The sequence below is a fragment of the Anopheles arabiensis genome, chromosome 3 (assembly GCF_016920715.1).
Source record: "Anopheles arabiensis isolate DONGOLA chromosome 3, AaraD3, whole genome shotgun sequence".
Taxonomy (NCBI): Eukaryota; Metazoa; Arthropoda; class Insecta; order Diptera; family Culicidae; genus Anopheles; species Anopheles arabiensis.
Window position 1 is genome coordinate 3518997 of NC_053518.1, and position 276004 is coordinate 3795000.

Consider the following 276004-nt stretch of genomic DNA (forward strand, 5'->3'; position numbering starts at 1 on the left):
GTGTGGATGTTTTTGGGCTTCGGTGAATCCTTGCCTCGGGGGACCGATGTCTTGTGGTGTCGAGAACCGTTCAAAAAAACATGCATAAATTAATTACTAGAATTAGGAATTGTGTTGTTCCGTGTAAGAAGCCGCTGCGAAGGATAACAGATTGTGATGAAATTAAGGGAGCACCGAGGATTGAGGTCTGCTTTTGATCCCTCTTTCAATTCTGATGCTCATGTTCAAAAGGGCCTTTTTCTTTTAATCCGTTTCGAGCTAATTTATGATTAAGATGCAACGAGCCCAACACCGCCCCTCCTGAAAGCTGGAACTGGACAAATTTTGTAGCACATTTTAGTGCCGACACCATCCCCGGGCACGATGGCCAGCGGTCGAAATCGGACCGAACGACAGCATATGGCTTCCAGGGAAGTCCGTTCAGAGGGCGCATCCTTGGTGGGCCCTACCGCGCATTGTGGACAAATTTATTGCGGTTCGGTGCTTTTAATGCTCAGAGGCCCGTTAATGCCGGTAGAACAAAAGCCGGCAGAACGATCCCAGAAGGAAGGGCAACTCACTCCACGCAGCCACACTCAACACATCCTGCCGGATCCGGGGGAATGTAATTAAATTAGTAACAGTAACTCCACCCTCCATTATCCTTTTCTTGTGTTTAGTGCGCGATCGCGATCATATTTTCCACTCGAAAGGATCTTTCGGGGTTAAAAATAAAAGAGTGGTCTCGTGTGTTTTTTTATTGCGCGGTCGGGGGAAACTTTTGTTGTGAAGAGTTATGTGCGCGAAGTCGGTCCCGGCGATCGTCCGACAGTTTGAAGGCGGTGAGAGTTTTTCACAAAACCCAAAAGATCGTTGCGCCCTCAATCTTTTGGCCTGGCGCGTAACGCGTAACTAATTTGACAGTTGTTCTCTCTCTCCTTGAAGCCTGGTCTTGATGAGGGAAGGAACCTACCGGCCTCACGCTCTGCAGGCTCTGAGGGTAAGAGTGAAGTGTGTCTTCTTGTGCGGCACAGCGGCCAATGTCTGTAAAAATTAGATCGTAAAATAAATTGAACACTCTTTTCGGTCGATTGTGGCGTGGCTTTCGAGGTCGCAAATCATCCGCCAGTTCCCGGGCTCGGTGCTGCCGTTCAACGCTACTTTAGTGGCGTATGGGGAAGAAGGTGCAGTTATGTTTTTAGTGCCGTTTGCTTCGTGGAAAAGCAGAGTCAGCGGTCGCGCAATTTCGGAAGTAGTAGATTGCTTACTCAATTCCGTGCCATTTTTTACGTGGCTAATTGATGGCTGTTAGCAGGTTTAAGTGGAGAGTCGGGTTAAATAAGTGATGATGCGGTTCGGTTCCGCCGTGTAATGTTTGCCGCCCGAAAGAGCTCGTGCATTAATTCAGGAAGTTGAAGAGTTAACACAACAAAGTTTGGGCTTAAGTAGGCAGTGTTTTGTAGCTTGTTAGGGATGTGTTGTAGAGTGTATTGTTTGGGGCTAAAAGTTATCAAGCTTTGTTGACTCATACTAACAGGATCAGCTCGTCACGGTTGGGATCATTTTATTTGTGTCTCGTTTACGATCACACTCGTAAGGTTCGTTAGAGACAAAGGAAAAGACATATTTTCATCTATAATAATGCATAAAATGTGTCAAACCGTACCCGTGATATTAAATCCTACAAAGCCCGCATAAAGCAACCGTGAAATTGATACGTTTGATTGTTCGAGCTTACAAACACTCACACACCACACGACTGTAAATCACCCTTTTCAACCGCTGCCACGGGTCAGCATCCGTAGAATGGACGTTTATTTGTCACAGCATTCTTCTGATGCGACACCATTCTCGATGCGTTTTGTTTTCGAAAAGCCAATCGATGAACCCGCTGGTCAAGCACTCAACGACAGCAGCAACAGCAGCAGCACCAGCAGCAGAAACGTATCGATAGGCGTTTAATAGGAATGTTTAAGGTTCTCTGAAGAAAGAACGAGACATAAATCATAAAACACGCTGAGCGTACTCCCTTCGTTTCCGAAGCCTTCGCCACAAGAGTGTGTGTTTCCCGCGGGCCAGTCGCTCGATAATGGACGCGAATGGTTCTGGTTTTACACGGGGCGAACAACAACACAAAAAATGAGAACAACCTAAGCACCTAACCACAACAAACGCAACAAAACGATGGCTATTGACTTCCAAACCCCAAATCTCACAATAAAAAAAAGCCCGGACCAGTAGTAATAAAAGAGAAATATGTGTTACCATCGCTTTTATAGATTTTGTCTTTTCTTTTCGACTCAGTTATGATCAACACAGGGCACTAAGGTGCACCATAAAGTTATAAACGCAGAATGAAACGCGATCGACGGGCCGACGGTGGGGATCGCGATTGTGCGATGCTTTGGGACGAGGGTAGCGTAGGGCTGCTTGGATCTGGGAATGGGATGGAGTTTGAACAGCGGAGCATGAATAATCTTATGAGCGCCACTTGTTTGAGGAGACTTTTCGGGATCTAAAAATATTGTGAATTATTGGTTGATTAAATCGATTTCTAAGCATATTTTACAGGGAAACTTTTCCAATTCTGAGCATTTGATAATCACTGTCGAATCGGTTCAGGGGGTAAATCAACGAAAAGTGGACCCATTCCTAATTGCAGCGGATGTCGTGCACCACGTACCTGTCCGCTCATGAACACTTACACTTAAAACCTCACAGTGATGTACATTTCCGGCGCGCAAAACGGATGAAAGCAATTCCCTTAGCCAAACAAGCAAACGCTTCGTTTCGGGACGTTTTATTGCACACGGACCGTGGGCCTGCTTGGCGTCAGGGTGATATAGTTTCCATCCTGTTGATGTTTTTCAAGGCGCTTTTGTTCCAAATGTGATAGATTGGTTAAGCAAAATGAGCTTCGGTCGGGTCATTTCGCACCCAAGCGCTAATATGCCATTTGCCACGTGTGCGTTCCTCTTGCAGTCCTCCGAGACCGAGAGCGATAGAAAAGGAAGGAAACTACCCCTGTAACATTACCTGTCCGCACGAGCGCCCATCGTTGTCGTCTGGCTGCGCCTGGTACGTTCGTCGTCAATTGTGGTCGAAACCGCACGCGCAAAGGAACGCACTTTCGCACTTTGGCGTGAGCGGGTCCACAGCAACAACAACAAAAAACTGCCCTGGTACCTCCAGGATGTGTTGTGTTAAAACGTAGACAAAATAACAACACAGGAACAACGACGCACATCGCACGTTGGGCACAGGAACAACAAACCTCAAAATCACTTTGACCATTGACGAGGGCCCGTCTGGACGGTGCCATAAAATTGAACGGGAAAAGCGTGCTGGCCCCGGTTCCGGACACGATCGTATCCTGCGGTTTTTTTGGTGCACCGGTGTGCAGTTTATCCTGCAGACAGTGCAGTGTATTGACCGATCGTCATGTCTGTTGCCTGCTTTTTTGCTTTCCATGTCGCAAGATGAAGTGTCTTTATTTTTGCACCGGATTGCGGATGTTGTTACTCCGGAAACAAAAGCGAGAAGGAAATGGGCTGAAGAGAATAGCATAAACACAGCGACTAAAAATCAACAACCGCAATGCATTTTATTTTTGGCTCCATCGTTTCTTCCTGCGCCGTTGCCTGTTGTTGTTGTTATTCTCTTTTTTTTTGTTCGAAGCGAGCCCGAGATCCTGGTTTCGATGATGAATAAATAGAGCATAACGCATTTTCCTATGAACTGTCGGGCGGCTATCTTTCTTTCTTTTGCTGAAACAACACAGATCGGAGCACAAAGCCCCGATGTCCTGCGCGGCACGGTTTGATATGGGTTGGTGTTTCGTTTTACTTTTTGTTGTTGCTGTCCTCCAGTCCTCCACTGGAACAAATGCAAACGAACCATTTGTTCCAATCATCAGCCGGGGCGCAGCGGCAGGATCGTGCTAGAACAATATCGGGGACCGACTGACGGCGGCGCAATTAACGCAGCAGGACGCTACGCACCCAAACTAAAATCTCAAACGCAACCGCGACCCGTGGCGGCAATATGGCGCATTTTCGGGGCTCCAGAAGGTCCCGAAAACGATCAGCCGACCGACCGCGTGAATAGGTGAAAGTGGTCGGTGCTATTAGCATAATTCTTGTGTAGAAGGGAAATCATCTAAAACATAATATTGGCGCCAACGGGTCGGCTGGTATTGAATGTTTATGGCAAACGCCGGAACGTCGCTTAAAGTCCTTTGATTTGGCTCGTTTAAAAAATGAAGAATGGAGCTGCTTTTTTTGGAGGCCGATTCGGTGCAGGCAGACAGTGACACCGTCGCTTCGAATCTGTATCCTTCACGGGTGATATCGTTCGGGCCGCGGGTTTGCGGTTTATCATACGGGAATGCAAGTGACTGCGTGCGCGCGCGTCTGTGTGTGTGCTACAGGGCAAAGTGAAAGAACCAAAAATATACGCTACGCTTCATTTGCGGTCAGTTGAAGAGCCGTGTGGAGAGTGTGCATTGGGAAGCAAAAGAATAAAAAGTGGAACGAAAATGCAATCGGCAACGATCCACAACCTGCCATGGGAGGGAGACAGGAGACGGTAAAAGCGAAAACGACGATTATTTATTTATTACAACATTCAATTGAAAGAATTAATACTTCGTAACGAGGATAACCTGACGGAACAGGGCAGAAATAATTTATCGCAGACGATTTGAGGTTTATGATAAATTATGGGAAGCAATCGACGTTGACGATACGGACGGCGGTGGCGGTGGCGGCGGTGGGATGTTTTGCGTGCGGTTTTTGCGCTTGATGTTGTTACCAGCGCGCATGATGCATGCGGCCGAAAGTAATGCTCTTTTGCTTTATGAGCCCGTAAGACGCAGTGCTGGTGATGTTTGTTTTGTGGTGCTTCGGACGGGGAATTGGCACTTGCAACGCACACATATGTTATGTATTGTGGAGGTAATACACATATAAAGTGTCCTACTTGTTGAACAACACATTATCTAAGCAACGATGCTCAACCATTTATCTAACACACTCGTCTCGTTCGAACGTTACACGAACGTTTCTTTCTGTTTTGTTAAAGCTTTATTTTTAACGGTCAGCGTGCGTCTGCTTCTTCGCTGGTACGCGAAGAAGAAGTGTTTAGGGACCGGGGTCTTGGCAAGCGACTTCAAATGCACCCGGCCCTTTCATCTTCCATATCCTTTGCCCGGGCCCCATGTCGCCATGTGGTTCGGTTGGGATCGTTAATATGCGCGCATTAACACCGCGTCGAATGCAGAGAATGGGTCACTTTTTCAAACCAGCAGGACGGCTTGCATCGTGCATCCTTTGAGTCCTGCAGTCCTCCCTGGGCAGTGAGTGCATTCGCTTTCTTCTTCGTACGCCACAGCAGTCGCATCTTCGCTGGGGTTGACCGGGCGATGGGAACGGCCGAACGCTGCATGCGCTCGCTGGATGGTGCTTAGAACGCTCGCTTTACGCTTTTCATCGGCTGATTACATGCTGTCTCACGTCCTGCCACAGGGCTTACTGTTATCGGGGCCGATGGTAAATTGCACACTCCGAAAAGCGTCAGCATAATGCGGCGTATCATCAGTGCCGGGTTGCGGGGGGGGGGGGGGGGGGGGGGGGCGAGCCTTTTTTTTTGGAGAACCGTATGCAAATTTGTTTTGACACATTCTGGGTCTGGGTCAGGTCTGGGTTGGATACGGTTGTCTCCACTGGGACGGCTTCGTTCTGCGTTGCGTGAAACCGATCGAACCGAACGATGAATGGGACCGTGGAGCGGCTTCGAACGAGAAGGTGACAAATAATAAATTTAGTTTGAAATATTCTGCACAAGAAAACGAGACAGTTTCCTTTCCTGGTTTATGCAATTTTTTAATTGATAATTGAAGTTCAAATGTGAAAGATAGATTGTTAAACTCAATTGTGTATTGGAAATTTGTGTAAAAACTCCAACAGTTTAACGAATGCTTGAAAATGTTCGTCCACTTCCTTCAAATTGCTCAAATGATTCACCCGAGCTCGGTCATTAATAACGAAAATATGTAAACAATTCAAAGCGGAAAAAATAAACAAACAGCCCTGAAAAGGATGGCTCATTTATTAGTGAAATACTCTCCAAAAAGCAAACAAAAAAATCTGGCAATCAAATTTAGCGCCGTTTCGAAAATGGAAACGATCCAACAGAAACGGCCAGTCGAAAGGAAGCAAAAAAACTCAAGGGATGGAATTTAAGAATGACACAAAAAAGCAGGTCCCACCCAGGGATGACCCTCGTATAAAAATGCGACATAATTTGGCAAACAAAAATGGAACACCAATAAATGGGAGGGAACAAAAACAAAGCGGCACAGTCACCCGACGCAGAGGAATCCTTGCGAAGAATGCAACGTTCTGGCGCCTTTCCCGTTCTGGCCCAGAGTAAAAGTCGAGCAGAGGGAAATGGGGATGGGATATTGGGCCGTTGTTCTACGGGGCTTTCGTCCTGCCCTACCTCCCTCCCTGCTGGAGCACGGCATCACGGATGCGCGGCTCGAAAGTGGCCGAAACCGGCAGGAGGCCTGCAACCTCATCCAGCACACTGTGGGGCTGACATGGGACACAACATAACGCGCGGGCTCCATTCTCAGCATGTCACCAGAATGTGACCACACCGAGCACTCACCCCCCGTCGTCAGCCGGTACCTGGTCAGTACACACACATACACACACACACCCGATGATGCACACAACGGTGTGTGACAGTGCACTTTCCCCACAGTGCGCGCACATCACTTCCTTTCCGGCGGGGCTCTGCTCGGTGTGTATCGGTTTATCATATTATTTTTAATAATCTCATATTTATATTTATTAAACGCAAACCTCCCTTTGTGGCCAGAGTACACAGGCTCGTGGTGAGATTCTCGGTGGACTGTTTTGTGCTGAGCGGTCCCCCGCCCTTTCACGCCGACCAGCTCGAGGGTTCCCAAGTGGTCTGACCTGACCCGACGACGGACGCCGACTCAATCGCCGACTGGTTGCTTCCCCGTCAGTGCGATCATTTCTCATGCGGAATAATATATTCCGAGTTATAATATAATATTTATCGACATATTGAAGCGGAATGACGTTATTAATGATGTACAAGAGCATGTCATCGAAATATTAATTCGAATTCCTACGAAACCACGTCCTGCAACGCGCGCGCTCTACGGCCGTTGAGGTTTGCTGTGTTTTTCTCGTTTCCAAGGAAAACCGTCGGACGCCGGCCAGTCAATCCTAGGAGCTGACCGTGTATGTGTGCTGCTCGAAAAGGGCTGGGGAAGAAAAATATATACACACACACACCACCCGTCGTGTCCGGTATCTATCTGGTAGCTGATGGAAGGCCCCTGCGGAAGTCTCCTTTCACCGACTGGGGGGACTCCGGTAAGCGAAGATCGCGCGTCGAGTTAGTCTTTTTCTCCTCATTTGGCCGCGCTTGTTGCGGTGGCTTGAAGGTGCTCATATTCTCCACATGAATTTTCACCTACATGACGCCACCTGAGCGGCGCAAAAGGGGTTCGGTGTTGACGCCAGGCAATGCACGTACGTTCACGGCACGATCATGGCTTCCCGGGCATCCCGTGGATCAATCATCGCGAACGTCCATTGTTCGGGTTGTGCCGTGCGATGTGCGGAAGTTGTGCGTAAAGGCGAAACAGTTTCGCCTGGCCAGCGGTGAATCACAGCTCGTTGGAGCCAACCATGCGAACGACCGAACGAACCATCAATCAATGCTCGAAAGTGCCACTCTTTAGGCACGCAAATGATTTCACTCCGCGCGCTGTGCTGGGAGGGCAACGGTCTCCCCACGTTTGCTTAGGGTTGGGAGCTGAACTGTTCGTAAATCAAATACAAAACGGTTTCCCAAACGATCGGCCCGGGCGGGTAGGCACCCTTTGGGGTTGGGGTGGCACAAGTGTCAATCCACCTGCACGCCGCATGCTGTTGCGCAGCTTTCCTGCTGTGGGCGCACACGGAGCGCTGCTGGTGCACCGTTTTCGATCAAAACATCCGTCAATCTTAATAAATGTTGTGCGTGGAGTGTGAGCGCTGTGCACGCGGGGCGCCGTGTGGCGTATCGGTTGGCGAGCGTCGTTAATAAGCATTACTAGCGCACGTTAATAAATGTTTGAAATCGTTCGAAATGCTCTCAATCACGGGGCCGGATAATGAACGGTGTGTGTGTGTGTGTGTGTGTGTAATTAATGATAAAAGTCATTGAAAGTAGCGGTTTGTCCAGAGAAATCAATGGGGAAATAAGAGACCGTGAGAAATCGCACAAGGATTAATTATTGGTAGGAATTATTGAAAATGTTTTGTCTGCTGTAGATAAAGTTCTTAGTGGCCAAACCGAGGTATTATATGAGATATGAACTTGTAAAAACTACTCATTTACGGATTTAAGATAATTACTTAATTTCTTGTTACTTTTCGCAATTGAGATCATGTATCGTCTACGGTATATAGGTTCTTCTTTTGTTGACCTCAGAGAAGCTTTTTATGCTTTTTGGATCATTGCAGAAACGCCGTCCAAAAACAGTTGGCATCAGTTTGTCAGACTAGAATTCAAAATTTCCGCACAAAAAACTCATCCAAATAGGAAGTCCAGATGGCACAGGCATGCGCCATCGCTTAATGATAGGGATCAACCTCATCCCGTCCCAGTGGTAACCCCTTTTTTCCATTGGATACCAATCAACCTGGGCACCATTCCAATAAGGGTTAGCTTCTCACTTTGTCATAAAGAAAACCCTCTAATTTTGAGGGTTTGCAGCCGTTCTCGATCGATAATATGCTATATTGGTTCTTTGTTCAGCTTGAACACTACTTTGAAGCCGAACTAACCGGAAACAGTGCCGCCCTCTGGTGTCGTTTCCGATGAGAGAAGCTTCGGCTTGATTTACGACCATTCGCCAATAACCCCTCAATTAACTACTAGGCATCCGTAAATTAAAAATCCGTAAATTTCGGCACACGAAACCACGCACAACGAAGGGTCCCTTCCGTTGCTGGGCACTGCCACCTTAGCAGGCATCGGGGCGGCTTCCGCTTGCTGTAGAGGAGCCGGCAAAACTAGACCACCAGCCACCGAAACTGAAACCCCGGGTACGGTCACCATAAATCTCGCCCGAAACGGTAATTTTCCGGCCGGTGACCGTTGTCGCCCGCTACAAATGACATCCGACCGATCGGTTCGCTGTGGGGAGGGAAGCAAAAAAACGAAAAGACGATCTCGAGCGTCGTGCGACAGGTTTTTCCTTTTCCTTGCAGCTTCTCCTCCCCCATGCGGGAAGGTTGACCCAGGAGTGCACGAGTTTTTCGCCGGGCCCTTTCATTAGGGCTTGCGCTGCCGCCGTCAAAAGCCTTGGCATGTACGCGTCACCCTGTGGTTCCTGCGTAGCTACGGGGAAGAGTGATCTTTCCGAGAGCGGTCCTCCGTACCGAAACTGTACGATCGATAATTCATCTTTGCTTCTCTCGCTCTCCTCCACCGTGCTCGTCCTAGCCGTCGTCCCTGTTTGGTGTGGGCTGTACCTTTTCGGGTCCTTTTCATCTTTAATGATGATCGGCATCGGTGGGCCGAGATTCAGTCCGGCTAGCGCCGAGTGTGTGTGCCTTTGCCAGGTCGGTCGGGAAAAAGGTCAACCGTGCAGGAGTGCAAAGTGCCCAGTGAATGGGAAGCTAATAGTGCAGGCTAAATGATACGGCTGCGACCAGGATGACATATTTTATGTCTTGTGGGAGGGTTTTTTAGACGCTGGGCAAGGAAAATGGTGGACAATTGGAGCGATCGTCTCAGTGGTGAGTTAATTTGATTTCAATAAATCATAAAAGTTTTTGATTTTTCCATCAAACTCGAAATGGTTTGATAAAACTGCAGGTAACATTTTGTAGCAAAATGTAATGCCCTCGCCGAGGAAATGATTTGCTTTCCTGATTTATATGATTTTATGACCTTTTGCGAATGCGCGTCGTCGTGAGAGACGATCGGATACGTTTCATTCCACGCTGACCAGTCGCCATGTTTGCATACACCAACACTTCATCTTACCGTCCCACACCATCCTTTAAAGCCCTCCCGTCCTGCCATCCCTTTGGCAGATAGCATCCGTGGCAGAAGCTATCGAGAAGCCGGGCACACCGTGTGCAACCCCGAAAGGTTGCAACTGGCTGATCACCACCACCACGGCGCGTCGTCACGATGATGGTTTGGGAAGCAACGGAGGCCCCAGCCGCAGGCTACGACACGGCAGCGCTTATGGGCTGCGACGGGCAGCTCGAACCGGGCAAACTACAGGCAGGCCCAAACAACCTACCCTTCGTACCCTGTCTGCCTTGCCCTCCCCCTTAGAAATGCCTCCCATCAGCCCGAACGAACCATTCATGATAATGATTAAAATAAAATATTTTTTTCCGAAGCACCCGGAGGCGCTTTCCCACGGACGGCCCAAGTGGGGGCGTACGTACAGCAGAACGCGAGCTGTGGGCAGGTTCGGGCCCAGGTTCTGGGGTTTCTACCGCCCTCGCCGCTCTGGAGGAGCAGCAACGCGGGAGCGAAATTATGTGGGCCCCGATTTCGCTGTGCGTCGCGGACAGCCGCTGGTCCACGCTGGTCGCTTTTGCCCGGGATTGGTTCGCCCTGTCCGTATGCAAACCTGCAAGCGGGAGTCTTTATTGCCGTGCTGCGCGGGTTTTTTCGGCTGTTAGCATTGCTGTTGCCGGTGCCATATGGCTGCCGAGAGAGAGAGAGAGAGAGAGAGATAGAGCGAGAGAGTGGGGGTGCCGGGCTCGGGAACTGGCGTGACCCGCGCGTCAAGAGTCTGGAGCCTTGGGAAGCGAAGCGATCGTACGCCACCGCAACACCACACACCGGGACACCGGGACACCGGTGGTGGACAGCTCGTTGGAGTCGGTATCATAATTGTAAGTAAGCAGCAGTTGCTGTTGTCGGTAGTGTTCCCGCGGACTTTGGAAACCTGACTCGAAATTTTCCCCCGAGGGCTTCCGCGAGCCAGGACCGCGCGGCAAGGCGTTTCGGATCGAAACGCAAAGTAGAAATATTAACCTTTCCACCACCGTCGTCGCTGGCCGCCGTGCCTTCCCGCTCCCTGTCCGATCGTCCGGTCTAGCAAACCGAGCCACAAATCGGTCTGGTCATTCCATTCCGCCGCGTTGAAGCGTGCAATGTGAGTGACTCCATGGACAGCACAGAAGGAACAGAAAAACCACCGCCGGTTGACCTTAGCGCGCGAGAGTCCGAGAGGATGGCATGGCGGCGTTTCCGAACGGCGTAATGGCGCGTACGGTGCTCGAAACGGGGGTATAGGGGGGGGGAGGGTTTTTTTTTTGATAAATGTTATAAAATAATTTATGATTCGGAATAATAATACTAGTGCACGTCACATTTAAGGCAGCGGTGGAAAACTACTCCTCGGTGGCCGCCTGGTGGTGGGAAATCTGGTTGGTGGGAAACAGAAAACAACACGGCACCCGGCCACCATTTGGCTACTTTGTGGTTTCATGGGCGGTAGTGCACGTATAATGGTGGCTTGGAATGGAAGCAGGCGGATGAGGCAGGACTGCTTGTCCGTCCCTTCGCTTCGTTTCATTTGCATGTCCAGTGACAGCATCGCATTATGATGCTGTTGCTGTTGTGTGCGATTGGGTAAATGTAAAGAAGAAATAAGTGGGCACGATTCTCGGATCGGCTGCTGCAGCAGATCCGATGCTAGGCCGGCAGTAGTAGATAGATAGTGCCGGGCGATGATTAATGCAGTCTGGCGGGCGCAGGGTCATTGGGAAGAGTTTATTTTGACCGGTACTTCACGGGCAATCATATTTTCTCTCGTAGGGTTAGGGAAGAGGGTAGGAGAAGGTTGGATTTCGTTTAATTCTTGGTGAGTAATGGCGTTTTGGCAACAAGAAATAGCTTCCATTTTGAAATGGTTTTTTTTGGGGGTTCGTTGCTTGTTGTAAAGGAGATTAAGCTTGTAACCATGAGAGGTGTTTGTTATGAATGCTTGAAATATTTCATCAATTTTCACAAAATCTCCCAAAAAGGTAAACTGATCGCCATTGAAAAGCCAGCCTAAAAAGGCATCAAAAACTAATTCGATAAAGACAGTGTTCGCTCTAAATCCACTTTGGAAGGCAACAATCTTAACAGCAGATCCCAGCCTTGCCTGATCCTCACCCGTATGTGCCAATAATCAGGGCTGCCTCGGTGGACAAGCAATCATAATTAGCAAGTCACCACCATTACAACGGGGGAGAGCGGTGCGATTTTATCATCATCTCGCCGGGGTTCAGCCGTAAGCCCAAGTCACCCGCACTGGTCATCATTTCGAACGTTAGATCTTTTTTTCCGGGAAACATTTGGTACGTTTGGTGATGCCAAATAGTGATCAAGCTTCTGCGCTCTGACGAACGAGAAACTGTTGACGTCGTTCGCTGCACCTTATCTTGGGAATGTTTTCTTTTTCTTCTTCTCCCTCCTTGTGGTCGTCGGTGGCGGCAGCAATCTTGATGCTCGTCCACTGTGGTTATCCTAATCAAACAATCTTAATTCCATTTAGGAAAATGTGGTTCATTTTTAGAAGAAAATCGCCACTAATAACGATGTCGCTCCGTGCTGGTGTGTGTGCGCGTGTGTGTGTGTGTGCCCAGCGCGCCCGACAATCAACATTCCCCGATTTCCCAGAGCCAGCACAAGCGTAGGCACTGTTTTTTTGTTTGGAAGGAATGCGCGCCAGTGCACGACCCTGCCAAAAAGGGATCAAGATGCTACGGATTTCGTTTGCCGTTTTGGTCGCTGGTGATGGCGATATCAAGCGGCAGAGGTGGAATGTGTGTGTGTGTGCTTTTTTATACTTTTCTGTGTACATCTCGAACAACATACTCAACGGTGCTCACCTTTGAACTGGCGGTTATCCTTTCGCTCTTGCTTTGCCCTTTGCCGGTGCACAGTTTTAACTTCAAACGCACGCAACACATGCATGCAGCAGCAGCAGCAGCATCAGCAACTGCAGCAGCACAGCCACAAACCTTCTGGATGGAAAGGCACGAAGAGAAATTAGCTTAATGTCATAGTTTTGAAGAATTATACACGGTGTTGATAGCATCGCATTCGGGGAAGGTTCCGCAACCGGTGCCCTGCTTCTGCCGAGCTGCGAATAAACGGTCCCTTTTTTCTGTTATTTTCATCGTTCCGCGTTTGCCCTTGGGTCTGCTGCGTACTGCTTCTACTGCCGCCGCCGCAGAGCAGAGAAACCCCGAGGCCTCTCAGATTTGTTCAGCAAATCCGTTGTTATGATCACTATCATTAAAGTTAAAGCGTCGTTTACCAGCGGGCTTTTCTGATGCTTCGTGCCCGTCATCGTCCCAGACGTCCTTAGAACGTCAATCCACTTGACACTGCTCCAATTTTCTGTCGATTGCCATGAGGACCGGTGCCAGTGGCTTGAGAATCCTGGCCGCACTTCTCGTGAAAGGTCCTTCGAGTAGACGGCGTGGTCGCTTCCTCAACAGGTCCTAATCTCTTGTTTTGCCGTCTACCGGCCGGATTATGTGCAGCGGGCTCGGTAAGCCCTCGTTAATGAAAGTGAAGAATGCTGTTAACGGTGCGGGGGTTTGTTGTTTTGTTTCGCGCTTATAAACACAGACACTGGTCGAGACGAGAGTGGCAATAAAAGGTGAAGAGGAGCCGAAACAAGGGAAGCGATTTAGAGCGCAAGGATTACGGTGACAAGCGATCGGGCCACAGAGTTAACGATCGGTTGGCAGGATTTGGATTCAAAACCCCAAAACGTTACCGAAAGTGTCCACGATCATGTATGGTGACGGTGATGGGCAATCGCGCGGGCTGGTAAGCTGACTTGCTAAATGGATTTTGGGAAAATGGATTGATTTTTAAAGACTCAAGGCTTATTGGAGGCTTGCACCATCAAGCCATTGATCTTAATGCCGATATTAGCGTCAAAACGATCGATGTAATCGGGAGTGATTAGCACTGGTGCTTACAGGCTAAGTTTTATTGTGATTTGGATTATGATGTAGGTAAAATATGGTTTAAAATATGTTTAACAATGCTTTCTTATAATAGAAAACTCTATATACATCGGTAAAAGATGAGACTCACTTCAAATAAAGGTTGCTTTTTAATTAAGGCTGCCCATCCCAATATGAAGGGCATGTTTGTTTCCCCAGCAGCTGCGTGTTGTATGGCCAACAAACTTAATTATCTCAATATTTGTAATTTCACATCCTTCATATGTTGCTTAATCACTTGTTTAAACAAGAGTGCTACTTGAACGACTACCGTGAGTTGGCAATATTCAGCGAAGCAGCAAAACTTCTGGTTGTTTTTCCTAGTAATGATCGGTCGGTTGAGCTCTAGCTTCTAGCAGGATATGTTTTTTGGGCACTGTCCCTATCAAGCTTCCTATTTCCTACGGCTCTCGGACGAGACAGGACACAAGTGTTGTGTTTTTCGATCCGCTCGAGAACCAAAATCATTATTAATTACTCTCGAGTCAAATGAAGCATCAAGCGAACGAAGCACGGCACGGTCGTTTGAAGCACTATGGAGCACGGGTTTTCACTCCATTTATCAGTGTGCCCGCTCGGATTGGTAGTCGGCAAATCTTAGCGACGCCATCCTGTGTCCGAAAGGATGCTGCTCTACCTGCTCCTGCTCCAGTTCAGAATGTGCAAGTAATTTATAAACATAAAACTGCAGACGACTGCAAGCTGCGCAGGCGTGTAGGGCTTCCGAAATTTGGGTGCTCGGGTTCTCGTTGCCTTGTCTGACTTTCAAAATCCCGACCGAGTTACGGCCCCGAAATCAATTAATCATTCGCTCGTTTTGTGTGCCTCGGCTGCAGAATAGATTGATGAGCGAATGTCAGAAGCCGTTCCGATCATTAGATTCTAGGAGCTATGGAAGGATGTGATCTTAGGATGTGAAGCTGATCGGCACGATAAGAACGCGTGTACAGTTGCCGATTGGAGCGCGTTTGATTGTTTGCTGTTGCGAGCAGTGCGATAAATAATTCAACAAGTTACGAGAAGTGGTCATTCCAAGCGTTGGATAACAAAAACGCGGATGTAATGTAATGTCACCACAGGCATTGATCGGTCGGCAGGGAGAATATTATTAATGAATCGACTGCCCTGGAAACATGTATCCTGGAATCGGTTCGTCCAAAAACGGCTCCGATCCCTAGTCCCGGGTACCGAGAGTTTAGAGACAGTGAGTGAGTGATCATTTATCTTTTCTGTAGGAACGGGCCAAAGCCTGACGCACTCGCTCGACCCACAAGCACAGGACAGCAGCAGCGCCCGGATCCTGGTACGCATAGTGGCACCTTGTCTTATCGGCTTTGTTTCGGCAGACTACCGAGCTGTTCGGGTATCTGTTCCTGTCGGCGGCCTCGTCTCGTTTGAAGGAACTAAGATCATTTGTTTTTTTTGTCTTCTCTTGTTGTTTTCGGCGAATGTTGTCAGACGCGAACCATTATGCGTAGAAGCCTACGCCAGGAGCCAAATCCCCGGGGTGATGCTGTATAGACAAGACGAGAGTAGCGAGGGGGTGCACGCTAGACAATGCGGGGCTCGATGGAACAAAATTGTAAAACACATAAAACAGCATGCTTAACAAATCGGACGGCGAGCGAGAAATGTTTTAAACAAATTGTTTGCCGTAGTTATTAATGATCTTCGCGGAGGCTCGGGCAACGCGGGGAGGATACTTTCTACCATATACTGACATTTGATCCGTGCCGAGGGTGAGGGAATGCTGGGGGAACGACGCTACCTGACGATGATGATGATGATGCTGACCAATTTTGGACGCGAATGATTATTGTGCGCTCATTCGGTGTATTTTGTTTTTCGGAAGGCGACACCAAGTGGCACCAAACGGGGACCTTACATGGGACGCCATAAGTTTCGTTGAAACATTAATTTAGCTATTCTTTTCTGTGCTTCGCTCTCTCCCAAAGCAGCAGTGGTGGTCGACCGGTAACGGTGCGCTTTTCCATATTTGGCCACTGGAATTGGGGAAAAACTTTCACTGCCCAGGATATTGATGGATTGTGGCATTAAGTTAATGCGTTGTTTACTGATTTCGCAGTGAAAGTTGCAGCTGTTGTTTGTGACTTGTTTTGTACAATATGTTCCGAAAAACACAAATTCTTATAAGAAAAACGCAACCAAGAGCTTGGCTTCGTTGATGTGTTTCTATTCAACCATTAATTTGTATTTATTAGGTCATCCAAATTCCCGTACATTCCAATTGGAACATCATCCACAAGGGTTTCCGATGATAAGCGGAGCTGTTGCGGAACTCGCACTTCCAACTTCCAACGCTCTAAAATAAAACACGCCTAATTATCTGACACGCAATTGAAAGACGTAATGAGCATAAATTACAGCCTTTCGACACCCCGGGGCTGGCGGGGCTGGCTTGTTGCCGTTTGAAGGGTGAGCGTGAAAAGCGGTTGACGATAGTGTCGTTAGCTCGCTGCTAACCATCTGCAGGCCATGGCAGGGATGTTTTCCAAACCGATGGCGGTGCCGTTTGATGTGATGATGATAACGCCGAATCTGAACAAACAGTCTCGCACTTATCGCTGAAGTGTGAAGTGCCGGCGGCCAGTGTCGTTTGATCGTGGCAATTGGCTTATCGAGCGGCCCGGGGTTGGTTAATTGTTGTACGGGTTGGCGAGAGGGACGAGCGAGCAGGACGCATTGGTGATCAGCCGTGTATGAGCTGATCGTTGGGGATCGATGCTTCTTGATGCTTCTGAAAGTATGATTAGTATTGTTTGTTTTGTTGGTGTGTTATTCTCCGTCAGAAATTAGAATGAATTACCAGCACAGTTAACAGCTTGACAAGGTTTTTGTGACAAGCTTATCTGGACACTATTGCCTTATCTTGTCAAGAATGTTTTAGACATTGTAGACACCTGCATGGAGCGAAATTTCATTGAGGACACGAGATGTGACATCAATTTAAAGACGAGCAGCAGCTGTTTAAGATATTCTATTGTATAGAAGAAATAGTCCTAAACTCTAGCTTTAAATACCAAACTTGTAGAATAAGATGTGAAAAGACGCAATCATTCACTCTTAATGGAGTATATCCTGCGCGTGGCAGCCATCTCTTTGCCACGCTTATTGCAACCCAACCAACTTCACACTTTTCGATCCTCTCGAGCAGAAAGGATCCGGACCCTTGCACGCGTTCAAACGCGCCGATCTGCAAACCCGAGGTGCAAATCGATGGTAAACATGTTTGCCGGATCAATATTTTGCTTGTTTGTTTTGCCGACGGTTTTGTTTGGTCCCCCGATTGAAGGAAGGTTTGGGTTTGGGCCCTGAGCTACATTGTCAGCGTACCGGGCTTGCGCATCCATCAATGTCTATGTGCCGCAAAGTTTCGCAAAGCATGGTATCGCAGGGGTGTTTTCGGCTTTATTGGCCTTTGGGTTTGGCCGGAACTGAAACAATCTTCCCCGCTCTCACCGCCATGCACCGATCCGATCGGTCAATATTGACATTGGGTTTTTGTGGACAAGAGCAGAAAAAGAGGGAGATGGAGCGCATGCGCAACCACAAAATTGAAACATTTCCAAGTGAAACGATTCGATGACACGTTAGAGAGGACGTGGCGCTTTTCGGGCGTTGTTTTACGAGCGGCCCGTGGCCCCGGAAAGCTCTCCGAAAGCGGTGCGGTGCGTGTGCGGCTTTCGGCACAATGTTGGTTTATCATGATTACCGGCCCGAGAAAAAAATAAAAAATAAAACACGCATCGTTTCAATGCTCCGTTTGTGCTGACCGCAACCGACCAAGCTGGAGGATGTTTGTTCGATATTAAAACATTTTTTCAAGTGCTTTTGAAACGACCGGTTGAGCCCCGTAAAGATCCGCCAACGGTGCCGGGACACTGTAATAATGCCATCGGCGATGCTTTAAGGCAGGAAGTGAAGCCGTATGTGTGTGTATGTGAGTGGGAAAGAGCAAACATCACTTAAAACAATAAATGTAAAGCGAGCTCGGTTGCCGCCCTGCGCTGGTGCGACAAATCGATCGTTCCCATGAGCCGGAGGACCGCAAATCCCTCCCCGACGGACTTATCTACGGTAGGAAACGGAATAGTCCTGGCCAAGATTGCAGGAATGGTGGGTTGGAGGTCGAGGTGAAAATAGTGCTCATGGGACAAAGCAAACACAAACGGTCCACGGTCCGGTCCCGGCTAATCAAACAACAGTGCCGAGCCCGTGTGCCTGCAAACGAGGCGGCATTTGATTTGTAGAATCGTGTTAAGATTTGTGTATGATCGTTTGAGGATCAGTACCGGGTTGGTCTTTTTTTTCGCTGTGCATACTGAAGTGTTTCCTCCTACGTTTGGTTCCGGTGTTTCGCTCTTTTGCTTGGATAAATAGCATAAATTGACACCCAACAAAGATGCGAACTGATAGCCGAATGGGAACGGTAAAGCCCGTGGGTCCGTTTGAACTTTTGCCGTGCGGTATCGGACCGGTTCGGTATTCGTTTGAAGCGATTTGAAGTGTGTGTGTGTTTTTGTGGGTGACGATAAGTTGGCGATCTTTTGACGGATTTTGCAGAAATCCTTGGGTGTCAATTTTCGTAGTTAAGTGTTTAAGTGATAGGCTGATCTTGAGAGGATCCTTAAATGAGCTTTGTTGCTCAAAATATAATGTAATGTTGCCGAGCTTAGAGAAGATTTGCCGCCATTCCGATCAGATTGCTTCAATGAACGAATCAGAATAAGAGCAAAACAGTGAATCGCGAGACAACATCGACCATCTTTCATTGATTACAGTAATAACAATAAGAAAAAGCACCCAAGACGAGACGAACTGCATGGTAAAAACATTGCGACAGTCAAATGGGACCACCGAGAGGAGACAACCCGGGACGAACAATTGCAAGTGTCGAGGCCCCAAAACGAGGGAATAATGGTAAAACAACACCATTAGGAGACAACCGTGGAGCTCCTCCGCAGGACGGTGATTCGTGTGAAATGGGGAGAGAAAAAGCTCTACCGCTGTCGCCCACTGTCGTGGCAGCGGGAAAAAAGCAGCGCAAAAGGGAAAAAGATTGCATCGCATCACCGTCAGCGTGCGCCAGCCGAGCGCCAAGAAAAGGTGAGCCCCGCCAAAACAATGGCCACGATCGGGATCGGGAAGCGTCGTGGGCAATTTGTATCAAATTAAATAATCAACCAGCGCGAATAATCGATCGAAGGCATGGTCGCGATTGCGCGACCGTTGTGCGACTTTTCCGTCCGTCCGATCGTTTTTCTTGTCTCGTTTTCCACCCATCGCGGGTCCTCTTCCGGTGGGGTGTGGTGTGCCTTCTCAAGAGCGGTGAGGGGTGTTGGAAGCATTGTGCAATGCGAAGAAGAATGTTTTGCAGCGTGCGACGGTGGGAACCAAAATGAAAATAATAAAATGGGAATGCTTTCGCAAAAGCCCGTGCCCGGAATCGAACGATTTGAATAACACCTTCATTTAGGACGGTGTCTAAAGAACAAAATAGCGGGGCATGGGGACACACAACACAATGAGCTAGGTGAAACGGGGGGCACGAATTTGGTTCCCACCGTGCAGAGGGAGCTTTCCTCCGTCCGCCCCTTCAGGGTTTTCAGGTTGAAGCAACACCGGCCACTCTGGTGACGACGAGCTTGGAATGTGTTTATGTGTCCGAAAGGGAGTTGTCCCGGGATGGGGATTGGGTTGAGGAGCGCGTGTCGAAAACATAACAAAAGGCAAGGCTCTAACCTTCTCTAAAGTGTGGGGAATGGCTTGGTACACACGCTCGTTTTTGGGGGGACTTGGAGGGAGGGCTGTGCATAATTTTCCCATGTTCGAAGCTAATGGGCACGCGCACTTTCGCGTTCTTTTGCTGCTGGAGGGGGAAAAGGAGAGTAATCGATTGTCCATTGTGCTACGAGAAGGTTGTGTTACGTTTCTTGAGGCAATAGGAACGAAGATCATGCATTGTGTTCGGAGGGAGAAATGAGAATGTGGACGGACATTTTTGAGGAAAGCTATTCATACATTAAACAGGTATTTTTCACTTCATTGGTGATTTTAAAATTTATGGAAAATTACTTTTTTATGTTTTTATTATGATTTTGTGTGTAAATTTACAAGTTTGCCATCTGTATTAGATACAGAGAGAATCCTCTTTTTGTATCTTATGAAATGAAAGCAATCGAATTCCATTAAAGCTACTATTTTAATCAGCTGCTTGCTTCAAAGATAACTAAAATCGAATCAAGGTGGGTCGAAATACGCTCCACTGTCCGGCGATACCCTTCGCCTGCTCTCCACACCGTAAAACCCTTCACTTTGCCACGCTCATTGAGCGCAGTGATTAATGTTTTGGCAATAAGCGCAACACATTTTCGATCTCGTTTACAAATTCAATTTTGTTAAAAAGCAACGCCGGGCAGCGCAATATGCTGCCGCCGCAGCCGCTGGCCCCATCCACGCTCCAACCGCTGCTATTGTGCCAAAAAGCTCGCGGGCAATTAATTATTGCCACTTTCCTTGCGCGACGACCCGACGCAGCCAGCTGCACCGAAACGAACGGCTGCTGCCAAAGCAATAAGGTACCACTAATTACGATCATTTATAATGTAGCATCGGCGTGTGGTGGTGGGACCCAAAGGAGGAGTCTTTTGGGGTGGGGCAGGGGGTGGCAAACAAATCGTTAGCAGCATTAGACTGTTGGTCGTTCGCGGCTAAGAATTTCATCACAATCCATCAGCGATCGGGACGAGCGGCGTATGAATTCGATCCGGTTTGTGGAAGAGGCGCATGTGTGTGTGTGCGTGGTGGGGAGAGCTTGGAGAAGAAAGCACAGACACAGAAACACGGGCCCAGTGATCGGTGATCGGTGATTAATTCAATTTGTTAAATAAATCTATTTTGATTTGAATCGTTTGCCGCCTTCATCGTCACTTCATCGCGTGACGTGCGTGGCCCGGGCGGGATACCCGCGGGAACGATGACGAAGGCTTCTTTTGACGCCCGATTCCGGACGCGCGGCAGGAGACCGAACGAGGCGGGGGATCCCGCGTGATTATGTTGCTCATGCTCATGCGATATACAAAACAACAACCCCCTTTGGTACACCCCTCGTACGCTCGAGATTGATCCCTTTTCGATCAAGATCGGTATCCATCTCGAGTGCGGGAGACGTTCAATGTGTGTGTGTGTGTGTTCGTGAGCATAAGTTGTCTACCCTCACCCTCCCTTAAAAAAGGGGTTTTGATCGATGATTTTTTGTTGGCTGTAGGCCGTAGGTAGGCTCCATTGAACGAGGCAGAACAAAACGCTCTAACGTGCTGATGCACGGTTCAAGATTACCCTGCCTGGAGGAGTGTCACGGGAGGGACGTCTGCCGAAAGTTAAATAAAGAAAAGCGGGCTTTTTTGGTGGGTTGGTTTTTAAACAGGATCACCCACTGGCTGGAATTTGGAGAATGTCTTCACAAGGGCGGAGAATGGCTTTTGTGTGTACTTATTGGCAATTAACATCGTTTGCGATGTTCGTGAGGAGGCATCGTTCCATGGGCTTGGATCCGGTCGGTTTGTAAATAAACATAAACGATCATAACTGGCAGAGCATGCTTCGTTTGTGATTATTAATGTTTTGTTTGTTGTTATGATACTGTACGTGTTGCAATTTGCTCTCGCTGTGGGTGACGTCAAAGCAGAAATGAATCTGCAACTGTAAGTAATACCCGTGGGCAAGCCACTTTTACTTTTCACTCTGCCTCATTGGTCGATGTTCCGAAACGAAAGACTAGCGCATTTACAAGGGAACGGTTCATGTTCGGTGTGCCAAAACAAGTAGTCACACTCGGACCGAGCGGGAACCGTGGGAACCATCCCCACAAGCATCGTCCCGAATGCGTTTGCCTCTCGGATCTAGTCCAGATGCAGCGAGCTGATAACGTTCGCCCCAAACTCGCCCCATTGCATTGACACAGACAAACGGGGTGAAAATACACCCGACACGACACGTACAAGAGTTATGTCTCCATCCGCCCTCCCCTGCACTCCTTATTTTGGTAGCCAAGGTGGATAAGCTCGAACGAGTTTGGTGAGATGGCATAGGAAAAATGTGCTTTAGATCGATCAGCAGCAGATCGTTCCACATGGCTCCACTTCTGGTGCATTTCTGGACCGCGCAGAGCGCGAAGTGATGAGAACGCACCAGGTTCGTGTTGTGTTATCCGCGTATCGGGAAGTCTTTCGTTTTTTTTTATTTGCATTCCCCTCGGCACGGTACGGTACGGGCTTGAAATGGGTGCGAAAAAAAAGAAAGAATCGGAAACGTTAAACTCATTCCTATTGCTGAACTGAATTGGTGCCTTTGTTTATGCCTGCGTGCGCTCGGATAATCGCTCCGAGTGCATCGGAATCCAATCGGGAACATATGTTTTAATAACATCGAGCTCGATTCGATCTGCGCTTCGACACCAAGGCCAAGGTGTTGCTGTGGCCGGACCGGGCAGACACGGAGAAGGAGGAAACGAGAGGCAACAAATAAAACGACAAGCCGTGTTCGATCGAATCCGGGTCCGATTTGATCGTGAGTGCGAACGCGCTTTCCCCCCTGCCCATCCTTGCCGATGCTGTATTCGAGTTTGTTCGGGAGCAGATCGCGTAGAAATGTGCGAAATTATTGGTCTCGGGAGGAAGCGATGACGGTTGGCAAGGTAGGCATGCGAGTCAATAAATTCATCGACAGTTCACTCCCTCTCTCTCGCCCTAACTCCTCCGCATCCTGCGTCACCCTGCTCCCTCGAGGCACAGCAGCAGCGAGAGAACGCCCGGCGAGGAAACATGCCGCGATGCTAATGTCGGTCTGTCACTGCGGATCCGCTTTGGTGTGCGCGATCCTCGATCCTCGGTGCAGTGTATGGAAATATGGCCTTTTTTGCCATCCACACGCAACGCACACACGCGCGTGCTGCAAATGCAATTCGCACTTCGGCAAACCGTGCAGCGGCGGCGCAATCGGTACGATCGGTGCGGTTGCACACATTAAAATTTATTCGCATTGTATTCAAAATTCCTCACACGCGTTTCCGATCCCCTCGTTTGCTGCCTTTTGCAGCTGAGGAAGCTTGTACAGGGCTTGCACTGCTGTTACTGGTAGTGATGAGCTCTCCGGGGAGAGGGGATGTGCTTTAGAGTCAATCGACAACGTTGCAGAAGTGAAAACGAAAAGCGAGCTAATGCACGCATTTGCTCGAATTTATGTATTTTTGTCGTCAGAACATGGCGGAATCTGATTTGAAATTTCTTGCAATTGCCTGCGCTTTTATAGCTCATGTACGGATCCGTTGTAAGAAGGGTTTAATAGAGCCATTGTTAAGCGCTCGAGTTCGTACAAGTCAGGTAGTGGACGAAATCTAATCCAGGACCCAATCCTAAAATACTGTTGAACACGTTTTCCAGCAATGAAAGATGATTATAATCACCAATTTGATTATTTGACAGCAATCGAAGGGAAAGAGGCATTATTATATGTGTTATTCTCTAGACTATGTTGTATTATTTAGTTCCAATTTAATGCTTCAATGAAGAAGCATGAGACGACTTCCGCGCTAGCTTTGTGTATTCCCTTTTGCAACGATTTATTTCTAATTGCTTTATCGATCAGGCCATCTTTATGCAGTTGATTTGTTTTACTGTGGGCTGAAAATATCACCACCATGATTGCAGCCGGCCCTTCTGGAACCGGCGAACCGGTTTTGGCATTACCCGTTCCGGTATCGAACCACACCGTCCCCATGGTGACACTTCCACCGAGCAATCGTTTACGATCCTCTCGGCTGCTCTGTGTGCGCTCCTTTGGAGGATAATAATTTTTCTATGGCACCCTCCCCGGTTCGAAGGCCGCACCAATGCGCAATTTCCCGTGCCACATTGGCCTGTCCGCAACGGTGTGCCGGACAACCAACAACCGAACAGACAAACGGTCAAAGGGAACGGTGAGCTATGCGATAAAATGGCAATAAAAATTTATTGATATTGTTTTATAAAAGCCTTCGATGATGATATGTTTGCTCGCCGGGGCACTTGGCCGGGGTCGGCGAGTACATGCGATCGTGGTGTGCACATGGCGGCTCCAAAGCCACACAGTACCCGCAACCTTTTGAAGCCTGCACGCGCGCGTTCGCTAGGAAACACCACGCGTTGCCTTTGCGGTTGCGCCCGATCGATCGCAGCCTGTGGAGCGTCGGGGCAGGTAAGTGGGGCAACTATTTGGGCAGTGGCAATTTTAGATAAATGCTTTCGAAACGACGATCCCCATTGCGCCAAGGGTCAGCGGAAAATTGTAATTTAATTTACACCCCGCGTGCCAGCATGGGGTCCTAAATGGGGGGCATCCGGTTGGTCGGCTGGCCGGCTGGTGGCCGATGGTTTATTTCATACACCCCCTGCATGTAATGGTAATGAAGATGTAATTCGCACCCCACTTGATGCGGCTTCGGGAAAGGGAAAATTGGTTCACATCGTATGATTATTGTTCTTATTGTTCGAACCCCGGCTCGTGCAGGTGAGAGCGGCGACGGCAGTTGGTACGATGGTAACATTTCATTTTACACCTTCATCGCGGCGGCAAGGATGTCGATTAGTGTGTGTGCAGAAACGGCTTTCGCGAGCTTGTGGGTATGGTTTTCGTCCAGCTTTAAGTAAGGACTGTGCATAGGCCGGTCGACTGTAGCGTGGGATTGAAAGGGATGCGATAGAGTGTGCTATATAATTTAGCATAATTGAAGAAGGCGCGCTGGAAAATAAGGAATGCAATAAAGGGATTTACAGCGGAGCGCGACGTGTAGCGATTGCTCAAAGGAATTTCTCACATTTTATTTTTCAATAAAATGCACAAACACGCACACATGCGCAGCACATCGGCAGTTTTTGTTTTACATTTAATTCCGCCCCCGGCCACCGTGTGGTCTGTAAGGTGTCCTTGCAATGCTTGCTCATCTCGGAGCGGGAGAAAGCGCTCCAAACAACGGCACGCCAGTTCATAACCTTGCATCCATCCACAGCCGTGCCCCAAAAAAAAAAGAATGCGCAAACGAATGAACGAGTCGCTCCTTGTTGCGTGCCACGACCAAACTCTTCCTGCGGTGTCTTCCGACGAGGTCAAACGTCGCGTCGCATCGTTTTGCCTGCGTACGCGGGCTTGCCGCAGAGAACGACACTAAAAACGACAACACCCCCGCACGGAAGAAGCACGAACGCTATGGAAAAACTGTTTGCGAGCCTCTCTCTCTCTCGCGATGCACACACTCACACGCATTCACCGTGGAAGGGGCCATTGCACTGAAACTGCAAGCCAATGTGCAACGCGGACGGATATTTATGAACATGAAATCAAGCCCTTTTTTTGCCTGGCCTGGCCTTAGGCGGCATCATCGCTCTTTTCCGCTTTCACGCGGACGCGCGCGCGCGCGCTCGCGCATCGCCTATTCATAACGATTTTATGGGACCCCGCCGGGACACCGTGGCCCCAGCCAAACCCAGCCAGTCCGAAATTCTTCTGTGTCCCCCCTCGTTCTTCCAGGGAGCTAGCCTGGTGGCTCGAAAGCAATCCACGGTATGTGTGTGTGTTTCCAAGATTTAACTTGTTGTTTTGGTGTGTGTCCGACAAAGAGAGAGAAAGAGAGAGAGGGAGCATTGGTACTTAACCAGCTGGCGAGTTGGGGCGATCAGCTTTTACGGGCCAGAATTTCGTCCATGGGGTTTTTTGTTCGTGATTTTTATAGCACACGTTTATTGCTCATTTTTGCATCGTTTCAAGAGTTCAGTGTCTGTTACTTCATGGCCATACGGTGGACCTGCTGGCTGCTGACAGCAGGTTAAAAAAAAGATCTCTTCCAATATTTACCAAATTGTACTGTTATTTGAGTTACAACTAAACGCTTCTTTTTTATTGAATCTCCATGGTGTTTCATTCCCGCTTAAGTCTCTTACCAAAGCAGTACGTTTTTCCCCCCGATTCTACTGATTACAATCTAAAACAAATACGAGCACACATAAAGCACGACCGATGGTAATATTTTATGTGCATCATTTCGCGCAATCTTCCACCACGGGGCTAAACATGCGAAAACTCGAGCCTCCCACCCTCGATCGCTCGAGCTTGGCTGAACAACAGTCGGCATTGTGGGCCGGCTTTACAGGAAAAGGAAACAGGAAACAGGGCCTCGCCCGGCGACAGGCATCGTGCTTTCGCGCAACTGATCGATAATCTTTTGCGACGCTAACATGTCTTCGTGGTCGTACAGCAGATATGTAAAACACTGGTCAGTTATATCAGCACGGCCCTAAAAAGGATATCCACTGCGAGCAGAACATCAAACCTGGATCAGCGCGGGGAGTAGAGTCAGCATTAAGTAAAACAAAACGGGACACTCCATTGTTCGGGGCAGGGAGTGGGATCAAGAGTTTGACTCCTCTTCCTCAACCAAAACCGCACACACACACACACACACACACACACACACACACACACAAACACATATAGGCATATTCTGCAAACTCACCCTTTTCAAAGCAGAGTCGCGATCGCCCATCGGCATCGCTCCGGCAATGAAGATTTATCGGCCGAAATCGATCATTGCGTCACTCACAGCAATGCCCTGTTCGGTTGGGGTGAGTGAGTGGTAGAAATTCGGTACCTCTCGCTGGGATGGATGGATCGGTTCTGGTGGATTACATGGTGGCTGCAAATATAGCCGAAAAAAGGTGGACCAGGCTGGCGAACACCGTGGGCATGTTCTTGCGCACACCGTCGATCACGATCATCACACGGCCAGACAGATCGGTGTGGGTGCGCGCCTTACCATAAGCGGGCGCACGCTTGATTTATGAGCTTCTAATGGTACAAGAAGTGCACACCGCGCAGTACGTACGCGCAATGAAGGTCTTTTGGAACTTTTGGTGAATATTGCTGGACACATTGCTGGACAAAGTATTTTTGTTTTAATGGGGGAGAGAATTTTTTATGTTTCAAAATATATATTTCTGAGGTTTACGCAGCAAAGCATTAATGGTACATGAAAAACAATCGAATAACGCTTCAAGCTTAAGCGTAAAGTTTAAATTGGCTGTTGGCCTTTTTTTTAAACATAAACAAAACCATCTCCACTCTTTCTTTCTCTCCCCATCTCCCTCTATCGCGCCGTCGATAGAAGATTTATTGCCCGAGCAAAAGTGACGTGTATGACAAACAGAATAAATTTACTGGCTCGAACCGAGCCGTTTCGGACCGCTGTAAAAGGTCGTGTCCGTACGTGTCGCTAGCTGACTAGCGACTTTTGATGGAGTGAGATGAAATCCGATCGCGCCGAACATTCGCGCCGGTGTTTGCGTTGTTAGCTTTCGGTGCGTCCGTGTGTGTTTGTTGAGGTCCCGGAGGTTGCCCGGTGGCCGGTACCTCAACAACAAGCGACCGTGCTCCTCCCAAACAATCGCTCGTGTTTTTTGTTTCGCCCTCTGTCCCAGCTGCCCTGGTGTCGTTTCTAGCCGAGGCGGAGATTATAATTGATATCGAACATCGATCGATTGTTACACCGTCCCCAAGCCACCGAGCAACCGATCTGGGTCGGCCCCCGGTCACCCATGAACATGGGCGCAGGTTGACAGAACAGAAACAGAAGATACAAAAAAAAGCTGCCAAAAAGCACTGTCGTCGTCTGCTCAGCATCTCAAGCCGGCTCAATGGTAATTTGAACTGATTTTCTCTGTTTTCACTTCACCTGTGTTGTTCAGCAATCGGTGGACCGAGCCCCGATGACAGCCGACCTTCACGCCGCCACGGGCAAAGTTTCAAATATCGGTCAAGCAAGAAGTGTGCAACGGAAAAAGGGAAGAAGGGAAGAGGAAGGGGAGAAGAAGCTTCCAGGAAAGCCAAAGGAAACTGAAACCCTTCCCGTCGAGCAGGTGGAAAAGGCTTTAATCAACTGAGCGAGCGAGCGCGATCGTTAGGGAACTAATTGGGAGGTCTTTTTCGGGTCGTTTTATGGTTACACTTTTTGGCAAACAATCCACGGAATGATTTCTATTTTTGAATCACTGTTGAGCAATAAAATCAATGCAAACAAACAATACAAAGGGAGCACTCCGAAAGGCTTATTTGCTGCCTCGTTTCTGTGGCATGAGACGTTTAGCATCAATTTGATGATGCAAATAATGAACGGAACAGATTGTTGTACACGATTATTTGTGTGTCTTTATCTCCCCCCCCCTCCCACTTCCCCAACAATTGTTTACCGGCCACAAACTGGGGGAAGACAAATGGAAGTTCATAATCATAAGCGAACGCAAACACGATCAATTAACACGAGAGCGGTGAGAAGGTCGGCAAGACGACGGGAAGTCCGATGGCTGCGTGCGAGTTTGCAGTGTTGCGTTAATCGTTGCATTATTGTTTCCAGGCGCCTCCAAAACCCAAACTCCCGGCCAGCGTGAAGTAAACATTTGTTTACGCAAATATGCTCGAGAGGGAGTACATAAATATTTAACTACTCGCGTTGGCTCGCGTGTCTCTGCCTCGGCACATGGAGGAAGGGAACAGAAAGACAAGCGCAACGGCGCATTGTGCAAAGGCAAATAAACAAACGATCGCGGGATGAAGCGGAGAGACATCATCATCGTTTGAAGGTTTGTTAACAGAATGCTGCGCCACGCTTTACTCATTCCCCAAGCGGGATTCGACTTCAAAAATATATGCAACTGATTCTTATCAAGAGAGCGTGTGTAAGGGAGGAAAGTGGGATTTATGGAAGAATTAATTTTCTTCATCTTCATTCGAGCATAAATTAGCTTTCACTCGCATCGGCTCGCTTCACGTGTTTGCACATCGTTAGTCCACTTTGGTGGGTGGGATAGCCCTTTCGAAGCAGCGCATACGATGGAAGTGGATGTCGATCGTATATGCGCTCTAGTGGGATAGTTTCCGTTCATTCCAACACCTCCCTCGAGTGGTCCGATTAGTTCGTAGGTGGGCTTCTTGCGCGATAGGCTTTCAACCCTAGCTGCCAGCACAACGCCGATCGATCTCTCCGATCCCCTAACGATCGTTTTGATCGTGTGATCGTTGTTTGATGATCGCACCTAATCAACGCAGGCTCAGTTTCGCACTCCGCATCGAGTGAAGATCGTCGGCGATCACGATCGCACGGGACAAACACCGAACCCGGTGCCCCAGCTGAAGGGATGAAGAGGCCAACAACAAAAAAGCCACGTGAAAGCCGACGGGGCTTTCAAGATCGATTGCTGGCGCGCGATTCCTGCGGCTGTGTGGCTCTGTGAAGAACGACTCCAGCAAAGGGAAAGGAAAAAGAAGGCCCTAGCGCGCCTCTCGTACGCATAAATCCGCGTGATGCCCGCCGTGGATCGTGAGCGTGGCGTTGCGGTGAGAAGGCTGGCGAAACGAAAACCGATCGTTATGATCGCACCGTAACGGCTTTCGATCCCCCTAGGAGGGTTATGGTTTTGGGAAGCGAAGGTTTTCATACGACAAAAAACAATGAATACAGGCTAAAGCATTCTTTGAAATGCCCAAATTAATAGGATATGAATTGTACATCACACTATGTATTAAAAATATTAAAAAACTATATTTTCTTCCTCGTATTACCAATCGTAATGCCCTTCTGATGACCATCAAATATGGATAAGGTTCGAAGCAGGAAGAATTTTCGAAGTCACCGTCGATGAGAAGCTGTATGGAGCGAATTACGAGCATGATGCGGCTCCTATCCGGCTCGCAACGGGCACGGGGAACGAGCTGGGATAGCTGCATGGAAAATCAGTGTAACCGTCGATGAGGGTTTTCGGGTAGGGATGAATACCCATCATAAGATCGCAAACGATGAAAATATACCTACAACAAAGCTCGTTTTGTTCGCGGGTTTATTTCACTATTAAGTTTTATTATTTACTCAAGTGAGCCTCAAACGTTCGCTAGGAGCGGAGGCATCGAAAGGCGACATGAAGAAGTGGTGCGCGTTGAGTGTGCGTGAAATAGCGTCTCTCTGGTGGCAGTTGTTTTGCGGTTTGGAGCAATTTGAATGCCGTTCTTGATCTTCAACTCCTTCAAGTCTGGGTGGCAAGCATTTTCCACGCGAGCTCCGAGCTCTGGTGGAATTGGGTACATTTGAACGTAGCTTTATCGTACCTGCTCACCTGAAGATGCTGTGGCTTTCTTCTTCACGTCCAAAACCATCCAAAACGCCAGTATCTAAATGAGCAGAAACGTGGCAACGAGAGTCGACGGTTTTTAAGTGACGGTCCGGCATCGATAAAAACGCTTCTAATTGATTGAAATTTGTGGTACTTACCGCGCGATTAATGACCATCGTAATTCAAGTCAAGTAGGTAGTGATTGCCTCGTAATGATCGCGTTTCAGACAACTTCAGCCAAGGCGCGTCGTCGTCGTCGTCGTCGTGTTCTTCGTCTCCGCAGCGGCAGCAAAACAACGATAATTTAGGCAATAGAGACGCGGTGAGTGACGCGCTCGCTGGGTCCAGTCCACCCGTGGATGATCGCGATCTTCTTTTTGAATGGGTCGACATTAACTGACACGGTCTCCGTCGTCTGGCTGGGTAGGACACCTGCCGTCTCGAAAGCCGCTGGGGATTTGACGGACGGAGATTAACGACGGGCTTAGACGGGCGTTTCGCGCGTGGGCCAGGGTTTTGGAATCGCGGCCCGCTCGTAGGAGAACGGAGAAATAGATCGGGCTGTAAAGCGGCCAAATAGGTCTCAGCTTCCCCTAGGTGTTGACAATAAAACGGAGCCAGCGGAGCTATCTCACGGGTGTCAAATGGAAGGCAATCCGATCAAGCTTGACGTTTTCACGCGACGGTTGATGTAGCGTTCGACGGGAAGGACTTCGGTTGATTAAGGAGTTCCCATGCACAAGCCTTCAAAGGGTTAGGTTAATAAAACTGTGTTCGACCGTGTTAGTTAACATATCTCACAGTGGGAAAGGCGTCGTAACCCATGTAACCTCCCCATGCATGACGGGGAAGCATATTGCACACGCTCGTATCGACATTGTTGAACGGGGTCGATCGCTAATAAGAAATGCTCACACCCTCGCAAAACGAGATGATGGTGCAGCGCTCACAAACCGCCCCGGGCATCTGTGGCAAAACAGGTTCCACCCGGGCCGGTTACTCGGCACCTTCCATTCCGGCTCGAACGATCTACACCCATGGCCAGATGTATTGAAATCTATGGTTCACGGCACGGGGTAACACGCAAGAACACACGTCGATCGAACCTGGGCTCTGGTCTGGGTTCCTCGCCATAGAACTGCTGCCTGCTGGGCCAGTGACAGTTTGGGTCGGTAAAACTGTTGTTCCCAAAACACAGCCCCGATCGAACCCCAAGCCTAATGAACGCAGCATGATGCTGCGAGGACGTGTTGGACACTCGGTTTGGAAGCTAAGAGGAACCTCAAAAGGGGCGATGTGTGAGCGGGGAGATAGGGTTGGCGTGACGATGGATCCGTACCGGGTTTCGTGTGCCCCTTTCGTTGCGGTCGTCCCATGGAACCACTTTTCTTAAAAAGGTTGATCGACTGAAGGAGTATACGTGTTTTTTTTTATTTTATTTGTAGTTGTTCTCTCTCTCTCTCTCTGTCTCTCTCTCTCTCTCTCTTGCTCTCTCTGTATCTCTTCCGTGTTTTAGACACACGGTTTTTTCGACTTGTTCATGTTCATGATTTCGCTTCGGGGGCTTTTGGATGGGCTCAGCGTGAACCATCGCTACGTGTGGGTGTGCGAGAGCGAATGCGTTCTTTACCGCCCGTGGTTGGGGAGGAAACGAACAGCGGATCGTGCTGGGGGGGGGATCTGCGGCAGCGGCACAGACTCCGCACGAGAAGAAAACAGGTTCGAATCTCGCCAAGCTTTCCAGCAGTGTTTGTGGTGGCGGCGACGGCAGCGCACGACCTCAGCTTCATCAACAAAGGCATCAACAGCAACAGCAGAGCGGCAAGCGTGTGTGCACGGAGCGAGAGCAGAGAGTCACAAGAGGGAGAGCAAGACAGACAGAGATAGCGAGAGGCGTAGCGTCGTGCGCGCGCCCACCGAAAGCTCGGAAGCCGGAGCGAGATGCCATAGAAGCGGTGCGCGAGCGAGCGGTGAGCGAAAAAGCTCTCGTCCGGCTGAGAGCCCTCAGCCCGGTCCATGGGCTCGCTAGTGCGTCTCCATATCGATATGCGTAGAAGAGCACAGGACGCTGGATACGGCAGAACGACCGAACGAACGCTGGTGCGCGCGCGCTTACCCATTCGAGAATTTGGAAAGGCAGAGGGTTTGCTGCCGGTTTTCGCTGCTGCAAACGGACGTTTTTCGTGTTTTCCACGCTACGGAGAGCTTTTTTGTGTGCCGCCAGGAAACGGAAGATCCTGTGTCTTTGTGTGTGTGCGTGCGTATGTGTGTGTGTCCGACTGTGCAAGGACTTTTCTGTAGGTGTGTGTGCGTGTGGCAGTGAATGTTTGTGTTGATAAGGATTGCGTAGGTGTTGACGCGATTGAATCCGAAATGAACTAACAAGCCGCTCGGTTGTTGTGTTGCGGTTCGTGTTTTTGTGTGTACCAGGAAACAAAAGCAAACAGAACAAACATCAATAGAGAGAGAGAGAGAGAGCAAGAGGGAAAGAGAAGGAGAGAGGCAAGCGGATGTGAAAGTGTCGATTGATAGCGGCTTGTGTCGATTCGCGTTTGAACCGTCGTGTGACTGATAAGGGAACGGTTGTCGGTATTAAGGCATTAAGGCATAACATAGGGAAATTCTTCGCACTCGCTTCTCAGCTCCTCAAGTGAGGTCAAATGTTTGCTTAATTTATGGGTGTTTGTGAAGGTCGCGTGAAGTCACGAGTCGGAACAGGGCAAAGGAAACCCGTCGCTACGTGGCCGGGCGTACCGACAACCGTGGGCTAGATGTTAGTGGAAGGTATCGGTGCCGCCGTCAGGAACGTATCGCCCGCCCCAGAAAACATTCCCGTACCGGCCGTGTGTGCGCTTGGGATGGATCAGCAATCGAACGAATCGGCAGCGGTGGCCGTGGCGGCTGCTGCAGCCGCCGCAGCCGCCGCCGCCGCCACGGGCCGCTCGGGCGGATCGGGATCGCAGTCGGCAGCGGGTGACTTTGCGGCAGCGGCGGCCGTAGTGCTGTCGCTACAGAACACGATGGTCACCAGCCTACAGCAGGCCGCCCTCATGCCGGCCAACTCGGCCGCTGCAGCCGCCCTCAATCTGCAGGCGCTCGAGTCGTACCTGACGCTGCAGAGGATCACCAGCAAGTCGGAGGTGCTGCGTCTGTCCGGATCCGCTGCGGGGCATTCTACCGCATCTCACCAGCGTCATCAGCCCCTGCCATCGATGCCGATCACCGGACCCGCGGCCCAGACAACGAACGACGCGGGCGGTGCAGATGGTGGAGATGCGATGGGGGACGACATGTTCATGGACACGTCCGGCCCGTCCATGCTGCTCCAGAGCAACGAGCTGGCGGACGAGCTGCCTGTGCTCGATCAGGATGAAGATCTCAACTTTGACGACGGACCGGACGACGGATCCGACGGGAACTCGCTCGACAATGGCTATCCCAGCCTGCTGCTCAATGCCGCCTTCCACCAGCAGATGAGCGCGGACAAGATGAAAACTCTGGCGGCGGCTGGGAGTGTCGGAACGGCACCGTCCGTGTCGGCGGCAACTTCCGCGTCGGGAGCCGTCGGGACAAAGGATTCACACAGCCACGCGGGTGCTGCGACGGCACCGACGGCGGCAGCCGTTGCGGCCGGTGGCAGTGGCCAGCGACCTAAGAAGCAGTTCATCTGCAAATTTTGCAACCGACAGTTCACCAAGTCCTACAACCTGCTCATCCACGAGCGCACGCACACCGACGAGCGGCCGTACTCGTGCGACATCTGTGGGAAAGCGTTCCGTCGCCAGGATCACCTGCGCGACCACCGGTAAGCCTGATCATCTTGGATCCTGCTCGTCTTCTTTCAGAACCTTCCCTCTATTCTATCCTTCTTCTCTTTCTCTCTCTATCTAATGTAACTGTATTGTTTTTGTGTGTGTTTTTTTCTCGTTATTTTATATAAACCACATCACTCTGCTCCCTTCCCTTTTTCGAACAGTCACGCTGACCTTTTGTTCTGATGTTTCTTCTCTTTTCTTCCCGCTGTCCCTCCATCCATACTGTGTTGCGTGGATCTGGCTAAATGAACTCCCGAACCATACAAGACTACAACCGCATCCTAACTGCAGAACCGTCTGAGAGAAAGAGAGCAGGAAAAGGGCAACAAGAGAGAGAGAGAGGGAGAGAGAGAGATGTAGACCACAAAGAAGAACGATAGGAGAGAAGGAGAGAGAGAGGGAGCCAAGAGCAGGAAGATAAGAGAGAAGCAATTGTTGTGATGTCCTTCCACAAGGCAAAAGGTGTGTAAGGAAATAAAATGCGCATTTATCACGCATCTAGTAGTCCAAGGATATTTCCCATATATCCCTCCAAGATGTGATCTCCAAACAGTCACGCACATACACACATACACATTGCACGTCTACACGCATACAGCATAGAGCGTTGCTTCATTAGCGATACACAGCGATAATACGAACCATCACTCAATCCATTCGGCGCAAGTTTATTGCAGCTTGGCACGCATTATGCATCAGGTTTCTACTTCTGTTTGAGTGCCTGGGCGATAATTATTATTGATCATTAATTTCTACCTCTTTTTTGCCATTTGCCAACACCACAGTAAGAGCGATAGCCGCGCTTCGTTTTGTGCGACAGAGTCACATTAGTGACACAATTTGAGGCGAGTCGTTTATTGGGATGGTTTCAATTTCTTGTCAGCTTCAGCTGGGGGGTTTTAATTCTCTTAAGCTTCTCACCTTAGCCACCGCCACTCGGCTCGGGTACTCGCCTGCGTGTGTGCATGTGCCATGTTTATAGACGCTTTTAAGATCGGTTACAGATTATGAAGGCATTAGCAGACGTTTTGTGGTAGCTAATAAAAAATCCCAACGGCCCCGGCCGAGATAAGCAAGCGGGACATTTGGTGGGTCTCGTTTTTTTTTTATTTTTGGTTTTTTTGTTGATGCTCTTCATGCTTCCCGGTCAACTCGGTCAGTTGCGTCGAAATTACGGACGCAAGAATGCGTTTCCCATCGCATCTCGAGTTTCATGCGGGAGCGCGCGGCTGCAGGTGCTGGTTTGATAAAAAAGGTCAAGTTTTATTTTGTCTTTTAACAGTACGAGGAAGTTTTTTTTTCGTTGGTCTGTGTGTTTGTAGCACACATACGGACAGTTTTGTTTAAGGGTAGAATCAGTTGCAGTCATGATATTTAGGTTTTAATAGATATGATTCTCATACGAAAGCAGACAGAAAGTGTGAAGGTGATAATGGGCAAAGTCATGTTTGTGTAACTCGTTTTAATAATAAAGCAATCCGTTTTATCGGGACGATTCCAAAAGCCACAGTTGTTATACAAACGAAAATTAATACGAAATGAAAGTGAACCAAGCGACCAGAGGCGGGGGGGGGGGATAAAACAGGGAAGTGTCAGTGTGAGGAGTATCCTTACTTAAGCCTCCGGTACTTCCTTCTGTTGGCTGGCCGGTTGTTTGCTGGCAAGTAGCGAAACTGATGATCACGCACGAAGCGTGACTACGAACATGATCACTTTAGCGAGTGGATCGCCTAATTTATGGCATCCATTTTCAGACTCTTGCACTCTTCTCCCCATCGGCCACTCGCTGATGCTACTCCGTGGGCAATTGGGTGGGTGGGGTGTCGGTTTGGTCGGGTTATCATCATGTGCAGCTCGGCTCAGCGCGACGGAGTCAGCCTTCTGCTGCCTTGCCTTCTGTGGTGGTGATCCGCGCGCTCGAGCAGCGAAGAAGTAACTTCCATTTCTCATTTCGACGATATGTAAATTGATTCTCGACACTTTCGAAAGCCGGACAACGGCGCACAACAGCACAGGCAAATGGGCAAAACTGTGTGTGTGTGTGCGAGAGAGGCAGAGACGTGTGTAAGGGAAATGTGTGTCGCACATTTAATTTATGATTTTTCGATAAGTCGCACCCTCGCAGTCGGTCCGCGAGCCAAAAGAGAGACACTCGGCACTGGAGTTGAACCGTTTGGACACCCCCGGGAATGGGATGGGATGAGAGAGAGAGAGAGAGAGAGAGAGAGAGAGAGAGAGAGAGAGAGAAAGAATGCAACAGTGTAAATTACTAATTCCCGATGGTCTCGATGGTGTTGAAATCGCTGTTTGCAAGATGATAAATAAGTGGCATCGCCCCTGACAGCTGGACGACCATTTTAGCGCTCAACTTGACACCGGCCCCGATAAGGTGCATTATTCAAACGAAATTCCTATCGTAACGCGGCCAAAAGCGGGACGCAAACAAACACTTACACACAGACACACACACATACACGACCAAACATAGGAACAGGAGCAGCAGCAGTTTGTTTGTTAGCGCTTGTCAGTGGAATTAGCGAGGTTGTTGCAGGTTTAGGATGCGTTTAGCGTGCACTAGCAGTAGACTGGCCAGCGCATTTTGGGTGTAGCGTTTTACTTTTCCTTCCTTAGCTTCAAGCTTCTTTTAGGGCGGGACGGAGAGGGACAGTTGTTTTATTTTTATAGTGTACGAGAGATACAGAGCTTGCGCGTTCCAGAGTCAGTCTTGGCTGTGTGTTGCTTGGCCACAAAACAAACAAACAAACAAACAAAAACAAGAAAACAAAACGCGGAAGAGAGAAAGAGGGAACGCGTTCGACTTTTGCTCGTCGAACTGCTGCTCGCAAAAAAGCTTTTTGGCGTAAGTTAAGGTAGGTAGACAATTGTGATACTGTTTCGCTTTTGCTAATCTACTTAGCTTAACTTTCGCTTCACCAACCTTCATACATTTGTCCTTACACACCGCGCGCGGCTAGCAAATAATAATCGTAATAATAATATTAATACTCATAGTACCAGTAATACATGCATATAAACACCAAATGGCCTCTTTCTCTCTCTCCATCCACCATCACACGCACAACAGGCACAAGCTAATGGGTTCCCCAACTAATAATCCACGCATTAATATCATTTCAAACTCCACTTACATATGAAACGCCTGGAGCACGACACCTTGCAACCATTTGATCATTAGAATTAAATTTGGCACAATTGGTTAAGTTCATCTAAAAGCGTATAATGTTTAGTGACTAAAATTGTAGGCCGTTTTAGAGCAACATTGCATCATTTGTGAAATTCTTTAGAAGAGGAAACATTTGAGCAGAATTTAGAAAACAGAGATCCTCCAAATAGTTCACAGTTCCCTTCGTAAAGCTCTTTCTCGAGTTCGACGAGTTCTAAAGTGCAAACAAATATTCTCTGATTCATTCGTTTACTTTGCTATAATTGAAAAATAAACATTTGAATAGGATTCATTATTTTTGAACACAGTATTAAAAGCCTTAAACCTTCCTCCCGAGGCCAACTTTTACAACATCCCCAATTTCATCTGCCCAATGCCGACGGCTGATCTACCTTTATTTTATCGTCCGGGAACGAAAGAAACGTTCTTTCCTCCCCAAACGTCTCTCCAAACACTTTTGCCGGGTCCGAGAGGGGTTTTTTTTATTATTATTCCGATCTTTCGGCCTGCCGGTGTCTGCCCTCGATCAAGCATGATCGCGATCAAGCATGTTCGTGCGCGTGCTTTGGTGTGCACGCGTTTATAGGGCACTCAACCGGGCGGACGTGGCGCACATCATCCAGAGCGCGCGATCCCACGAGCGAAGAAGGTCTGAAACCTTCTCTCCACCCCACCCCCTCCGCCCCTTCGAACCGATGCGGGACGCGATGACTAGACAATTGATGAAATCAATATAAAAATATTATGTTTTTATGCATCCGACATCTGTTAATGCTTAATCTTGTGCGCGATACGGGAATGAAACCCTTCTTCCTTTCGTCTCTCTCTCTCTCTCTCGCTCTTGCCGTTGACAGGTTCAGTCGCCTGAGCCCCACAGGTTTCACGGATCGACTCCGATCCTTCGCAACCATAAAACCGATGCCCCATGCTCGTAGTCCGCGCTTTGCGGGCTGAGAAATAACCACGCATTATAAAAAAAAAATACCGAAGACCCATAAACATCACCAGCATCTTTGCCTTTGCTCATTCTTCATTTTCGGAGGTGGCCTTTTTTTCACGCCGCACGGTTTGCGGGAGGTTTTGGAGTTTATTTAGCATCGTTTTTTCATCTTCACTGCTTGTAACTTTCCTGTTTTGTTCGTTGGCGGTTGGGGTGTGTTTGTGTTTTTTTCTTCGCGTTTTGCGCTCATTTTTGTTGTTGTTATTGCTTCACTTTTATCGCATTAAATACTTACCCTCTCCTCACCACGCTTCATCCGCGGGCAGCTCTTTCCTTTTCTTGCTCTTTATTTTACTTCTTTTCTTCACTAAAACACCTTTATATGCATATATGATGGATATGGCTTTTTCGTAGCTCTTTTGTGTATCTTGTTTTTTTTTGCTGGCTTATTTTATAATTCCATTTCGATTCGGGTTTCTTCCTTTCCTTTCTCCCACCCCTCAAACCTGTGCGCAGATACATCCACTCGAAGGAGAAACCGTTCAAATGTCTGGAATGCGGAAAAGGATTCTGCCAGTCGCGAACGCTGGCCGTGCACAAGATCCTGCACATGGAGGAGTCGCCCCACAAGTGTCCGGTGTGCAGCCGCAGCTTCAACCAGCGCTCGAATCTCAAAACGCACCTGCTCACGCACACCGACATCAAGCCGTACCACTGCATCGCCTGCGGCAAGGTATTCCGACGGAATTGTGACCTCCGGCGGCACAGCCTCACGCACAACCTGGGCGCGACGGCCGGCGGTGCGGGCGGCGCGTTCGATCTGGCCGGCCCGAACGCGTCAGCTGCGGCCGGATCGGACGGTTCGCTGGCGACCGAAAGCGACCGAGAGGATGGCGGATGTGAGCTGAAAACCGTAGATCTGATGGCGCTAGCCGATGTGGACTGAGCGGGGCATGATGGGAAGGCAAACTAAATACGAGTATGGATGCGTGAATGTATGTATGAAAAGGGTTGAATGTATTTGTGTGTTGTGTGTATGGTAATCACCCAGAAGTGGTATGTCCAATAGTGTAGGTCTAAGACAGCCTGTGAGCATTCGTGCGGGAGAAGTAATCTAAACGTGACTGATATGTTAGCGACGGTTCGTCGCTTTTGCTCTAGCATTGTAGGAAGCAAGTCTTTCGTTTCGAGCAGCACCCCACGCTCGGTGATAGATTGTAAAATATGGTAAATCTAAACTAAGATCATACTAAGTACACTATATCGGTGCCTTCCGGCCGGCCAGGCAAGGCTTGGACTGATGTCGTTCTCTGAGAATTATCTACTTCTTCCTTCCATTTTGCGATTGGTTAAGGCATAAGGACGTTTGATTGTTAGGTACTTATTATTATTATTATTATTATTGCTGATATGCCAGACATATGTACAACGGATTCGATTATCTTCCGCTTTTGTGACGGAACACGTTTTGTGGTAAAGCAAATAGGTAAATAAAATGCTAGGAAGTGTAAGCCAGGTAGTTGATATTAGTAATATATGCTCTCAAACAGAACTCAAACTGACGTCATTATTTCAACTGGACCAAACATTCGAAAAAGGCGTTGCGGCTGAAAATTCCATCCAACAGTTAACGGTGAGTAGGTTCTGCAATGTTCCAACATCTTTGCCCATATGTGTACGATTCTTTATTACGTGTTATCGTTGGGACAAGAGACAAGAGCGCACCGTCTTCGATCACCGTGTAATATAAATAGTTGTGCATGATCTTGGGGCCGTTTGCAGCTCATCAATTGCACCCCAAGCGTTGCAAGCGTTCAAACGCAGACTTCTAATCAAATGGAATGACAGAGCGCACGCCGTATCAGTCCGCGCACTTGTTTGTTTAATGGGAGGCTTTCGCAAGCCCCGGGACATCGCAACACGGGCGATGGACGAGATGGATGGGCATGGCAACCAGTCCGCATCGCTTGTATGGACACACTCGCCGTGGCTCTAAATGTGATCATGTTTCATTCTCCACCTCCATTCCCCGGCAGGAGCACGGGACGGGACACTAAGCACAAACTTGCCCTAACAGATGCTCCTAACCTGGCACCGACCGACCGACCGGACCGGACGATTCATTTGCGTACATTATCCCAGCTTAAGTATGTGTTTATTGAGTTTTCTTGTAAGTGCATCATGCGCGCGATGTTTATGGAGTAAATTTAATCCGGTGCAGATATCATCGGCCCGTGGTCGCGTACCGTGGTCAACTGGTTTTTATTGAGTTGTTTATTGCACACCACACAGGGCGGGTTGTCTAGGCGACCGGGCTCTGCCGAGCCGGTGTCTAGTGCGATGAGCGGTGGAAAGCAGTGGGCACATCTTCGTTTTCATTTGCCAACATCGAACCCGACACCGGCCGAGGACATGCACGCGGACAGGCTCATAAATTATGCCACTCGGTTGAGCTTGCTTGCTTGCCTGCCTGTTCCACTTACCCCCGGCCACCCTCTGCCCCAAGAGTGCAACGGAAATGACAGCAGGCATTGCTCGGATGGAGTGCGAAACGCCATTTAATCTTTAACGGCAAGCTTAATTTATGAACCCTGCCGCAAAACGGGGACACAATAAACTGATCTGATTGATTAAGTGATAATCAATCATGCACATGCGCCCGGCGGCCCGGGCATTACACGATTAGAAGGTGTGAAGATTTAGGGCTGGGAGGCTACGGAAGGGAATTTATGTTTGCAGATAATGCGCAGATCGGTGTGCAATTTATGTTTTTTTGCGTCGCAAAGATAACTATAATCAAGGGTTTGGAGAATAGATTATGTTGTAAGTAATTAAGGGCAGAAAAATGGCTCGAGGGGAGATTATGTTGTGCGCTTGAAGAGCACAAAATCCCGTCGAGAGTGAAGTAAACATTTGTCTTTTGAGCTCTGCTTCGGCAGAAATGTTGAGTAGATATGGAAGATCACAACATCGAAAAGACAAAAATCTTTCAATCGCTAATTATGCAGATGTGTTACTACTTCTTGGTATCATTCCTGTTCCCGAACAGCCGAATTGTATAGACCGTGTCACACATAATACCACCCAAATACGGATCTGAAACTACTCCGACCACGCTAAAACAGTAACAATTCCTCCCAAATCACTAAGCCACACATCTGTTTAACTCGAACCAAACACACTGCAGAGTTAGGCGGTCGGAGCGTGTATTAGGCAAGGGCCTTAGAGGAAACAAGACGCTAAGAGCAAGAGCAACATGCAGAGACACATTTTATGCGCGGAAGACAAAACAAAAAGCAAACAAGCGTCGCCCATGCCACATAACACATGCCGGGCCACAGGACGGAACACCCATCTCCCAGAGGACGGGTGGCCCTCAGCGAAGAACCTGTGCCGTGGTTGTGCCTGAGTATGTGTTTTTTTTTTTTGCACGCAACGCAAATGTGCGTCAAACCGGTCCTAAAAACATGTCTCATCAAATGCGAGCAGCTCTCTTTCTCTCCTACACACACGGACACCTACTCCTAGCGGGAGATGCTAGGAGCGACGAGCTCTGGGGCGACCAGCGCGATGAAAGAGAACTGTCATTACCGGCAATCAGTGGAGACAAATTTCAGCATGATTAATAAATTATGAAGCCGTTTGTGCGTGTTTTTCTTCTGCCGCGCATACCCCCTGTATGCGTGTCGCCGCGATCCTCCTGTTGCGCAGAGATCCGATCGGCCATGTTTGTCTCAATTTGCTCGCGCGCTGGATCAGTCAGTGTCTCCTTTGTAGTTTGGTCACATTGGGCGCATTGTGGCGGTGCGGATCTGGTTCAAATGTTGGCCACAGAGAGAGAGAGACAGAGTGAGCAGAATGGGACACCCGATTTCTGCCAAACAACCGTATGTGTGTAGGCAGTACGTTCTAAACCATGGGGATGTGGAAAGTTCGGTGGAGGAGACGGGAGTGCCCTCCACACAAAAGGGGGGAGACATCTTGTCGACTAACCGAGGCCAACGATCGGGCCCAACGTCAAACGATCGATCCGTTGACAGACCAATAGAAATTAGCATACGCGGGCTGGGCTCGGTCACGTCACTTCGAATTGGTGTCAGCACCTTTTTGGCAACTTTCAAGCATTCGTGCACGCGGGTTCGCTTGTCTTACTCTCGCTCTTTGGAATCAATATTTGTTTTGGAGTTCAGTAAGTAGGTAAAAGTAAGATAAAAAAGAAGTCAACGCTTCAGGGAGGTCTGGTGACTGTGTCCTGTTCCCTATTTGCGGCTGATAACAGGAATCTCACGTGCTTACGCAAACAAGCATTTGAAGTTAATCGGAAACAGTTTAATTTTCTTGTTGAACCCACGAAATGTGGAAGCTGTCCAATTTCAACAGAAACAAAAAAAAACAATAAAATTATGAGTGTTTACATCACCCATCAGCAACATGCTTCGAGTTCGGTACCGCCTCAATTAACCAGATCTAGCAGGCTGTAAAAACTGAAAGCTTGCCTCGGAACATCTCTATGCCACTTAATCAACGCTCCTGACGTCAGCTGCTAGAAAACGGTTTTCCAACTCTATCATCGCTGTGGTAGCCTATTATCGAAGGGTAAATATTATTTCTTCAAACCGAAAGGGAACCGTCCTGCCAAATCAGGATACATACGGATGACACGTAAATTACGTACGATTAGCCGAGCAGGAAGCAGGAACACGTCACGGCGAGCCCACATGGCAACGACTCTGTGTCGGAGGGCGTGTCAATCGAAATCCCTCCGGCAGGATCAAAGCAAGCCAACGTCAAGCGCTAGGGGGGGGGACTCTCTCACTCGCTTGTTAGTTGCTGCCACGGAGGGATAGATCCTTCAGGTCCTTCAGGTCCATTTTTAATTGAAATTTTATAATCCTCCGATAATCACGTGGGGTTTCGGGTATGGTAGAAAAGCAGTTGGCGTCACGGTGCCGTTGGTGCCATGCTGCTGACAAGGATCTGTTTGCCTGTGCGTGCACGTTTCCAGCGAAAAGGTTCAGGTACGAGGCTTCCATTGCGCATTTTGCTGTGTTACGACGTATGGTACAGAAACAACAACTGATATTGAAAGCACATTTTGCAGACGTGCGTACTTTTTAAACTGAACGGCTTACGTGCTTTACATAGAGAAAAAAAAAAACAGGATTTCTGTAAAGTATGTTAAGCACTGGGGTTAAATAATCCTGTCAGGAACAACCCCTTTTCCAAAAACTCACCCCTTCGGAAGCTGACCTCGGAAGCCCAACATTTAACGACGCAATTGAGCACCGTAAGGAAGCCTTTCAAATCAAAACAGGACACATCAACTGTGGAAGGATATGTTTCGTGGGGTGTTTTGAGAAGATGTCCTCGCTTTTTTTGGATATACCGCAAAGGGTGTGACATCATGGTTTTCCCAGGAAATAGTCCATGGCAACGAAAGATTGGATCATACTTAAAAATATGGAACATGTCATTATCGGCTCATGAAAGTAGGCTCTGAAGTTCCTTAATCTAAGTGTCTTAGTATAAGTGATATTTAGAATGCGTTTAACGTGATTGTCATGGCGCCCAACAACAAGCTGCAGCTACAGAGAAAATATCTGAAACGAATCGAAAAGCCATTCAAACCATTCGAAACACCCTCAGTTCCCAAGGGGACTCCCCGAAAAGGGTGTGTAACAGCTTCGAACGCCGGGACCATGTTACTATATTCGGAGAATTCCTTCGGTTGTTCGGTTTGGGCGAGTGGCGCCCCGCGATCGAAGCATCCCTGCTGCTCGTCAGCGCAAGCGCAACGACGAGCCCAGAAGATGCGCAAAGATTTATCGCTGATTGATCAGCGACGGTCAAGGCACAGAACCAACCCGGCAGGAATTTCGACAACACCGGATCGCGTAGAGTCATCCTCTGGCATCGAACAACACACCGCCAAGGATATACACGAACGCGGCCCCGACGAGGGCTGGGGTGAGTAAACAAGGCAAGGACCGCGTCATGTCCCGGGCAACGGGTTCTCCATCTTCGTCCGTTCGAGTGTACCAAGACGCGCAACAACACAGAGCATCGTGTACTGCACACGGTGGTGTTCTTCGTCCCGGCGAGTAGAGATGGTAGAGAACCTGGGAAGTCGCGCCAAGCGTGCGCGTTGATGGGATCAGCGGTTGTGAAACAAAACAAGACCACAAAAGCCACAGCAGGCACACACACACACACACACGGTACGACGACAGCCCCGCGGGATCGCGTATGGGGGTTTGGTTTCTGCGGTGATTTCATCGATACGTTCTGAAACGTTCCTGGTAAACTTTATGGTTCTGTTCTTGTTTGGAAGCTCCCCCGAAATGACATTGTCGTTTTCATCGGCATGCGATATCCCGTGGATTATTGGTTTTTCGGTATTTATTTTCGGGCTCGTTCCTGTTGTGCGCTGTCGCCTCGGTGCAAAGCAACACACACACTATTCTTCAACTCCACTTCCTTGGTTCTTTTTTCCTCCCCTCGAGCGAAGTGATGAAGTGTTGAAGCGATGACTGGCGTAGCAGAACAAGATCTTCCGAGCCGAGGAGCAGGCCATGGCCGACATCGAGCGAGATGACATCCGAACGAGACGCGGCCACGAAAGCTGGCAGTTTTTGACTCGTCATGGCGCTTTTCCATAGTGTTCCTGTTGCTGGAGGTCGCCGGCCGGTCGCCGGCCCAAAAAACAATCCACCACAATCGTCCCTCACTGTGGTCATCGTGGCAACACCAAAGGTAGACAGCAACATGGTTCAGCCGGCGGACGCCTGGACGCCTCTTCTCTGCTGTATTCTCGCTTTTTCGTCCTCTCTCTCTCTCTCTCTCTCTCTCTCCCTTCAGACTGGGAGCGCCCGAAATAAGATGACAACTCCCTGCTGGGCGAAATCTCCGCTTTGGAAAGGGTTTTTCGCAGTCTTTAATGAACTATCCCGTGCTCGTACTGTGGCAGTGGATTAGTTTGCTCACTTTTTGTGTGACGATTCTCGGCCGCAGCGTTTTGTGCTGGCTTCTACGCTTGCCGCATCCGTCGGGGACGGGGGCGACGACGGTTGGACTCAATTTTTGGCAATTATTACGATTTCCGGTAGAAGATTAGATTAGATGCAAAACATGCGAGGCAAAAATGGGCTTCCACCCAGCGACCAGACAACTCAGTCGCAGCAGCCACTCTTGTCCCCCGGACCCGTCCCGTGTCGGGAAATGCATTATGGCGGTGTTTTCTTTTCCTTCTCCGGGCGACCCGACGCGACGCGGCACCAGAAAAAGGGCAGTTTTGGGATAGCCTCTGTCTGGGAGGATAAATAAATTGTTGTCAACGGTCGTATGGAGCGGAAATGGGCATTCTCGGGGTTGATAAAGGTGGCCCGATTACCGGATGATCGTTTGTAATTGTAAAGTGTTTGTTATTTTGATAGAAAAGTGTTGTTATCGGTGGTGGAAGAGTAAGGATCGCTAATCAGTCACCCTTTTTGGGCTTATCTGATCGAGACATAAAGGGAAATTTTTTAAAAATTAGTTGTTGAAAATGAAGGTGACACGAGATATATTTTTTCTAATCGATATTGGACTCTCCGTTCTTGAATTCTTTGCTGAAAAATGAAAAAAGATATCTTGAAGACATACACACATGTTTTGCAATCGTCCCACCAGCATAAGACATAAATCAGGTTCTGTGAGCGGAAACAAACGTCAAATGGAAATCAAAATGCTTCTGTCAACCACCAGTTCCTTGTTTTGCCCTGTTCCCCCCATCATTTGCCCCCTTTCGACGATTCGCCAGACCCGGCCCGGGTGTCCGTCCGTCCGCTGGCTGTCAAAATAATTAATATTAACATGTCGAACATGTCTGTCGGTTGCTCGTCGGTGTGCCCGACCGCCCTGCACTGACTTTGAAACCATGATAAATCGGCTCAATGTCACCCCACCTCTACGGGTAGGCACAGATCTCCCCAAACCCTCCGAGGGCCCTTTCGCTCAAACAATGGCCAATCCTCCGAGTCGTGACAGCTGCACGAGCGCTTACCCACGGGCGCACACAGTCTTCGGAGTCTCCGTTGGCATCCGTCATTGGACCATGTTCGGTTGGCAACCACTCCCCAGGACATAGAGCGCAGTGTGCGCACCACAAGCGAGTAGGAGTGTCCCCGTAGCCCCAACAAAGGAATCTGCCAAAGATGGAAGTAATGGGGGGGATGGGGTGGATGGGGGGGGCATTGAATCGGTAATCAAATGCGTGGGCAATTATGCTCAATAACAATAATGATGCGTTTGCGGCCCCGGGGACGCGGTGCACCCAGGCCAAAGGGTAGCCCGGTGCGCCCTTGGGGCTTCGTTGCTGACTGCGGTGCATCCTTCGGCAAACTTCCCTGTTTCCGAAGGAGAGCGACGTGCAGGGAAGGTGGGCTTAATCGTACCGGAGAAGAATTGCTGAATCGGGATCGCCCCGGGCTGGGTTCTGCCTCAACAATCATGGCGCACAAGATCAGCCCTCCCAGGGCCCGGTGCTCGGAACAAAAGACGAAGGTGAAGGGACAGTCGGCTCGGCCCACTCAACTCCTTTGGGTGACGTCGGAACGTCGGAGGTATTCATAACTCCCCATCCAGCCCAGCCCCAATCTCTCAGCCGGGGACAGGAAGTGCAGTGTCGAATTATTAGCTTTCCTGCATAAATTTACCGTCACGGGAGAGTGATCGTTCGCGCGCGGGTCGGCGGAATGAACTGGCCTCAGAACCTCACAAGACGTCTCGACACAAGACTCGGGCGCAGGATTTGTGGCACGTCACCAGTTTTCAAAACTCGCCCGGCACTAAATCGTGAAGTATTGATCGCGCGCACCAGACTCTGTTGGTCTCCAGGCACCCTCTCCTGGCACCACAAAACCCAAGCCCAAAATGGCAAAATGGATCGTACGCTCGGTTGTTGGTTCTTTATTTCCGCGGTTCAGACACCAGCGACCAGCATACCAGCGCAGTCGAGGGGCACATAAACGGATCATTCAGTCGGCGGCTGAGAAACCTTTTCGCGCTAGTCCCACACACACACACAACGAGCTGGACCGAGGGCCTGAACACCGAACGACTATTGAGACGTCTCCCATTCATCGATTATCTACGCATATCAGCATAATCGCTTGCGCGGTCTGGTTGCGCGAGAAGTGCACATGACTGACGCACACTTGCGCGCGGCGACGGGCTAAGGCGTTTCAAAGACCTAACAATAAAGTGTGCAACATACAAGCATACAACCATGGTTGAGTGGACATGGGCTTGGGAGCGATATTGAATCGCACTTTGGGGTTTTCTCACACTTTCCCAAGCGTTCGCAGGGCATTAGAAACGCTTTGTGGCTCCGTTTAGCGCATGACGGCGGCGGCGGCGCGGTTAGTTGTTCTCGGCTCGCTCGGAGCGCGGTGGACAATGCGGTCGTGAGGTTCTCATGTGCCGACACATTGGGCGATCGATGGTTGTTGAAATTTCTGGCCTGGCAAAAGGTGACAGTGAGGTTAGAGCGAAGAAAACCATCAAGCTGCGTTAAGAAGAGAATTACTGATGGATGTCGCTGGGACGCTAAAGAGTAACACAATAGGAGGAAAACATTGTGTAGCCAGAGCTATTGCAAAAGAGCTGTATAAACAGCTAAATCAATGAAGCGATTATTCTTCTAATATGCATCAACACTCAATTAAACAAAATAACTTAATAAGCTCTTCAAATAGCCCCAAAAGCTAACAAAGCTGCAAACAACGAGCAAACAAGCGTCATTTACAACCGAAACATAATCATTAGGAATGATGTGTCGTGACGCAGAACTAAAAACCCACATCGCACCTAAACCCTGCTGCCTGCACAAAGGAGGAACGCGAAAGCGTGTCTCCAAAGTCGTGATCTTGCGCGGACCGTTGGTGTGGCGTGTCGGCGGCGTTGGTCGCACCGAGTGACGACGAATCGATTATTTGACAATTTAACGCCTCGCCCTAATCGGATTATGCGCGATGGATAAATATTTGCCACACAATACGGGTAATGAGTTAATAATCCTATCGTCCATCCCCATTGTAGTCCAAAACTTACGAGTGTTTCTTACCCACTCACGCCGCACCGGTTTGTGCTCCCAGCTCCTAGCCATTGGACATCGTACCCGCCACCCGCAAGCCAAGCCAGGCTTATCAAGATTCCATTTCAAGCCATCCCGGGACCCTCCTTCCCGGAGAGAAGTGTTACACGCCCGTTGTGTCCGTCCCATGTGTCTTCATCTTCGCTCTCCCGTGCGCGCGCGCGCTTGCGTACAGTAATCCAGGTGCGCGGACCTGTTGAAATCACGACTGATTAATCGTCTTCAACACTTTGGCCGGTGCGATAAAACCCCACGGGACAGGTATCTCACCGTCGATGGGCCGGGAACGGGAACGATGGTATGGTTAGAGATGGTGAGATTAAGATGGATTACATCGGTGATTCGGTTCGAGCTGCGCGCTGCGAGCTCAGCAGCTCAGCAGGCTGGGAGGGAAAGCTAAGCAGACCATGGGTCCGGGGTTGCCCGGTTCACCCTTTCCAGTACCGTCCAGCCGTTAAGAGCCATGAAATGAGAAATTGAATTAGAAATCTCGCAAACGAAACACAGAAGAATACCACGGATGAAAGCTGAAATCAAAACAGAGATCAAAATTCTTTCTCGTTTCCAAGTTTTATTATTATGATAAAGTCATAATTCCTTGAATATTTCTATCCCTCCCCTTTCCGACCGACTGATCGAACGACTCGATCCTCCCCTTTGGTGTGGGGCCCGTTTTTGTTCGGCTTTTCCTTCTGCCTTCCACTCCGCTTTTCAACGCTGATTGGAAATCAATGATGAACGTGAATTTGAATAATACAATTTTATTGATTGTTATTATAATTAAGACGACGAGCAGCGGACAAGCGTGAAGCTGTGCAATCGTCACGATTTTACGTCGTTGCCGTGTTTTTGGTTGTTTTATTTTTGTTGGCTTTGGTTTGCTGTCCCCGTTTTGTAGAAAAAAGGGTGATCGTGAAGGTGTAGAAGAGAGTCGGAGGACTTTAGAAGATCGAAGGAAGAAGGTGTAACCATTTGGTTGTCGTGTAGATGTGTGCTTTGGTGAGTGTGGATTGCATTGCGGAAGATTGTCAAAAAATGGACGATGAAAGAACGGGGACCATTTCTTACGAGTACTTGAGGTTGAGAAATGAGGTTTAAGCAGAAATTTTTGGCGAGACATTAACCTTCGTTGCCCAGTAGCAATGCGCTGAGTTAAACGACATTCATATCCCAATCAAAACTAGTCATGGCTTCAAAAACTCAAAATGTCTAATGATCGAATTTGTATCCCTTGTTCACAGTGACACCGATCCTCTTGTAGAAGTAAACGATCTTCCTGCTCCTAATAAAACCCAACTTATGGGGTGGTCAAAGATGATTAACTTCTCACCCAATTGTTTGGCGGCATCCGTCAAAACATCACACCAAATGCCAATCCACTCCAATTGCTCCAATGGTTGAATAAAATGAGCGGCCAACGCATTGCGACCACCACCGACGTGCGATCGCGGCAATCGCTGCCCATCCCGCTGCCGTCGAAGCTGGCCATGGGAAAAGTACTCAGCGTATAAATCGTTATAAAAGCGGCTTAAGTCAATAATTCTTTTCTCGCACCTAAACAGAGCACCTTCCAACAGTGTTGGGGTGAAGTGTCCATCCGACCGTGGCCAAGCCATTGATCATATTTAACAGCATTCATACCTTCATACGCCCGCTCTCCAAACGCGCCCGTCTGAATGAAAGCAAAACTCTCCCCCCATCGATTTGATGCGATCTTCAGCTCGTTGGGCCATCGGTCGTGGTATGATTTAGTTTCCACTACACCCATCCCAGAAACAGACCATCGCATGGGGACTCTCGAGCACTCCGGGGCCGGCGCAAACCGTTGTAACTCATCCTTTGCGCGACGAGCGCGTGATTAATGATCAGCCGAACCGATCCTGGCGATCCAGGCGGAACCAATGCAAAGTCGATCGTTTTGTCGAATTCCGAATCATCGTAAACGGGCTGATGAAACCCGTGGGTGGTGGGTGGATCCGAACCATTCCAAACAAGCGCGATTAAGTGCGCGCTGAGGGGGGAGATAAATAATTGCAGAAATAATTTCATTTTATTATGGCCGCAAAAGCGGAGCCTCGTGACGCGTGCGCACATTTTAACGTCCATCTGTATCGTGGGTATGGAGAGCAACAGCAGCAGCATTTAAGTGTGCATCGGATCGGCCACATCGATCGCGTGGTATTGCGTCGGAGGGCGCGCGCGCTCGCGCGTATACTCTCGGACCTACTTGCGCAAACGCGCGAGAGGGTGCGCGATCGTGCGATCATAAATAACGCGTACCGAAATATTTCGATTGCGAGCCATTGTAAGTACTGCTGGCACACGGCACATGATAGGGAGCGCGGGCACCGACCAAACGGGCCGACATCACTTACAATCAATTTAAATCAAAATTTATAAATAAAAACATAAATTTTTCTCAACAATGATGATAAATTAGCCCACATTCATCAAGCGACCGTCAGGATTGATTCAGTGAGGGCGAAGATGACCGGAGATGGGAGGAGGCGTGGGTAGAATGAAAGGAAACGAAAATATGGCTCAAATCGAAAATCGTACTCGTGGAATCAGCTTTTGGAAGATCCAACTCTGCGCGTTGGCATAGCAAAACGATGTCATTTGCCTTGGTATGTTGAATGCCCTTGGTGATGAAACATCTGGACAACAGGTCGCGGGTTGACTCACACTTTGCTAGGGGAAATCCACCGAGATTAGCTTGGGAAAGCAAAGACTGTGACTAACCAAAACATACCGCACAGCTGAAGTTTGCTTTCCTGACCACACACCGTAAGTCACACTTCAACCAACCAAGTGCTGTACGGTGTGATGATTATCAACTTAACCCAACCCGACGCAAACAGACCCTTCCGGCTGTTGTTCCGGCCGACACTATTTGTTCCTGACCGATAATCTGAAACAGACTGTTCGACTGTATGGAATTTGTTTCCGGGGTGTGACCACCGCTTCTTTCCTTCAGGATAGTTCGCGAAAGCAGCTATTCGAATGGTTTTTGTGAAAGACACAGCACCGCATCATTGACAGGTGGTCACACGACCAAACTAGGAGATCGAACCGAGTGGGAAAAAGGATAGCAAGTTTGTTTGTTTTCCACACAAGAAGACAAGCAAACAGCACCGGAAAAGCGGGCACAAATGTGTGGAAGGTTGTGGTTACGTTTAAGCTTAAGCTAGTTGTTGTTTAACAGTTGCTTCAACACTTCCCCGTATAAGCTGACCGACACATCGTAAGCTTTCTTACGTGATAAACAGCGCTCGGGGAAGGATTACGAAGCTTCACGCCATTGTTTGTCTATTTCTAATTCGATCGCAAACAAAGCGGCGTGATTTGTTTGTCCACCGTCCGGATATCCGTTTACCTACAAGGAAAACAAATTAAACTACGCGTGTGTGCATTTGCTTTTCTATTTGAGCTGGCAATTTAAAAAGAAGGAAACGGCCACAAAAAGGCCTCTCAGCTGTCTTGTATGATTGAAATGACTCACATTGAACGTAATGAAGCATTAAAGTGGACATTCAATTAGTAGAACAAAACCAATGTAGTAAAAGGGCAATCCGTCCGGCAATTGTTGGAATTGAAAAGCACGGAATTACCTGTCGATAATGACCAGCGCTTGTAATCGATGGAAATAGCCTCATGTCAATTATCGAACCACACTGACAATGCCACAGTAAACCATGCCACTTTTGCACCGCACAACTCGTCATCCGACAATAAAATGGAAATGAATTTAATAAAGCTTCCTGTGCCCGATCGATAAGCCCCGACCGGCAAGCGTCGTGATAAAAATAAACCCTTGCCGTCAGCACTAGGGTGATCTCGGATCGTACGAAACGATTACCATAAAATGGAAATCTCATCCACCGGTGTCCGTGCGGAATGGCTAATATTACTGCGATTTAATTGAATGTTTCAATTGCACATAAGCCACCCGATGCACCGATGACGTTCGTCATCACCCTTGCTGCACGGGCCCGCACGACTCGCACGGCCACTCCATGGTCCATGGAAGGGTGCGGCACCCATAAACGATTGCACTTAAGCTTCCACCCACCGGGTTCGTGCAGAACGTGCAGAAGGAGAAGGGTGAAGTTTGGCTGTTGTTGCCGTTGTTATTTGCCTTATCCGTCCCGTCCGTCAGGTCAGACCGGCCCGGGGAGCAGGGAGTGATGAAACAGGGCTGCGAAGACTTTTACAACTGTGCAAGGCAGTTAAAATAAAATACTAGCGGGTCACCAAAGTTCACAACCGGCGCTGGTGGGATGTATTATTGTCTGCTGTTGTGGCTGCTTGGCGGTTCCGCCTATTCGCCCCAGTCCTAAACCTCCCCATTCAACCGGTGCCAAGCCAATAGGTCACCCTTGTGCCTCCTCCACCTTCCCGCTTTTGCGCCCCAGATAGGTTGGCCGGATAAGCGGTGCAGCAGAGCAACAAGAAAAAAAGTAACAACAATCACTCGATCGGTCGGCAGGGTAAGCGGGGCTTTAAGGGTGGAAGGACACGGTGCTGCCGTGTAAGATCTGCAGGCGGTCGACCTCCCCGACACACACATACGCGCGCGGTAGAATGTTTCATTCATTTGCGCGCTCGCGCGCGCACACGCTCGCGATCAGCGCAGCGGCTGTGAGAATCCGTGATCTTCGATCTGTGGCTGTGAAGAATTCATTCAGTCCTGTCCTCCCCACAAAACAAAACTGGTTCCTTTCGACAGGCTCGCGGCCAGGGAAGGGCCCACTAGAGGGTCTCAACCCTGCCGCTCGCTCTCGGGGCGCATTATTTGCTCGATTGATTACTACCTTCGCGGATGTCTGGCTGGCGCGGGACTGGTGCGCCAGGAATGTATTTTTAGGATCCTGGCTTTCCGCTCAAGTTCCGCTTCAAACGACGACATACTTTTGCGAGACGCCTGTTTCCCATTTCCGTTAGGCTGGGATGGGTTGCAATCGTGTGGGAGGGTGCAGGTATCTTCTCCAAGACACAACTCTCGGGGAAGTTATTTTGCCGAGACCAGAAAGCCTCCAAATTGGGCTGTTGTGGCAAAAACAAAGGATGATCCCATGACGTACCGTGAGCACCGAGCATTTTGAAACACAATAGAGAATTAATCTTCCCCTCGTTCCCCTCATGCGGCCCCATTTCTGCTCTTCTCTGCTACCCTTGGCGTCGCTTGGCAAAGTGGGACGGCCCGATGGCGCATCCTTCGCGCGTCTAACCTATGATCTTTGACGCGGTTGGAAGGAAGACGTTCGCTCTGCTCGCCGCAAACGTTCAGCTATGAGCGATGTGTCGATGCGTACACGATACAAGTTAATTTACGCTGAGCAAACAACGGGCCAACCTTTAGCCGGTGTGGTTATGCCTCATCTCCCCGCAGAACCACGCTCGAAACGGAAACAATAAAAACGGTTACGATAAAGCAGCGCTCGGATGAGATCATCGGTTCGGCTCCGGGAGGGCTTTGGGAAGGACCACGACTCCCAGGCGACAAGTGGTGACAGCCAACGGACATTCCCAAAATCGATTGTATCGCTCGAGCGACCGTTACCGTCCCCAGTCCAGGCGGCTACCATACCGGCACCAGGCCGTGGGACGATGAAGCACGCGGGCCACGAAGCGAAGAGAGACCAAAATAAAGCCGCGATCGAGCCCCGGCCGCACCAAGGTGTGATAATCTTATCAGCAAAGCACTTAATTATGTTCGAATTCCCCCGCACCCGCAGGCCTGTCTCTGTATGTGTTTGTGTGTGCTGGAATAGCCTGTCGATTATATCGTCTTGGGGCTTGTGCAGTGTTTGAGTCATGCCCCGGTGGAACGACACCCGGAACGCGGTTATTGATTCAAGGTGTCGCCCGCGATGGCGTTAGACATTTAATTATCATAATGCGCTGTAACTGAATACATCACACGTTCACGCACGCACCGTAGTAAGGATAAGAGTAATGGTGCACATTGCGCACACGCACACCCCGTACCCGTAAGGCGGGCGTAGGGAAGAAGGGGCCATTTGTTTTTCGGGGACTTTATTTATTGACATAATTTTGAGGGCATATGTTTTGTGGGAGTTCCAGAATGTTCCAATCTATTTGATTTTTTTGTTGTCTGCAAGACACTGATGGTTTCAAACAATTGCACAAAAGAACCTACAGATACCAAAGTCTTATCTTGGGGAATGACTTGAAGCAGATTGCAGTTAATTGTGCATCATGTTTATCGTGTTGTAGTATTTCAAAAAAAAAAGCAAAACACAACCACCGTGCTCAAAAATTAACTTCAACACACACACACACACACGCGGTATCGATATCTGTGGCCTTTCATAAAGATTATCGAAACCGTTGCACCTTCAGGAAGCAAGACCGCACTTTACTAAATATCTCAATATCATTCGCCGAAACTCGTGCCATGGAACGGAGCGATCCAGCCTCACCGTCGCTTCCCTTGCTTCCCGATGCCGTTCCCGCCTCCTGGTCCGTAAAGAGGTCCTTTCTACCTCCGACAAGGTCGTCAAAGTCAACTTCAATTAGCTTCGTGGCGCGGCGCACTGTACACACATAGCCCGATCATGTACATACGGAGCATTAGTCTGTTTCGCGTGTTCCCCGATCTCCACTACATGTCCATACCTTCCACCTGGTCCTAGTCCAGCGCCGTTGAGTTGAGGCAAAGAAAAATAAAACCAACACAACCGCGAGCGGTTTGCGTATGTGTATAAATTCCTCCATTTAATATGAGTGGTGAAATTTGATACTTTCGATACTTGTACTTGGGTCTCTGGGGCCCCCAGCCCGTGGCCAGCAGGCGTTCGTTCGGCGCACACTGTCGCGAAATCGTTGCTTGTTCGATGATCAGTGAGCAGAAAAAAGGGGGAGGACTAGCAAGACACACAGCACACAACAACCGAAAAGAAAAAAACGCTCACAATCACTGTTCGAACCAAATGAAACGAGACAAACCACCCGAAAACGCCCGAACAACGCATCAACAACAGCAACAACATTCGAAACAACACCGAAACACACTTATGAAAGCTTTTAAAAGCTAATTTTTCAACCAAAAAACCGCAAGCGGACTCAAATAAATACTCCCCTCCTCGTTCGCTGCTCTTTTCCGCTCTTGCTCCTTCCCGCCTGACTGTGTGGCCGATAAATATGTATCTCCGAAAGCAAACGGGCACAATTGAGAAGAATCATGCTGCTGTGCGGGGAAGGCAGCAAAGTGACGTCGAAATTGGTTGTTGTTTAGTCGCGATTTTTCTTTCGCGATGTTTGCCTGGCTAATTTGGCCAACACCGTCCGCATGCAGTGTGTGCGTACACGCGGTCGCTAACGATCAGCTTGTTCGAGCCAACACCGAGTGCGCTCTCGAAATCCTCGCGCAAAGCTCCAAAAGGATGGTCTTTGGAGCATTGCGTTGGCTAATTTGAACGCAGCAACCATCGGCGGCGCCATGCGTCTGTGTAGCCTTTGACCTCTCCGGCAAAGCATCGCCCGGATCCACCGTTGCGGGGCAAACGACCTGTCAGAATCACACCATAAAAGTCACGAACGTTACATCATAAACTCCGTTCAGTACCGTGGGCCGTTTGCATTTGCGGAGACAAGTGTTGTTTGCACGGGGCCGGCCGGCTAGCACACAAACAAACCAGCAACAGCACAGTCTCAGCCACACACACAAAAACCATCCAACCGCGAGCGATCAGACCGGCCGATGACAGTTTCGGGCCGAAACAAAGCGAAGAAAAACGAAAGAAAAAGGCCGCCACACGCCGTGCGGTCTACCGCAACGGAGTGTCTTTCTCTAGTTGCCAGGGCCGGGCAAGATATTTTCCATCCCCCCTGTACTGTGGAATGTGTCCGCACCACCCCACTTCCGCTACAGATCCCTACAGGGCGATTGCATTTCACGGGGCCAAAATTCCGCGTAATCAGAGATTTCTTTCTCGCCTTTTTGTACCACAATGCGCGCGGCGTAGATGAGTTTCAATTGTCCGGTCGGATATGTTGCATTCGCTAAAATTGCGTACCTTTCGAAACCGCGGGTCTCAGTTGTTGGTTGTTGGCGTACACGTGTTGGAGTTGTTACGGCTTTTTCCGACGAATGTTTGTGACGGATGAGCGTGAATGTGGCACTGGAAATTGAAGAACTAATAAGGATACTTCAAAGTAAGCTTGTCTCTTGGAAACAGACCAGCTGAAGTCTTGGAGAAATGAAAGCTCTATGAGTGACGACATGAAACAAACTAGCATGAATCTATTAATGGTATGTTGACAATGTTGAATTACTGAATTCCTTCAAATGATGTGTGTTTTTTACATTTTTAACTAAAGCATTCTTCCGCAATTAGTCATCTTTAAATTAAGCAAGTTATCACAGGCACTCATCGGCGCTTTATGCTCATCAAACAGCATTAAAACGCCTCCTGCAGGGATTATTTACATTCCAAAGCTCTTATCGCGTTGAAATGTGTGTCCCCTTCTGCCTCCATTCACCACGTTGGAATGTGATTTTGGCAACGTACTTGGACAGAACTTTTTCGTGCAAAAACGAAGCCCTCCCCTTCGGTTTCATCATTGTCCATCAACTACACTCCCCGAGATGCCTTCACGTTTGTGCATTTATGGCTCTTTAAAAAATCATTTACACCGCACACAACCGTCTATCATACACGCACGGTGCAGCGACAAACATCTTAATTGGTTGGGCGCCTTCCTTTCGGTGCAGTTTCGGCCCACTGCGCCTCGTGCGCCTATCTGATGATGTAGGACATTGCTCTGTGCATGATTTGAATGCAGTTAAAAGCGAAGGCACAAGTCGTGAGAGTGATGCGGCTGGTGCGATTAGCTTAGATGGTGAAATACTACTACCAACTCCACCACACCGTCGGTACCGAATATGATCCGTGGCGGGTTTGGTTTAACACATGTTCTTTGCTTTTTGTGTCCTTTGCTTGTCCGTATCGGTGGATCTACCGTGTTTTATTTGTGGGTTTCGAGATGATTAAAGACAAAGAAACCATTTAGCGAAAAGTACATTAAATATTTCAGCAAGGCTGCCAATGTTTCTCATGAAGTAACCGTCTTAAGTTCACATACATTCTTGCATGTGGCAAGCCTCAGAAACACCTATGGAATGGAGCAATATAGCATTTGAGTAACAACCACGCAAAGTCGTATCCTCTGTTTTAATCAACTTCAGACCATTTCAAAACACCTTCGCACAATCGACCAAAACACAGACCCAGAGTCGTTCAATTATCGCCTTCAATTACATGCTCGTTGCACTCCGGGCGCCCTCTCAGGTTGGCTAGGGAAGCTAATAATTTAACGATTATTATGCCCCCTTATAGGACAATTTCCGATACCTATCCAAATGCTGCAACTGTCCCCGCTCGTATGGCAATTCACACACTTGCCCGGGGGGTTCGAATCCGTAGCGTTCCTTTGGTACAGGCGCCGTCGGCTTGTCAACAGGTTGCTTGACGGCGCGTGACACAAATTGCCCTGCACGACTGCAGCACCGGGAGGTTCAGCCGGTGGGAGACCGATTAAATGTAGAATTAGGAAAGAAATGTGTTCCATCCATCCGTCAGGCGGTGGTGGTTTCCGATAGCGCGCCTGCCAAGAAATCCATTAGCTTAATTATCTCACGACGCAAGCAAATGTGCTAAATGGCTAAACGCTTGGTGCGCCGGCTGGTGAGGTCGGCCTATGCCGTTGCACTTTGCAAACCCGGCGCGATTGGCCTGTTGTCAATCGGGGCAGAAAATCGTGCTATTTATTGGGACTCCGCGTTAAGGCACGTACACGATTTAACCATTTCGGTGCGATGGGATTGTCTCATATCAGTTTCATAAGTTATCCCCGTTTAATAAGAGCTTGCGATCTTTTTTTATAAATTGTGTTGTAAGCAGTCTATGACTGGCCAGTTATCATCACTTATGAAGTGTTATAAGCGTCATAAAAAGGTTTTGTTTAAAGCCACGTTATTCTACAATTTCAACCGTCAATTACAGTCATCCCAAGTCAAGGGTTCTAGAACCAAAAAGGTGATCGTAGCTACCACACACGTCATGGCTTGCTTTGTGCATTCCACTCGTAAAGCGCTACATCTAAATGCCACACTGCCCATTCGCTTTCAATTCTTACCGCGTGTGCGGACGGTAGTAGCCAAGGCAACGAGGAAACACGTGTTAAACATAGACCACGACACGGGCGCTCAAATGACCCTCGTCCGGTGGCCGGTTGAAGCTGGCCACAAAACATGGTAGCCATCGCAGTGAATAACTAATTTGAGCGAATTGTTCTCGGCTGCCCATTGCGTGTCAGCAACGCCTGGCCGCAACGATCTTTGCCCTTCGCTTTATGGGGGTAGGGCCCGACCGTGTGAGCGGTTCCAATGAAATCTATGCAAAATGCACCCGTAGCGGCACCGTTCGCTGTGACGGCCGGACAATGTGTCAATAATGCGTCAAGTTTGAGGTTAGAGCATGTCGGATGTTGTGCCGAGTTTATGTCAGCTGCTTGACAGTGCAAGGAGAGGTTGGGACTCTGTCGGGAGCTTTTATGGTAGAATGGGTTGTGAAGTCGTCTAATAAGCGTAATCAGCTAAAGTACTACGCTTAACAATACAATTAAAAGAATTGTTCAATTTCATGACATCACGTCAAAGGGGTTAAAGAGCATTAATACCATCATACAACATAATGAAGCTTGTTAGGTCATGATCACTTGAAGAAATAGCATCTTTGAAATTTCCCAATATTCAATAATTCTTTCAGTTTCGCTTACGTCATAATACCACCGGGTACGTTACGGGTATCTTTTTGTAATTTATTAAACCACAACAGCTGAAAACAGTTGTTATCTACCAAGAAAATGACCCAATCATTAAGGGGAAATTGTTTCTCCAAGGATCCAATATCCGGCCATTGACATTACTCTAATCTTGCACCGGGCATTGTAATGTCTGTTCAGGAAATCTTCACACCTTCGAGGATCTCCGAGGTAGCTTTTCTGTTGCTCTTTGATCATGCCATCCCCCCTGACACTCCTGCGTCCACCAATCCTCGCGCCTAATCTTTGATAATACTGCAGGCGACGACTGATTGTATATTTTGACAGAGTCGAATTTACGAACACCGATAGTGTCCCGAGGTGGCCACTTTTCAGCCGAGAGAGTTGTTAGCTCGTCCCATTAGAGATAACCTACCGACTTGAAGGTGTCACGATGGACGCACTGTCGTTGTCGTGGTCTGCTGTCCGCTACCGCACCCGGACACATTTTACTACACCCAAACAGGGAGGTCCAGAACGGCGAGAGTGCGCAGGAGAAGGACGAACCGACTCCAGTCGATCGGTGTCATTATCCCAACATGGATGCATACCGTTTGCCAGTTTTATACACCAAACAGGCCACACGGATAGGCCAGCAAGCGTTCGAAGGAGGTGACAAAATAGAGGCCGAGAAGGGACGTCTGGGAGGACCTGTGTTCGAGGAACCTTTGCGACACCTCGACGCATGTGGGTGGGCTTGTGATCAGCTGCGAAGCTCCGGCACGACCTCGCAATCTAATCTATATGGGTCTCTCTAAAAGACCCGCTCTTGCTCGCGTGCACGGCCCAGCACACCCAGTGTGTTCGGAACGCGTTTGTGGGTCGGGCCGACGGGTTGATCCGTCGATGTTTGCCTTGCTCGCACACCTTCCGACATGTGTGACTGCGGCCGGGGCACCTTGTGCGCTTCTCGGAACGATTCGGTAAGCCGCCGCCTGCAGGCCAGCCCAATCGTTTAACAGCCACACCGCCCGGAAACTGAAGCCTGCTGCAGCCTGACACCATTAGACGGACCGACACATTAGGAGAAATACAGCCGAACAAAAAAAAAAAACACATTAACCACCACTAAACCAAACAAATATTTACCTCAACTTCCCGTTTCGAAATGGAACGGGTGATATACACACACACAAGGAATACGAAGAAACACAGCAAAAGTCACAATATTTCCTTTTGGATTCCTCCCTCAAGACGTTTTTGTCAACCACCAATCGGGGCCGAAAAAATAAAGCACACACGATCGTAAAAGTTCGAACAATCACAGAGGCTCGTTTACACCCACTCATCGAAGTCGTTTCCCGCTTGTTCCAAGTCAATTAGGCAGTTGTCGTCTAGTTTAAGATATCATTTCGTTCCCGCGGGCGTTCAGGGTTCTACCACCGGCGTCGGAATTGGTGGGTGGTTTCGGACCATCACCCAATCAACTGGATGGAAATGGACAAAGAAATGGACGTTCTTTCGTTGCTGGGGAAAATTAATAACTCTTTTCAAATCGTGCTTTTGATTGAACATCAAAGCAGAAGCTTTTAAGGTCCTTTGGTGCTACAAGCATGAGTTTAGGGTATTATTTCTTCAAAACCATCATTTCATTCGGAGGTTTATGATTTATTTTGAATGCTACTCATTACTATATGTAACCTCATAAACCAGATCCACAGGAAATGTAGGCTCCTATACTATCCATGCTATTTCGAAGATCTGTTTTCCTTTCACAGGTTTCTCGTAACTCCTATAAAACGATCACAAAAGAACGAGATTCAAATTGTGTCTCCAACTGTGCTTTTCAAATACCAGTCCAACATCGGACACATGCCCACTGGAGAAGTTAATTAGCAACGTCTCTTGCCGTGCACTACGGGGATCGATGATCATCACTCCTTCGTACTCCTTTACAGTACGATCGCCAGCAAGACCACCACATAGATCACTGCATCAAGGATCGCTCGTGTGCTGCGGTTGAACTTCCCTTTTTGCAGGACATAATAGGATAATCATCGCTGTTGGAAGCCGTGTCTCGGGACAAGCTTATTAGCTGCTTGCTGCATCGCTTCGCCTTCGCACGATGCAGGGTAACGAGGTCACCAACGCCCTCGAGCGATGTGTGAGCATGTGTGTGGGCATCGATTTCAAACGATTGCTCCGAAATCCTTCCCGAAACTGATCCTACCACAGGCTACAATGTTCCCTGCCGGGCAATGTTCTCTGTTGTCCCGTGCATGATCCTCCTGACGTACGGTCCTCCCTACCTGTCTTGTGTGAACGGTGTGCTGCGTCCTGGCCCGGTTATCTTGTCACTTGCCCATCACACCTAGCACACCTTTTTTCTCGGTGGGTGTGTGTTGTGACAGTCTGTTTAGACTCATCAATTTCTCTACAGGACAAGAGAAGCAAGGAATGCATTTTACGCATTGGGTCCGACTTTTTTGTTGTTGATGGGTGCATGCATCTTTGGCCCTGTTTTGATTTCTCTCTGTGTTTAGTGTCGCTTTTCGACCACCATGATCGATGCATACGATCGTCAGTGATCGTTATTTTCGTAAACTTAGTGACATTTAAAGATGCTTTCAAAGGAATGCCAAGCCTTAAAGGATGCGAAAGGATGTTAAGGGTTGCTACCTTCATCAAGTAGCTGTGAGCTTATGAACGTGATCAATGTGTCATAATGCGATTACCACCAGTGCAATCGGCTATGTCCTGCCACGGATGCTGCGGTACGCCCATAGACAAGAAGATCCAACCGATTCAAAGCTACAGAAGGAAAGGATCGGTCCATCAAGCTTCCAAATATTTACCCAACATACGACGTTATCTTATAGGCGTACACAAGATTAACGGCAACGCTTTGGCCACCTTGCTGGATGGTGAAGTTAATCCGCTTTTGCTGCACCTTTAGCACCTTCGACTTCCAAAAGGGGATTACAACGATCGGATCTTCTACTGGATGAACTGAATCTCGCTCTCTAGTTGACAGTGGTGGTATTTTCGGAAGGTGGGATTTTATTTGCATCAAAATGTAATTCCACTGTTTTGCCAATTATTCCTAGTGTTCGTTAGGCTGCGTCGCTTCGTTCCAATGCCTATGCGAATTATAAAGGAATCCTAAAAGAATCAGCAACAAGACACGCTCTACACGCCCTAATCTCGTCAGGCCAGTCTTTTCAATCCTTTCCTTGTACGCTTGGCATCTTGGTTTTGTTATTCTCCGTACTAGACTGCCTCGGAAATGTTTTTGCTACTAACCTTCTCGTCTTTGTTTCGTTTTTTCGTCTCGTCCACCCCGAAACATCTCCCTTCCATGTTTGGCTTATCTCGTCGACTGCACAACGCCAATCCTCACCGATCGTTTCGCCACACCTTGCGCTGCCACACCACGGTGGCTTCCGAGTAAAGGATGCAAAAAAACGCCAGTCTCCGATCGCATCTAACACCACTCCATCGCGCGGCAGTTTCTGCAACCGTCCGTGCCTTATCAAACGTGACCATCATAAACATCTTTCAACAAGCGAACCGTCCGGCGAGAAACAATTCAATAAATTATCTTCCAGCCTTTCTCAGAGCCATCCCGCGTCTGTCTCTTCGGCTTCTTGAGCGACTGCATCGGACCGGGGTTGGACATTATGCCGACGCCGCTCGTCGTTGTCTAAGAGCGTCGGCCCCCGTCCAGTCTTTGGTATCTCGAAACAAAAGCCAAACCCCGAAAAACACAAGGCACGGGAAATATATTAAAATGTATCTTTAAATGTACAATTTTATGACAATCGGGTGGACACTAAATAGATATATTAATAAAAATGTCACCCACGCGGTGGTTCCCTCCGCTCGCTGGTCACGGGGTCGTCGGATGGTATTTGGTGTTGGATCGTTTTCTTCATTCCGTCATTTTCCTGCTTGCGAGAGACCTTCGGCGTTCGGAGATGTTGGCTGGCTGCTGGATGCAGTGTCAGTATCGCTGTGTGCCGTTGTGTGTGCGCCGCGTTGCTTCAGCGCACATGTTAGAACGCTCGTTAGCTGGATGTCGTAGAATTTACTCTTCCATTACAGTGTGTAGCACACGCAGCACGATGTCGTTTGCGGTAAACAACCCTCAACACGCGAGAATGTCGTCACCCGATGGACGATTTTATGAATCTATATTTTTGTGTATTCGTTCTCACCATCATTACCCGTCAGGCGTGTTAGTTTATTTGTACGACCACCACACGACCTCCCTCATTTATTGCCGATGCTTCACTTACGAAAAAAAAATCGTCACATAAACAAAATCAGCTGGAGACGGATGAGACATTCTTCCGAAGCGTTTGAGTTGGAGTGTTGGTGTTTTCACGACCAAAAACGACCACAATCAATTTCCAAATCGATTGTTCGCACGGCACAGCAAGAAATAGATCGTTCGATCGATGGTTGCTTCCGCATGCATGATCAGGCCCACGAGAAGGCCACCATGATCGCCCAAAATCGCGCGACTGATCGTGGAGCCAGGCGTCTGTGTGTGTTTATCGGACTCGAATCGACATTCATCCATCCATCGAATGCAAAAGTTTACGATCTTGAGAATGAGAATCGACACACCATCATGGTTACTGGGGTGGTAGGGCATAAAAGAGGGGACCAACAAAAAAACACACGCACATTGCAATTATTGTGAGTAAACAAAACATTTCCATCATTTCGGTCTGGTTGGAAGTTGCAGACTCGTTGGTAGATCGGGAGGGACCTTGGTGAGTCAACTTGACGCTGAAGCTGGAGCATGTGCATATTTCAAAGTCTCCCACGGCCAACAAACCGCAAATCCCACCAGGATTGAAAGCCTTCGATAAATATAAATACGGGATGATGTCAGCTACTTTACTAAATTGTGGCACTCTAAATTTCGAATGCACTCCGATGGAAACCAGTTGGTTCTGGATGGTGTGTTGGTTTGATTGTTTATTGCAAATGCATTTGATAAAATTTGTTGTTCGATTCGGTTCGAAAGACCAGAGGTCCGGTTTGAGATAAATTTGCAAATCTTCATTCAAAGCGAGCGCGAGAACTTTCAAACCTACTATCATACGCTTTGCGATACTTGATATGGCTAATTTTATTGGCCAAGACAAGACCACTAACCAAAAGAAGGTTGAATATCAGCAAATAACTCACTGCAACGCTATGTACATGACAATTTAACACGAGCATTGGCTACACGCGGGTAAAATACAATATTTCATAACTACCAGACGGGCGCAGTCACGGCAGTGGCAATTTCTGTCACTCGTTACCGTTCGACAGTAACTAATGGTCGCCCAGGGACTAGCGTCACCCTTCCACCCTCCATTTAAAGCGGCTTTTGATCACGTTAGAAACGGATCTATTGCAACGCTGGTGAGGTGCGGCCAGTCAGTCGTTTCACAGTTCCTTTCCAATTAGAAGCACCTTTACAGACCAGCGGGGTCGTGTTTGCGGAATACGTCACCACCGGGTCGCCGTGTAAATTATGGAAGCCCCCGACGAAGGACCTGTTCCTGCGCCTGACATGGAGGTCTCAATCTATACACTTTGTAGCAAAAGCGTCTAATTTATTTCACCTTAAGACACCCAACAAACAACCCACCACGAAGGTTGCATGGAGCCGAAATTAGACATCCATCTTCCATGCTCTGGTGCATCCTCATTCATCTTGCCATCTCAACGGCAACAAATTCATCAGATTATCCCCCTGGCAACGAGGTTCAGTACACAATTTCAGCCAAAAAGCGAACTCTTCAATGTCACCCCGGTTTGCAGGAGATAAATCTTTCTGCTGCATCTTCTCCTTTTTGCATGCTTGATGCACTTCGAACACAGGGACACAGGGACGTTGGTGGACGGGAAATCATGCTTAAATGTTTTGACAAAATATGGGCGCACCAAGTGGTGCGAATTTCTCCACTCCCAAAAGGTTGGTGCATCTGCTCGTGTTCGTGGATGGCAATCAATTTACCTTGCAAATGGAGTGATGCGTTTTGGGGACTCAACCGAGAAGTGCGAATTGCCTTTTCCGGTATGTAAAACGAAAATGTATCACCAAAAGTGTACGCGTTTGTCTTCTCGACCACCTCATGTTGTAGAATGATGAAGCGAGTCCATAAATTGTTATTTGCTGCAACAGTTTGAACAACAACGAGAGGGTATAGGGTGTTTCATTTTAATGCATTATTTTTAGATTAAAAGTCGTAAGAACTTTGTAAATGTGGGGAAATAGCAAACTAAAAACATTAAGGTAGTCACAACAAGTTTTTATTTGAAAGCGTTTTATTACATTACAAGTACCTCCAGTGAACATCTTAATTAGAGTTTTCAACTTTGAAGATAATTAACCAAAAAAAATCCATCCCTATTGCCCTGTTGCACACTGTGTACGCTGCATTCCACAGTGTCCACCTTGATTCATGGAACCGGAAATGAAACTCCACCGCCCGAAAAAGGATCTCGCGCATCTTCCTTCCAACAAGGCCAAGCTTCTCAATTTCACACACTCCATTTGGCGACATCTTTACCATTGCAGACTGTGCAAAAGAAAGCCTGCCCACCCCGCATGCTCACCACCACGCACGCAGGGGCAAACAGACAAACGGACCATTTACGCGTGCGTGCACTCGTTTAGTTTTTCGGAGCGCATTTCAACAAACGGCGGCGCAATGTCGTAGCACCGAAAAAAAAGAGCACAAATCGCGCGATGAAGCACATGTGAGGGTTCAGAAATAAATGCCCAACAATCGTGCTGCGGTACTGCTGTAGTTTTGCGCAAGGTCTCGCGGTGTTTGCGAAGCGCACCGGCGAGTGTAGCGAGAGCAGGATGGCGCGAGCACGCGAGCGCGCTGGCCGTGATATGCGTGTCGTCCGGTGGGGCCCACGAAATGGGCCACACAAGCGAAGCGGGGACTGCGCGCGCGCGAAATATTACTGAAAATCACACATAAATCACGGTGATTTATTGGATTTTTATTGTCTTGTTGTTTTTGTTACTTTTCGCTTCGCTGTGCTTTGTTTGCTGTGACGGGCGTATTGGTTTGCGTTGTCTTTTGTTGTTGTTGTTGGCAGGATTGCGCAGCAAAGAAGATCCATTTGGTGGTAAAGCGGGAGTGCTCTGCATTCTAGTGAATTTTGGACTTTGCTTCAGTTTCATAATATCTTTGTCCAGCACCGTATTGACCTTTCTGCCGCGGTGGTTTTAATGATTCTTTGGCGACTTTGAGGGGCTAGCTGGTCGAAGGACACGATTCGAAGCTATCGGTGATCCTGTCATGCTGGGTTCCCAAAAATGATGGTTTAAAGGTTTAAATGACCATCTTATCGGCGACCACACTGATTGTGGCTTCCATATACGTTGTTCAGAACTGTAACAGCTTCCCATTCCATCAGCGATGACTAACGCGTGCCGTAAGTAATGGCTACAGTCACTGAACATTTCATTTCAATTATGAGCAACTACTAACGATCGTACAAGCACTAATGTGCTCGTAAGGGGTAACAGACACCACTAACAGCGTGCGCTTTACATTTGACACGAGCCCGGTTACCGGTGTACAGTGTGTGGTAATATTTATCGTTTTTAGTGCGCACCTTGACACGTGGCTTGCGGCGATGGAGACGCATGGTAGTGGGCGTAAAACTGCGAGCCAGACAGACAGACAGACCCACATCCAGTCAAGCTGCGTTCGATCGTACATTAATTCTTACATTATTTATTGCATTTCTAGCGCGGGCTACTTGAAGTGCGATATTGATCGTTCCAAGCGCTTGTACACTACATGATTGTTATAATATGTCCTTTCTATGCTGATTAGTCGTGTGTAGATCGGAGCGCAGAGTACGTGTCAAGTACATGTTAATGAGAAGCTGCTGCTTCATGAATGTTTCATGAGCTTCAGAAACTAATGACTCTGTGTACACGGCTAATTTCTTTCGAACTTCCTCTTTTTTTTAGCATTTCAAGTAGTTTAATTGTATTTTTTATCGAAGAAACAAGCTTCTATCTCCAGCATCTCTTGAAGGATTGTTTGCCCGAGCGTTGCGTTGATGCACTTTTTCCTATCATACCTTAGCGTCTCCTTTTTTACCCATTTAATAATGATGCTAGAACAAATTGCTCCCAGGCGCATGTCGCTACATTCCTGCAATCACGATCATCGTTGATCAACATTCCACTGGCACCGTACGGGAAAGGAATCCCGCGCTAATGTTCTATCGCAATCGCAGCTAAAGGAAAGGCTTCCACGCCATTGATCGTAAAAGAAAAAAAAAAGAAATACTCCCGATACTCGTCGCTTATTGTCAGCAATTTGTCATTCGAAATGGCCGTCCCGATACCGATCTAGATAATTCTCTGCTCGGCACGGTGTGTTCGGAACCGAAGGCTGCACCGTTGTGTAGGACAGCCCTGCCTTGGAACCCATTGACAACGGCGTCGCCTGTCAACCGTTCCGTGGGCGAACGACACACACACACACACACACACACACAGCTCACTAGGGGGTGCGTCTTGGTATGTGAGGGGACGAGATCGCTCCCTGCACCTGGAAACAACCGGTGCAAACGAAGTGAAGACGCGTGACGATAAGTCAATTCGTTGACACCCGCTGCCACGCTGGCACAGCCAGGGGTGGATCCGGTGGGCCTGCACCTATGCTCACGCTTTCGGTGAAGCACGGTGAAAACGCCCCGAAACCCTGAAGCTGCCTGCCCCAAACGATCATTAATCAGCGCTTCAGATCCCTGGCCGTACGGTGCGAATGTCGTCAATGAAGTGACAATGCGGCGATCGGTTCGGAAGACAAGCGCGTTTGCCCAATCACGGATCGAATCGATCCGACCGTCGAGCATGGGCACTCCCGGGGAGTTTATGCTTTTTGCCTTTGGGACGACGCATGCGAATTAATGTGCTGCTAAGTAGTGGCTTTGGGGAGCATGTGGGTTGTTGTTTGATTTTTAATGACGGTGGGAAAATAATATTACTATCGGTGTCTATTTTCACAGCTTAACATTTATGAACCTTTTATAAAACTTTTATCTCAAATGATCGCAACGCTCTGTAAGGGCGTATATAGCTCACACGGGCGCACACCGTTTACTAACAAGCTCCCATCAGCCCGCTGATCATCGCCATTTCCCATTCGTTCGGACGTAATCCGTTTAAGCGGACAAGCTAATTGAATCGTTTCCGCGAAGATTAATTTGAAATCGATGCCGTTTTCCATTCCGCTGCTCCATTTGATCCAATAATCGAAACGCATTCTTTCTTTTCTTGTTGGCTAATTTTAAGCACTGCGTCTTGCCTCCGTTGCCTCCCTTTCGTGTCCCATTCAGGCGATCGAATTTGAATTTGAATAAGCCGTAACCAAAACACCACCATCACCCTTGGTGATCTCGCTGGAGCAGGAAAACACGATATGGTATAGCACCCGTGAATCAGTCGTTGTAGCTAAGCAGCGGCGCTTATTTGATGTTGCTTCTACAAATTTCGTACGATCTGGTTCATTTCATCCCCGGGGGCGTTTCGCTCCGCATGCCAACCCGACCCAAAAGTCCACTCCACACACACACACTCCAACACTCTCCCAGGTTCGTATCGCCCTCATCATCATCACACAGAAACAGAAGTTTCCACCGTTCATAAATTATGCTAAAATCCTTCCCGAGCCCAAGGAGCGGGCTGGGCACCGAAACTTCCTTCTCTTCGGTGTGGACTTCAGTAAGGAAGGTGGATGCGGTGTGGTGCTAGCGGGGAACGAGAAATATTATTCATAATTATAATTTCAAAACAGCCAACCGGCGGGGCATCAATCGCTATTAATCGCCCCGAAGATGGCTCCACAATTAGCGGGAATGAATCAGAAGTATAAATTATCATTTGCTACTCTACTGCGAGCTGCTGCTGCTTGTTGCTGCCTGTTGCTGCTGCTGATCTGTGGAGATGTTTAGCTGGGTTTCTTCTAGCTCACAATCAAGTTCAATCCTAGCGACAGTCGAACAACCACCCTCACTGCACACACCACAAACACTGGGTCCTCGGTGGCTTGTTAATAGCTCGAGCTCCCCTCGCGATCACCGTCAGCTCGCTCTCGCTCGTTTGCTATCCCGAGTCGCAATCTCCATTCAAGTGACAATTACAAATCGCTGCTGGACAACGCCGCCGGCACTGCAGGTGGGCCAGCCCAGCCAAGAACGACGCCCGAAAGCGGTTGGACACTGCTTGGACCACCGTATGGTGCCGAACGATCGCCCCCGCTCGAGAAAAGTCCGCAGGCACCGCTGGTATTCTTGGTCGGGCATAATTGGATCTATAAATATTAGATTACTCCCCCAAAGACCCACCGAAAAGGGGTGCACATGGTGTGAGTGTGTGTGTGTGCAGTTGCCGCATAGTGTTGTGCCGCACCGGGTGTGCTTAATGCATTGTTGTTTGTTGCTGTTGCCAAACCGTGGCGCAGTTAATATGCTGCAGCGGCGCATGATAATGATTTGAAATTTATGGTTCGTGCGTTTTGAGATCTGACCCTCGGGACCGCGAGAGGATCAACGACAGCGAAGGACGTGTTTTTTTTTCAGTGTGCAGCTGATGGGATTGTTTTGAAGACAGTTGTGAGGCGATGTGCCCCGTAGGACCACGCCATGTTTGCACCAATTGTGCCCCAAACAATATTAAAACAAACAACTGATTCAACAGGACATACAAACAACAAAAACCTGCCGCAAAACGTACACCAGACACACAAAAACAAAGAGGCAAAGGAAACAATGCCACCCTTGAGCAGAAAAACCGGATGGACCGCATCACAGATTGTATAAATTAATTTATCAAAATAGTAGCCAAATTATGCACGGTGGGTCTCATTTTCGTATTCGTCAGCACAAGCAGCGCTCCTCTCATGTTCCCAACCTAGCCGCAAGGCGCCGTAATAGTGGAGAATGTTAGGTGCTCTGTCCCTCCAAACGCCACTCATGCATCATCCGGAAGCTTGGGACTTTGGATACGAGGGGTTTTTTTGTTGCCGTTGCCATTCCAGGGTGAAGATTTCGGGTGCGAAATTTATGTCTCCGGCTGTGTGATCGTTCTCAATATCATCCTTACCCCCACTAGCATTCTAGCTAGCGATCCGATACGGTTGCCGGCTGATGCTACAGACCCATGGTTGGTTCCAGATCACGCTTCCTCGTTGCTTCCTCCCCAACATCCCGAGGACCTGTCCCCACTGCTCTTGGGTTCGCATATGGCGCGATCGAAATATGACAGCCCCGGAGCGAGAGATATATTATTAAAATGTCAAAAATTATATGTTTCGGGGATTATAAAATATTAAAATTGGTATCGTACTTGAAATTTGATACAGAATCACCGTTCGCTACGGTGTGGTGTCCATTTTCCAGAGCTTCTCGCGTCTTGCTGTTGTGGCTTCTCGCGTCCTCTACCGTGCCTTCTCCGGGGGCGGCCGAGAAGGCGCGTGATGAGTCTCCCCCTATTTGCAATAATATGCTGCCGCACGAGGCCTGCGCGGGAACGATGATGGGGTCCGTACCGACAATCCGCCGGAAACCGGCGCGCGCAACCTCCCGCGCGACGCAAACTTGTTTGAAAAAGCTTCACCTTCTTTATGGGACACCTCCATCGCGGTGTCCACGATGCGTTCAGGTGAACCCGAAAACTGGGCACGGGTTCACTGAAACACAGCCCAAAGACAATCGAGGGGTGAAAAAAATGGAACCATCGAATAAAGACGTGGATAATAATAATTTTAACTTTTGTCCCACTGTCCCGGCCACGGAACACGCACCCTCACGACTCACGACCGCCGGGTGCGATGTGTAGGGGTTATGTAAGCTTTTAGAAGTTAATTGGCCACTCGATCTGCTGCAGATGGGAATGGGATGTCGTCCGAGACCGAGGCGTCCATATTGAAGATGTTCTACGCGGTTGGCTCTAATAAGTTACGATCCCCCCCCACAAAAAAAACCCCGTATGGTCGTATGGCGGGCAGCAAATGTGTTTGGAAGAAATTTGAACCGCTTCCTGAACTGGCTCGAAATTTGATGGTAATGATTCAGAAGTGGTTACGCATCAAATTACGACCACCGAACGTACCGGAGTGCTTTCCAAAGATGCCTATCGGCTTTGGCAGGTTGCTATAAATAATGCTGCTATCGGTTCGCTGCTACGATTTCGATGCTTCTGGTCCATTTCGTACCATGACATCAACAAAAGGTACGTCCGGTTCGTCGTTTCCGATCCACTGTTTTTCCCAAAGTCTTACCGATTAATCGCATTACGGCATGGGACTCAACGCGTTGCCTAGCTACCGATGTGAAGCTCTCTCACAGAAAATCACCGCCGCCGCCTGGGATGACAGACAGGCGGCGGTCCGTTCGAAAAAGTGATTGAATTCGTCAACTTCGGCTTTGTAATCGTGATCATCCCCATCCCCGATCGCAACAAAGTTAGGTAGCGTCGGGCTAAGCGCCAAACCGCACCGGCTCGGTCTAATGAAGTAGATTACTTTATAAGACGGTCGTATGCGTCATTTTCAATTTACTTCTCGACCGCGTACTGCCCGGGAGCGGCTCGTTCGCTCGGATCCGGCGCTACTGGTAATTAATTTCCCGCATCATCATAATTCGTCTTCGGCCTCGTATGTTACCGTCGGTACCGGTCGGTAGCAATCTCAAGCCCCAAATCGGAAATGTCTTGCTGGAGGGCGGACGACGATGATGGAATATTCATTCCGTTCTCAAATCCCCTCTTTCCTGAGCGCAAATCTGTTAATCATCCAAGAGTGATCTCGTAACATCTTGGACCAGTCGGTTGCGCCGGAAGGATCATACAACTGAAAAGAAGTAATATCCATCGTACTGGAGAGTTTTCCTGCTTGTGGCCTTATTCATGCCCTCCTTTCTTGGAGATGCATCGGACAGGAAAACTGAATCAAAGTCCACGGCACCACGAACGGAAGCAGCGGTGGCTACCGAAACCCAAAAAAGCTCATCTCTCTCTCTACCAAGAGTCTTCCGCCGGCTTCTTTGCACGATCATCATCGCTTGTTAACGAATGCGTAGCGTATTAATTAGCTCGGTTGATTAGTGTGTATGTAAAGGCGTGGTGTAATTAAAAAGGCTTGAACAATCTGTCTGTACATTGTTGGGTTTATCTTGGTGGTTGTGTAAACTCAACACTCGAGCCGAGTTTTAGCCCCATCCCGCTCCTGTATCCTGTGGCTATTCATTACCCTATCAGCTCGATTTGATCTTTATCATTTTGGGCTACCGTCCCAGATTCAGCAGCTCAAGCTCACCCATCCATTTGAGCCAGCGCCAAAGAAAAGATGCAACGGCAGTAAAAACGGCAACAAGCAAAACGTGACGGGAAAGATAAACAAATTCGTTCGGCAAACAACTTTATCTCGTCTCGTCCGGTTGCCGGGATAACCTTCGGGAAGAAAGGATTGCTCTACCTTCGGCGAATTTGCGTGCCTCTTGGTCTCCCCGGGCATCCGCGAGGGGGCATCATTAACGCACAAGTGCTTCCAGTGAAATCGTGTCCCACCTTGGCCGGGACCAGCACACCATATCTGCGGACAGAAATCAACGAAATTATTAATCACTACCAATCTTAACGAGTAATCTTGGGACTACCTCTGTGGCTCCGCGCACGGCAAAATAGCAGAACCACTCGAAGCAGTAGTAGCTGGCGCTGAAATGCAGGGTAGCAGATTTTAGGCTAATTCCTTGACACCAACCATCACGCTACGCGCGGTAGCGTCACATAACGGACGATTATTTGGAAGCGCAAAACGGAGACAAATAACGGCCCCACGATGTCTTGGCTGCCGACCGGTGAGTAATACCAGATGAAGCGATCGAGCAATCCTGATGTCTTGTTCGAGATATGCAGCCTGGGTCTGGGAAGCTGTTGCTTCCTGATTAAGATCAGACGAGTCTTCCCATACGGTGATTCCTTTCTTGTTTGTACGATGACTCAAGATCGCTCCCAAAGACTTCTGCTCCACAAAATTAGGTCTAGCTTTAGGTTTTGATGGGGAAAGATCATCTCAAAGCCTTTGTTGGAATACATGATTTTACATGCACACACATGCACCATGTTAGTGGCACACTACGCGTGAGAAAAGTCACCCAACGAGCTCGGTTTACCGTCCGTCTGCTGCCCGGCCCGACACCATTCGTCCGATTATTATTTCTTATTATTATTTCAGCTAAACATTGTAACCATCCGCCCCGCAGCCCGACACGCGGGTGTCGATGGAAGATGAAAAGGGCCGGCTGAAAGGCGATCAAGCGCGTCGAAGCTGATCGATCGATCACCCAACAACAACCACAAACAAGCGCAACAACAACAACAACAACAGCACGCCGCGGCTCTACAACAATGATGAGGTGCGCACGATGCCTGATGATGACGCTGTTTGATCGCCGTTTGATCGCCCGATTGGTCATCGTGTGTCATTTTTAATAATAGAAATATTAACACATTGACCGCGGTCCGCGTGCCCGGTGGGGTGACCAGTGCCAGTGCGGTGGTGGTGGTGATGGTGGTGAGTGACGATATCAAAATCGAAAGATCTCAACGGGCAGATGAGAAACGAACCCGATAGCTTGGCGTGCTTTTCCGCGGCCGGCCGGACGGCCGTTTGATCGAGCTGTGTGGCGCACACGATCAGGGCGATAGGGGTATCGGTTACCTGTGTATCACTTCAGTTCCCCTCTCCCACGTAGTGATGGTGGCCACTTATGCTGGAATATTAACACCGGCCTCCTTCGACGGCTTGCCGAAAGCGTCCGGGCGCGTGAGCACACTCAACCGGATCGAGAGACCAGACGCTTCGTTGGTGTGTTATTTTATCACACTTCCACTTTGTAGTGTAGCGCGGAACGCGGGCCTGTAAGCGATACTCGACCAGCCACGTTTAGTGTTAGCTGCCATTGCATCCTCTTCCTTCTCCCTCGCCCGGCGCTGCGTCGTCGTCGTCGTCATCCGTTACAATGCACTGGTACTTGATCACTCGAAGCACCCGGCACACCGTTTTCAATAGACTTCACGGGCTGCCCAGCCTGCCGACAGCTGACAGTTGCGTTGCCCACCCTGTGACAGCATCCCAACCTTTCCGGCTGGGCCAGAATTCGGCAGATCAATCGGCCAGCTCGATCGGCAGAGTTGTCGAAAATACTCGATACGGGCATCGAAGCATCAACTTATGCTACTCATCGCGGGCCAAACACGGGCTGCTTCCCACATCGGCACTGCCTTCGCAGCAAGATGCAACTCACTAGCGACGACGAGTGGCGCACTCGATGCTCGATTGGTCAGCTAAATTCCTGTGCGATGAGTTGTCGGATCAACACTCCGGACCCCGAGGGCCAAAGTGCGAGAGCTTCAATCACTCCTTGGCGGGAACGCGGTGAAGATGAGACGCGGTGCTGAAGATCGCGGTAGTGGGTTTCACCTTGTTTCCTTTTTCCCGTGAGTCATTCGCTCAGCTGCTCCCAGCTCCATCCCGCCATGACGTTGGGGGAAAGGCGTGAAGGGGAATTTTATGTTTCAAACACGCTCAAGGATGTGACTAAGTAACGATCGGTTTTATGCAGTACATGTGATCGCTTGTTTCTGTCAACGATCGTGTGTGCAGAGGTGACTCTTCATCATTCTGTTGGTCATAAATTCCAACCAGTAACTGTTGTTAGCAACCGAGTCTTTTGATGTAGGTGATAAATCTGCATATGTCGAAAACATTTCGCTTCAATTGTTTTCTATTGAGATTGTCATCTTTGGAAGTAATTTTGTACAGAATGTGCTACCTACCTTCCAACGAGGATTGGCATACTGCAAACACACGTGCGACCCTTCACTTGCAATAAATTACGAACAATTGCTTAATCTTTCTTCGTCGACACATGCCAAACCTCACTTACCCCTTAGTGCCTCTCCCAATTCCCAGACAGATCAATTTCATCCCGAAATGGTCACACGCAGCTCACAGCGCCTTGATGAGTTTCGAGATACGTTTCGTGTCGAAGCTACCAGCACGATCAAACTGTGCACATCGAATTGAAGTTTCCGAAAACAAACCCAGCAGGGCAGCGTGCTTGTTGCTGCTGCTTCTACGAACGAATTTCTTCCAACCTCAAGTACGGTAGCAATCACACCAACACTACAATGGAACGGTGCGTTTTGTATGCCAGCACAAAACAATCGCTCACACAAAAAGAACCTTATCACTCTATGGGGTCGTTACGGTGTACAATCGGACGGTGTTTCCTCCTGCAGGGGGAGTGTGATATCACGCTAGAATTCTATTCAACTGTGGTCGCTGTGGAGTACATTCGCTACGGTGGCAGTAAAACGAACTGGCAATTTCGTCGAAAGCAAGACGTCTGCTGTCTGTCAGCAGGTGGGCTGCAGCCATCGCCGAACACACCACACCAACGCTCGTCAAACGATCGCAAACGGACATAATTTATGATGTTTTGACTTTGCTGTGCAATTTGGGCGTTGGTTGTATGGAAGGTTTTATGACACTTTCAAAGCAGTAAAACGGTGCATCGTAGTCGTATATCCTTTCGAAAGTTGAAAGCATGGATGAAAAATCAATCCAGACGGGTATGCTCGATTGAGCTGAATCGTTTCACACTGTAGACATTGGAAATGTTCGCAATTCGCAACTCTCTGTGGCATCGACGGAACCGCAACTAATGGATCAGAATATTTTTCATTCATAAAATTATGAATCACTGAGTTTTGCTCATCGCACAGTGTGTTACAGCTTCCATGAATTCGGTTTTTTTTCGGTATTCATTCATTGAAATGCGCTGCGTTCGTATGGCGTCCAGCATTTTTAGGCCACATCCGGTGCGATGTGGTCGTGCGATGAAATATGGTTCCGATGGAATCTAATTTAAAGTGACTTCCAGCACCACCGAACGTCTGAAATTCTCCGACGTCGTGGACACGATGTGTGGAGGTGGAAGGAGGACCTTTTTCCTCTGTCCAGTGGACATTCACCGATAAACGGAACGAAGAACAGAACGAAAGACGATAGAGAGAGAAAGAGAGAGAGAGAGAGAGAGAGAGAGAGAGAGAAAAAGACGCGACGAAGCGAATCTAACAGCGCATAAACGGGAAAATATTTATGTTATGATTATTGAGATTGGCGCAAAGAGCTCCCGCTGTGACGCGATTTTCGTTTGTAAATTGCTTTTCATCGTCTGTGCAAGCGAGGGCTACATGTGCGCTGAATTGCGTTTATTTGGGGTTTGAGAATTTCGTTCCTTTTTTTGTTTTTGATATCACTTGGCAAGGTTTTTTTTTAATAAAACATTTCTGTCCCATTCACCAGAGAAAGAAAACAGCAGAAAGATCGAGTAGAAAGAAATTTCAATATTCGAACGAATGTCATCGTGCTTACCTTTTATACACCAATCCATATGTCATCATAAAACAAACCAGAAAGGAATAAATGAAAAAAACAAGCTTTTCTATTTCAATTTTCATGGCATATTTTGCCAGCTCTTTACTGTTGCTAATAATATTCAAAATTGTTTGCAATGCATTAAATGTACGATTGATACACTCCTTCTGCCACGGCACGCACACACACACACACGCATGAGTTGCCGTTTTTTTCACACAAATTTGCACGCACAGACCTATTGCCGATGGATTGGAGTGATTGTTCGGTTCTGCTTTCAGTTAAGACATACATTTCCGTTTTTGCTTAGTAGATTGTTATACTCTGATGTCATACTGATGAAGTAAGCATTATTGAAATCGTTTCTTGGGCGTATATTGAAGAGACAGCAGTACGCACAGTACCCAAGTTTGGCACCTTTTTGGGAGCAGTCACGCTACAAGAATACAGCGCTGTGCTGTGGTAGCCTGGATGAACGGAGGGCAGGGATAAAAGGGAAGGGGTTTCTCGTTTGTATCGCCAGTTTATTGATCAATAAGCTGATTGCTCGTTTGCTCGTATGCTGTGCTGACATTGCTACTAACATAATTACAGCAGACTAGAATCTATTCTAAGCGCGGTTTTAACGTATTAGTCTAGGGAAAATAATTAAAAAGAAAAGCTGTCACTCTCCGCAGCTCGACGTCATCACCGTCGGATGCGAATCTGGAAACGGAAGGAAGCGTTTGACGTAGAAGGAGCACTAATACCTAACCCTGTGAAATGAACGACCGCATGGGTCCGTGTATCCCACGGCCTATCAGTTGTGAATGTAAGTGGTTTACACAGCACGGTCAATGCACAACCTCCAAAACTACATCGAAATATGAGAAAAGTTAAGTCACACGGAGTTATGAATGATGATTTACCATTTGCGGATTTCTTTTTCTCTTTCCCTCTCCTTCTCTCTTCTCCACATGCACACACACACGCACAAACACACACTTTTCTATCGTTCCCTCTATTCCGGGCGACAGTTCCGGCGATCTTCATGACGACGAAGCACCGACGATCGCAGTTAATAAAACCTGATGACAGGATCCTTTCTTCGCCCCGCGCTAACGAGTCGCTAATGCCGGCAGGGTATTGTGATGCAAATTTAATTTTACCTTTTTATCGGTGATCATGGATGGTGGAGATAAGTTGCGCCGATGATTCTCTCACATCAATCAACGGACGATCGTTGGCTCATCGGGCCATCCTAACCACAACCAAAGACGACACACCGTGCGCAAGTACGAAATGGCATGTTCCGGGTGGCAACGGTGGAGGAAACATGCTCAGCAACTTTATTGGATGCCGTTAGTGCAAATGACCACTCTTGTGCGTGGTATGGAATTGGACGGGTATGCGTGTTTGCGTGTGTTGCGAGTGTATGTGGGAATAGGCCAAACATTATCCGTGCACAAGTTTTAGCAGCGCGTGTAAAACGGGAGATAAATCATGGCATTGGCAAAGTGTGAGGAAAAGGCGGGTCGGATCGTGGAGTTCGGTGTTATGCCTATTGCTACGTTAACCTTCCTACTCTATCGCTTACAAATCAACAATCATAACTGGGATAGTGTAGTATATTAATACAACATATAAGTCCTGATCGGTGCTCTTCCATTGTACGCGTACAAATCGTTGTTTTGATTCGTAAACTCATGTTTCTCTCTTCCTTTCCTTTTTAAAAGCTGTCTCACGATCACTCACGATCACCGATCACTGTTTGCTGTGTTTTTTTGTTCAAGCATAAATTAGTAGTAAAACTTAAATAGTGGGTCAATCAAAAATTGTGCCGCTCCAGACGCGCGCGCGCAAACTCTTAAAGTAGTATGATTTTGATTTTGTGCTTATTATAGGCCCATTTTTGCGAGCTCTCTGTTCTCTCTTCTATCAAACACAAGTACAAGTCAGCATAATTTTGATTCTGTGTGTCACATTGGGTAAGATATGTACAGATGGAAACGACTCCGGTTCGTTCACATTCTTCGGACACATTGGCGCTTCGAGAGCGTCGATGCAAACAAAAATACGATACGTTTAATGCTCCCCACTACTCGTTAAGCGTTAGAATCTTATTTAGAAGGAATATTGTACATACACATAAAAGGCCGCAACTCGATGCTCTTTTAAATAACTTATTCCAACCGCACCTACTACTGCTTTTTGTGAGTACATCGTCTTCCACTGTGTCCACACGGCCTGTGCTTGCCGGGCCTCGGAATCACTCTCTCTTTCTCCTCTCTTCCTCTTGCGTATGCCTATCTTTAACGCACATCCCGCTCACGAATAATGTTGATGCTTGCTTGACAATAATAATAATAATATAATAATAATATAATATAATATAAAAATAATGTATTACGCGTAGCTCTTTATCTTGTGAGCGTGTTTTTTGTGTTTTGTTTTGTTGCTGAAATCATGAACTCATGGGTAGGGGGTAGGATACGAAATCTTAATGCATCTTTTTATGTGTTGTAAAGATTTAGCAGAAAAAATAAAGTAAAAAAAAACAAGACAAGCAAAGGTAAAGCAATCCGCCGAAACTAGAGCTCAGTATGCTCGATTGTTGTTACCGTTCATTGTCCTATCCATATGGATGGATCTGTCCGTGGGTGTGGTTGGAGGGAAAAAAAAGAGAAAGAAAAAGAAAAAAATACGAAAAACAGATAATGGTGATTTGTTTTCTGGTTGAGCTTTTTGTTTGGTTGAGATTTTTTTTTGTGTTTTGTTGAGAAGGTTTTTTGGTCAATCTAATCAAATAATAGAACAGAAAACAAACTAAGTACCAGAAGAAACACTCTCACAATCGAAAGAGAAACAAAACCGAAAAGCCAAACAGAACCAATACAGCCGAGCAATACACATTATTGTATTAGCGGGTAAACTACATAATTTTGGGTGCAAAACATTGAAGCGGAGAGTGGGAAACGGAAGGAATAAACCAACACGCTGGCAAGGGTCCATTTGCAAGGAGTTAAGGAAGGAAGGAAGGGAAGGATCAGAGCAGGCTGTGTGCGACTAAGTAGTGTGCGGAAAATGATAAGTGGCTACTAGTGAGCTAGTGAGTGCCCCGAGGTGATTGAGTGTTAGATCAGTAATTTTGTAATTTTGCATCGAAAGCTACGGTGATGTTTGTTTGTTAAGTTGTTGTTGAATTTTTGTTTTCATAAATTTTGAGATAGTTGTGTATGTGCAGTAGGTTTGTGTGTGTGTGTGTGTGTGTGGATGTGTGTGTGTGTTTGTTTGGTGACGGTTTTGTGGAGTGATCATTGCGTCATTTGTGTATGGTTAGAATGACGGCACATTGTGCCCCACACCGCTACTCCGAAAGGAACACCAGCCCGGGTACGTCGATGATACCAAACTATATCACAAACATAAACCTTAGCAAACTAATAGTAGAAACAATTTTGAGACCGAAACGTCCCGAGTGTACGAGTGTTCCTTCCGGGGTGTGCAGTGTGCACGATCGCCTGTTAATGTAAACGGTGTCCTTCGATCGTCATTCGAGATGGATAATTTTGAAAGCCTTTTTCCGAAACATTGCCCACCGAAACCGATCGCGACTGTTTCGATTGGCTGTGTTTTTTATTCGAAACAATTCGACGGTCCGTGTGGATCGACATGAACATGAGTCCTTTTTTTTTGGTGTGTGTATGTGTGTCTCTGTGTGTGGTGTTTGTTTGTGTCACTTTTTGGGCCAAAACAGATCGGTTTGAGTCGGGTTTTCTTGCACTTGCATCGTGCTCGTGGTTGCAGACGCCGCGTCCGCGTAGTGATGGAATTCCGGTTCCGACATTTGATGAAAAGCGTCGCTTAGCGCAAAGGATGGCAAAAAGGGGTTGGTAGAAAAGGGTAGAAAAGGGAGGGAGAAAAATGCTATTGAAAAAAAAACTTTATGGCGGGTAAGGAACTGTACTGTAGTAAATTTTGAAGTTTAAACAAACAACAATTCAAACATAACTGCGAGAGAGCGGTACAAATAAAATAAAGTTAAGAACATCAAAAACATTCGCCATTTGGAAATTACAATGAAAGCAATTCAATCAAACAAAGGCACAAAACAAATTGATGGCTTGTGAAGGTGATGCGGTTACTTATAAACATTAAACGGACAATTATCGCAGAACAGTTATGCTTACGTTAACAACGACTCGCGATCGCGTGCCTGCTCTGCTCACTCTCTCTCTCTTTCTCTCTTTCATTCTGACACAACTGCTAAAATCTTTTTACTTCTATTACGTTTGCTTGTCTGCTGCTGTGCTTGGCTCACGCTACACACGGCCAGACACGCTGTTCTGTTATCCTGCTAAGATGTTCCTTACACCGTTCGATCAGTCGCCGCCGGTGCGATTTGTAGATCCTTTTTATGTTTGCACACTTCGTGTTATCTCGTCAACGCATATGCCACGCTTTTCAACTTTAACACATTTCGCTTGACACTAGCCTTTCCCAGCCCTGTTCTTGTAATCGGCATTCTACACCGCTAGGCGAAAGGCTACACGATCCACTCGATCCCACACGGGCTGCTTCGAGCAGATCTGCTCACTTTTCACTCCCCTAATGCTGGGAGATTCAAAGTAAGTAGTTAGTGTTTGCTCTCGGTTCTGGTGTTGTGCTTTCCCCGGGTGCTTTTCATTTTTTGCTGTTTTGGCGTGTTGTCCCGCTTGTCTCGCAGACAAGTGGCTTCAGCTTAAGTACCCACACTACACAGGTACACACACACATGGGTCGTTTGTTTCGCTCCAGCTTTTCATTACTCGCTTTAGTAAGGTTTGGTTCTTTGCTATTCACCATCACGCTTTGTGTGTATGTTTATGTGTTTTTTTTTTCTTTTTTTCTGTTTGTTGTTTCGTTGCTCTATTTATATACGGTATATTTATATGTTTCTCCATCACCCATTTGTTGTTTAGAAGTTTTTATGTTGGTTGATTGGTTGGGGTTTTACTTTGAGTGGTTTGTTGTTTTTTATAGATATATGTGTATATTTGTCGTGTAATAGGTATGTGTTTTGCAAATAAATGAGTGTAGATCGAAGGGAAGTGGGTTTTTGTTTGTTTGTTTGTTGTTTTCAAATAGTGCTTACCGCCAAATACATTGACTGCATCTGTGGGAAGAAAAGGAATAAAAAGAAATGAGAAAAAACGAGATAAAAGACATTAATTAACTTCATATGAACAACATATCAGCACTACAATGGAGTAACGTTTTAGCAAAACTGATCAAACGATCGTCGCATTCTGGTTAACATTATAAAAGACTTTCAGATTGATGCTCTTTCCGAAGGATTTCTCGTCATCCCAAAAAAAAACGAACAGAGAAGACACAACAATTATTTTATCTACCGCGTGCGGTGACCGATCATGTTACACCATCAAACGATGCCTCGAAAGACACGACACAAAACATAGGAAAGCAACAGTGCAGTGTGTCACGCCGCTTTGATCAAGTGTGTTACAAGCCATCAAGAAGCGTGAGAAAAGATTCATCTCCGTGTCATCTTGGAACGCGGTACCGTCACACATTCCTCTCGCCAGTTGAAGTAAGTCCCAGAATAAGAAAGATGACTAAATGCTAAACCAAAACCTTTTAAACTAGCAAACCCCACAGGGAGAAAGCTGTTATTTTAGCGAAATAAAGCATTGGATGAGCTAAACAAAAATGAATGCTACATTGGCATACTCGGGCGAGAACACTACGGCAACGGAACTGCGAAATAGAATTGTCATATGTAAATCAGTCTGCCATGGGGACCGTGGACCTTGTGCACGGCTGAAGGTGGACGAGGCCTGACATACGATACGTTTGGTCGTAACTTATCAACGGTGCGTTTTATTACTCTATTTCGTTTGCCACAAACTCTCCCGGCGACCTGCTTCTTCCAGCCCAGCGAGGTGGCGAGTCAACTTCTAAAGCCAACTAGTTCGTTCCTAGATTCTTCCCCAGCACACACATGTTATGTTTGCTCTCCCTGCCCAGTGTGGTGATGAATGAACGCTAACCTGAATGAACGATCGGTCCCATCCATGGGCTTGAATGAGCCGTTGCCGAACAATCTCCGTACAAGATTATTCAAACCCGATTGTCCGATTGCTTAATCGTCAAACACGGCCAATCCAGTTGTGCCCATCACTTTCTTCCCTCATCTCATCTAGCTGCAAGTGATGCGTGCGGGCCTGCACACACACACGCACACACTTTGCTCAAATATTAACCTCCAACAAACGCACCGACAAGTGCCGACACGCCGACACGTAATGGTGTAAGGTCATAAAGCTTGGGCACTGATAAGCGCAACACCACTCGTAGATAACCTCTCTCCCCCCTTCGTGGGGTTGTTGTTTGAAGTTTGCCGCCCCGTTTTTTCGTCCCGAATAAGGACCGGAAGAGACTAGCTGGCCGTCTCGTGTCGTTACATGCAGGGTTGACGAAAAATCCCATCGGCACAACACAACAACTCGCAAACGATAACGAATCCGCTAAACGAGACGGTTGTTGCAGCGTTCTGCACGAACCACCAATGGTTCGTACCTTTTTCCCTCCGCCACACGCGCGCTATCGACCCAGCGATAAGTTGCGGCTTTTGCAGCAACAATAACAACAACAACAACAAAAACGATCATGTCCAGAGGATGTGTATGTTTTCCAAATAATCCGTACAACAATGTCAATATTGACACGCACAACAACGACGGCCGCAACAAAACGGAACGGTCGATCGAGGTTTAGCCGATCGAGGCAAAGACCATGAGAAGCCAACCAAAGCCCGTGAAGAACCGGCAAAGGAATTGAAAAGCAAACAGAAACACACTAACAGCCCTACGGCTCAGACCGCAAGCCTCGAGCTCCTTGGTTCCCCCAGTGTCGTGGGTCGCGTGGAATCGCGTTGCCGTAATAAAGCGCATTGATCGACAAAAAGCGTACCGCCGGAAAGATCTGTTCCGATTCCGTATCGATAAGCTTGTGGATTGTGGAATAGATTGCCCAATATTGCGTTTCTCCCCTATGGGACACTTACCTGTGCGAGCGTAGATTGTCCTGCCGCTTAAAGTATTTGCCGCAAACCTCGCAGGAGAACGTCACCTCCGGGCTTTTGTGCGTGCGCTCGTGGATCATCAGGTTGTACGGTTTGGTGAAGCGCCGCTGGCAGTACTTGCAGACGAATTCGCACTTTGGTCGCATCTTGCGACGGAAGTCGGCCCTACGGTCGTCGTTGTCAATACGCATTACCGCAAACATGGTGGTGGTGTATGTTGCTGGCGCGTCTAATGTAAGGTGTTAATGCTTTACCGGTGCTCGGTGCTCCGGTGGTTCCGTCGGCCGCTCGGTGAAGATCGACGCTCTGTCGGTGATGATGCGCGCTGTCTGTCTGTCTGTCTCTCGCTGTCTTGCCCCCTTTGCTGGGTGGTGGGATCGTCTCAACTCCTATCGCCTACGTGCCGGGACGGGTGTAAGCCGCCGTACCAAATCTCACTCAATCGGGGCCACAATGTGTTCCGCCGGAACACGATGATTAATGCCTGCAGTAAATGGGGATGGTGTGGGGGGGGGGGGGTGAGGGGAAAGAAATAAAGCGTTAAAATAAGATAAACTACTGGTGAGCGTAAAAATAGTTGATGGCGTTTTACGCGCCAAAGGCCAAGCGCCCCCGTTACCAATTGGTACGAGGTTTTATCTAAATTGCTGCAAAATTCCACCTCCACCGCAAGTGTGTGTGTGTGTGTGTGTGTGTGTGTGTGTGTGTGTGTGTGTGTGTGGCGTAGCGGTTGCGTGAATATTTGTGTGATATTCGGTTGCGCTAGGTCGGTTTGGTGCTGCCGGTGGTGCCTGTGCAAACGATCATCAGCACTAACGACCACTGTAGCGGCATAAAGGGGAGCACGCAGTGTTGTACACACAGTTTACACAAGGTGGCTGCAATAGATTGCGAACGCCTACAATCAACTGGATGGATGAAATATGAACTGCTGCCCCGTCAGCAACCTCATTTTTCATCCGGCAGCCTCCCTTTCTTGAAGCGAGCATCAATACAATGCATCTAGTCTCCTACGTATTGGCTCGGATTGTTTACCCTCTTTCGAGGGCAAAGCGTACTAATTTCAAAGCCTTTTTAAATTTATGACCAATCAGGTTGAGGATTGCTTTTTTGTTGTTGTATGTTGTTGTTGTTTGTTGTTACTTTACCAACTGTGCGATCTAGAGCGTTTCCTTCCATACGATTAATGCAAACTACACTTCCTGCCTGCCACAGACACCGGTCGCAATCGTGACGCGCTACCACATTTAATGGACGATATAAACTTCTTCCCTCCGCGACATTGGCTCGAGCTGTGTCACTGTCACATGGGATGACCTCCAGCAACAGCAGCAGCCGCATCTCATCATTCCCAAACCCCCACATGTCTGCATCTCGGCGTAACCTTCACACTGGAGCTTTTGGAGCAATAAAACACTCTCGTCCAAGGAAGGCGCAGAGGAATACTGTGATAAATGCTACCTCACAGCGGACACTGAAACGGACACTCAAATGGACACTTATGCAGTTTTGTTGCTTCCCATTCGCCTAGCCCCTTCCTGCTGCTAGTTGGGTTCGATTTTTTGTTCGCGCTTAGGAGCTAGATAAATCGAATAAAAAAACGATTTAAGCTACCTTTACTGCCGGCTTCTCGAATTTGCCCTTGCCCACTGATCTCCGACACTGATAAGCGCCCATTTAGCGAAACCACCTCCTGCATGCAATCGTGGCAATTGCTCGCATCACCCGACCGTCACACAGACGGAAGCTTTGCTTTCATTCGAGACGAGATTGTCGAGACGCCGGGGACTGGTAATGGGACATCGTCATTCGCTTTTTTAATCGATATTGGCGCCGTTTATGATCCATCCACGATCGTTTGCTACCATTGTTTGTTACCGTCCGTCGGTGCCAGCGGCAACGATTGCGGCCAACGCACAAACGCCACGTTTGGCTACGGCAGCATCAAATTAGTGATCGTAAACATCGGATCTACGTGCGCGCGGCCCGCCACGCATAATCGCGCATCGCGCAGTGTTGATGACCTGTTCCACAAGCCGGAAACTCGTTTCCGTCTAGCCACCGGTTTTCCTACGCCCTGTGCCGCCACGGTAACTACCGGTCATCTCATCGTGGGCTTTGAATGATGTGATCGGAGATCGTGAAGGATATATGTACACCTCCTCACTCAGGTGTCTTAAGTGGGTGTCACTCTTGGAAACGAAGGGTCACGCAGAAGCGTATCGGAAGCTTATTATTATCCGAAATGGTTACCAAAGTAGTTTTTGGATGAATGAAGTTTTTTTTTTTTGCGCACATCGTTTATCAGCTCGATATCGTTTTATCGCATTCCTTCAGCGATACGATCGCTTGCTGCTGTGAGCTTTCGCACCACTAATTGATTCATCGCGAAACAGATAAATAAGCCTTCCCTCGCAGTGGGACGCTTGTCAAAAGTTCCACAGCAGCAGCAACCAAGCACACAACCAAACAAAAAATACTCCAACCCACTGGAAGGCTGGAAACCCCACTGCCATGCAGCATGCAGCACAGGGTCTGCTGCTGCTGCTGCTACTACTGCTGCTGCACTTCCCTTGTCAAGATGTTGCTGCCTTGTTAGCTACCGGAATGGAGGCGCGTGATACTCCAATTGCGCCCCGAAAAAAAAAACACACACACACACACAAATCGGTAGCCCGGAAACGCCACAGCCGTCTCCATGGTGCCCTGCCAGAGCTTAACGATCAAACGGCAATCGGTCGGAGTCGAGGGCTGATGCAATATAATTGAAATTTATTGCCCCGAAGCCGTGGGTGGGAAATTAAGTTGCTTATAATTTATGTCAGATTTGCGCCCAGGGGATGATGCTCAGCCGGATCGCTGGTAGTAGTTGGCGCACTAATGGTGAACCCTGCCTAAATGCCAAGCGGCGTGCTAAGCGGTGTGTTAATACAGGAGCTACCGCTTGGGGTTTGGGGATGACTGATTTTTCGAACGAAAAAGAATATCCACGGTCAGATTCGGGAGGATTATGTGAAAGAATGGAACAAATTTGATTCCACAAATCAGACAGGATGTGCCAGGGAACAGGTGTTGAATGACTCGCATCACACTGAATGATCTTTCAGCTGAATGTGAAGAACCCACAAACGGTGGTAACTTTAGCTTCAAATTCATTCCTTCGTAACCTACAGAATGACATTCGATCTTCTTCTGAGCCTAACCGCACACGCGCTCAAATTGCTTCAAATCACCTTTTGTGTTAAATTCTTCATAATCGACCAAACAAAACCCGATCCAAACGTTTAGACATTTGTCACAAAACGCAACGCAATCGCTGACGTACACTGCTGACGCTTACTTAACACGCGCACAGCCGTGATTCATAGTAACCGACGGGACAGACAAAGAAACACCGTCAAGCGTCAAAGAAGGCGACGACGACGACGACTACGACCAACAGGCACCACCGTCGCTGACCTTCCATGACGTAAGGGTGGCGCAAGCTGCGGAAGGCTGCTTTTTGTACCACCCGAACCCTGTGGCTGCTGCTCCAACCTGTGTCATTTTTCAAACCGTACTAAACATGCGCACCCTTCCGAAAGGTCTCGGACACGGCGGCGCGTAGTTCAATCAGTGCGGTGATTCAGTGCCGTGGTTGTTTGCGCCCTAACCATGCGTGTGTTCCGGAGGTACACACCACTGACCTCTGGGGGACAAGCGGGAAACACCGAAACCGCGAGGGGAAGTAATTTGCCAACGGTCGTCGCGGCTTAATAGCCAACCCATTAGCTTGTCGCGCACTCGGCATCCCAAACCATTAAAGTCTCTCTCCCCGCGCGTCCCCGTCATACGGGAATTGGTAGCATTTGTGTTCGTTTCGGTTTGTATGAATTGGCTGCGGAATCCGTATTTACCCTGACGGTCAACTTCTCACCTCACCGTTGGCGGTGCTTGTTACCGTGGCTTGATTGCATTATTTCATCTATCTTCCCACCACCACCACCACCACGACAATATGAGTCATCATGCGCGTAGCGGCTGTTGGGCAGATGTTTAACATCAAGGGGTGATAATAATCCTCTTGCAATGTAAAAACCGAAAGTCTATGTTGTCTGCTTCTTCGATAGCTCTGCTGAAAGACCACCCCGAACCGTCTCGGGGTGGGTCTAGGGGCACTATTGCGCAGGGTCTGGTTGGTTCATTGTTTCGGTTTTCGGTGCTCGATGGGTCAATCGAGGGTTAGAGGCTTCATAAAGCGACGGATCTCCTGGTGAGAGAAGTTGCCTTTGCCTTTTGCTTCATCACATAGACACACACACAGCTACAAGCAGGACTCATAGACTCATAGAGATTGCCAATCATGTGGTTTTTTGGGTCAAAATACACAAACAAAGCAGCATCCTGGGCGCTCCTTTCGTGTGCTGTTTTTTGGTTGGCATTGCATGAGTTTGTTTGCCATTTATAGTTCCACAAAGGCTCATCAATGTGTTTAGTTATTGTTTCCTAATGGCCCAAAGACAATGCTCGCCATGAATTGTACTGCACAAAAGTGAGCTGTTGTGAGTACGGTTTGGGAAATTCTCGAAATTTTGAGACAACTAAATTGAGAACAAATGCAACAATGAGTCGCTTGGCAAAATTCACACCGAACCACACACAGACCGGATGAAGTGTCCATGAATAACGAACCAATTTCTTGCACAGTCAACCATAAGGGATCAACATTCAACCGACGACCCGAGGCGCTTTTGGAATTAACTTGTGGCAAACGAGGGCGATAACAAGGAAGAGAGCATTGCATTACGGAATTGCCCACTTCACACCGCCGTGTCTATGTGTCGTGTAAGAAGCCAGGCGAAACCCAACCTATCGCCTACGACACATCCATATTGCTGCGTTGCAACTGTGACTTAAGACCTCTCAGCTTCTCAACGAGCAGCGAGGAGGAAAGCCACACCGAACAGGGGTGGCAAATGAACGAGCGTACACACATCTTCCCACCGTGTACGCGTCCTCATCATCATAATAAAGTGCATTCGTCTTGTAAGGCCCATGGCCCCCGTACACCCGACGCTTGCGTCTGCTGCTGCTGCTGCTGCTGCAGTTACGAAAGGCCGCCGCAGCCAGAGTGCAACATTCTGCACATTCCAAGCAGTGTGCGCAAAAGGCGGAGGTACCGGCACCACCGTGTTCGAAAATGGGAAGTGCCGAGTTGCAAACAGTGTTGGACATGAAAATCTGCTGTTAATTTTTAAGCGTAACGCTTGCGCCGACGGTTGAGCGGTAAGCGGCGTGGTGTTGTCATGCGCATGCGCAAAAAGCAACAAAAAAACGGGGATGTTGGCGAGAGCACTCGGCTTGGTGTGTGCCCTCGGCCGACAACGATCCGCATCGGGTGGTCTTGGTTTTCGATGTGCAACGATTTTTGCGTACACAAACGCAGTCGGAGCTGGGGTCGGGGGCCCTGGGACGACTACAAGGGACATCGGTGATTAATGAGCGGAAAACGAGGCCGGTTTTTCTCCCATGTTTTGTTTGCTGCCTTCCCCTCGGTAGAAACTGCAGCGAATCCCACCTGTGTGTGGCCATTTTTCTCTAGCTCATTTACGGGCTGGCAAAGGTCGAAAGTGTCTAATTGTTGTGCACTTGGTGGTGTACCGTGAGTCGAGTGCAGTGCATCGAGTCTCGATTTATCATACTTACTTAAACACTGGGAAAAGAGATATTGGAATTTGGAGGATTTTCCATTCCAAACATTCCATCAACCACCATCAATTTGTGCACCGAAGGGCGATGAATGAAGCGAACACCGATTTGTTCCACATACAATCGATTCGAATGATTTATTGAATCGCTGAACAGCTCGAGCCACTTCATTCACAAGTGCACGCATACGCAACCGATCAATTGTTTGCACGCACGATCATTCAAAGGCTCAATTCAGGAGCAGCCAGCCTAAAGAAATGGCTCAAAAGATTCTTTTTCTCTTCCTCTCTCTCTCTCTTGACACAGCAAAAAAGGATATGAAAAATGACTCCACACCCACTTGTGGTATGATGATACTGCAGATTCCTCTCGTCTACCATCGGGAGATGCATTCCTTTATCCCGAACACTGCATCCTTTTATCCTTCCATTTGCTTCCTTTTGTGTGTTTCAATCCTCTACCCCATTCATGGCCGTTTGGTGTGCGTGGCCGTGTACGACAAGCAAGGACAATCAACGCCGCCTTTCTTCGGAATCACTTCTGCGGCTTGAAGTGCGATCAGTTTTCGGTTGTCCGATTGAGTGGACTTGAACATCGAGCCCAAAACGTCAACACTCGAAATAAAGGGGCTTGCGTCCCGGGCAGCTCAGCTGTGGCTCGTGTTTTTCGTAACGTGTGGGATGCAATGAGAAAGTCCTAGAACCATAAATGGAATGTCAGGCAAGGCATTCAATCGATTCGATCTCTCTGTGAAGATTGGAACACACTTGGTCATTTACAGGTGAAGACATAGAGTGAAGAAATTTCTCTTCTAATCGAACAGCACCGAAAGAACATGATAAATGAATCAGGTGACTCAACAAATTATTGCAATAGGTTTCACCTTAAGGATGGTCCAAGAGCTTTTACAGAGGATCTGTGTGGTATGAATGTCTTTATTCGTTTCAAACTTTTAAGTGGGATGCATTCGTTGGTTTTAGCGAGGAATCTCCGACAACTGCGCATGAATGCTTCATATAGCTTCAAGCAGATACTTTCGCAACGCAGTTCAATCTAACGAAAATGTGTCACAACTAGACCAGCCATCTCAGAAAAGGCTTCCCACGCGATACGCGTTTCTAGTTCAGGCCAAAAATATAACACGCACACACACACGCAGACCCATCACAGAAAGAGGCACGCTATAAATCTCAACCGTCACAGCATCAGCGTCATCATCGTCATCGGTGCCAATTTTGGCTGCCAGTTTTGGGCCCCACGGCCACGGGTGCCACCAATAAATTAGCTTCAACTTTTGGAGCATCGCGACGCACGAAAGTAGGGAACTCAAATGAATGATGGCCAATGGCGCACACATACACACACACAAACACGATCGAGATGGGTGATTTTACGACATCCGCTAGATTCGAACCACCGTGCAACGTTAACGGGAAAACGCGCCTCAAACTGGTTCGACCGGACGACCGGGATTGGTTCATCAAAGCGGAAGTAATGGGCCGATGGCGGTGGCCGTCGGCAAACCATGATCGTGTCACCACCACCATGGCCGGTGTGGCGTTTGATCTGTGCCGAGCTCAGACACTAGTACTACTACTACTACTACTACTGGCTCTACTCCATCCATTACGCTTTACCGGGAGTCACCGTGTCCCAAACAAACATACAACGAGCTCTTATCTCATACGAACGCCGAGACCGGTAACTACCGATTCGCAAAGTACTTTGGCTGCAGGAAACAAAAAGTCCCCCTCCGCGCCCAGACCCTCGCGTTGGCGTTGAACAAGATTTACTTTTCTACCACTCTCGCGTTCTTGTTCTTTTTGGCTGCTCTCAAACCACCCCCTTTTTGCAAAACAACCATCAAACAACTGTCCGCCTAATTGAGGGAACATGTAGCGAAACATTGGTTTTCGGGTTACGGCAACTGTCGCTCGTCGCCGCCGCCGACGACGACGCCGCCGATGACGAAGACTCCCAATGACGCGATAGTGATCTCGAGTGTAGATGGTAAAGCATGTTGAACGGCGAACGGCTTCCACTTTTGAGTAGAGCGTGCTGTAATTGCCCTCCTTCGCGCCCGATAGATGACTTCATCACGTGACGATTCTATTTATTATATGTTTAGGAGAAAAGTGGCGATAACGAATGCTGTTAACGGTTTAAAGTGTTAAATTATAGAGATAAAGCCACGCTTCTTTTTACAGTCCAACAAACCGAAACCTAACCGATCACGAGAGTGCGTTATTCAAACGCCAGACGATCGCCATCATGCTTTTGCTTCCGTTTGGTTTGGTTTGCGCCGTTTTCTCTCTTTCCCCTCATTGGCTACTGTGCTGCGGGCGGGCACGCGCTACCGGCATTACGCGCGCGGTAGCATTAGCGCGCCCGATCGTCTTGTGTATGTGTGTGTGTGTGGCTGCGCGCACGTGCTTGTGCTTGTGTAAAAGCTCCGTTTCCACGCAAAAGGGGAAGCGTACGCGGGCTAAGAAGACAACTACACCGCAGCATCCAAGCAACCGAGCGCAACTGCTACTGGTTTTCTCTCGCTCGTTCAGCTACCTGGCATCGGCGGAACGAGCGCACACAGCAGCACACGCACGCAGACCCGCCCGCATGCTATCTCTTTCGCACGCGCGCTGCAATACGGTAGCCATTGCGTAAAACCGGTAGCGCCATTTGCCGTGACGCGATTCGTTCCTTGCGCCTGCGTTCACCGCGGGCGAGATTATTACTTTCCACCGAAACGGTAGCAAATGGAGGGTGTTGCCGATCAAATGTGATCCACATCGACGGCAAACAGCGATGGAAGATGTCGCCAAATCGTTCGTTTTGTTAGTTTGAGCTGGAATTGTTCTAATTGTTAAACCATCCATACTAAACGAGTAAAAAAATGCTTAAGGCACATTAGCCGTCGGCAATTTGACATTGCAGTTCCATCACAAAAACCTCCCATTTGAAAGGCGTTGGAACTGTATCCATTGCGTAATTATTCAACAAAAGAAATATAATTTGTGCAACCAACAACTATGCTCTAATTTAATGCTTTTTTACTTACCTTTCGGGTGATTGGTTTTACGTCGCAATAGTCTTGACGCAACTGCCCGCCTGATATTATCAAGCGGCTTTCCAACACTTAAATCCACTCGTGGAGTCGTTTATTAAAGTGCACTGCTCTTCAAAGCTAGCTTTTAAAACCCGCTTTTGTGTCACTTTTTCCTCACAACTTCCTGATTCGGTCACGATGCAATAGAACTATTCACACGTTTGTGAGGAAAGTATCATCCTTTTACTTGCAAAAAGAATCCATCACTAAATTGGCACGATCTTTTCCACTGTTTGCTGTGGTCGAAAAACCAAAACCGTTTCACTTTCACCAGCTGCAACGCCTGGGTGAAAAAATCACACAAAAATAACACGAGCTCGGGAACTCTGAAACTAACCGACACGTTTGTCCGACAAGCGTGTGTATATTATTGAATCTGCGTTTGCGCCGTTTCGATGCAATCACTCCAAACAGGGGTACAAAATTTCTCTCGCTCTGCTCGGCTCAGCTCAGCGTAGCTCGGGACGAAGCGTTCTCGTTCGATCGAGTTCGAATGATCGTTTAACGCACCCGTGTCGGCGCTGGTATATCGATAGGTCCCCGGGATCTGCTGCTTCTGCGCTGCTGGTATATTGCTGCCGTGCTTGTTGCTGGTGTGCTGCCGTTGCTGCTGCCGCTTACTGCAACTTCCGTACGTGAGCGGATGGGATTGGTTACTGGAATTGACTTCTCCGGCCCGACCTGGGCTCGCCCCGTAATGTGTAAAGCGAGAGCGGGTGCGCGCGCGCGCGCCTTTTCAGTGGGCCGACGGCAGGGGCTCCGAACGGTGCACGAGGGACGAAGGGTGATGGTGGTGGTGGTGGTGCTGCTGCTACCAAAAACCCGACTCGCCTATCGCTGTGTGCGTGTGTACGTGTATGTATAGCTGCTTAGTAAGCGCTGGACCTGGTGTCGAGCGAATGTGTGTGCGGCTTGCGCTAGTAACAGAAGTCAAAAGACCTTTCTGAGCAATAGTAGCCCCGCTTGACTGCGGGCTGCGATGTGATGTCGGGCGAGCAGCGTACACATACACGCACACACACACACATCGGAGCACAAAACACCGGGGGCTGATTTCGAGCGTGCGAGCGAAACGGAGCGAACGGTGATGTTTCGGTACATAAAGCGCAAAGGCCAGGCGTTTGTTGATCTTCACGCTGAAGCGAGAAACCAACCTCGAAACGAACCGGAGCGTGACAGAGAACGGGAGAGAGTGAGCGAGCGAGAGAGACTCTAACGACTGCAGGGGAAAAGAGCGAAGTTTGAGATCAACCGCTGAGCAGGCCATGCTGGGCTCCCTTGGCTTTTTGTGTGTATCCCGATTGATGTATATCGGCACCGTGTTGTGGGCATTTACACGGCCCATGGCCAGTGTGCAGGGTTAGCTCAAGCTGAGAAAGGGAAAGAGAGAGAGAGAAAGAGTACCTTCTGGAAAGAGAGTCGGTCAGGCAGGCAGCATCAGCCCAAGGGACGAAGACGCATCGTGCGAAAGAGAAGGCCCGATCCCCTGGTGGACAAAAGAGGCAGGGAGCACACGGCCCACACGGCAGATAAGTGGCAGGAGCGGCTGAAAGAGGCCGGCCGCCGGCGGTCGGCGTGTGAGGTGTGAGAAAGGGGCTACTCGACGATGCTGCGCGCGCGTAGGACGGAAGAAGATTGAAACCGAAATAAATGGTCTCGAGCTGGGCTTTGCTGGAGGGTGGAGGAGTGAGGGTGGAAAGAACGAGATAGCAAGCGCTCGACGAGTGCCTTAGAAACTAGTAGCCGTTTCATTGATGCTGCCAGCCGTCGTCCCTGCTCATGCCACGCTTCCCTGTCGCCGACCCACGCATTGAACACGCAAAACGCAGGAGCCGATTCTCCCGGGCACCTCCACTCATCATTCAAAAGGGGTGTCGGAGAGATAGCGGGCAACAGAGGATGAACAGGAGGGTGTATATAAAATATTTATGTAAAACGAGAGCCAACTCCCCTGCGGAGCGAGCGACTCTTTTCGAGCAGTTTTTAGATACATCGGAAGGCAATCGGACGGGACGGTTCGCGGCTGCGGATGGTAGGGCTGCTGGTAGGAGCGGTTTAATCTGGGAGATTAACGCTACCGCGCAGATCACACAATTAATCCATCCATTCGATTGCTCGCGTTAAATTCGTTTTACCAAAACGCAAGCCCGTGGCGCAAACGGCCAACGGAACGGTCCCGAAACGGAACGGCGAGGGCAAAAATGGCGAACGAGAGAAAAGTAGGCGTGGCTTTCGATTGCGCTTTGCGTTTGCGCTTGGCTGGTTGGGGGGATTAACAAAAAGGGAAACAATTGTTTACACAGCGCAAAGGTGGCCACCAGCTTGAAATTCCGGACAGGGTTCGTGGATTGTGAAATAATGTTATGCATGTATATAAATATTCTTGCTCCATTGAGTCAATATTTCATCTTTATGAGAATCTTAAAGGCATTTCGTCGATTTGATTCCCATTTCTTTTCATCCAATTACGCCAAATTGTGCATACCATCATCTCGTTTTCGCCCATACATTCCTCAGGGAACAATTTACCGTCCACCAAGATCACGCCACAGGAAGCTGCGCGACTGCTGGGGCACATAATTCTCCCTTCGCCGTGCTCCACCAGCAAAAGAGCGGCAGCAAACGTAAAACGGTTAAGTGCGAGCTGCCTGTCTTTACGCGCGGCTCGCCCAATAGAATGCACAGCCGTCAGCATATGCAAACGGTCCGATACATAATGTGAATTTGCCCCACCGCAGCACGGGTACATAGCGTGCGCGCTCGCGTGTGTATGTGTCGTGGTTTCGGCATTCAAGCGCGTCCGTTCTTATGTACCGAGCTCTGGGGGTAAATGCTTACCGGTGTTGAGCAGACGGAGAAGATTCTTCTCTGCATCTCTCACTCACACGTATCCCGCCGCAGTACACATTAGCGAGCGGACCGGCCACCGAGCATAAACTGTCGCTACCGTGCGACGCATTGCGACGCTTGCCGTGCGGCTGTGTGCGTTTTGCTCTCACACGATCGTACGAGATAGCTCAACCAGGGGGACGGGAAGGGTGGTTTTCGGGGCTCACGAACGAAACAGAGTACGATAAATTTCCCTTCCCCGCTTTCCGTGGGTGCCTCCTTTGACGGGCTGACGGGACGGACGGTGGGGACGGTCTCTCCCACAGCCTGAAACGGTAGCACCAGGAATGGCTCAACGCAGCAGTGGCGGCAGGGGAATATCGCGGAAAAAACGGCTTTTTATCTCTTCCCTTCTGGCAGCAGCGAGTCCGCTGCTTGCTGGTTGGTTGAAAGGGTGGTCGGATTTTATCGTCCACCGATGTTCGATTGGTCCATTCCGGCGAGGTGATGCGGTATGAGGTCCGGCTGACACGTGGCTGTGTGTGTGGGGTGGGTTGCAGGAGTGGCCCCCTTCGCATGCGCGCGCTCTCGCACTATGACTGGATCCCGGGGGAAAGCTTGCCGTTACATCCTGCTGTTCGAGTTTCGGGGGAACCTGAAGCTACCTGAAGCACGATTAGGCTGTGATGAATTAATTCGCCCTCAGCGAGCTGCTTTTTATGCTTTCAGCTTCCCTGCTTTTCGGGAGATTAGAGTGGAAATAGATCTTTATTAGCGCACAATCAAGATCTGGTTAGGCGAGATTGCGTCTTAAAACTAGCATAATTTGTGAAACTAGTTGAGGGAAATGCAAATTCTGTCTTGTGTCTTATTTGGGAAATGCTTGGACACCTAAGTCCTTTGTATATTCGACCAGAGACATGTGTGAGAATAGTGCTCTTATCTTTCTAATATATTTCTATTATTGGAATCAGCTTGTCAGCACGTTCATGCAACACCAAATCCATGGCTCTACCCAAAGAACGTCCCACGAGAAACGATTTATTCGTGATGGAAAAGCTTAACTGAACTCCATTCGCCATTTAGGGCCTCGATCATGTTTCTGACGATAATTCTTTCGCTCTGCAATATTCAATCTCAGAAACTACTGATAAACGAATGCTTCAACCCAACACAGCACTTGCTTCTACCGTTCGCACCGCGAATACCTCTCATGCTGATTGAATAAGCTCCACCAGTGCCACCGTCCAAGACGCCCGCACGTTTTCATTGAACCTGCTGCACCCTTCCTCACCATTGCGTGACACTAAGTACCGAATGATGAAATTATTATTATCATTTCCTCCCGTGTATGTTTCGCCCCCAACCCGTGCACGACTGCGGCTCTGCAAAAATCGATTAAGCCACCGCATTCGAGCTTCTTTTAATGGTTGCTCGCTATCGCACTGCCGCAACGGCTACCATCCATCGTGCGCTGGCAGCTACCAGCTACTCCTGTGTGGGAAATCCTGGGAAGTCAATCCAAGCAGGCCATGCGCGAGCCCATCAACTGTACCGCCGACTGGTCACTCTCCCGTGCCGTGTGATCTTCGGAGGAATCACAAATGAACTGCTTCGAGCAACCGTTGCACCCTGCAGCGATGCAACGGTCATTATAAACGAATGAAAATATTCGGAACAATTTCCACCCGCTTATGATTGACATCGACGTGACCGACCGAGGGGGAAGGAGGTGGGCTTGCGCTAACGGCGGCAATTGCGCGTCTTACGCGACCGCGCAGTTACATACGCGATCGCGTTTTCAGCTCGCGTTCGTGCTCTCTTTCCACACCGTTCTAAACGATTTCATGCTTCAGCATTAACCCGCACACGGACGTGTTCTCGAGTGTGGTGGGAAAATGTAGCTTGATGATGCGTTTGGGTGGAGGAACATAATGATTCCTTCCCGGCCGGCGCTGATCGCGTCCATTTGAGGGAATGATCAAAGTTTCATTCATGAACTATCGCAAAACAAGGATTCTTTGAATGGTTGATAATTATGTTACATTACATACCTTTATGGTGGGACTAATTTCTCCAACAAATTATGTTTAAGATTGATAAAAAGTGGATTTGATTTGTTTTCAAATAAAGGCAATAAAATATAACACCAAGTTTGTTTCACAAAAGAAGGTTCTTTCTTTTTTCTGAAAGCAATAAAATGTTCCACCGAAAACATTTCCCCAACTAAGTGCATGCTGGCTTAACCCACGCATCAAACTCCTCCTTCACGTCTACCACACAACAGCGTAAAGAAGTCCAAAATTCAAACATCATCCGTCCCATTTGATTCAAAAAAGGATCCCATTTTATTAGTCACATTTTGTGGGTTGTGCAATTCATACGACACATCTCCCCCCGAAGAATGCCCCTTGGACGGGCAGAGGTTTCGCACGATCTCCCCAGCATCCCCATTATCTGCCGGCCACAGCTTGTCACATCGCCAGCGAACACACCAGACAGTACGCTCGTAAATCCTGCCCCAATCATAAATATCAATCAACATTCAGCTCCGGGGCCACAAAACACGACGCTGCGGACAGAAAATTGTAACCCCAAAGTGACGTTATACGGTCATAACGATGTTTAATGTTTTACGAGCCGAGTTTGACCGAGGCGACATGGGAGAGATAGAGACACAGTTTGTTGGTTTTGTTCGTTTCGTCCAAGCATCGAACAGCTTTACAGCCAATATGTCACACGCGCTTCTTTACTTTTCCTTCAGCGCCCGAGTCTCCGGACGACCACAGTAACGGATCTCCCCTGCGTCCCCGAGGACTCCGAAATCGAACGCCGTTTAGCAGCGCGGACGATCGCGCACATTAAAAATCGAACATGGTACAACGCCGATGAGGGGTTACGAGAAGAAAATCTTTAATTATCAATTAACGGTCACCACACTCGTGTGCGCGGCTATCATCAACGCGCCCGACCGTTGTACCTGCTCGATTCGATCATTCCCAAAGGGTGGTGGTGATCGTTCCCTCGTTTGCCGATTATTATTGCAGGCTTGTCCACTGAGGCACCCGATCCTGCCACGGGCCGAATGAAAACCCACGGCCACGCCACGGTCCCGATTCCGACAAACGATTCATTTGAATGTCAGACGGCGCATAAAACTCGATGTTATTATTAATGGGATGGATGGGGCACACGCGGGTCCGGCGCTTGCGTCCTGTGGGAGAACACAGGTATGAGTCAACAAGGGTCCACAGGCCCGGCTAAATGGCGCCCGTGTTTGTTGGAGCATTTGGATATGATATTCTGACTGACTCACTCATTTGGTTTGCAGGAGCTTCATTATGTGTGTGAGACCAGTTGTGAGCAGCAAATTCCAAGAAGCATTGCAAAACTTCCAGAAAAAAACGGAATTGTCCTCTAACTTCTCGCTGACTCCTAATGAAAACGCTGTTGTAGAACAGCAATAACCGAACAAACACCCCCAGTGCTCTTATTGTCGGAGGCGTTTTAATTACCTCACATACAAATGATCAAAAATGAAATAGAACCAGCGTTGCGAAATTGGCCGCCATTACGCGCACCCACTCGCGACATCTTCATTCTCGGTAATCGGGTTTCTGTACCGTCTCAAAAACAAACTTGGCTTTTAATTGCTGGCTGACTCGCTGCTTAAGCGACACAAAAAAAGCTCTTCCCAAAAATCAAAACGCCAAGCTCGATCATCTGTTTCTCCCTGCCGATCCGCACGCTACTAATCGATTCCAGCAGCGCAACAACAGCGCGCCCGGCCCGTTGCTCATTTGGCGTGGCAACTGCGTGACATAAATTATTGCTTTATATGTTAATGCGATCATTACTATTTATAGAAGCATCAAAATATTCACCTTCGTTTGGTTAATTATGCTTGCCGCGGCTGGCTACCCTCCCGGGGGGGGGGACCGAGGGAGCGCATCTGATTTTTCGGTGTTGATGCGTAGCCGTGCTAGTTCCTGCGGTGAGTGCTCCTGCTGCTTTTGTGCAGGCGAATCGGGATAAAGATAAAGCTCACGCATGCACTGCACTGCGCTGCTGCGCCCGGTTCGATGGAAGCATGTGATCATGTGCAGGTAAGATCACACATCTGGGGATGATCTTCATGTGGCAGGAAAGGTATCTTTAGGGGCAACAGGATGATTCTAAAAGAAGATGATCATGTTGATAGACGATCATTGGCGAGTGCAATTAAGTAAAAATGCAATTTCAAGCATGAAACGCTCTAAAAGCATTCCAACACACATTGGAATGAGCAGAGCTTGGTAGTCCTTGTACATCTTGCTGTTTACACATGTTACAGGATGCACTCCACCACAGTTCAGCAACGTTGAATTGCATTCTCCATATTCATTCAGCCCGAGATCCAAGACTCCACTGCATTCTCGCGCCTCGTTCGATCGCGATCGTTGTCTTTGCTTTGTTCTTCACTTGTCCTACCCAACGGTGAGAATGATTTTCAAGCATCCGAAGGGGGGAAGAAATACCAACAACAAAAAAATCACCAAATATTATTTACGAGCGTTTCGTTTGATTTTAATGTATCAATTAGTTTGATATTTTTATTTTTACGATTCACACAGTTTCGGGCAGCACACGGGCGAGAGAGATAGAGAGGGAATATGAAATGCCAACAGCGCGCAAAATGGTTCTGATTCTTGTTTTATTTGTTTTGCGTTTGTGTTAAACGTGCGCTAAGTGTTTCTGTGTGTGATTTTGGGAGGGTTGTGTGATTTTTTGTTCTTTTGCTGTTTCTATTTATTTTCGACCATTGAGATTATAATGCGGGAGACCATCGAGGTGGTTTGCCGCTGCATCGTCGGTTGCCCGTTGGCCGCTGGGATCGCTGGGATCCTTATTAGCAGTGTTCGCCTAATGATCAATCCATTTGTGGCGAATACACCTTCGCAGGATCGGCGAACAGCATGGTTGCGGCGGCGTGTTTCTGCAGTGCGGCTTTTTTGCGGCAAACTGTTTTCAATTATATCTGAACGAATATTTATCAATTTATTGCCATCATAATGTTTCGGCCACGGTTGATGAGCGGGACACTATAAATACGGAATGCTGTGCGCAAAACAAAACGATCGTACGAATAAGGCGTGGGGAGTGCACAAGATCATGTTACAGCTTAAGTTTGAGTAAGTGCAATATTTCAATTATAGTATTGTGCACATAAAATGTAAAATCACAATGCTGGTATGCTAATTCAGCCTGCATCGCAAAGTTTAACGCTTCTCCGACCCATAAATCAAACACTTCAGATGAAGAAGCCCCAAAATTAGGCTAATGATATAAATCGTATCATTAGAGCTTAAACAAAATCACCAAACAATCAATGGCCATTTCATCGCAAACCACTACCAACCCTTCTCCTCACAAGACGATGACCGTAGGGCAGATCCTTTTACCCCAAAATGCCAATCGTTTATCGCCTAAACCTTAGGCCTGAAAAGCTGCGAAAGCTCTCACGCTACATTGCGCCCCTTTTGTCGAAACGGTGAGCCACCAACACCACCTTCAAAGCCTTTCATTTTGGCTCCAAATCATCCTGATTAGTTTGGCCGTATAATTAAACAACAAAACGAAACGGTTCCCACCATCATGGGACAGCCGAAAAAAAAGCGAACCATTGGCTTAAATTGTAGGGTATGAGCTCCTTTTTTGCTGCTCCTGCTGCTGCTGCTGCTGTTGATGCTTCTTCCATTTCACCAGGATCCCCATTTGTCTAGCGCGGGAGAAGATTTGGCACACGAGGCAAGGTGTCCCGAACGCCCCCCAATCCCAGGGAATGTGCATAATGTACCACGATCGCGGTACGTCTTTTGCCATTGTTGTTTGACTCCTTTACGTCAAGCCTGGCGAACCATTCGCTCCCATCGATTCCTAGACACAAACACACATAAGCGCGAGCGCGCGATTCCTAGACGCTCATCAATCAACCGCAACGAACCCCCCGAAAAGCTCGCCATTTCGCCGGGCGTTCGGGACCAAACCCCCCTCGATCACATAATCTCAAGAAGCTAGGCAATAAACTAAAGACCACCGGCTCTTTCTGCACAATTGATCGATGGAACGAAGCGACCGAGCGACCCATCTCAATGGCACAGGTTGACCGAGGTTGAAGGGACTAGGCCACACGAAACTATCACGACCAACTTCTTTCCCTTCAACCTAGGGCGATCCTAGGGACTTCTTAGCGAGATGATGATTTATGACGGAAGAAAATTAGTCTCCCGTTTGTTTGTGTGTTATTTTGTGGTTTTCAGCTCGCTTTTTTGCCCCTTCTCTCGCTCTCTCTCTCTCAATCCAATTGTGACTGCCCAAATTACTACTTGCCCCCTTCGCTGAGCCATTTTGTAATCAAACATCGAAGGCGGGAGGCTGATAGTTTCATTTCGCATTAACGCAAACCATCCTCACAGTCACATTCGCTTTTTTCCCCCTGTTCATTACACACTCGAGAGGCTTAAAGATTTATTTGTTTGTCGCTTTTTTTCTCTAAAGCTTTGGCTTTGTTTTTTTGGGTTGACGAAACGAAAACTCTGATTAAGAAGCGTGTCTTTTGGGCTGGTTCGTTGCTCGATCGTGTTCGTGTTCGTTCGAGAAAACCCGTTACATCAGGTCGCAGTGATCGAAAACGGCACCAGCGGCTAGCAGCGTTGTGCCTAGGCGGAGTGGGAATGATTAAACATTACTCACCTCATAATGCGCTTTGATCCCACACAATTAGGGGCTGCAAAGTGGGTGCTATTATAGCATAATTGACCTGTTATTAAATATCGCTTAAAACAAGCGTGGTGTGATCGAGCCAGTGCCCGGGAGAGCTAGGCTAAATACGTCATCTAAAACGGCTGGGGCGTAGAGTTGGTGTAAATAATCAATAGATGTGGGAGCGTATCGAGCGGAATAGGAGTTTTTAGTCCATTGATTAGTGTTTGTAATTAAGGTAGAATAATGTAAGGAATGAATTCACTTAATCAATGTTGGTTGAGTAGGTTCACGAGTATCAATATGATGAAATTGAGCTCCTTTGAGCAACTCTATGGATACAATGACAAAAGTTTCTTCTCTTTTTGCTTCTAAGGCATTATAAAAATATTCTAAAAAACATTTCAAACCAACAATATATTTCAGCAACTTTTTTACGTTACATTTGCATTTGCGCCATGTCGTACTGCTCAAGACTCACACGTACATTTATTTCCCCTTCATTTAAAGCCCCCTTCCCTGTTTCTTCGCAAGCTTCTTACTCTGTACCGTTTTGTTCGCTTTATCGTGGTGCTTTCCTTTGCGCCCACCCGAAAAAAAATGACGCACACAACAATCACGGAGGGCAAAGCCACACACAACCGTGAGATCGCACATTTTAATTTAACGCTGCAACCCCGTCCGCCCGTCCGTCCGGCATCGCCGCGGACACACGGCCAAGGCATTCGTTGGAATTTCGTTTCGCGATGTACGCTCAAGCAAAAGGACAAGGAAAAATCGAGCCCTGCACACAAAAAAAGGCTTCGCGAAAGGGGGAGGCAACATGCGCGGAATGCGCGTTCCTTTGCGCTCTGGTCGTGGAAGTGGAACCGCCAGTGGAACCGCCGGTACCGCACGCCCAAATTCGGTACCGCGAGGACCCACGCCCGACCAAAACCCATGCGAAGACAAACAATCAGCTCACTTAGCCTGCCATCGTCCTCCCCGTGACGTGACCATATGGGTTGGGGAGGGAGCGGACGGGCTGTGTGCACAAGGTACACAAGGTCCTCCCGGGGGCGATCGCGAACTGCAGTGGCGCAGATTCGAGTCGCGTTTGATTTTGCGTCTTCGTCGCCGCGTCGTCGTTGTGGTTGTCGTCGGGTGAGATACTGCGCGCAACAGTACACGGGTGACGGTAATCGCCCGGATCGAAGCCGGGAAAGGATTGCACACAGCGCTACAAACAATCCTCCCACGGCCGAACGCGCCCAGCCCCAGTCAGTAATCGCACCGTTTATGCCGGGGCAGAGCCGGGATGAAAATAAAATGCGCAGCAAAGAACGAGAGCAGGCGAGGGAGGATACGCTAGCCGGAGGCGAAATTCTGCACACCAACAGCTCGTTCGACGGCGGCGACGGCGACGTTCTGGAGACGTTGTTCAAAATCGTCCAGTCCAAAAGTTTGCATAAGTCTCGCTCCCCAATCCATCGCCTCCCGGTGGATCGGCAATCTAGCTCAGCTTCAGAGCCCAGCGAAGTAGCCTGGGCATATGATCCTGTGTGTGTGTGTCTCCAAGGCAACATCAGGGGGATGGGGCACAAAGACGAATGGAGAGAGAGAGAGAGAGAAAAAAAAAGCAAAACGGAATAGCAGCGAGCGGGGGAACACAAAAATTTATATAAAACCCGCCCGGGAACAGCGTGGGAAATGCACAGTAGTGTGTCTCTAATGTCTTATGTTTTGCCTCCCTTTGCTGTGGGGGGAGAGAGAGCAAACGAGCATGCGAAAAGGGGAGAGGAAATACCATGGTGCCCAGAGCACCGCGATGGTGAGAGTCGCGAAGAACGCGTGTACCACACAGTCCATTCGGTGCAGGAATTCGGGAAAAGAAGCCGGTGGTCCTGTGGAATGGCAGCCGCCCCAATAGCCGCCCCCGGGAATCGAGCCGAGAGACAGAGCGCGACTGTGACTGTTTGTATGTATGTGTGTGTGTTGAAGAAGGGAGATGGATTGGGGAGGAAATTGGAGAGCAAAATGGGGAGCGGAACAGATAAGGACGGACAGTTGAGCGCTTCTTTTCATGTAGCCCCACGCAGACTGACTCCACGCAAGGGGTCGAGGCCGGGTAGGGAAGTATTTGGGGTGGGCCATTCTGGTGGTGGGTTTTGTGTGAAACCATTTACTGTGGAGCCTGCGTCCATTGGTAGACAGTTTGACAGTGAAGGGTTAGGTTCGTTGTCTTATTATTATACTTAAAAAAACGGTTAAAAACTTACTTTTTTGTTAAAAACTACCTTTTCTTTACAAAATTCAAAATAATAAAATTTATAGATTATTTTCTACCACAAAACTGCATCTTGAAAATATCAAACAATTAAAGCGTAGCGTTTTTGGCACAAACCTTTGCCTACTTCGATGGCCCGTGTAAATGCCAAATCCATGCAGAGCGCCAAACAATCGAGCACTGTTGCTCCAAACGCACATAATGGCCAGTAAATAACGAATTGCTATTATTGATCGCACAGGGCAACATGCAGGCAAAGGCGAAGAAATAAGGAAAGAAAAACGACGGCAATCGAAAACCTTTGCTGAACGATCGAGGGGAAATCGATTGATAAATCAAACATCGTGACCGTTGCTGGGTGCGGCACCGGATTCGAGCCCGTTTCAGTCCGTGCGATCGTTCGGTAAGGGTAGGTACGGGCGCCCTCCTCCCTCCCAATCGATTGTACCACCGAGGACCATCACCACACGCCGCGGCCCATCTGGGCAGGATCGGTGTGGAAGAACACACATACATAAACGGCACAGGTAAATGCCTATAATCAAAACGCGAAGAAGCTAAAACGGCGCAAGAGAGGCATTAAATTCCACCACGTTTGTGCCGCCGTCGAAGGGAGGAATGGGGTATGAGCAGAGCCGGGGAGGCACAAATAACAATAACAATAAGCTGGCGAGCGAGCCCTTTGGGGCCATAGAGGCGGAGTAATTTCGGAGTCCAGCCTGATACCTGGGACACACACACACACACACAAACTCCACCTCACGTGGACGGGGCACGTATTCGATTGGCTTAAGTGCGGCCGTCGTCTTCGTCGCCGTTCTGCAGGAATGTTTTGGGCCGAATTTCGATTCGGTTTAATGCGGCGCGTTTCATACTGCGCACTGCGTTGTTAATTCGTCGTTGAGGTGGTGTACTTTTGTACCATCCCGAACGCGTTGTACGTAAACGTACCTTCGATAAAGCAGTAAAGTATGGGCTGTATTAACAACTTAATCAGCAATCAGCCAGCGTACGATGGTTGGTACAGGCAGAAGCAACGAAAAGTCGTGGAATTCAAAATGGTGCTTATTCGAATGGAGCTTGGATGAGAATGAAACTACTATTTTCATACAAATATGTATGTTTTTGCAATGATTTTAATAGAACGAGAATCTTTAGTTGAATTTCCGCTTAAGAAGACCTTAAGATGATCATGAAGGCTTTAAATGAAAACTATAATGACAGAGTCAACCTCTTATTACATTTAATGGTAAACTGGTCGTATTATGGCCAAGTCTCTTTAATACTTCATTCTTTGATCTGACTATTCCATATTAAATTTATTTACCAACTTAAAAATCATATGCACGAGGAAACAGCATGTAAAAAGTAAAAAGCATATCACAGATAGATTTTCATGACGTGTACAAATAATATACTAAACTCGATACTATCAAACCAACAGAGCAGCATAACATTTGACTTTCTTCACGAGGTACACTCTAAACACTAAATAAAACTTTGTCATTCATTCATCGTTATCCTAGGTCAACTAATAATCATTACATATCCGAAATAGGAAAAGAAAGATAAACTGGAAAGGATTTTTGCTGCATGAGAACATTAGTCTGTGTCAAAATAATACCTTCTTCTTAATGTATTGACCTACGCGATGCTCCAAGTCGAAAACAGATTCCTCCCGAAGATTAGAAGCGAATAACGTCTGGCTTTCACAGAACCAGGAGGTGTCTAACATAAATCCCTTTATATAAGTTTGTTTAATTTGCTTCTTTATGTTATTGTTACAAAAAATAAGCATTTCTCGAGAAATACGACTAATTTCATTATTGGTGTCGATCGTTACTCCATCCTGTAACGGTTACCCGTACCGTACCGATTATTGCAGTTTAAATCTACCAGTAATGTCAGATGGTTTATACCAGCGCGGTCCAACCTCCCGATCCCGGCACGATTTTCCCCGAAGTTTGACAGCTCTCGCAGCGAGAGGAACACAAGCATTTCTGTACATCTTTCTCGTTTCAGGTAAATTGATAATAATTATTTATCAATGAATATTTAGAGTTAGCTAAACTCCCCCACTCCCTTAATCCCTTCCGACGGACGCACTGTACGCGGTACGTGCATCGGATTATCCCGCCCTATCACTGCCTCGGTACTGCGGTACAGACCGACACAGAAGTTGTTCCGCGTACACTTTCATCGCCAAGGTCGCCGCGGTCGGTCAGAAAGTGAAGGAGTAAAAAATCTCGTCCTTCCAGCATATTCCATACAAAGCTGTGTGTGCGTGCGTGAACAGATATTTGGCAAAATTGCAACCGCGCGGCGCCTCTATTGGCAGTGGAAATATTAACCTTTTTCGTCCTTTACTTCGACAGTGACTGGGGGCCGGACGCAACATCCACACACACTCACACACGTCACACACGTAGTTCAGTCGTCGTGCAGAGCTTGAAGCGATTGGACCACTGCCGTTAAAATGTTACGAACAATCATCGTACGAAACGAGAATCTCCTGCTGCAAGGATCGGTCCGCAAAATACTGAAAGGAACTGCCGTCCGCTCGCTCAGCAGTGAGTGCGCCAAACGATCAGCCGCCGGCCACCGCAGGTAGGTTCCGTCCGCCGAACTGCTGCCGCTGTTGGTTATGTAATCTCCGGAAAACGAGATAAATCGGTGAATTTGTCGGTGGTTTGCACACTGCTCCCGTCTGGAAGCAACCGGTGAAATAATGGCACGTGCCATTGCGTGTCCGCCTGCCCTCCGGGAAGGACAAATGACTGTTTGGAGTGCGGTGGAAGTGTGGCCTTGGTTTTGATATACGATATGTTGTGTAATCTAAGCAACCCACTCACCACTCACTGTCTAGGCGCCAGCGGGTGGGAGGGAGGGAGGCCGTGCTTGCAAAACGTCATCATGTGCATGTGCGTGTGATTGTGTGACGATGTTTACCGAAAGATAATTGATGCAATCAGCTGCAATTGCACAACAAATGCAGCTTTACTGATTTTTGCGAACGTTTCGTTTGTCTATTCTGCTGTTTTAGAAGCTCGCACAACAACTTATCGAACGGTCGCAGCAGCCTGAAGGAGGTGACATGGAGAACGAACTTTGTCCGCGGATATTGCAGCGGCTTTCCGGCCCACTCGAAGGTCCTGCTGCCGGCCCTGTCGCCCACGATGGAGCTCGGAACTATCGTCAGCTGGGAGAAGAAGGAGGGCGACAAGCTGAATGAAGGTTTGTTTATGTTTACTTGGTGTAGTAAACGAATGCAGCTTTGCATACGAATACGGCGTGCCGTGCTTCGCGTAGTTTGCAATATTCCCTATGACCTTGCTGACATTCAGCCAGCATGGTTGTGCATCGGACGCGCTCGGTCGACCCGACCTTATCGCATGATCCGACTGATCCACTCGAATGCTTGCCAAGCTATCAGCGAAGAGGGGCGAAGAAGTGATGATGATGTTTGTGCAATGATCTGACGCTTTTCCCTTCCCCGTAGGTGATTTGCTGGCGGAAATCGAAACCGACAAAGCAACCATGGGATTCGAGACGCCCGAGGAAGGCTACCTGGCGAAGATCCTGGTCCCGGCCGGCCAGAAGGATGTCCCCATCGGCAAGCTGGTGTGCATTATCGTTGAAAATGAGGCCGACGTGGCAGCGTTCAAGGATTACAAGGATACGGGAGGTGCGGCTAAACCGGCTGCTGCGGCTGCTCCCGCACCACCACCACCGGCCGCCGCCCCACCAACACCAACGCCACCGCCAGTCGCTGCCGCACCCCCACCGCCACCAATGGCGGCCGCCCCTCAACCCATGACTGCGGTGGAGCAGCGTGGACCCCGTGTCTATGCCAGCCCGATGGCGAAGAAGCTTGCCGAGCAGCAGCGTTTGCGATTGGAAGGTACGACGGTGTTCCGGCACATTAACCAGCTTTGGTACAAACACAGCAGCAAACACGTCATGACTAACGCCGCATGCATTCCGTTCGTTTTATTTCTTTTTTTCTCGTCATACTTCCCTCCCCCACCGCGAAAAAGGCAAAGGATCCGGCTTGTTTGGTTCACTAACGTCTAAGGATCTTGCAGGTATGCAAGCGGCCGGTGCTGCCCCATCGGCCGGCGGTGCGCCTGCTACCGCCGCTTCCATCCCTGCCGGTGCGGCGTACGTCGACCTGCCGGTATCGAACATCCGTGGTGTGATTGCGAAGCGATTGCTCGAGTCGAAGACCACCATCCCGCACTACTACCTGACGGTGGACGTCAACATGGATCAGGTGACGAAGCTGCGGGCCCGCTTCAACAAGCAGCTCGAGAAGGAGGGCGTCAAGCTGTCGATCAACGATTTCGTCATCAAGGCGGCGGCAATGGCCTGCAAAAAGGTGCCGGAAGCGAACTCCGCCTGGATGGATACGGTGATCCGTCAGTTCGACGCGGTCGATGTGTCGGTGGCCGTGTCGACCGACCGGGGACTGATTACGCCGATTGTGTTCTCGGCCGACCGGAAGGGCATTGCCGACATCAGCAAGGATGTGAAGAATCTGGCGGCGAAGGCGCGCGACGGCAAGCTGCAGCCGCAGGAGTTCCAGGGCGGCACGTTCAGCGTGTCGAACCTGGGCATGTTCGGGGTGACCCATTTCTGCGCCATCATCAATCCGCCCCAGTCGTGCATTCTGGCCGTCGGTGGCACCCAGAAACGTCTCGTACCTGACAAGGACTCAGAGAAGGGGTAATGTTGTAATGCAAATGCAGATGCAAAGGGGAAAGGTTGTGACTGATTAAGCTTTTCTTTATCACTCGGAACAGCTTCAAGGAAAGTGACTATGTGTCGGTAACGCTCAGCTGTGACCATCGTACGGTTGATGGTGCTGTCGGTGCCCGCTGGTTGCAGTACTTCCGCCAGTTCCTGGAAGACCCCAACTCGATGTTGCTGTAAAGTGTTGTAAAAAGTGTTCTTCGACGGTAAGTTTTGCTGTAATTTGTGGGCATTCCCGTGTCCCGTGTGATCATTACTATTCTTCTTGTACTTGTAGGCCCTCTATTTGCCTTGTGGCAGCAAAATTAAAGAAAAAACGAAACGAATGTCCATCTTCCATCAGGGGGTGCTACCAGAGCGAAACACACACACAAGTAAGGAGGATGATACATGAAAGAGTGGATATAGAAAAAACATACTACTAGTAGTGGCCAGAGCCAGTGGCCAAAGGTAAGGAAAAGTATTGATGCTTTAGTTGCATAATTACTGCACTCATTCGTCCCAGGATGTGTCGCGTCCTATATCGAACGCTACGCAACGCAACGCAACAAACAAAGAAAAGAGAAGGTCATCGGACCACCAGTGAAGATGATGATGGACTGATTTCCCTCCCTAGCAACGGATTTCCCCCTACATCGCATACTTATGTACCAAATAGTTAATAGTTCCATACCGAGATTGACGAGCAATACACGAGCAACGCAGGACACTTTTAGCTGCAAATGCTGCCGAAAGTAACCAATTACCTGTTCATAGTGTAGGCCATAGAGAGACAGAGAGAATGAAGGAGACGTTATACCGTTGTACAATAGGAACAGAGGGCCGTACCGCTCATATATTATATATGCTTATTGAATAGTAGTCACACATACACAGGGAGGGGAAACATTGCACTGAAAGAAGGAAACAACCCGTACAACAACAGCATCACAATTAAAATACGAGATCTGCTCATATGTTTGTTGCGCATCCCCGAGTGTGAGTGTGTGGCAGACCGGGAAGCCAATGAAAAGCGAACAAAATCATCACCACCACCCTTCCTTCCTTATCGGCTACTCTTTCTTCAATTCGGCAATGAAATCGGCCACGAGCGTGACTGTCGCGACGCGCAGCCGCTTGTTGGAATTGGAATTGGTACGAAAAAGTCATGCAAACATCTTCCTCTATCAAACAGCGCTCCTAAAGCCACCAACACATCGGTCGAGTCTTGGAGGTTGAAAGACCGCGGATGAGCCACAGATAGAGCGAACAGAAGAAAAGACACAAAGACATCAAACGTAAACAAAACAAAAAATACTAACGAGGGGACAAATTTAGACGACACTTGATAATGATAATTGATGTTTTGCTTGTTGAACAAGATCTTTATTGTATAGTTTTGTTTTATTGCGCTACTATTATTTTTAACATCGAGGAATAAATCAAATTTATTTATTGGTTACCGTTGGTTCACCGAAGGCACTTAATTGTAACAGCCCCAAAGCGCTCATTTGAATGTGTCGTTCGTTTTCGTCGTCGTCCCAGTGTGTTGTGTTGTTCGCCGAGACAATAAAGCACACACCACACGCACCAGGCAGTTGGTATTTGAATCTTGAGCAAAACAATTATTGTGATCGTACAGAATCGAAAATTTTAGTTTAAAACAAAGCACCACCACCAGTCAGTCAACCAGGCGTATGAAATATGTACTAGAAAATGCAAGATACAGGATACAAATACAACAACCTATCGGAGCTTACTTCGGAATTGTATCTCTTTTGCGGCAAAGGAACCTTATTCCAATCAGAAACTCAACGCAAAGAAAACAGATCAATGTGTGAACCAGGTGGAAGAATAACAATCGGCGTTTTTGCAACCCCATTTCCCCGTCTCGCTTAGCGAGATGTGGCTTATTTAATGTGGATAGTTTGTACAGTTTCAGCATTTACGTGTTTGAGCAACTCGACCACGATCGCACGTTCAATCGATCACGTCAAAGTCCATCTCGCAGCAGCCGCGCACGTTCAGCGTGTCCAGATTGGTGCCAGGGATGTGGAACAGCATCCGTACGCGATACGTGCCCTTGCCCATCGCGATGTACTGCTCCAGGTACTTGATCTTCAGCACCGCAGCATCGAGATTGTAACGACCCTGTCGATGAAACAGAGAGAGATTGTAATGACCTTCCAAAACAGCTACTCTGTAACTAAATTAAAAACTTACCGTCATCCTGCCACACCGATCACCGTTGGTCATCGAGCTGGCAATGAAGAACCAGGGCCCACTGTCGTCGGAATGGAACCGATCGCAGTGCATCGGCTCAATGTACTCCTTCGGATTGTCGAGACAAATTTTCGCCGTCTGCTGTTCACACTGGTAGGTCGTGATGATCAGTTCCCACTCGACGTCGTCGGACGATTCCCGCACCTCGTACTCCGCGTGCAGCGTGTCGCAAACGCCCTCGGAATCACGATCAAAGCGTACCGTTTCCAGCGAGATGGGCATTTCGTTGTACGCAAGCTTCACGTCTTGGCAGTTGGAAAACATGGTCATGTTGACACGCTGCAGGTTGGCGGTGAAGTTAAGCAAACGTTTACACTCTCCACACTGATACTGCTGTTCGCGCTACTTACCAATCCATGAGAAAGTTCAAAGGTACCACAAATGATAAGCACATACAGCAAGGTGCACCTTTTGATAGCCATTTTTCAAAGAAGGAAGTGAATTTACCCTCCAGCTTCGTGGTGAGTAGTGAAATTGAGCTTCACTGCAGTTGTGCCGATCACTTTATAGTTATCAGAAGGTATCGGAAGGGCTTGGTTTTCGTTTCAACAGCCGCTCCTCGGATATAGTCATTATTATGACGGTGCAAAATTTGCGTAAACGCTATGGCATACTGCATTTGCGTAGAGCTGTAATTTATGCGTAGACTATCGAATTAGGCGCACGTGCTCGCACTGTTGAAACGGGACGGAGCAGTTTCGGTTACATTGATTAATATATTAACCAATAATTGATGAGTGTCTGTATGGTTTGCCAGGCACGTTTTTTCGAAACATTCGTTCGAGATATATCGGTCAGTTGTAAGTTGCGATCATAGCGATCAGTGACCGCCTCCAAGAAGGTGGATATGGAGATCCTATAAACACGTTGATCTTGTAATACCTAATTCCGAATTCAGTTATTTTCGATCGAATTCCACCAACATAGCCAACAAAACATGTTTTCAGTCCAAAAAAAAGCGTTGTGTAGATTTTGAATTTTCCACCGCCTTGTACAATTGGCTCAGTATTTTCACTGGGAAGTATCGCCGTGGCTGGAAAACATTCAACTGGTTGCGACTAGAATCATTTAGACACAGAAAATGTGTCGTATGCGCTTAAATGACTTGCAATTATTCATTTTATTTATTTTTGCCTTAAAATAGCACAGGATTAACTATTTCTTTTATTTCTACTCATTCGCATTCCAATTTCCTTCACAAACTACGCGCAGTGTATTGATCGCAACTGTCAACGCAACATGACAACGCACCTGACAGCGAAACATACACGTACCCGCTTCGTTGTCGTACAACTTGTCAAACTTTTGTCAAAATTTCTAAATCTAGCAATTTAGAAACGAAAAAGAAAAGAAAAAGCAAAGTGATTTCTATTCCATTGTGTAGAATTTTACATTGCACTCGGTTTGTTTGGCGTAAAGAAGGTTGTCTTCTGCGCACCGACGACTCTTGCTTCACTTCGGTGCCAGTTTTCTACACTGCCCACACGCCAGTCGGTCGGACGGATTAGCCAACGGGGGCGACTCTTCGGTAGGCAGTCGTCGTAGGAGAGGAGTGCAATCGCAGCGATTACTCGACTTGCTCGATTCGGTGCGACACCAAAACCGATTCCGCACGGTGGTTCCTGTCCGTTGCCACGGTTCGCATTGATTTGTGATCGACTCCTGTCCCATTATCCTTGCCACATTACGTAAGGAGAAGTGGTGCGAAGACACAGCCTGCGGAGGGGGAAAAGGTAACGAGGCCACCGTTGATAACACTGCTGCACACCCGCAAGAAGAGGAGTAGAAAGAGGCCGCTGGTGAGGAAGTACACTCCCGAGTCGGTTGGATGTTTGTTTGATAAAAAAGTGGTGGCAAATATTGCTCCAACCCGTCAATCCGCCCTTCTGTTGGCCAGAAGAGAGCAGCGCAAGTGTGGAGTGGCAGTGGAGTGGTAGTTCCACCGTACGCAGCTTGTTAGCACAGGTGATCACACATCACAGACGGCCATCCATCAACGAAGCGGAAACGATTGGCGTTCGGGCGAAACGGCTGTGGCACGACCACCGAACGACGGCACGAGCGCACCAGCACCACCAGCATGGATAACGATGGGCTGTCGAACGAGCAGACGGAAAAGGTGCTCCAGTTCCAGGACATTACCGGGCTGGACGATATGAACGTGTGCCGCGACATACTGATCCGCCACCAGTGGGACCTGGAGATCGCCTTTCAGGAGCATTTAAACATACGCGAGGGGCGCCCGTCGGCGTACGCCACCGAGTCCCGGGCGCCCGCCGTCATTAACGATCGCTTCCTGCAGCACGTGTTCTCCAGCGCCCGGACCAGCCCGTCGCGCGAGCCGGGCGGAATCGCGGGCGTGATCGGGTACATGTTTAACTACATGGTTAACTTTTGGTGCAGCGCGTTCTCGTCGCTGCTGTCGTCGATCCTGGGGCTGTTCCGCGACCAGGAAAGCATTCCGGCCGATCCGCTCGGCGACGTGCTGAAGTTCATTCAAACGTACAATGAAAAGTACCCGGAGCATCCGGTGTTTTACCAGGGCACGTACTCGCAGGCACTGAACGATGCGAAGAACGAGCTGCGCTTCCTGCTAGTCTATCTGCATTCCGAGGCGACGTCCGAGGCGGTCGCGTTCTGTCGCGGCGCCCTGTCCGACCCGCTGGTGATCGAGTACGTCAATCGGCGGATGCTGTTCTGGGGCTGCGATATGGCCTCGCACGAGGGCAAGCGGGTGGCGACCACGGTCAGTGTCCGTACGCACCCGACCCTGCTCATCATCGGCATGCGGGCGAACAAGATGATCATTATGGGCCGGCTGGAAGGTGACTGTTCGGCGGAGGAGCTGATCCGCCGGATGGACACGGTGGTGAACGATAACGAGGTGTGGCTCAATCAGGCCCGCCAGGATCGGCTCGAGCGCGATCTGACGCAAACGTTGCGCCAGCAGCAGGACGAAGCGTACCAGCGCTCGCTGCAGGCCGACCAGGAGAAGCAGCGCCGGAAGCAGCAGGAGCGGGAGGAGGCGATGCGCATCCAGGCCGCGATCGAGGCGGAACAGGCGGCCGAGCAGCAGCGCAAGGAGGACATCGAACGGTTAAAGCTCGATCTGGCCCAGCTAGTGCCTTCGGAACCGGAAGCCGGTGCGCCCGACACGATCAGCATAGTGTTCAAGCTGCCGAGCGGGCTGCGGTTAGAGAGAAGGTTTAGAAGCACCGACACAATGAGGGTAAGAACGCGCCGGGTGCACCAGCCAGCGTGAACCGCGCCTAATCATGCTTCGATCATGCTTCTTTTGCAGGATATTTACCACTTTATTTTCTGCCACCCGGATGCGCCCGACTCGTTCGAAATCACCACCAACTTCCCGAAGCGCGTGATCGAGTGTTCGGGCGACGAGCCGGGACAGACGCTGCTGCTGTCGGGGCTGAAGAACCGCGAGGTACTGTTCGTCGCCGATCTGGAGGCGTAGTGTGATAAAGAATGGATTGTCGGAACACCATCACGACCACCACCACGACCACCACCGGCACCAGCAGAAGCAAACACTGCGCGATGTTAACACCGATTTGCTTTTTGAACCGTTAATGCTACTCGCGCACTGCCAGCTGCCAACTGGCGGACAGGAGGAAGATTTGAAGGGGGGGTTCAACTCGCGATGGTCGTGGGGATGGCGCAACGGATGAACCCGCAGCTACAACATATATACCTTGTAGTAGACGGCCACCGTGAGTGCGATTCCTTTTTCTCGTTCTTTTCGAAGGCAAACGGTGCAGGAGGAGAGCAAGCGCAAGACAAATCGGAGAAAAAAGGCGTTTAATTTTTAAGAAGATCCGTTTTCTAAGCTTGAAGCGCAACAACTTGTGTGTGTGTGTGTTAGTGTGTTTGTGTGGAGAAAGCACGAGACTTGGTGGCCAACGCGGACGCCGCGCGGTGACAGAGAGAAAGAGAAAAGGGGAACGTTTACAATACCAAATGGTAGTAATTGTGAATACTTATTTGTTGCTTACGTGAAACTCTTAACACTGTACATTCAGCTAGAATACAGAAGCATAAATAGTCTCTATCGAATGTTTTTTTTACAGTTCGCTGTATGGGTTCTTTCGTTTGAAGATCGCCCTCTATGGCGTACGGCTTGGCTGTATAGAGAACTGAATACGCGTGAATAAAATCGATTTATTTCCTTTTATTTTGAACCATAAAATACACAATGGCGTTTAGGGCACTGTCTGGTTTACGCCACAATTTGTTCGCAATACATACGCAAGAACGATGTAAATAAGATATCACTTATAATAATTTAAAAAAAAAAACGGAGGAAGCTATGAAGTAAGGTTAGAGTAATAAAAGTATAGAAAACCATTACGTTAGGACCATTTAACCTTACGCTGGAACTATCCAATACTTCTGCCGCATGGCCACGTCACTGTAAATTAGACCGTAAATATGGTTTCGCTGCATTAATACTACACACTGGCAGTTGTATAGGGTTTTCGCTGGCCGTCCGACCGTCCTAATCCTCAGTCTTAAATGCACCGTCTTCCGGGAGTCTCGCTGGAGACGGCCACAGTCCTATATCAGCACGTCGTTGGTGCTGTTAATGTTGATCGGAGGTAGATAGATCGAGCGTATCTGGGCCCGCAGCCGCGCAATGTCCACCTCCTCCCGCTCGAACTCGCGGATGATCTGCTCGAACTGCACCAGCCCCTCCCGGTTGCCCGGGAAGCCGTAGTCCTTGATGACCTCGATCTGGATCTGCATCACCAGCGGGAAGACGTTCTGCATCATCTTGATCATCTCCTTGCCCGAGTTGGACTTGGCTTCGGCGAGCTTTTTCGAGTTATCCGGCTGGTTGACCGTTTTGAGGATGTCCACCAGTATGGTTTTGCCCGTTTCGGCGTTAAAATTCGATAGATACGACATGGCGTGGTGAACGGGCGACTGCTGCGATGGAATTGTTTTTATTGTCCACTGCACAAAGAAATAAACAATCTTGCTTTTTCTCGGCGTGGCTGTATTGGTGTGTTGAAGCGTAGCTGTCAAATCATTGGATGTGCCAGTGCTGCCAGACAGCAAGTTTATCAGTTGATTTTTGAATTATTTTGATGGATATTTTTATGAAGCTTTTAATTTACGATAGAAATAGAGAAAACATTTATTGTAAATCACCTCCAAGGGAACACAATCACAAATTCTCCCAACTGCATTTGAAACACGAACAACTTATCCAACACTGGCAACACTGCAGCACACTTGTCAGCTGATTGCAAAACATTGCGAACTGCTCGCCGTACCGATCGATTGCGCAAAGATGAAACGCGACCCGTTACCGTTATTGTGAGTTTTTCGACCTTTTAATTTACGGCTTTCGCTTCAGCACAAACTTCGCCCACACCACGCGCGCACGATGTTGCTGTCGTCGAGTTCCACACGGGTTGCGGCACGGATGGGCGTCAAGATGCTTGCACGCGGCATTGGCCAAACGGCCCACTACCACGGGCCGCTACTCCAACTGTGCTGCCCTAGCAGTAGCAGCGCGGGTTTTACCGCACCGACGAGCCTGTTTTCAGCCACCAACACCACCACCACCACTACCAGCACGGTACGGGGCACCCAGGAAAGGTGGATGCAGCGGTTCGAGTCGGAAAGCATTCCCGAGCCGGAAACGTCCATCGTCAACATCATTGCACACGTGCTCGACCTGTCCGGGCCGGGCGAGGTGGGCAACCATCAAAACTCGGCACTGAACGAAGCGCAGATGGCAAAAATCGAACAGCTCTGCCAGTGCCGGCTGGCCCGCATGCCCATCCAGTACATCGTGCGCGAGTGGGACTTTCGCGATCTGACGCTGAAGATGGTGCCGCCGGTGTTTATACCGCGCCCGGAAACGGAGGAGCTTGTCGAGCTGATACTGCAGCAGATGGACACGCAGCGAGAAACGCTTTTTCTGGAGATCGGATGTGGTACGGGCGCAATAAGTCTTTCACTCTTGAAGCACGCCCCCAAGGTGAGATGAATGGTGTTATTTTGTTGCCAGCCAGGCCTTTAATTTCCTCTTCTTTGCACACAGTCCTCTGCAATCGCGATCGACCAGAGCCGGTATGCGTGTGAGTTGACGCGCGAGAACGCCGAAACGGTGGGCCTGCACGAGCGGTTGCGTATATTCAAGCACAAAGTGGTGGACGATCTGCCGGCGGAGCTGGGCGGGCAGCAGTTCGACATGATCGTTAGCAACCCGCCGTACGTGCCGTCGGTGCTCATTCCCACGCTCGATCCGGAGGTGAAGATCTACGAGGATCTGCGCGCGCTGGACGGCGGGAACGATGGTTTGACTGTGATAAAGGCCATCCTGCGGATAGCGGGCCGACATCTGGCCAAGGATGGCGTTCTGTGGCTGGAGGTGGACAGCACACATCCACCGATAATAGAGGAGTTTCTCTCGAAGCACGGTGAACTGATGGGATTACGGTTTTTGGCATCGTATAAGGATCTGTTTCAGAAGGATCGCTTCGTGGAAATTGCTAAGCTATAGACGGGCGGGCGAGACGGGCCCGAATAGTTGAGCATAAACAGGAACATAGTGCAGATAATTGAAGTGTCAACATGTCTGTTGAATTATACGTTTTCGAGTGGCATGGTATGGCATTGTTCTCTCTCTCTCTATATCTATCTATTTCTCTTTGGCAGCCTTACTCCTCTGGCTACACTCGAAAAAAGCTTTATTCTCGTATAGAAACGAATAACTTATTAGAGCAATCGGCCCTTGCAGTTCTTTTCGCCACAGCTGCAGGTTAGATGCTTTCCCTTGACGGAACCCACGTCATAGTTATAGTTCCACGTTAATTCCGTACCGGCTTTAATGTTACGCTCCGCAAAGAACGCTACCCAGGGGAACCGCAGATCGTGCGTATCGACAAACACGTTCTGGACGAAGAGATTAGGATCGCAGGAGTGCTGCGGTGTGGAAGGGAGGGGTGGGGCGGCGGAGATGGAAGGGCACAATGTAGCCAAAACATAAAAGAAAAAGACAGTTAAATCGTTTGCATCGTAGGAGGTAAAGGCAGCGCCGTTTCTACTCACGTTAAAGTACCGGCCAAGGTTACCCGATTTTTTCGCGTCCATCACGAAGATATGCTCATTTTCGCCGTATAGCTTGCGGAACAGCGACTCATCGTTCGGTCCGCCGGACGCGTCCATGTCCATCTCGGGATTCGGTATCAGATTGACGCACTCTTGCTCTGTGTAGGTAAAGCCAAAGGCAAAATGAGTGTAGAAACAAAATATGCCTTTCGTGCAAAGCAATAATATTACTCGTAACACATAAAGCTTGTTTCGCTTACCATCATTTACACCGTCGTTGGATGACTTTTTGCCAAACATGGCCGCATTCGGTCGCTCCGTAGTGCTGGCCTTTCGCAGCTGGGCCCGCGTCTTGACGACCGTTCCGCTCGGTTTGCTTTTCGTCGTGTACTCCTCGTCCGAGTCGTGCGTCGACGGGGATGTCCCATTCTCGATCGCATCCTCCGACGCGTCCGAATCGTTCGCATTGCCGGCCGGCGTTGAGTCCTCCCTGTCCGACTGGTACGCTTCCGCTTCGTAGTCCGCCTTGCTCTTTTCCACCGTTTCGATGAAGTCCAGATCGGCAAAGTACTCGTCGCCCGACTTGTCTTCGCTCATGTCGATGATGCGATTGCTCGTCTCTTCCGTCAGCAGATGGCCGGCGTAGATGCAGATGAAGCTACCCTTCGGCACATCGTTCAGGCAGCGGATGCCCCAGCCCTTGTTGTGCGTGTTGAACACTTGCAGCTTCGTCTGCAGCGAGTTCTGCACCACCCGGTTGAGACATTTGTCCTTTTTGCACTTGCACTGCACGTTGCACTCGTATATGCCGGTCGACAGATGGCTCATCAGCCGCTTGTAATGGTAGCCCACCGTGTTGATGTCCTGGTTCTTCTTCAAGCCGTACTTGGCGCCGGCCAGCGTCAGCTGCCAGCACTGGCATTTGCTCTTGTCCATGCAGTCATCTTCGCAGTCGCACCCGCACAGGAACTCTTTGTCCAGGTTCAGGTTGACGCCTTCGGTGGGGATGCGCTCGGTCGAGTACTCGCACGGCGGCGGCTGCTTGTTGTCGTAGTTGTTTACGCAGTGCACCGGCATCGGCTCGAGCCCGAACGACAGATCGGTGCATTCGAAGAAGACGTTTTCCGCTTTGAACGTTGCCAGCGCACGGATATCGGGATCGAAGTCAAAGTGCTCCACGTTCAGGGGGGAATCGGTCACCCGCAGATACTGGTGCAGCTCGGCCATATTGCGCAGCCGCCGGCCGCAGGGCGCTCGGTACAGCACGACGGACTTTTTCTGGCCCCGCGCGGCCGTTTTGTGCCGCTCCCAGCCAGTGATCAGCGGCCGGGCCAGCAGATTGTACGAGCGTAAGTTTTTGGCACCCTTGTACGGGCAGCTCGGGCCACAGTTGTGCGGTACAAACTTTCGCGGCCCACGATAGTTTTTGGTCGTGTAGTTCAGCGTTCTACCGTTCGACTGGTTCTGGTCGCAATCGATGTAGATGGTGTTCCGGTTCAGCGACACGGGGACATTATTATTGTTGTGGTTGTTGAGCATCCGGCTTGCCGTACTCTTGCGGGCCTTCGCTCGGTTCGGCGTGTCCGGTATTTCCATCTTGGGCGCTGGTTGGTGATTGACCGTCGCCGCCTTCTTCTCCGGCGGCTGCTCACTGTCGTCGTCCTCCAGCGTAATGTACTCGATCGATGGTTCGTTCCGCTTTTGGAACTTGGAGAACTTGTTGTTCGGTGCGTGGCCCGTGCTCACCTCGCGGTACAGCGGTGCCAGCCGGCTCGAGCCACGGTAAATCCACTCCTTCCTCTCCATGCCCGAGAAGTAAAGGCGCACCAGACTGCTGTCAGTTTCGAGCACAGTGCCCTGGAACCATTTATCGTCGATCTCGACCATCATTCGCTGGCCCCGGTGCGCTTGCACCATCGGGCGGACCGATCCGCTCTTCAGCATGTAGTTTCTAATGAACTCACGCGAGTGGGGATGCACATCGTCCCAGACGTGTTTGGACTGATCGCACACCACGCGCACATCCGTGAACGGCGAGTACTGCGGGTGGCCCGAATCCAACACAATGAGGTACCGGTACTTGTTGTAGCTGCTTAACGATTCCAGCACTGTGCCCGCATAAAACGTACGGTTCAGTCCGTCCTGGGTGGGGGAACTGGTTCGAGCGACTACGCGTGTTCCAAGCAGCAGCTTCACGTTGGGAGGCGTTGTGTATGCGAGATGCTTTGCCGTAATGACCGTAGGTTTCGGGTCGCCGGTTAGAAAACGCACCGTATACATCTATCGGAGAAAGAATGAGATAAAGAGCGATTTTAAGGAATGGAAGCGACGCGACTGAACTGCCTGACTGATTACGGGTTTCAATACTTACATCCGATTTTACCTCCAGCACCTTACATTCAGTCCAGCTGGCGAGCACGGTTGTTCTTACACCAAAGTACTGGCTGCCCACCTGAACCGGTTCCCGGTGTAGCGTTTCCGTTTTGCTCAACATGCTCCGGAAGCGTTCGTGGGCAATTTGTTCACTCGTTGCATCGTCCTCGATTATGAGCTCCGGCTTATCAATCTTGGTCGTGCGAACGCTGTAGATATTGTTTTGAATGTCTTGAAATGCCGATTTTAACGTTTTCATTTGTGCTTCGATGCGGTCCGAAGTTGCTGTGGAAACAAGCACACGTTAAATCTTTCATCCTAAGTTGTCATTTACAAAATGCCGTACCTTGATTTTGTTCAGCCTCATGCAGCAGGATCGAGTTTGACCATTTAATTTGGTCTAAGCACAACGAACCATACAACTTGTAGATGACATCGTCCAGATCGGATTCGACCAACGAGACCGCTTCGGCTGGCAGGGCCGGCTCTAGAGTGAACATTCATAAAACGTAAAACGGGATACATAATTCGCTATGAATGCTTACCATTTTTTCGCTCTATTACTGTATCCTCGTCTTCCTCATCGCTGCTATCCAACACCATAAGTATCTCCGCCACGTCCGGCTGGTTGTCGTGCAATAGCAAAGGTTGATGATTTACCAGCAATCCGGTCAGTGTCTACATGTGTTAAATAAATTAAACAAAACACATATTCTTCATAAAAATCCCAATTGAACTTGTTACCCCTTCAGGCACATCTTACCTCGTAGCGAGAAACCGCCTCTTCAAAGCAATCGTAACACAAGTGCTGCACTTGAATACTGTGAGGGACTTTGTACAAGCTCAGAGCAAACTCGGGAGCATCACAAAACTGTACGTTTTTCTTTTTGCACGCCGTATTGCAACATTTGGGTGCGCACGGTTTTTTGCTCTTCTTCGGCTGATCAGCGTTGCCATTGGTTACGACGGGTTCCTGCTGCTTGTTCTGCTTGTCTGCTTGTTCGTTTGCAGTTTCATCACCAGCTTGCTTGTTATTTGCATCCGTCATGGCAACTGACTGCGATTCATCTGAGGCTGGCGGTGCTGGCGGGTCAGCTGCTTGACTATCTGAAACTAAAAGTGTATACGGTTTTAGGATACAAACGTAGATATGGGGAAATTCTATGCTTTGGCGTTACTTTTCTCTTCATCCTCCTTTTGGACCACTTCCTGCATTTCTACATCTCCATCATTAATCGCATTTTCCGTTTCCAGGGGTGGTGCAGTGACATTAGATTCAGATTCTGGTTCTGGTGCTGTTTGTTCTTTTGTAGGTTCTGATCCTGGTTCTTTTTCTGTTTGCGTTTCTGGTTCTTTATCTGCTTGCGAATCTGTTTCTTTTTCTGCTTGTGATTCTGGTTCTTTTCCAGCTTGCGAGTCTGGATCTTTTTCCGCTTGCGATTCTGCAACTGGTTCAGGTTGTGACTTGGGTTCTGCAGTTGGCAAAGCTTCTTCCGGTGCATTCTCTTCAGGAGTCCCTTGTACGCTAGGCTCCTTCTCATCATCGTCAATGCATATTATTTCGGAATCTTTCGCATTTTCTACAACACTAGCATTATCAGGAGCTTTCGACGGGCTTGGCACATTTTCAGTGCTGGGAGATTCTGTAATAGTAACATACAAAACGTTTAGGAAGGGCAGGAAAACTCCAACAAGCAATAAAGTAAGGTTAAGAATAGTCATTCCGAGGAAGTGTTCTGCAAACCTTATTACCTTTAGTTGCTGGTTCCTTTTCGGGCTGTGATGTAGTCGCTTCCGACTCAGCATTGGTTTCCATCTCCTCGTCCGATTCGAGGGAAATTATGGCGGACGGATTGGTATCCTTGTCCATTTTTTCAGCTTAATCAATCGTGTGTTCAGAATGCTTCTTCGTTTGATCACAATTAATTCAAACAATTGAATGCATGCCAGGGTTGAGACACTTGACCGGGGTTATACAAATATTCTAGCAATGTTTCCGAAACTCAATAACAGCGACTCTTGCAAAATGCACAATGCAAATGATGCTTTTTCAGCGTGTACCAAACAACAGTCCCGGCCATACAGGCCAGTTCACAGTGCATTTCTCACCAACACACTGACATCTGCGTTTGACATTTGAGTGCAACACAAAACAGCTCGGTGTAAGCTATTCAGGTGCGTCTACACGTGAGAACTCTGCCGAACCGGTGTCGCAAATAGGTATCGAAATAAAAACAAACACAATTTTAGAAGAAACAGTAGAATTTTAAACAATAGTAATAAAGTAGTAAACGATGAAAATAACACTTGAGACAAGAATACATAAACAATCCTCGTGGAAAATCGACCCGAGGTTGCCACCGCCACGAAATCGCTGCAATAGTAACCCTGTATTTACAAATTCAACGAATTTCCTTCGATTGGTATGCTCTTCATACCAGGTGCGCATGGCTGGGCGGAGATTGTATTGATTTTTCGATGTCAAAAAGTTGTTCCTTTTTATCCTGCCAATATTTTAGAAATTGTTGTCTTCCCGAGTCACTCGAACGCCTTGTTTTCTCCCTCCTCGTTACGGCACGAAACATCCCTTCTTTTAGTTCCCCCTCCGGTTATTTCCCCCGGTTACTAGGACTAGGACGTAGAAATAGTTGTTTCTGCTTTGGTCGGGTACTGGATGTCTTCTCGGAAATTGGCACACAAAAATCAAGTTGTCATAGCTCGCGCGCTTGTTGATGGGTGTTGGCAAAGCATTAGCACTTGGCAGCAACACCCACACTGGTAACCCACTTTGCTAGGGCTAGTTATGAAACTGTACGGTTATTTGTTAAAGCGTGAGATTTACCAAATCATTTACGTCCAGGATGTGTAAGTAAGAATCGAGACTGCTAGCCCCAACCAGCCCTTTCGCAGGCATGCCGGTACTAAGCGAACATTCTGCTTTGTTTTGTGTTGCGGTAAAGGTTTTCTCAGTATGAAGATTTTCTGGCAGCCGTTACGAAGGCGTTCGATCCGAAGGTGCTATTTCTTACCGTCATACCGGTCGTAGCTGGTCTCAGCACGACGCTCTATTCGAAATTGCTGCTCAGTGTATTGCTGACGGAGTACGCCAACACGATCGTCAAGTGGTACGGCACATTCGTAGCTTCCTGTGGTTCTTTTGCTGCACAGTTTCACATGTTTCTTTTCTTTGCAGGATACTCGCCGAAGATCGTCCCTTCTGGTGGCTGAACGAGACGAAGGAGTTTTCCTCCCTGAACCGTCCAAAGATTTATCAGAATGAGCTTACTTGCGAACCAAGCCCGGGTAATCCGTCCGGTCATTTGATGACCTCCACGACCTACCTATTTGTGATATTCTCAGTTCTAGAGGAATATTTAGCGTAAGTTTAGTCGGGACTAAAACCCTCCAAGACGGGAAGAGTTAACTCAGCCTCATTACAGGAAGTACGGAAGGTTCGCCAGAGTGTCGCTGCGCTTCGTCTACTACAGCACGCTGTTTTTCATATCGATTTCCCGCATGTACTTCGGATGCCATTTCCTTCATCAGTGCATCTTCGGAATACTGCTGGGAATCCTTATGAGCAAGGTGTGTCTGTCCCATCGGCTTGAAAAATACATTGCGAAGCAGTCGGGCAAGCGAAGAGTGGGATTTGTAGTGCTGATATGCCTGGCGATGCTTTCCCTATACTGGGCCCAAAAGCTGTTGGGGATCGATCCGCAGTGGGCGGTGAAGATGGTAAGTAGAAGACGTATTTTTTTCAAAGATAGTTCACTAACACCAACTAACCCCCGGTTTAAATACACTCACCAGGCATTCAAGTGGTGTGAGGATCCGTTCTACTTGAAGCCAACCACTACACTAGTGTTTAGCGCAATTCGCCTTACTGGGTCACTACTGGCACTGGCGGTGGTAGGACCTATTCAAAAGTAAGTCGAAGCCAGCAAACATATGCAAAAAACAGTAACTCTATTAACTCACCCATTGGTCTCGGTGTACTTCTTGCCTTTCCCCAGAGCTAAACCGCTCAACGTAAAACTAAGTATTCCTATGGTAATGGCAATGATGGCGTTCGAATGGATAGCATTGGACTTTACGCCGCGCAACTTCGGTGTGGTTGTGTACTTTTTATACAGCTTCCTGCTTTACTTCCTATTCACGTATGCCTATCTGCGCTGGGTACCGGCACTAGCGGCCGGCCAAGATATCCGTGCGTCGCGCAGCGAGAGAACCAAATCTAAATCGAACTAACAGCACCAGCATAAACAGCCGCTAATAAGTAAGCTATTAAGCGTCGTTTTCCTAAACAGCATCGAAAAGCCTGAAAAACTGCCAGGGAAAACGCTTTTTTCCCGGCGGCATGCACTATGCATTTTTTTCATTCCATCACATATCAATTAACAACCGTAGCAAAGTAGAGGATAAAACGCGCTCAAACAGATTACCGACAAAGGTAGCACCACCAGCAATCAACAACTACTACACAACAACTGCTAGTGAATCTACAAATGCCTCGCACAACTACATTCACCTACAACATAAAACGCCTGCTCGTGTTGATCTCTAAATTCTAAAACAACTGTTTATTATGGTATTTTTTCCATAAAATATTCAAAAAATGCTGCTTGTTAAACTCGCCCATGACTACGATATTGATTTAGATGGTCCGAAATGTGCTTAAATAGAGATAGAGTAAAGTATGAATCTTTCAGAGACAGAACAAAGCGGGAAGGGTTTCGTCGTCGAGTGAAACCCAAGAAGCCAATCAATTCCAAGCTTAAAAAAACATCATCTGTGAAATCTTACCTTTCGGTGATCTCTGGTACCAGTTTGTTGAAAACCACTTCCGCGTTGCATTCGTACCGCCAGGTTCGGTTCGTGTTATGTGTGCAGTGTTACGCACGGACAGAACCTTGAACATGACATGGTTGCAACGCAAGTTTAAGCCACGCTAAAAGTTGTCCAGAGAGCGTGCTTACCTTTCGTCTCTTGGTAGGGCTGGATCAAACGTTTCGCGATATCTTTTTCTTCTGTTACCGTCGCACGCAAGGGAAGGTGTTAGATAGTACCCCATTCTTAAAGTTACCTCATACGATACGGGTGTAGTCGGGTAGAATAGCCTGCCCCCGTACTGCGGAACAGAACATGACATCGTGCCGAGGGCGTAAGGCGTGTGGCCTCCTTTTTGAAATTATGTATTGCCGTCGGTCCCCGTTGGCCTGCACAGGTGCTCCGTTGGCCCATGGCTTTCCAGCGCGACCATTTCCGACCACTTATGCTAGGCGCAGGTGGAGTAATGAGTGTGGACGGGATATGTTGCTCTTGCCAGCACTTTGCGAATCGTTGAACTGGTTCGCAAGATTTACCATGACGAACGGAAGGTAAGGTAAGCGAACACACGCTGCTCGGGCACATTGGTCCCTGGAGAACCGGTCTCAGGCGGTGCAGTGACGTTCCCCAGAAACGATCGCTATGGGCGCGCGCGCGCAGGCTCGTAATCTGACCACTGCAATGCACTGACCGCAACAGAGGAGCAGTTACCGTGCGGCCATAAATAAAATCAATGCCAATGTCTTTCCCCATTCGGATCCGCACGTTCGTGACGTTTGTGTGGGTGCTGTTTGATTCCCTTTTTTTCGCCTCGTAAAACAAAGAATTAAAGCTGAACGAGCGCAAACGAGCGGAAAACTCGGTCCAAAGTACAGCGGCTGCCGTTGTGGATAGTTTTTTTTTAATAGAAATTAATTTACGTTTTCACTCTAGCTGCACCGTTGCACGTTTGCGACATTGCTCCACCCTGGTGGCAGTGCTGGGGCGAGGCCATCAGGAAATCGGAAGAAAGCCATAAATACCGGCGACAGCGACCTGTAACGACAAGCAACGCAGAAGTTTCTAATAAAGTGCATGAGCTGTTAATTACAGGCTATAACGACAAATCTAATCACCACGGTGGATTGTACCTTTCAACTCTTGGTTCTTGGTGCATACTGGTTCGGGTGCGGGTCTCGGTGTTGCCTTTCTGAACTGGATGTTGTTCTTGGCTTGGATTTCGCTGTCGGATGTTTGGACATTGGACGCAGACTGTGCGAGCGTTTCCGCTGCTACCGTTACAGTATCGCGCCATAATGTGGATTATCTCGATGGGCTTTCAAGCTGTTGGATATCCACCGAAGGTTATATAGTTTTATATCTCAATTATAGATACCACCGATCGAATTATCTGTCCAGTGATGGTTTACGACGAGGGCTATAAAACTGTTCGCATGTCACCTCGCAACGGTTGCGAAATCACATTCGTTCGATACGTAGCTAACAAATGCACTGAAAATGATGGACCGATTATGAAAAAAGGTCGTAACCGACTATTTTGTTTGTATGCCCCGTTCAGTTCGTTTCTGGCAATCACAGGTGTGTTTTGATGATTCATAAATGTCATCCCGCTCCATCGTATTAATCATGTTACAAAATTAGTCAAACGAGTAAATCAAATTACTCAATGCATTATCAAGTTACAAGATCGAATCTGCAAATTATCTGATAGTGTGTGTGTGTGTTCCTCGTGTACTATGGTCCCTTTGATCGATACAGAACCCGCACACTTGTTGACAGGGCAGCAACGGGGCAGATTGATCGTGTCGTACGATTAAACTTCCCACAGCATGCTTTGATAGTGTTGGACGTAATCTGTCAACCGTTTGTCAGCGGTGACGCGGGCTGCACTACACACGGAGACGTGATTGTATCGGGCTTGTGGTCCGTGCTTGCTCGCAAGGTTTTTCGGTGGCGATAATCTAAGAACACATTTCACTCAACCTGCACACCAGTGTTTGATTCAATTTCACGCTTGAAGCGTCACTAAGCCTGCAACATCCACCACCAGACCCAGGGGGTTGAGGTAAGATACCGGGCCGGCAATACTATTTCTTCGTTCCGTTGCCATTTCAACAAATTAGTAAGCCCGGGCTCCGCAGGCACCACACACCTACACACCTTGCTGAACGGTTGGAGGTGTCTGTGTGTTTGCCAAACATTACAACTTATTTATAACGCTCATTATGTCACTTAGGTGGAGTGAAATATTTGACCCGCCTTGAATGATTGCGCTAATCGGTAAATATTTATGGTTCTTTACAAAACGGGTGCCCACTGCACACCGGTTGCTTTATTCCGGAACACCGTTAAAGCCGTTGAGCAGGGCATTTAAATCCGCAACGCAACGGTGTTGCTTGGTGCAGGAGAATGCAACGGGTCCGTTTGATTGACGGAGGAAGGAGATGGAAAGGGAAAAGGGAGCGAAAAAAGGTAGCGCCTGCGTTTGAAATTGTTCCAATAATAACGGCTCTTTTTATCCCCTGCCCAAGACAGTGAGACACGAGGGCTCGCGCATAGCTGGTAGGGCTCGAGCGCGTGATTGAATGTACGGCAGCGGTATGCAAATCCTGGCTGCCGTGCATTATCATATTAGTGGTTGTATAATGCGAACGCCTAATTGATATTTGAGCACAAGTGGAGCCCCTCATCTGTCCCGGCTGATGAAAGGGAGAGTGCTTTAAGATGGCGTCAGTAGCTAGAACGATATAACTATAAATTTAGAAAAAAGAGGGAATGATCGGGTGAAGGGGTTTTGTAGTACGAAATGGTATGTTAAGTCTTTTTTTGTAAAGAACGCTAGAAAGAACAGGAAAGAAAGGAGCTTTATAGTTGCAAGGTTGTTGGAATTCTTACACAACTATTTACCTTTGCTGCGTCAACTCGCTGGCATCAATTAATCTTCCCTTTTTTGTCCCAATTAATGAGCTGCTTTGCGACTTGTTTACGAGCTTGAGTTTGTACAATGGGCTCACATCACATAAATCCAGCTCCATATTTACCACCACCAGTACAAAGAAATGTTGCATGCTGCTTAGAGGTGACAATAATCGTTATCCATTAACGATTCCCATTTAACTTAGCTTTGGGTATTACCCTGGGTACTCCACAGGTTCCCCGAGTCGCACAATTAGAAATCATTTATCATTGCATCATTGCAACTATGCGCAGAAACATGATTTCTGCATCAGGATATGATAGGCCTCCCTCCCTCACCTCGGTTCAAGCTGGCCCTTTTTCTTGTAGCTGACGTAATAGCGGCATTATGCACCGCGCCGGGGCTATGACGCAGAAAAAGAAGGCTTTAGCACCACCGCCAGGCTTTGTGGAGAAATGTTTTTCAGTTCAACTCCCTCCCTCGAGGGCAATATCTCACTCCACGCTGCGGGGGTGTCCGGTGTGTTTGCTCGACACTGCAAGCCGGCGTTTAAATGTCACACAGGAATCTAAATAAAGCTCAGGCCCCGATTGGCCCCCGCGATGTGGAGCGTTTGATAAAGGCTAGGGCGAATAAATTGAGGTCGAACCAATTCGTTAAATAATTAAAATGTCACAAAGCCAGCGTTTCGATCTGCAATGGCGTTGTTAACAACTCCCGAGCAAGAACTGCACCTTTGGCGTATTGTTGCCGGGAATGGAACTCTTTTGATGCCAACTGAACAATTGGCGCTGGTAACGCTGCAAGGATTTTGTATTGTTGAACGCCACAGAGAAGAAGGACGGAAGAGAATTATTTTCCTTGCATATTGAAGCGTTTATCTTTCCAGAATGAATAACGAAGAGTTGGTGCTCAGCAATGAGTCCGGATTTCAAGGAGATTGGAAAACCATCTACCACCGGGACGCGCTGCTCTGGGCATCGCACGAATACGACACCGACTCCATCATGAAGCCGCTGGCGCAGATGGTCATTGGTCTCGCAAACCAATTCCATCTCTCACCAACGATAGAGTTCACCACGATCGATACGTTGGAGCTGCTGCTGGTACGCGCCTTCCAGAGCTGGATGCAATCGCCCGTCACTTTCCCGGACACGGTCGAGCAGCAGAAAGACGCCTTTCTGCGGCAACTTCCGATGTACGTGGTGGCAGTGTTTGACATCGTCGCCAAGTACAGCAACCTCGGATCAAAGCTGGACCTGGCGGCTATGAAGCGAGCAGCCAAGGTGAGCGTTGCCATCGATACGAACATGCTTACGGTGGAGTTCGAAGTTATAAAGATTTTGGACAGCGAGGTACGTGTAGGCAGCGACCGATCGATCGATCGATCGATCGATCGAAGCGGAAGGGCTTGTCACATCCGCGCGCAAATCTAGGTAGAAGGTCACCCAGAGTGGGTAAGGTACACTTTTCCTTCTTCGTTGAACCGTTGCAGCTACGATCGTCACTGTTGCTGGGTGCATTCGAACGGTTCTCCAAGCAGTACCTGCTGCCGCTAAACATTGAAAGCAAGGAAACGATTGCGAGTATTGGAGTTAGGCTGCTCCGGGTGGCCGTCGCTGAAAGAGCGCTCATCTATGACAGGTTTTCAATACAGAGCTCCGAGAGATCTTTCCGGCGTGTGTGTTTGATTCGTCTGTTTTCTCGCCCTTTTCAGCCTGAAGACATCCATGAAGGATATGGAGTGCTTTCGCCGCTTCAAGTCCAACAAACTGATACTGGCGGGCGCTATCATCCTCACCGTGCTGTACCTAATACCAGCGGCGCGGCACAGCAGCGTGCTGCTCAACCAAGTCGCCGTACCGCTCGCTGACGACTGCTGCGTACAGTCCACGAATCTGATCTACCTCCGCGATGCAATATTGCGTGTCATTGGTGGCCACTGAGCAAAACCATCGAGCAGCAAAGAGCCATTCGCCCGGGAAGCCTTTTTCTCCGGAGTCGTTGGCCGCCGTACCGATCGTGCCGCCGGCGCAGTTGGCTCGCATTCGATGTAAATTAAATCAGATCAGACGATGTAAATATTCATAACATATTTGTGGCGTTGTGTTTGTTCGACTTTCCTGCAACAGCTGGCTCGCATTGCGGAGATCGTGCGAGCGATGTAGAGAGGCCCTTTTGTGACAGGTGGTGCATGATGGCTAAATCCAGACGGATCTCCAACGTCAAAAACGATTGAATTGTCAGGTGTGGGAGAGCTCGTGTGTTCGACCTTACGATGTTTTTTCGTTCTATCCTCCAAGCGCATTTGACACCAGAATCGATAGTCTCGTTGTGTTTGTCCGTGCTCTCATTGCAGTGCTCTGGCAGGTGTGCATTTCCGCATTTTTGACACCTACCAGAGGGGAGGTTAGATTGAAATAAGGTGGTAATTACGGGGCGCTTGGTAATGATATCCGGGAGCGCATAATTTACAGCAAGCTTGGCAAGCTTAGAGCAATTTTACATACATTAAATTGAAAGTCTTTTACGTTGCGGGCACTTCGTGACTCATTTGGAACCACGGGAGAAGTAAATATAGCATCTCATTAGAGCGATCTATTTGGATTAATTAGGTCTTGATACACCCACTTGGCTTAGGGAGCGTGATAAATGACTGTGTTCTAAATTTGGCCACTTCGCGCTGGTGATCTAATAGCCTTTCAGGAAGAACCATTACGCCAGACGAAATTGCGCATTATTTGTTTACACACCTTCGACCGCAGAATTCGTGTTCCGAGCAACTTGTCGAACCACAATTTACCTCAAGAACAACCTGCCGTCCGGTATGCCCTGGCTGGCCGTTTAACGAAACACGGCCGCAACCACAAAGCGATCCAGCGCATGCGATCAGTTTGGAATTCAATTTGTAAAATTTGTTTCACGATAGCCACCGCCATCACCACCACCGTCACCCAGAGCCCGGCGGCGAACCGATGGACCGTGTTGGTTGTGCGCGATCAATCATCTATCGAATTCATTCGCGTCAAAGACAATTGCAGTAATTTTCCTGACTTTGCACGGCAAGGTGGCTGGAGTAGGGCAAGACGCTCATAGGGATTGACTTTGTGTGAGGTCCCTTGTCCCTCGCAAATGCAGGCTCCGGGAAGTTCCGATGGCCGTGGCTTACTTTCGGTTTTCGCGTTAACACCCCCACAAAGGTGACAGTCCGCAAGAGTCAGCTGGTATCCCGAGGGCCGTCCGTCAAATCCGCGGATAGCATTCGCGTGTGTTTGTTTGGTCGTGTTTGCGGTGAGCTAATCGCGACACCCGGCATCAGCTGGGCGCAGAAATCCGTTGCCACCCGGCCGTAAGGCATATGCAACACATCACATTCCGCCAGGCTGCGCCTCACGACGGATGGGCGAAAGTGAGCGGCTGATGAAGTTATTACAGCGGCCGCAGCCGGGGAATGGGGGCGCGGTGGTGTGGGTGGGCCTGACTAGTGGGAAAGAGGGGGGAGGACCGGGAGGAAAGGAAATATCATTGAGCGATTATTGCCGCTCACGACTGAAGCATTGGCCGGAGGGCGGGTAGTGTTTAACCGTCCTCCACCTAGCCCTCCCTCTCTGCCATTCCGATACACCGATAATGATTATTAATAGGCGTGCGGGCAATGTAACGGATATTGGTAACGTTCTAATTCTAAATTTTGCGTGATTATTACTCCATCGATGTTGACGCGTTTGGTTGTGGGCAGAGCGGCAGCAAATTACCTCACACGGGTGTAGTTTACATCAACATGTAGCAGAGATTTTTATTCCGTGACAATATCTTGGCTTAACTAATTGCCAAGCATGTGCTTTATTGATCACGTTTACGGTGGATGTAAAACAAAAATGTTTACGCTCGATCGGTTTGAACAAAGAGAAGTGCGATCAAGATCGCGCTAATTAATTCGCTAGCTTGGAAAATACGACTTTCCCGACGTGCATGCAATGCAGTTGGATTTGAAATTGATTCCAAATTGATTGGATTCCTCTATGGAATTTGATTTAAAAAATTCCAATTGGAAATTGCGGTGAAATCGATGCGTTGATTGGCATTTCTTACGCCATAAGTTGTATGTTCCTTTTGACATTCTTTCACAGATCTTCCATAGACTTTGACCATGTTTGTACAAATCTTTTCCTATGTTATTCTTACACGTTGCATCAGCATTTTGCACCCACCAAGGCAGGTTCTTGGTGGCTCCATCGAGGTCCATTATGAGAAGGCGTGGGTCACGGGAAGGTCACAATAATTCCCATTCCCTTTTTTTTTTGCTTCGCGTTACCATCGTCCTACCCCGAGCCCAACGAGAACCAATAACCCACCACAAGCTTGTTCGTTCGATTTTGCTTCCCTATCGGCGTGGAACGATCGATGCAGTAAGGCACACGGCGCAACCAGAACCGCAATGGCGCAACGGTGAAGGAGTCGACAAACACCCAGCCACATAACAGTGCACTTGCTGCGCACGGGAAATTGCTTCACATTCTTGGCAGCTTTGGTCGGGATTTTTTTTTCGTGGTTTGCTCTCTTTCTCTTTCCCTAGCCAATGCCTGATGGGAGTTTCCTGGCGGGCGATCGAGCGCGATCCAAATCTATCGTGCGCTAATGTTCGCAGATTGCGAAGACACTCTCCTTGCGCAGAAAATCCAGTAGCAACAGCGACCTACCGATCAGCTCTGCTTCACCACGCGATCTCAACACACAAACGCACGGTTGATCGAGGGCACCAACCAACCAATGCTAGCCTTATTTAAACGAAAGCACCCCTGAATGATCGTTTTTTGTTGTTGTTGTTGTGCATTGGCTGCGCACTACTTCGCTTTGTCCACTTTGGATGACAATGACGTTTTTGTACGGTTCCACGGGTAAGTCTGGTAGCCAGTAGTGGCCTGTGGCTACTAGTAGTACACTGGAGCAAAGGCACATTAACGCAGCCCATTAGCGTGGCACGAGCGTGTGGGGCTCCAACCATACTAAGTGTACACTTTGTAATCGGCCGGATTGCCGGATCCGATCGCGCGCTCGCTCAGCTTCCTTCTTGGCCGCATCGTTCCGCTCGAAGCGATTGTTTCCATTTCCATTTGTGGCGCCCGAACCGGCTCTCCTGCCGGGTTGGCCGAAGCGAGACAGATAGACGGACAGGCAGCAAAAAAGCGTGCTCTTCTGGTACGGTGCGAGTGGCTGTGGCCTGCAATATCCCCAAGGTCCGATGGGTCGATGGGCTCGATCCGGTGTGTGCCGTGGCGTTTTATCAGTAGGCGCAGATCTTGCTGACCCCGTCACAAATTCCAACCGCTGAGCGCGGCGCGCACGGAAGGAGAGCACACACGACGCCGCCGTAGGTGTCCGCTGTACTTCTGCACTCGGAAAAAGGAAGCAGTGCTGGGGTAGCAACAGCTGGACGCATCGATGCACCGTCGATCGGTACGTACGGGAGCAGAACAAGGTACGGCTGACGGTACGAAATCAATGGTGGCCAAATGGTGCTCCCCCCGTCATTGTCATCGTGCGCTGTCACTTGTGATGTGATTCGCAATCACCGCGGGGCGTAATAGGCGCGAAGTTCAGGGACACTACCGCGAGGAATGCTCGGCGATTTGGGCCGCGCAGATTTGTCAGGAAGTGTGTGTGTGTGTGTGTGTCGGTTCGGGTAGTGGGGGACACAACAAAAACAGGCACAGATCGAACGCAGTTCCATTCAATTTGGGGTGGCCACACATAGGTGCGGCAGCATAATTTATACATGGTTGTTAGTTGCGGCGGATGCGGCCCGTTCGGGCCTGTTGAAAGGGTGTTGAAATCCTTTCGAATAAATGTTTTGTTGTATGGTTTATGCGATTTTTTTTTTTCTGCGGATTCCAATCAGCAACGCTTGAGTTAGTAATCGTTTTATGGCGCTTTGGGTGTAGAGAACCAATAAAACAGTAGGTGCGAAGTAGAATGTTGATTCCGTGTTTTTTTGCTATTTTATCCTAAAGTAAACTATAAAACACACAACTTAATTTGTGTTTTTTAAGATTCACGATAAGCTTTGCGAGATAATAATAAAATTTAATTAAATTGTATTCACCATCACATCATGACATCAATTAACAACTTAATAGTGCTGCTGTGAGATGAATGGTTTTAGATTATCTTTGTCGATTGGTTCTGTTGCGCCGTTTGTCATACGATCAATCGTCATCCGAACGGTCTCCCAACTTAATGGTCTTAGATTTCACTTCTTGTTGAGCTTCACATTTCCCAACACCTTCCCAGTGAATGGCTTTTCCATTTCCCAATGCCAGTGTTGTCCAAAGTGCCCCAAACTAAGCCACGAAAACCCACCCGAAAGAAACCGAAAGCGAATTTGGAAGGTGTTTGGTGCAGGAACTGAACGGATTGCACTCATCGTGCAATTGATTTCTCGCACCAAAACGAATGCGCTTTCACGCATCCTCCCTTCACACAGGCTCGTCGTGCGTTAATTGCTCGCCCCCAAAAACCTACACGCAGCTCCTCATTAGGCTCACTGGCGATCATTACCGGAGCCACTGGCAGAGACGTTCAACTTTAATGATCGTCTGTACAGCAATGCACAGCTTCACCGCACCACGTGGTCGCGTCTGTGTCATTGCACAGTCGAATTGTGCGCAGCCGGGGGTGCGCAAACACGCGATCATAACCGGCCACACGCTCGCCGTAACACCGCAACACTAGGAAATGACGCCCGTGGGAAAGAATGCAACACTCGCAAGCCCTTTCCTATGCACGCCTCGGCCAACCGGGGGCCATCGGAAAGATGTCGATAGGGCTAGAAGGACCGCTCTGCATCCATTCTCTTCGCTGGCTGGGCTAGAAGTGTGACCAAACGACACACACATGGCGCTTCGGTTTCGCGCATTCACGCAAAACAGTAGAACAAAAAAAAAGAATAAACAGCAAACCCAAACCGACTGATCTCTCTATGCGGCTCCGCTGGTAGGATCTGGTTTGGCGCGTTTGGAGAGGGGTGCGTCGCGGTGGTGCCTAGATGCCTTTCCCTTCCGCTTCCATGCCGCTGGTTCTTCGGTAGTGGCGCTCACTTTCGCTGTTTCGCTGACGCGAAGGCGAAGGCGAACTGGACCGTGGCACAGAGGAACCGTGGCGCGCCTGAAAGCGACTGAGACTAAAATATTATAAAGAAAACTTTACAACGCAGGGGCGGAGGTGCTGAGGGGATGGGTGAGCGTTGACGCAGAATCATACTTTTCCGGACCAGCAATCAAGGGCAACTTGTTGTTATTTACACGGTCGCTGATGTGGCGGTACAGGAAGGTGGTCGAAGGTGTAAAAGTGCCCCGGAGTCGCCTACAGTACATGACAAGATGGAAGATATAGCTTCCACTAGCCTCTAGCGCGGCGAATGCCAGGGGTGCGTTGTTGGAATTTGTTACAGTTTTTTTGTGCCTTCCTCTTCCAGGGAGTACCGAAAGGACCGCTGGGTGTGGGAGTGGACAACAATTTGTAATGATCATTATCGAATTTCCTACACGTAATATGCTTCTTGTTTCCAAAAACAGCGTCCCTATGCCAGTTGCAGACAAGAAGATTAAACAGATCGAGCCACTTAGCACGATGATCTTGCAGGCACTGTAATACCTGATCGTGCGTCGTATCATGTCTGCGAGGAATGTTTCTTTAATTTACTTCTGTACCTGTTTTTTTGTCGATCACATCAAACGTGTTCTGTTTGGTGCGTGTCTTGTTTTTTTTTTGCTCCGATTTTGGTAATCTGTTCCGCTTCCTCCCCGGCACGCATACGTGAACACAACGATCGGTCGGCGACGAACCTTTGTAGCCTGCGTCGGTGTCACATTTGGCGCGAGACAGAGGTCAGAGGTTGCTTGGGGGATGGTGCAAGACGGGAAATGGTGGGGGGAGGAGGCGAGGGAGAGATAGGTGTGCTCATACACCCAATTTCCGTGCTGGCTCATAAAACCGGCCGCCGCGTTAATTGTACGCTCCGCAAACGGACGGACTACAACCGGCACTGGCACTGCTGATCGATCACCACCCTCTTCTAGCCCTGCCGTGGTGGAGGGGGGGGGGGGAAGAGGTTTACTCGCCCGGGTGGTACTGTAACTGTAACCGCCGACTACTCGAGCCGATCGTTCGGGGGAGAATGTTCGGGCTCTCGGCGTACGGGTACGGTCGAGTGGTCCAATGGATCGATTTCGGCGCGGAGAAAGAAATCGTCGGTGGCGCTCGTGGGCACCCTTCCCTTTAATGGTTCGCCGTTGGTGTTTGGCTAGGTGGAGCTAAGGTAGGGGGCGGCTCGAACCTCGGCTGCTCGGTGGAGCCGCAGGGAGGGGATACCTAGAACGCGGCTCCACGAGGCTCACGAGAGAGCGCCCCGAACGTGAGCGACGAACCTCGTGGCCGGGCCCGATCGGCTGGGTGTGGTGTGGTTTTTACTATAAAAGCTCGGTATTGTCCTTTCGGAGATCAGTATTCGGTACTCGGTTTGGAAGTTTTGTGTTAAGCGAACAACAGTCCGTGTTTCGGTAACATAAAAGTCCAACTTGCCTGTGTGCATACGGAAGATTGAACGCAAGAGATACTCTGCATCCCAAAATGTTCTCCAAAGTGGTAAGCAATTCAGAGGGTGTCACGAAGGGTATGGGGGATCAAACCCTTTGAAGGGTTGAGCCTGATCTGTGTGTGTGTGTGTGTGTGTGCGAGGATAGACAGCCCCAACAGAGAATGGCTGTCAGAATTGTGGTATTGTGTGGAAGAGGATCGTGTGCAATCAGTGTGCAGGGGGCGTGATGAATCGGATGTGCAACTGTGTCTAATCCAAAGTCTGGTGATGCTAATCGTTGCTTCCTGTGCTTGTGCGCTTGCTTGTAGATCGCTGTTTTGGCCTTTGCCGCCGTGGTAGCCGCTAAGCCCCAACATCAGCCAGCCGCCCAGTATCCGGCCGGAGTCGATCCGTCCCGCTGCCCGTCGTACCCGAACTGCGATAACGCGGCCCTGCACAGCCCGAACCCGTACAACAACCATGCCGCCAACCACTGGAACCCGAACTGGAACGCTCAGCCCAGCTGGAACGCCGCCCCTGCCCCTGCTCCGGCCCCGGCCGCCTACTACCACGGAGCTCCCCACTCGTACCAGGCCCTGACTGGCCCGAGCCACAACTACATTGGAGCTCCCAGCCCCTCGGCCGGTGGTGACCGGTAGGTTCCAGGTTCCCAGAGACCTCTTCCCCACCCTCACACAAGTTCGATATTGCTACAGCGTCCGCTTCGATTCGCTCTTTTCCCCCTCACAGTTACCCCGCTGGAGTGAACCCGCAGTCGTGCCCGAACTATCCGTACTGTGATAACACCGTCCAGGCTGGCGTTCCTCAGGTTGCCCCGCTGCCAGGATACACCTCCCGCCAGTACCCGGCCGGAGTGTCCCCGCACACCTGCCCGAACTTCCCGTACTGCTAAGACATTCGCCTTCCCATTTCCTGACCCTCCCCACTACCCTTCATCATACTATCGATCTGTGACCACACGTTTCTTCCTTCCTTGCGCAATTTTCATCCGTTCTACCCCTACCCTGTACATCTTCCCACGTTTGCCATGGTTGTGTAAATAACTGGTACTGGTTTGTTTTCGTTAGTGTTTTGTGCATGAAATACTGCCTCTTTAGTAGGAGAGATGTTAGCTGTGTTCCTTAGAGTGATTGATTCAACAAGCAAGAGCGATAAGAGCGCAACAATCAAAAGCATTGGAGAACTTATGGGAAATATCATTGTAAAAAAAAAAACAAAAAGAATCTGTGAAACTACAACTGCAACAACAACAGCAATATCTTCATCGACTATGTTATCTCAGCGTGCAATCGCACACATCGCAAATGAAATTGAAATGCAATTGATTTAAGAATCAAGCGGATTATGTTGTAGTGCGTTTAAATGAATCGATGTTACTCCGAACATTCATGTTGTGGGTTGTGGGGGGAATGGTAACGCTTGTACGAGTAACAGCTAAGTGATCAAGAATGTTTACTGTTGATCGAAATCCTTCTTCTTCTTATTCTTATTTGGCGCCACAACCTTAGTCGGTTCAGCCCAAGCGAAGCTTTTAATGAGCTTGTCTACTTATTGGTAGTTGCATAGCAGTCAGAGTCCTGTATCTGCTCCATATGGTGCTTAAAACCATGCTGAGCATGTTCTTAAGTCGTGCAAGTTGACGACTATACCGCGGGATCTTAACTTTCTTTATGTATTAAGTGTCTAAAGTGGACATGATCGCATTATTCAGAATGAGATAGAAGGATTGGGGATCATATCTTCTTCTTCTGCTTTAATTCAACTTTCTATTCAGTCATTTCGTTCCACAGTTCTCTTAAATTATTCAGTATCTCGCAATCGGATAGTCCCTATTGCGAGTCGACATTCCAGATGAGACGCGATCCCGCCAGATATTGCGGTAACCGGTGCGGGGCATCACCGAGTCCACTCTAACCGGACTATCATCATAGCATTATGGGCTTTATGGAATGGTCCTAGGTCGGCATATGAAGCTAGTGCGGACATGATCTAAAATTTGCAATATAACAGTGTTATACATTATTCGAAGTAGCATATTCTTCAATTCAAACTTTCAACTATAGATACTATCGAACAATTGGCATCATATTAACTCAGAGGGCAATGCAATCTCGCTGGCCCTGCCGTGAAGCTGTCAAACGTTAATATACGTTAATATACGCTCGTCGTGGGTTCAATTCGTGTACACTGCTTTACTACACTGTTACTGATAAAACGATGGATCAAAGGTAAGAAGCCAAGTCCTTCAGAGGGATAGTACGGGGTCTTAGAATACAGACTTAAATAGTTGCTCCATCGAAAAGAAGAAGACAATTTCTTATCCAAAACATTTGGAAAAAATGAATAATTTAATTATAGGAAAGGCTATTCACACTGCAGAACTGCGGTAGCAAGATTTTGCTTTCATTAACAATTATTGTCAATCTTTGATCGTTTCCCTGGCCGATCGTTTGATCGGCCACTTTTTGATCGTCTTAACTACCAATTCAAAAAGGCTGGAAATTGAGTGTAATCTAAAACGAAACGCATTAGAAATGTAGTTTGTCTGACACATATTCCCCATTATAATTTTTATTCACTATCATTTAAAGGATCTATCACTTCAAGTAGTTTAATTCACTTTAAGCTCATCTGTCGTATGCAACCATTGCATACACAATAATCAACTGCTACACAAGGTAACGAATGACTAACACAGTATAACGATGGAGCTATTCCGTACGAAGTTTTCAAATACTAATCAGGCATAAACCTCGAGTCACTCTGCTTAATGATTATCGGCACTATGGACAGCAATTGAACGCAGTTATTCGGTCACTTTCGGTAAACAAAAAATCCCTCACTTGTCGAATACGCGGTTTACATGTGTAGATTATTGTTTAGCTCATATTCGCGGATTAAATAATCTCGAACGAGCTGCTGAACTGGCACTGGGAAGAACCTGGGATGAGTGGGAGAGAGAGAGAGAGAGGAGTAACAGCACGATCAGTCTCATTTCCGTTTTCGAAGTTGAGGATCATCGTTCGCCAAATTACTCACAACATAAACCGTGTAAAAACGCCAAATAATCGTGGTATCGTCACAACGATATCTTGCCGTAGAATTCCTTTTACAATTTCACGAGCGGCCTCATCTACCGTCAGTGGAGCGAACCTAAAACAGAATAAGACGACGACGCATTATTTCGTGTACTTATTAGTTGTATGAGTTAGTATATTTGTTGTATACCTTGGTTTCTGCAGGAACTCAATAACATCTTTTCGTGTCGTCACGTAGTACGGGTTAACGCAGGTTGTTCGGACGCTTTTCGAAAGTCCCTGGATGCGCAGCTGCTCCGTTAGCGAAGCCATGAATCCGGAAACGGCAAACTTTGTCGCCGAATAGACGACGCCCCACGGGAAGGCGTACATGCCGGACATTGACGATATGCCAATGATGTGGCCGCGTTTACGCTTGATCATTCCATCCAGAAACACTTTCGTCATCTGCGTGAAATGAGATAATCAATTCAGTTAAGAAAAATGTATAGCTTATCGTTAAATTTTGGCATCGTCATTTGCATGGTAATGTGGCGCGAATGCGACGGTATCATTTTGTGTCTAACGTGCTTTTCTTCTTTCGCTGTCTGGCATTTTTTGGCGAACATATCGCAAAACGCAGATTGCAAAATCCTATCAAAATGATTGATTATCTCAGTGTTTGGACACCATCACATGCTAGTGATGGGGAATTATGAGCGAACCAGGCGTGGAACTCACGCTTGATTGGAGTAACGATTTGCACTTGTAGACTTTGCAGCCTTATTAAGAATTATCACCACACTACGGGATGAGCAGACTTTCAATTGAACAGATCACCAGGCCGACCCGGAATCAGTTACATTACCCGATTACTCGGTTTAAAAAACCTTTTGGTTCCATTCCTTCCAAGAAGTGAACGGTTTCAATCCAACCCTACTACTTTTCGAAACTTCACCATCACTAGTCCATGCAACTTTCGGGGTTTCGATATTGAGAATTTTTTTATTTTTATTCAAACAAGTTAGCCCTCAGCGCATGTTAACTTTTTGAAAGTTTTCCTTCACCTCATTCCGGTTTTAAGTGAAGACACATAAAAAAGTACAAAAAAGTAAACTCGTTTTTCGCGTTATTGCGGTTCATTACAGCACCAAAAAGAGATCGCAAAAAGCAAATTGTTTTGATAATATTGTTCCCATGCCACGATCACTTGCGATATTGATATATCGTTCAGACTGGACAAAGAAACACACTTAACCCGGATTGATTGACGAATGTCCAACTCATGGCAGGCAGTGTAAAAACACTTATTAGCAAAAATGACAACACAAAATAACGCAAAACTCACCCCGCTCGCCCTTCTAAATAATCTGCGTGTGTTGTAAATGATCAAAACGATCGAATAGCATGTGCAAAGCATAGAAGGCACACAAAAACAAACCCTGTGTTTTGATTCCATTGTATTGTTCACCCCCCTTTGCCACTTTGGCCTTTCCCGCTGAACGTGATAGTTAAAAGTTCGTTAAGATCGTCAGAAGCTACCTGAAGTGTTATTGTATGCTGGAGCATCTTCAGATATAAAAATCTGTATCGTCCTGTTAATGTTATTGGACGTTCTACTCTAGTGGGTACTTCCTGCTTGTGGCATAAATCATTGTGAAATGTTTCGTCTGCCTCTTTTTTAGAAGAACATTGAGACCTGCTACGGTGTATTTAAAGAATTTCTATCTAACCTAACCTTGGCTGTGGAGATTCGTTTACGAGCCACATGATTAGACAACATTATACAGAAAACGCTTGCCCATTCGATTGAATGGGCAACATCGCAGACAGCTTGCAAAAGCATGGCTATTTTGCCGTGCTAAAAGAAAAGGCCAGGCCCACGATCACTGCTGGGGAGAGGGAGAGCATAGGACGCATTTCAATCAGCATCATGAATGGGCAAAAATCGAACCCCCGATCAAAAAGGTTTGTGAAACGCACAAAGCTGTAGCCTCCAGTTTTAAGATTACACAACTTTACAATACGTTTCTAAAACAGGTTTTAGTAAAATGTATTATCTGCAAAAATATCAGCCGGATATTCGGATGAGAAACCGGCATGAGTTCCCGTCACTTTTAACTTTACGTAAGAGCATTCCAAAAAAGCCAAAAACGGGAAAACGAGCTATACCCACAAATGTAGCTCACGTTGGCGAAGGTAGTGTGGCCTTCGTGGGTTTTAGGGTACAACTATTGACTTCGAAATTTCTCTTCCATCGAATTGATTTATCTTGATCCGAACGGTTGATGAGCGAGAGTCATAAAAAGTGGAGCGAAGTTGGATTATAATAGCATTAATGTCCAGTTTGGTTTGTTTTCAAATATCCCTGGTCGTGTTCACAAGGTCAGCCACATTAATTGTATCTGGTCAGACGCGTTAGAAAGAGATCTTTTAAAACTCATCCCTTTCGTCACAGCTGATCGGAGCACACAGAAGTACACATTACGACTTCCACTTCTTCGAACGCCATACACACATACACATTATGGTAAATATGTGGTCATTTAATTTTAACGCTCTTCACGCGTGAATAATATCCACACACGACACACCTTCGCGAGAAGCATCTCTAACGGTCACTCTTCACCGACCGTCTACACAGCTTCCTCAATTGTATACGCACAACGCACATACACACACACGTGAACACGCTGTTTGTGTGACGATTAGATGCACTTAACCGTCGCAGCGTCGCGAACGCAAACGGAAACAGGATGCAGCATGACCGATGGCACCCTTGGCCTTGAGACTTGGGAACCGGAGAGTGGTCCCGCACAGGTCTGAGTGAGTGAGCTTACCCATACGTGCGACTTCATGTTAACATCAATCACGCTGTTCGCCCGCTCGACATCGGAATCGTTCACGAACGCAAACATGATCAGCCCGGCATTGTTGATCAGTATGTCCACCGGGCCGGCGCCATCCCGCTCAATCTGTTCGCCCAACGCCCGGCACTGCTCGTACTGGGACACATCCACGCGGTAAGCACGGGCTGCCACGCCGTACTGCTGCCTCAGCTCCTCGGCCGTCCGCTCGGCCGCTTGCAGATCAATGTCCACCAGCACCAGATGGCAACCGCGGGCCGCAAACAGTTGAGCCATCGCACGACCCAACCCATTGCCACCGCCGGTAATGAGCGCTACCTGGCCGCGCACATCTTTCTGTGGGCGCGGGACAAACATGGTGTAGATTTCGCGCACTATTAGCGGCACACCGAGCAGGACCACTTTCACCAGGTCCAGCACAATAGAGAGCACCGTCAGCAGGGGTTCGAGGGCGATCACGAGCCGGACGTGCGGCGGTTCGGTGGAAGGTGGTGTGACCGATTCCTCTTCGAACGTCGCGGTGGGAGACGCCAACCCGTTCGTTCGTTCACTGGTCGCGGACGGCTTCATCTTTTTCGAGCGACGCGATAGCCACGAGTTCCAGGGACAGACTGGCACTGACGTCGCCGGTATCGGACACTGACAGCGCGCTGGGTGGCTGTGCGTTAACGGATTGTATGTTGGTCTGCGCGAGCGCGCGCGCCTCTCGTTCAAGAGGTTATCCAAAGGGGGATGGTTTGCACTGGGTGGGGAGAACCGCGTGTTGATCGATGATCACTATGAGACAGTGTGGAAAAGGTTGTTAACCGCCGTGGTGGATTATTCCATATTTTTTAGCAAAATATATTATTTACCAGGCGGGTTATCATGTGCTACAAATTCGGTGCATTTTGCGCAAACTTTGATTTGCGATCTTTTGCAAATTCCTATGTACATGTACAGCTGTGTGTGTGGTATGTATTTGCAGAAAACTATGCCAAATGCCGGGTACTGTTGTTATTTACATACATTTTCTACATTATTCTTTCACGCAGCATCCCATAGTGCGTCCATCTCCCAACACAAAACCTTCCGAATCACGCTTCCTTTTTGCGCGTCGATCATTGGCGGGCTTTCCACCGTATCGTCTTGTTTTTTATTTCTTCTTTCGGATGGAGACATCCACCTGCAGCAAATGAACCACAGTGATGACGTACGGAGACGAGTTCTATCCAACACAAATGTGCAAACATCCAGGCAAAACGTAGCCGTAGGTTTGGTTTTGTTTCTTCTAAGGCTTCTTTTTTGTCGCTGCTGTATTCTCACTTATAATGAGAATCTTGAATTATTGGTTACGGTTCTCGCTGCGGTGACTACTACTGTTGTTGATCGCCGGACGTTACTCAATGCCGATGGCCATGCCAACGGCACATGTACGTCCGCGAGGGGCACATGCTGTACGTGAACGGGTATGAAATTAGCACCAATCATTGCCTTTGATAATAATAACGCTAACGCTTACATGCGTTTGAATCTTTCGTTTCGTTAGTGTGCGTGTTTCTTTCCATCAAAAGCTTTAAAAAAATGCCGCAACAACAAATTACTGATGCATTGGTTGGACACTTTTTTGTTGCTGTTGTTCATTGGATTTTGATTGGAATGGTCATCTTTTTTTTGCGACATTACGGAGGACAGCACATGTTTACAAACATCTTATTGATTGACTATTATTTTAAACTATTTAGGTTTTGCTCCCCGGAGACGTGCAGACCTGTCTGCCTCCATCTGACTCAGTTCTTGTCTTTTCCCACTTTGTTTACTCAAATTTCATTTTCGTAAACTTAAATCAATATTGGCAAGACCGATCACCTACAAAACACAAACGGTGGGGTTGGTCGCGGTGTGGGACAGCCGCCACTTCACCCCCTACCCACTTCAACATTAAACATTGTATGTGACGTACATTGGGGCGTACTTCGACCACCCAACTCATCCCCCCCCCTCCCCTGCACACCCGTTACAGATTTTGGTCAAGTGCGCCGAGTCACTATTTGTTGACGCGTTCGCCGTTGTTGATGAAGTTCACTGTCATGGGTACGCTCAGCCGGGCCAGTCAGTCAGTCAGTCAGTCAGTCAGTCTCGGGGGTTTCTCGTTCGATCATCAACCGAAAATAATGAACGTTTCTGTCCTAGGTCCTCAGACGCACTTAAATCAACAAGCTGTTTGCTTAGGCAACGCATTATTTGCCGTTTAATGATTGTGTCGCAGGTAATTGGTCAAATATTTGAACGCTACAGAGTGTATAGTTTTTGGCAGTTAGCAGCTAATCCAGTGTGTGTAAATCAGACTTTCTCTGATGAGCTATAGAAACATCCGAGAGCAATCCGGTTTGAATGTTTTAATTGGACCAATCGTGAAAGTTTAGCTTTATGACAAGATCACTAAACTTTGCACGATCATGCTCTGCTGACCGTTGCGATGATGTAAGACAGTACGAGTCAAAATATTGACGTTAGTTTATTCAGTGTTTGAATTCGTTTGATTCAAAAAATAAGCTGCGAAAAGCTATGTGATGTATGCGATTGTATAATGTACTGTGATAAGAGTTGAAAGCAAATGGGCTTCCTAACTCTTTACGGTTCAGCTCTTGTATCGAAACGAAACTATGAAGGCGTGACGAGGTGTACGGAAATAGAGAAGTAAGAAAATCGCCACGAATAATGTGATCGCTGGTGGGAAACCGTATTGATAAAGAAAGTAACGATCATGCTAGATCAGGAATGTTTAAACTGATATCCATTACCTGCAAAGATTTTTTAGCTAATTGATCAAAATTATGATCATATTTTGAGAGTCTTTACCTAATTTTGGAGTATCCAAACAGTCTTTACAATGTTTAAATCTCTAAACTTCAACTCTGTGCTCTATGCTCGATCCTCAAATGACGCCACTCCACGCGAATTCGAATAGATCAACTGCCACTGCCGTTCTACAGGGAGCATCGAAAAGAGTGTTAATCTCCCATAAGGTGACACGCTTGAAGCAATTCATACGCGCTTCCCTTAGATCATAAACCGGAAAGCGCGACCACACTTAATTCTAACCTCTCCACAGCCACAGCCATTAGATGCCGGTGGCGACGCGGTGAAGCGTTCCGAATGACACAAAAATGATAACTTATGAGGTCAATAGCGTAAGATGTCACCAGCAAGATAACTGCCACGCGGGGGGAGAGAAAAAAGGGCTTGCAAGTAAAGTACCGAGCGACCTCTAATTGATCCATTGTTCGAGGGCAGATTATCGTTGGGCGGAACGCGAAATATGTGCGGATATATGCGGCAGAGGAAGCCCGATTAGTCTCCCTTTGGGGTGTTGTTGTCGCTGGAATGCTGTAATGTTATACAATGCCAATTTTTTGAAGACACACATTTGTTGTAAAATTATTCAAGCTATATTGTTCCCTGCTCGTAAGAATAATTAGAATAATGTCTTTTTTGCAGGATTAATATTTGCAACAGCACAATAAAAATAAATAAATACGCGATCGTCTGTGCTCGTGTCCAACTTTAACTCTCCAAAAGGGTTTTTTTCTGAAAAAGAGACATTTGGTAATGAGCTTTTTCAACCTAGCAAGTCTACATTGGCCTCTTAGTCATTTACAAACCCACTGGCAAACACTTTTACTTCCACGTGTGCGTGTGTGTGTGAGTCGAGTCGTATGTTAATTTTACTAAACATTCAGCTCAATTGTAGCTGCCTTTCCGCAAGCAAAACTACCAACTGCCGGTACCGTTTACTCTAGGCCACGATTGCGGTTTTCTGGTGTGGAACCACGCGAAAAGCTTGTTGCGGTTGAAGACTTGGGCTTTGAACGTTTCAGGGGGAAAGGGCACAGTTATTGCTAAGCAAACACACTGATCTACCAAATTCTTTCCCAGTGTTGGTGGCATTTAAATAATAGACTAAGATGAGTCTTCGTCACGATGAAAATTGCACCAAAAGTAAGAAATTTTCAAACAACTCCAGGAATGATTAATCCTCCCAAAACCATACCGTTTTTCCACCCAGGAAGAGATGAGTTTTTTTTTCCTTGTTTCGGATGGAAAAACAGTTTCAAACAACCCTACCCCAGATTGTCATAGAAAGATCGCGTACGCATCAGCTGGCATTTTTTCCTTCAAACCCTCTTCTATGCGAGATCTTTCTTCGCCCGCGCGCCCTTACGGTACCGGTCACGGTGTGTAACTTTGGAAACAATCATCTACGTCGCAATCAAATGTGCCCCTCTTGGTAAGAAGTTTTCACCTCTGCGTCCCCGCCCGTTTCGATTCAGGAAGAGGAAACCCACACTGCGGTGGTGGTGTGGAATGATCGTTAGAGGTGGCGTATTGTGACGCGGGGGTAATCACGAGGGAGTGAGAGACTCACCTCTACTAGGTGAAGCTTAGTGACTTACCGCTTGACGACGCGATTCTGTGGCCACCAGTATGGCAACGGATTCGAACGACCACGGTAGTGTGTGAGGGCTGACGTTCTTCAGCAGTGGTGCAACTGAAATAAATTGAAAAAAACATAAGCATCGGGTGCATTGGTTATTGGGTGTGTGTTGGGCTTTCTATGTCGCGGTTAGTTGGTTAGTGATGCGTGCATATCTATCGTTCCGAAAGAATCATGGAACACGTTTGGTTCTGCTGCACTCTGCTCGTAGTGCTCGTGAGTGGTCAAATCAGTGATCTTCGTTATACAGAGGTGTGTGTGTGCAAGTGATCGAAGTAAATGACCATTTTAAAAGAATGAAGTTAATGATCCCGTGTAACCCTTTTCCGTTTCGCAGACGAGCAATGATAATCTGTCCGAGGCGATCCAGTTTTTGCGTGAATATGATCGCGAGGCGGCGGAAATGTGCAACCGGGTGGCGAATGCGGAATGGCGCTTTTCCACCAACGCTACAGAGTACAACAAGCGCCGAATGCGCGAGCAGCAAAATTTGGCCTCAAAGCTCGAGTGCATTAGCTGGCGGAGGGCCGTATCCTTCGATTCGTCGCGCATAATCGACACCAGCATTCGGAGGCAGCTTGGTCGAATCGTGCAGCAGGGCAGATGCGGTCTGGGCGATACCAAGTACGCTGAGCTGCAGCACGTGTTGATGCTGCTGAAGGATAACTACAACGGCGCGAAAGTGTGCCCGTTTCGACGCGGTGGATCGGAAGCAACCGATCTGGGAACGTTTTCTTCGGCGGGCGGCGGTGTGGGCTATCCGAGCTCGAACTATGTGTCGGCGTACACGGGGTATTGCGATCTGAAGATTAACTCCGATTTGACGCGCATTATGGAGACGAGCCGTTCGGAGCCGGAGCTACGATACTACTGGGTGGCGTGGCGTGAAAAGACGGGACCGCCCGTTAGGAACACCTTCATGCGGTACCTTAACCTCGCGAACCAGGCAGCCGAGCAGCACGGATTCCACGATGCGGGAGAGCAGATGCGCTCGGTGTACGAGGATGGGGACTTTTTCTTCACCGTCAATGATCTCTGGGGACAGCTGCAGCCACTGTACAAGCAGCTGTTCACGTTCGTCCGCAAGGGGTTGATCCGTCAGTACGGGGAGCACGTGATCCGACGGGACGGTCCACTGCCCGCCCATCTGCTCGGTAACATGTGGGGTCAAAATTGGCGCCACATCATGGACATCATCAAGCCGGGACCGCCCGAAACACCGGACGTGTCGGGCGAGATGGTGCGCCAGGGCTACACGCCGATGAAAATATTCCAAACGGCGGAAGAGTTCTTTACCTCCATCGGGCTGTCACCGATGGCGCCGGAGTTTTGGCGCAATTCCGTGCTGCAGAAACCGAACGACGGTAGCGGGCAGTGCAGTGCTTCGGCCTGGGATTTCTGCAACAAGGTGGACTTTCGCATCAAACAGTGCACGCAGGTGTCGTTGGACGATTTCATCGGAGCTCACCATGAGATGACGCACATTCAGTACTACATGCAGTACGCCGGCCAACCGTACCTGTACCGGGAGGGACCGAATCCTGCGTTTCACGAAGCGCTGGCCAATGCGATTACGCTGAGTGTCGGCGGGCCGGCGCATTTGCAGAAGATCGGGCTGCTTAACAGCCCGGTCACGGTGGCGAACGGGAACAGTATGGTTAATATCGAGTATCTGTTGAACCTGGCGCTGGATAAGCTCCCTTTTATGGCGTTCAGTTTGGCACTGGAAAAGGTACAAATGAAGAGAGCAGTTAATCGCTGAATGTACAGAGCTAATATACTTATCTTCCTCTGCACAGTGGCGTTGGTACGTGTTCGAAAAGGGCCCGGTCGGTATGAATGCACGCTGGTGGGAGCTACGGTTGCGCTACCAGGGAGTAATACCTCCAACGGGGCGTGGATTCGAACACTTTGATGCTGGGGCAAAGTATCACGTGATATCTGATCAGGACTACATCAAGTATTTCGTGGCGACCGTGCTGCAGTTTCAGATATACTCCGAGCTTTGCCAAGCGGCACAACATTTCGGGCCGCTTCACACGTGCGATATCTATCGATCACGTGAAGCAGGTCGAATTTTAAGGTGAGCCTTTTACATTCATTTTGAAGTAGAAGCCTAATAAACTTCCCGTTATACCATTTCAATAGCGATGTTATGCAACAAGGTGCGTCCCTATCATCGGCTCAACTGATAAAACTGCTAACACGTGGGAAATCGTCGCGGCTGTCCGTGGATCCATTGTTGGAGTTCTTCCGTCCACTGGAAGCATGGTTGGAAGCACAGAATCGCGATGAGCAGGCAAGATACGACAGTGCATTTCCTCCTCTAATTAGCCATTAACATATATCGTCCTTCGTTGTAGATAATTGGTTGGAGTTCTACGATGGAAGATGTGGCACTATTTCAACCTTTGTTGGGGAGAAACGGACAAAGCGTAAACGCCTCTAGCTTCACGTTGATGCTTCTGCTCGGATTGATAACGCGGGGACTTGTTTTACACATTAGCAACATAACATAAATCAAGCTTAAAGCAAGTTCACATAATGTGATCGGTTGTAGAATAAATTGTAAATAATACCTCTTTAGCGTGTTCTACTCGTGTTCTCTCTTTTTCGTGAAACGTTGCAAAAGGTGGTCAACATTTTTAGACAAATTTTAGTTCTTTTTTATTGCAAAGGCCTTACATAAGTACTATAATTACAACAAGAGCGTACAAGATCAACAAACGAGTCTTTTTCATTCCCTATGATTTAGCTAGCAATTTCCTCACTTTTACCTATAACATAGCCACGTGCGCGCCCCACGTGCACTGACCATCGTATGCTTGTACGCTGTCCGAAACAAATTCAACGCAGAAAAGAAAAATGCTGTAAATATTGATTAATTTCACATTAGTTGTTTGCTACTCTAGCTCCCACACTTCACTTCACTAGTTAGGCACGTTCTATAGCGTTGGCAAAGAGTTTCACTTAAATGGTTTCACAGAACAAACTACTTTCACTCTTGAATGATCACCGTTTTGTTTTTGTTTCTTTTTTTTTTACAAGGAGCAAATGCTAGAAAGAAAAATTGGTTACCTAAGATATTAAATGTGTGAGTGTAGATTGACTAGTGAAGCTATTCCGTGCTTGGTGGTGTGTGGCCTTTTCCTAAATGCACAAATTTACACAACTGTGAACACTAATGAGAACAAGATGGGGAAAAGTGACTTCAGCGTCAACAGACTGCAGCGTGCAATCGTTGTCCACTGTACTAGGGATCCTTTTTCGAGGCGTTCAGGGGTGTGTTTGTGTCTGTGTGCATAGCGGCAGTCGATATTTAGAAAGAAAGAGTTAGATAAAAAGTTTAACAGGGCAAAACACGTCATCTCCACATCCCTCCTTACGTGGCAACAACACAAAAATCAACAATATGTTCAGAGTAAAATAATAAATTCAGTCCACTTTTTTCGACCCGACGGTTTCCGGTCTGCTTGGCACTTCGGTGCTGTCGGGTGTACTGCTCTCCACTGGCTCTCCATCCGTTGGGAGCAGCTTTTCGCCGCTTGCTTCACCGGCATCGGCTGAGCTTTCCGTTTCACTAGTTGCTAGGTTTCGCATTTCTTCTTGCTTTACTTGCTCTTCTGGTTCAACTGAAGGAAGGGGGGGGGGGGAAGAAATTCAACAACACGTTCAATACAGGGTTTCCCACGATTTATTGGTCAGTTCCCATGATTTATTGGTGCGTTCCCACGATTTTTTGGTCGTATCCTATAGATTTTTGGTTCGTTCCCATATTTTATTGGTATTTTCCAATTGGATATCAATACAATTGGACCAACAAATTCTGGGAAACGACCAAAAAATCGTGGGAACGCACCAAAAAAATATGGGAACCCACCAAAAATTGATGGGAACCAACCAATAAATCGTGGGAAACCCTGTAAAAGGGTACCGAATGCACTTTACTTACATGGCTCTTCCTCACCGACACCCGGGCTTCGTGGTTCGCCCGATTGCGACGAACCGGAGGAGCGATCATTTCCTTCTTCCGCTTCCGATTCAGAGCTTGTGTCAGGCTTTTGCGAAAGTCTGTCAAGCTGCTCCTGGTCGTATGGGAGCCGGGGAGCGACGGGACGCTGCTTTTTCGCCGGATTCAATGCATTGCAAAAAGCACACCGGAAAGCAGTGTACTCATACTCTTCCTTCAGAACCATGCCTATTTGGAGGGGAGCGCGAGAAAGAGAAAGGGTTCATTAGGTCTGCGGTTTACCGTGCAAAGGAGGAAAAAAGAAACGAACCGTTGTGCATGCAACATTCGCTGCAAATCATGGCAAACCGATTCGTCGGTCCATCGCCCACCAAATAGTCCACCATCTTCTCCAGCACGCCCTTCTCGTTCTGGTTGATGATGGGGAACGGCGTCCTTCGGTACGGCATACTGCCACGCGCACCATACATAGGTGGGGCCCTTATCATCATGCCGGGTGCCGTTTGCGGTGTGTGATGCATTGGACCGCTGGGGCGCATCTGCGGTGTCATCGGTGTTGCCGGTCGAACCGCTACCGAGGGAGGAGATATTTGCCTTTGGGGCATGGCCGGGGTCGGCATTCGTGGTGCCGCCGCAGGCTGTCCCACGGGCATCGGCTTAGGGCCGCGCTGAGGCGTCAGCGAAGCGGCAAATGCTTGCGTTTGAATGCGATGCGATTTTTCGCCGAATTTGTCCAAAATCTCAACCGCCACCTTGTACGTCTCCTTTTCCATCACGTTCTCTAGGATCTTCTTTTTGTCCGCCCGAAGATCCTTCAGCTTGTTCGAGTTTAAGCGTAACTTGCGTTCGTAATGCCATGCTAGTACCCGTTTTAGGACGAAGATGCTGTGGGAGAGGAAAGAGATACATTAGATATAGGCGTCAATCTCCATAGCTAAAGTAGAAGCTTCTACTCACAGTATAGGACAGATGAGTAGTGGGACGGAATAGACGATCCGTTCATTCCACGTTGGCGGGAAGAAGACGAAGTAAAATATCAACGACCCGACGATGTACAGCACGATCGATGTGACTAAAAATCGGCCAACGAAGCGTTTCCGCCGATCCTGGGTGCTGATTGTGTACGCTTCGAGACTCTTGATTTTTTCCTCCAATTCTTCCAATTTCTGGAAAGTGCTTTTCTCTTTCTATATACGACGCAATAAAATGAATCAGAAGAAAATTTAGAGAAAAGAAAAGTTATTAAACCACACAATTTTGGAGAGGTTTGTTTTAAAGGCGGCACCATGCTTCGATGAACGCGGAGATAAACGGCCGGCGCTGCTGAACGGTCATTAGTGTGCATCCATTGGGACTGGCGTGAAATATGGCAGCCTAAATCTTGCTGCAGTTTTGCTTCCCCTTTTACTTCGTATTATTGCCTCAACTGTTTTGGTTGGTTTTTATCGCGTGAATACAGCCGTGCTAGGCCTAATTGAATATTTATAACCGCCCTAAGCATGCAACGCACCTCGCAGTCTTTGCACCGTATTTACGCTCACGATACTGAACACTTTTGCTTTTTGACCGTCTGCATGGGTTTGGATCGAAACTTTGGAAAGGCAACTGCGACAGAAGGGCATTTCAGTGTGGTATGGCTGCAAATTAATTAACGCACCGTATAGTTGGTGTTTTTTTCTTATGTAAAACAGATTCGCTTTATCATCGCAATATGATTAGCTAAACAGCAGCGACCTTTAACTTTACATAAATGATGAAAACAAACTCAAACGTTGGTCCGGAACTGCAATCTTGGGTGCATCTTAGCGTCCGGTGGCAGCATCTCGAGCAAGTAAAAGTGAAAGCAATGATCAGAGTAGGCTGCATTAATAAACCTTTACTGCCCCGTCATGGTCGACCTTTCGCTCGAACCCATCGATTCCGGGCAAATGCATCTTAATCGCTAAATCCGATTAGCTACCAGGCAGCGTGCGAACGTTTCTTATCACAGGCCTTCTCCTCTTTTATTGATAGCGACCGTGCAAGCCGTGCGTCATCAGTTTCCACGTACATCCATCGGTAGCTTTTGCCGTTTTCTCGTGCTATTAAAGCTTATTAGCGGGCGAAAGAAATACGTACCCGAAATCTGGACAAAATGACCCCCATCGTGGTGCTGCTTGTTGGGTGGGGAAAGTGGGCCGGTAGGAGCAAATGCTTGACCCCGCTGCTGATTCGCCAACCACAATCCGCCGCCGCTCCGGTGTGCCACGCTCTCTGTAACGATGCAAAGAAGATTCCAAACGTGCGTGCGTGAGTAAGATTTGTGAGTGTCCAAGGACAAGACACGAGCAACGATTCTAGCACGCCGTTGGACGCATTCAGCCGTATCGTAGAAGCTAAATTTATCCATGAAATGTTCGGACCGTTTATCTTGTTGCTCGTCTCTTCTGCTCTACCCAAGCCATTGAAATCTCCGCCAAAAATAGACTAACTGACCACCACTTGTACAGCACACTTGATCTTCTCTGCTTTGTGCAACAGATAGGCAGGCGACCGTGGTCGTGGCAAAGGTGGTGAACGGAAAATACGACGGAAAAGGCCAACCACTATTAAAGACCCTGCATCTCGTCGCCAACGCGTCACTGAACTTTCTTTTCGTCAATGGCCAAAATGCAAAAGGCACCGAATTCTGTCGGGTGCGCGAAGGTACCAACAGGGACAAACAAACAATTGCTTCTGCAAATGGCTAGTGCCGTGTCGCCGATCCAACAGTCCACCGCAGGGCAACCCCCCGCCACCCCTCGCAAACACTTGCTCGAAACGTCAATAACCGTCACAAGTACAGGCGGTCCCCGAGATACACGGTTATTGGGGACCGAAAACGGCCGCAAAATACCGCGTATCTCGAATTTCCGCGTAAGTCGAATCTCGTGATTTCCAGCCAAAATATCACTAATTTTCGTGCAATTTTGCAAGTAGGGGGTGGTTTTAGCCACCAAATTAATTATTTGATATGTTTCTAATGAATTGAACAGTTTTAAACCTTTTTAAATGGCATTTTACATTCGATCAACACGGAAATTATTTGGTTTTTTGACAATGGATGTGTCAAATCAGTACAATTTGCTCCAAGAACTGTCAAATTTTGAAAACCGCGTATCTCCGAATCCGCGTATAAGAGGTACCGTGTATCTCGGGGACTGCCTGTACTTACAAAAAACGTCGCCAGCGAGGGAAATTCGCACCGATTTGGAGCGTTGGTGAGCTCACGAAACCAGGTTTTTGGCCTGCGATCCGGGTTGTTAGTTTACGCTTTTTTGTGTAGTTTACGCGTGGCTCGTTGTTTTTTCGCTCGTCGTGGATGTTTTGATTCTTTTCAGAAGACGCAGTCAGTCACGGCCAAGAAAATGTGTGCCAGTGTTGTATTTTCAAGCAAGCCGGGCTTCGTTTTTGAAATTTTCAACGTCTGAACGTGCAGTGTGACCAGTGTGGCCAGATTATTTCGGTAGGCGCATCGAAATTTTATCGGCAGTTTTCGGTAGGATAAAACTCGAAACTTAACTCGATTTAAAAGAAGTGAAAGCGAAAGAAGCGTTAAGCGGAATGGAGGGGGGGGGGGGTACTAATGCGCAAAATGAAAGTTTCATTTCACGAGCATATGCATCCTTTATTTAGGATTTGGATTAGATTTGGTTCAGCGGTTACACAAATGAAGGTCTTTCTGAAGTGTTGATCTGAAAATTGAACATTTTCTTCTCAATGGTGGCAAGTTCTTTTTCTCGGGCCTCCACGCGACCGCTTGGAGCCGCTGCGATTGGATACGATTTTATCGTACATGCTGTCATTTAATTTTCACTAGATTATTTAGATTGATTTAATTGTTTGGCTGAGTTGTGTAGTTCAATTTTTAAAAAAATTGAGATTTTTTCCTTCAAACCCTAGATATATATATATACATCGGTATTTCTGGTCACTTTGCCCACAGGGCAAGGCGAGCTTACAGGGTTTCCCACGATTTATTGGTTGGTTCCCATCAATTTTTGGTGGGTTCCCATATTTTTTTGGTGCGTTCCCACGATTTTTTGGTCGTTTCCCAGAATTTGTTGGTCCAATTGTATTGATATCCAATTGGAAAATACCAATAAAATATGGGAACGAACCAAAAATCTATAGGATACGACCAAAAAATCGTGGGAACGCACCAATAAATCATGGGAACTGACCAATAAATCGTGGGAAACCCTGTATTGGCGGCCACCGTCGCAAAACCGTCGCAAAACGTCAAAACCGGCGTCGCATGTACTGTAAACCGACGTCGCCAGCGAGCGAAACTCGCAACGATTTCGAGGCGCTGGCGACGGTCGTTTTTGACGTTTTGCGACGGTTATTGACCTTTCGAGCGAGCTTTTGCCCTGCGGGCCAGTGTGGTCAGATTATATTGGATTTCGGCAGGAGCACTGTTGAGAACGCAACCATTTAAATTTAATCAATTATTTTAATGATTACCCTGCTAGCAAAGAGAATGAAAAAGTGTGCGACTTTCAAGCGAGGGGCATGTAGAAGCAGGGGGAGACGGTTGGAAATACACGTAATTACGCAGAGACGCGAGCGTGTTTTGGTTTCTACATAGTTTTTGCATTCACACAATTACACATGTGTGAATGTGTGCGTTCACTTTCAGCCTGCGCGCTCAGTTTGGTTTTCTCGCAGCGGCATGCTGGTATCGGTGTCTCGCTCGCACTAGTGCAGCGTGTTCGGGGAGAAACGGGAAGGAAGGGGTATGAGGAAAATACAATGAAACAGAGCGAGCGAGTGTTCTTTTCAGTGAGAGTGCCTCGAGTATTTTAAAAGTCATGCAAGAGAGCGCCGGTTTGGTGGTACAGTCGTCAACTCGAACGACTCTATAACATGCCCATCATGGATTCAAGCCCCGAATAGACCGACCCCCCATAGGTAGGACTGACTATCCCGCTATGGTAACAATAAGTCACTGAAAGCCAAGCCCACTTCACTAATGAGCACAGGCAGGCCTTGACCGGCAGCGGCTGTTGTGCCAAAAAGAAGAAGAAGAAGCAGAAGAAGGAGAAAGAGAGCGCATTCTCTCTGTGGTAGCGCTCCATCTGCCATTTTTAATTATCAGCCCAAAACAACGGACTTCGGATCCGATCTTGGGCCGGACCCCCACCGTGTGTTTCTACCTTCCCCTCGCCTGAAAATTTCATTCTCTTTGTCTGTCGGGTAAGCTTTAACCGCCGACAGCCAGATTCAAATTCAAATTTAAATGATTTTCTTTGACGATCAATTCTCGGAATCCACGTAACTGACATTTTCTACTTATTATGAACATTAAATTTTAACGGATAAAAATTAAAAGGGCCAGGCAAACAAACGTTCATCAGCGAGATAAGTAACAAATGAGGATAGCAATCCTTCAAATATCTGTGATTTTCGGTGGGATAAATGGAAAATCGGTAGTTTTCGGGCGGTCATCTGTGAATCGGTAGGCATATAAAAAATCAGTAGGAATACAGATAAATCGGTATTTCTGGTCACTTTGAGTGTGACCGTGCGCGCCCCTTTTTTGAGCTGTCAAAAAATTTGCGGGATTCGTCGGAAAGAGCGGACACAAACAAAATAACCAAAACAACGCAACACTTTCGGACGAATCAGCGATTAAATTTGATAACTTTCTGTACCGAATATTTTGCATTTTCTTCACAGCTAAGTGCCGACCTGCAGTGTGGTGTAAATGCGGTAGAAGATACGCATCAAAATGTCGCAAACCGTCGTGGAGCTGCACTGGTTCCCGAAGTATTCGGATCGATTTTTGACCGCGGCAAGTTCCGAAATCAATTTGTACCAGGTGAAGAACGATCTGATTGATAATGTGGAAAAGTCGAGTAAGTAACGTGTGTTGCATTGGAGTTCCGCAGAACGGTTGTTTACTAACTCGTTTGTCCTTGCCTCACCATTTTTCCAGACATAAATTTGGACATTTCCAAATCAACCACTGCCACGCTGATAGCTTCCGAGTCGCGTTATCAGTTTGTACGGACCGTAGCACCCTCGTACCATGGTGGAGGCGAGATCAACTTTGCAGCCGGACTGCCGAACGGAAAGGTCGCGTTATGTAACTTTGTCGCCGAAAACAATGTCGAATTCAGTAAGTGTCTCTTCTGCAGCATGCCCGGTAACTGGCGGTTCTGACACGTAAATTTTTATATGCTTACAGCCCCAAGAATATCCCGAGCATGCACGTGTATCGCCTGGAGCGAGCTGGAACCGAACTTCCTGGCGATGGGACACGACCGGAATCGGTCCGACAACTGCATCACAATCTGGGACACGGAACGCGGTGTTCCGAATCAATCATGTAAGTCGGAGGGGTAAGGGAGCAGAATCTGATCGTTAGTTCATGCTTCAATTTCCTTACAGCAATTGTAAGCATGATTGGATTGTCGGAAACGGCACATTCTGTGTGCTGGGACAAAACATTCCCCCAGGTGCTGATAGCAGGCATGAGCCACAAGTACATCAAAATGATGGATTTGAGACGTAAGTGGGACAGCGATCACGAAGCTTGAGTAGTACGCAAATGTACCAAAAACTGAATTCCTTTTCACAGAGAACCCAGTCATCACGACGGTAGCAAACACACGGACGGTAAACGGAGTTTGCGTCGCACCGAACGGTCGCTACCTGGCAAGCTACGTCGAAAACATAATAAACCTTTGGGACTTACGTTCGTTAGAGAAGCCGATCAGCCAGATACAGATGCAAAAGAGCATCAGCCAACTGTCCTGGTGCCCAACGCGTTCCTCCGTGCTGTCGACGCTTCAGCGCGATTCGCCGTTGATAAATTTGATCGATTTGCACTGGCCCGGCTCGGAGATGGACGGTGGCGAACCGCACTCAGTGAAACGGTTCGTTTCTCCCTTCCAAACAACGGCCACCACGCTGATGACGAGCCGTGTGCCCTCGATGGCGTATCTTTCCTGGCATCCGTACGATCTCGAGCGGATGCTGGCACTGTCGAGCGTGGGCAACATTTGCGATTACCGCATTCCGCAGCGAGTGGCCGTATCGTGGGACAACAACAACAATCTGTTCGGTAACAATGGCAACGATCTGCGCCAGTTCGCTACGCCGACCCGTTCCTCGACGCCAACCGATTCGCTCAACCAGTGGAACATTGACAGCAGCGAGGAAGACATTGCCGAAACCATGCAGCACCGGGCGCTGAAGAACTACGGCCTGATGGCGGACCTGCAGCGCAATGGTGATTTGGTGGAAAAGAACGACGGACTGCAGGCGGTTTGGCGCATGTTGGGCCACATGGTGAAGGAAGACAACAAGCAGGGGCTGAAAGAGATACTGGGCGTGAATAATGCGCTGGACGGACCGCCGATGTCGCAGTCCGAACCGGTCAACACGAAATGGGTCGATTTCAGCATGTGCAGCGGGTTGGTGGTGTACCGTAGCGAGCAGCGTGACATGGCCCAGCTGCTTTGCGGCTGGACGTTCGAGCGTGAGAAAGAAGCCTCGTTCGGTGCGTTCCTGGACGAGCTGTGCGTCAAGCGCGAGTACACGCGGGCGGCCCTTCTGGCGTGCTTTCACTTTCGCGTGCGGTTAGCGATCGACATTTTAGGCCGCGGAGCGGATCAAGCGTCCGATCCGAGCTCGCTGCTGCGTGTGGCCGCGATCGCACTGTCCGGCTTCTCCGCCGAGCGGTCCGAGCTGTGGCGCAAGCAGTGCGGAGCGGCACGCACGCAGATCGACGATCCGTATTTGCGATGCATGTTTTCGTTTTTGGCGTACGAGAAGGACGGCTTCGAAACGGTCACGAATGAGACGCAAATTTCGCTGAGCGATCGGATGGCGTTCGCTTGCAACTTTCTGTCGGACGTGAAGCTGGCCGAATACACCAAGGGCATGGTGGCGAACTGCATCGAAACGGGCGACCTGAACGGGCTGCTGCTCACGGGGGCCACAAACGACGGCATTAGCTTGCTGCAGAGTCACCTAGATCGGACGGAAGACGTTCAAACGGTCGCGCTAATTGCGGCCCGCTTTCTCACCTCGGAGCTGCTCGCCAACTATCGCGTGCAGTACTGGATTGCGACGTATCGGGACATGCTGGACGTGTGGGGCTTGTGGGAGCAACGATCCCAGCTGGACATAACGCTGGGCAGCATTCGGTCGCCACCGCGCAGCTCCCGGTCGGTGTTTTTGTTGTGCAATTTTTGCGGCAAAAACGTCTCGATGGCACTGCAGGAAGATGCGCGTCTGCGCGGGAACGCAACCACCATGCATAAGCTGTCCTCCTGTCCACACTGCAGGAAACCGTTGCCCCGATGCGCACTCTGCCTGCTGCACATGGGCACGACGATGGGGGCGATATCGCAAAGCCAAGCCATCCACGGCCAGATCGGGTGGCAGTCGAAGCCGTTCTCGAAGTGGTTCAGCTGGTGCCAAACCTGCCGCCACGGTGGTCACACCGAGCATTTGACGGAGTGGTTCAACCAGAACACCGAGTGTCCGGTGACGTCATGCAATTGCAAGTGCTTCGCCAAAGATCTGCCAATGCCGCAGTTTCCGCGCGACAAGGACAGCGTCTCCTGACACCAGCTGTCCACGATGTTTTAGAGACCGGTACCGTGAACGATGTGTTGACGCCGTTTGGGGTCTTTTCTTTTTGTTGCAATATGGGACAAGTCGTGTGCGTGTCTGAAAGGAAATGTTTATCTTTTGGGGAATAAGAGATGCTGTTGAATGTTATTCATCTGTAGGTCGGAACAATGTCTTGCAAGAGGGACTTTAAAATTGTTTTAGTTTTGCATTGTGTTTTGTTTTTACAATTTGAACGGGGGAATGCTAAGCAGCGATCGCTAATAAAGTAACATGAATAATCACGAAACAAGATTAAATGGTACGTTTACTTTGAATGTTTTTAGTTATTGAATTTTTACAAAGAAAAATATTTTAAAAAATTTATGAGGCTGCTTTCTAAGTAATAGGTTTAAAAGATAAGTTCACAAAGCCTCTGATTAAAACAGAAGCCCCTTCAGCTACGGTAGGGGAGGGAAAGCTATTCACCATTCGCTGTTGCTCCCCACCAATGTGCTTTACAAGCACCGCCCACTTTGTAGATGTAGCTGTAGGAAAGCATACGAGTGTAGCTGTGTTAGTGCCGCGTACGTATTGCCGTACAGTTAAAGAGGGGAGGGCGGGTTTGTAGAACATTAAATAACATAAATTACGCTACGGTACTCGGTAGCGGGGATAAAGGTAAACTGCAGAGGCTTACAGTAATGGCAAATACATGGCAAGTTAAATCGTACCGGAACCGGTTAATCACGGGGTTGTAAAAAAAAGCATAGAAGCAAAGGGCATAAAGAAGCAGCAGTGTAAAGGACACACAAGTACACACGGGCGGGTTGGTGTGTAGATAGTATGGCGCGACGAGGAATCCGAATGACACGCCTGGTGCTGATGGTCGAGATTGGAAGTAATTAATTTAAATTTATCATTCATTAGCCAGGTCGGCATGTAATGGAAATTGCGCTACGTTATTAAATTTCACGTATTGCAGCCTTTTTTGCGCCGTGTGACAAATGTGGGGTCGCTTTCTTGTATAAGGATATACGTACACACGCTCGCTCCGGCATGACGATGCTGGGGTATGCTAAATGTCACATGGTCGAGGGCACGAGGGAAGGTTCCCAGGCTCTACCGTGAACACAACGCTTTTCTCTTGCGCCTTGCGCTACGCAGCCGGGAATGGGTTTTGATGCAAATGGCGATGTTATGAAGGCTCGGCTGACCATTAACGTAATTACGCCGACATTTGCTTGGACGGCCGAGCTGGCCGAGCTGAAGCTGATTTCTTTGGGCGGCCTCCAAGCGCGAGACCCTCCAGGCGGCGGGTGGTATTTTATGTAATTCCAAGAAGAAATTAAAGAAATAGTGCACAACCGAGGTGAAGCGATCGGAAACGGCTCAAGCAGGGCCCTGAACGGAGGGGCCACCAAAACCAACGAAAAGGAAGAAGAGCCTCATTTCCTCATCCCCCTCCTCATCCGATCGTAATAGCGTTGTGTTTATCTTTATGCCGTTTTAAAGTATGGAAAAATTAAATTAATGCTTATCGTTTGTTTCTCTTGCGCTTTGCGCTAATGGAAATGGAATGGTAGGGTGGCGGCGTAGCACTCCCCGGTGCACTTCGAAGTGCGAATAAAATGGCGTCTTGCGGCCGCCAAATTAAACAAAACCGACCGAGAGACGCTTAACGTTGGCCGGCTGCCCGGGCTGTCGTAAAACTTGTATCTAGAATGCTGATGCGTGGCGCTGCGTTTTGATTAGCGCTTGCGCAAGGGGTGTGATGAGCGTTTGCGCTGGTGGCTTGCTTCGTTTTTACGAGTTCCGAGAAGTTTACTCCATTGTGTGTTTATGGATGAGCCCCACGCAGTAGGCACGGCAAAAGTAATTGTAATTTTTGATGAAGGGTTTTCGCCGAAGAAGAAAGCGCCTGGCTGGGGAACTGGGGAAATGCATAATGTGTGCAATGTGAGTGGTTTTTGGATTAAAATTTTTGATTGGATTGCAGTGGGTACATTCAAAACTCTCAAGGCGGTAAAAATATAATTGTTAAGTGTATATAATTATGTATAACAGTATATTAGTTTGTGAAATAGTCTTCTTGGAACATTGCAATAGAAACCTTATCCTTATCGAAAAGTACAAGTAAGCATAATGCTACTGAAAGACTCCCCTTACTAATGTGATGACAGCAAAATCACATTGATTCCGTTGACTTTCAATAACTTGTGTTTTAATTAAAATGTAATCACAAACCTCGGTACCCAGCCCAACTGCAATTTCAACCTCTACCAGGCATTGCTGCATTACACTCAAATGCCGAACACGTAAAATGATCTTCATTACCATTAGCTTTATCACGGGCGGCGCTTAAAATTATATTATTTAGAATTATTTAAATTGCTGAAAATTATAGTTCCCCACATCCCGGCTTTCCCGTTCCCACTCTCGCGGCTTCATCGAAAAAAGTCGACGAAAGGTAGAGAAGAAGAGATCTCCGCATCTCCACACAGTCCCATGTGTATTATAAGCGTTTATTATCAATTATGTTTCAACGATTACGGACACTACTACTACTACTACTACCTCCACTACTACGGACGACAGTGAGTGCGTCGGTCACACGGTGTCCCGAGTCAACTTCGATTGCTTTCGGTCCGGTCCGGGGCAGTGGAAGCGGTTTATTATCGCTAATAATAATTTTATCCGAATGCGCAAAACGCACTGCCACTAGAGAGAGAGAGAGAGCGAATGAGAGAGAGGGACAGAGAAAGCCTTCATTCGATCGAGCTTCTTTCCCTTTCACAAGAAGGTTTCGCGTTTTCAATTAACTCTCGGCAAAAGCATGGAGTGCTTCAGTTTTTATTCTTCCTGTCACAAACCCCCTGGGCAGGACAGGGCTTGAAGACTTGGTGATCCATTTTCATTAGCTCGGCCTTTTGCTCCGGCTTGGCCTGGATGGGTAATGCCAAAGCCGATTGCTCACCTTTCGAAATGGCGAAACGGGGCAAAGTGTGAAGAAATAACGACAACACCACCACCACCACCACCACCAGCACCACGATCAGGAAACGAGAAAGGGGAAGGTGCATCCGGTGCAGTTGCCTGCCTGAAAATTGAATTCAATTTCGTTAGCCAATTAGACAGCAGGGCAGTCGGGATCATTTTGTCGCTCGATCGCGCGCCCGGTGACGAATAACGCTTCGAAACCGCAGCCGTGATGCAGCAGCCTCAGTACCTTTGGAATTGGTTGTGCCGTTGCACTTAGAGGTCATAAAATAAACGCTTCAATTTGGATTGGGTTTGGCACTTCGGGGCGGAGGTGGAACGTGCTGATGAAACGCATCCGACCGTGGCGTGGCAGAAGCTCTACACAACGGCGTTTTTTTTATTCTTTTTAATACTGTTTGATTACGAGCTTCACCGGGGCAGGCAAGGCTCCCGTGTTTACTTGGTCCCCTTTTGTTCCTGTTCGTTTTGGTCCAAGTTTACGATCTTAACCACCAAATTGACCAAAGATAAGTCAATTTCCGTTTCATCCCTTTTTTTCAGCACAAGAGTAAATTAACTTTACCTAAGAATCGAAGGTGTATGTGTGTGTGTGTGGAGCGCTTTTCTTTCACTCATCTCCCGTACAAACATCCCGTGTAAGTGTGCTATTGTTTCGCCCTTCGTGCATACCCGCTCGCCTTAGCTCCACAGTGAATTATCGTCGATCAAGCTGCACCCGAAGTATTTACCATAATTGATGATCGTTGCTTACTGGATCGTTCATGTGCTGTGTGCGCGCGGAACGGAAATGATTCTAACCGATGATCGAACCCAATCCGATGTAGTGGAAAGCAAATGAAGACAAACGAAAGAAGCAGCGGAAGCTCACTTACTCCCATTTTGGTGCAGTATTTTCGGTTGCCTAAAGTGTTAAACAGCAGATTAATTCGTCCGGGTTGTGTGTGGAGCGTACCTTTGCTAAATTGAATCGACACCTAAATCAATTTGTTTTCGACAGGTTGGAATCTACCTGTTTCGGCTTGTGGCCGGCAAAGATGTGAGGGAATGCTGCCGAACAAATTGCAGCATTAATTGGAGTGGCTCTTGATTAGTTAGTTAGCGAAGAGAAGGAGGATCGTGAAGAAGGAATTGCTTGGAAGTGCTTTTGGAATTAGTGAGCGTATACTATGTTGCATGAAATGAAATGATCTTGCTTTGAACAAAAATAAGCAGGGGAAAGAAATTGTATTTAGTTTACTGTTTCTATTGCAATCTAATTTTAAAACACTTAATGTGATTGTGTCTTCTAAACTAGAGCTTTTTCAACTAATCGCCAAAACATACACGATCCACACATCGCCATGTGATCTAATGTTATTATACAATTAGTGCTCATTTCACTCCTAATGAAGACATTCCGGTAGACAATAAACTTACAGTCGGCTGGCTCGGGTCGAAATGAGAGCATTAGCGCACCTTAGCCATTAGTTTAATGCCTAGCTTAAGCATATCATGATGAACGATCTTGACAAAATATCACGATATGGAAGCCACAAAGCGGGTTTGCTCCACAACGGGCCACACCCGATCGACTTCTGTATTGTGGAGTATCTTGTGAAGCAGTCTTGATGGTCTTCGCGATCGTGTTTGCGTACAGTAAGAGTTGAAGCTCTGTTTGTAATGTGCGATTAAATGCAAAAACGAAGATATGTTTAGCCTTGATAAGACTCGATGACAACATAAAGTGGTGCTCGTTAGCGTTTGGTTTAAGGTTAACTTTTGCACAGCACTTCCTCTCGTATGTTAGACAACAAGCACTGTTATGTTGGAGGCAACAACTGAAACCGTTGGCTGTATTCATTTCATGGACGATTTGAGTGCTTTTGCATCACTTTACGCTCCATTGCTGGTAGCTTTCGGTTGCTGGAATGAAGTTGGCGGAAGGTTTTGAAATTTTAGTTTTCTAGCTGGTACTCAGGGGTTGCCTAGAAACTCTTGGAAGAAAATCTGAACAACTCATACGACAAGCGTTTGTTGGTCTACTTCATGTAATTCATTTTTATTTCATATCCTTCCTGCTGACGCTTCAAAATATCATTATATACATATTATGCAAAAACAATAGCGTAATTTGAATGTCCATAACACAAGAAACATCCCGATCTGCCCCAGCTCCCTCGCATATGACTCCCTCCTTTTACTCGCTAGAAAGTGACCAATCACACGCCGACTACCCCGCTTAAGCCGCTCGAAATGAGATTTGACAAAGTAGAATGTGAGAACCGGCACAGTTTTCCCACCCATCGGGCCAACGGGCTTTGTTCCGTGCGGCTAGTAGTAATAGTTTTCCCAAGTTTCGCCCATCACTATTGCAGTTAGCGGGCTGGTGGCTCCCCTCCACCGGCTGGTAATTGCTTCTATTAAATGAGGTGGAAGCATGTAATTGCTGGGTATAGTTGTGGGGAGCATGGATCGGCGGCATCGAAGTAAGCCTGAATACCGCCATGCCAACCGCCCGGGCCGCTGTGTTCTAATATCGGAAATTGATATTTTAATCATATGTCCATCCGGGCCGGAGCTCATCCGTTTGGTTGGTGGGGGGATTATCGATGCCGCTGTGAACAACGACTGGCCGGTACTGCACGGAAAAGCCCGTAAGTGGCCGGGGTCGAAGGAAAAACCAATCTGGAGCGCTGTAATTAAGCTCCAACCGGTGGCGTCAAATGTCTCATCGGGGTGGACCGGGTTGACTTTTCCACGAGAGCCATTAATTATGCGGCCGGCTCGGTGGCCGGCATGTTTGCTCATCGGCTGTTGACCGCTATCGCAACAAAGAAAACCCCGCCACAAGCCCTAAACTTTGCAAGAACGTTTCTCTCTCCCGCCTAGGGCCGAACTATCGTAATCAAAAGTCATTAGCCATGGTTACAGCTGAAATTGATCCATGGGCCATCGAAATAATGAGATCGCCTAATTGCGTTCGCCGTGTTTCCCGTGCTCGGTTCATGTGACGAGTGTGCGTGCGCCCAGGGGCACACGCGTCATTGCCAGGGTGTCCCGAAATGTCAACAGGAAACAAATTATTATTTAATCGTTCGCTTGTAATATAATTAGACGCGGAGGCCGCGGAGGGCGCGCTACGATTTCAGATTTCTGTGGGGCCTTTTGGGTGAGGGAAAAGCAATACAAAAGCGAGCGAATTTCTTTGTTTCGGTGCGCGCGCTTTCAGTGTTGAGCTTTTGGGGGTTCGTGGGCTTTCTGATCGGGCTGATAAGTTGACAAATTGGGTTCCCCTTTTTCTAACCCAATAACCTGTGGCGCTGACGGTGCCGGCACCACTTGATGTGATTTTGTGCTCGGTGGGGTGACTTAATTTGAGCATGCAAAATAAAACGTTCGGTTCGGGGTTTTCGGGCTAATTTCAAAATAATCACTTTTTTGTGGGGGTTTTTGGTGAGCTGAGGCACCGGGACGGGAGGGTTGAGGGCGCCATCGCTCGAAAGGACTTATTTACATGAGGCCTACTCTAGCCTAGCCTTCCCTACCGAGTAGGAAGAATACTTGTACTGACTTTTTATGGTGCGACGAAGTCAAAGATGTCTTTTTAATTATGAGAAAATGTGAAAGAATACCCACAGGATGGCAAGAAGAAGCCGTGCAGACGAAGGCTTATTTGTTAGATTCATGTAATTTTCTATCCCCATTCTTTTGTAGCTCACTTTGTATCGCTTATCACCTGAAAAGGGGGTCCCGGGTTTGAAGAGGAATAAAAGCTTTCTGCATTGAAGAAAGGCCCTCGCCCCTCTACGAGATAATAATCAAAAACGCCTGTTCGGCGTTTGTTCAATAATTAGCTATTCGTTAATCATATTCTTTGAATCAATCGCTAACCGAAGCGTGATAAAGCGAACTTTTCGCTCAACGCGCGCGCTCGCTCAGCAACAACACCACGTGCAAAACTGTACACAGAAGAAGGGTAGGAACAGTTTAAGCGGAAAGAGTGTCAGGAAGCAGGTTTGCGCATCGAAGAAAGCGCAGCGAGAGAAAAAAAAACGGAAAATCATGCTCTGCAAACAACAGCAACGAAGAATGGCGCAAGAGAAGCAACCAGCTCGCGCTACCAGCGTTCGCGTCATATTTGGTCGTTCATTCGTAACGCCGGATCAATCGAATCGAACGATCATTAAAGCAATTAAAAAGTGGTATTTCATCTCAATCGGTGCACCGGCAGTTTGGGCAGGGGTAGGGGACGGAGAGGTGATGTTTCTAATTTAAATATTTGGGCTTTCGATTACACAGAGGCCCCGAGACCGACGCGATCGCTCCGGCTGCCGGTCTTTGCCGGTCCGGACATCGCCGGGACCGTTTAATGAGATCAAGCGAAGGAAAAGCCCGGGATGGATCTAATTAAAAGATGAATTAGAAAAAAAACACACACAAACACACACATACAGGCCGGTCCGGGATGTTTGCTTTGTGCCTCGATCCGATGGCCGTGCCACGGGACGACCATCGTTAGCGAAACGCGCACTATTATCAGTGTGCCTCGATGTGATGCTGACGAACAGAAGCTGGTTTAATTAGAAAATTGATCGGGCTGTACGGGGGCCGCTGAATTAACGATCGGAAAAGTGACTGAGCTTTGCGAATGGGTCCGCCTCCCTCTTCATGTAGGTTGCCTTTCCCCGGCCAAACCATCAGCTCAACATTGTTTCGAAAGTTTGTGCTGTCAAGGTGTTGGAAAGATTAATGATCGCGGGGTTGCGCGTGATCTTGACGGCGAGCGGAGAGGTTGAAGAGGTAGTGAGGGTCATCTGAGATGGGTGGAGGGACAGGTTTTGCCTGCAGGCTGCAAAACAGGCTGCACTTCTTGACCCAGGGCATTGAGGCTTAAGTGTGTGCTTGTTGTTTTCGGGTTAGTGCCTCATGTAACTGGCGGTAACGTAAGGAATAATTCCTGGTAGTTTAATTCCTAGAAGGAGATCATGTTGTGGTAAATTTAAATTGGAAAATCAATGCCTAGACGGTTGTGATTGAAATTAATGATGGACTTTGCAGCCCTGAGATGAGCTTCTACTAGGCAAAATATTGATATAACCCTGAAAATACCTTGAACATACCTCTCAAACACACTCGCACAACTCGTGATGTATACCATCACGTACGTTTGTCAATCAACAAATTAGATCCTCACGCAAAGAGCAACACAAGCAAAAACAAAAACCTCACGTTCCGCTAATGAGTTTAATGCATTTGATTATGATGATTCAAGGGTTTCTCCATCGCTCGGTGCACCACAGTGGCGCAAGGCAAATGTACAGACTTTTGTGTCCAAATTAAGCCGTCCAAAGGGAAGCCGGCGGGTGCCTTTGGCATGATCGTTTCCCGGGAACGGAAGTAAATGAACTGCATTACGAGCGTGTTAACAGCCTGTTATGGTGGGGCTGTGAGCTTTTTTTGCTGCTACTTCTGCTCGGAATCTGACCGTCCCAAAGGGGGGTGTGAGAAGACAGTGAGTAAAAAAAAGCCTCACATCTCTCTGCCCCATCGTTACAAGATTTGGTGGATTAGCTGCACCACCGTACTGCGGCTGCAAGTGGGTTCGTTAGTTGAGAAAATGTCGAAGGTTTTTTTACCCTCACACATTGCCTTCTGTCTCTCACAGGCAAATTAACTTCACCCTAGAAGAAAAACGGTTTCTTTCCAGCCAATTTGTGGGCCGAGATAAGAACAATTTAAGCGGTGAGTTTTTCTCCCTCGCGTGAAGTGGAAAAGCGGCTTTTTTGCTACGTAAAATCACGCTGTAATGAAGTGTGCTCCGATAGAACATTAAAATGGTAAACTGAAAACAGTGGAAACAAATTAACCTTGGTCGGTGCAGTGCATTCACCAATTGCAACGGTGATTGTTTCCGATCATTATTATTTTGTTATTTTAAATTAATGTTAAGGACACAAGATTCACGCAGTGGCAGATGAGTTAAAGTAAGTTTCAAAAAAACGTTAAAAATGTGAAAAATACGAAACAATCGACAAGCTTCCTGTGTCTACAGTTGTAAAACCCAACCAAGGTTTTGATGTGTAATTGATTCCGTTCAATCAAATCTACAAAAAAATCGAAAAATGTGCTCAACTTTTAGCACTCAAACACTCATGATTGATTTGATTGTTATGATGGTATCGCTTTTGGTTCAACAGGCCAAAAAGAGCATGTTTAACGCCAATGGATCAGACACGGAGCTTTCATCACGTTGTTCGCGTCCAGACATGATCGTGCCTTGCCGATCGTTCCCTTTTCCAGCTCACTTAAACGCATTGCTCTATTCACGCAGCATTGTGACCAATTGTGAACAAACAAAATCCACAGCTTCGATCAAAGATCCACACAAATCTAACGACTGATTGAGAAGCGTTAAATAGGCATTCCTGCATTCCTGCACTAAATGGGAAAGCCGAGGGAGCGGGCGTGAGTCGTGAAATTGTGCTTTCGATGTGTGAACAAAAGAGGAATGTGTTTGTGTGTGTGAACAATGAATGCAACAGAGCGCGGGCAATATGGTAAGGATTGCCAACGCGAGCAGACATGGCCACCAACACTACTGCCCACCGCGTGAGCCGTGAAATGAGCTGCCTTTATAATGGGTGTGGATTTGTGTTTTTAGCGTTATTAGTTTCGAAAACAACGTTTGGCAGGCGATTGATTTCATGCATTCCACGAGCTAGTACTAACTGCTTTTCATAAGCTAATTGATGAATGTGTGTTTGCGATGAGAAGCATGCAAGATTCGATCGGCTTGTCTATTTTTATGCGTTAGTTAGATGAGGAAAATTAGTTCAAGTCTGGTTTCGATCGTTTATTAACACAAGGAGACAAAAAAGCCATTTGGAAAAGAAAATTATTAGTTTGAGTGATATACATATGTACGGATTGCACACTTCAACATCACACACTCAAAAACTCCCAACAAAATTTCGTTGGTTAAGTTGAATGACCTTATTTTGGGGACAAAAGATCCCGTTATTATTAAAGATCCTTCTGTTTAAAACGCAACCTTTGCAAAATGTGTCATTTGCCAGCTCCAGTTGCATTTTGCTAATACTCCGTCAAGACCATCTGGCTACAACGACTTGCTCAAGTCCTTGCCGTGTCAATAAACTCTCCAAATCGAACCTAAACCAGATGCTGCACACGAACCATAGCAGCAGGGCAGCGCAGCCCCGAGATAGGAGTGTCCAACATAATTGGAACCCTTACCGGAAGCGCAGCCAAAAACAAAGGGAAAAAGCATGAAAGCCAATACCACCGTTTTTTTTGTTGTCGGAAGAAAGGTCGTCCACACGAGATCACGAGATCTAAGGTGCTTCACAGTCGGCCGATCCCGCTTTGTCGGCGCCGTGAAGGAGATCGGGCAGAGGGTGGGAGAATCCGTTTAGCTTCCCACCTCCCCCGAATTGCCCCCTTTTGATTCGGCACCTCGGCAATTATAGTGCACTTCCTCTTTTCGGCACAATCCGGAACGGTCAAAAGACACCGCAAGAGGTCATGCCGACTTTCTTTTGATTTTCGCCCCCGGCTCAAACGGTCACCAAAAGGGCCGCCACAGTGCCACTTGGTACGCGTGGAACTTATGATTCCGGGTGGCCAAATTAAATCATTACGGAAATGAGTAATGCCCGGTGGTCGTGGTCGGAGCGGTATGAGATATCGAACCGGGTGCTGGGTACAGTTTAAAAGGCCGGCGAGCCGCCTTTTGTTGGTTGTTTGTTTTGTGTGTGTGTGAGTTGTCGATCGATTTTTGAGCAGTTGATTAGTGGACAGAGCGCTGTTATGATGTAAGCGCAAGAGGGAGCAAAACTGTAATTATAAACAGTCAATTGCACAATTTCAACCAAGCCGCGCAGAAGGAACAAAATCGTGCCGGGTGGGCCACAGTTTCTTCCGCGAGCGCGCCATTTTGAACGATTCTGGTCGTGTCTGATCATCTGCTAGAGCTGTAAAACAAACAAACATCCAGCTAAGTGGAGTTTAAATTTCACACATTCCTTCGAAACATTGTCCTGAAAGAAAGCTTCGTCCTAAAGAGAGCAAACAGCAAAGAGTGAGCCCGTGGACGAGTGTGTGATGGGGCATGACTTTCGAATTTCATTCGTATTCATTCCGGTCCAAGCTGGACTAATGCTTTAACCCCGTCAGCATGACGTGCTCTTTGGAGCAAGCGGGCAGCCATCATCACCGACAGCGATCGTGAGCGCGCGCGCACACACAACCACTGGACATGCCCCGTTCGTTAACACGTGTGTTTGATTAGGAATTCAACCCCTTCACGGGCGCGTTGCTGTTGTTGTATGTTAACGAGCCTGCGATCTAAAAAAAAACGAAGCCAGGCGCATGAAATCGACCCCAAAAACGGAGTCCCCCGATCAGCGGACAGTAAAGCGATATGGAAATTATCTTCACCCCGCGATCGCCGCGTACGCGTACGGTGGAAAAGCGCGTCCTTTCCGGGCGCGAGTAGCGGGCGGGCGTGCTGACAGCAGTGTCTCCGTGCATATGGGAGTGCTCGTGGATGGGCTGGCATGCCCGCACTAGTCCTCCCGGTGGAAAGGAGAAGTTTGACATTTATTAATCCTAATGGGGCGCATTCATCATTTATCATGCGCACGACGACCCGAGCGTGAACGCCGTCCAGAGAGAGAAGGTAGAACATGAAATCCGTCCGAAGCACCGAAAAATCGATTATACTTTCACACCGTAGGGGGGCGCCGTTGATGGGTGGCTCTTTAATGGGATTCTGTGCTGATGAAGCTGATCACAATATTTTCATATTTGCATTTGGGTCGTCCGCATCGGCAAGCAAGTCGCAAGGCGCGTATCGGGCTGTTTTTGGGGCAGAGATCGCGAGACTGTGTGCGAGGGAGCTGTTGCTTTCCACCCGGATCGTGCGCTTGTCATAACTCACGTAATTGATTTTCCCTTAGCTGGGAGATCAGTACGATCGTTTTTCTTCGTGCAAACTTCTGGTCGGTGGGCATTGGATCTCGATCGATCGTGCTCGGAAGGGGCAACAAGGAAGGAAAACGAGTAGACAAGAATCTACCAGCGAGCTTCTCGTTGTACATCAGCGTACACCTCAGGCGTCACTGGAATCAATAAGAGATGTTGGTTGTTGTTTTTTTTGTTCCTTCAATCCGTACCTTGATCATCCCATTTTCATCTCCGGGAAGGAAATCTAGACGAGAGATCAGAGGAGCACGAAGATTGCATTCGGTTTCTCACCTGGCCCGCCGCAATCGATTTAGCCAAAACGAGATCCACGTACCCGGTGGTGGACGTGGTCAATCAGGGACCGATCGGGGTAATGAGCGATAATTCCGTCATTTGTTTTGATAAATAATCAAATTTCCCGAGCGCTAGCGAACACTCGTTTGCTCGACACGATCAACTGGGCAAACGTTCGCAATAAAACATCGATAAGTGATTTTCATCTTGTTTGCGGCCGGGACGTGCCGTACGCCATTACCATACCCCACCGTGCAACCTGGAACCGGAGCTGATGGCCGTTTATTTCCGCTATGCGGGAATTGTGTGTGTGTGTGTGTTTTGTTGCTCTAGATTGGGGTGTGTGTGTGCACCCCACAGGGCCATGTTTGCGATCTCGTAATGATCTCGTTCGTACGATCGACCTCAAATGGGTTAAGTGGCTGGCAGTGGTTTTTGGCGTACCTCCGACCACATTCATCTGTCATCGTTAATCGAGCAGAAGGGGAACGTATATAGAATGGGGTAGGGGTCGGGACTGGCTGAAGCAATTGAACTGGAAAGGTAAATTCATAAATTATTGCTCCATAATTTAACCTTCCAGGTGTAGCAGACATTGTTTCTAGAGTGGATACGTACGAGGTGTTATTCGATTTAGGTGATGGTGTGTTTAGATGGTTAGATAATGGTTTCGTTTCCATACAAGGCGTTGGTGTATGGGTTCAATGTAGTAGACTCAATGCCACACATCTATTTTGTGAGTGAGAATATGTAAATAAAAATACCTAGACGAAGAACAGTCATGCGAATCAGTATCCGTTTACAAAGAAATCGTTGCTTACAAGATAATGGCACATATAACTTCAACGATAATGAGACAAAAACCCCAAAAAGACCTTTTCCTTCGACTTCACTTCCTTCTTGCAATATGGTGCAAATTACCATAATTGATACAATTTAACTGTACCCTGCTAAAAAAAATCAAACCGGAACCAAATCTGTCTTTAGCAACCGCAATATTTGTTTTGCTAATCCACTTAAACCCCGAGACAGCTGTTGGAGCGGTCAATTGTTATGTGTTGTGTGTGTGTGTGTGTGTTTTACCCATGTTTGGCTTTCCTTACAACTAAAGCGAACCCAGCAAACTCTGATTGTGCTCGAGATTGATGGTTAAGTTTGGAAAACAAAACTGTAATTCTAACAGATGGTGCATCTACAGTACAGAGCAGCTCGTGTGCAGGTTAAACGTTTAGTAATAACTATGTGGACAGGAATTGAGTTGAGGATCACTCTCAATATTTCATTGATCAAACAGTATTTGCATCTCGCAGCAAATGAAAACCATCTTTGCATCGCGAAATCCTTTCCAACACACACAAACTGCCTGCTTTCCACCGTGCATTATGCTGAATAGGAAGGAAGAAAACCGCGAACGAATGTGAAATTATGCACGTATAATGCATGAACCGGTAATGGAACGATCGGTTTGTTCGGTCCGGTTGGCTGCAGTAGCAAAACTAATTTCGAAAGCCCCCCTGCCGTTTGCCGTTCGTAATGTGCCGATCGCATCTCAGGCTTCAGCTCGAACAAAAGCAAACCATTTAACGAAAGGAAGCGATTGAACGGGCTAAATGATAATGTTTTATGTGAACATGAAAGGATATGGTTATCCATTGTTCGGAGTAATTGCGCCGAGTGTACAGATTTGCTTCGGTTAGTGAGAAGGGGCATGGGAGAGAGGGAGGGAATGCTGGATGCTGCCCGCTGGTTGAAGCTGCCAGTTGTTGGCTAGTTAATTGTCCAGCGGGTAGAGCGGTAGTAGCAGTAATGTTCGTGATGAGTTGTGGTTGTGAACAGATCTAATGGTTAAAGCTCTAATGGTTGTGTTTAATGTAAGTACAGGCTTGCAAAGGAAATGCACTGTTTGAAGAGATTCATTACGTTAAATGATTTAAGAAATGAATTCGAATTCAATCAGGCTTTTGTGGGTTCATTCGCACACAGCGGATTGTTTATAACTGGATCGTAAAGCGTTTCCCATACTGGTTGTACATCCGGTACAAATTTTATATCTGCACTGCAGACCTCGAACAAACTGGTGACGAATTGATTAATTTTATAACCCCTTTTGCCAGACCTACAGAGAGCTGTAGGATGTGTTTTTGGGTGTCCAGTCGTTGTTTATTCCTCCTTTTATTTGGTGGATTATGGTGCAACCACACGAAGAAACGAATAAACTTAAACGAATATTCACACCAACGGGGGCTCTCGAATCAGAACGATGACACTATGGTTGACGTACGGTTAATGGCATTTTAATAGTTTTAATCGTACCGAGCCTGCCCACGCGTCTCGGTGCTGAAGCGGAATCGAGATGCAAAGGACCCTAAGAACATGGTGAACGGGGCGAGCAACGTAAACGTGTCGAGTGCAATTTATGGTCGATCATGAATCGCTCAAAATAATGTGCTATATTAACAAAGTTTCGGTGACATTTTGGGAGGTAAAAGAGGAAAAAATAAATCGTCTTGTGAAAGAGTTTAAAGTGTTGTCAGAAGAAAATAATGGATGCTTTTGCAGCCATTCCTTCTAAAGTACTGCGGAATACGTTGTGTGGAGTTTCGACTCAACTTTATCCTTTCATAATGAAAATGATCGACATAATACAACTTGTAGCTTTTACTTTTCCCCGTGAAGCTGGGGCAGCTTTCAGCTACGGTAGCAGTCTGAGCAATGTCCGTTAAATTAAGGCGAATAAAATTACAAGCTAATCAAAGCAAAGATATGTCATAACCGAAGGCCTAAATCAACGGCAGCAAAACCCAAGCAGGAAAAAAGGGAAAGACAAATGATAGCAAACGGGCTACTTTGCTACGCCTTTCGCGCTGGTTTCAACGTGAGGCCAGTTTGCCCCCCTCTCTCCGCCTTCTTCTAACCACTGGGCAAAGTGTCCATTCGCTGCTGGCCCGCCATTCTTGGAGGGCAATTAATTTGGCGGTGGAATTTTTTAATTTACCAATCCGCTCTATTATTTATTCACGCCACAATGGCCCCAACTGCCCGGGGGCTGCTGGTTTAATCCACCATAACGTAGCCCCCTCCCCTCTTCAGCTCTTCCATGCAGGACGCAAGGATTGGCAGTTTGTGTTTGAACAAAGCCCCCAAAACAGTAGCCGTCGTACGATCGACCCCGATCGATTGATCGCCCCCTTCTCTCATTGCCACTGTACCGCCACCGAGCGAAACCACATTAAAGCGATTTGATAGACATTAGATTTCGGTTTTATTAGATTTTTCGTACGCTTAATCGTTTCGGAGATTGTATTCCGCCTGTTTAGCGTTTGTCTTCGTTTTCTTCCCGCAAGCATCCTTTGTATCGAAGGCTTCCCGTACGTACCTACTACACGGTGGGGAGTAATCAATTCGGCAGTAGTGCTCGCTGCCATTGGGAGGAGTTTGTAAGTTTGTTTTCTTACCGACCTTTCCTTCTGGTGACCGTTTTGTCGGTGTAAAGGGGGGAGCTGGAAGACTTGCCCCCGTTTTTCGAATGACTTGTCGATTGGTGGGATGGACGAGAGTATGCGTGTGTGTTTGTGTGTTTTCCTCTATTCCCCCCCTCTTTTAGCGTTGAATCTCTGGGCTTTGTTTTGATTAGATTATAAGATAATGTTAATTGGATTTACTTCCCCCTCTTTACTTTCCTTCTTCTCGATACTGTCGTTTTTACCACACTAACACCGCTGAACTGTGCTGGTCCAAAAGCAAACAAAAGTTCGAAGCGGATCGAATGAGATTTTTTGCATCTCATGTTGGGGAATTAGATTGAGTGTTTTGGGAGAAAAGGAGGGGAACGATGGGGCAGCCTCGACATAATCGATTCTGGAGCAGTATATGAGGGTAATTAAAAGAGAAAATTTGAATGTCTGGCTGTATCGAAAGCGCTGTGTAAAGCGTACGAAACAAGAGGTTTGCAGTGATCAAGTGTTCATACAACTGGCCCTTGGAAGGAATGTAAGAGCTTTTTGTTTGGATTTCTAGCACTTGTAAGTGAGAATTTGAGTCGGTAGAGAGCTTTAATTTAATAGATTTCAAGTGCAAAATTGTGAAAATGATATAAAATTATCAAAAAATTAACTCAACAGTTGAAAACAGCTCTTGCATCTGTTTCTCAAACAGATTGAAATCTACGCTACTTAACATCCAAAAGTCAGCCGTAAACGAGACGCCATTGTTTGCATGACTGTGCGCAGATTGATCGTTAATTTATTGGATTATTAGATGCTTTGGCTCGGGCCAAAAGGATGCCCCGCTTGGGAAGATCGTTGCCCCTGTTGCAGGATCGTATGTATGTTAAATTTCCAACTCCTCGATACCGTGCCTTTAAAAGCGTCAGATTCGCTTACAAATGGTTTGATTTTGGTTAGGGGAATACAGTGCGCTACGTTGAGAGTATAAACGCTGACACGGCTCCCGAAAATCTTGTGAGACGCTGCGTCATTGCGCTAATGATCGCTAAGCAGGAGCCAGGCGGGTAGAAGGTACCGTGTTCTGATCAGATAAGCTTCAGCGTTTCCTTCGATCTTCGAGTCTTGTTCCCTGGCTCCGTGGTGGTGGCTGAGAAACGTATCGATGTTTTAGAATGATGATTTGATTGGTTTAGAGGCGAAGGGAAAGCGAATCAAATTTTAATCTAAATTATATTAAGAGCTGTACCGGGCGCTTCTTGTAGTTGCTCGGGACGGTCGGTACCTCAAGCATTGATTCGATACGGCTCACGGTTCTTAGGAGTGTTGGCAAAGGGCGTTTTTTTTCGGGGATGCATCCCGCTGTTAGGACGGCGCCAGTATCGGCCCTGTGAAATAGGTGCAATATCATTCGATAGTTGTCTGTAAATAAACGATGCTGTTGTTAGTATGCTTTGGTTCACACAAGAAAGAGGTGTGTTTTTAAGGACAAAAAGAAAGAGATGAAACAGTTCTCTGTATTCATGCAGAGACGAAACGACCGAATGATTACTTAAAAACGTGTCAATTTTAATAAAAAATCAAAATTTTGATTCTCATACACGATGTACACGGTCCGCCATTAGTAAACGTATTAAATATATTATTTTGTTTCGTATGTGTGTGTGTGGTTTACGACTCGTCGCAGGAATATTTAACGATTTTTCTTCTGTGTGGTCGTTTATCTTGTACTGTGAGGTTAAGTTTATTTCCCCCCAAAAGCTTGACATTAAGCACTGGTACAGGTATAAATTGCCCACGCAAACTTGTGATTTCGTTGGCGTGGAATGATCCAACCATTTTGAAGCCATTTATTGTGACACATTTATGGGTGAAAACGGAGCTCCAAAAATAACGCGTTATATTATTCTAAACCTAACGAATCAAACTGTTGAAACCATTAACAAGAGAGCGAAAAAATGTGCTCATAATGAATTCAATTGTTTTAGCCATTTTCTGAATGACCTTTGCTTTTCCCCGGTTTGATGAGCACTTATTAGTTCTCATTCAATTAAAATGATATTAAGATTGTTTCGACCGATAAGCCGGTCCTCAAATTTAACTCAAAGTTTAGGTTACCCTAGAGCAGCTCTATAATCAAGCTATAGCAGACTTGAGGTACAAATTTCATTATCAGGCTCATTAATATCTTTGACATCCAGCAATGACCCCTCGGTGGACTACGGCCGATTTGCGGCAAAATCCGTTTGGTATTGATTGTGATCTTAGATCATGATTGGAGGAAAAAACGAAACGAAAGAAAAAGGTCATTGCGTGGTCCGGTGTAAGGGCAAGGAATGATCGAGTTTGGAATGATAACGAGCGGGTGGGTGGGACCATCAACGCTTCTGCTTTAATAAAGTAAAGCCAAAAGCTATTAATCATACGCCTGAATTACATTGGCCAGCTTTGAAGAGTCGGCTTAGGGGAAGGCAATGTTTGTGGTTTTGTAAATTTATTCCGAAATAAAAGCTATTTCGTTGCGGAAAATCTGTAATCGCCACGGTTGACATCATCTGAGCTGTCAACCTTTATGATCGTCATAAAACGCGGACCTGAGCGGTAATTATCATGTGGCAAAGTATCAAAAGCACGCAATAAGCTTAAGCATGCAGTTGACATTAACTAGAGGGTAATTAATCTAGCGCAGTAATAAAAAACGACGGATGAAAACGGGCAAACGGCCCGAAAGTCCCGATGAATATTATCCAATTATTTAAGGGCATGATTTCGGGAACTGAGCACGTGCGAATGGGCTGTTTGGGATTGGGGGGAGAGAAAATAATTAAAATCTCATTAATGCTTATTTTGGTGGTATGATGGCGTTAGGGGGGGCTGTTTTATTGCACTTTATACTTAATAATGGCGTGACTGTCGGTTTGTGTAACAGTGCGAATTATTGCATTGTTATATCAATTTCAGGTAACATTTAGATTTGATTTGAAAGAGAAATACAACTAAAACAGTTTTACGTGCAATTTGCAACGAATTTTCATCCAAATCAGCTTGCAAAACTTCGTAAATCTGCTATTCAATTTCAATCGGTCCACATATGGATCAACATTCAATTTCAATTCCCATCCACATGGTACGATTTTCAACAGATTTAGGTGCACCGAAGCACTCCTCCGAGCACATTAGAATGAATGATTGACGCATGATTTGTTGGCACAGACAGTGCAAGAAGCCATTTTTAACCACAATTTGTCACAAATTTGTTTGTTTCGTTCGGAATCAATCAAATGTGTGTGATGTGTGTGAGGGAAAATTAATTGGCCTTTCGGGTGTGTAGAAAACAGGGGAAACTTTTGCATCCCCCCACGGTAACGAAGCTGATTGGATAAGGCCGACAGCTCCGCCCCTGCTGAAGCGGGAAGATGCGATAGTGTGCGTGTAGTATGGCGTTCGTTTTGCAATAGTGTGCGCGGCGCAATGGTGGAAGCAAGGCGGAGCTTGCGTGTTGCGTGATGTATGCAGGGTTCGTTGCTTGGTAGTTTTAGTTTGAAAAGTGTTTAATTAGGATTAAATAACGATTAAAAACTATTGAAACTCATCACAATTTGAATTTGATTGCTTTAATTTAAGGTAAAGTAAACAACGAGTATAATTTGAACATAAAATAGGCTAGAACACTTACTCCCTTACAGCACCGTCCGGAAGAGCCCTGTAGCAAGCTTTTGTTGGGCACTTATCTCCAGCCCCGTGCACCTTCGAATCAGTTTTCATAGCACGTTTGCCGCTCCACGTTGGTTCAGTATCCGTTGTACGTTCGCTTTGCGTGGAGTGTTGGGTCGTTCGCGTGCTCATTCGTTTGTTTACGCTCGCATCGATCGTTCGTGCTGTGGTTCGGTTTGCGCTCGCGACGGACACGCGTTGGCCTGCAAGGTGTGCACAAATTGACCGTCGGGTGATGAATGAGCGCGTTCATCATACTAAAGTGGTTACATTTGAAGTGGTTCTACAATTTAAGAGGTTCAAAAATAGTACCAAAAAGTGATTGTAAAAGAAACGCGAAGGAAACTACTTGACAAAGCACTGCCTTTGTGAGGATAGGCAGAAGAAAATAGGTCTGGTGACGCTGGTACGCTAGAAAATCGTGGAATTATCACCTCCAAGCTGAGAAACGTCAACAACAAGATCAAAAGGTAACAGCCGAGCAACGGTTTGTTAGCTGCATTAAACACAACGAAGGAACGAGTAAGAAATAAACCAAATGCAAACTGATAGATAATTGAATTTGCACCCCACGCGCGGACTTGCTTGCAGAGTGAAGTGCATTCCAGGGCTCCTCGGTGCAGTATCGGCAATAGCGGTGTTCAGCTTCAGACCCCACTGGTGAAGTGTTACGATTGTACCCCGCGTTCGAACGACGCGTCAAGGAGCGAGATTGTGAAGTGTTAAAATTAACGTTGCTCTCGTTCGCGTTCAATTAACAATCCGTGCACCGCACTGTATCCTCGCGTATGTGACCCTGTGTGTACATTCACGCGTGTGTGTGTGTGTTTGTGTGTGTGTTTGTGTGTGTGTATAGCTCTATTCTGAGCAGTGTGTGTAGGTGCATCTAGGTGCGGTTGGCAAGTGTGCTGTGAAGTATGGATTGGGCGAGCTTGAGTGAATTATGCAACTGTGCTAGAAATATACATATTGTGGGCAAATATTTTCCAATCCACTCAGGCTCGGTGCTCCGCTTTTTCAATTAGCCGCAATTAGTCGCTCGGCGAGAGAGAGAGAGAGAGAGAGAGAGAGAGAGAGAGAGAGAGAGAGAGAGAGAGAGGAGGCTTCGAGTCTTATCGCTAACAGCCGAAAGGAAGAAAAAGAAGAAACAGAAAAAAACACAGCGGCCACTCAAACACGAAAACCGATACGCCATTTGATAGGAAATTGTGCACAATTATCGGCCGCTTGCAAGCCCGCAGGATTCCAGCCAGCAGCAGGTTTGAAGTAGCAGCAAAACGTTCCAGTTTGTCGCTTCAGCAATCGAGGTAAGAACGAACGAGTCGTTTTGCTATGCCAATGAAAACATTCTCACCCAGGTCGTGGCGCGGGAAGCGAGCCGAGCAGCTTAACATCAGGGATCAGTGGGTTTTCTTAAAGTTTGGTGTCCCGGCTGCGGTTAGCGTTTGTGTCCGGGCTGGCAAACGAGTTAATCAGCCCAGGAAATCCTTCCAATTACGCAATTTCCTTAATCACAAGTGGCCGGTCAGCCAACCGCAAACCAGTTGGTGCGTTTTTTTTGCGAGAACTACAAATCCCCCAAGCCATGCCAGTGGCAGTCGACAGCCCATGATGATTGGTTCGATTGGTTCGGACCGTTTGTGGATAATTCTGCTCGAAAAGCCATTTCACAAGTCCAGAAAAAGCAGCCCTGTTGGAAAAGTTGTGTCTTTTGTGTGCTTGTTTCGTTATATTTGGCAATGCAGCTCTGTGGGAAGAATGATTCTGCTTTGAAAATAGAAATCGAAAGCACAATTTGTTTCTATTCAAAATTGGAAATAATTGTTTTGAAATGTGATATTTGAGGCACTCATTCCTTGCGCCGTATGCAGCTAATGCTGCAGATAGGGAACGTTATTAGATTGTACAGCGATGCAGATACGTTGTTTAGCATTCTGACAGACACGCGATGCACCGCAGTGGATTCAGATTGGAGCTTTATTTTGAAATTAAATTGTAGCACATTAGAAGCTGCCAAAGGGCAAAACGTTTGCACATGCTTGTCAGCGCAATCAGGAAGGGTTGAACATATTTAGTTGAATTCAATTAGAACGGAAAGGTAGATTAGTTTGATAGGAGTATCTGCATCAACCTGAAATCATACAAATACTACCGATTGAGTGAATGTGTTTGGTTGCTTACACGAAACTTTTTTTGTTTTTCATTTTCAACTCACGAAACAATATCTTCCTGTACTTTTTATCGATGCATATACTATTGAGGACCTTTGTTTGTAAAAGAAATAAAACTAATTGTCCAGTTCCACCCAACTAATTATCCAGCCAGCCAGGTAGCTCTACCTATCATCTGAGTCGCGCACAGTAGGCAAACACTTAATGATCACATTTCAATTTTTAGACCCCTTGCCGTCAGCACGGCAAACAACAGCAAAAAAGCTCTCGCGCGCTGTGTAACGCTTTTCCGACGCTTCCCAACAGGGGCAGGATGTTTGCTGCCCGGAAAAACAAGGAATTAGCCTAATGACGATCATAAAATGGCTGAGCGTTGGCTAGTTTTGACACGGTGCTTGATTGATGGGACCCCAGCCAGCCAGCCAGCGGCCAAGGGTCCGTCCGGCCACCAGCAATGGGGCGGCGGGATGGCGTGAAATCAACGAACCATCAACGCCGAACCATTTCTTTGTTGGATCGCTTCGCGATGGCGGAACATAACGTTTTCATGTAAAATGGATTTGGTGTTTGTTTTTCTAGGCACAAATACCAACACCACCACCACCACCGCTAGGTGAGCTTGCGATGTAAATTTAAAACATTCAATCATCGTCAGCTTTTGACAATGAAGACATTTGGTGTGCAGTTTTGTGTGCGTGTGTGTGTGTGTGCGTGTGTCATGGCTGGAAAGTTTAACATAAACTATGGAGGTATTTTGTGATATGTTGATAAGCACATAACAAGCAAGTGTTTTATTTGTTGCGCTAGCATTAGCTCCAAAAAGCTTCCCTTCGCCCTCTTTTAAAAGCTAGAGAGCGAGGTTTCTGGTGAAAAACAAAATTAATTTCTAACCAGCACCAACACCAGTTGAGGAGCTGTCGCTTCAGCGGGCAGCTAAACCTTTTTGGAGCTAAATATCGTATTCTAATACGGTACTCATTAGAAAGGATTTGACTAATGGAATTTGAGATACCTTAGCAGGACTTAGTTTGCATAATAAAGCTGTATTCATTTGCTGAAAATAAATTGAAAAAGTAAGTGGATAGCTTTGCAGCGTTTTAATACGTGACATTCTGTCCTCTTAGCAGCGCCGCTCAGCTTGTCTCGAAAAGTTCTTGAAACTAGTTTTAAAATTTAACACCACCACCACAGCGGTTGGGGCATTTGACCGCGGTTGCGTTCGTGCTATGGGCCAGTTTCCATGTAAGCAGCTCTTAATTTGCTACGATTTAATTTAAATAAAGAAAAAAAAAACCCTAGCTTCACTAAACCTGACGGCGCCGTTGCGTGTCAAATGTCCGTCAAAGAAAATGAACATATTTGAATAGCCATTCACGGGTGCGGTATGGCAGCGCATAAGCACAGGCACACTTGAGTGAGTATATGGTAAGAGTGTGCGAAGATGTCGGACAGTGATATAAAGTGTAGTTTATTATTGCGACGAAAGTATAAGTTTTAATCCAAAGAAACGTGGAGTTATTTACATTAATTCGTCAGTGAGCTTTTCTCCATTTGCTTCCACATTTCTATTGCATGGTAGGAGTTTCGAAGCATGAAGCAACTCCAAAGGGCATCCAAACAATAAACTCTAATTAAGCATAAACGAAAAGTGACTAGCTTTATTATACGCAAACACACATACACTGGCAACACTGCTTTTCTCCAATGTAACTATCCTGTACATCGTAGTAAGCACAGGCCCGCGGTAGGTTCCCCCCAGCGTACGCCACGTTTGTTTGTTTGGGGGCCATTTTGTTTACCGAGCACGGTATGGGAGCTTGAATGGGAAGGTTGCTGGTGGGGATGGGGATGGTGTGTAGTGGTGGCCAGAGCATTGAGATAGACTTTCCGCAACGTGACGTCTGAAGTTTGGCGGGCGCAACCGGTTCGGGGGCGTAAGACAGAAGCGCAACAGTATCGCGTCAGCAAGGGCCATAAAGTTTTGCCCTTAATGAGCTTGTAAACACGGGGTCGACTAATTAATTACCACCACCACCAGCTACCACTGCCCGAGGCCACCTTTCATGGTGCTGGCGCTGTAGTTGGGATGACGGTGGCGGCGGCGGCGGCTGTGATCGAATCTTTGCTGGTGAGCTTTCGAGTAGCGAGAGCTTTGGATTAAAGGCAACACGAGTCGTTTGGAGAGAAGTTTGATTGAATGCGGGCGGTAGATAGGGATGTGCACTGTTTGCACAAGAGTTAGATACAAAATTTATGATTCATGGATCATGCAATGCAATTGGAGTGCTATCGTGGTGCGATAAATCTGCAAACAACGCAATTACAGTGTTATCCAGCAAGATTCGGAAACACTTCAACACTCCAAGTTCGATGCTAACCCATACCATACATGCTTAGTAGTTCTATTACCCTTTGCCAAGTATGCTTATACCTTACCTGTGCACTTTATAGAAGCTTCTGTAACAACATTACCCCCTCACAACTCCTAACTCAATTAGCAATAAATTCACCAACACCCGGACGGATGGACGGACGAAGAGAAGCATTCAAGCATGGCAGACCGTGCGCAGTAGCGAACCGCCGGATCGGTATCGCGGGATCGCAGTTTGTTTGCTTAATTTACAACACCCACTCAGTAATGAGAAGTGCTTCTTCTTGCTACTCCTCGTTCGCTGTGCAGTGCACATCGTTCGGTTCGGTTTGATTGAATGCATGGGTGGGAGGGATGGTTGCTGGCGACTGATAGACGGTGGCAGCTAGATTGATACGGCGGCGGCCGCTGTGCGTACGAGATTCGCCGCTCGGGACGCCGAAAGTGGAAAGTACTGTACGAGCACCGTTTTTGACAGCTTACAACTTTGATCTGTTTTCCGATTCGACCGCCATCCTCTGCTCTTAGGTCGTCTCCCCCGCCCAGAAACGGGAGCGTCGACGGTAGTTGCGTTTTTGCGCTGCATGTTGCGGACACAGAGCAACGCCACGCGGCAGGGAAAAACATGCGGTATCGCTTAATCAAATTAACGTTTAACTTCGGGAGCATCGTACAACAGTGCCTCCGCATCGATAAGACAACAGAGGGGGAGGGGGGGGGCGAGCTGAACACGACACGGGGCGCCGCGGGTGTGCTTTCCAAATCGGGGCGGGAGGGCGGTTATCACGCAATCGAACGAACAGCGAAACAACGGCCTAATTTGAACCGTTAACAAGCGATCGCGAGCACGGCGGGATGGGTACGCTCGAGGGACTTGGGTTGGTGGATGCAGCTGCACACGCAGCACTGGGCGAAGGATGCACAGTGGTAAGGATGTGATGAGCGCGGGTCCCTTCGATTTGTAATTAAATTAAAAGCCCTTTTCTGTACCGAAGCTGATGGTACAAAACGGTAAATTTTTGGCTGTGCTGACGAAAAACCAGCGGTCTGGTTGATTGGGGGTGTTTTGGCCCATCGATGAGGAGCATCGTTTCATATGGATGGCGATTGTGACGCGTGCAGTTATTTCTTTACGTTATCATTGAGCTTGTATGTTTTTTGTTGTTGAAGATGGAATGTGAAGCGTGGCGATCTGATTGGAGATACAAATCAATGGATGCTTTTGTCTAATGACTGAAAATACAATCAATGCTGGAGTGTTGTTGAAACAAACCATTTCAAACATAATTATGTGATAGCATAGTGCTTATGGGAATCTCGTTTTGCTCAATACTCAATCAATCTTCCTATCACAATTACCTATTTGCCTCTGCATCAAACACCATTGTAAGGTCACAATTACCCCTGCAACGTGAATTAAACTAATCGAAGCTAAAAAAATCAATTTGCTCTTAATCAACGCCCAATGTTGTTCATCAATTTCGCTCAATCCGATTGCTAATCACGCGTAAATTCCCATCGTTGTCCCGGGTGACGAAGCTTAATTGTATTTTGTTTGGGGCTCGATTAAAATCCAATTTATCGATTAAATCCTCACACCGGCTCGCGAAGGTTAAGGAGAGATAGCTCGTGGCGATTGTCAATTGTGGCCGCCCATCTAGAGGAGGCCGTACCGCATTCCCTTCCAGATCGATGATGCCTAATTGTTTTGCGCCCGCTGGCCGTGATTGTTGCCCAATCGAGTATTGGTCGAGCACCGATTTGTGATTAAGCTTAGTGGAGCGATAAATTATCGCTGGCAAAATCAAACTCTCAAAGCTCAAAATCCAGACAGTGACACCAGCCAGTATCGATCGATCGATCAACGGTACAATGGTGCGTGTCGCTGTGGGTCAGTGGCCCCGCGAGCGAGAAATAGGGATTGGCAGCAGACAAATCGGTTACCCCAATCATGCAGACATTACGGTGTGATGGATTAAACTGCTAAACGATGAGGTGCTGATAAACCATAAAACACGGGCGTGTGTGCGTTTGTGTGTGTGTTTAGCGATCATTCTGCCAAGCGCCCCAAAGCACGGCTGCACATCATCGGTTTTGTTGAGGCTAATGGAGGTTAATCATCGGATCAACCGAGGGAAGCAGAATGTATCAATCATCGACCGTGTTGACACACATATCGATGACAAGAGCTGCCCTGCTTGGACCATGTCACTCCCATGTGTGTTTGTTTGCGGAGAGGGCAGGGGACGGGGACTGGGCTAAATGGGGAACGTGCGCACTGTCCCGGTGTCTTATCGCGATGCACTAATTGAAGATAATGTCAATTATAATAGAAAAGCCCGTCTTTGAGTGCGATAAGCGATCATCGATGGAATATGAATCGGTTTTTTGTTGTGTCGCTTGAGCGCGAGGTAATGTTATTTTAATTGTTCTCTATCTTTTCCTCCTTTTTTACTGTGCATGTACAGCATTTGTTTGGATGGAAACGGGGGTAAGCGCCACATGGCGAACGATGTAAAAAGTGCATTTAAGGTGCAGTGAGCGATGGGTGTGTGTGTGTGCAGTGCTACACAAACAATGCATTACACCTTGCACCTGTCAACGCTGTTTGAACAGTGTAAGTGATTGTGGTTGACAGTGCAGATACTGATAACAACATTATCACGCAGTAAAGCACGCAAATGTTGGGCAAGTTTTATGAAAGTGCAATTTGTAAGTAATTAAATGAATATTACTTACACAAATACCTCGTTTGGAAAGAATTGTATTGACAGTCTTTCACAGCTCGTAAAGCATTGTCGCTTTTCACTCCGGTCTAAATTGCAAGTGCGATGTTGATTGTAAACAAGGAATGAACGATTTGTTTAAAAAAAAATACAACAACGCACGCTTGAAATTAAACCTGGCCCATTCCACCAATCGGTTAATTACAGGAAACGTTTGACAATTAGTTTAATTGTTTTTGTGCCCATTTCCTGGGCAATCGGGGTACCGATTGAGCAATGAACGATCCAAACATTGGCAGACAAACAGACACAAAAAAACACGTTCGATTGGAAAAAAGGCCGATCGAAATGAAGCGACTACATAAATGAATTGAATTTTAAAGGGTAAAAGCCTGAGGAGCAGGGTAAACTGCAACTCAGAAAGTTATTTCGTTTATCTTCCAGCGCGTAAAGGTACCAATGCACGTGTGTGTGTGTGTACGTTTGCGATAGGTAATTAAGTTAGGAACAGGAATGCTGACCGATTTAATTGATCTCGCTCCATCGATCGCCTGTCCTGTGTGTGATTGACACGCTTCGAGTGTCGAGTGTGGGACGGAAACTTGATGTTTTGCGTCGCATTTAGCGATGCGCTTTGATTTTTGCTTCATTTTTTTTCAAATGAGAGGCTTTAATCAGCTTAGTTGAAAGTTTTTGCTCAAAGAAAATTATCTCTTCCGAAATTCCCTTACATTATTGATCGAAGATGAGGATGGTTTTTACTTCTCCCCTTATAATGCTTCCCATATATTTAGTGATTATTTAACAAACATTAAGCCAATTTCAACAGTACGTTTGAGGCGTAAGTGAAGAGCACCAGCGACCCCAGACCCGCGGCAGTAAAGATCAAGTTTTTATACCGCCAATTAAGATTTACACCCCAAAGTTGCCAATAAATTGAATCGTTATTCTCTCGGTTGCATTAAGCTGCAGCGGCCGTGCGGTGGAAGCGACCATCTGCAAAAAACCTAACGGTCGATCATGTAAGACACGTTGCTCGAAAAACACAACCTTTGCGCAAGCATGCGGAAAATTATGATTTCGGAAGAGGATTGCAAACGGTGCAGCTATTGATTGGATTTGTGCAATAAAAAACCCAACAGGTAAGCGGATTATATGTCAAAGCGGGTTGCGCTGCAAACTGCACTTCACCTGCACTGGCTGGATGGCTTGCTGCCTGCTGCTCCTCACAGTGTAGTAGGAACTGTGCAACCGTGTATGATTAAATAATGCTTCCAAATTTAAAACGACCTGATATTGGTTTGCAGATATACAAGCGGTAAACCCTATCAACGCGTGTTATCCGATTTCTTCGATACGGCACTGCAGTGTTTCTGATTTTTGTTTTGTTTTTCGTGACGGAAACGATCTTATCGCTGAAGGTGTAAACATTTATCCAATCAGATTATTTCATTAACTCCGATAAGAGCCAAAACCTGCAATAGGCTTATATGATAGGGAAGGGCACTAGACGTCACGGTGTCTCTGTGACATCATACATGTACCTATAGGGAAAGGTGCAGTGACGTTATCGTGCACTCTTTACTTCGATAGTGTTCAGAATGATGAGTGTTTGAGGTAATTATCTTATCTCGTCTGCTTATAAAATAGACAAAGCTAACTGAATCGAGCGGTTTAGTAAGAGTAAGGGGGCTTTACCAAGTGATGAGTGTGGGAATGCTATAAAAGTATTAGTGATCGTTGCAATATTTATGCAAGCTTCAGTTGTTGACTTTGCAAATAAAAGCCAACAAACGAGTGTGTTATCAGTTATCAGAGAAATTGACTCATTAGAATTTACGAACTACTCAATATTTGTTATAAAATCGTTGCTTGTACTTGTGGCTCAACTTTCCCCAACCGTGTTCAAAGCACCTCTTCACACCATCCCATCACTCTTGTCGATAGTGGAAAGGTCTCGCCAGGGGCAATGAAGCTAAACAAAATTAAATTTACAAAAACACCTTCATGCCTGACGGGAAGCCAACCCTCCCACCCTGTTTGGCACAGCCACAGTAAGGGGTTCGCATGCCTACAATAACGATAACAATTGGATAATTTGAATTTTCCTCACCTTGTACCGTTGGCTCCCGTGGCAAGCGTGAAAAAGGAAGCGGAAGCAACTCTCCTGCCTCCCGCGAATGGCCCGGTTCAATAGAATATATTACACACCGACTGCCGATAGAGAGAGAGAGTACAGTCCTTCTTGGTGTACGAACACACCAGGAAACAGGAGGAAGCGGGTGTTAAAATTGGCTCGACAAGGGTAATTGCAAGGACCCGGTGTTTCTTTGTTTTACCTTTCCCCGAGCACATTTGCACTCTGAACTTCGACAAGCAGGGGTTAGAAAATCAGTTTGTTTGCAGACGTTGCAATTGCACGTATCCTGCTTACGGGCGTGCATCTGTTCTCCTTGCAACTCCCCTCTTTCCTATCTCTCTCTCCCTTGGACACCTTTGCTGTCTGTTGCGGGTCAAGTGCATGTGCACACTCACGCACTGGATAATGCTGTTGTTTCCCAAGTGTTAACGAAACTCGTCACTACAGCTGTTAGATAAAGCCGCGATATATTATTGTTGCGTTTTCCTGCCCTTTTGCGTTCGATCGCATGTGTTCGTGTTGTGTGGAGTGGTGTTGTTTTTTTTGTTGCGAATTAGATTCTGACTCAATTATGGTGTGTTATCGTAATTACATTAATAAAAACTTGTCCATACTCAGCTGAAGGTGTTCTTTGCGTTGGTTGAAAGGATCGATGTGGTGCTGGTAACGTAAGCTAACGTCAGTGTGCGTGTGATAATTGAATTTAAATATTTGCTTGAGTGGAAACAAATTTTCAACAACAACAACAACAGAAGCGATTGAAAAGACTAATATTGCGTTCGGAAATGAGAACAAGATAAAGGCTCGGCTGGTGTAATTGTGTTCTCGTACCTATTGTTTGAGCGTATGTGATAATACATTACAGAAGCATTAGGCAGTGTAGGTAAAAAGAAAAACACGAAATGGAATGTTATTCTTTTTTTACAGCTCCCCCCTTTCCTCCTTTGTCTCCGGTTTGTCGCATTCGGAATCGATTCGAAATAGATGTCATTGTTTTGGCTGGCAAACCGTCGACAAGCACCCGCCGGGCGAACCACGAACTGCCACCGTGCCATGTGCTTCGGTTCGAGATCCCCCCCCCCCTCTTGCTCCCCTGCTCTCCTTCAGAATCCGGTTTCCAGGAACCGAAATACAATTACACACATCATTGATTACGATATCCGATGGAATGGAACGAATGGATGGTTCGATCATTAGTTCGCGGGCCTTCTTCCCACACACAGAAACATACACACACACACACACACACACACACACACACACACACACACACACTGTTGGAAGCTTTGCTCAATGGCACCCTCACCTTCATCGCCATCTTTTTATTTCCGCTCATCACGCTGTTGACATTTACAGCGCGAGAAATCGAATGCAAATCGCGCTCGTTACGGAGGCGAACGTGGCGAACGTGGTGCGAACGTGGTGTAGTCGACACGAGGCTTTCCAAGAGGAATATCAGTATTGAAATTTATAAAGTGTCAACTTGATAATCGTGTTAATGTAATACGTTATTGAATTTAAACCCCTCATGCGGCAGTCAGAGCAGCCAAATCAATCAAATACATCAAAACGATTTTGTAGCAAATGCTAAAATGTCGTGAAAACTGGCCTGCTTTGCTGTCAATTGTGTGTAGAACGTTGACGCCATACAAGCACTGTGCAGCTCCATCAACATGGCATTCTCAATTGCAGGCGATCGTGCATGCTTTATGCTTGGCGGCCCAACCACCCAAAAAAGGGCCCCTAATGAATATAATAAAATTTTAAATCAAATCGAATTTAGCAAAAGCTGCCAACACTTGCAGCTCATGCATCAACCGTCTCCATCCATAGAACGCACAGAACGGAAGTGAGTTTTTCAAACGGCTCAACGGTAAACGGCATATTTTAGGGGTTGCCGATTGGTTGGTTGGTTGCCCCGGGAGCGAGCGGAAGTGTAGCCACGGGGTTGGCAATATTGTTTAATCAATTTTCACACCGCCTTCCTAGTGTTCCAGGTGCCCACCGAAAGGGTGGAGTGTTGCAAGGGGTCTCCCTGCGCTCTTGACGCGCTTCGGCACGTCCGTTGTCAGCGTGAATTTGAAGCGGATGTAGTTTGAACGGATACTTATTCCTGACGGGTTGTGTATGTTTCGGTGTGTGTGTGTTTGTGCCTGCACACACACAAACCATCCATCTCCATCCACCGAGCCAGGCAATTGGCGCACAACGAGCCCATCAGTCTCAGGACGGGCTGAGTGGCTGGACCGATTGAATGACAAACCGTTTTATTGATAAAATGGGAAAGCTTCACATCCACACTCCGGTGCCACACGGATGCCACGGTTTCACGCCATCAGCCCAGCAAAGTATGTTGATTTTCACAGCCACAATAGAATAAAAACATCCCATCGTAACCGCACGATGAGTTGCACGAAGGTGATCCCTTTAAGCTCTCTTACGCGAGGAGTCCTTCACTTTGTGCCTGTGCCCTTTGTTGCGTACGAACATGTGAATTAAATTTTAATAGACACAATATCAAACGGGACCATGCGGCCTGACGAGGCCGCCGACGGACAGGGGGCGCGTAACCGATCGATGTTAGTTGCACGTCGCTGGCCGGGTTTTGTTTATTCCGAAGCGAATTCTGCACGCTTCAGGCGACCAAACGAAACGGCAGGATAACTTTCACCGAAAGCATCCAATTTAGTTGATATCTAGAGTTAATAGAAACGAGCAAATAATTGCTTCCACCAACCTACAAAAACCCGAGCCCGCGCACCGAGAGCGACTCATTTAATCGGTTTTGTTTATCAAACCTTTGCCTTTGCCGCGTGCGAGCTTCTAACAATGCCAGGCGCAAAGAGTAAATGATGCCGCTTAAACGGTTTGGCCTTTGTGTGTGTGTGTTGCAGGCGTTGGGAAATTGAAGAGTCCATTTTTGGAGCCCCTTCCCACATCCTATTTCAGCCCCCCCCCCCCCCCCTGCCCCCTTTTCAGTAGATCCGTGAAATCGCGAATCGAATTGAAATGAGCAAAGGGTACGAAGGAGAAGCGTGTCGGAGGACAAAAAGGTTGTTTGCCATCTTCGCGTCGTCACATTCGCACTTGGCAGGCTTACTCGGGATCGTGGTGAATTTAGAGCGGCACCTGCTCCAAAAAAAAACCCTCCCTCACCGTGGTGGTGATGGTGGCGCTTCCAGGTGTTCCAGCTGTGTGCCAGGGACGGCCAAACAGGCACGCAGGGTAACACGCAGAACGGAACGTGGCGGGTCGCGGTGGGCTAGAATGTGGCCCAAACGAATTACGATGGACAGAACGAGTGCTTCGCTATAATTAGATTTGGAACTTTGTACTTCTTTGTGTAGTTCTGTGGTTGTGGGTGCTTGTTTCGTGGGCGATATAGCGTGAGGGAGTAAATGCTTCGTTTAGCAGGACGATGCGGGCCCGGGGTAGCGGGAAAGTTTCGCTGCTTGATTGTGTGCGTGCAGCGCGCTGAATGGGTTGTTTTGCGGGTGGTGTTTTGGGGGCATGATTTATCGATTTGTTAATGAAATGATCCAATCACCCTGCAAACGAAGCGTTTGCAGTTTTAGAACAAAGAAAAGGAGCCATTTTTTTGAATGCGAAATTAAATAAATTTAACTGTCATTCGGAGCCCTGTTCCTGTGTGTGCTTGCATATTTGTTAAAAAAAAAAAAAACGTGGGGCAATTACTGGGGCAAATCGGGAATCGGACTGGGAAGCAGAAAACAATTAACTATTGTAGACAAATTGTTCACATGTTGTCGTCTAATGCTTCCAAAACCTGGGCCTGCAGAACACTTGTGCCCTCGAAGACTTGTGCCAGACGACGTTCGGACCAGCTGGTCACCGATTGCTACGCGCCACAACTGCAGCGGAAGTGAAGCATTACCGGCTCGTCGTTGCTTTTCATCGAAGCACACGGTCTCAAACAACGCACTGTACACGATCACCTCTACTCGAGGGTGAGTCATCCGTCCTCCAGCGGCATTCCTACTCTCCTCCACTCGGGGAACGCATCCTCACCCTCCGAAGCTTATCTTCCAGTTTTGGGGAGGGGAGAAAAAAAAACATTTTCGGAACTATTTACAAGATGTTCAGTTGTCGTAAAACAACATTGGAATTTGTTTTTGGTTTCTGTTTCTGGTCGAGAGCGATCGTCTTCCACTTCCAGCAAGCGCTCGGTACGAGGAGCGGCGCGCCGAAATCTCGAAAACGCCTTCCAATTAAATGCCACCGATGACCTTTTCCGACGCCGACCGCCGACTACCCTACGCATCTGTTGGCCTGGCCTGGAAGCAGGCCACCGAAAGGAAGAGCAAGCATTTCAAATGCAAACCGAAAAAGGAACAGGAAAAAAGACGCTTCTCCATAGGCTTAAGCAGCGGACGGTATTGAGGAATGCTTTGATGGCGTTTGACGGTGCTTCCTTTTGTGTGGCGGTGCGTGGTCCGAGGCGCATGCGCTTTTGGAAAGGGATCGGGCCAGCGCTAGCGCTTGTTTGCGGACCGAGCTGGAGCCATTCCTCGCTTCCGATAATACGAATGGCGCCAAATATTGTTATTGCCCCAGCATTATTGACTTAAGGTGAGCGATATTGTCGTATCGGTTGGTTGATGGGGGATGGCATGTAAATGAAATAAAAAACAAAGTCCTGTGTCTGAGAGGTAGGCTTGCTGAAGTTAGCTGAATCTTGTTCAGTGTCATTGTAAACATATAAGGTTTTAAAATTGCACAACTATGTAAATTATATAAAAAAGGATAGATTTATTTTAGACCACTCCGCTTAAATGACTTGCGCAAACACTTAATATTGGAAGTAAAATTCCATAATTAATGACCCCGAAATAAAACATGATTGCAATTAGCTCCGCGCGCGAATGTGTACTGCAATTGAGCGAAGCAGCTAGCAAAAATAAACATCCCGACCTTTAGCACCTTGGCAGCACCTTCGGCGCACCACGCACCAAAGATCCCGACTAATCGTTATGCGTTGCAGTATCTTTTTAATGGGCCCGATCCCGAAGGTGATCTCTTAAGCATTGAATGCAATCGCGACTACTTCGAGCTTCGTGAGGCTTAAAAAGAGTAGTTAAAAAGGTAATCGTCAATTAAAGCAGAACCGTTGGGGTTCGCAATACTCTCGTATATCCCTTAATGTATGTCGCGCGGATCGTCGAAATGGTTGGTACGGTGCAGGAAAGAGCGTGAAATTTAGATAGGTGGGTAGTGCAAAAGTGCCTCCAGGCCCAACCCGTCGAGAGTGTGAGTATTTGCGGTGCATTTTTAGGATTAAGACCTTTTCTCCCCATCCCGCTGGTTCCTGCTCCTCCTCGGTGAGGTTAGCAATTCGATGAAATTGATTTTCGTTCGACGACAAAACACTTTCGATAAACGCGGCGGCTTGAAATGTAGGACAAGCGTGCTGTTGAATTTTGGGAGGTTTTTTTTGCGGCAGCAAAACAAACAGAAAAACAGCAAAGTGCAGTAGCGCAGGTTGCACAAACGGAGAAACTGTCACACCGACAAAAGAGTATTTCAAGGAGCTCACAGAGAACCCGAAACACAACGAAAACACTGCAGCAAACAGCGTAGAATACACATAATGTAGTTAATATGGTCGCAAAGATAACGCAAATTAATTTAAATGCGTTTTAAGAGGCATTATAAAGTTTGATAATGAAGTAGCACTGTTTTATTTATTGGCCGACTAGCTGAGCTGATGTCCCCGGCATGGTGACGGTTAAGTCGTGACGGAGCTGCAAGCCGTCCATCGGCGATTGTCGTTTTTTCATCTCCATTTCCTCCCTGTCCCTTGTGCAGTGCAGCATCCCTGCCGTATTCGCAACAATGCATTACGAAAGCGTCATCAGATGCACACCGGGCACACGGACGGACGGACGGATGGAGGAGCAACTTTTTGGGCCCGGTTTTTCCACTCAGCCAGCCACCGATTGGTAGCATGCAATTGGAATCTAATTATACACGCACCAGAGTGGCAAGATTAGTGTAGGGAGAAGCTGCTCCAGCTTTATGTGCGGTTTGCTGCGTGAGCAGGATTAAGGTCCGTACGAAACTTTCGGGCTTGTAAGTGGTTCGGATAAAACTGGTGAAGCCTAGAGAGCCTAGAACTAGTTTGATCGAGCGAACACGGGAATGGAAGTGTACGCGTAATGTCGCTGCACAAGAGAGTGTTTTAACGCGTCCAATTGCAGGTAACTACACGCAGTGACAGCGCTGATAGGGCGTAGAAATACTGACAATGCTGATATACCGACGCGTACCGTGGGCGCCGGCTAAACGCAATCGTTTAGGATTAGTGCGTGTTCCAAGGGGGCATGTTGGAGACATGTTGGAAGTATCAAGCAAACTGGTTATTGCTAGTTGACGGCAGCTACGACATGGCCAGCATTGAGGGCATGAAAAAGACGCCTTGTCTGTTTGAGAGTCAGCTTCCTGGACGGTTATTAGATTATAGTAATCGATAAATCGTGCCATTTATACATTGTCCAACCGCTGAGTGTCGAGCGAGTTTTACGTCTGGTAGAACGGAAAAAAGGTGCGAAAATTGTGATATTGTGAGCGTACAAACATGGCTACAGCTGCAACAGCAAGACATCGTGTTATTGGTTGCATTGTCTGCTATTTGTCTGCAGTGTTGGTGTCCCGGCCGGATGGGTTTGTTATTTCTTTAGGAGGCGCTTGACGTTTGACAGGAAAATAGCGCAAAAGGTCAAATCGTTCATTCAAACGAACTGCACCACCTCCAAATTAACACCTAATAAGAATGCACTTCCCCTAGTGCATTCATCTCTCAGTGCAGCTACGACTATTGCATTAAAAGTCGGTTCGAACACGTCAATGTTGTGTCGCTGAAAATAATGAGTTTAAATTCAAGCGCTCCTTAGAACTGTCCAAAGAGCAATATCGGACAGCTTGACAATGGCTTCTGCAAGCGTGCTATATGCACCCAGCGAGTGGGGTCGATATCGGGCGTCAGTTGGAATGGGTAGCACCGTCTTGCAGAAGGGGTACTTGAGTTTCTTGATCTTCAAGGAAGCATTGTGGAAGCGTTCTTTTTGAATTGCGAAGGACTCATTGCGCTTCCGAGCGACAATCCTGCGATGCATCCTGATTGCATTTTGGTGGCGTTGTTTATTGCTTTTCATTTGCGATTCGATCCTCAGCCTTGCCCTGCTCCGTTTTGGCAGAGCTTCTACGCCTCGCAAGTGCAATCCATGGCCGCACAGCGATCCCAACACGGTGGTTGTCCAAAATATCGATAATTGACAGGTCAAACTGCATTCACCGGCAAGACATCGGAAACTTAACCAACCAAATCAAACCATCGAACGCTGTTTGGTGCCAAAGACACTGCACCGAGACGTCCTTTTTGCAGTTGCAGTTTTATGAGCTATCTTGTATAACGTCGGGTTGTTGTTTTTTGGGTCAATAAATTGACTATTAACATTCAACGCGTATAATTGCAATCGTAGGTAAGAAGACGGTTTTTTGCAATAATAAAAGTATATCTATTTCATGGACACACTCAGCATAATTGCAGGGGAAGAAGAAAAAATAATTTCGACCCGAGGGTTAAGCTCTCCGTCGGAAGTGTTTGTTGATTGTGTGTTTGCGCTATTCGTTCCATTTCGACGCCGGCATCAGTTGCTTCATCAAGTTTGCTATCTTAACTGCTTTTACTGTTTTTTTTCTCTTGTTTCGCTGAACCATACCAAAAAAACTTAGTCTAAAGTTAAGCTTGGGAAGACGTACAGCAGTAGCGTGTGTATTTGTACGTACTCTGACCCAGCTCGGCCAGGCATAAAATAAAGCTAAGAAAACAGATGCAATTGCAGCTGTCAATACAGGGTGATTGATAAATGATGTATCGCTGTTGGGTCTGGCTCAAACTAATGACCGGAACGGGAGGGCGATTAAATGCGCGGAGCATGTTTTTTTTCTTCGTCGACTGCTTCACCTTGTGAAACATATTTAGCCAGCCATGTTCTTTGTGTAAGCTACATCAAGATTTTAGGCAATGTTGGGTATGTAACTCGCCTTGGAATCTTTCAACTCTTTCGATTGCACAAGTATGAAACGAAATCAAATAATGTTGATTGATCAGAGGAGGTGAAAGTAAACAGATATTAAATCGGTTCTTAAAGTAGGGCTCATAATCACCAGATATGAAGATGAACCAGTACAATGAAACCGAACCGACTCCACTGGAGACAAGGAAAAAGAAATCAAATGGAACAAGATCGTGAAATGCTGCAGAAGAAATAAAAAATACAAGCAGAGGATGTTCTAGTTGATTGTGTTTAATCCAATCATGCAAAGGATCCTCGCTCGCATCAGGAAGGTGCGTGAGAAATGAGGTTTTATATCTTCTCTCTGTTCGGTTACAATATTTTTTTCGTAGGTTTAAGGGTCGATGTTTAAATATCTTGTTCGAATACCTTTTATTGAACAAGCTCCATCATGATACTGCACAAAAGAAGGATTATAATTGTTGTTTGGACAAGCGAAGAATAGAACAGCCTCATAAGACTTATGCTTGACATGGATGAGAATGTTTGTGTCTGTTTGTTTTTGTAATATGATGTATTTTTTCAATCGATTTTAACTGTTTTCTACTCTTTCCTTACAGGTATGTTCTAAAACATCATTGATATGCATTATCGTGGTTGGAGTTTTCTTGCTTTCGTAAAACAAAGGCTTTTGATTGAATGTTTAATGTGCTGTAATTAAACCTAGAATTTATCTCCTCATTGGAAATGACGCGTTTATTGTCAATTCAATCATTGTTGTGAAGGTTGAGATTGAATTTGTCATCACGGGTGCTATAAAACAGGTGAGTTTGTCTGCCAGGCGACAGCGACTAGTGAATGCCTAAACTTCGTTAACACTTCGTTAAACTAGCATTCATGCTCTGCTCTCAAAACCGCTTGATCAGTGTCTCACCACAGGGGCTCCGATATTATGGACCTAGCAGCCGGATGAGTCGAGTTTTCATCACGGAATGGCGCCATTTCGGTTGATTTAAGGTCCAGTAAATTTAATCAATCAATGTGGTGTGCTTTTCTTTGAGCAAGAATCATCTCCACGCGATTGAAAATACATCAACGAAATCCTAGAAAATACGAGCTAACAAAATATAAATTGCTCATTAATTCTGATTATCGCAAACGGCAGGGATCATCATCGGAAACTCGATAGCTCAGTGCTGGTTTACGGTTTGCCGCTCGAGTTAGGCCCATACAAATCAGCACCCCTAGTAAGATGGATCGGTAGGCTTGAGTTTGAGGCATTAAGGCTGACCACCAAGGGGTCCTGCTTACAATGTTGCTTGATGTGATCGCTCGGCCGAACCAGGAGCGGAACGAACCAGAGTAACGGGCTGAGAAAAGGGCTGAGAAACACTAAATTCAATTAGGCAAACTAATTTATCTACACCGGATGCGGGGAAATCGATGAGAAGTGGCGAGATAGATTACTGGCTGGGATTGCACAACCGTAGGGGGTGATCATGAGAGCAAAAACAAAGATCCCATAGGAGACGATCATCCGTGAGAGAGGATACATCAGTCGTTTCGTTGTCTTGTTCAACGAAAGCTAAGCATGTCGCATCGCCCATACTTCCTTGCCAGCGAAGGTTCAAAATCCGATTCCAGTTACCAGCTCAACCAGCACAGCTCAGCAACTTTTTTTTGGGATCTTGAGAAATCAGCGCTTCATGCAGAGCAGTGCATCATTTATCATCCAGTTATTATTTTGACGATTGAAACAATTATCCTATTAATTTTCGGTTAATGTTTTCTTCGCTGATGGAAGATGATGGTATTGTAAGGTTAGAACCTAACCTGTAATACAAAAAGGGAGCGATGAGTTGATAGTTCACAGCTATGATTTATTTACCCAATTTCTGGTCTGCTCCGTTTCGTCCCATGTGGGCTTACGGTGTTCGATGTGCGAAATATTTCAAATCGAGGGCAAATCACCCAGATTTGGAATCAATATCTTAGGGAAGAACCGGTTTTGGAAGTAGAGACCAGGTAGAGAAGCTTTGCGAAGATGATTCAAAGTGTGTCTTGTTGGCAAATGGCAAATGACCCGAAACCCAAAGAATTGCGATGCACGCGCGTGAACATGGGCTTAGGGTGAGTGCGGTTGCGGTGGCTACGAAACCATTCGGAGGATGATTAATTACCACCGATCGCTGTGGCTTGTCGAAAATTCGTCGAAATTAACATGAGACGGCAGATGTAGCAGTAATGGTGCCTCGTGTGATTTCTCTTTGTTTTGAGGGTCTCTAATGATGGGCAAATCGGAACGTTCGGGAGATCAGAGCGAAATGTTACGGTTTTGTAGGATCTCGCGATGAAGATTGTTAGGCAAACGGCACGGGACCAACGGTGTCAGGTAGTTTGGAAGGTCAAAAGTCTGCAGAAGGTAAAAACTAGGGACTAACTAACGATGACAGGGATCTTGACCTGCACGCGTTCGTAATGAGAGAGGTTTTTTGTGTGATTGGATCGATTCAGAAATACCTAAGCATTGATGACGTCGAGAGCGTTTCTTGAATACCTTTTTTGTTGTCCGTTTTGCTCTACAAATAAATACAACGCATCGCTTATGGCAAACTAAAAACACTTAATAAGACAGTAAACATATCAGTGAAAGCTGATTTGATGTTAATTGTGTTTTAAATTAAGTTTATAAAGATGATAAAGCATGCCAACGCCCGAGTACCGAATCCACGACTGGTGTGTTTCTACGAATGGCACTCCAAACAATAGACTAATGGTCTGTTTGGTATCCAGCTGTTACTCATCCTTAGTCTTAGTCACCGTGACTTTCATCAAAAATAGCATTAAGATAAACGCCAAAGTTCATTATGATTATTCTAATGCTTTGCGCTTCGAATTACTTACACCGCTATCGGTATGAGCCAAGGGCATAGCGCCAACGAAACACTTTTGAATGTAAAGCAGCTTTGCGCTTTATCTTTGGAGGGAGCTATTGCAGTCAGTTCCGTACCGATGAGAGTCACGAGAGTCGTCGTAGACTGATGAGTCACACGGTTGGAAGGCGATACAGAGACTAGAATGTAAGACACCAACCAAACCAACTGAACAGGATCTCGCCCCGAATGCCTCGCTGGAAGCGGAACGATGAAAAATGGGCGCTTTTAATTTTGAAACTGTTATCGTAAAGTTTTGTGGTTGTTGTTTGCCTCTTTCTTGCATAGTTCCTAGGCTTTCCACACTCTAGCGATGGCTTGTACTGTTAGCCGAATAATAAAGATTTACATGAATCATGTACAGTGAAGCGCGATCTCATTCAATTGGCAATGCCGTGTGCCTTAGGACATCAATTAACCAAACGGGCAAGCGCAAACAATGAAAAATCGAAACATCCAATCAACGCAAAACCTCATCTCATGCGAATAATTTGTGTTCATACTTTATGCTTTCTGACAAATAAGTGGCTTCTTACAAACACTCCCTCGGCGTTGCTTCCCTGGGCTCTGGCTTGGAAAAGTGAAAATTTATTAACAAAACAACTGAAACGGTGCCCTCCCGCTGCGATGATCCGTCCGTTACCGTCCGTACGAGCTAAACCATGCGCAGACGGATGCGAAAGAGTAACGGAGAAGCTTTTGCGATATTGTTCACAAACAAACCCGCAACCGCGCATGCAGACTCGCGCGCTACTTCGGTTGCGCACAGTGAGCGGTGGCGATGTCTTCCTGGGCTGTGTTCTGTGCTTGTTTTGGATGGTATGGTTTCTTACAATAAATATGTCGGCGGAATGATTTATTGTGCAGCAGTGTGCGGCCGTTGTGAACTTCGACCTCGACACTTATGTATCACGCGCCGAGTGGTGTGCAGATCGAGCTGAGTGGGTGAAGTTGGATGGTGTATGGACGAGCGACGGGAGGATGTTAAAAGTGCTGCTCAACGGAGCATATTTATGTGTTTGGTTATTATGAGAAGGCTATCAGTTTGTTAGGTTTAAACAGTAATTGATTCTGTAGATAAAACATGTAACGTTGAACGAGACAACAAGATTCTCTAAACAGATTTAAAATCTTAAGAGATTCAAAAAACACTTTAATGACTTGCTAATAGGCAGGGAAAATGGCACGAGCTTTGAAGACAAGATAGAATTTATTTGCAATAAATAAAGCAAATAATCAAGATAAACAAGATTAATGTTTATCTCAATGTCATCGTCGTTGCAAGAGTACGATTGAAAAGGTGAAGCTTTTTTGAAAAGAGGTTTATGATCCGTTAAATTTGTTCGTACATCATCGCTGTCATGGAAACGTGTGTCATAAACAATGAGTGAATAAATCACAAGTTTGGCCATTTACGGGAGAATGTAGGCAATTTGTTTGAAAATTGTATCTTTCATGTTCCAAAACTAGCATGATTAAAATATAAATGTCCCATTGAGTGAAGGAGGAGAATTGAAAACTTATGCTACTAGCGTCTGTATCACCGTAATGGGGAAACCAAGCATCAGTTTCTTTGTTCTTTGGGTCTCGTTTTGCGCTCATTAAGCAGTCACACTGGTATGAAGCATGAAGGTGGCCCGAATCTGAATTTATAATTAAGCCATCATTAATTACAGCGCTGTTCGACTGTTAGGTGGCAGGCTAGGTGGTGTACGCATACACCATTTTCTTCCTCTTCCACGGAAGAGAGCACCATTTGCACGCGGTAGGCAGTACTGGGCTGTACCGGCCGACGCGCAGGGTAAAATAAATTGCAATTAAGTCATCTATCACTCCAAAGTGCACCGCGTTGATGTTTGCCTACGGAAAGGTGCAACCGGATCGTGGTGTGGGTTTTATAGTCGCATACGAGAGGCTAACGAGCCCACTGAGCGCTCTCGTACTCAATGCGGCGGCACCCGTTCGATAGATGCATTATTTTACATCAGAAATTAGTCATTCGCGTCAAACGAAGTGTTATTAAGAAAGGTAATGATGCTCTTGTTAGAGTAACTCGAGCTTACTGAAGGTGCAGCCTAACCGGATGATGGAGGTGGTGTGGTGCAGTGTTAGCCTCGGACTGATAGGAAAGGTTTTTTCATTCATTTTTCACCTCGCGCTACCCGGCACATTACAATTCCATGCGACCGGTAAAGGCAATAAATTGTGAAACGAGTTCAATCAAATCAAGCCGATTTGAAACATTGTCGCGACTACTTAAAGAGTTACTTTTCTCGCTTGAGCTCCTCAAAGCGGTGTGCGTATTAATGTTGCACCAGACAAGATCAATTCATCGGTCAAAAGACAAAGAGAAATTAATCATGTTTTCTATGCTTGCATTTTCAAAAAAAAAGTGTCGCTCCACTGCTCTTCACGGTTTTCCGCTGATGAACGAAGACGACACGGCGGAATGCATCAAACATGTCGGAAACTGCATCAGAACGAATTAACGCTAACACGTAATAAAGCTGGGAAAATAAAGCGAGTGGAATTAATACATCCCGCCAAACAACCGCGGAACGTGACCGTATCCCCGAGGACGTCGATGACCGTCTGGGACGTGTTGAGTCTTGCTTCTCTTCCGTCGGTTCGATGCGCTGGTCGGAAACGTCGGTAGATTCGTTTCACAGAGGAAGCACATTCTTGACATACTTTCCGTGAAGAGCGCCGTCCACTCACAGATATCACACAGAAGACCTCGAGAAAGAGAGAGAGAGGGAAGAACAAGATAAGTTGGTCAAAAAGCCGAAAATTTATCTTTATTGCTGGCAAATTTTACGAACGATGAACGAGCAGCGTTATGCAGCGTAAAAAGGTAAATGAAATGGAAATAAAAAAAGCTACTTTGAGGATGAACCTGCATATGCACAGAAAAAAAAAGTAACAGTGACAGTGAGCGGGCATGGCGCGGCGTTCTGTGTGATAAGTGCATCCTCGTGTAGTTCCGCCATGCAAAGGCGCGTGAAGCGTACTCTAGCGGAACAAATGTGTACTGATGATAGTGTGTAAAGCGCAGATAGTGCGCGGCTGTGTGACTGCTGCAGCCGGTCGGCGACCACATACACCGATGTGGCTTGTAATTAGATTCATTTGTTCGGTTTCGGTTGTCGCTTCCGATGAGTGTTGCAGTCTTTGGTTCTCAGTGTGGACATGTTTTTGGGATGGCTCGAGTTGAGCTTGTTTATTGCTATCCATCACGATTCGTTGTCTATATTTGAATTACTAAAAGGTGGACCTTGCCAAACATGGAAAGCCAGTTGCTGTTGCTTGTCTTGGGATAGCTCTTGAAAAGAAACTAATGCAAACAAGGTTAGAATTTTGGAAATATGTTTCCACACTCATCAAGGGCAACAGTGGCAACAATGTAACTGGTTTGCAATCGTTTGTGCAATTAGGCTCACAATAATTTCACGCCAATTCCACCAAGCTTCCAGTTCGGTTGGGAATGTCGGGCGTTCGTGTAACGCGCACCACTGTACCAAATCGCTGATGAGCAACAATTTGTAGTGTTTTAATTGAATGCGTGTTTTGCGTTGAGGGATTTCTCCGTCGGTGGCGGTCCGAGGCGTTCAACGCCAAGTCTCTCGATTGCTCCGAGTGTGCTTGTTAGTTTTATTAGGCAGTAGTTTCTGCGAATCACCATCATCAGCATCGTTCCTAGCGCTCATCATATGATTCGCCAACGCCGACTCGCTTCCTTCATAAATATTAATATTTGTTTTTAACGATTGCTAATTTTGCTCATGAAGTACATGCATTTATTTATTTTTCCCTGTTTTTGTTGTTGTTGTTGTTGCATTCAGTTTCATTTCCATTTCATTTGCATTTGCGCAAACCCCTTCGGTGCGGTCAGGAGGTATGTAGGACGCGGGAAAAAAGACATTCACGGTGGGTTTCCACTCACTCTAGCGCTCCGGCGATCGAGTGTAAATCCTGGGATTAAATGAACTTAGTGGCTAATCAGAGACGAAGGCGGGGAGAAGGTGTAATTGGCAAGGTAATTAGTATTGCAGGCGGCAAAAGGTGCTCGCTATGCTCAGGGGCCATATCGACACCGTGCTCGAGTTTGCCATTTGCCAGCCAATCTTAATATCAATTATTGACACTCGACTGCCATTTTCCGGTGCAAGTCGCTCCAAATGCAATGCCTTGCCTTGCGCACTCTTTCTCACTGCAGTACTGCCAGCCTGCTCACGCGCCACGCTCATATTTCGCTGTAGCTTCATCTTCAAAGCTAACTTTGTTTCGATCGCAATCGAAACAAATAATGAACGCGCAATCGTTCGGGCTTTTGTGTGGCCGCCGCTCACCAACGACCAAGCACCTGCGCAGGCAAAACTGCATTTGTGAGCGATTTGTAGCGAGCGCAGTGCGAGAGCCACTCGCAATTAAGGTGAACATAATTAATGAAAATTAAACCGAAGGGGGAGAAAGAATGCAAATTGCTCACTTTTACAGTTCCCAGTAAGCGTTCGATGGCGACGGCTGCGAGGGCGGCGATAGCAACCCTTTGTAAGCTTTTATTAGTCGATGATAAAAGAAATTATATTTTTCGCTCCCCCCCTCTCCTCGCTTTCCGTTCACTAATTTAACGACACGAAACGGAGAGCGAACGAGCGCGTATTATGCATTTGTTTTGCATTGTTAGCAAACACTTTAACACCATTGCCGGACGCCCAGGCAGAGCGTAGTGCGACAACGGCATGCATCGCAACAGCGGCGAAATCATTAGCAAAAAAACGCAAATGCATTATCATTTGTGTTAGATTATCTAGATCGCAATGCAAGTGGCGAATATGTGTATGTGTGGTTTCCGTTTGAAATTGCTCTCCCCCTATGTGCGGCAAGCGAGAACAAACCTGATGCGTGAACCTGATGCGTGGAAGCGTGAAAGCGTGCACAGTGACCACAGTACCCACCCATCCGCTTACCACCACCCCCGCAGAGGTACTTGACGAATGTTTAATAGAACCAACAATGGCCGTACGGCACCTGCTGCACCCCCGTTGCCGATGCCAGGCTAATTGAATAAAGATTATGGATGCAGCAATCTCGCTCGGCGCGCAACGTAACGACGCTGTCGGGCTAATTAGATGTGGCGTTATCGACCAACAGGCAATCTTGATCGATTGGGAACGATTGATGGCGCGTCAGTCGAGCCCGTGTGTATTGGCGAGTGTGTGTGTGTGCGATCAGACGCATTGATAATATGCAAAACCGATCTCGCCGCCGTTCGCTTTAATGAGCAGCATTGGGTCGTTGTTAACGAGTGGCATATGGAGGTGTTGTTCGGGAGTTTGAATTTTCTATTTAAGTTTTATTCTTACATCAATACCCATTACTTAGTTTGTATTCTTAGTACGCGGTTTTTATTACCTAAAAAAAATATTTCTCTGGCCACAACATTGCTCGACCTGAAATTGCTTAATTACAATCTGGCCTTATTGGATCGTTCTGCTGTGTCGCCGAATCCAGAAGCGAAACAATTCCGAAATACTTTCAAACCTATGTCAAACTTAATTGCACCTTGGATGCCTCAAACAAAGGAAGCTGCCGGTAGTAAAGAGCTTATTAAATTATATTTTCATCCCATTGCACCTTTCCTGGCCATTCGGTACCGGGAAACAGTTGCCACTCAGTACGTGGAGTGCGTTTAATTAAATTAAATGATTCACCATTGCGGCATTGAATGCACTCCTTGTCCTTTCCCAACCCTTTGCAAGAATGATTGAACCTTTTGGCGGAGAAATCCTTTTCCGTTTTGACCACTCATTAGCTCCACAACACACACACGGCTGCTGTAAGGTTAGCAGCAACATTTTTCAGTTGTTTTTTGTCCAGTTGTTGTTGTGCTATTTCATTGCATCCGTTTTCCCGACAACAGCGCGGAAAAATGTCATCCCCTAATTTGGGCAGTGCGCAATGCTTTCCAATCCTCATCCAGCCCGCGGACGTGCCGGTCAAGGATGTGCGTCCGGCAAACAGTAGAGCGAAAAAGTTGCCTCCGGTGCGTTTAAATCGAGCCATAATCAACACCCCGGGGGCACTCGGCCGTGCGGGATGGGCAGATCGCACCGTTGTAACCTGATAGCCATCCATCTCATCTCGCCCGATCTCTCACTCGCTCGTTCTCTCTGTTCCTCCTTTCGTCGTTTTGCCCCGTCGCGATCGCGGTTGCACGCGGTTGGCAATTACCAAAAATGAAGAACACAAATGCGTCGACCACATTCCACGGTGGTGGTTTCGCAATCAAACACGACGCTGACACTCGGGCACACGGGACCGATCACTCTTTTTGCGAAACGAAAGCCTCGCTGGTGCCGGTGCCGTGCGATGCCAAGAGCGGCGTGGAATAGGCCGCGGAATCGGTGGAAATGAAATAATCATACATTAAATTGCATTAAAATGTTATAATCGGAACTTTGTGCGTCTGTGCGAGCGGCGTGGCCGTACGCTCGTTCAGCTCTTTGGCTCGAGCGAGCAGGAGGAACCGCGCGGAGACTTGTCTGCAGCGAGCAACGCGAACTTGTGCGTTTGTGAAGAACGAGCAACCTGAGCAAGCTCGTACCATTTGAGGCTGCTGGGCAGCCCAAGAACGTGCGGACGAAATGGAGCAGCGCGCTGCATTGTGTGGAGAGGAGGGGAAAAACGCAGCAGAAAAATGTAACACGAACCAGAGGCAAGATAAGACAACAAAACCGGGCATCATTCGAACACGAACCATCCCGTGCGGACCGAGCGAAAGAGAGTGAAAGGAAGAAGTCTGGATAGAACGAAACGGGAGAAATACTTATTTATCGATCGACAAATGTTTTTATCTCAATTAGTGATGGTATAAATTAATGGTACCACACTTGGCCGTAATCGGAGACAGTGGTCGCTTCCACCGCGGCTTCCGTAAACAGCGCGCCACGATCGCAGGAGGCATTTTGGGAGACACACGGCACTTGGAAAGGGGCACTCGGAATGTGATGATCTCCCGTTTCGGACGGCGAAACTTTGTATGCGCGTACGCGCGGATCGCGTGATCGCGCAAAAGGGCGATGAAAGGTGCGCTGGTCGGGCGGTTGGCCGGGTTGCTGGCCGGGTGGAAGAGGGCCATGAACGGGAGAGTGGAAATATTTCGAGTTGTTTGGATTGATGAAGAAATTACAATTAAATTGGTTTTAATTTTCATTAAAACTAACCGGGCTAACTAATTTAAGAATGATCCGGCGCGATCGATCGGGTCGTATGGCCGTTTGCAGTACATGAGCTGCTCCAATCGGCAGTGCCATCACGTACCTCCAGACGTGGGATTCCGTGGGAGCAGGCTGCAAGACATCTATAGAAGGCACCTTAACATCAATTATTGTCGCTGTCAATCGATGAGCAATAGTTGTGCGAGCACCCTCGGGCACGGTAAAAGCCCAAACCGATTTAGTCATTAATTTTCTTTGACAACTTGAGTCGCGGAGCCGCCAAGTTGTAACGCAAAAATTAAAAATTTTCATCACGTACCGGAGTGGTAGCGTTTGAGTAAAACAGTTCTATTGCACCCGGTTTTCCACCAAAGCAGAGGTCCACCTGTTCAGCCCACCTGTCTTGCGCAATAGGCAACACATCCAAACTGTGGGAAAGTGCAAAAATGGAGCATAGCTTTCCCACTCCTAAGGCAGTGGGTTTGCTCATTAGACTATGCACGAGAAAGTAACACACAGATGGTCTCGCGTCTTTGTGCTAGTATTTGAGGCTTTTGTCTGCTTAACAGTCACCTATAGTCACATTTACCTACATGCCCAAGGAAGCTGGAAGTGAAAGATAATTAGAGTAAAGGTTGAGGTAGATTTTCATGTAAAACACTCATCGCCTGGGAATGGCATTTTTGCCTCAGGAATGGAATGTGCCGTACAAAAGAATGCTCTTGTCGTGGAAAACAAATCACACGGTGCGAGCAACGAAGCGACAGAAAAGTAACGCAAGAACAAAGTTCGCTGAGACCGAGGAGTTGAGACAAATATGAGCAACACTTTAAACTCGTGTACTACCCGTCCGGTCACTTGTCCGCTGCCGGAGAGCCGTTTGACTAGAGCCTATAATTGAGCACGATCAATTAGCTCATTATATAATTACATCAGCTCGCCATCAGCTGGGGATGAAATTGAATAAATATTGACTAATACACGCAATGTTTCGTCTGTAAACTGTGTGCCGCCCCAGCATCCACACCGGCACCATGGGGTCACATTGATAGGCGGTTGCGTACTGAGCATCTAATGTGATGAGAGCTCGGATATTGTAGCCGCAAACGGAACAGCGTTCACCCGCCAGAGGCGCTTCCAACGCGACACAACGCGAGGCCGTACGGCGCAGTGACAGTGTCCCACGTTGCAGTTTATTAATTATCATTTGAATTGGCTCGTTTTAGCGACAAAATAATTAACGGCTTCGAGCTGTCAAGTGGGATTGTGTGCGAAAGCCACCTGTACAGCGTGCAGCGCCGGAGGGCTGTGTGATCGGTCGTCGATGTCGGCTTCAGCTGTCCCGCAACATTCTCGGAACTGCGGGGCGATAGTGTGACGGGACGTACGTTGGGGTCTTGTTCGCGAGATTAGATTTGAGCTGATGGTAATTCTGGGAATGGTATAGAAACAAAGTGCCTGAGGAATTGGGGTAATTGGAATTGGTTCCCCGTTAAGCTGACTGATTGTGGTTTGATACGAATCCGGACCGGAAGGGCGAGCAATTTACTTTCGAAAATGGTCATTACGCAACACTAGGAAGGCATTAGTGACACTTTGTTTTTCAAAAACGTAACTCAATCAAATAAAATGTGACGTGCTTATTGTAAACATCATCGACAGTGCATTCCTTCTAATTGCTGTTTGAAAACGGAAAAAAGTGACGAAGGGTTTGCTGCTGCCCGCGTATTGAAGTCTTTCGCGTTTCGCGTGTATTCTGCTTACGCCCAGGGTCTAGACGATGCGGGTCTTTTGTTTTCGTGCAGGAATGACGGAAATCTTGTACACGCATCGAATGCACGCGTATCGTTATCATAGATAATGAAACAAAAAATGAATAAACTTTGTTTTTCTCTCTTTCTCTCACCCGTTCGCTCGCTCGCTCTGCCGCCACTCGGTGGTGACGGTGACGCGACGGCAAGCCGTTTCCCTGAAGGTGGGCAAATTAAACGCGCTCACTGTAATTGCGCAAGTATTGTGTGCGTGTTGCCGAGCGCAGGCCGCGCTGGGTGCTGGTAGTTGCCCTTTTGCGCGGGCTAATTATTATTAGATTATTAAAATTGAATTAACGCAGGCCTAGGCGCCCAGGAAGAAGGCAAATACTATCGTTATGGAATGGAGCAGGAAACGGCATCATGCTTGCATGTATCTCAGGGACCGAGGGAAGGGCCGTGTAATTAATTACCCACCACACTGTGTCGAGTTTGTACCGTTTAGAAACTGCGCATCTAAAAAGATCGCTTCACCCCAAAAGCGACATCAGCCCGGCTAGTCGTGTCGCCCTTTTGTGTGTGCTCCGACCCGTCTTCCAGATCGATTGTTTCATGAAAAACCTTCAATGTGTTTGAGTATCTGTGTGTGTGTGTGTGTGTGTGTGTGTGGGTAAAGATAATTGAGGAAGAGGCGTCGTTTGCCAAGGGCACAGCAATTAGGGGTCCGATTGTAACAATTTAACTACAATTTAGCACACTATTTGCTGGCGTCAGCCCAGGGCTGGGAATGTAGTGTCTTTATGCTTTACAAACTTGTGTAATAATAAATGCATCACGTCTCCCCCTCTCGGGACCCCGGGACCCATCCAAGGCAGGCCGTCTAAGCGAAGAATAAGACAGCCGTTGCCTCAGACCGATAAGTGCGCTCGCACTGCTCGAGAGAGCGAACTGTCGGGTGCAATTAATGCCACCAGCACCGAATGTGCAGGTACAAATTGTCATTGATCTGGTCGCGCAAGCTGCACTTGGTGTGTGTGTGTGTATGCGCGCGCACCGTTGCAATTGGACGTCATATGTGAAATGAAACGCAAACACGCCGACGCGTTCCTGTCCCATTGCTTAGACGCGCGACTTGCAATAAAGCTCAACTGCTCGCGCGCTTGCTGCTCGTATCGGCGTGATTAATTTGTTACTGCATCGGCTTGGCAGCCAGAAGGGCAGATGCATTCGCAAGAAACAAATGGAAGAAACTTGTTTGACATTATGACGGCATGAAAATGCAGCAAAGCGAAGGAGACAGAGAGAGCAAGCGAGAGGGCAAGAAATATGATTAACAAAATTATAGCGATTGGCTTTGACAAGGCCGGGTGATCGAGTGGAGCGATCTTGACGATTTGTTTCGGGACTGCGACCGAATCCGACGTCCCGAAGGAGTGACATAAATGTGGCGATAATTTGACAAGGCGCCGAGTGCCTCGGGCGTATTGGAGTGTTTTATTTTTTTAACACACTTCGGGGCGGTGGATCAGAAAAAGGAGAGGGATCTGGAAAGAAAGAGAGAGAGAGAGCGAGTAGGGCAGCAGGCAAACGAGATCACCCTCATTTGCCAGCGGAAAGATTGCAATGGTTTGGCGATAAAAGTTTAATTAGTTTTACCGGTGCTGCGAGTACAGAGTGAAAAACATGTAGATCATTAAAGCCACCAGATTGCAAAACCGTCGGCCCCGCGTATCGATCACGATCGCGCGTAACGAATGCGTAAAAATAACGATCAAACTGATACGTGAAGTCGCGCCATTGCCCGCGCCGTGCCTCAGCGTGGTCAGCGATATCTGCAGGGCGATGATTAATCTTCTCTCCCCCGTTTCTGGAAGAGAGTTGGTCCGCGATCAAGCAGTATTTCTTTATTTTTTGCGCCACCATGATGATGCTGTTTATTGGTTTTATGTTTTGTGTATAACCTCCACCAAGTCACTGGCGAGCGTACTGGTTCAATGAGTTAGTTTCGATCGCATCGACCTGGTCGGGTTGGGGACGGATGCCAAAATCGAAAATCAATAAAGTGGGCTGCAGAAAACAGCCTGAAGGAGTAAAAAAACAAGCACCGATGTGGTTTGCAGGATCGCTGTTGCTGAGCAGCCTTGCTTGCTCCTTATTCAATCGCAAAAATGAACGGTTTTGTGAGGCAACCAGCGTCAATCAATCGGCATCGGTGCACGGCATCCCGCAGGGTGGCATTAATGTATCGCCCACAAGCATCTAAATTGAGTGATTAAAAATTGAACAGTTTGTCCCGGCGCGGAACCGTAACGACCCTGGGTAGTAAATACGGGTCCGGCACACCGCACGGCACGGCTATGCCCTTTCGCCATCGTGTCGTAAAACTGAAACAACAAACAAACAGTTAAAATCGAATCAGCACAAAATGGAACACATGTCTTTTTGGCCAGCGGCTCGTTTCGTCTCATCACACCCTTTTGGGGTAAAGTTTTTTTTTGTTGACTTGTTTCTTCTGATGGATGTCGCTTGACGATGTCGTGTGTCGTCAGTTTTCGTGGTTGTTTCGTTGCCTTTTGACCACCAGATAAACCCGTGTCTCTCCGAGCTAGGTGGATTGGATTGAGAAAGAATGGCGAGGCAAAGATGAACCAACAGCCACGCTTGTTTCTGTTTGTCAACTGACCGATCGGGCGCTTCTCACGTGAGACGACCGGCATGCCAACGTCTGGAAAATTTGGGGCTCGATTAATTCACCAAAAATACCTACCCCGCAAGACACAACCGACCGCTAGACTGACTGCTGCTGGGTGCAAGAATTCGTGCAATTTGTTTGTAATTTAGTTGAGCGAACGATGCGTTGGTGCATTGCTGAGATGACTTTAGGTGAATTTTAATCAATTTCATTCTCAAACCAACCCTGTTGAATTGAGACATTAGTTTGCGACCGCTGAAAGGGCTCAAGCTGTGCTACGGAAAAAGGGGTGTTTGAATAAGCAATTTCCGCGAGCAGTACGAATCATTTAATTGGCAACATCAATCGCACGCGTTCCGTGGTCCGGTGTTGGCGATGGAGTTGCCGCTGATGATCTTGTTTCCGTTTGGTCTAACGCACTTGTTGCATCGTCCTCGCGCTTGGCGCCAAATGTTGGCAGTGAAGGAAAAGTTGGCAGCAAAAAATCCTTTCCACGGTGTAATGATCGGTTGTAAAAGTGGTTGAGTTGGAGTCGGTTCGGCGTTGGTTTTTGTTGTTGTTGCTGCTGTTTTAATTACTAATTCAACGTGTTTATGCAAGAAAATTGTATACCGGCAACCGGCATGGTGGAGAAGACACACACACACGCTGACGCATCGCGATTGCTCAGGCTTCTACACCATCCAAAGCTTAGACCCGAGGATGTCCGAGATATGCCGCTCAATTTGCTCCCGTTTTTTTTTCTTCCTCCACTGCTGTTGTTTTATTACACTCGTTAATGAGAATTTTTGCGCACACGGGGTGCGGTAAGTGCTGATTGAAAGTGAGATTGCTGGCTGCCCTGCGCCCGGTGAGTGGGATGTAATGAGTCCTTCCTGCCCTTCCTGGAACACGGGGGCTAGGCGCAGCAGCTCATCTACGAGACCAAGAAGAAAAAACTCCCCAATGGGAGGGACAGGAATTACCGTGAGCTTGTAACCATGACCCGCATACGTAATTGTGTAAACGGTAATTTGCAATTTCCGTTTGATAGCTCAGGCTCATTCTCTTACGCTTTGTGTGTGGGTTGCGATATGAAATGAAAGAAATGTTTAATGAAACCTCAAACGCCGGTTGCCATGGGTTGCGCGGAAGTTCTCAACTCAGTCTACTCTACGCTACGTATTGCTGTGGTGATAAAAAAGGAGATATTTTACTATCAAGCCGGGCGGTCTGGTACTCCTTAATCATGAGCAGACGGGGTAACATTATTATGAATTCACATCTATGACGCGTGGAGAAGCAGTGCCAGGGAAAAGTGGTAGACTGTAACAGCATTTCTTTGTCTCATAAATCACTTGTCTACTTGCACTGATCACTGTTTGCTGTTGAGAGGAACAAGCCCTTTCTGTTGCTTTCAGAAAAAAACAAAACCCCATTCACCACCGCAAGCAAAGCAAACATAACAGCTGTGTGAATGGCCAACAACAACAAAACTCGTCCAACTGGGAGTGTAATGTGCGGCGGCGGACGGCGAAATTATGCGCAGCCGAAAAGGTTGCGATCGTTACGGTGCTCTTTGCGCAGTGCGCAGAGCATATTTATTGCCTTTCGCCACAGCCTGCTGAACAAATACGGGCAGGCGAGAAAATTCCTTACCCGATTCATCTGCCCGAGTGTGTATTTCCCTTTCGTTAAACTGATCTCGTTCTGTCATTAGCATCGTGCGTTTAAACTGCAACTAAGTAACACAATTTCGATGCGCATTCCACAATGCCGAGCCGAGTGTGCGAGTGTCTGTTTGGCCTGTTTTGGTTTTGGCTTCCTGTGCCGGTGCTGGTCGGAGCATTGTTTGCCCTGGAGCGATGGCAGTCGTCCACGCACCCTTTTGCAGGTTGGTCTAATAAAGGTAATTATAAAGCCTGGGTGAGTGCATTGGGCAGCAGCACATTCCGCATGGTATGGACGGAAGGGCGGTTTGTTAATGTGTGTTTTTAGTCATTCCGTCCGGTTTCGGTAGCCAGTGAAGAGTGCAATTTGTTGTTGCAAATCCACCCAGATGGGAGTGAGAATGAGTCTGGAAGTGTCAAATATATTAAATTAAAGCGCTCTATAATACCAATTTAAACTTTTTCCTATTTCTTTAATATGATTATGCTTTGGAGTGTTTCTCGCCCCGACTTGTGCGGAAAGAAACATATGAGAGTTATCTTCCAAGCCTTCGCCGGTCGGAAAACTGCAGCAAACATATCGCATTGCGTGCGAAACAACGTGTCCGTAACGAGGCAGGAATGAGAAGATTCACAAATTGACCGACGCTCGACCGTTTGGACAGGTGAACCCCCATCCGACGGACGCGAGTAATGGAAAATGCACATGCACGACCCTCGGGATAAGTCATCCCGGGCCCCGGAACGTTCGCCGGACGTGGGCAAAAAGCAATTGCACCACAAAGTGATCCCGAGCTGCCAGCGTTCGGGGAAGTGGAGGAGCAAAGGAAAAAACGACGACCCACTGGATGATTGAGATGAAGGTGCATGCCGTCGGACGGAGCGACGGGAACGCGCAACCGGAATCGCATGGTCGCAGGTTAGGTGTAATTGAATGTGACAGCTATTCATTTTAATTTACGATCGCCTGCGATTACCCGAACAGTTGTGGTAAGTGCCAGTGCGAGGCAACATTGTAGCACTTTCTCTCATGCGTCAGTGGATTATGGTTAGAGTTTAAGTAGCTCAGAAAGAGGCAAATGGTAGACTCGTCAAAATATTTGAGAAGACGCCTCCCTCCCGAGGCATCCTCAATTAGTCCAGTTTCTTATCAATTAGTTGCACGACTTCGAACCTACACCAGCAGACGGTATGCGGATCGTGTTAGAGACACACGGTTGCGTACTTTCTATCGGAAGGATGTGCTGGAGGCAGTGCTTAGTTAGTTAGTTCGATCCTGAGCCAACGCAGTTGCATTTGAGGGGGCAGGTTACAGGAAACATTTCAATTGCTTCGCCTTTTTTGCCATCGGATATCGTTATCCTACGGGATATGGGTGAGCGTGATGCAGCCTGGTAGAGCGTCGTCATCGTTCAGCCCGACCATACGGCTTAAGCCTGTAATCAGTGGTAATTAAGGTGCGTTCCCTTCCAACTCGCGGAGCAGCAGTGCTGCAGGAAACGCGCAAACGGCATCGCATTGTAACACATCGATGATATTTGTTGCCGCTCTCGGTGCGGTCCGCTTCCCTCCAGCCAAGTGCTCCGTGCGTATGCGAATATTGAAAACTAATTAAATTAACATTCAACATTAACTGCACCACTGGTGGTAGCTAGGAAGGCAGGTTCGCTCGTCCGCTGCATCGCTGCGCAAACACCGATCCATCAGTGCACCAATACCACAGAACCTGGGGCCCCGGTGTGCGTGTTAGGTCGCGAAATCCACACACCAAACTCGGAGGCTCCGATGGAGCCAATGTTATTATCGGTTGTGTTTTGCCGACTGCCCTGAGATCGCACCCCGGCGGATCAGAAGCAGTGGAAACAGGACATAGGCCGATAATAATGCTTCATTGGAGTGGAGTAGAGTGGAGCCGGGAGAGGGTTCCGAAAGAACAGGAACAGGAGGGCTTGAGGCTTTCGGTGAACATTGTGTTGCTGTCATGTTGCACGGGATATGATATCCATCTTACGCGATGCAGCTTTCTTATCGCAGTGTGTTTATGGAGGGATAAACGAAGGCTGGCGGTGGTGCAAGAAGACACGCTCCAACCGCATGGATCTATCAGATGACGAATCTACCTCGCATGCTACCATGAAACACACACACACAATGGGCTAGCAAATGTTCATGTGTCAAATAAACACAATTATAGGCGGTATTTATTTCGGTGTTGTTCGCTGGCCACTCATCTTCGTAAACATTCGTTTGACCACATTCGGAACATTACACAATTCACAAAAGACTCTATTTGTAATGCAGCAGAACGATCGCACCACCACCTGTACGGGGTGCACAGAGAAAGTTTTTGCGCATGAAAGGGGGATTGTTTTTTTTTTTCAGCGGAAACCTTGAATATGCTCAACTGCTGATGATCATTTTGCGAGTCCGATCGGTTAAACGCTATAATTAGGAATCGTAAAAAGGCAAACTAGTCGCTGTATTTTATTCGATGCAGCGGTGGTACGTGGTTGGACTACGTAACTAATGTTGCTTTTAGTTCTGTTGATCATTCGCACAGAGATGTTGTGCGCCTTTTGCCTTTGGGGGAAGCGAATAGTTTGCGCTTCGTTTAGTAGTTGTATCACGCGCGGAAGATCTGAAATTAAACAACAACAACGAAAAAAACAGGGAAAATTACACTAAATTAGTACCTAGAGAATGTGGGGAGCTGCTGCCTTCAAGACTTCTCTATTTCATGTTTATGGATCCTCGGGTAGGATCATCATGATGGTAGAAATTAACGGACGTAGATGCCACTTACATGTTAACGAGCAGATAAGCTTAATCATCTTATCTTTCAAACATGTTCTAATTAAAATCATACACACATACAACCCACTAAATTAACCTAACGGCTTATTTATACCACCACAATCCACAGACGCTTTCAATACATCAAATCAGCTGGGGAAGTCTCCCACGCCCCGAGTTGATTCATCGGCATTATGCTCGCCCAAGAGCCCAAGAGGGACAAATTCAATTTTCATCAGCATAAATCAAGCCAATTTACGAGCTCTCGTCTCGTCTCCGCCAGAACAATCGCTCTGATCGGAGGTGACGGACATTCCATTCGGAGTTGATGTCGCCTATCGCACCCTCTCGTATCGCCCGGACTTTCGCCGTCCGTAACAAGGGACCACGACAAGAACCCACATTATCACCTGCCGCGGCAAAGCGAGAGGAAGAACGAGAAAGGCCCGATAACAGAACCACGATCGCCACTCACGAACGCTAAACAAACTCATAAAAATGGCTCACACAATTTCTTGATTAGCAATCATAAATTTTCCATCAAGATTAGCACCGTGATTACTAATAGCGTTCTCGGGCGGGTTCTCGCGCGCCAGCGTTCCCATCCGCGCTGCTAGACGTCGATCAGCGGTGTGTGACATCGAGCAGGCTGAAACGCTGGCCGGATCCGACGATCGACGTTCGATGCAAATCGAATGATTTACGACGGCTCAGCTCAATTGGCTGAAAATTGAATTATTCAGCCCACCTTCACTGGCGCGCACGGGCCCCGGGTGAAGGTGAGCGTGGACGGACGGGCACGCGGTCGCGATCTTGAGCTCGTTGTGAGCGGATACAATGTTTGCCGTACTAATTACTGACAGTCACTCTGCAGCGTGCGCAGCGCCCGGAAGGTCAGCACCGTCAGCACTAAGTAATCTAATCAGGTCCTTTCGAAGTTGAAGCGCACCTCATTGCAACTCCGCCAGAAACTGCCCTCGTAACGATCGGCAAAAGGGAACATATTTTGTGTATGCTATGATTAAATTAATTAATTTGTGCTCAACTTCATCAGCTGATCGTGGACGGACAAGCGATACGAGTACTTGGTTGATTGGCAAACCAGACCAGATGAGAGGATGATGACGACGACAGAGGACGCTCGCGATTGACGTTTTTTCCCATTTTTGGTGTGTCTGTGCGGCGTGTGTCTAGCCCGTAGCACGTAGCACCAGCGGAATTGGAAAATTCAATCAGGCTTTTACAGCCCAGTGTGACCATCATTAGCGTGATTTTAATCATCGCCGTCATTGTCCGATGTACGCGATGACTTGTCGCATTACTGTGCGTCGTTGGGATGTGTTTTTCTTCTGCTTCGCTCATCGATCGTCCGACGACTCGTGCAAAGGGATAACAATAATGTCATCTGCAATGAAGTGTTTCTTCCGTTTCCACGTGCAGAAGACAAGATGCGTGTAAGTGGTGTGTGGTAGTGACAGATTGACAGACGAAACCACGTCGCAGAATGTCACACCATGGTTGATCACAATTACTTTCAATCAAACTGCTGCGTTCTGGAGAGTGTGCACAGCCTGGAACTGTCCAAAAGGGTCATAGAAATCGGTTACCATAAAAAGCGAGCTATTTGTTTGTCCATAAAGGAAGCTTTCTTCCTTTGTACAGCAACTTGTTCATGGTGCTAATTAAGCTCTATTACAGTTCGTGAAGTTACAGCGAACATTGATTAATCTCCCGCATTTGATTGGTTGCAAATTTGATATCAGCTTCAATAAAACGTCATTATTCCAATTGAATTACGACAGACTGTATTGTACGGTTTAAATGGAATCTAGCGACCGATGCACACACCCAACTGTCGTCTGTTGCAAATAAAAAATCCAACGGTGGAATTCCAATTTCACGTTATGAGCGGAATTTATGACATTAACCATCATCAACCCTACGTTCCGGACCGGTCGGAAGGCACATTTAACAAGTTCATTTCATCTGGGTGTCTGGCTCCGGCGACCGGATGACCATTGCATTGTGCCGTGCAGGTCGGCCGTGCATTTGTGCCACGGCGACGCGGTTCCATCACCGTCATCGCCGCTCGATTAATCCCCGTCTCGGCCCCGCCCGCCTGCTGCTGGAATGATTCACCTTTTGGAATCAACAACAATCTCGTGGAGGGAAAAATTAAATCACAATTAATTAAATTACATGACACAAGGCTTTTTTTGCGCCAACACTCTCTCACGTCAACAGACACACTCACACACACACACAAACACATACCGTGCCGCTACGGTCAATCCGTTAGAGTGTGTGCAATAGCGGCTAATAGCGACCGGATGGTGGATTGTGTGGTGAGAATCTCACTTATGGTTGCAAAAATGCAACTCATTGTGCAACGGCTCGTTGCACCTTGTATGGTGGTTTTGTGCGAGTGGTTGGCGCGATGGTTGGCCGGCCGAGAAGGCTACAAATAATTGTTAATTTGAATTTAGATTTATTGAGATGGAAATTCATGTGCATGTTTTTTTGTTGCTGTTGCTGGTGTTGTTGTTACACTCGAGCAGGTGAATAGATCGGTAAAATGTAGTCGTTAGTCGTTTGATCCGTGGCAATCGCCGCGTGACGATGATTAAGGAAATGAGAATCCTAGCCAGTAGCTGCCAACGACGGAGGTAGGCGTACGTTACCACGAAGGACATCGGTTCATTAAAAAGAGAGGCGCAAAATAACCTAACTTCACACTTGCACATGCACACGAACAACAGCAAAAATCGACGACGGAAGCCGATAATGAATGGTTCTGCTGCTGTTGAGCCGGTGAGCGTGACTCGTCGATTGAAGTGGGTCACAATGGGAAGTGCATTGTCACCCGCGGTCTGGCCTCATTCGTCTCAAGAGGTGTCAGGAGTGCATTCATTCACATTCGCGGCAGGGTAATGTGTAATGGTAGTTGGGTAATTTTGCTTGCGGAAGCCGTTTTGCCGATTTAACGCGAGACGAAACCTCTGCCTCGGGGTGTGAGCTAGAAGCTGGCACGAATGAAAACCTTCTCCAATACGATGACCTGCATGCGATGGAGTTGTAAAAGGTTTGTTACGGGCCAAATGCTTTCGTTGATTGGACTTTTCTGCAAGTGTGTGCAGCTATTTGTTACGTTAGTGCCACGTCCTTAGAGTGTTATAAATATGGGTAAATAAACACAGCCCAGGCAAAGCAGGATAGATCGATCAAATCGCTGCCTTTCGCTCTCTCGCGACAGCCAGACAATCCGGTTTCAGTTGCAAGTGCAGTTTCGAAAACGCGATCCACTGCGCTGCGTTACGGATTTGGGGTGCAGCAACTATTTCGCAAAACGGACAAGATTGGCCCCACGGGACACGGGACGCCGTAAACGTATCGTACTGCAGCGGAATCGTACGCATCGGAATCTCGCTCCCCGATGCAGGAAAATCACATTGTCAGCCGCGACTCGCGTCTCGGTGTATGGCGATGCCCGCCTCAACTTAAGATGCGCATGCCATGTGCAACCAATACACGCAGCAGGACGATAGCAAAACAGCAAAAAAGAGTCCAACGAAATCCTTCACGTGCTCCGCTGCTTACGCTGCATTCGCTCGAAATAGCCGGCAACCTGGGCAGCTCGTCCGATCGATCGAACGAGAGGATGCTGATGGACTACTGTCAGGTAGCGTACATTCCTCATGCCGTGTATCGCACGGTTTGGTAGATTTAGCGAGCAAATAACTGCGCAGATAGAGCGTGCCAGCACATGCCAGCACACCGTTGGGACGGACATCCTTGCACCAAAGCGGTTGGTGTTGTACTTGACTTAGGCATGGGACGTTGAGGCACGCTAGTAATGAAATAATGATACGATACGACTTGTTTCTGTAAAATACAGAAACTCATTTTTTATGCTACTCTATTAACTACGCTGAAGTGACAGTAAGGAAGTCGCACCAGGAATCTTGCAGCAAATGGCAATCGTCATAATCACTAAATAATCGGCCTGGAATTAGTTGGCTTGAAGTGGAATAGTTTGAACAACATTGAAATGAAAATACTCAGCGTGTGCGTATGCAGCGTCGTGTGCCCGTGTAAAAGCGGGTTCGTCACTTACCGTCTAATTGAGCTTCATCGTTTGATTGTTTCTTCTCGTTCGACGAGCAGCTTGGGGCAAAACTCGATCGATTGCGTTTTTGCTCGCTAGCTCGTGGCTAATTTTATTTCTCTCTTCTGTATCGCTTGTTCACACTTTACGCTGTCTGAGGGCTGAGGTGCTCGTGATCGATCTGGAAGCAACCAACGCTGGAAGCAGTGCAGTTAGTAAATGAATAAAATATTAAACTCTATTGGTTCCCGTGCCCTCGGAGGGCGTACTGCAGCAATTTACGGGCGTAACATGATTCGATTTGTGCTTTTGAAGGCTTATTTTCTCGCTAGCAACTTTATCATGCCATATTGATCTTAACAAGAAAATCGAGAAAAGTGAATGAAATAATTACATTAACTCAAGTTGCATTCCGCCGATCGAAGCTGCTTACAGTGAGTTATTTTGCACCCGGTACGCAGGACAATTCGCGAATGTTGTCTCATAAATGAATCATACGATGAGATTCTATAATACATAAGAAGCCATGCTTTGCTTGCCAAGGACTCTGGAACTGGACCCATTGCAAGATTATCGGCAAGTAATATGAAATGTCCGGCATTACTAATTTCATTACCTCCTACCGTGCGCTTAAGGTAGCTGCCGCACAAAGAAAGCCCATAAAGACAGAAGGAAATGTGGCTACTGAGACGAGAAAAAAGGGGAAGAACTCAAAACCCCACAGTATTCGGTATTTTGCTCATTTTTTAAACGCTAACTTATCGCGATGAAGCAGACATAACAATCCTCTCCCAAGAAGGAGAAGCTTTCCTGCGTCCATTCGTCCTGTGCGATGCGTTGCGCAGAAGTGCGCGCAGCAATAATGATACTTCAATTTTTAATTATCGATAACAGCACAACGGTTCCGTTCAAACAGCAAGACGAGCAGCAGGAAGCATCGACAGCAGCAGCAGAAACACACACACAAAAAAAGACCTCCAAAAGGCCACGAACGGGCCAGGCCTGTTACTTGCTGAGAAATCTGCGCCACGTCTTGTTTCGCATTTCGAACAAGTATGGGGCAGGCAAAAAAGCAGCCCGAGCCCGATTTTATCGGTTCTAGTTAAATGTTATTAAACTTTTTCCACACCCCTTTAAATTTGTTTGGGCATGTTCGGTGGCTCACGTGGATGAGGTGGGTTTCACTGTGGAATTGCGATTGCGTTGCCGTAGATCCTGTGAAAATGAATGAAAAACGATCGTACGAACCAGTGATGATCGGCGTGCAAGCGCATCCGCAAGTGGACCAGCATACTGCGCAGCTTGGGAACGAGATAGAGAGAGGGCCGAGGACGTGCAGGACACACGGTGATCTTGTTAATTTATTTTAATTAAAAATTCATAAACAAGATGTAGTTCCTCACTTCGGCTGTTCCCTTTGCGTCTTTGGTGCGTACGCGGGAGTGTTCGGGATCGCACGCGCTCACATCTTTGCCGACGAAGCAAACCCGCGCCTTGTGCTGCGATGGGATTGGTGAGAGAGCTGCAACTGCACTGATCGATTTCTTCGATAACTTAACTTTAATTTCGTGAAAAAACTGTTGTTTTTTTTCCTTCGGGCTTTAAGTTTCATGAAGTTTCCGCTTAAGAGGCATTACGATGTTAATGGAAAAGGTGCGTCCGTTAAAATTATCACTCGCTGTATGAGCGATGGTTTGTTGACCGCACCGTCCCTTGTCATTTTGAAACCTTTTTGTATGATAACTCGAAATAAGCTTATATAATAAAATAACCTGAACACTGAAGTACAAAAGTTGTTAGCTCACTTTCATGCGCTAGCAAATTCCATTGCCTTTAAAGGGTCAATTTTATGACCTCTTCGCTGACCGGACATGCATTCATACATGGCACTTATCTTATCCAATCCGTTCGACCGATTCAATAAACCCCATTTGCGGACCTGCAACCGGTGCCAGTAGAAAACAAATACAAGATAGCAGATCGATAAAAAAAATCTGGTCAAGGTTGCCGTTGAAGCTGTAAGATGGATTGGCACGGCTTTGAGTTTATGTATGTAAAGCTAATGAACGCAACACTTCGGTTTAGGCTGGAAGGCAGCAGGAGCGGAGTGCGGAAGGCATGCTGTTCCTGTCTAGTGGAGTGATTTAATTAAGAAATAAAATCGAACGGATCGAGAGCATGTCGGTCGGACATTGTTGACGGGCTGAAGTAGTCAGTGCATCAATTAATCCTTCATACAGTAGAGGAATGTATGTTGTATGATCAGTGTGTATATTTCGAAATATTTTCATCAAATTGTACTCACTCTCTCTCTCTCTCTCTCTATCTCTGTCTCCACTCTTGGCAAATTAAAGTAAATTCGATTAACACAACAACAGCCCTGGAGAGCAATTTGTTGTAACCCGTATCAAACGCCCGATACAAGAACCTATAACGTTACTTGCAACCACAGATGTGGAGAGTCCCCACAGAGATGAGAATCGATAGCCGGGGTACGAAAATTCAATATCCATTTTAATGACGTTCGTTACGGAAAATTATGATTATTAGTATTTAATTTTCATTATTAAATAAAATCGATTTCAAGCGGCTTCTTGGGTTGATGGTGGAAAAACAAAGAAAAGAAACCATTTTCCCCCACGTCCCGGAGCCTATCTCGTTTCATCGCACGATACGAGCCCCATAAGAGATTTCCAACCGATGCACGAGAAGGAAGCAAACATAATCGCAATATTAATAAATATAATCATTATTATCAACGCAATTATGATAATCATTTGGGTTCACACTTGTTCGCATGCATATGTTTCGTAGCAAAGAGGGGGAAGTTTAGGGAAAAACATGCATTTTGGCGCTTGCACCATTTTCCTACCGAGAGCTTGTTGAGAGACGGACAGGAAGTTTTGGGGCAAGGAAGTCTCTCCGCACTTAAGTGAAATCATGTTCTATGATGCGTACCGCGCTGGCCCTTGTGACCTTGAAGGGAATTGATCCCTTGCTTGCGAGTGGCAATTAACGTGCATCGCCAAAGCATTTGGTCATCGAACGATCGGTCCAGAAAGTTTAACCATCCTTTTATAGCAAAACCGAAGTTCGAACCCGATCGAAGCTGTGCTGTACGATCTTAAACATCCCAGGAGGGAAACAAGGTGCTTGCTGTAGAAAAAACAACACCAGAAGGGTTGAGGCAGTTGGTAGAGGGAGTTTCCATAGAAGAAAAACAGCGGCTCTTCCTTCTACCCGGCAGCGAAGAAAAACTAGCCCACTCTACAGTTGGTAGCATCAATTACTGCTACACTCCATAAATAATTAAGTCTGTAAATGAACTGTAGGGCTCGAGATTCGTTCTGCCGATGCGGCGTAAGAACGATCTTCACGGTAATTTCAATTGCGCTGCATCCTTTCTCGTACACTGCACTCTGCGCGCTGACAAGTACGGGCGGGCGCTTCTAGGGAACTGTTGTTACGCGAAGTTGGTAGTTTTTGTGGCTGTACGTCTGCTCGCTACTTCTGTCCGCTGTCCGCAAGCCATTTTTCCTCATTTAACACAACGCGATCGCGCTTGCGGGGAGCATGTTTTGCACCGTTTCTTTATCTTTCTCTTCTCGTAACGACCTACACACACACACACACGCGGGCAGGAACATTTCCCTTGCAGTGCGGCGGCGGGGGTTTTCCTTGGGCATTACGCGGACCCGATCGATCAGCGCTCGATTGTGACTATCCAATAAAGGATGATTGGTAAATAGAGTTGTAACCCGGACAAAAAAGTGTTTCCTCCAGCGGACGACGTAATGGTTGGCTGATACGGTTTTTTGTTGTATCTTTCTGCCCCGCATCATTGCTGTTTTCGCAGTTTGAAGATGAGCCTGTTTGGTATCGATTTCCCCCTACTACTTGCCCGTGATGTGTCTGACTGTTTAAAGATTCATCTCGTGTTGCATGCCAATTGTAATGCCCTTGCGCGAATTCCTTCTCCGTATCTTTGCCAGTGCGTTTCATTGACGTTTTTTTGCTCTCCCCGTCAACGTCTCCGTCGTGGACACCTTACCCATGTGCTGGAGTATGGCTTGGGTGAACGATGGAATGCATTTGCCAGGGGTGCAGGGCAGGGTGGCAGATCAAAACCGCATCCGCAAGCGTAAGTGCTCACCGCAGTGAGCAAACAGCTTATGGTCATAAAGAAAATTAACTTGTTGTGCGCCGGCTCGATCGGCACTAGCACCTTCGATCGATGGAGTTGACAACTCCAGTGGGCGAACGAGGCTCCACGGTAGACGAGTTAACAATTTTCGTTGCAAATTGTAGCGTTTTTCAGCGTACTTGCAGCGTGGATTTATACTGTATGGGGTTTTTAATTCCAATTAAATCCGAGGGTATGAAAAAAAGGACTCCAACATGTTAATAGTCGACCTCGATTCAATAACATGAACCTTTTTCTTCCCAATAATAACGTACATTGAAGTGCTCTGAGGTGTGATAAATGATCTGCTGCTTCCGAAAGTGAGAAAGAAAAACATAATACAAAGAAAAATCGCTTATAGGTAGCGCTTAAACTCATATCAGCATGAAACGACTTCAATCAGTCGCGATGAGCCCGGGCGGGTTTCCGGGTGTGTACAGGACCCGGCAATTTTATCCATTTATTACGCGTAAGAGCCTACCTTCGCTCCCCCCAGGGTCAGCCCTCGAACGGTCTGTAATCTTTCCCGCGCCGTGCAACAGAAAAAAAAAACGCATATCGTTTATCTTGTAAATGAAGTTTTCGATCATTTGATTAAATTTAGCAAAATTAATGCTCATTATCCTGAGCTTCCCTTTTTTTATGCCAACCGGCATCCGGTGTACCCGTGCTGGAGCTTTTGGAATTTGGTTTTTTCATAAGATAAAAAAAATGGTAAAACAACTCTTTCATTACATTTCGCTGTGTTTCTCTACTCTTTACAGGATCGCACTCGGCCAGCACCATCCCATTTGCTGCAATTGAACGCGTGTGCGTGCGTGTGTGTGTGTGTAGAAAAACAGACCTCGCTCGCGCAACGGTGCGAGCGCGTAATACCGGTTCAAAATTTACAACATCGCACGGCTTGCGAACCTAGATCAGCCCAGTCGACCAATGGGCATATCGGACGAGGGCAGCCGGCTGGAGGATATCGGACCCCATGAGGCACGGCCACCGCAGGGCAGCCCACTGGAGCGCAGCGCTAGCACCGGCCAACTGATGGGGAGCAGCGGGGGCGACCCGAACAGCCCACTGTCCGATCCGCACAGCGACGACGGCGGGGACGATTTCGCGCCGAAGCGGAAGCAGCGCCGGTACCGGACGACCTTCACGAGCTTTCAGCTGGAGGAGCTAGAGAAAGCGTTCTCGCGCACGCACTATCCCGATGTGTTTACGAGGTGAGTGGTTTTGCATGTTTGGGATTTCATGTTGGGAGTTCTCAATCTCACAGTGAGTTTTTGAACAAAGCTTTTTGCTTGCTCGCTGGGCTTGGTGCGTTTTCCCGTCGGCATCACGTTTAGATTCTGCTCATAATTATTGCTTCACCTCTCGGTAACGCTGCAATCACTGCAATCACTTCGCGCGTTTCGGTGAGTGACAACGTAATGGGACCCAATTATTGCTCTTTGTACAAAACAAATAGCAATCTGGCGAGGAGGATGGAAACGACCACGACACCACCACGACGTCACCGTGTTTGACCACGACAATTATTTAATCAACATTTCATTACCCTTCAGCATTACCACCAAACACTTTGGTCACAGTGCTCACAATTGCACCGGTACGTGCTTGTGTGTGTGTGTGTGTCAAATGTGCATCAAGTCACCCCAGTTTGGCATCGCTCGGTACCGTTTCGTGCTCGGGCGGCATTGCATAGTAGTAATTCACTAACAATAATAACAGGTGCCACACCGTACCATTTCCTTGCACCCGTTCCCACCCATACACACACACACACACTCACAAACGAACCGACCGGAGAGTGTGTGCTTTAAAAGTTTTGCTTGGCATTATAATTTCATGCTCGGGTGCGAAATGCACCAAATTATGCACCACCGCACAGCCTGCTCCCTTCTGGACTAGAAGCTCTCTTGCTTCCCTGCTTGTTTGCTGCACCATGCTGCCAACATGCTGTTTCTGATACCGCATTGTCACCGTGTATGTGCCCCCCTCCCATCTGCCCCCCCGGAAAGCAAACTGCTAAGCCGACGATGAAAACTGTATCATTTGGCGATGGGTTGGCGTGATCGCAAGTATAAAGCTCGTCTGAACGAATGAAATGTTTTGCTGTTCTTTTTTTATTATTCAAAAACACAAACCACCCCATGCACGAGTAGAAGGACGCAAAAACACACACACACACGCAAGATTAAAATGTACATACATTTTAATTAATATGAATTATAAAATCATATCTCTTCCATTGGCAGAAGAACGGGGCAATTATTAGTGGTGCGTGTGTAGAGTTTTAAAATATTCACTGATAACATGTTTTGCGCTGCATGGCAAACCATCCCGCCCGACCGGGGCACAATGTGCGCCAGTTACCGCGCAGCTAATTGAGCAGCCTCATAAGCACGGTTGACATTTTGACATTAATTATCGTTGTAGCTACAGACAGACGTTGATCTGTTCGCCGTGTCATCACAAGTAGTGCGTTATCGAAAAAGGACAGTCGAGCTTTTGTGCCGATCGCTTGTCAATTTATTGGAGCCGAAAAGTACGAATTGCTGCACCATAAAAGGAGCTTAAATTTAATTTAAGTTAAACATACAACCCGTTGGGCAGTATGTGCTCGTCTGTGTGTTGGCTGGCTTTGGGTTATGTTTGCGGCATGGCGCAGACTCATTAACAGACCGCGTGGCAGTTGTACTCATAATTAATCATAACGCTTGACGAGAGACTGACTGACGGATCGGGGGAGCTGGCTTGGCTCCTAGCCGTTCTTCAATGACCGAAAAGGTCGCATATAACATAATAAATAAACATGGACTTATCGATAATCATCTCTTCAACCGCCCAACCACAGAGCAATGGTCCACTGTACTGGGCCACAATGTCATCAGGAAACGCCCCGGAATCCCTTTTAAAACGTTATTAGTCGCTCCATTCGGGTTCGTGCCCTGTTCGTTTGTCGGACCGATTGGCGTGTGTGTGAGTGGTGGCTACAAATGGCTACAACACGACACGACAAATAATAAACTGCCGCTATGCCCAGCCGCTGCGGCTAAAGGATGCGACGAGCACGGTCAGCATTTGCATAAAACATAATACAATTTGCATATTGATTAAAATTTAATTACTCACATCGCTTATCGATCATCGCTGCACTTTTGCCGTGCCGCGTAGCTCCTTGGGGTGTTGCGGTGGAATGCAGGTATTAGCATGTGGTTTTGTTGCACCGTGGAACCGTTCTTTCTAGGTTAAACATCCGAAAAATTCGCATTTTTTCTTAACGCTATTTCTAAAATGGGCTCCAATCGCTCGTGGGGTTACGAATGCAGCAAAAGCAAACATAACTCCCATCGCTAATATAATTTCCCATTTTGTTTCGTTCTTAATTTCTTTCCAGGGAAGAGCTAGCGATGAAAATAGGGCTCACCGAGGCTCGGATACAGGTGAGTCATAATGATGTCTACCATTGCGTTTGACTGCGCACGTTCTAGGAAGTGTGGCTAGGCGCAACCGGAAAAACAGTCCAAAACGCAAGCAAGCGTCCAGAGGAAGAAAAAAACCGTAACTTGAGAACATCTCCGACTCCCCTCATTTATTTTTTCTGTTTCAATACCCTTTTTTTCTATCTGAATCCATACGAGTGAGAAATGTTGTTGGCGTGAGTGAGTGGTTCTTTATTTAGTTTATGATGATGCAAAACAACTAAAGGCAACACTGAATTTGAGAAAGGTTGTTTGAGCTTTTTTTCTCCTCTCGCGCCACCACTCGGCACATTTTTTGTTTCTGCCAATCAAAGCATGGCTGCAGCGACAACACATCGTCGGCTGCTGGGTTCACGCGCACGGAAGCGCAATCACGCAACATCATTAGCCGACAACTTTCCTACCAATTGGTTTGTTAAGAGGGGAAGCAAATTAAATTAGTTTGCGTTTCGGGAGCCTTGTGGGCTGATTGTTGGGAAAGCAGAGGGAAAAAAGATATGTATGGATAGTAAAATAGAGTTGCGATTGACATAGTTTGAGTAAATAGTTGCATCTCCTGGAGTGGCTTAAGGAAACAAAACATAAATTTTGTTTCAAACAATGTTCTTTAAAGCTCTTATTTATTGCTCAAAACACTCATAAACTCTTTTGTATAATTTATGAAAAATTACTATAAGCTGAAACGCCCAACCATCCGCTCCCACTGGCGACAAGGATACGCGGTTCGATTGCTTTTGGTTCTGCTTTGTCCGTTTCGCGATAAAACCGCCATCGATTCCGTTTGCTCTCCCTCACGGACACGGCAACGGCACGGCGACAAGGGAAAACTCCAATCGCTGGTTAGTTAAACAAACAGATTATCGTCGATCGACGCATTCGCCGTCCCACCATTCAACCGCAACCACATGCTTCGCGCGCATAAACACGTTCATTAGCATATTTATTATGCTGCTGGTTGGTGCACACGTATGCATGTTTGCGTTCGATCACGGGACACACACACACACATACAGCTAGAGAGTGTGTGAGAGAGAGAGAGGGCTGGATACACAAGCCCCCGCTACAGAGAAAAGCCACAGGGAGTGGGTGCAGCGTACATGGCACACTGGCCGGGGCTAGTGCGTTTCCCCTTCCCGACTGTGGCCGATGGGTGGAGTGAACCACACACACACAGGGCCGGGAAGCCGTGTAGCATAGGTACATAAATTGACGCAATTTCATACGGCACACCCGGACCAATTGGATTGGAGCCTCGCCGGTCTCGGGCCCCCGAGGAGGTCTCGCCGTTGTGTGTTGGTGTTGGCTTAATTCCGTTTTCCTTCTGCAGTGTGCCTGGGGGCAGGGAGTGCGGGTTGAAACGGGAATGGGAGGCCGGCTGGCGAAGCCGTTTATCTTTAATGCATCGCATCCGTCGCTCGGTGGGCTGGATTGAGCGAATGGAGCAATGGAATCACGACGCACCACGGCACGGCATGTTGAATCACGCATCAAACATGGATACGCAACGGTCCGTGCTAGTGTCTGGTGGCTGGTAGTGTTCGTGAGCGGCCTTAATTTGTCGCTGCTGTGTGTTGGCAAACATCGTTGTTGTGTTGGCTCGGCCCCACCGTCCAGTAGTGTATATAAAGCGGGAAATAAATCTCGAGCAAATCGTGTACTGCGGCACGTACGGGGACCGCAGGCAGGAAACGGGGGCAAATGAATGGAAAAAGTGTCCATAATTGTTGCCCCATTGCTGGTCAGGTTGGTGGTAACAGAGCAACCGGACCGGCAGCTGCTCCTGGGAGTGGTATCCGCTGCTGCTAGAGGTGGTCGAGCGATAAATTTAGATTGATTTAATTACGGACTAAATTGAAGCAATGTCACCTACGATTAACCAACCCTACCGGTGTTACTTTTTGCGGCTCGCTGTGTATGTGTGTGTTAGACTGGTGACAGGGCAGCCATTTTCCCCGCGTTGATCGCAATGTGCATGTGAAGGAATATTTAATGGATATAATGTCGTCTAATGGCCAATCGGTCCGGCAGGGTCCGGTCAGTGGTGGGTGCTGTTGCTTTTTTTGTTGTTGAGTCAAGTCAACGCATTTGTGTCGCGAGTGGCGAGCGAGACGACGTAGACACGGGTGGGGTGGAATGCAGCCAGGCAAAGGGAAACGTTGGTCCGGAAATTTATTGCTTTAATTAGTTGTTTTTTATGACGATGATTTTACACCTTACCCCACCTGATGGGAGCGGAGGCTAGTGGCTAGTTGTGTTGGGCCGCCGATATCCTAGTGCCGCGGAATAAATGGTATAATTGAATTTTAGTTTCCTTTTTATCGCGCGGCCTAATTTATGCAAATAGATATGAGCCTACGGGTGACTGAAACATACACGCAGAAGGAACGATGAGTGTGTATGTGTGTGTGTGCGTAGTCACTAAACGAGGCCATTTGAAATTAAGGATAATTAGCTAATCTAGCCAGAGGGCGATTGAGCGGTCTTCCCAAGGAAACAGGACAACGGAAGACAGCGCACGGGACACAGCATGGAGCATACAACCCTTCGGAGGTCCTGTTCAAAGCTGAAAGCCCTTTTTCCGAATGCGTACTGTGTTCCTTAAGGGTGGCCGAAATTATCGTCCATTAGGTAAACGAAACATAAAAAGAATTATGATGTACCTTGGCAGGAAGATAAACGCATGCAGCAAGACATTTGTTTGCCTCACGCGCAAAGGGTCAATTCTTGTATTTCAAAATGGCTCCCCGTTCGGTAGTTGGTGATGAGAACAAACAACCTTAAACAGTGCACATTCAAAAGCCCATTTGGGTGGATTGTTTTCCAGCAAAGGCTTGGCCCCTCCCGACGGGTCCGACGGGGTTTTGTTCTTATCCATTACGGACTGTGAAATTTCGCAATCCCGTACCCACTCATCACCTCGTGCCGGGCGGGCTATCAATTTCACGATTTATCCATTTCATGGCAGCATATCAAAGCCCCACAAACACACTGTACAACGGCACAATTTACAGCCCGTTACGAGGATAATCACGATTTTTCTATTAGACAAATCTCTGTTATTGGCGTGGCTCGGAGGGATCTGTTGCTGGTGGGCAGTGTCCCGCCCTCCGCACTCACACACAAGGGGGAGATAGTTTAGGTGTTGCGGTCGGAAAACCGGTAGTTACTGCCTGTCTCCTCCATGTTTAAGAGGAGGAAGAAAAAAGAGGCGAACGGAAGCGCCCGAAAGAGAGGAAAAGTGAGCGTCCGCAGATCGTTATTAGCAGGTCTCACGAATTTATCCCGCGGGCATATCATTGCAATCGGCATCGGACGATGGCACCGACGAGCACGAACCAGGACGAGCATGCGATCCCGGGCAAGAGCAACAGGGATTGTTTGTGTGCCCTCACTAGCTTACCGCACCATTTGCCAGACCGCTTTGCCTCCTTCCCGCTGCCCGATATTTGCATAAATTCATACCGAGAATAACTGCACCCCAAACCCATCCATTTGGAAGGTTTTCATGCAATTCCGCACCTTTAGGCCGGGGCCCGTCGATCGCAGGGCAGCGTTTGCGCTCTCTCGCCATAGTTTGCTAATTAATTTTATTGCATATAATCATACACAATCATTTAGCCGTGGTGGGAAGACGGGCCCAGGCCCCAGCCTCCAAAGGTGGGATCTCAAATGGCATTCACGCAAATTGGCGGATGATCGTTAATTATCTTTAATTTGGATTCGTTGCGAGAAATCAAACAGTTTCAGCATAAATGCTGTCCATAACTGCCCTGATCGTACTGCGATCGGGAAGGAGGCAGTTCGGGTGGGAACAATCGGGACCCACCGTCCTGTAATTCTGCAATCGTACACGTGGAGTGAATGGTGGGTTGTGTTAAGGGTTTTTTTTTTTGTTATTTCCCCCCGTCTGCTTCTGCCTGTGTGCTTTATTTTGAAAGCAATTCAAAAATGGGCATTTTGGCTTTTGGAATGGAAATGAGAGCAAAAGCGCCGTCCACATTCACTCGATCTGCTAATGAATTTAATTGAAGGACACCCGGATTGTGCCTCGGTAGTACATTTAAAGAGAGGTTTAATTAAATTTCGAATCCTGTCCCGTATTGTGAAGTCAGTTTTGTTTTGGCTTGGCCGGCAGATAGCTACACACCAAAGCAACAATTTCATGCAATCGCTCGTGTTGCTTTATTTCGGGTAAAAAATGGCCATTGTGGTGTAACCCTCCGCACTTGGAGGGTCGCAAGGGCAATACAGTTGCTACGCATGGGCGCAGAAATAATCATATCACATTAAGCCAATAAATGATGCAGAACATTTGATTGATTCGATTCCGATGCAAATTGCAGCCAGACGAGGAGGGGTTTCGCTAATAATAGCGAAAAAGTGCGGAATGGAACTGTGTGCCCGTTGTTCTGCGTCTGCGTCTTACATGGGCGTTTTTGCTGCACAAGTTGAAGATAACGGATGTGCAGCACCTTATATGTAGCGATCGAAAGGGCGGAAGTTGTGACCCGGCCATTGTGACCACCGACCTCGCACATGTGCAGCTCGTGCATTGAAATAGGGCAGCGCTGCTGCAAGGTCTAGTAACTGTATTTTTTTCCAAGAACATGCCCCATCTGGCACGTTGTTCTTGCGGAAAGACTAGCGGCGGTAAGCGTTGTGCTAGATGTGTTTGCTTGAGAAATAGATCGAAGAGGATCGTTAACTTTCCACTCAAAAATACCGCTTAATCGTCGCTTGGAGTAATCAGCCACTACTCACTTTCCAACTCAAGTCAATGTCGTATGAAACTGTTGTTTAAAAAACCACCCAAAATCGATCCCATCTCACTCTCGACCCCACCCGGCTAACATAACCTTTCAACGTGACTCAGGAAACAACTCGTTAATCTCTCATTTGTCACTGTAATTCATTCGGACCCAGCCGGCATCGGGTTTTCATAAAGGTCCCTCTTAGCACGTAATAGGATTTAAGGCTATTCGTTAGATGCGTCGTCGTCTCCGTCGTCGTTTAAGTCGTTTTGTTTCTTCCTGCCGTCGCGCGATCGATACTAACCAGCTGAATCAAAAGGGTGGGGGATGACCACTTTTTTGTGAAACTCTTTCTTCGTGCTTGGCGAGATGCGTATTTTTAACTTGCTGTTCAATGTAAATGAAAAACTCCCGCCAAGCCCGAACCATAATATAGGCCCCAAATTTGGCCGGTTAACACCCCGGCCCGGAATATAAATGACCGTTTCCCGCGGCCCCCGGAACGCCATTACCGTTGCCGCCTTGCCACTACAATCCGATCTGAGCCGCGTACCCGTTCTTGATTTTTGCTCGTGAAAAAGTATAATTTATGTTTCATGTTTTGCCCACTTTTTTTACTCCCCCCCCACACACACACGCTCTATAATATGTAGCAAAAAATAAAATTATTTTTCTTTGAGTGTGTTGTGTGTGTTTGTGTGTGCGCCTCGCAGTTTCTGTTGTTGCTGGTTAGCAAACAACTATGGCGTGAGCAAATTATTGTGACCATTTTTTCTGTTCCACACAAACACACACGTTACACCTTGCCAGTTCGCCCAGGAATATAACAAGCCACTCGGCCCCCATTCCTTCCCACACTCTCTCCTGTCGCGCCACACACAGGAGGACGTTGTCGGCGTTGTCGTCCAAGACCTAATTTTTCGTTTCAGTTTTTTTGATTAATTTTCTAAATTATTTTGACAGTTTAATTACCGTCGTTCATATAAATTTCGGTCCTAATCGATTGGGCCGAGGGTGATGATGATGATGATGACGACGACGGCGATGGCGGCGAGGTGTGGTCCACTCCCAGCGCGACCGCGCACAATCAAATCGGGCGGCGGCGGCGGCATTGAGGATTTTAGTCGTCGTCGTTTGTTTTTTTTTTGTTTCTGCTGTTTGGTCTCGCTTCTCTCCACTTTTCGCTCCGTCGGCACCGATCTACCTCAACGGGGCCGACGAAGCCAAACGATGCTCTTAATTTAATCTTGCGAGGGTCAAATATTTGCATATTTAATTAACGATAATCTGTTCCCTCCACGCCATCACTGTTGGCGCGGATCGCTTCTCCCCGGGTTCGTTCGTTCGTTCGTTCGCATCCAACCGCGGCACTCGGGGGCCTGCGATCGACGCCTTCCGACGCGTATCAACTGCATATCAGCTGTCAGAACCGAACCAGCACTACTCGAGTCGGCTATCCCTGAATTTTGGACAGTTTTTTCGTTGCACGACAGAACAGAAATGGGTATTTGGGAGCGCGATCGTTCGGCACGGCTCAAGATGCTCCAGTGCACATCGCTAAAGAGCGCTGGCCGATCGCGACCGAGAGCAGTCACCGCGCAAGAAAGTAATCCGCAAGTCTGGGAGCTACGACATGCGGGAGAGCCACATTTATCAAAACTGAAAATTTAATTATTTCACATCGTAAAGACGACCAAACAGCGGTGAATGTGGAAGCTGCTAGTCTGTGCAGATTTATAGCGAGTATAGATAAAGAGGCTCCGGGGCGACTTCTGTTGCTCCAGCGACTCCAGACAGATAGAGCGTGGCGTCAGAGTATTTAAGATAGCGGTGGAATGTAAGGCATCCTCAAATGGTTTCATTTGCCGAATTGTTGTTTTGTTAGCCACGCATGTTAGAATGTAAACGATGTTGTTTTGCGTTGATTGTGTAGTGGTTGGCTGTGGATAATGTTAGCCACAGTACAAAGATCTGTGACAGTCCCTTGCACACCGTCGATCGAGCATCGATCGAGAAGATTGCCTCGACTGGAACCTAATAATCATGATTGGAAACGTGATCATCATCCAATTGGAGCAGAATCTCACACACTTGCTATCTTCTGGGCCCTGCTACATCTCCCTTGCTTCCCTGCATCTGATACTGCGATGAGACAGCTTGCGACATAAAATCCCACGGTCTGACATGACATCGTGGCTATCGAGGGGAGATCGGAAAGCAATCAAGAATCCGAGGGTTACAAGTTCCGGAACATCGGCGGCAGAGCGAAAGCGCTCAGACACTCGGTGCGCACACAAGGGACAGGACACAGGTGGGACCCACGGACAGTCAGACACAGACGATCGAACGGTAAAGATGGAACCCAAAACGGAAACGGACAGAACCGCTGGCTGGAGAGGGCAAGCAGGTTCTTTTCTTATCGCCGCATGTGCCTCTTTTCAATCCGGGCGCCAGTCGGCGGCACTGAGTTGCCGAGATTCTACGAACCACACGACAAGATTTGGATGTTCGATAAGATGACACTAAACACGTTTATCGGTGACACGAGCCACTTTGCCACGGCTACCAAGCGGTTCAATTTCGACACGCCTGCACTGGCCGGCGGATGGGTTTTATGGGCGAAACGTTTTGTTTTGACCGATGAGACACCGTCGCTATCCGGTTGTATAAGAAGAAGCTTCAATCATGTCCTGGGAGCGCGTTTATGGGTATCAAATGTCTCTGGTCATGAGATTCGAAACCGTCAACGGCGAAACGGTCACCGGTTTTGAACAGCATCTTTCGAATGCGTTTCGAAAGATTGCGCTTGCGTTCCGAAACGCACTTTGACCCGATAACCTCGTGTCCCCACGTCAGGTTATCGATACGTCATGTGGGAGCGTGCGTGAGAGAGAATTTTGTGCGTAAATTCTCTCTCAGCATCCTGGGGAATCGGCTATCGTGGGCTTCGTGCGATCGATCAGCGGATCGATCGAGCATTCGTATACGTGTAGTTGAGTGGAATAAATGGTATGATTATAACGTTTTAAAGACATTCTACGTTCTAGTGTTTTTTTATCCTTTTTTGCGACTTCGTGAGAGAACAGTCTCTGTTGGAAAGAATTGCAACGCTCAAAAAGTGGGTCATTGTACGGCCATTCTAGCACAAAAGCAACTCCGATTTGCGAAGGTGGAGTTTGCCGGATAAATTATCTCTAATTGTAAACACTCGAGGGGATCGGTTTGGATCTGGTTTTGTGGCTGTGTATCATTTCCCTTCTTGCCGAGCGAGAGCATCAAACACGGACATGAACGTTTGAAGGCAATCGCCGAATCCCACAACATTCGGCTTCCTGCTAATTACTCTCCACTGAGAGAAGCCTCCGTCGCCTGCGGGTACGGTTCGTCCAAGTCGCCGAGACGAATTCCACCACCGCTCGACCGGAAATCACGTAGGTGGTAACATTATCACTCATTAATTACGGTCTAATCTAATAATACTAAATTATATGTCTGCAGGGGTATCTTCGTCTCGATGGCGCACCTAACCTGCTGTTTTCATCATCTTCCCAATCGTGATCTTGCTGTGTGATCGTGGCAAGCGACCCTGGAATTGGGCGGATTGTATGTATGTGTTGGTTATACAGCTCTGGACCGAAAGCGTAACAAATACATGTTTTGTGGTTGCAGTTTCTGTTGTTGCCCGAGATGAACAAGATAAAGGTGGTGAAGTATACGAGGTCGTTATACAAATTCACTCCCAAACAAGCTTAATCACCCCGGGAGACGGTTCATACCACTTTCGCATTTCGCCAAACGTGACAGCTTCGCACTTTGGATTGGGAAAACGTTTTGACAGCACGCGTGCAGTGCAACTCACCTCGGCGATCGCGCCCGTTCACTCCATCCGTGCCTTCATTAGGCCGTGCGTTGGGGCGGAATCTCTGCTCACGACCTCTCGCGCATCGCGTTACAGTATCGGACCGCGTTGATGGTTCCATTACAAGCGCTTAATGTTTGCTCATGATATTAATCGCCTCCGCTGTCGGACGGAAGGCTCTGATGGGGGGAAGAAGCAACACGATCGTGCTAGTAAGGGCAAGCTGAAGCTTTCACGCTACTTGTCTGAATGATTTTTTGTGTACGAGGTAGAGTGTTCGCAACGGGAGAGCCACCTTGATTTCCATTCGAATCAGTCGTACGCAAACACACACACACTCATTTGCACACAAGACAGTGACATAAACGCGTTACTGAAACGAACCTTTTGGTCACGGTCCTATCAATCCGATGACGCCAGTTGGAAGACAGCTCGGAAACAAACATCTCACGATCGTAATCGGGGTGGGCCATCGTGAAAAGCGTTGCTAATCAGGCGGTAGGAACGGTGTCAGAGTGCGAAGTACGAGCTCTACGTTGGGCAGAGTTCAGACGCATCAGGTTCAGACCTTTGCTTCTTCCCACAACCACCAAGGGGACCACCCTGGTAGAGGTTCTAATCAAATTTATATCATTATTTATCGTAAACATTTGATCGTTTGTGCTGTGGGCTGTAAACGACTCAATGAGCCGTGTGTGAGTGTTTTGGAGGGCCGTTTGTTGGAGGCCTTACGTCTCGCTTGAGTGGCGCTGACAGATACGCATTTAGTTAAACAAATGAAACTCCCAAATACTGTTCGCTGCAGATTGGGGAGTTGGGAATTGAAAGTAAGATCTTATCCCATTCTCAGGCTATACCGAGTTTGAGAAGACAGTGTTGCTTGACTGAGTGATTGATGGATTCATGCTGACGTTTGATGAAATGCTGATAAAACCGTATTTTGTTCTGGAATTCTGGATTCCAAACCTGGTTGATTGTGCTTAAACCTGTAAAATAGGAATGCCTTTGCCTTTTTCTTGTCTGGAACACACGCACGGGCGAGAGATTCGTTCATAATATTCACGAAGATCGGCCACATGATCACCTTAGCCGAGCTCCAAAATCAATTTCGATGACAAATTGCGGCTAAACCAACATGAAGCTCGTGTTTGTCGGCGCTCGCAATCAACCTTCTACAACAGCGAGCAGCCCCAGAGCAAATAAACCGCTAATAGGCGCCCCGAAACGGCATACTTTACAACCCGATTAGCCCGTCCAAAACAGCGGCCCGAAGGGGACACAGCGGACGATCGCAAGGCGATCAATAATTTAAAATCAATCCAGAGAATTACTTTAAGCGTGCGTAGCTAAAGTTATTACCCACCAAAGCGGTCTTTCGAGCCGTGGAGTCCTTCTTCCACACCGTATGGCTGGGTAATTGGTTTTCCGCGAGCAGGACGCCGGGTCGGGCGTCTTTATGTAAACCGATCCGGTGCGCCGTGGGCAGAAGCTCGGAAAGACAAAAAGAATGCCGAATATCATTCCACCGGTGGTGGCGGATGCGCCGCGCATCATAAACAATGGGGAAGAATAGAGCGAGAATTAGTTTCGATTATGTATTTATGAGTCGCATTCCCTCCCCATGCTTCTCTCCCTGCTCGGTCAGGTTCGTCGTCTTTCGGCCGAAAATGCCGATTGATCGAAGAATTGTCTTTACTGGCGCAAAAGAAATCGAGCTACGACGTGTGTGCCGTTTGTATGGAACCACTCACACACAAACTCGAAACACAAGCTCGGTGGATGAAATCGAAAACGTCCCGCAAAGGGAGAGAGCGAGAGAGAGAGAGGGCACGAGGGTGTGAGGAACGATAAAAATTATGTGTTTTGAGCGCAGCATGGTGCTTTTGTTAATCTAATTCACCCCGGGAGTCCACTGACTGGCTGGTTGGCTGGCTGGCTGGCCCAGGATGTTTGGGCCTTTTTGTTTCCTTTTCCTTTTTTCCTCTGCACAGGTCTTCGAGCGCGCGCGTGTGTGTGTGTGTCGGTCTCACAGGCCGACTAACGATGTCCATGGATCCGCTAATCACCTGTTGCACTCGATTCGGGGGTTCGGCGTCTCTTTCGAGGTTTCGAGAGTCGCTTGTATGCAGGTCACGTTTGCGACCGGTGCCCCACAGCCAGTTCGATACGAAAAAAAAACGAGCCTCAAAATTATTGCTAACGAGTCCCCGCATTCGAGCTTCGGGGTCGAAATTCCCAGTATCACTCCGCTAATCGGCCGCCGACAAGATGTGCGTTGCGTTAGATTCTTATCTAGGGACTGGCGAGCTGTGAAAACCGACCGCGCACGGGGCTCTCGTATATGCAATATTAATTGATTTGTAAATCGCCAACGACAAATACACACACACACACACACCCGGGAATGCAACGCAGCTGCGCGGGAATTCCATTCACACCCCGAGCGGCGAAAATGGGGAAGATATTTTTCGGAGCTAATGACGCGCCCGGAAGAACTCATTCATTTCGAGTGCAAATGAGCCCCATGTACCACACTTACTGTCCCGTGTGTCACCTTCTAATTGCCTTGCGAAAAGAAATAAACACATTCTTGTTTGAGTCCGCGTGTGTGTGTGTGTGCTGTTTCAAAATGGGGAAAATTATTGCAAGTAGTTAACCAGCCGACCAACAAGTACACCCCAAAAGAAGCCATAAACAAGCGATTGCTGGGCACAAATTGTAGCCTCGGTCCCTCGGTCAGGCTGCCCACGCTTGCGTGTGCATAAAGGCGCTGGAAGGCGTCGCTGTGCCGGACGGTCGCCATTGTTGCTTGCTTTTGGCTTTTGGGGGTGAGAAAAACAACGCCATCATCACCATCCTCGTTTGCAGTTTGCGCTCCACTGCAACACCAAGTCTCCCGCTGCGTGAGAGTGTGTTTACATAAAAGTGAGCATACATATATACAGATATTCCTTCGCCTTCGTTCTCCGTGGTCGTGGGCTCCGTTGAGAGAAGGCTACAAGGGCTTTGCGCGAATGTGAATTCAATAATGATAATATTGGTTTTAAGTGTTTACGGACCATAAATCAGGATGTGGTAGATTGGATACTCCCTCGCGCAGCCACTCGGGGGCAAAGTTTGGCACACCGATAGGGAGTGCAAGGACTTTGGGACACGCCGTCGTACCGGTTTGAGGACGCACGCGCTCGGTACGAGTCGAGTTTCCCAGGGCTCCGGTGGGGCGACCGTGTTAATTGCACCAATCAGCTGCCAGGCCCTGAAGGCACCTGAATGCGAAGGAACGTCAATTACCAGACGTACTACCACCATCACCACCACAACCGCCAGTAAAGATATGACTGACCTCTTACCGAGAACGACCATCGCCGGGAGTCATTTGCGCTCGGGTAACGAGTGAACGCGCTTCCTGATGGAGCGCGGACACTTACGCTGAGGCTTTTTATCGTTGTTTAATGAATCTTAAAGAGGGTCTTTCAACAAAGTAGTAGATTCTAGCCTGTCCACAGTTCAGGTCTTGTAGCAGCTTGCTGATCGTTTGCTTTATGCTAAGAGAAGCACTTTCCTTTGGAGTGTGACCAACGCCATCACCATGGAGATAATGATCTTCGTTTTTAAGAGAGCTAGCGTGAATGAGTTGCTCATGAAGGTTTTATAACTCTACCGAATCTTTTAAGAAATTTGTGGTTTCGGTTGTTGAGATGTTTTCACTTTAATTAACCCAATAAAATCGTGAGTCTTCCTTAAATGTCCCTCCAAGTCAAGGTTCTTTTTGGAGGCTTTTTGTTTGTGCCCTTTTGTTGGTCCGTATCGATCCACAAAGTGAATGTGATTTTCTCCATTTCGTCTTTTATGCAATCCCAAATCCAATGCTGAAGGTCGCTTTTGTCTCCCTTTTTTTGCTGTTTTGGCGGGAGGGTTTCCAATCCATCATCGAATAATCATCGCGTGCAGTGCGGACGCCGTAGCATATGATCATTGTTATTCCCTGCTGCAACGGGTCTCCTTCTCGGTTCCAGAAATGGTTTCCGGACGCAAAATTATAAACTCTCCATTGCATTGCCCCAAAAAAACAAAAACAAAACATAGCATCAAAAAAGCACACAGAGACAGACCGTGGTACCGTACCCCTCCCGAGGTGGTGACCGTGGCGAGCAGCGACACGAAAAATGCACCAGAGTGCCCATTCCGTTCGATTCTGGGAACGACATTAAAGTAATTGAAAAGTACGGCCGAGGCACGTTTGTGGCATCTCGAAGCGTCGTACATTCGTCCCGGACCGAGTCGTCATCTTCATCCCCCGTGAATCATCGATCCCTTTTGCTTGCGCTGCGGACTTTTATTAAATTATCATCACGCTAAATGTTGTGTTTGTGTATGTCTTTCGATTTGTCCGCAATTCGAATGCTCACAGTCTCTTTCTCTCTCTCTCTCGGTGTGTCTCTGTGTGCCACGATTGTCGAGTGTTTGTACGATAATTCCTTAATGGCGGCCCTGTCGGGCAGAACCACCGTCAGTCCCGTGTTTGTTGCGATTGTTGCGCACGATTTCCTACTTTAAATTGCGTGCGCTCTTTGCGCCCGGCCTGTCCCAGAAAGCGTGTAGCATCCTCTGCGTAGAAGAGAGTAGTAATTTGGCGTAATTCAATTTTGCCTCATCTTTTAACCGCTTCCGCTGTGCTGTGTCTTTCTTCCCTCTTTTGCAGGTTTGGTTCCAGAACCGGCGGGCAAAATGGCGCAAACAGGAAAAGGTTGGACCGCAGGGACATCCGTACAATCCGTACCTGGCGAGCGCGGGCCAGGTCCCGTCGGCGACCGTCGTCGCCCCGTCGCTGCCGCCGAACCCGTTCAGCCATCTTGGCTTCAACCTGCGCAAACCGTTCGATGCGGCGAGTTTGGCCGCGTTCCGCTATCCATCGCTCGGTGGCAGCCACATGCTGCCGTCCGCCTACTTCAACCAGTTCCACCGGTAAGTATCCACGGAGTCCGCTTCTCCGCCCGGAACCCTTTACCCTTACCGACGAACACTGATCCAAATTTTCTTCTCTCGTTCCCGTCTCTCCCGTTCAAAGTGTCTCACCGTTATCTTCCTTCGTTGACGAATTTTGCAGAGCGCCACCGCCACCGCTGCTGCCACCGGGCGTCGGTACGTTCTACACCCCGTCCGCCTCCTTCCAGACGCTGCTGGCGAACATTTCCGCGGCCCAGCGAGCGCCCCCCGCCATGCCCTCGAAGCCACCGACGTCCGGGGTGGACTATATGCCACCGGGACCGCCGGGCATTCCGCCACCGCCGCCGCCCGGTTCCCAGGTGCCTACGTCGCCCGCCTCACCGCCCATCTCGCCGACCGCCCTGCCGCCCGTCGTGCCAGTTCCTCAGGCCGCACTGCCGGCTCCACCGCAGCCACCGCCGGGGTCGGCGTCACCACCGCAGGCCGACCGGCGCAGTTCGTCGATCGCCGCGCTGAGGCTGAAGGCCCGGGAGCACGAGCTGCGGTTGGAGATGCTCCGCCAGAACGGACACAGTGATATCTTAAGCTAGGCAAAACAGCACTAAACCCACCGGCGAGCAGACGCACAAAGATCACGTTTGTTTTGTTGTTTTGTACTTAAAGTAAGCCGATCGTAAGTGATCGCGAGCCACACAGCTAGAAGCAATAGAATCAAACCTGGAAACTCTGTACTCAATAGAATAAGTGAAGCATTCCAACCCGATCCGGCCTGCATTTCGGCCAAACACAGGTCGACATCATTAGGACACTCAATTAATCAAATTGGAACGGGGAATGGGGTCCACCAGCAAACACGCATCGGGTGGCACGGTCCAAATTAAGTCTTCGGGCAGGCTTCCCTCCCGAACACCCGATCCCCGACAATCAAAACTCGCTTTCTCGTATGATTCAACCTTCCTTCCCTGCCCGTTTTGGGCAAGATTTCTCGTAAGACACTCCTATAATTACTCGTTTCCCGGGAAGTAGAGGGAATCCGGCGCTCGCTCACCCCGAGGGCGATACGGCTTCTGTATTGCTGCGTGCCATCGTGCTAGCGTGACAAACGTCAACAGCAAGAGTGGTCACTTTCTGTGTCCGTGAGCGAACGTTGTAAATTGCCGCAAATTACACAACACATTTCGGGACCTTCCAGCCAGTTCGATTTCAATCAAACGTCATCTAGACACGTCACCGACACGGGGGACGATCGGCCGGCGAGTCGAGCGTGTCCATGAATGAAACTCCTAAACTCCACTCTACGAAATCCACTCCGCCAGTACCCAAAAACCTTCCGCTGCCGAATCATTTACGTTTTAATGCCAACCGATGCTGCCGCCGGTCTTTTGATAGCGTATTTTTCGCATTCGCAACGTTATGATTATAACCATTATCACCATGCGATTCGGCAGTGGGCTTCCCGAATGGAGCGCGATTCGGTCCCGGGATGCAGGGCAGAAACGTTAATGAAAGATGGAGTCTTCTTGGGGGGAGGGAGGTAACCGGGGAACAGCTTCTGGTTTTCCGCACTGATGCGCTCTGGATGGCCGACTGCCCGGAAGCAATCTGGCACACGAAATAGGAACCCAGGAGAGTGTGGGCTGGCAGGGGAGTTAATTTTCATTTTCATTCTAAAAATGCCTTCGCTGATGGACTCATCGTTTCAGAGCGAATCAAAAGTTTCTTAATTAATGGAGCGAAATAGCGCCCAAAAATCCGACGGTTTCAAGGACTCAAGGTTGCAATACAAATTCCTCTTTTAGCAGAATCATATAAATCACAGCACAAGAAGACAAAAAACGAAAACAAGATCCCTTATTTTGAAGAGGCGGAATGGTGTACAAAGCAAATTGGCTCTAGTTTTATAGTACTTTACCTAAAAGTGTTGATACTTTAATTCCTTACTTAACTTCACGGCCCTACGCGATAGTGTCAGTAGCAGTAGAAAGCTCAATTTGAGTGCATTAAGCATAGTAGAAAAAGCAAGCGTAATGGAGAGTACTTAAAAAGTGTACATAAAAGCGTGATGAGCCGATCGTCGACGATCGAACACGACCACAAAGTGTACCAGTGCAGTAGCAGTGCTTAGCTTTTATTGTAGCCAGTTAGCCAATGCGCGCCGTACTATTATTATCATCCTTTTTTACTCCGAGAAAGATTGTAAATAGATTGAAATGTCACGCGCGTACGCGTATTTGGTTGGACAGTAGTGGTAAGTTGTTTTTGATTGCTGAAAAAATAAACTATTTAAAGAAACAAAAAAGTATAACACAAGTCCGAGTGTGTGTCTGTTTTTTCTTACTGAAAGTGTACTTGAATGAGTGTCCGAAAACGATAACTTATTTGTTAAATGAAGCAGCAAACCTTCCACCAAGAACCATTCTCCACTCGCCCCGGTTGATTAATGCTGCCCATTAACAGTAAATTAAACAAGCAAATCGGCTCCCCAGCATCGCCCCGAGGGGCAGCATTTTAATTGAATTTCTGGAAACCTTCAGCCACTGGGTTGTGTCAAATTTTGAGTCCGCGTCGATGAGGTGCTGACACTTTTCCTCTGTGCCCGTCCGTCTGACTGTCCATCCCAGACTCTGGGTTTCCATTTGCTCTAATGAAAAGTAAAGCAGCACAACCTTCGCGAGAAGCACAAGAAACCGACCACAACGAGCCAGGAAAAATGGGGACGTTATTCAATTAAAAAGAAATATTGCGCTTGTATCGTTAAGGTCCCCGGACGGCACGCGGATACCCCCCCCCCTCTCCACCTCTCATCGAAAAAAAAGGTTAACCCCTTAATTGAATTTCTTCAAGATCCATCCCAATCGCTCCACAAGGAAGCGTTTTTCATGCTGACGTCCTATCGCGCTTCCTTGCGTGGCGCGCGCGTTTTCGGTGGGTGGGTGACTTTTCAAAAACAATAATACGTGATTGCCATTTTCCACCGTCATAATTAATGCTGGCCAGCCCCCGTGCTCCAGCTCCTCGGCTTCCCTTTGTGCGCGTTCAATCATTGAATCAAACCCGACGCAGAAGTGGCATGAAGGATCGGTTTAATAGCAACACGGAAGAGACATGTACGCCTGCGCTTGAGCTAGAGTTGAGCGCGTTCACATACATTGTGCCATAGATTTGTAGCCGAGCCGACGCGCTGAATCGAAACAAACCGGTGGAATGGAATCATTCTCGATTCATAAATCATAAACACACACAGCCCCTTCTTGACGCCCGCGGAGTGCGCGGGAGTGGCGAGCAGACCAAAGCAGCTACGCTGTTGAGATTTCAGACAATTATCATTAAAATCAATTAAAACCCGTCGACATCTACCTCACGATTTTCGCTCACGCTGCACGTCTGCACAGAAAAAGGGAGAGAGAGAGAGCGACCGGGAGCACACGAGAAAAAGAAAGAGACGAAGCGGTTTGAGGCGTTTCTTAAGGATTTATATGTTTTCCTTAAAAAGCGTAGCGGAAGCCAGCAGAAGCTGTGCTGAACTTTCAACGAGCTTCAGGCGACGAACCCGGGACGACGTCGGGAGGGCGCCGTGTTTCATGCAGCATAACAAGCGCAACGGTTGGTCCGGGATATGTTTCCATACCACCAGTCCAACCATTGCCGTCCCTGTCATACCCGATCGCCCGAGACAGTGGAGTCATGGAGCTGTCAAAAAATTAATTATAAACAAATGTTCCAGCATACTTCGTTAGACGTTGCACATTAGGGGCTGTGGAATGTTGTTGTGCCGATGCTGGCAGAAATGCTTCTCGTTTCGGTTGTTGCTTGATGCTGTGATGTGCTGGGAAACAGAAAAGAATAAACTATGATGGAAAGTGTTACAAATGAGATTAGATGGATGAATATTCGGTATTTGTGTGTAGGTCAAATAGGAACGAAGAGATCATTGGAATGTTCAATTAAGTTTTTTAAACTATTACAACCTAGCGATTCCAAATTCTAGTACATCAATTCAATTTTTATTTAATACACTGTTGAAGAATGAAATTTTATTGCAAATATTGGTTTCACGATCGCCAGTTCGTAACAGTTCGTGGATCGTGAGCATCGCCATTCCCAAACCCGAACTCAAAAAAAAAGAAGCAAAATCAGCTCAACCGCACGACGGAAGTGTACCTGCTGAGCGTTGCCGTAAATCACACTCCTAAATACGGGTTTATGGCAAGCATATTAAGAGAAATACATTTAATTTTGTTTTAATTTCTTTTACTCTTCCTCCCTCGCTCGTGTCCATCCGTTCCGCTGCAGTGTTCGGCACAGCCCCACAGGTTTACGAGTTGGCACAATACGTGGCATGATTCGTGGACCCATCAACCATCAAGCACAGTCCTTGGGAATCGTGGACTTTGAGTCTCACGCACCAGGAAGCTTTACTCATCAACTACACACAAACGCACACATACATAAAAAAGACACTCAGAGCAACAGTTTCAGCGGATGAAAGGAGAGTAAACAGCGTGGAAGAGAGCGTTGCGGGTTTTATTCCCTCCTTAAATCACTGCGCGCGCGCACACACACACACCCAAGCGGAGCGAAGGATTTGCTTTGCCTTTTTAATGCTTCATAAAAGCGCGATTCGATTTGAGACGGAGGGAAAATATGGAAATATGATTAAAAAAGCGGACAGAGATTTAGAACCCCCCACACACACACAAATAAAAACCGTGTCCCCAGTGAGAGATCTCGAGTTTTACGAGCGCTTGATCGAGGCAGCAACAAACTGCGCAACGCGCGAGGCTGCGGGTTCTAGCCCGAACCCAGCTCGCACCGACCATCAATGCATACAAAGTCGTTATTGCGAGATGTCGATAAATTTGGACCCGTTGCGTGGAGTTATTATTATCGGTTTTTAACTACAAGAATGCGCTAAGCCCCGTACACCCCGGCAGGCGGTGGATTTAATTTCATTAAAGTTATTAAATGCCTTTGCTCGCTCCGAGCACCGAGGGAGTTTCGGTGCTGGTATCTGCTGTTCTTCTGCTCGCTGGTGCAATGAAAGGACACCGAAATGGACTGTTGTGATATGGAGGAACCAGTTTCATATCCCTCTCCGATCATTCGATGATAATGGTTAATGTACTTTTAACAAGCTCCAATTGCACTTGATCGAGTGGATCGAGCGAGAGTGAGACAATGTAGCTCATTTTAACGAAATTTTGCTCAAAGCGAATAGAGCATGAGAAATTATTAAACTCAACCTGCTAGAACAGTAATTAATGACCTTCTCGTTCTCCTGACATTCCCCATAATCATCGCTAATGAATTGAACTACATCCGTGGTACAGCGGTACATCCGGACCACCAAAACTGTTCACACCAGTCCGGCACGCCATGCCAGGTCGCGCCATACGAACCATCAACGGCCGAGTTCATCAATAGATATTAATCGTTGTCTCGTTTTCGACATTCTTCAATGCTTCCCAAGCTCAGCCAAAACTAGGTTTGCGGTCCAAGGCCAACAGGCGCTCCGTCGAGCTCCTTGTTGAGCGGCACAAACCAAAATCCATCCATCATGGGAAAACGGAGCTCAAAATATTTGTTGAAATAATAAATTTGAGCAATTAGAGCGTTTTATGATTAATTTGGTTTCCCCCAATTCCCCATTGATGAATGGTTTTCCAGGGAAAAGGTAAACCTTTTCGAGAGACGGCTCATCAGAACATATTTTAATTAGCTTCAGCGAAACTCTTGCTCTTCCTTCGCCAAAATGCCCCCCCCCCCACCGCAGAACGATCACGATTTCAATCAACCATCAAACAAGGGGTTTGCAATACATCTTTCGGCTAACCGATTCCACCGACCGCAGCAGAGCAGAGTGTTTGTGAGCAAAAAGTAATAATTTAATTTTATGACTGTCCTTGTAATCATCACGAGAGCATCCTTGTTTCAACGAGATGCCTCGGAAACCGACAAACGCATTAAAATTAACAGTGTGCACTAATTTCATATTAACCATTTTTCACCTTTCGCTTAGGAACAATCTAATGAAAATTTATGTTTTAATAAAACGACCATACACTGTCGCGTCAGGGCTCTACCAAAAAAAGAAACGGGGGAAGAGAAGATCGCCGCATCCGCCGCTCCGCTTGGTACATTTGTTTTCACGTGTTTTGACAAACGCAAGCTCGTCTGCGGGCGCTGCGAACGCGATCATAGGAGACCCGATAGAAGACCCGATAGAGCAAAACAACCCAGACGAACAACGGCGGAAAAGCCCGACGTAAAGCAGCCGCAGCCGTGGCCGCACGGTTTTGGGATCAAATTAGATTGCGCGATTAAATGGTGGACCCCTTGCCGTGAACCGTCGGAGAAAGGTTCAAAAGGCGGCGTACGAGGCGGTGGATGGAAGGTGGAAGCAGAGGAAGAGGAAGAGAGAGAGAGAGAGAAAGAGAGAGAAGGATGGGAAATCTGGCTCCAAACCGTGCCATGCCGGACCGTGAAACCATCGTCATCGTCATCGATCGGGGCGGCCGATCATTTGTAGCCGTGAGAGCTAATAAAATAAAAATTTATTTACTTTTTATGAAACGGAACATAAAATTAAATAATAAAAATATAATTTATGATATTTTAGGAAATTAGATAGACACAGAAATTATTATTCGAATAATGATCGGCGAGATGGAGTCGTTAAGCCGGTACGAGGAGATTGTACTGAGGGGGGGCTGTGTGCTCTTCTATTGTGGAGGCTGGGGCTAGAACTCGGAGCACCAAACCCAAGGACAGGACACAGGTTTTATACGTCAACGGCAGTATTTAATTCAATCATAGCGTGGGGTTTACACGGGACAAACGAAACAACCCGCGGCTGCGGCCGCGATCGATCTCGAACTCGTTCGGTCGCACAAAAGCTTTTTAATCGAGAGTGACTCCCGCTTTCCCATATACTGTGTGGTTAGACAGGGGGGCGTAGAGAGCGGGACAGGATTTATTTCACCGATTCCATTGGTCCACTCCAGCCGGGGGCCCGTATGCTTAGCATAACAAAATTCATAAAATTATACAATCAAAATCGTCCCCATATTCGCAGTCAAAGAAGCCTCAGAGTGACATCGATGCTCGAGCAAGCGACGAACTGGCCGATCGAGCTTAACGAACCCCACCCGGGGGGGAAGGGTGAAGCAGAAGATCACAGAAAGCCATCAATAATACTAAATCGTCTTACCGATGACTTTTAATAGACTCTAGTTGGGTGTTAAATGAGGTGTGGAATGTCATCCGACGGTGTTACCGAAAAATCGACTCCAACGCTGTTGGCTGTAACACGAACTGACTGCTCACTGAGAAAAGGGCGCGCGTATAGGTGGCATGCCTGGTGGCCTCCCGAAACCCACCACACGGTCCACCACGGTCCGGTGCCGGATGACACGCACTTATCACAGCGGGACAGCGAGCTTCGTGCCTGTGGTATTCTGAGCGTGTTGCGGGTGTGTTAAAACTGGGCCTTTTGCGGACCATGTTTCGGCGTTGGACTTCGATTGATTGCTTTTTTACCGATCACAATTGTTTGGAGATTTATTGGTAGCTTCGTAGCTGTGGTCTGGTTTTGGGGCGATGTGCACACTAAAGAGATGTAAATTTTAGGCTGATCGTTATGAGCTAAAACGGGCAAAAACAAACATTATCCGGGGTCGTTTGTGGCATGATTTATGGGACACGTTGGGCTTCGTTTCCGGGTGGGAGAAGGCACAGGACAGTGCTTTCTGGACATGGAAACGAATTAATTCAGAAGGCAGATGAGTCAGACGCAAATGGGTGAGTTATGTGATCATCATTAATTAGCAGTTAAATGTTTTGTGTCGTATTTGGTGCTTTTCTTTGAACGTTTTGAATAAACAATAAATATACGATCAATGTAGTGTGATATCTTTTCTGCATTTTGTACCTTAAACTGACATTTTTCCATTCCGCGTGACCGTTAGAAAATGTTACATTCGTTCCGCAATCGCGCAATAGTTCACCTGTCATTTCCATACATGAGTAAGAGCCTCTTCAAACATAACCGTTTGCTCCTCCATGTTGCATACCCTTTCCAACTGCACTAACCCTCTCAAGAAGCTCCAGTAATTAACGCTTGCCCATTTCCTTCCCTCCCATCCTTTCGATGAACACCATTTCCATCATCATCGCGTTCACCGAGTTACATCCCGGGTCCGTTCCTTATGGCCGTTTAATGGAACGTTCCGAAACACACCATCCGACCCATCGTTAAACGTCCATTACGACGTAAAATCGTAAAAAAGTACCCCTTTTTCCCAACTCCACCACCACAACCCTCGGGTGAAAATATGACAACGGGCCACACTAAAACTATAACCGAGAAAATATGCATTCCACGCCAAAGAAAACATGTTTAATTTAGTATGGAAATTTATCGATACAATCCTCGTAAAGCAGGGCCAGCGTCAAACCTGCTGCTCCCTTACCGTGCCTATACTGCGCCCCATGAACCGCGTCACACGATGCGTCGACGCGACTGTTGTGTGTTTTATTTCGTTCGCTTAATTTCACGATCCACACACACACACACACATACGCTGGAGTGTCCACAGAACTGCATCGACACAGAAATCCATTACCGGCAATCAAGCTAAACGGCGCTGCTCCCACCGCTACCGCCACCATCCCTTCCAACGGTCCTTCGGAAGAAATATGGGAATTCCTTTCGTCATCCGTTGGGGAGAAAGGGTGAGGGAAGAGGAGCAGGACGAAACGGTCAATTCTGCATCGCGAGCACGGGACCCCAGGTCCCGAACGACCCATCAACTGCAATGCTAACAAATTGAATTTAGCAGCCGATAATGATTGAAGCTTGTGAGAAAAAGGGAAGCGTGATCCTTCGAAACCAACCTCCCCCTGTGTTGCCTTTCCCCTTCCGTGCCCTGCGCCCTGCGGTATCCACTGCTAATCCCTCCCATTCCACGCACCAAGTCCTGTTTCTTCACCTGGCTGGCAAAGATAAGGAAGTCGACCGTTTGACGAATTTCGCCCCTCATTCCTTCTGCCCCTCCCTCGAGCTGGTGCTGGCTGGTTGGTGGCTTACGGCACACGGAATGGCATTTATCGGACGCGGTTATAAATGAACTTCAATTTATTACATTCTAAATTGCCTACCGCAGCGCGGAATGAAATAGCAATATTCATCAGCAGCGATGGCGGCCAGCGGTGGTGCCGGAGGATGGACCCGCGCTCGACGAAATGCACCTTGATGCATGACGAACTCTGCGCGGCTGCAATTGCAACACCATCGGGCAGCAGCAGCAACAGCACCGGGGAATCCGTCGTAAGGGTGTTTTTTGTAGTTTTCTTAATTTTATTTGTTTCACTCCAATGCCAAATGGCGGGGTACTCCCGGAGGGAGGGAATAATAATAATAAAACACGACCCCAAAAACCACGAGCAACGAGCCTGATGACGAATGATTGATTGAGAGTGAAATTGCGTTTTTTTGCGCGCCCTCGCGCCTGTGGAGCACTGAAACGGTTGAAGGTAGCTTTTGGAGCGGTCTGCTCTTATTAGTATCGAGTGTAATGAGCGAACGAAACGAAGCGATTGGAAGGGGAGGGCTGTTTTGTTTCGGCAGTCAGACAATCAATGGGAGGAATGTAACTTTTAAACATTTCTTGTAATGCGAGCACTCGCGGTTGTTAAGTGTGTGAAAGACTTTGGGGACCTTTTTTAGTGCATAAAACTCAGAGGAAGGATACTGTGTAGATTATTCTCGTTACACTATATGATCGAGATGTTTGGAAAGGATGACTACACCTTTGAAACCATTCGATACATCATTAATGTGGATTGTGCTGGGAAAAAAACGATCATCTGAAAGTAAAAAGCTTATCCTGAAAGCAGGTATCTCACTTGAATAATCATTTCAATAATTTAAAAAAAACTCAATTGTTGTTGCAGTATTCATATGTTGTGAGATGAACTTCTTCTTCTTCTATTTGGCGTAACGTCCTACTCGGACATGCCGGCTTTTACAGGCTTTCAAGACTTAATTCATTACCACGCACCCAGATAGTCAACCCTTGCTACGGGGAGACGGTTCATACTAGGCTTGAACCTATGACGGGCATGTTACTGAGTCGTTCGAGTTGACGACTGTACAATGGGACCGCGCCTGAACTGAGATGAACTTATGAACCTTATATTTATAACATAGAACAAGGCAACAACCTTGGTCTATATTATACCTGGAACACCTGTAACATGACATGCGGTGTCCTACAATAGACTGAACATGTCACAAGTATAATACCATACGATCAAGTCCACGCTGTAAAGTCCATAATATTGACCTAAATGTGTGTCCTAACTTACCTTAAAACGTAACGTGTGTAAACATAGATATAAGACGGCACTAAATTATTATCGGATTAAGCGAAACTACCCAAGACTGAAGAGCTAGCCAGTTTGTTCTTTCATTTCATAACACGCACAATGAAAGCATAATTTTATAAAGGATATGCGCGGTCCCATGGTCGTCAACTCGAATGTCTCAAAAACATGCCCGTAATGGGTCCAAGCCTAGAATGGACCGTGCCCCCGTAGCAAGGATTGAATATCCAGCTGCGTGGTAATGAATTAAGTCTCGAAAGCCTGTATAGGCCGGCATGCCCGCGTAAGACGTTATGCCAAATAGAAGAAGATGAAGGATATACGAGTCTACCTTATCGACATTTTTTTTTTATTCAGGAGGAACGGTCCAAAAAGGCCGTATTGCTTATTTATCGACATTTGGTATATGAACAAATTAATATGAGGCAACCACTTTCAAATATTATCCAAGGAACCTTATTTTATCAAAATCTGAGCCCTGATGTTGGTAGCCATGATGGATGAATATTTCTATGGAGAGTGGCAGTTAAGATGTTATGGTTGCTAAGGAAACTTAGCAGGAAACAACTTAGGTTTATATGAAACTTTGGATTGCCTAGCTGTCAATTTAAGATTAAGTAGGAGTTCTTTTACCCAGTTACAACATATACTGTGATGTTTTATGGCTGTTAAGCTTCAGCAGGATCGTTACAAACGATAGTTATTGGTGGTCACCGAATGGCAATCAAAGAAAATCTGTTATCAATGTTTCTAAATTCAGAGTAGACTGCAATTACTTCTCCTGTTTTCGCCATGAGTGATTTTCAGCAACAAATTTAACAAATAGCAGCTTCCCGAAAGCGAATTCGCCATGATTTCAATTACATTACGCTGCACTTACATTAGCTTACCAACGGCTAAGCTTAAATGATTCCTTGTATGATAAAAAGGTTTATGTTGCCGATGCTTGGAAGTCAAGGATCCTTAAAGTTAACTCCTAAAGCAAACCCCCTACCTTATGCTTCTCCTGTAATTGCTTGTCCTTATCCGTCCTCCACCCCCCACCCCCCCCACAAACCACTACTCACACCCGGTAGTGGCGCTGAAGCATGAAGCGCCCAATTGCGGCTTATTTATTCCCGCTCAGCTCGCAAATCCCGCAACGATTTCATTTCAATTTCAAATTGCGCATTTCCACGCACCGAAATTCCGTTCCATTGCGCATGATGCGTTCATTTTGCCACTAATTCACTTCACTACGCTTCAGCCCTCCGCCTTTTGCCTTAATCCACCACCAACCCGAACACCTAAAAGCTACCACCATAAGGCACTCCCTTCTTTTCTCTCTTCTCACCCCCCTACCCCATTCAGTGGCTGGAAATTGGTCTGCAACGAAAATATGCAAAATATAATCGATACAACGAACAAAAAAAAAAGTTCATTAATTTGTTTACAAAGAGGAACAGAAAATCCAATTTGCAATAACGCATATTTCACTTTTACGATCATTTATTATTCACACACTGTCTGTGTGTTTGTGTGCATGTGTGTGTGTACATGTGTCCGATCGCTCGCGCGCGCGAGCTCGCCTTTCCGCAAACGCTCCAGAGTGCAACGCCGGCAGCATCCCGAAGGCGTCATCATCGTTGTCTGCAAGAAGCAAGAAGGAGAGAAAGAGTGTGAGAGAGAGAGAGAGAGAACGAAACCACCACTGGCCCTGGCTGGCCCCGTCGAGGGCTTGGAAAATGCTCCGGCAGCTGGGCAGTTGGGCAACGGATTTTACGACGCCTTTCCGCAAGGACTCCCCATTTGCGCACCGCTGTAGCGCGAGTAGCGCGGGTGCGCAATGTACAATGCGCCTCACCAAAATGGGTACGCAACGAGCGCGTGTGTGCGAGGGCGCGAGCGAGAGTACGCCAGTGGAGGCAGTAAATAATCAGGCAAAACCGCGAATGATTTTTGTTTGTTTTTCAAATTTATTCATGTTCAATATGTTATCGTTATGGATCGTCAACGGGGCAATTGTCGGTAGTAAAAGCGAGGACGAGCATTTGTCGATATCGTCTCGGTTGGAAGAAGAAGTGGAAGAGAGAGAGAGGGTGGACATGCTCTCTGTCCATTCCATTCGGGCGTTGCTCGTCGTCCCGAGCTCGTTAGCTCGAGGTTACGATTTGGCCATTTTTACTGCTCGCAATGATGACGCCTGCACGTACGCCGTCTGTGGTGCGTCTGTGGCCGTGGTAGTCAATAGGGAGGGAGTTGAATGTGATTTTATGCTGCAGGAGTGCAGCCCGAACGGACCGGAGCCCCGCTCTAGAGCCCCTCGGGATGTGTGTGGCGTCTGGATACAAAGTAAACAAATTAAATAATCTTAAATTATTTCCGTCGCGTTGCGGAGCCGGGGAGAGAAGACTAATACATCCTGTGATTTGCGTATCAATTGAAGCTGACCTGGCAAGGGGGGCGAAGGGCGGCGGTGTAATTGTGGGATTGATTAATTCCCTTTTTATTGCAATCGCTGGGAGAAGTGCGCTTTAAAGCGGAAGAAGGTTAAAATGAGGTAAAAAAGTCAGCGAAAGAGAAGACTTTTAACTTCCTTTTTTGCTGTAACTTTGTAAAACCATATGTAAATGACAGTTTACTGGCGAGCATGTCACCTTATTGATTATTACAGGCTTACTCTCTTCACCACAAAAATTGATAATAATCAACACACACACACACACACACTTCTCCCTATCTTTCCTTACCGATAAACACGTAATAAATTGCATGCTTTTAGGACTTCACACACTATGTGCACACCTTTGCACAAATCGAGCACAGCCTTGTCAACTAGCCGAGGAAATACGACCCGCGGGCATCTCCAAAAACAGACAGGCAGACAACGTCGTCGTCGGAATTTGCATACGACATCAGTCAGCCGAGAAACGAAAGGGGTGGAAAAACAAGGGGTAAGCGCAACGGGACAACATGTTCGGAAGTTTGTCGCAAAATGCCCCAAAGCCATAAGGTTCTTGATGCGCGCCCGTAATGATAATGATTGATTTTGGTCCCTTTGGTTGCCTTGTGGATCGGCTGGAACGACGCTAAGTGATTTTTGATGTGTGAAGTAATGCTGTACAATTAGTCACCTCACACGTGGAGGGTGCACACACGTTTTTTTTTTTTCTAGGGCTGTACATTCGAATTAATATTCCAACAGGAATCTACCGAACAGATCCAATAAAACTCCAATTTGATTACATCCTTTGGGATGGATTGGATCCAACAGTAAACACAAAAAAACGGATCAGATGTGAGTTGTTTCTTTTTTCACATTAAAGCTACACAAAAACAACGAATAATCCAGCGACTGCCTTTTTCCATGCCTGCCGGGAGCAGCTGGCACGTGTCGCTTTGCGCGTAACAGCGTTGCGCAGAACAAAGAGCGAGCGCGCACCGCGGATTGCGCTCAGAAAGCCACGTGTTGGAAGGTGTTGAATTAAAACGGGCGAAATTGAACCCTTTATTTCGATCGATTGAACGCCCATTTTTCACGCGAAACAGCTGTGGATGAGTAACTTTGGGGTGTTTTTTTGTTTTTGTGTCAATTTAATTTATATGCTCACAGTAATGATAATCTTGTTCTGTCAACAGTTCAAGGCCACCCGGCGAGATGATCGATGCGAAGTGATCTCATCCGGTTTTGAGGTGACACTGTGCTACTTTGTAGCTCGACAAAAGCAAAATATATCAAAAAACAATTTATTATTTGTATGCAAAGTTCACCCAAGCTTGTTTCACTTTCACCAACACCTCTGGCAATTCGTGTACCGCTTGCTGTTGCAATTTATCACTCACCGGTATCCTTTTCGACCATACAAAAAGCCCCGACAAAGGGATCAAAAGGTCATCTGCACTACACACATCGAACCGTTTGCGCCGCGGATCGTTCGATCGGAATAAAAAGGGTCAAACGGTCAATACACACCACGCCACGCGTCTATCACCAAATGCTTCCTGCTCCCTTTCTGGTGCTGTGCACCTGAGCTAACGAATCGAACCGAAGCTCGCGTAAATTACCGTTTGTTTGCTTGCGCGCGGCAGACGATGCCGCACCACTCGGACAGGACATTTGCCATTAGTTACAGTTAGGATAATAACAAGCCATTCGATACCGCGCCAATTGGTGGCTTTGGTCGTATCGGGCATCACTCGCACACAACGAAACGAATCGAACCTTGCAAGGATGAAAATGGGCGTCGTGTGTTGGTTGGTTGATTTTGCCCGCTGGTCGATTGATCCCGCTGGTTGAGCCGATGATGTTTCGATTAGGGGGTTTTCGGGTGAATTAGATGCTCTAATGGGTGGCTAATCTTTCAACAAGGATCGGAAGCCATGTTGAACCGGGTGCCTTTCACACACTACACTACAATGTATGTTAATCTTGATTAACAATTTTCGCATTAGATACGATTAGCGCTCGGAAAGGTAAACCCTTTCGTTCAGGAGCATAAAAATACATCTTGTTATTATTGCTTGTGAAGCGTCCTTTGCCACGTTACATTGTACATAGGAAAGCGTTTGCCTTTGGTGTGCCCCAAGCACCGAGGAAGCAAAAGGAGTGTACCGAGTTACGCAAACGATCAATCATGGCAACCATTGGTATTTCCCCTTTCCATGCAACCCATTATTGCTGGAAGCGATGCAGCACTTTAGCCTCCCCCCCCCCCCCCCCTGTCAGTGAACCGGTGCACCAAGTGGGCTGTGAATTTTGTAAATTTATTTTTTATTAAAATGTAATTTAATTTTTAATTTATTGCCACGGTTTGCGCGTCGCCCGGGACCGAAAGGACGATGCGCGTTCGAGGATGCATCGGAAGCAAAAATTAACTTATTAAAAATTCATTAATATTCGATGCATCGTGCGCAGCTTCACATCGAAGCTGTGCGCGTCCCGTTTGGCTGCCGTTGATTTAGTGGCCATTTACAAGGAAATCAAATTAAGTGAAATTTGCATACGACGACGGGCGAAAGGAAGACAGTTGGTTGGCCGAATGTTGAGTTTGTTGATTTGACGGTCGCTGGAGTGATAACGGAATTTAATTTTATGTCATATTTTGCGAAGCGTTATGTTTGCGTCATTGAAAAGGTAAAAATTGACTTTTAAAGATATTTTTAAATTATCCGTAGTTTGTTTCATTAGTCAACTTTAATTCCAAATGACTTATTATCCTTCCGTAGCTGAACATTCTAAATTCTGAAACGAACAAGAGTTTGACAAAGAAAACCGATCCACGAAAGAGAAAGCAAGCGAAAGCTTCGTTTGGGACAAGATGTGAAGCTAAAAGCTGTTTAACATTATTGCATAAGCTTCGGGCGCTATATTTTATACCAGTTGCATATCTTCCCCATTTTTGCTGAGATGCGTATTGCATACTGGTAGGCGTTGAAGATAAGTTAGAGTAGTGTACTGCAGATTGCATAACAACCCGTGTGTGAAATATTTAACGAAACCATGTACTGCTTATTGCATACCTTTCAGCGTACTCGAAGCTTGACGAAGTGTTGTACTGCAAATTGCATATCCCTTAGGATATAGAAAACTGAACGGATATTTGTACTGCGTTTTGCATACCTTTTGAAGTGCATAAAGTTTGACGAAAATATGTGCTGCAGTTTGCATTATCACTTGAAAAGTGAGACACTCCTGAAGATATGCAATTCATTGCATTGTGTAGTATCCAAAACATAGGCAATACGCATTACACATTGAAATAGTCCGTTATTGCAGTTGGGTGACATTTTGTACAAGCAACTTAAAATCGTATTTTCGTTAGGTATTTAGGAAAGTCGTATGACCTCATCCACAGCGTAGTAAAGTGCTAAATTAATATTATTCTTTCGTATGATATTACTTTGCTCACAATTGTAGCTGCAGGACTGTGCGAATAAAGTCTTCTTGTGTCAGCACTTCTTAACATCCCCCGTACAGCTTGCCGTGGGAGCTCTAATTTCAATATTCAGGCCATCTGCTAACCGATTCGCATCACGTCGGCACCGTGACTTGTTGTTCGGCGAAACAGGCCCCACCGAGAAGGTGCATAATGTCGCTACATCAGAAAGACAAATACCGATTTATCCTCTTGCGATTCTATCAACCCCTATCGCGTTTCCAACCCATTCTCCGCAATGATCCTCGCCATTCGTCGGTGAGAAAAAAACGCCTCAACGTCTCTGCACCTGCACATATATGAATATGGGCAACTAAAACAAAAAAAACCTTCACACAACACAAATCCGCGACCTAATCCGCGCGCGCGCATACACACCGGGAACGAACCTCACTCTCGATCGTCTGTGTGTGTGTGTGCCCGGTCTCCACGTTGTCTGGCGATGCTCGGCAGCGAGGGGGTGGCTGTGTCCACCACCCCATTTCACCCCCTCCGTGTGTTCGGCACTGTGTGTTCGGCAAATGAACAAGACAATATTTACATATCTTATACAATCACCCATTAAAATGTTAGATTTTAACAAGCAACGGCAAATCATTTCTTCCCTGCGAGCTCAAGACTCGCCGCTGCCGCTCCGTCTCCGCCAACCCGCGGATCGTTAGTTTTAAGTGCAAAATTAGCATTTTCAATAAATCTTCAATCAGGCGCACATTTCAACACCACCGGCCGCCGACACCACCACTATTTCCACCCAGGCGCGAGTCTGTGTTCTATGTGCTACAAAACTGGATACATTTGCGTTAGAGAGAGGCAAGGATAGAGAGAGAGAGATAGAAGAGAGAAGATGTTTCTGTATTTTTGTAAGTGCTTCCCTTCGTTGCGTTGGAATACGTTTCGTCGGGGGTAAGCTTCACCCTGGTTGTACCCGGGCGTGTTGTTACCAGCATTTCTTGTACTTGTGCCATTGATTGCGCACTGCCACGATCATCCCCATCATCGTCATGCTCGAAACCATCGAAAACCGCACAAAAACTGCCAAGGCACCGCTTTCGACCTCGACAGAATGAACGCAAATAGCGCAGTTTGTGGTTGTGTTTCCCATTGGTTCTTTTCTTGGTTGATCGCCGCGACATTCCTGGTGCTTATTCCCCCCTTCCCGTTCGTGACCGAGAGGTGACTTGTGCGAAAGGCATCTCGAAAAGCCACCCCATCAACCCACTCCCTCACACACCAAGAAACCGTATTTTCACGTTGTCGTTTAAATTAGAAAACAAACATATCGGTTTTTATTTACAATTCAAATACATCCCCAAGCGCTCCGTGCTCCGGAGGGACGTGAGGGACGTGTGCACCCGTTGTGTCTTCCCACACACACACACACACACACACAGGCTACAGGTGGACAGGGGGTTGGGCCGTTTTGTTGGCGAATTTCGAACCCAACTGGGCGCGCGAGAGACCGAGCCAGACCGGGAGGAGTCACTCGTGCTGGATGCTGCTAACTGCGAATGATAAAAACCTGTTCTGCATGCCAACGGTCGGGAGTGGTGTTATTGTGGCCGGTGTGTGTGCGAGTTGTCTTTCTTGAGTTGTGTAGGAAATGAGCTTCTAAAAATTGGCATTTTTCTTTTGTGAAATTTGATATTTCAATGCAACGTTTTTTTGTGGTTTAATATTACATCTTGTAATGATCACTTACCTCTAATTCAATCAAACCAAAGTGATCGTACGTGTCAAGATCACCTTAATCCCTACCCAACGGTGGATCGATCCCTTCACCACCCACTTCCGCGTGACATTGCGATGATGAGTCGTTCGGAGCGATCGAGGCCCCGGTGCCTCATTTCGAATTCAAAGTGGATTCTGCAGAACAACCGTTCGCGGCCGCCGCGGCCTGTTAATTGGTAAATAAATTGATTGCCCGATGATGCTGACACAAACGGCACACACACACACAGATACAAGCTGTGAATGCGCATGTGAGAAAGGGAAGAGATTGCTTTCAAAGCGCTTGTTTTGCCCCGTTTTATTGATTTTGCATGGCAGATGGGAGACGACGAAGGCTGGAAGGAGCCACGCGGAATGACGTGAATGGATGGCAATACATCAGACAATTTTACGGCGACATTTTGTCTAGTGTTTCCCCTGCCCGGTGTTGTGTACGGGGAGACGCGGCGTGTTGTTTTTGACCTCTAGGCCAAGCCTTTAACCACACTCCCTCAGTAATGGCGACAACGGGCAACACCGCACGAAACGCTCAATAAATATGGCATGACCCTCCTATCTGCGGATGCACAACCAAAACCGATCCCCGGCTTCCGCGAACTGCAACACGCTGTCTTATCAAGACGCGCACACACACACGTTTTAATGTCACTTGCACGGTGCGCATCTTGAAGCCTGCTCGGTGCAAACCAATCAATCGGCGGTGGTGTTGACACAAAGCGATCGAGCTTCTTCCCGTACGCGAGAGAGGGAGCCAAAAAGGCAAAACATAAAACAAACCACAGCAAATAAACAAACAAACCGCCGGGCCCGCGGCTTTGATTTCGCTAATTATCTCACTGATGAGGAATTCGTGGAATTTCTTTCGCAAAGACACCTTCGCCACTTGACGTCCAGTGACGCAGCGGGATGCACACTGCGACGAAAAGCAGGCGACAACAAATTAAGCTTTTGCCGGCGTGCGTTGAAAGATGCTAATGCGTTGCAGTGGCAGCCTACTAGATGCGGTGGCGCGAGTGCATGTGGTTCACGCCACGCAATCACAAGTGGTTGTTGCGCAATGGAATGGCAGATCCTGTTTGCGCTTCCGCAACAGTATTGCACGCGTTTTCGACATTACAATCAAAGCCACATTCTGATACTATTTATTCAAATTCATTCCACGAAATTTGCTTGAAGTGTATGCCTGATTCAGTGTTAGGAGTTCTTCGGTAAGTAGTTCAAATTGCTGTGGACAAATAAGTCTTAGTTGAGGATGTAGTTTCTACCCGGAATACGATCGAACCGTCTGTTTGAACTGTTAATTGCAAAGACAAAACCTAGAATCGTCCTATAGTTGATAGAGAAGACTTGCTATCTTGATATCGTATCTTCAGGACACGAAGTCTGCTGTAAGATCTGAAGATGCATCATTTAAGTTATTAGAGCATGGTAAAGACTCTAGAATCACTGCAAATAGCCTATTGCTCTGAAGAACACAACAGAAATAACAAAAGCAACTTCGTACATCGATTACTGTTCAAGATACGCATGATACCATGAAGAGGCCTACAACAAACTCTAGAGAGCTTTAGGCAACTTTCCAAGTCAAAATGCCAAGAATTGATATTGATTTTGTGTAAGATATCGGGAAGACATCATCCAAATATTCTAGAACAAAACGGGGAGAAGCCTTAAGGTGCTCGATCATAAAACTTCAGCAACTTCTCAAGCGGTGTCGTACTTTATCGCAATAAATCAAACCTACCATTCCACCGTTTATGGCGCAAAGCTCCCCCGCAAAGAAACTCAACTTCATAACCTAATGAGCACCATTATTCACACACACACAGCTCGCTATAAAACGATACACTCCCATGCTACAATGTAGTAAAACAATCCTACAGTTTGGTTGCTTCTTTGTACAGATCCTTACACGGAGCTTTTAATACGCTGCACGAGCAGTGCCGCTTAAGCGCAACAAAATCCAATAATCCTCGCCCCCTTCCGGCCGCCACGCTACGATCCCATCATTAAGAGGCCGAAGAAGCGAAGCGAAAGCACCCGCGCACTCTATAAATCACACGCCAATTGTTGCCAATGCGGTGCCGATGTGATGGAAATGGGAAGAGTGCAAATTATCCGGCAACACGCAACACTACAACCCCTTTTGCCGATCGCCGTACCGTTTCCGTTCCGCTCCGTAATGTAATCAAATTGATTTGTTCTGCCAAATTTGGCGCAACGAATGTGGTGTGATAATTGAACATAAGTACCGACCGATCAAGGGCCCACCAGAAGAAGTACTGACTGCCCCTGTGTGTGTGTGTGTGTTTGTGTGTTTTACGTGCCCAAATCGGTAACGTGAGTGGGAAACAAAACGGGAGCATAAAGAAGTACCGAAGATACATATAAATAAAACTCACCCTTGCCGCTCCTTCCTTCGTGCGATGTGCGATGTGTGGGGAACAACACAAAAAAGCTCCCTGCTTGTCTGTTTTGCGGTTTAATTGAAAACGAAATCACTCCAAACCGATGCCAGCGATGGCAATATGTGGTCCGGATCGGACAAGAAAAGGTGTTGGGCCGCACCTTCTCTCTCTCCCCCGCTCACTGGACAGGAAAGACAGAATTGGAGCGTCCGGGGGCCCGATCCGGGGTCCGGCAAGAACCGAGCCCTGCCCTGACGATCCAAAAAGGGAAGGCCCGGGCACAATTGATGCATGCGATCTGATAGCGACAACGAGCAGCAGCAGCAGTAGCTGTTATACCCAAAAAAGGAGGGCAACTTCGCGCAGGCGCTTGGAGAGCCCACACCGCTCGGTACCGCTTGGAGTCATCATCACTCCGCGTTGCACGAGCAGCGGCGGGTGGCCCGAAGCGATCGCAATGCGCACCAATAAGGAAGCGTACCACCGGGAAGGCGCCTTGCTGAAGCCTTATAAAGGGTTTGCAATGCGTCCTGCTCCCGGACCGCGGGCTACTACACATCGAATAAAGTACACACAATCACACCGGACAACTGCTGAAAGGTGTGAACATTGTATTGACAGCAATTTGCAAAATTAAGCCATCGAGCCACTAACCTGACGCGATCAATCGATCGTGTGGGACGAGCGACGAAGAGACGAAAGTGAGGGGAGATGTGTGCGCGGTTGACTATGGGAATGTCCGAGCTCCAACGCCTGACGCCCAGTAATGACTCAATTTTCGCAATGATTGATGCGAGTCTGGGTGCACAGTAATTACAGTCATTTGGTGCAGTTTATTGCGGTACGTACTGCCGCGTGAGACGTCTGATGATGTGATCAATTGAATTGTCATCGATCGGGGAGGGCATTGTGAGATGATTCGTGACGTTGTTGGGGAAGGATTGGAATTGGTCATCAAAAATGTTGGAGAGCTATTAAAAGGTAGAGGCGAGTATCCATCCTTTGAGGAAGGTTAAGTAAAGACATAAGGACTAGCGTCATTGAACTTGATCTACATAAGATTGAAATATCTATGTCTAAGAATTACTAGTTTATATCCTAGACTTACTATTCTGTTCATTGTGATATCTCGTTCTGATTTCTTTGGTTGTTATGCCTAATATACTAGGTTAGTCCGTCTATTAAAAAACCTATAAAGAACTTAAAGGAAAGAGTAAGGAGCTGGGTACTTACGATCTTTTATGTTGAATAATTGATCAAGAATTCAATATGATCTAGAAAAGATTCAATGTTTGAAGTCTAAACGTTGCTCAAGATCACTGTGTTGCTATTCTAGATCTTTTGTTCAACATGCTATCCCTCCCCAATTCCTTCATTCTTACACTTAACCTAGCATGTTACCTACCATTCTGGAACACCTCGGAGAACCTAGTCCGACATCTTCAAACAAAATCGGCTGGAATGCAAGTAAGTTCTAGGAAAACATTTGCGATAGCGGAAGCAACCAAAGCCCAAAGCCGAAGATAATGCTGCCCTTTCCCACCAACCACGATCATGGGCTTGTTGGTGTATCTGTGTGCGCCTTACTCGGATGACTCACGCCCGTCACAAACGAAAATTATCTTCCAATTTGACGCTCCCTGCTTCTTCGCACCTGCCTCATAGGCCTTAGCCAGTGTGTACGTGCGCACTAGAATGCCTTGCAAAGGACCCTCTCCTGAGCCACATCCGGTGTGTTTGCCGGCGAGTGTTTAATCGAACGGCGCTCCGCGCACCATTAGAGGTCCGCACATGACCGCACACACAGCAGCAGGAAAAATACCAGGCGAAGAGGCTTCAAAGGGTCGTGCGCAAAGCCCGGCCGGTAGTCGGTACTCGGCGGCAACAAAACGGCACACAACACAACCCATACACAAAGGGGCACCACGGGCGAAGGATCTATAAAAATATCAATTCCCTGCACCCTGCATCCCTCTGTGCTGATGTGCGCGTGTGTGTGTGTTCGATACACTTAATTTATTATTAGCTATATTCTGCTGTGGCCCTTAACGATCGATTCGTCCGGAGTGCTGGTATGGCAGGAACATACACAAGGAAAGGTTGCAGAAAAGGTCGCTAAAGGTGGTGGCGTTAGCCATGAATGAGCGGCCGATCCCCTGGCGTTGGGCTGCAGGGCCAGGGCTAGGAGGGAAAGCAGAGAGAGAACGAGAAGATAGAGTAAATTATACCCCAGGATACGTCAATTGGCCGTGTCTTTCGGGACAGCTTATCGGGCGCTTGAGAGCAGGAACCGAAATGGAATCAGTTTGTGTGTCTTTCGGTGCGTGTGTGTGTGGGAGAGAGAATGCAAAGGATAATCTAAAGATCGAGGATCACCCCTCACAGGCCGGCCGAGGATGGCTCAAAGTCAAAGAGTGGCGAAAGGAAATGAGGATGAGTGACTTTGTTTCGTATTTTTCCGCTTTTGCGCCGATGCGACCGGCAAGATAAGCCGCAATGGTCCCGCTCGGAGCACCGACTTTGTGTGGTGGTAGAAAAAAGGGGCCCAAACGTTCCGGCCAGCCAAGATCTCCAGAGCTAATCGTGTCGGTCCTTATACTTCCCGCACCGGTACCAAGACCTGAGGTTGCGATGGCGAACGGTTCGATTGGTTCAAGATTGATTGCTGGCGTTCTGCTTGTCCTGCCACAGGACAGGATGATGTGCTGCTTTTTCTCAGTTTCCCTTGCCCTCTGGCTCATGTCGGCAGTTTGCATAGGAGCGGGTCATTGCGGGCTTTGCAGAAAGTCGGACCAAAACTGCCATGGAAACACATTAGCCTCCTCATTATCTGCGAACGATCATTGATATTTATGAATTCAGTCTCATTTGTCTGGCTTTGGATTGTATGCGTATTTGCAGCAGTCTGAAAATGAGTTTCTATTTCCGATCGCTTTCCACAAACACACACACACGCACAACGAAAAACATTAATAAAGCACCAGTCGGACCACCTGCAACCTGGTGGCGTGGTGTGGGGCGCACAGGCAGCCGGCGTTTCGACCGTTTTGTAGCGCATCCTCATCTCTCACTCAATTACATGAGTTTTCACTTAACCTCCCATCAGGACACATGTCGGGTTCACGCTGGGCGCGCCGAAAAATGCAACACCGCCAGAACACGCCCGGTTGTTGGGTTCTCGCAACCTTCCAAAAAAAAACTGATAAGCTCCGTTGCCCCGTGTAACAGGAAGTTTTCGCATTCCTTTGAAATTGATCCACAGGTCACGGGACCGTCGGTGCCGTCGTCGTCGGCCGGTCGATCATCCTTTTTTTGGCTCTTGGGAAGGGCTTATCGGAATCGGGACAGGCGGTGGAGGGCAGACAGCGGGCAAACAGGAATGTGTCCGTCGGCGTGGTCGGCGGACACAATCGAAAGGTGTCGAAGTCGGTGCTCGAGTTCGTAGCACGTTGCTGTTCCTCTGGCCATGCGCAAGGACTTACTTACGGCTTACTTGATCCGTTTGCGAGTGATCGGTCGGTGAAGATAGCCCACGCTAGCCCGATCGCTGGAGTGGTTGAGATTTATGGTGCACTAACGGAGATGTGTGTGCATGTTCCGATTCCGCTTGAACGCCGATTGTTTTGAGCATCTGACAGGTACTGAAAAGGAATAGAAAAGTCAGTAAGGTGCTCAAAATTCCAATGTTTGGGTTTCTATATTTCAGTAGGATCTAACTAAACGCAAAAGCCTAGATCTACCTTCAAAAAATCCAAGTCTTCTTCAACAAAAGTTTTAAAAAATGGACGACCAATATCTGAAGCGTTACGCGCAAAGCTCGTCCACGTTCTTCCTCGCTCAAACCACACAAACCAATCGACGTCCCAGGCTATCATCTCTCCCGCTTCCCATCCAGCCATGATTCATCGGTAGAAAATGGAGAGTTGCCCTGCTGGGAACTGATCACCTTCATTGGTTGGTTGGTTCCCGATCTTCAAACAGTCCACCCTCAATGCACTCCACCCCCACATCGCTCCACACACCAAGAACAATTCTTCCCGCGGACATTCCGTTCCATGGTTCGGCTGCCATTGCTTGAACGGTGCTGCTGCTGCTGCTTATACAAACAGTGTTCATGCCATAACAATCATACCGTGCGCATCGTTAAGCTGAAACAAGAACAGAGCGACGGCGACCGGGGGGAGGAGAAAAACACACACCCTGTCCCCTCTCCTCCACCCCCTTATATCGTTGAGGGTGGTCCACGGTGGAGTTCTCCAACCAACCATCGATTCCTTCGGGGCATCCGTCAGCTTGTTCCGTGCGTTTGGGTTCGGATTTTGGGTTGCCTCTTTCTGGGTTCTGGGAGGCCGACAAAATTAGCCGACCCGAATGCGCATCGTCGTCGTCGTCGTCGTTGTGTTCGTTTGCAAAAAGGAACCGGCCGTACGTTCTTGGGCGTAAATCCAAAAGCACAAAAAGCACACACACACACATCCTATGGCGGAGAGATGATTTATTTGCAGTCCCTGCTTGACATGGGTGGTACAAATGGAGAAAAATGAAGCGGCAACTGGTGGAATTTGTTTTTTTTTTGTTTTTCGGCATGGATCTTATGGCGTGTCGAGGGAAACATTCGCTCGAGAACAAATTAATCGAGAGCAAGAGCTTGGAGCAGGGTGTGGAGGTGTGTGCCAAAAAAAAAGACACTCAAATGAGATATTGTTAGCTAACAATAAAATGAGATATCACGTTTTGTAAAGGAAGCAGGGAAGCAGGGAAGTATTCTTCCATGTATTCTAAACTTCGGAGCATGTGTTTGAAAAGCGCCGACGAAGGCAAAACACGATCATAAATTAGAATGCTTTATTAACGACTTTAAAATTGATATCTCATTTTATGTTCAGCGTGATCCTTTTAAGCTTAACATGTTCGATCGTGCAGTAATTGATTTTCAATGGGATTTGTTCTTGTTGGTAAGGAACTCCTTTTCTAAACTCAACGCAAAGTTGCCTGCACATAATTTTCATTCCATTTCTAAACATTTTCCTAGAAGCGTTTAAAACTGTACCAACAAAAAAACGTGATCATCGCACGATCATCGGCCAGCATTATGTATTCACACACACTCATTTCGTCCCCGAATTATCAACTTCCGCACCACAAACGGTTCGGGCCGCGCACACAGCCGGCGTTTCATCACAGACTAGCTGGATCCGGTCATCTGCCGTCGCGGTGGCTAGCATAGCGCGCCAAGCAGAATGGATCGAACGCCGCAATAAAACGCCGGCGCATCGGCGATGGTGAAAACACAGAAAAAAAGGTGAACGGGCTGCTCTGATCATAACCACCCTAGGGCTGCGTGAAGCGGGGCGAACCGCAAGACAGCAACGACGATGACGACGGCGAAGGCCCCTAATATAACCACGCACCACGCAACCGACGAGAACGCTAAACCCCGTGGGTCAGATCGCCCGCCCCGGGTACCCCAATTAAGCGCATCAGCGTTCGATATATCCTCGAGATCCCGGGGCCCGGCTGGAGTCCGCCTTCTTCCCGCTGTCCCACACACGCACACAGACGCACACAGCGCACAGAATGAGATCCATTCTCGGAACTTGTAAAAATTAAGTGATGAAATGTAGCTCTCGATTAACCTTCGGACGTGAAAGCTGCGACGACGCGGTCGTCGTCCACGACCACGGCGACCAAAAGCGCAACTCTGGCCTCTCCCTCGGGGCGATCGTTTCGAAGAGGGTTTTCGCCATCACATTAAGGCTACCTTTTTACCTCCGATCGGTGGTCTATAATTTCGGTGGAATCTTACCGCCCCGGACGCCCCTGGAGAGGGCGGACACAGGTCGGTTGGCGGCGCTCAGGAAGTTCAGGAACACGGGTCGGAACGACTTCTTTCGGTCACTTTTTCGGCCACCGGAGAAGAAGCGCGAGGAGGGCTGTGAAGAGGAAGAAATGCTCTTTTCCTTCTGCCGGAGCTCCCTGCCTGCAGTGTGGCTTGGGTTTGGACTTTGGCAGCCATGATGGCGTTGCCTAACGACGCAATCAAAAAGCACACGTTGGCTGCTTTGGCGTTTGGCATCGAAAGCAATCATACAAGATGACTCGTACAGGACCGTCAGGAGTTTTGTTTTAGAAGGTTCTAGGAAAATAGAACACCAGCACGACCTCGGCTTTGTGCTCTCCCGCCGAGTGTACCGCTTCTTCCACCGGCAAAGGACGTCCCTCGTGCGTCATCTGCAACGGGGTTGTTTTATTTTTATTTTTTTGTTGCCAGAAGAATTTTTGGGGTGAACGGAAATCTATCATCGATCGATTAGGCACTGACGTATCCTTACATGTATTTTTTAGGCTGGAAGAGAGAGAAAATTGCTGATGGCCAATTTCCGTGACAAGCACTCGGTCGATGTCAGTCACCGGCAGCGGGCAGACACAATCGAGATGAACTCAAGAACACTTTCAGCAGGTAGAGGGAGCGAGACAGAGCGAGCAAAGAATCTCGAGCCACAGTTTCACTGACTTGGGTGGCATTCGAGTGCGTCCACTGCCCCCTGTCCACCGGGTTCGCCGTCTCGTGGTCGAGCTTCCTCCAAGTTCCCCTGTGCACGCTGAGGGCGTTCGTGTAGCACGGACATTTTGTAGCCCCGGCACACACAAACACACACAAACAGACGCGCACGCGGGGAGAGATGATTAATATCTATTTATGTAGCCCGGGTGCGCTGGGGTGAAACAAAAGGCAAGCATAAACGGCTGCAACACACGACGATGGTGGCCACCAACGCCGTTTGGCGCAAAGAGCAGCAAGCGAGTCCTACAGCTCCGCGTGGAAACGAGCACCGTGTACGAGCGAAAGGATACGCGGAGCTCGTTCTGGTGGGATGCTGCCAGCTCCACGGTTGCCTACCCTTGTGCCTGCATGTATTGGTTGTGCGCATGTGTGCCGGGAGCGAAGAGGAACGTTTGAATGAAATTCTCGACCATCTCGAGGGCGGAGCCGAAACGGTCTGAGCTTTCGAGAGTGCCCGAGCGCGCACAAGAATCTTGTTAATTTTCTCACGCATTTTTTCTTGCCCCCCCCCCCTGGTGTGCTGTGGGGAAAAGGCACCTTGAGAGACGTGGAAGAGGAAGTGAGAAGGAGACTGTGTTTGTTCTTTGTAATCTCGGAACAAGTGAACGCAAGGCCCCCCTTGCGATCGGTGGAGAAATACCTTACCTTTTCTTACCCCCTTATTGAATATTGACCACACACACACACACTAACACACATGAACAGGGCTGCGATTGAATTATGATTCATGTTGGAACTTTCCACCACAAATCCCCCTAACCTGTCCGGCTCAATTTCAGCACACACTGTGAAGTTCGATCGATCGTCCGCCTTGTTCTGGAGGGAATGAACGTTGAGCGTTCGCGCCGGCACGCCATTGCATTCTGTTTCCTTTCTCGTTCGCTCGTTCGAAACCATTTAAGCGCTCAACCCTTCTCACAGGATCACAGAGATGATCAGCAGCAGCCGCAGCAGCAGCAGCATGATGATGACACGGTATTTGCCGACCGCGCTTTCAAACTGCGCGGCACGAAATGGTCTGGGCCCAACCGCAGCGCACGTTATATGCCTATATAGTCATCACGTTAATAAGGCATGAAGAAAATCAGTTTCGGGGAAATATTATTTGTTTTTCAAATTACTTTATTATCGCTGTTTTCCCCGTTTTCTACCGTGTTTGTTTGTTTGGGGTTCGCTGTCTACTGCATCGTTTTGTGTTTTTGGAGGTTAAATATGCAGGGATTGGGAATATTTTCTAAGCTTATTTGATTTAAAGAGAGTTTAAAGCTGTTAAAACATGACATAAAGACCGGAAATTGGGGTATTTCATTTCGGCACAAACAAAATGAACTTCGAAGCTAACAAAACATCATGTTTTAACCATTTCAACCACGCAGCCACCATGTCGATGCAAACCTTTTGCACCTACCCGCAAACCATTGTTTCGGTAATTGTTTTTCCCAAATTCAATTCAATCAATTTTACCGTTTCCGGCCATCGTCGACGATGACGGGACGCCGCACTCCGAAATATTAAGTGTCATCTCCTCTCATTCCTACCAATCATTCACTCTAATCGCCATCCGCGTGTGTGAGTGCTAGTGTGTGTGTGTGTGTGCGTTGTGCCTTGGAATCTACTTCTCGGAATCCCGAAGGAGTTGGCCAAGGGAAAAGCACCAAAACCATCCACTGAAGCATCCACTCCAAGCGGGGATGAGCACACCACGGATGCAGCAAGCCTTACTCCTTTATCTCTTGTCATTCCTTCGCCGAAAGCGCTCAAACGGCTTCGCCACTTCACTACACTCACTGCTCGGGGCTACTTCGGGGCCACTCCAAAAAGGGAGGGTGGGAGCCAGGGCTCGGTTCTGGAATGCCAAAATACCTCCCACCCCAGTGTCGATTGCCGGCCAGAAACGGAACCGAAATCTTGGCAATCATACAATTTGATGTCGAACGCAGCAAATGTGTGTGTGTATGTGTTTGTGCCAGTGTAGGTTCAGTTCCATGAGAAATCATTTTCCACCATGACTCATCGGAAAACGGCAAAGGCAAAACGCTCAAATCTAATTAAAATTCTTTTTGTTTTAAGCGCCCTCTCACCTCAAGCGGTTCCGTTCTCCGGAGAAGAGATGGGTTTTTTTGGGGTCCCTCCGAAGAAGTGCAAGTGTGAGAAACACACCGCCAAAAACTTCGGACACGAAGGCTTATGCTCTTTGCTTGCGTTGTGCTTGAGGGGGAGGGGCGGCGGCGGGTGAAGTGGAAAATTGCTAAAAAGAGCTAACCTTTTAACTGATAATCTGTTCCGAGCTGAAAGAAGCTCATTTTCGAAGTCCAATTGCCTCATTCTCGAAGTTAACTGGCCATAACATTGACATTCAGCCATCGAGGCTTATCGATTTCAAACAGAAAGAGAGAGATATATATACAGCTCTACCATGTGGCAGCCAGTGATCGAGATCTATGATCCGTTCCGATCAACAATCGATCAAAAGGAAGCGAAGCAAATTGATTGATCACAGAGAAAAGAAGAAAATAAACCTCCTCCTTCACCCTTGCAACCCTTGTGCCGGTGATTGCGCGGTTGGTTAAGTTAATTCAATCATCGAGAAAACGACTCAACCCCATTACGTTTTTAGGTGTGCACCATCATGCCGCCTGCGCCCGGGGCCGTTCTTGTTTGATTTGGGCGCTTTTCGTTCCTTCCAGCACCCGGTGCGCCGAAAATCAATCATACAATTTTTAAGAATGAACTCACCGGGAACCCCATTCAGTGGGATCAACCGAAACGCTTGGCAGACCGTCCGGCAGTTCGGTGAGAGCGACGATCGAAGAAAAAAAAGGTTAATTATCCTACATTGTACCAGCGGCCCGTACTATCCTGCCGATCCACCCCACACATTTCCAGCCCATCCATTCCGTGCGGGCAGGCAGGCGTTCTTTGCTCCCGCCGGGACCGCGGCCGCGATGATGATGATGTTATTACTTTTGTGCACTTCACAATAATTCGATTGTTGTGCTGCCATTAACTGAATTGTACTCGCTTGAAAAGCTATTTTTATATTCACCGCTGGTTTCGTGTGGGTCGTTTGTTTCTTTTTCTTCTTTTTTTTCGCGATAAGCCAGCTTGCCGAAGGGCACACGAAACATTGTTTCCGCTTTGGAGTGTTTCCCTTCCGCTGCCACCGATGATGCTGCACACACAGCACAAAGCTTTCGCAGATAATTGATGATAATTCATTCACTTGTTGGCTCACTCGGGGTTTGTTTTACCTTCTCAGTAGGTTTGTTGTTGTTGTTATCCTTTGCCAGCGTGTACATGTGTGTACATTTTTCATATGTTTCTTCTTTCTTTTTTGTCGATGTGTTGGTGTTGTGCAAAAGCATGATTTTTTATCGGATGCGGTAAAGCAGTAAAAGCGATCATGTCCAGTCAGTATGGTTGAGATTTGATTTTCTGACAGGTAGCCAGCTCAGCTGTACACCGCTCACACTGTATCGTTTATCTTTCGTTATGTAGGATCTTCTGTTTCCTTTCTTTTTTTGTTTTTCAGTGCCCAGCGGGACACCTTATTTCGTGTTTTAAGAGTCCATTAGGAGCTTCCACCAGCGGGCAAAGGCCACCATCGATGAATGCCATTAGGTGGAAACCAGATTGAAAAACATTATACTCTCTATAAACAAATCGCTTATAAAGTTATCGTTTATAGTTTATCGATCCACAAACAATCTATCAATTTCTCTAATCTTCATGTTATAATGCCATTAATGTAATAAAATTTACTATTTTATCGTACTCCAAAAACATGTGCCCGGGTTCGTCGCTTACAGTCTTTTGATTCTTCCATCTGGTTTCATTTGGCGTGGAATTTTCCATCACCGCTGCCTTGTAAACTGAACGTGATCCATTCGTTAGTACACATTTTCATCCACTCCCAAAAACACGGCAGATGGTCAGGATCAGCATCTGACAGACTGGCTGAGGGAAGAAAAAAAACAACACAAAAGTCACCCCATAATAAATAATCCTTAATTGCGCTAATACTCCACCAAGCCATCTATCACTGCATCGTTTCCTGGGCGAAAGGCGAAGCGCCCGATCGGATTACTGAGCACACATACACACACACACACGCGCACATATTCGCCTTGAGTTGGGTAAGAATACACCGGACACACGCGGACGCGGGCTATTCCGCATCGCAGCGAGTCGAGATGGCGCGTTTCGCTTTGGAGTTATTATTTCCCATGGATTTATTGTGCACTCTGAAGGGGCCCCGGCCCAGAGAACGCCACGCCAACGGGAGTGTGTTCTGTGTCCTCGGGGTTGTGCTGTGCTGTGTGTGACAAGCTGTCTGCCGTGGCAGGCACACACAGCAATAGCCCGGTGCTGCAAATTTTCGCCGATTTTGCAGATCTTCCCCGTTTGCCGGGCGATGTTTGCTGCAGTACCGGTCGATCCGGCAGGTGCGCCAGGGAGGGTAAGGTCGCGCCGCGGGGCGAAGACACGCAGTGCACACACACTCATCACCCCATTAAAGCTGTCGATTGCGGCAACGACAAGCTATTCATTTTACTTAGTTTCTCTCAGTTTCGAGCGCATGCTTCGTGGTGACATGCGTAGCGATAGCAATGGGAACCTGACGACTTGCCTGACCGTTTACCTGGGCTGCCTCCGGGAGACGGACCGTGCACCGTCGCTCTTGCCCTTGGCGTACAGCAACATCGCTTACAACAACACACGGTAAAGGACAGCAATGGCAATCACCGATTGGCAAATTTTTTTTTTTTTATTCAGGAGTAACGGTCCAAAAAGGCCGTATTGCTTAAACCGATTGGCAAATGTCGCGTCCACACACACACACACACACAGAGGCCGGCTAAACCACCCGCAGAGGAATTAATGGAATTTTAATTTCAATTCAATTGTGTGTGGTTTATTTATTGCTCACCTTAAGTGTCCCATCTGCACTCGCGCTGGCTGGGCTGGTGGGACACGAGGGCAGGAGGGCACTGATCCCGAACACCGACACAGATCCCGGAATTGGCACGCCATCGGCAACGGCAGCAACTCACAGGGCCTCGAGCCTTCATATCATTCGCGGTTCGGGGCACCGAATGGGTGGGCCAAATGGGGCGTTTTCCTTCTCCGTTTCCTTCGCCTCTTCTTCCCAGCGCCCCCCTTTTTTGAACTTGACCATTGCTCGTTTTATTCGTGGCATTTTATCCCCTTGTACACTGCACACAAAAATACTAAAATGAGCGACAACGCCGGCCTTCCCGCCCGTCCCCGGTTGCCCGCCGCACTAATCCGTTGCGCGCAATGCGTTGATCCTTGCTGCGTGACGTCGCCCGGGTGCGACAGTTACAAGTACCAGAAAAACGTGAGCAAAAACCTCCCTTGTAGGTTGAAGTTGTTGTTTTTTTTTTCTTGCTCTGCTACACTCGATGGTCCCTTTGTTGCATTCCAGCTTGTGTGTGTGTGTGTGACATTGTGCCAAACCGACCGACCACCTCGTTCGCTTTCAACTGTCATCGCTGCACAAAATCCGACGAATTTGAATTCCTGCTAAATTCATGGGAGCGAAGCGGAAAAATGTTAATGCGCTGCTTAATGAACATCTTATCGCGCACGGCTCAAAGCGTTCCGGAAAGATCGTGCCCTGGTTAACCGGGGGCTAAGAAAGTGATCGTTAGTGTCTGAAAGATCTACAGGCTCGTGAGGCACGAGTCAGCGCAAACGATCCGGCAAACAAATATCGATCCCAAAACCTTGAATCACTCACAAGAACTAGCTCGTATTAAGCTTTACTTACCTAACTATACTCGTCCCAAACCTTTCCCAAGGAATGCAATGTGTTTCTAGCGCATCAAATAATCTCTGTCGAATCGTTCTCGAAAACCAATCCATTAAACACGATATCAAACCCAAGGGAAAACGCTGGGAAACAATCAAACAGCAACACGCGTTTCAACAAATTCTTTCAAATCAAGCCTAGAAGGAAAGGTCGTGTCACTTGGCTGTGTTTAACGCTGTTCTAATTTGTTTTAATTTGATCACCATCAGCCCAAGCGGCTGGAAAGGTGCCTTTTGCTACCTGGGAAGAAGTTTATCATTCACCACTACCACTGGCCACCACCACCTTCTCGAGCGGTTCGATTGGGCTCGAAAAGATATGTTCGCCCTGTCAAGTCATTCATTATTTTCTTATCGCTGGAATGCACTTTTGAGCTCTGGAGGAGAGATCGTTCGTTCGGGCATGGGACTTTGAGCGCTTTTGCCTTGGAAAGCTGGTGCGCCCGCTTTTCCTTCGCTCCCCTTTTCACAGCATCGCAGCCTGGATGAGTCATAAACGATCATCTTGGTCGTGGTGTTGGGTGTTTTTCGGGGCAGATTTTAATTCTTCCTTTTGTTCGAGAACGGGAAATACAAGGTTATGCCAAATATAATTGAATGTTCGCTTTTACAGGCCAATTATTTTATTTATTACATTTTAACTAACAATTTTTTAATGAACTCACAACAAACTTTTTAAAACTCCATCATGCGCAGACATTCACTTTATAGGTTTTTTACCTCAAGGCGTCATTACGTAGCCCAGTTGGAGGTCGCGCGTTTATGATCTCGTCCCGTTTGCTTCATTTCCAAACTGCATTCACTTCATTACGCCTTCAAGAATGGCCCAGATGCACCCGAAACTTGCTCCATGCTCGTCCCGAACCGTTCAACTTCCCGAAAGCCCCGCGGGAGTGAGACGTTTTGTTTTGGGAAGTAATTAGTTCCGAACTGTTAAACTCGTACCAAACAAGCAGCCTGCCTCATAATTTGCTGCCATTCACAACGGTTCGACATGGCGACTGCCGCTTCCTCTTCGAGTTCCGTTCCCTTCGTTTGACAAACTAGGTGCTGTGGGCAACCCATTTCGGGCACATTCCTGTTCCGCTCTGCCAGGGCGTTCTTGGTGGGTCCGTCCTCTCCATCCGGGGCGTGCAGGCTGGCGGGCCCCGGCAGAGCATGATTAGGAATTTTATTTATGCATTATGGCCCCGGTTGGTGAGCATTTTTCATCAGCCCCCGGGGAACTATCTCATCGTGTTCATCGTGAAACAAATGTTTTAATCGAGAACAGGAGGGTATCTTTTTTTTCTGTTGGCTTTTTTTTATTTATTTCGAGGGCGGGAGAGCGCATTCTTTTTCGCGTTTTTATTTTCAAGTGTGCTTCCCTCGTCCAGTATTTGATGTGTCACTTTCCGTTGGCACGATCGATGCCATTAAACATTTGAAAAAACGTGTCTTGCTTATCGTCGCATTCCTTACACACCCAGAGACATCGGGACGTCGATCGTGTGTTTCCCCTCCCTGCTTGATCGCTTTGCCTGTCCACTAAATCCACAAGCGAGAGATCCGCGCTCCACTCGGGATCACCCAGTGTGGACAAACAGACAGCTTTCGTTGCACCGGGCACGAAACATTTAAATCCGTTCACTTAGCGCGCTCGTCGGGTTTTTGGTGGGCCCTCTGCCACGACGAGCAAATATTGATCCCTGCCCTGCTTAGCGCTTAGCTCAAGGCTTTACCGACCTCCATCCATAGCCACCACCGATCCCCGTGTGAGCCCTTAACCCTCCGTGAGTGCGAGGGTTAAGAAAAAAGTAAAGCAGCCAAAAATACCAGAAGCGTTTTTCGGTCAAACAAGCTCGGCTGCAGTCTATTGACAGATCGGTACAGTGTTAATGACACATAGACGAGTAAATACGCACGGC

General features: G+C 47.6%; 16 protein-coding genes and 1 long non-coding RNA gene across 28 annotated transcripts; 10 read left to right on the forward strand and 7 right to left on the reverse strand.

Moving 5' to 3' along the window:
* The first annotated feature begins 31994 nt into the window (after nt 1-31994).
* LOC120901654 (protein sister of odd and bowel-like) lies at nt 31995-39756 on the forward strand. Its single transcript, XM_040309775.1, has 2 exons — nt 31995-34070; nt 38721-39756. Exons 1-2 carry the CDS (start codon nt 33037-33039, stop codon nt 39148-39150), a joined length of 1464 nt encoding a protein of 487 aa, XP_040165709.1. The 5' UTR covers nt 31995-33036; the 3' UTR covers nt 39151-39756.
* A 36926-nt stretch (nt 39757-76682) lies between these two features.
* On the reverse strand, nt 76683-93394 carry LOC120901407 (protein drumstick). Of its 2 annotated transcripts, XM_040309325.1 has the most exons (4): nt 92429-93394; nt 83665-84166; nt 81733-81753; nt 76683-79248 (listed from the first exon to the last, which is right to left on the reverse strand). In XM_040309325.1, the coding sequence occupies exons 2-4, from the start codon at nt 83883-83885 to the stop codon at nt 79197-79199; spliced, it is 294 nt and encodes a 97-aa protein (XP_040165259.1). In that variant the 5' UTR covers nt 83886-84166; nt 92429-93394; the 3' UTR covers nt 76683-79196. The 2 variants fall into 2 exon arrangements, with proteins under 2 accessions (XP_040165259.1, XP_040165260.1); XM_040309326.1 differs by having other exon boundaries at nt 76683-81753; nt 92429-93389.
* Nucleotides 93395-106231: 12837 nt separating this feature from the next.
* LOC120903558 (dihydrolipoyllysine-residue acetyltransferase component of pyruvate dehydrogenase complex, mitochondrial) lies at nt 106232-110802 on the forward strand. 5 transcript variants are annotated; one of them, XM_040313066.1, is made up of 7 exons: nt 106232-106334; nt 106688-106919; nt 107356-107546; nt 107812-108213; nt 108350-109037; nt 109115-109270; nt 109342-110802. In XM_040313066.1, the coding sequence occupies exons 2-6, from the start codon at nt 106789-106791 to the stop codon at nt 109242-109244; spliced, it is 1542 nt and encodes a 513-aa protein (XP_040169000.1). In that variant the 5' UTR covers nt 106232-106334; nt 106688-106788; the 3' UTR covers nt 109245-109270; nt 109342-110802. The 5 variants fall into 5 exon arrangements, with proteins under 5 accessions (XP_040169000.1, XP_040169002.1, XP_040169003.1 ...); XM_040313068.1 differs by lacking the exon at nt 106232-106334 and adding an exon at nt 106392-106596 and having other exon boundaries at nt 109115-109272; nt 109330-110802; XM_040313069.1 differs by lacking the exon at nt 106232-106334 and adding an exon at nt 106393-106596 and having other exon boundaries at nt 108398-109037.
* A 108-nt stretch (nt 110803-110910) lies between these two features.
* LOC120903564 lies at nt 110911-111834 on the reverse strand. The gene is made up of 3 exons (XM_040313078.1): nt 111677-111834; nt 111267-111605; nt 110911-111194 (listed from the first exon to the last, which is right to left on the reverse strand). The coding sequence occupies exons 1-3, from the start codon at nt 111746-111748 to the stop codon at nt 111024-111026; spliced, it is 582 nt and encodes a 193-aa protein (XP_040169012.1). The 5' UTR covers nt 111749-111834; the 3' UTR covers nt 110911-111023.
* Nucleotides 111835-111926: 92 nt separating this feature from the next.
* Nucleotides 111927-115522, forward strand: LOC120903560 (FAS-associated factor 2). Its single transcript, XM_040313070.1, has 2 exons — nt 111927-114555; nt 114628-115522. Exons 1-2 carry the CDS (start codon nt 113407-113409, stop codon nt 114796-114798), a joined length of 1320 nt encoding a protein of 439 aa, XP_040169004.1. The 5' UTR covers nt 111927-113406; the 3' UTR covers nt 114799-115522.
* LOC120903565 (protein C10) lies at nt 115493-116538 on the reverse strand. Its single transcript, XM_040313079.1, has one exon. It carries the CDS (start codon nt 116247-116249, stop codon nt 115899-115901), a length of 351 nt encoding a protein of 116 aa, XP_040169013.1. The 5' UTR covers nt 116250-116538; the 3' UTR covers nt 115493-115898.
* Nucleotides 116539-116602: 64 nt separating this feature from the next.
* On the forward strand, nt 116603-118651 carry LOC120903561 (MTRF1L release factor glutamine methyltransferase). Its single transcript, XM_040313071.1, has 2 exons — nt 116603-117333; nt 117397-118651. Exons 1-2 carry the CDS (start codon nt 116734-116736, stop codon nt 117856-117858), a joined length of 1062 nt encoding a protein of 353 aa, XP_040169005.1. The 5' UTR covers nt 116603-116733; the 3' UTR covers nt 117859-118651.
* On the reverse strand, nt 118000-122934 carry LOC120903557 (histone-lysine N-methyltransferase eggless). Its single transcript, XM_040313064.1, has 9 exons — nt 122532-122934; nt 121958-122422; nt 121543-121892; nt 121325-121457; nt 121126-121266; nt 120778-121064; nt 118667-120686; nt 118407-118564; nt 118000-118280 (listed from the first exon to the last, which is right to left on the reverse strand). The coding sequence occupies exons 1-9, from the start codon at nt 122647-122649 to the stop codon at nt 118074-118076; spliced, it is 3879 nt and encodes a 1292-aa protein (XP_040168998.1). The 5' UTR covers nt 122650-122934; the 3' UTR covers nt 118000-118073.
* Nucleotides 122935-123182: 248 nt separating this feature from the next.
* Nucleotides 123183-125413, forward strand: LOC120903562 (glucose-6-phosphatase 3). Of its 2 annotated transcripts, none has more exons than XM_040313074.1 (6): nt 123183-123648; nt 123740-123904; nt 123973-124158; nt 124220-124514; nt 124590-124705; nt 124793-125413. In XM_040313074.1, exons 1-6 carry the CDS (start codon nt 123641-123643, stop codon nt 125025-125027), a joined length of 1005 nt encoding a protein of 334 aa, XP_040169008.1. In that variant the 5' UTR covers nt 123183-123640; the 3' UTR covers nt 125028-125413. The 2 variants fall into 2 exon arrangements, with proteins under 2 accessions (XP_040169008.1, XP_040169007.1); XM_040313073.1 differs by having other exon boundaries at nt 123187-123644.
* Nucleotides 125414-126485: 1072 nt separating this feature from the next.
* On the reverse strand, nt 126486-127367 carry LOC120903566. The gene is made up of 2 exons (XR_005739616.1): nt 126737-127367; nt 126486-126641 (listed from the first exon to the last, which is right to left on the reverse strand). It is a non-coding gene; the product is annotated as an uncharacterized LOC120903566 (long non-coding RNA).
* A 117-nt stretch (nt 127368-127484) lies between these two features.
* Nucleotides 127485-130618, forward strand: LOC120903563. Of its 3 annotated transcripts, none has more exons than XM_040313077.1 (4): nt 127485-127671; nt 129413-129809; nt 130019-130167; nt 130241-130618. In XM_040313077.1, the coding sequence occupies exons 2-4, from the start codon at nt 129414-129416 to the stop codon at nt 130467-130469; spliced, it is 774 nt and encodes a 257-aa protein (XP_040169011.1). In that variant the 5' UTR covers nt 127485-127671; nt 129413; the 3' UTR covers nt 130470-130618. The 3 variants fall into 3 exon arrangements, with proteins under 3 accessions (XP_040169011.1, XP_040169010.1, XP_040169009.1); XM_040313076.1 differs by having other exon boundaries at nt 127488-127671; nt 129398-129878; XM_040313075.1 differs by having other exon boundaries at nt 127489-127671; nt 129413-129878.
* Nucleotides 130619-137009: 6391 nt separating this feature from the next.
* On the forward strand, nt 137010-138461 carry LOC120901413. Its single transcript, XM_040309336.1, has 3 exons — nt 137010-137166; nt 137428-137753; nt 137849-138461. Exons 1-3 carry the CDS (start codon nt 137152-137154, stop codon nt 138009-138011), a joined length of 504 nt encoding a protein of 167 aa, XP_040165270.1. The 5' UTR covers nt 137010-137151; the 3' UTR covers nt 138012-138461.
* A 1195-nt stretch (nt 138462-139656) lies between these two features.
* LOC120901412 (17-beta-hydroxysteroid dehydrogenase 13-like) lies at nt 139657-144424 on the reverse strand. The gene is made up of 4 exons (XM_040309335.1): nt 142977-144424; nt 140348-140604; nt 140159-140272; nt 139657-140060 (listed from the first exon to the last, which is right to left on the reverse strand). The coding sequence occupies exons 1-4, from the start codon at nt 143571-143573 to the stop codon at nt 139979-139981; spliced, it is 1050 nt and encodes a 349-aa protein (XP_040165269.1). The 5' UTR covers nt 143574-144424; the 3' UTR covers nt 139657-139978.
* Nucleotides 144425-147440: 3016 nt separating this feature from the next.
* On the forward strand, nt 147441-150066 carry LOC120901409 (angiotensin-converting enzyme-like). Its single transcript, XM_040309331.1, has 5 exons — nt 147441-147732; nt 147818-149212; nt 149280-149563; nt 149629-149779; nt 149844-150066. The coding sequence occupies exons 1-5, from the start codon at nt 147655-147657 to the stop codon at nt 149997-149999; spliced, it is 2064 nt and encodes a 687-aa protein (XP_040165265.1). The 5' UTR covers nt 147441-147654; the 3' UTR covers nt 150000-150066.
* Nucleotides 150067-150122: 56 nt separating this feature from the next.
* LOC120901410 (endoplasmic reticulum junction formation protein lunapark-B) lies at nt 150123-154786 on the reverse strand. Of its 3 annotated transcripts, none has more exons than XM_040309333.1 (6): nt 154644-154786; nt 153569-153703; nt 152408-152637; nt 151761-152335; nt 151433-151678; nt 150123-151112 (listed from the first exon to the last, which is right to left on the reverse strand). In XM_040309333.1, the coding sequence occupies exons 2-6, from the start codon at nt 153593-153595 to the stop codon at nt 150916-150918; spliced, it is 1275 nt and encodes a 424-aa protein (XP_040165267.1). In that variant the 5' UTR covers nt 153596-153703; nt 154644-154786; the 3' UTR covers nt 150123-150915. The 3 variants fall into 3 exon arrangements, with proteins under 3 accessions (XP_040165267.1, XP_040165268.1, XP_040165266.1); XM_040309334.1 differs by lacking the exon at nt 154644-154786 and adding an exon at nt 153853-154232; XM_040309332.1 differs by lacking the exon at nt 154644-154786 and adding an exon at nt 153926-154231.
* Nucleotides 154787-157016: 2230 nt separating this feature from the next.
* Nucleotides 157017-160361, forward strand: LOC120903038 (GATOR complex protein MIOS). Its single transcript, XM_040312222.1, has 5 exons — nt 157017-157329; nt 157410-157592; nt 157662-157802; nt 157865-157984; nt 158055-160361. Exons 1-5 carry the CDS (start codon nt 157203-157205, stop codon nt 160049-160051), a joined length of 2568 nt encoding a protein of 855 aa, XP_040168156.1. The 5' UTR covers nt 157017-157202; the 3' UTR covers nt 160052-160361.
* A 19158-nt stretch (nt 160362-179519) lies between these two features.
* On the forward strand, nt 179520-243562 carry LOC120902821 (homeobox protein aristaless). 2 transcript variants are annotated; one of them, XM_040311854.1, is made up of 5 exons: nt 179520-180761; nt 224989-225441; nt 227619-227664; nt 241016-241278; nt 241382-243562. In XM_040311854.1, the coding sequence occupies exons 2-5, from the start codon at nt 225158-225160 to the stop codon at nt 241848-241850; spliced, it is 1062 nt and encodes a 353-aa protein (XP_040167788.1). In that variant the 5' UTR covers nt 179520-180761; nt 224989-225157; the 3' UTR covers nt 241851-243562. The 2 variants fall into 2 exon arrangements, with proteins under 2 accessions (XP_040167788.1, XP_040167789.1); XM_040311855.1 differs by having other exon boundaries at nt 241421-243562.
* Nucleotides 243563-276004: the final 32442 nt, after the last annotated feature.

Coding starts and splice junctions, on each gene's coding strand:
- LOC120901407 (XM_040309325.1), bottom strand. CDS start 83,885: ATGTTTGCGGTAATGCGTATTGACAACGACGACCGTAGGGCCGACTTC. Junction 81,754..83,664: donor GACAATCTACGCTCGCACAG/GTAAGTGTCCCA, acceptor TTCTTCCCACAG/ATGCAGTCAATGTATTTGGC. Junction 79,249..81,732: donor TGCAGTCAATGTATTTGGCG/GTAAGCACTATT, acceptor ACCCACGGACAG/ATCCATCCATATGGATAGGA.
- LOC120901410 (XM_040309333.1), bottom strand. CDS start 153,595: ATGGGGGTCATTTTGTCCAGATTTCGG. Junction 152,638..153,568: donor TCATTTTGTCCAGATTTCGG/GTACGTATTTCT, acceptor CGTCGTATATAG/AAAGAGAAAAGCACTTTCCA. Junction 152,336..152,407: donor CTACTCATCTGTCCTATACT/GTGAGTAGAAGC, acceptor CCTCTCCCACAG/CATCTTCGTCCTAAAACGGG.
- LOC120901654 (XM_040309775.1), top strand. CDS start 33,037: ATGTTAGTGGAAGGTATCGGTGCCGCCGTCAGGAACGTATCGCCCGCC. Junction 34,071..38,720: donor GATCACCTGCGCGACCACCG/GTAAGCCTGATC, acceptor ACCTGTGCGCAG/ATACATCCACTCGAAGGAGA.
- LOC120903564 (XM_040313078.1), bottom strand. CDS start 111,748: ATGGCTATCAAAAGGTGCACCTTGCTGTATGTGCTTATCATTTGTGGT. Junction 111,606..111,676: donor TTGAACTTTCTCATGGATTG/GTAAGTAGCGCG, acceptor GCCAACCTGCAG/CGTGTCAACATGACCATGTT. Junction 111,195..111,266: donor ATCGGTGTGGCAGGATGACG/GTAAGTTTTTAA, acceptor TTTCATCGACAG/GGTCGTTACAATCTCGATGC.
- LOC120902821 (XM_040311854.1), top strand. CDS start 225,158: ATGGGCATATCGGACGAGGGCAGCCGGCTGGAGGATATCGGACCCCAT. Junction 225,442..227,618: donor TATCCCGATGTGTTTACGAG/GTGAGTGGTTTT, acceptor ATTTCTTTCCAG/GGAAGAGCTAGCGATGAAAA. Junction 227,665..241,015: donor TCACCGAGGCTCGGATACAG/GTGAGTCATAAT, acceptor CCTCTTTTGCAG/GTTTGGTTCCAGAACCGGCG.
- LOC120901409 (XM_040309331.1), top strand. CDS start 147,655: ATGGAACACGTTTGGTTCTGCTGCACTCTGCTCGTAGTGCTCGTGAGT. Junction 147,733..147,817: donor GTGATCTTCGTTATACAGAG/GTGTGTGTGTGC, acceptor TCCGTTTCGCAG/ACGAGCAATGATAATCTGTC. Junction 149,213..149,279: donor TCAGTTTGGCACTGGAAAAG/GTACAAATGAAG, acceptor TCCTCTGCACAG/TGGCGTTGGTACGTGTTCGA.
- LOC120903565 (XM_040313079.1), bottom strand. CDS start 116,249: ATGTCGTATCTATCGAATTTTAACGCCGAAACGGGCAAAACCATACTG.
- LOC120903038 (XM_040312222.1), top strand. CDS start 157,203: ATGTCGCAAACCGTCGTGGAGCTGCACTGGTTCCCGAAGTATTCGGAT. Junction 157,803..157,864: donor CGGTGTTCCGAATCAATCAT/GTAAGTCGGAGG, acceptor ATTTCCTTACAG/CAATTGTAAGCATGATTGGA. Junction 157,985..158,054: donor CAAAATGATGGATTTGAGAC/GTAAGTGGGACA, acceptor TCCTTTTCACAG/AGAACCCAGTCATCACGACG.
- LOC120901413 (XM_040309336.1), top strand. Junction 137,754..137,848: donor CCCTCGGCCGGTGGTGACCG/GTAGGTTCCAGG, acceptor TCCCCCTCACAG/TTACCCCGCTGGAGTGAACC.
- LOC120903560 (XM_040313070.1), top strand. CDS start 113,407: ATGGATAACGATGGGCTGTCGAACGAGCAGACGGAAAAGGTGCTCCAG. Junction 114,556..114,627: donor GAAGCACCGACACAATGAGG/GTAAGAACGCGC, acceptor CTTCTTTTGCAG/GATATTTACCACTTTATTTT.
- LOC120903557 (XM_040313064.1), bottom strand. CDS start 122,649: ATGGACAAGGATACCAATCCGTCCGCCATAATTTCCCTCGAATCGGAC. Junction 121,458..121,542: donor AGGCGGTTTCTCGCTACGAG/GTAAGATGTGCC, acceptor TAACACATGTAG/ACACTGACCGGATTGCTGGT. Junction 118,281..118,406: donor ACCTTGGCCGGTACTTTAAC/GTGAGTAGAAAC, acceptor TCCACACCGCAG/CACTCCTGCGATCCTAATCT.
- LOC120903562 (XM_040313073.1), top strand. CDS start 123,583: ATGAAACTGTACGGTTATTTGTTAAAGCGTGAGATTTACCAAATCATT. Junction 124,515..124,589: donor CGCAGTGGGCGGTGAAGATG/GTAAGTAGAAGA, acceptor TACACTCACCAG/GCATTCAAGTGGTGTGAGGA. Junction 124,706..124,792: donor GTGGTAGGACCTATTCAAAA/GTAAGTCGAAGC, acceptor GCCTTTCCCCAG/AGCTAAACCGCTCAACGTAA.
- LOC120903563 (XM_040313076.1), top strand. CDS start 129,414: ATGAATAACGAAGAGTTGGTGCTCAGCAATGAGTCCGGATTTCAAGGA. Junction 129,879..130,018: donor TAAAGATTTTGGACAGCGAG/GTACGTGTAGGC, acceptor GAACCGTTGCAG/CTACGATCGTCACTGTTGCT. Junction 130,168..130,240: donor AGAGCGCTCATCTATGACAG/GTTTTCAATACA, acceptor CGCCCTTTTCAG/CCTGAAGACATCCATGAAGG.
- LOC120903561 (XM_040313071.1), top strand. CDS start 116,734: ATGTTGCTGTCGTCGAGTTCCACACGGGTTGCGGCACGGATGGGCGTC. Junction 117,334..117,396: donor TCTTGAAGCACGCCCCCAAG/GTGAGATGAATG, acceptor CTTTGCACACAG/TCCTCTGCAATCGCGATCGA.
- LOC120903558 (XM_040313066.1), top strand. CDS start 106,789: ATGTTACGAACAATCATCGTACGAAACGAGAATCTCCTGCTGCAAGGA. Junction 106,920..107,355: donor TCAGCCGCCGGCCACCGCAG/GTAGGTTCCGTC, acceptor CTGCTGTTTTAG/AAGCTCGCACAACAACTTAT. Junction 108,214..108,349: donor GCAGCGTTTGCGATTGGAAG/GTACGACGGTGT, acceptor ACCGCGAAAAAG/GCAAAGGATCCGGCTTGTTT.
- LOC120901412 (XM_040309335.1), bottom strand. CDS start 143,573: ATGAAGCCGTCCGCGACCAGTGAACGAACGAACGGGTTGGCGTCTCCC. Junction 140,605..142,976: donor ACATGAAGTCGCACGTATGG/GTAAGCTCACTC, acceptor CATTTCACGCAG/ATGACGAAAGTGTTTCTGGA. Junction 140,273..140,347: donor GAGTTCCTGCAGAAACCAAG/GTATACAACAAA, acceptor ATTCTGTTTTAG/GTTCGCTCCACTGACGGTAG.